Source organism: Chaetomium strumarium, assembly GCF_033439665.1.
Source record: "Chaetomium strumarium strain CBS 333.67 chromosome Unknown B0T15scaffold_1, whole genome shotgun sequence".
NCBI lineage: Eukaryota > Fungi > Ascomycota > Sordariomycetes > Sordariales > Chaetomiaceae > Chaetomium > Chaetomium strumarium.
The window spans coordinates 6,371,552-6,611,071 of record NW_026944429.1 but is presented as its reverse complement, the minus strand read 5'-3'; the positions used below and the strand labels follow the sequence as shown (position 1 = coordinate 6,611,071).

The following is a 239,520-nucleotide window of genomic DNA, read 5'->3' as shown; positions in this document are numbered from 1 at the left end:
CGTTGGAACGGGAAAACGGGGACTTCCGGCTGACTAAGAAACTAGGGGGAACATCCAGCTTCTTCATCTTCTGCTGTCGCCGAAACTGTGAAAACCATTCGGGCCCCAACGAGCCCCAGAAATGGGTCCGTGAGGACATCGAAGTCATAATTCTGAAAGGAGAAACGGTTCCTTGTGTCGGGACAAGGGGGTGAACGATAGCGGGACGAACCCCCACAGAAATTGCCCAGATCCACCAATCACTGAGCGTCCAGATGTCGTGATCAGCCTCGTCGAAAACACCACCACTCTAGCGGAAGTCCTCATGAAAAACGCACCCTTTGCCGCAGGCCTCGGCCGTGGTTCCCGAGTTTCTATGGCCATGGTGCCCAGGGGCCAATGTCAGGCCGTCCTTGCTCCCGGAAGTCCACAGTATGACCAAGATCGACTGGAAATAGACATTAGTAATGTTACCCAGTAATCAGAGGATGAGAGGATGACGAGGATGTACTTGCGTGCTCTCTTGCGTGCTCGGCCTTCGTCCCCGACTATTTAACGCTGAGGTGCCTCCGCTCCACGCAGGTGGATTATTCTTCGAGACGCTTTTGAGCGGCAGACCAAACCAGACCTCCTTCCGTGCTTGCCTTCATTAACACCGTCCGTCCCCCCTTTCCTCCTCTCATTCACGTCCTTGACAAAACTTCCCCCACTATTGGTTGCTTGCGACATCGGCGCTGCTCCTCCCTCTTCGCTGTACAGAGGACTCGGGTGTTATCCGTTTGCCCATAATCTGCATCTCAAGTCGTTGATTTCTTCTCGACCTCTTGTGTGCTGCCGCCTGCATTCAACATGGCCGACGACTCGCGCGCCGAGACTTCTTCCCAGTTGTCGTCCAACACGGACCACGGGTCGGTCGACTCGGGCTTCGTCTCGGGAAACACATCCACCGTCAGCCTGCCCCGGATATCCATCACTCGGCCACACCTGGACCATCTCAACAAGCAACTGGAGTCGCTGCACCCAATGGACATCCTCCGGTTCAGCAAGATCTTCTTTCCCAACCTCTACCAGTCGACGGCGTTCGGCCTGACGGGCCTCGTCACGATAGACATGCTCTCCAAGATCAACGCCGACTCGCCCAGCCCTCAGCCGGTCGACCTCATTTTCCTCGACACCCTCTACCACTTCGAGGAGACGTATGACCTCGTCGAGCGGGTCAAGGCCCGGTATAACGTCCATGTCCATGTTTTCAAGCCGGCGGATGTCGAGACCGTCAGCCAGTTCGAGGAGTTGTACGGCGAGAAGCTGTACGAGACGTCATCTGAACTGTACGACTGGATCGCCAAGGTGGAGCCATTGCAGCGCGCCTATTCCGAACTGAAGGTTGCCGCTGTGCTCACGGGCCGGCGTCGGTCGCAGGGAGGCCAGCGGGGCGACATCAAGGTCATCGAGCTAGACGAGGAGCGCGGCGTTGTCAAGATCAATCCATTTGCGAACTGGACCTTCACCCAAGTCAAGGCCTACATCGATGAGCACAACGTGCCCTACAATGCACTCCTCGACCGGGGATACAAGTCGGTCGGCGACTGGCATTCGACTGTTCCTGTCGGCGAGGGTGAGGATGAGCGTGCCGGCCGGTGGAAGGGACAGGACAAGACCGAGTGCGGCATCCACAACAAGCAGAGTCGCTATGCGCAGTGGCTTGCGCAAAACGCACGCCAGAAGGCTCAAGAAGTCCAGGCCGCCTGAGCAATGGCCGGACAGCGGGTGCTAGAGGGGTTAATGACGGGCTGACGATGAGATGACGATGACTGCGAAGGGGTACATACACATTTCACAGGCATCATGATGGCATTAGTACGGCGTTAGAAGGGTGCGCGGCGTTCAGGGGTATCGGTCCTCATGACCATCGGTGGATTTCTGCTTTTAAATCGCATTTGGCGCGGTAGGCTTGCATCATCGGTAGCGTTGTCTGCAGCTAAAGTAGCCCTGGAGCTAGAGAATCAAATATTCAGAGAACCACACTCGTGATGTCGTCGTCGACGTTGTGTGGAATATGGATGGAGGTGGAATGCGGGGACTGGGATGGTCACGAGATCCCGACGATCTTCCTAGATAAATGGCTTGACGCCCATGATCCTGATTGGTTTAGTAGCAGTCGTGTACACCACCATCTGGTCATGCATTGGTGCGTTGCTATCTCTAAATTGAAGAGGACGGGATGGTTGCCCACTCGTCGTATGTCTGCCTCTTCAAGATGTTCACCCCAAAGTTGAAGCCGGCGGCGAGCTTATCGATACTAGTCACTCGCGATGTTTTGGCTCAGCCAATCGCCCGCCCCATCGCTTGAGCCCCACAATTTCTCTTCTGCTTCACAACTTCCGCTTGGGACCCTTGAGCAGTGCAACTTGCGTGAGCCCTTCCTGTTGCGTTGCGTTGCTCAAATAGTCACGGCGTCTGAAGTGTCGGCACAGTACTCTACACTGCAGGGACTCGGACCCAAAGCCAATGCGTTGGACTTGTCCTGATACCTGCTGGGTTCCATATGATCTTCCGGTCTCTGACGCTCTCTGCCTCATACCGATCTATGCCCAGGCTCAGGACGCCTACGCAAGGATTCCCTTTTCTTTCCATTTTACGGCAAGCTCAAGCTCCTTGTTCCGGTTTCTTATTTTACTATGCTGTGTAACTCGACCTTCAGATCCGATTCCCCTGAACGGGACACTCCAAATCACTTTGGAAGAGAAATTCAGACTGAAGTTCCTCTTTGCCGCGTTCCCGGTCTCGGGTGTTTGACATGATATTGCTGCCGCTTTTGCTCCGCCGGGTCGGCCACTTGCGAGATACTCCAGGTAACTAGAAGAAACACTACCTTACATAGACCGCGTGGGCCGGGGGTTCGGATGCCCAAGTCCTGCCGGAGTCTACAAGATAGCAATGTCTCCTTTTTAATTGAAGCTACCGTGGCTGCTTCACTCGTCCTCTGTGCTTTTACGAAAACTGAGTCTGTTCCTACATACAAAAGCACAATGCGACTTAGATATCTGCTGCACCTGGGTTTAGCTGCTCACGCGTCTGCAGAAGCTCTTACCACCATCCTAGCCAACAACAATGCCACACTAAGCACCTTATCCAGTATGTCTTTCCGTGTGCGCATAGCGGCCAGGAAAAGCTCACAGCAAGGCCAGATCTGCTCCCCCTCGTGCCAGATGTCGTCCAGACTCTGTCCACGGCCCGGAATGTGACGATACTGGCCCCGTCGAACACTGCCTTTGCCAATCTCATGATGAGGAACCCGAGATCCGCCGAGCTGATGAGGAACCCAGAGGCACTAGCCGGGGTACTCCAATATCATGTGTTGATGGGCAAGTTGATGTCCAAAGACTTCTCGCCAACGCCGAAGTTCGCCGCGACTTTACTTGTGATGCCGTTTGCCAATGTTACCGGTGGCCAAAAGGTTGAATTGGCTATGGTAAACGAGACGGCAAGGGTGTTCTCGGGATATAAGCAGATGGCCAGCGTTGTTACTGCAGTAGGTAGGTGATGATCCGATCGCATGAGACAAAGCAGCTCATCAGATGTCACTTCGCAGGACGTTGAGTTTGACGGCGGCAACGTTGTGCATATCATTGACACAGTGCTCACTGTCCCAGTGAACCCCGAGCAGACAGCGATCAACACAGGGCTTACATCACTCGCTGGGGCATTGACGGCCGCAGGGCTAGTCGACGGGGTGAACTCACTCTCCGACGTTACCATCTTCGCCCCAACGAACGACGCGTTCAAGGCCATCGGATCTGCGCTCGGGTCACAGAGTATTGAGGACATTGTCGGCATTCTAGGCTACCACGTTCTGACGCAGCAAGTCCGGTTCAGCACCGACTTGCTAAGTGCGGATCAAATGACACTCTCGACGTTTCAAGGAGACAACATCACCATCCGCAGGGACGGCAGTCAGTTGTTTGTCAACTCGGCGAAGGTGGCCATCGCAGATGTCCTGACAAGCAACGGGGTGATACATGTATTAGACAAGTGAGTTCTGTCCGTAAAGGCACACCATGCCATCAGATGCTGACCTTGGGTCTCGTTTAGCGTTCTTAATCCTTCCAACACTACAGCGACCCCCGATCCGTCAGCTCCAACACAGGCACCGGCATTTTCTGGGGCGTCCGCCGTGGCCGAAGCCCCTTTGACCTCCGGCATTGAGCCCACTACGACCTTTATTCCCGCCACGCTGCCACTGAACGAAGGGGGCGTCTTCGCTGCCGTCCCAACGGCGGCAGCGCTGATATTGGCCGGAGGTGCCGCCGCTCTGGTTGCGAACTTCTGAAGTCTCGTTCCAAATCCTGTTCATTTTTTGCTTAAAGAATCTGGCACCAATGGACACCACTGCCCAGAAACCCCCTACTTTCACTTGCGTACTCTGTAAGACAGTCTTCATAGTTAATGAACCATCTGTGTGTCTCCGCAGCCGTGTGGTGGCTTCATTGCATTTGAGTACATGTTGATTCTGCCTTTTGGCGAAGAGATCGAGGAGTTACTAGTTGAGATTCATGATGGGTCGCAAGACACGGGTTCTCATTAGCTACATAACCCAGAGCTAGACCTCTTCATGCTGAGCTCTTCTTTGTCCCCTTTACTGCCTTGAGCCCGTAGAAGCGATACCTGCAGCATCAAGAGCTGCCACTGGAGCAGCGACACAACACAGAGTCCCTATTACTTTCATCTTCAGGATTTAATATCACATACCAGGGTCTCCGATAACTGTCAAATGGAGTTTCCAGTGGTCTCCTCTCGCTTGTTGCGTAGTCAGGGGCAATAAGGGGTGATGCCAAGCACGTGATCACCAAATCAAGAAGACTAAATAGCAAATGAATGAGAGGTTACCTTGCTGTTTACAAAGAAGTCCAAAAAATATCAAAATAGCAACACTCTTTTCTTTCAGGCCTCAGCTGATAAAATGAGAACTCTACTACCCACCCCGGGCAAGACTTTCACCGCCAAGAAGCAGAAGATCCTCTCCCAACTCTCCGTGCCCGACGCACAATACAGCGATGCCTCGCCCAAGGGCACCGTCGACGCAGGCATCCGCCAACTCATCGACCAGGTCAATGCGCACGCCGGCCTCGTGACGACGAGTAGCTGCGCCGGACGCGTGAGCGTGTATCTCGAGGGGAAGAAGACGGCGGTCACGGTCGGTAAGGGCGATGCGGGCGAGGGGCTGGAGGCCGTTCCCAACAGAAACGCGGCGAGCTCGGCCGGCGGGAAGGGTGGTGGAGAATGGTTGTTTGTGTCCCACGAGCCGGTGGCGGCGGAGCACGATGATGGTGGTGGTGGTGGCGGATACGAGGTGTTGTTGCTGGGCCTTCAGCCGAGCGTGGTGGAAGGAGAAGAAAGGACGCAGCATCTTGGTGAACTGACTGGGCCGTCGAGGCTGATTCATTTCAAATTTGAGCCAATGGTGCGTTCAAAGATCGGGTTTTCATTTCAGGGTCTCGGAGCGAAGCTGACGCCGATTTCCAGATTCTACATGTCCTAACCGCCTCGCTGGAGCATGCACAGCTGGTCATCCAGGCCGGCATGGAGGCAGGCTTCCGTGAGGCTGGGGCGGTCAGCTTGCTTGGGCGGCCACCGGATGAGGAAGCAATGCCAGTGGTTGCTATTCGGTCGATGGGCTTATCTTTTGAGTCGCTGGTCGGCGCTGAAACGGACGGCGTTCGCCGGTCGCTTGTGTCGCGACAGTATCTGAAGACACTTGTGCAGATAGCCAATGAGCGGTTTGTTGAGAACGAGAGAAGGATAGCCAGGTTTAGCGCCGCTCTGGATGCTATTTTCGCCCCTCCCAAGGGCGACGACGACTGGGAAGATGCGCAGGCAAGACGCGAGCGCAAAAGACAGGAGGGCTTGAGACGGCGGGAGCAGCTCAAGAAAGATAAGACCAAGCCTGCAGATGAGCCGAGCATAGACTTATTAGAACAAGCGGACGTCTTATGAATTTCTGCTGGACTTGCCTGTCAAGATCGCCCCAATGCCGTCTAACTTGCCTTGTCTATGATACTCGAGCGGCACCTGCTCCATGCTCCTGAGGTCACAATCCCCGTTCGTACATAGTAACCGTGGTATACAACAGTGGCCTGCCAAAAAAAGGCTAAGCCATATCCCGTCATCTCCGCCATTGTTGGCCCCCGGTAAATCTAGCTGACGACCTTGTCAACCCACCCTTTCTCCAGTTTCCTCACCTCCTCCTTGAAAGCCTCCACCTCGCGCCAGCAGTCAAGCGGCCGTCGGTCGTTCTCGCGCAGGCACCGCACCACATCGTTCCGCGCCCCCTCTACGCTGTCTGGGACCTGCCGCACCTTCCTCTTCTCCTCGAGCTTGGCGCGCAAATCCTCGATGGCCTTGGAGACCTCCTGTCGGCTCGGCCCGCTGAGCTGCTGGTCTTGGTCGTCGGAAAGCTTCTGTTGCGCTTCGCGGAGAGCTTCCGCCTCTTGAGCGCGAAGGCGCTTCAACTCGGCGGCGACGCGCTCTTGGATCTGGAGCTCTTGGGCTTGCAGGCGGGAGACGTCGGTCTGTGTGTTTCAGGGACTTTGGTTAGGGCGCAAGCTGCGACGGCTGCCAAAGATAAAAACAGGGCTGGACGCTCTACCTCATTGCTGGTCTCGAGGGATTCGACAAGGTTTTGTGAAACTCCTGGTTGTGATGGCCTGTGGGAACAGGACGGTCAGATATCAAGCGCTCCGAGGGATTCACGGCGGGCTTGAGCATACCCTTTCCACACATGCGTAGGCGGGTTCAAGGGCTTGGATGAACTCGAACCCATGGTGGATAGTCGTGGTCAAGGGCCTCGCTTCAATTGGCGTACTCAAGCAGAGGATCGCGTAGTTCCCTTGAGCTCTGTGTGCTTGCTTGCGCACTCGCGGGGCCGTTCTCTTCACGGTTCCTTGGCAGACCGGACGGCTCATGGAAATTTCCGGCGGATGACGGAGGACACAGTGAGATTGGCACGGTATTAGGTACTGTCGGATTCCCAAGGCGCTCGGACCCTATAACTTTTGATATGATCTCCAGGTATGCAATCCTACTATGATTCCTGTTGTCGACACAGTTTGCGAGACACGCTGGAGCTCAGCTTCGGAAGATGGTTCCCAGAAATCTCTTTCTTGGAGTGCTAATTTCTATACTGCACTTGTAATTGACGGCAATGCCTTGATGAATGCTGACAGCCTGCGCCTTCAAGTCTCCGGCAGAGGGCACCATACTGACAGGCGGAGGTGTGGGGCCTTCTACACGTGCGGGATTACATACGTGTAGAGATCTTCTGATGAGAGCAGCTACTCTGTATGCACATCCGTTGAGTTGCACTCGGCTGTCGATGCTACTCGGATTGTGGTTTCCCACCTCACCAAAGAGCAACCAACAGTGATGGCCCAGTGACTTCAGTCAGTAAATCTGCTAAATCATGGGAAGAACATGGGCAAGGTTACGAAAGAGGAAAGGTGCTGATCTCAAGATCACGGATGCAGGCCCCTCTCATCTCCGTTCAGCGGGCCGGCTCGCTTCAGGTAAGGTATCCATGAGTCCATGGCGCATGTCAAATGCCCTACTGTGTAGGATCACGGTACACAGACAGTGCATAGTACACTCCTAAGAATTCTTTCGAGCTTACAGTAGAGAAGCATGCGAGGTTCGAGAATTCGCCCAGGGGTTCAGAGCACCGCGTAGCATCGATATCGTGAATCCCCCCAGTTTGATTGGCGTCTCTGTGTACGTAGAGTAGCTGAAGTGGAAAGGTTAATAGTGTACTCCGTAAACCAATGATTGTTCCAGAACCTGGAAGGTTGCTATCAGATCTTTGAAAGGCACGGCTAACAAGGGGCGGGATAGCGATGGTCCCGACACTACCTAGATAACCGATCCATCTCACCACCTTTTAGTACACACATACCTGGTGCATAATGCTCTTACTAGTACGTGTAATAATATGCTGTAGCTGACTTATATCCGTACGTATTACTGGGAGTTGCCGGTCGACGTGCACCGTGTACCGTACCATGATCAACGCATGGAAAGCCCCCACGGTCAGAACAACACTCTACGGGTGGAGTGGGGTATAGGTCACGTGATCCACAAAATTAGGAAATATCTCTGTAATTCTGGGTCGGTTACCCAGAACCTTTTCCTTTCCTTTCCTCAGGCTTAGTTTAATAGAATTTAAGTGTCACGAACAGCCGGCTTGACCACTGTTGAATGCACCATACCGTCACACCAGAGCGATATATTTGGTTGGTTGGACTGTCCGAGGTTTCCCACGACCTTTGAGGCTGATCGAACCACGCCGAACGTGCCGAGCCGGCCCTTGACCCAAAAATGGTCATCCCCAGATGGGCCAAGCCGAGCAGCGTCCGCATCCACTATGTCGTCGATATTAGATACTACTACTACCGAGGTCAACAATTGAACAAACCGTCAGAAGCAGCGCTCAATTTGAACATGCCAAGTCAGGCATCCCATCCCGCGCATCAAGTTTAAGCCTGTCGTCCCGTCTGACCAACAGCAACGGGTTCCATGGCGGCGGCGGAAGTTAACGAACTGTAGCTATGCCATGATATGAGGGATGTCGTGCTACAACACAATACGGATATATCGTAACAGGTGAAAAGGCGTGTCATGGCGACACAACGTGGCACAAGGGAAAGAAGGTGACAGCCCCACAGAACGGAGCAAACAGCCAAGCACCGAGCGGAAACACCGGCCGGCTGGGCTGCGGAAACCCTGCGCCGTTCCGGGTCCTCACCGTCAACGTTACACTGCGCAGGGGCAGCACCGAGCACCGAGCCAGGCCAAGAACGCACCGAAACAACTGACCAATCAGAGCTACCCGCCCCGTCAGCTGCATGCGCTTTCGAATCCACCGGCGAAAGTCTCCAGACGCTGGGAACCTATGATTTCGCTTGCTCCAAGGCATCCTTGATGCTTCGTGTCTGGACTTGGCTGTGCAGACCACGCGATAGAGGATTCTCGGCCTTGCTTGATAGGCGGATCCAAGGGTCAAAGACTGACACTGGCGTGCGCGCAACGCTCCCTGGCTGGCTGGAAAATCATCCCGCGGACCCGGTTGGACGACGAGGGCTGCGCGAAGTCAAAGTCCCGCCGCAAGGGATGTTTTCGTCATACGGTTTTTCAGTTTAGGGGGCAGATGCGAGATGGCGGATTCGGAGGGAGCCGCGCTTCGAGCCTTCGACAACGATTCCCCTCTCGCGCCTTCATTTTCTTAAAGGATAGGTAGCCTGGTCAAGGGCGCGCGCCTATGCGTCCCCGATCTCTGTTTCCATTCCTCCAAGCGCCCCTTGCCCCAATCACCAACTTCCCCTTCACAAGCCAGGGCCCCTCGGTCTGGTCCGGTCTTTTGTTTATTCATTTCTCCCCTTTTACAAGATCGACACACCCTCTTCTGCTGTGTCACTGCACCAACAGAGGTAGAGGCGGCCAGGGATGCCATTCCTTGCATCACAGCGCACCTCACAGACCTCCCTTTACTTCGCTTGAGCTCGTTGTACATACGTTCACCGCTGGCGCTGCAAATTCACTTCCACACTCGAAAGAATAGTCCGATTCTAAGCTGAATCAGGCCTACCATTGTCCTTCTCACCGGCTGGGAAGTTTTGCGCACCCTCGTTTGTCCGCCTGTCATTCATTCGACACCGAATCGCACTTCGGTCAAGGGAAACACAATATTAGCGATTGATCGTTGGTTACTGTGCACCACTTTTGCAACATACATTCGCCGGTCTATACACGGGAACTGCTCAGCTCATTATCTTCTCCGGCAAAGCACTGTTCACATCACCCCCGAGCCATCAACAACTCAATTCCGGGACACACGACGGTTGCAACCGGCGCCTCGACTCCCACAATTTCTGAGAACCACCGGGCTTGCTGCTTTGTTCCACTACTTGTCGGCAGAGGAGGTTGCTTGTTCATCGATTGTGTCGCGGTTGTGGGTTGGATTCACAAGGGCACAATCTGTGAATCTCATTGTTGACTTCTCATTGTTCAGCTTCCTACAATAGGAATGTTGCCTTTCTGCAACCCTCCTCAATAACACCAGCTCCCCACAGGGCAGATCTAGGCCACGCAGAAGACTCATTAAAAAGGACTTTTTGCTACTCAACGTCGAGGCCGCAAGCGAGAAGTCATCTGAGCAGCACGCACGAACAGCGAACAGCTGGCCTGGGTTCAGTTACTGCCACTTCGCTCGATCTTCTAGTCTGCCATGGACGACCTTCACCGCTACGGGGTCCCTGACCCTAAGCTCACCACTCCGACCGCGCTATTACAACTACGGCATGCGGCATCGACGACAACAGACGGGGAGACGGCGGCCAGCCCGAGCTCCACCATCTCCCCTTACCACAGTGGCCTCAACGGCGTCAACCAGCCGAATAACATGCTGTTCACCGACATCTTATGGTGGAGCTTGGGTATTGTCGGGCTCGCGATGTTGGTCATCAGGATAGGCGAACTGGCATGGTCGAAGCTCCGATTAGTCTCTGCCATGTCCTTGCCTGGGGACAAGCAAACGTATTGGAAGGTGACGCAGTGGGACAAGATGCCCAGCTTGAAGAGGCGACTCATTTATGCGCCCCTGGGAAGGAAGCGACATAACCGCGAGATTCGTCTTTCCAGCGCCGCCAATATGGGAACACTACCCTCAAGACTCCACGCCGTTCTCCTTTTCGGCTATTTGGCGAGTAACCTGGCTTACATGTTCATCCTCGACTGGAAGAATCAGAACAAATATGCACTATGTGCCGAACTCCGCGGCCGTTCAGGGACACTCTCAGTTGTGAGCATGGTGCCGCTCATCATCTTTGCCGGCCGCAACAACCCCTTGATCCGCCTGCTGAATGTCAGTTTCGACACATACAACCTGCTCCACCGCTGGATGGGCCGGATCTCCGTCATTGAGGTCATCATCCACTTCATCGCGTGGATGATCGTTCAAGTTGCCGACGACGGATGGTCGGGAGTGCAGCGTAGGATTCTCAACGAACGATTCATCGGCTCCGGCACTGTTGGCGTGGTGGCGATGTTCATTCTCATGGTGCTGGCCTTCTCCCCCATCCGCCATGCATTCTATGAGACCTTTCTCACCACCCACATCATCCTGGCCTTGATCGCGTTTATCTGCACCTGGATCCACTGCATCGCGGCGGAACTCCCGGGAGGTCTTCCACAAACACCATGGATCCTGGCCATCATGTCCCTGTGGCTGGCCGAAAGAACAGCACGCATGCTACGCCTCGCCTACGCTAACTGGTCAACCCGCGGCTTCACCGAGGCTATCGTAGAGCCGATGCCGGGCGAGGCCTGCCGCGTGACGATGCACCTCCCGCGCTACGTGAAGGTTAAGCCTGGTCAGCACGCTTATATCCGAATCGGCGGCGTCAACCCGTGGGAGAACCACCCCTTTTCCATCGCATGGTACGAGCACTCTCACGGCCGCGATGATATCCTCCCGGTCACGGAAAAGGATAGCGTCAGGGAACACAAAGAGCCAGTGGGCACGTCCGTCTCGTTCATCATCGGCGCTCACACCGGCTTCACCCGCAAGCTGTACAACAAGGCACGCCAGTCCGGCGGCCGCGCCGTCTCGATGCGCGCCGCCTTCGAGGGTCCCTATGCCGGCCACCACAGCATGGACAGCTACGGCCACGTCGTCCTCTTCGCCGGCGCCACGGGCATCACGCACCAGATCAGCTACCTACGCCACCTGATCGACGGTTACAACGCCGGCACCGTTGCCACGCGCCGCGCCACGCTCGTCTGGATCATCCGCGACTACGAGGTGCTCGAGTGGGTGCGCCCGTGGATGGACAAGATCCTCCAGATGCCCAACCGCAAGCAGGTGCTGCAGATCAGGCTGTTTGTCACCCGGCCCAAGGCGGCTAGCCAGGTGGTGTCGAACTCCACGACGGTGCAGATGTTCCCCGGGAGGCCGAACATTCCCATGCTGCTGGCCAAGGAGGTCTTTGAGCAGGTGGGCGCCATGTGCGTCTCAGTTTGCGGGCCGGGAGGGCTGTCGGACGATGTGCGAGACGCGGTGCGAAAGGTGCAGGCTCAGGGGACGGTAGTTGATTTTGTGGAGGAGAGTTTCACCTGGTGATGGATCGGAGCAGTAAGGTGAAACGGACCGAGCTGCGGACGGATAAGGCGAGTGTGAGGTTTCATTTCGAGTCGGACCGGTCACATCGACGGGACGGCAAAGCTGATTATACCATACAGCTTTTGTTTTTCAACATGACGGTTTGTTTACATCTTAGATCTTGGTCCTTGGTCCAGCAAGCGGGTCATAAAAAAGTTGAGAGGGAGGAGAAGCAGTGTGAGGGATGTGTACATAATAGCTGGGGTAAAGATTAAACCCTCTCCCATTCTTTGTACTTATTGGTATCGTATTGTATATAGCAGATTCTATGGCCCTTTGCATTGTCTCCAGATTATGCGGTACCTCCCAAGCGCGATCTTTGGAGGGCAGCCTGAGTGTTGCCTCCCCAGTCAGCGTTGTGTTTGCAGAGTTCAAACCTTAACTGGTCTCAGGGTTATGAGGGAACTTGAAGTGTTTCCCGTCCCATAGACTCTTCTCATCTGTATCATAACCAACAATCATCCCGCGAGAATGTCTCTTCTATATGCTTGCCTTCTGATTCGACTACTTCCAACCTTACAACAACCGCACATGCGCGGGATAATTCAAGGGGAACAAATAAACCCTACCAAATAATAGACGGGCACATCTCGCTGCAGCTGGCGTTTCCGCATCATTCCTGATGTGGCATGCCATTCTGAAAACCTGAAGTCGATTACCCTGTCCATATCACCGGGCATCATGTCATATGGAACCCACGTTCGCCGTCATCTTGGAGCTGTTGCATCCGGTGATCGATGAGTTGCAACAGGGAACAAACATCGAAATGTGTGATGACGAAGTCCGATTGGTTCAGCCGCTTCAGCCCAATCCGACCGCTGACCCACTATTTGGGTGGGGTTCGGATTGTGGGGCGCTGCCCTGGTCGACTTCAATTCTTCTCCCTCGGCTTGGCACAAGACCATGTCATTCAGCGATGTCGGTCATTCACAAGTGCTAAAGTACATTCCAAGATACCTAACAGAGGTGTAAACGGGGCCAAGAACTGTTGGACTTACTACATATGAGTTCCGAAGAGCAGATACGAGCATTCAGACACACCATTCGTAGCAATGGTGTTGCAATATATGATCCCGCAAGGGCACAAACCTGGAAAGGAGGGGTTCATTTCAACCCCGCCGAACGGATTCAACCCATTCTTGCCGCTTCAATGTCACCGGCAGAAGCCTCGCGAGCTGTGTAATGGTTTTGGTGGCAGAAAAGATTGAATTTTGATAGTGGGGTAATAACCTGGAAAGCGCAGAGCATCGAGCGCAGATCTTGAATTGCACATTGCGCCCTTTGTACCGCGGGCCGGGGCAGGATGGAGACGCGCCTTGAAACTCCTCACCTATGACTCAAGCTGAACCTCCCCTAGCCTTTTGTACCCGTGCTTCCCACTGCCACATCCTGTATTCCGTGAACCTCGTTGTGTTGTCTGTAAAGTGCAGGCAAGGTACATACCCTCGGGCGAGGAACAGTCGACAGCCTTTGTGGACGTCGTTATTGCCACTTGACATCGAGAAGCCCTCATAGCCGCCGAAAACGGCACTTGCCTTGCCATAGGTTTCCGTCCGCGCACACAGCTCAAAATGCCGATGTAAGAAGGACCCTTCCACTAGCTTTTTGCAGTGTATCGGTGTCACGAGATACACAGGCGACTAAGACCACTTGCCATAGGCTTAAGGATCCTTCGAAAAAGTACAAGAGGTTCCCGCCTCTGAACCTCCCAGACCGGCAATGGCCAGACAGGACTATCGACAAAGCCCCGCGATGGTTGGCGACAGACCTTCGGGATGGCAATCAGAGCTTGGTTGATCCCATGGTGAGTCACGTTCCGAGTCCAATTGGTCTCGTCCTCCTCCCGAGCAATTGATTAACACCGAGCCTCTGCAGAACGGAGACCAGAAGTGGCGATACTTCCGCATGCTGTGCGAGCTCGGCTACAAGGAGATCGAGGTTTCCTTCCCCTCGGCTTCGCAAACTGACTTCGACTTCACGAGACGCCTGATAGAGACACCAGGAGCTGTGCCTGACGACGTGTGGCTGCAGGTGCTGTCCCCTTGCAGAGAAGACCTGATCAGGCGCACCGTCGAGTCTCTTAAAGGCGCCAAGAAGGCCATTGTCCACATCTACCTCGCCACCAGTGAATGCTTCCGCAGGATAGTTTTTGGTTTCACCGAGGATGAGAGTGTCGAGCTGGCCAGCCGGTGTGCGGCGCTGGTCCGGTCTCTGACCAAGGACGACCCCTCCCAGTCAGGGACGGAATGGGCGTTCGAGTTCAGCCCGGAGACCTTCTCAGACACCAGCCCGGAGTTTGTCGTGAGGATCTGCGAGGCAGTCAAGAAGGCCTGGGAACCGTCGGTCGAGAACCCGATCATCTTCAACCTTCCGGCCACGGTCGAGATGTCGACCCCGAACATCTATGCCGATCAGATCGAGTACTTTTGCCGGAATATCAGCGAGCGTGAGAAGATCTGTGTCTCGCTTCACCCGCACAACGACCGGGGCTGCGCTGTCGCCGCGGCTGAGCTCGCCCAGATGGCTGGCGCTGACCGGGTTGAGGGATGCCTCTTTGGCAACGGAGAGAGGACCGGAAACGTTGACCTCGTGACCCTTGCGCTGAACCTCTACACCCAGGGCATTTCACCTAATATCGACTTCTCGGACCTCAACAAGGTCATCAGAGTAGTGGAGGAATGCAACAAGATTGAGGTGCACCCGCGTGCGCCGTACGGCGGTTCCCTCGTCGTATGCGCTTTCAGCGGTTCACACCAGGACGCCATCAAGAAGGGATTCCAGCTCCGCGAGAAGGAAGGCAAGTCATACGAAGATTACTGGCAGATTCCCTACCTTCCCCTCGATCCCAAGGATATTGGTAGGGATTATCAAGCCGTCATCCGCGTCAACTCGCAAAGTGGCAAGGGCGGTGCCGCCTGGATTATCCAGCAGCATCTGCACCTTGACCTGCCGCGTGGGCTGCAAGTCGCCTTTGCAAAGGTGGTCCAGGACATGGCAGAGAAGAAGGGCCGAGAGCTCCTTCCGACCGAAATCACAGATCTGTTCCGCCAAACCTACTCCCTCACACAGAACCCACGGTTCAGCATCGTCGACTACACCATCTCGCCGGACCGATCTGCCTCGCCGACACCACCTGAACCGGGCAGAACCCAGGACACGACGAACCTCAAGAGGGTGTTCGAGGGGGTTATTGCGATCGACGGGACCGAATACAAGCTCCGTGGCCGTGGAAATGGTCCGATCTCCAGCCTCGCCAACGCCCTTCGGACGGTTGGCATAGATCTCGACGTCCAGGATTACAAGGAACATGCCGTCGGCCGGGGTCGTGAAACCAAGGCCGCGACGTACATAGAGTGTACAGCGGCTGGAGCGAACGAGAAGGTCTGGGGCGTGGGCGTCCACGAGGATGTGGTCCAGAGCTCTCTGATCGCTCTCCTCAGCGCTGCTAGCAACGTAAGTTCGCAACTCCTTGTTCTACCCGGATTTTGTGATTGACTCGTATATCTTCCCCCCCCAGTTCACGGGTAGTCGGAGAGGGAGCCCGGTAGTCCCCAAAGCTGTCGTTGACGGCGCCAATGGGTCCGCAAAAGTACCTGATATCATCAACGTCCTCGAGGCGAAGGCAGATGAATTGTGATTCGAAAGGACTGTCCATGGATTCGGCATGGCAGAATATCTAGCGGGACGAGGAAGAACACGTTCCTCGGCTCAATGGTTCCGGGAATCGAAAAGGCATCTAGGTTCGGAAAAGTCTGGTCGTAGCACCCTGTCAGCACAGGAGCGCTGTTTGAGATTACTTGACAATTCATTTACATAGTGTTTGGTAATTCACTTCATTGAGCATGAGACTGCCTTTGTGCTTGACGCCCCTCAAGACAAGAAGTCTGTTGTGTTGGACGAAACAGCGAGGCTCCTCTTCCACCTGCCCACCTGGCTGCTTGGATGTACAATACATACTACTATGCATATATAGTAGGTGAATAGTCGACGGAGGCAGAAAGACCAATCCGCGGGGTGGGGTTTCGATCCCTCCGTTACCCATCAGCAGCCTGTGACTCTTTGGACAGTCGATGCCTCGTGGTGCCAAGACTTACACCGAAAGTTTGAACGACCCGAGAACCTATTGTCGTCGATACAATGACTTTGCTAGCCCAGACGGCGGTGAAGCAGTGACTCCTGTGCGTCTGTTCGTGAGTCAGGCAATAGAACCCAGGACAAGGGCTGATGCCCTTCGGTTCTTGCTTCGACAAGATGAAGCAAGGGGAGAAGGTTGGAGATGGCGGAGAGCTGACGTGAAAGAAGGTTGTTATATTCAAGTGCTCTTGCATATACAGTATTAGAGATGGACCTGACTGGTACGGATAAGGAATGATGTTGGGGTTGCACGCTTGTCACGGTCAGGCTTAGGCACGTTAGTACTGTACTAGTAGTAGTCTAGGCTCCTGCTGCAACCTGCGAGTGGAGAGGTTTGCATCAGTCTGCATGTGTAGCCCTCACAAGAAGATTGAGTGTTATCATCAGCTCGCACCGTGCTCAGTCGCTGGGGTGAATGTGGGGAGACAGTGCGGTTCCCTGACATCGGACGCTGTCAACGAACTGCACGTGGGGTGCCAGCCAACGGCGGATCTTAGACTGCCCGGTGTTTTCCTTTGCCTCAAAGAGACCGCTGTTCTATTTCCCTCGGTCTGCCCTCGGTAACTCCATAAGTCATATCCTCAGTTCCAGGCCTTTGTCGTCTGTCATATCATTCGACACACTCATTTGCGGCGCGCTTTCCTTTTATTGCAGAAAGCATACTTTTAGGGGGTCGGCATTGGGGGCATCCACACCCACCACCAAACGGGACTTGACTGTTGACTACTACTACAAAAATTCTACACAACAGACCCGCACACCTCAACCCAGTTGTTCCAGAACCTCCGAATATCCCATCGTCTAGGCCCGCGCCCGCCTGTCACATTCTCCTCTGTTCAACAGAGCTTCGTAGGCGGTTTTCGCTGGCTTGCATCTCTGAACCCTGATTGTCCCGACTGCAGTTTGGTACACGGTGGATCCATCCCGACGACCCCCGCCTGCGTTCCTCGCAAACTTTAGCTGCGAAACGCAACATCCTTCGCCCTAGCAACGCTTCCTTTTCTCATTTTCGAAGCCCCCCGCTTTCCTTCATCCTGAACTCTGGACAGAGTATCGCAACCATGGAAGGCGCACCGGACATCAACGTTGTCCTCACGAACTCGCTGAGTGCTGGTCAGTATACTGTTTTTCCGATTTCGTCGCCGAGCGCGCCATCGCGCCGAAGCCCCTGCAGCCTTGAGGATCCCCTCGCTGACCGACCTCCCAGACGCGACTTTGCGAAACGCGGCCGAACAGCAACTTACCCATGCCGCTGAGACGAACTTTGTAAGTCCGCCTTCGTGTGTACTTTGCTTGCCCAGCCCGTCTTTACTGACGTGACATGACTTCCAGTCTCAATACCTTTTAACACTCGTCCAAGCGTTGGCAGATGAGAACGGCGCGGGTCCGATTAGAGCGGCCGCCGGTATCGCTCTAAAGAACGCCTTTAGCGCACGCGAATTTGCCAGGCAAGCCGCATTACAAGCGAAATGGCTCAACCAGACCGACCCAGACATCAAGACGCGCGTCAAGCAGCTGGCGCTGCAAACACTTTCCTCTCCGAATGCCCAGGCGGGTCAGACAACGGCCCAGGTCGTGGCTGCCATCGCTGCTATCGAACTACCGCGGAATCAGTGGCCGGATCTCATGCACGTGCTCGTGCGGAACGTCAGCGAGGGCAGCGAACACCAAAAGCAGGCGTCCCTGACCACGATCGGTTTCATCTGCGAGAGTCAGGATACAGAATTGAGGGCTGCTCTTGTCGGCCATTCCAATGCCATCTTGACAGCTGTAGTGCAAGGCGCGCGCAAAGATGAGCCCAACAACGAGGTTCGTCTCGCCGCCATCACCGCCCTCGGCGACTCTCTAGAGTTTGTTGGCAACAACTTCAAGCATGAAGGCGAGCGGAACTACATCATGCAGGTCGTCTGCGAGGCCACCCAGGCCGAGGACTCTCGGATACAGCAGGGCGCGTTTGGCTGCCTGAACCGCATCATGGCTCTCTACTACGAGAACATGAGGTTCTACATGGAGAAGGCTCTTTTTGGTCTTACCATCTTGGGCATGAAGAGCCAGGATGAGGACGTTGCCAAGCTTGCTGTGGAGTTCTGGAGCACTGTGTGTGAGGAGGAAATCGCCATCGAAGACGACAATGCCCAAGTGGAGAGTTCCGAGCAGATGCGGCCGTTCTACAACTTTGCCCGCGTCGCGACAAGCGAGGTTGTCCCGGTCCTGCTCGGCCTCCTCACCAAGCAGGACGAGGATGCGGCAGACGATGAATACAACATTTCGCGTGCTGCGTATCAGTGTCTGCAGCTGTACGCTCAGGCAGTCGGATCGTCCATTATCCAGCCCGTCATTTCATTCGTCGAAGCAAACCTGCGGCACGAGGACTGGCACAACCGGGACGCGGCAGTCTCTGCTTTTGGCGCCATTATGGACGGTCCCGATGAGAAGACGCTGGAACCTATCGTGAAATCCGGCCTGCAGCCCTTGATTGCTATGATGGAGGATCCTTCCGTTCAGGTCCGGGATTCTGCCGCCTACGCTCTGGGCCGGATCACCGAAACCTGCTCCGAAGTCATTGACCCTTCTGAGCACCTGGAGCCTCTAATTCGTTCACTCTTTAACGGTTTGATGAACAACCCCAAGATGGCGGCCTCGTGCTGCTGGGCGCTGATGAACCTTGCCGAGCGGTTTGCCGGTGACATGGGTGCTGCTCAAAACCCTCTCACACCGCATTTCAACCAGAGTGTCACCAATCTGCTGCAAGTGACGGGCACGATGGACTGCGAGGCTGTTGTCCGGACTGCGGCGTATGAAGTCCTGAACATATTCGTGCAAAGCGCTGCCAATGACAGCCTCGGTGCCATCGCCTCCCTCTCGACCGTCATCCTCGAGCGTCTCGAGGGAACGATTCCCCTTCAGCAGCAGGTTGTCAGCGTCGAGGACAAGATAATCCTGGAGGACATGCAAACAAGTCTCTGCACCGTCCTGCAGGCCACCATCTCGCGGCTGGATAAAGAGATTACTCCCCAAGGTGACAGGATCATGCAGGTCCTTCTGCAGATTCTAAGCACCGTTGGCGGCAAGTCGAGCGTCCCGGAGGGGGTCTTCGCAGCTATCAGCGCCCTTGCCAACGCGATGGAAGAGGACTTCCTCAAGTACATGGACGCCTTCTGTCCGTTCCTCTACAACGCTCTTGCTAAGCAGGACGAGCCGAGTCTCTGCTCGATGGCTATCGGCCTCGTCAGCGACATCACCCGATCCTTGGGCGAGCGTAGTCAGCCCTATTGCGATAATTTCATGAACTATTTGTTGAGCAATCTTAGGGTTCGTCGCCACATCCCTCTCTGTACTTTCCACAAAGATTACATGGCTAACAAAACTTCTGATTCAGAGTACGGCCCTTGCCAACCAATTCAAGCCAGCCATCCTCCAATGCTTCGGTGACATTGCCGGCGCCATTGGCGGTCACTTCGAGACCTACCTTGCCGTCGTGGCGCAGGTGTTGCAGCAAGCGGCCACTATCACTGCTGGAGCCGAGGGCTCGTACGAGATGTTTGATTATGTTGTTGCTTTGCGCGAGGGTATCATGGATGCCTGGGGCGGCATCATCGGTGCCATGAAGCTAAGTGACAAGAGTATGTATCATCTGACGCCTCTTCCTTTTCAGTGTACTTTGCTAACATGCTTATGTTAAAGCCGGCATCCTCCAGCCCTACGTGCCATCCATCTTTGAGTTGCTCAACAGCATTGCCAATGATACCAACCGCAGCGAGGGACTGATGCGATCGTCGATGGGCGTTATCGGGTAATGTTCCCCGGCCTGATCTTCGGATGCCGCCATCGCTAACTTCGCAGCAGTGATCTCGCAGACGCATATCCCAACGGCGAGCTGGTTGATGCCTTCCGTCAAGACTGGGTCACCGCCATGATCAAGGAGACGAGGTCGAACCGCGACTTCCAAGCTCGTACCATTGAGACTGCTCGCTGGGCTCGCGAGCAGGTCAAGAGGCAAATCGGCGGCACACAGACTGTCATGCAGCAGACATGAAAAGCATGACGCCGGCTAGGATGAGACTGCGGTTTCGGCATCCGACGCCAACCTAGTCCCCCCGACAGCGATGGACGCCGCCCCCATCGCGTCGATCTCCCACAGCAGGTGCTTCGGAAGAAGCATACTGCTTGTCCCATCAGTCCCCAGACACCCTTCCCCACACAGCGGCACACGCCATCGACGGCAAGGCACGGCATGGCACGGCACGGCACGGCACGACACGACACAAGATCTAGCGCCTGAGATGCACAGACAAAGTGTATATAGAGCCCATGACCCTGTACCTGGACATCATACCCCTAGAAAGAGTCACTTCACACTCCGATCGCCCTACTGCGGCTGTCGGCCCACCTTTCTCCCCTTCATATTTTACGCAGGTTTTATTGGAATGACCATAGAGCAACGCCATGTACTGTTCCATGCTTCTGGTATGTTGAGGCATTGAGCAAGCGCACCATCATGTAGATTTTCTTTTTGTTTTGAGGCGGATCATTACCCCCATAGCAGGCGCTAAGTGGATGGCTGAATCGATGTGCGTAATCATGATCAAGTAAACGGGCAATCTGTGTGGGCGGGCAGGGGGGTATCATGGACGGATCTTCTCGGATGAGCAAGAGACCCTTCTCTGGTTTGGATGGTGGAGTTACCTGACTGACTTTGCCGTGCCTAACCCGAGCATACAAGATACACATCGCTTCCGGGATTTGCGCCCTTTACTTTACAACGTCTAGTCCTCTCTCATTTCTGCTTCACCTCTCCCATCCCCGTTGCTGTCCTTCTGGTTATTCGTCCATTTCCCATCATAAGTCCTCACGCGAGATTCACTTTTCCCTCGAGTGACCGTCCGTTTCACCCACTGTCCGGCAAATCGGATGAGAGAGCACGAGGAAAGCATCTCTCCGCTGGGCCACTCCTAGGGGGAAGGTGACACCAGCTTCAGTCACCCGTTCCTCCCTCGACGTGACCGCTAATCGGCTAGCCATCTTGATGTTCCATGGCGATGAGTGACGAGGTGCTGTTTGGTTGCTTCCAGTGGACAGCTATGCAGTGAACCGAGACACACCTAATGTGATTTCTGCGAGTTGGATGCGGGGCAGATATCTGGATGGGTGGTCTGCTCGCTGCGGAGGCTTTGTTGGTTATTGGGACCACTTGAACCTAGTGTCACGAGACTCCTCTAAAGGATGTGTTACGGTTTCCCTTTTCCGTAACTTCAGGATATGCTTCCATTCTTGCAACTGGAGGTGCTTTTGAAGGGTAGCGCGGCTACAGTGAACATTGGAGGGGTGTTGGTGGTGAAAGTGCAACGCACATGCACGGAGGTGGCAGATCAAACCCCGCCGTGGCAGGGGTCTGAGTATCCACCCGTCCGGTGTTTGGAAACCCCGGACTTGGTTCCGGCGCTAGCATCAGATGAACGTAACTTACAGAGCATAGGGTTCTGGCTGGTGCGGGCTCGGTGCTGTTATCATGTACAAGTACAGTGATGCGATGCGTGTCGGGTTAACTTTGAAGATACAGAACTGTGATGGCCCGGTCTAAGACGGCTACAGACATTTTTTTTTTTATTCCCCGCCTCTTCTGAGGTTCGGTAAGGTGACACCAATTACCAAGGGTGGCTGTTCCCAGGGAGTCCTGCAGCGCCTTCAGTCGCTACTGTGTGAGGATGTCTCTGCTTTTTCCCGTACCCTTCATCAGAGGACACGGCTTTCCACATTCACCGAACTGGGGCTCAGCTTTCAACAGACACCCGCGACGCTGAGTTGCCCTGCCTTGTATGACCCGTGGGCTTTGGGCGCTCCTTCCCAAAAGGTTTGGTGTGGTCCTCAACCACTTGGAAGCCGCTGCGAATTGTAGTTCTTCTGGCAATTGACGGACTCAGGTTGGCTCCGCATTGCCCTGCCGGCAACAAACTGTCCAAACTCCAAAGCCAAGCCCCAACCAACCACGAGTCCACAACAGTCGCCCCGAGAAAAAAGGTTAAGCTAGAGCCAGACGACAGGACCACTTCCGGGGTCCCGGCTCCGCTCGCTGCATCTCGACGGCATCCGGGACAGGCTGATCCCGCGGTCGAACATGGAGGTCGACGGAGCGCCGCCGGCGGGACCCCCGGTGCCGGCAGCGTCCACAGGAATGGATTCCAAGCAGCTTCAACCCCAAGGAGCGCCGGCTGCTACTGTCAGGCGGAGGGCTCCAATCGCCTGCCGAAGGTGCGTCTTGGTTCAATTGCGTTGTCTTTTGCCGGCCCTTTCTCACGAGTCACAACTGCTGCCGGCTTGTGCCGCTCCCTCGTTTGTATTCTGTCACAGTATCCGTAGAAGATAGTAATCTAATGCACAATGTTAGATGTCGCCGTATGAGGAGCAAATGTCTGCACGAGAGAGCACAACCGCCCTGTCGAGCATGTCTCGATGCAGGCCTGGATCCTAGCGAATGGTGAGAACGCTGCCGCCTGCCCGCTGGCATCGGCTCGCCCTAACCAACGTTGTCGTCTCTCCTATTTTCTGGGATGAAGAATTGTCATGCTGATGGTGCTGTGCTTTCCAAGTGTCTTCCCCATACGTGGCCAACCTGATCAGGACCGTGAATACCGACACCCTCGAGTGAGGGCTGGGAAAAGCAGGAAGCGAGATGTTGCTAAAGTCCATCGTGATACCCTGGACACACTAACTTCGCCGCTGCCGAGTCTGCCGGCTACCCCTGGCCAAGCGAAGGGCGCCGATGTTTGGGACCTCCTGCCACCGCTACCGGAGGTAATCGAAGCCGTGAACAGGTTCACACGCCACTATTTCCAGCTCGGCTTTATACCCAAGGACCAGTTTCTAGAGCGGCTCCGGACTCAGCATCGGTCCGTCAGCGTCTTCTTCCTGCTCGGCATCCTCAGCATCTCCGCCCGGCTGACGCCGGCACTCGTCAGGCGGTATGGAAGTGCCGTGGGCGCATCAGAGACCTTCATGGCACGCTCCTCGGCCCTGGCTCAGAATGAAGTGTACCAGGAGCCAAGCCTCGAGAGGTGCCAGGCCTTCTATCTTCTCAGTGTCGCCCAGCAGGGAAGTGGGATGAAGCATAGGAGTTCTGTAAGTTGTATGCTTCCGTGGCGACATGCGATGCCGCAGTCATCTGACAAGAAACCAGATCAACATGGCAATTGCAATGCGGATGGCGACTTTGATGCAGCTGCACAGGGAGGAAACATATATGCTACCAAATCCCACAAGTGACCTCATCATCAGGGCTGAGTCTGCTAGGAGGACTCTGGTACGTTTGGCTTGAAAAGCAAGTACCACGTCCAGATTTCGAATCTGACCGGACATTGCAGTGGATGTTGCACAGCCAGGACAACTTGCACTCGGGTCCACGGGCGCCCGTACTGTTATCAGCGAGCGACATCACAGCGCTGCTTCCTTGCAATGAGAGTGAATACCTCAACGCACGAGAACCTAAGTCAAGAGCGGCGCTCCAAGACACTCCCCCAGCCCTCGAGAGACCCGCTCTGGTGGCCGACGAAGAGAGATCGCTATTTGCGGCCCTCATTCAAGCGCACCATTACTGGGGGGTGATATCTCGGCGAGCTATCAACAAGAACAAGAGCTCACGGCCATGGGAACCGGACAGCGAGTACGCCCAGATGGAGAAACGGCTTGCCAGATGGGAGGCGGGCCTTCCGAATGATTACCGATGGAGCAGTCTCCTTTTCAAGGCTTACCAGCAAGAGGGCCAGGATTTGGTATGTTTTGCCGCTCTTTGGCTTCCTCGTGGCGACGAATTTCTGACGATCGGCAGGCGTATTTAGGGGTGGCCATGACTGTACGCCTCTGCAACATCGTAATCCGCAAGGCATATCTGCATGAGTGGGACTCACCTGCCATTCTCCTTTGATGATACGCGGCTGACAGATGTCGTTTAGAATGATATCCGATGATAAGTCGAATGCGGACCGGACCGCTTTCTGGTTAGATATGGCACGTCAACTCTTCTGGAATGTCAACCTCCTTTACGAGCAGATCGAGGCTCACTATACCGATAAGCCCCCGGATGACGGCCCTGGAACGCAGATGACGGTGAGAAGAACCAAATCAACCCGGTGGCGAAGGTATCTAGGTGCTGACCACGCCACAATAGGTCTTTTGCGTCTACAGCTGTGGCTTTCTGGCCTGCTATCTATGCAAATTTCCACACAGTAGGTCTCGTTTCATGCTCAAATTATCCAGGCACCTCGCTCAGAAAGATTGTAACCGCTCTTGCAGTGTGCCCCAACCCTGCGATTACGCGCAATGCTCCCATAATGGTACAGCGGATTCTCAACATCCTTGCCGAGAGCAGGAGTATCTGGCCTCTTGCCTCTCGGTGGTACGATCATCTGCAGAGGTTCTTCATGTCACAGAACGTCATAGCGGCTGGGGCGGAGGGCAGCATGGCTGATAGCGTGAGTATCTTGGGTCCCACTGCCGCGCTATCGCTGCCTTCTAACATCTCGCAGAGAGAGCCTATTCCCCATGTCCTCGACTCCACGCCTGGCCAGCCGCCCGTCAAGCCGATGCAGCCACGGTTTGGTTCGACTGGGAACGAACAGAATACCATGATGGCTCAAGAGCCCAACATGTCCATACCGAACCTGCCACAGCCGCTGACCGGTCCTTCGGGGTACTCGGATACCAACAACAACCTCACTCTACCTATTTCCCAATCTCCAGCCCCACCCGGCCTTGACGGACAAGCGTCCTCGCAAACGACCGGTCCAAGGCAGGCAACTGATGGGCTTGGCCTTCTTATTGAGGCGTTCGATACACACAGATCGGCCGACCCCCCAGCAGCGCCGGAGACGACAGGTGCGCCTCCCCCGGGCTCGGCATACACTATCTTCACTGCACCGCAGCAACACTATTCGCATCCGGTGCTGGCCATGAATGACGGGTATGAACATGAGCTGGGATACTACATGTCGGACGGGGAACCTCCGGTGCTGCAGCAGGGTTGGGTTGGAAGCGGGGATATGGGTGGCTACTGACGAACGGTCGACAAGTTCGTTCAATTCAATGTTTGGGGTGATTTTGCTACTATTCTGCTGGAATGTATTAGCAGTGGGAGTTGATCGGTCGGATAACCGGCCTGGTAAGGTATGGTCTGCGATTGGGACGCAACGTGGTAAAGTGGATGGAGCCTCAGAGAGGAGGGTCCGGTCAATGTGTTTGCTCGGGTAATGGGTTATACCGCAGCGAGGGATCTGTTTCAGCTGCCTCTCTCCTCGGGAGATGTAATCTAGGTGTTCTTACATACCTAGGTAGCTAACCTCTAAGAAACCCCCTACTTCTTTCAGGAGTGCTCCTTTTTGACACCTAGCAATGATGGAGGGACACTATATGTAACTATCCGGGGAAACATGCAAGTATCCATTCTCGCGATAAGGCGACTGGACTATCCCCGATTCCCGATTATCCCGACCCCTGCCAAAGCCTTTCGTCATAGCGATCGGGACTCCGATACCTCCGTATCAGCTCTCCCCTCCTGCAATTGATTTGCTTGTTATTTCTGAAGCCTCGCAACTTTCCACGTTCTTTCCAGGTCATATCCAACCATGTCTGCGGTGCAGGCAGTAACCAGACCGGAATCGGCGCAGAAGGTGCTGTCGCTGGTATGTGTTTCTTGTCGCAGCAAAGCCCATCCTACAACTGGGGTAGCGGGCCTTTTTTTTCTTCAGCAACGCTGGCCCGCCAGATGCGGCGACGTCTTTTCGATGCGCACGCTAGTAGGGGATACATTTGGTGTTGTGTTCGAAGGTGCTGACCCAAGAACAACGGTTACGCAGTACCGGCAGCTCCTCCGCCAGGGGAACCAGTTTTCGGCTTACAACTTCAGAGAATACGCCAAGCGCCGTACAAGAGACGCCTTCCGGGAGAACAAGAATGTGGAGGACCCGCGGCGGATACAGGAGCTGATGCAGAAGGGGTTGCAGGATCTGCAGATGTTAAAGGTGCGCCTTCCTTCACTTCCATTCCATGGCCCATCCTCGCCGGTGGGTGGGTGGGTAGGTGAGAGAGAGGCGATGGTGGTCCTTTGCGCGCGTTGCGGGGGAATGGGTTGACTGACTGCGGGACTGCTGCCAATACAGCGCCAGACGGTGATCAGCCAATTCTACCAGATTAACAAGCTCGTGGTGGAAGGGGGGATATCGGTATGTGGGAGTCTTTTCGTTAACGAAGAGCGGTTAGGTAGGAAGTGCTGACTCTTGGATAGGGCAAGGACACTCCTGGCCACGAGACTGTCAGGCAAAAGGATACCGGGTGAGTAACCTCCGCGATATTTCAAGCACGAGCCGCTCGGTGGCTGGGCATATTGCTAACTGGTACATACTGTACTTAGCTGGGATTGAGTTTGATCGGGTCAAGGAGCCCTTATTTCGCGCAGCGGAACACCTCGGCCTCCGGGTTTGAATCCGCCAAGCTGCGTGTACTATACTACAGAACCCCTACTTATGGGACATACCAGGCTCCTCAGGCAGGGGGCGGGTAATTCGGAGTTTTGGCGCTGGGGGCGGGCAGACCTCCGTGCCCATCAAGAAGGGTTCATTCAGGGGAGCTTGTATTGCGCAGAACCGTCTACGACGATTTATATACATCTGATTCCGACATAACCGGACAAGGTTCGTTTCTTCGCTACTCATCTTCTGCTATCTCAAGAATGTCTTGTGGTGAAATGCCCGCCAATTTATCCCATTTCCTTTGCCTAAGTAGTTGCATGTTCAGCGGATATCGCTGTAAGCGGACTATTCCCTTGTCGGGACTCGGGAGAGCACCCACGAATACTATTGCCAGCCAAGGTGGAACTCTACACATCGCATTCTGACGGCTTTGTCGTCAACATTGCAACTGCTGTCGCATACGTCGCGCAATATTGATCCGCTCCCCCCCTTGTGCTGCCGGATATCGACCCCTCCAAGCCCGGTTTCCACGCGTCCTGCTGTCGTCCTACGCCAACGTCGCTGCACCTGCGTGCCTCTCACCCCGTCCGTACCTGTACCATAAGCCATCCAGTAGCGGCGAGCCTCGCTCGCCCCGTTCTGTCGCCGTTGCATGGTGCTTTTTTGGATATATGTTACCATTGCATAGATAAGCCAGTTCCGTGCTCGTTGCAGCCGATTGTGCTGCCGTTTGGGGTTTTTCCGCCCGATCGGGACGCGTTAGGTTGACTCCCACGCGTCACAATGCAGCGGACAGTGAGTCTAGAGTTAGACAAGCTGCAAGTATGACGAGATTTTCTGACAGCGCATTGGCGCCGGCAGCAATTGAGGTCGGCGACGCAGACTCGTCGGGGCGCCCGCGCTGGCTTTCCAGAACCCGATGATTTCGAAGGTGTGTTTGTTTTCGCGGTTGCGAATAGCAACGGATTCGAGTGACGGCCATGGCTGACCCTCCCTCTCCAACCTCTGCAGGGCTTCCCGTAAGACAATGGCGCCAGGAATGGGTCAATGTCGCGCCGACACTGCAGCAGGAGATGGCCCAACAGGGCGACCGCTGGGCGGTTGAGCTCCCCTTCGGCATGCCGAGGGAAGCCCATCTTCTGCCACCACACACCCAAGAGCTCCTCCGCGCCGCCCGATCAGGTCGGTTGTATAAGCGAGCATCCCCAGCAGAGGAGGAGGATGCCGAGATGGAAGTCGACCCCGTCAAGGGCGAGAAGAAGGACTGGGAACCGCCGAACGAGGGGTACATGGTCAAGGCGTGGAAGCAGGTGCCGCGCAATGAAGAGAGTCCGACGACATCCTACCTAGCGAAGCGGCACAAGAACACCGTCACGCTATCTTCCAAGGCAGAGCCTGCACCGGTGGCAGGACCCACGGTCATCCGGGCTACCGTTCGTCGGATCGACGCAGCTGGGAACCCCTACGAGCAAACGGTTACGCTCAGCGAAGGGCAGCGCGTTGACGGCGAAATCATCTCTACAACGGTGGTACCTGCGCCGCAAGCTGCGCCAGAGCTGCCTGTGCAACAGCCAACGCCTACCAAGAGAAGGCCTCCACCGCCCAAGCGCAAGCCAAAGGGATTCGGGCGAGGACGGAAGAAGGGTATGGGGAGACTGCCCTTGCCACTGCCCGCGACGAGGTCGCACGATTCTACGACGGACGGGACGACCGCTGTCAAATCCGAAGGGGCTGGCTCTGATGTGGGTTTCCATGCCTCAATCGCCGCTGGTTCACCAGGCAGGACGCTAACCGCTGACGATGAGCAGGGTATCAAGATTGAGGACAATGAAGACAGCAGGGTGCAAGACAGCGAGATGGTCGATATGTCAGGGGTGCCGTCCGAAGACGAAGGAGAGGGTGGCGGCGGCGAGGAGGGCGAGGAGGGCGATGAGGAAGGCGGTGTCGACCAGGCAGAGCAAACCACAAACATCGGAAGCGCCGATGGCGACGGCCAGAGTGAGAAGACGGAGGGATCGGAGATGATGGAGATTGTCCCACCAACTTCGGTTGGGGAACCCGATGACGCCCGTCCGGCTCCGTCGGAGGAGGATGCCACCGTAACCAAAGCGCGCGTCCAGCCGCCGAGTCTCACCCATCTTGGACCACCACACCATGCTTCTTCGCGAATTGAAGGGAGCCCCTTGAAGAACGTCATGCTCCAGTCGCCGACCGAAGCGAACTCAACGAGCGGATCCTTCTCCTCGTCCAGCTACCTGGACGTGCACTCTCGTACCACGTCTATTTCGGGAGTGCTACCTTCGCTAAGGGGTAATCCGCCGCCCGAGCGAGTTGTGGTCCAGTACGTGGCAGCTACGGTTCAGCAATTCGAAGCACCACCGCCAGCATCCTCCGAGGTAAAAAAGGAGCCTACAGCGGAGGCACCCGACCAGGCACAAGCGGCTCCAAAAGCCACGGTTCTACAGACGACCGAGACCTCCACAACACCCGCCCCAGCAGCTGCACAGTCCGGACCACAACCAGCCCCCGACGACTCTCTCCAACCCCCAGCCTCCCCACCCCTCAACCCAACGGTAACCGAGGATGAAGACGAGGGGCTCAACCTGCTAGGCAGCCTGGAACGAGAACTGGACCGCCAAGAGCGCATTAGCAACGCCAGCAACGGCTCGGGAGAAAAGAGGACACCTGACGGTGCAGCCACAACCGCGACAGCAACAGCAACAACGGCGGCTATGGAAGTAGACAACGCAGAGGCAGCCTCTTCTTCCACTGCTGCTGCGGATGCTGATGCACAGGCACGGGTGAAGGAAGAAGAAGGTACTGAAGCAGCCGCTCCGCCGACACAGCCGTTTTAGAAAGACGGACCCCAAGCCTGGAATCGGCGGCGGTAACATGAATTGTGCTCGGAGTTTTCTCGTACGCGGCCTGGCTCTAGATGCCGGAGTCACTCCTAGAGCGATATGGTGAAGATGGTTCCCAAGCGGTGCTCGTTTCCCAAAGATCAGTGTGAAACATGGAAAAATCGCAGGAACTGGGGTTGGTTCACTTGTTGTAGGGGCTCGGCAGTGAAGCAAGTGGGATACATCGGCACGCTTTCTTATTGTATACTAGGCAAGAGTTGGGAGCTTGGTCAGTTACGTGCGGACTCTGGAAGGTGGATGGTTGGTTTGCCTCTGGTATGTCGTTGTTCTGGTAGCGCCATGTTGCACATCAAGAGAGCAAGATTGAGAGGATGTAAGGCTCCTGAGGTTCCAGGAACTTGGGTATACACACCGCAGTTCACGCCCAAATACAGCATACTACATGTACATCACCAGTCCTGTGAACGGGGTTTTCAGGGCAGAGTTCAGAGTCGGAAAGTAGGTATATCAGTTCGTACAAAAATACAACTAGCTCCGCTCCTCAGCCCGAGCCACTCCGCCCAAGGGTATATGATATAAATGTGAGGGTCCAACCATTACGTATGTATAGAATAAGGCGTCGTGCCTGCACTAGTTCTAGCTCGTTTTGTCCCGAGTCATTATTCACGTCTAAAAAAAGAAAACGCCGTCGCTAACCACTACGACTGGCTTCAAATAGGGAAGGAAACAGATAGATAAATGAAGGTAAAGCGATTGGATCAGGCGAGGTGTGCGAGCCAAAAGGGCAAGTCCGTTGTCACACGCCGGGTCCGGCCCCTGTCAGGGAATGTATAGAATTCCGCAATGATACCGGGCCCATGAACCGGCGCTGGCCCTGCCCCTGCCGTGGCTGTGGGCTGACGTCCTGCATCTCGACGTCCCCCTTCGGGTCCACCATGCCTTGTCTTGCAGCATGGTGAGCCCTTCGATGCGCTCCTAGCCGCTGGTCACCCTCGGTGTACGGCTTCTTGAATTGATAATACGTCGGCGGCCGGGGCCGGCACAGCACGACGAACCAGTTTTTTAACCAACTGCTTTGTGTGAAGGCGCGGTATCGATCCTTCTTCAGGAACTTGTGCGAGTTGAGGTATTCGCGCGTCGTCTCGCCCCTCGCCATCAGGAACACATGGTACCCCATCAATGCAGCAGGATAAAGGAACGCGAGGAAGCCGTAGATCACCATGGCGAAGGGGACGCGGAAATGGCTGATCGCATGACTAGCAGAAATGCCCTGCCGTTTCGCATAGACCAGAATCTGTGCTAGCGAAGCTCCAGAGAGGTAGAGTGCAAGCAGCGTCGCAGCGCTGATGAAGGTGAAGAAATAGCGGTAATTGCGGCGCCCAACGCAGTTGTTGAGCCAGACACAGTGGTGGTCTTGCGTCTCCACGCAGTTGTCGCAAAGACGGCAGTGGTGAGCGCGGGGTGGCCGCCAGATGCTGCAGGTTTTGCAGTACTTGGTAGGGACCTCCATCGCCGCAGTTTTCGGATCAGTGGACTTGACAAGCGCCCATTCCGTGGTTGGGGGCCCCACCCTTAGCGGGTCCTCGTTCTCATCTGGGGGAGGAAAACGGTGGAGGTTCCGAGGTAGAATCTAGGGCAGGGTCAGCACTCAACGTTTCGCAACATTCGGTGGACGGAGGAACATACCCCTGGATCAGAGGCTGATGCATGGAAGAATGACGACATGCAGATGAAGAAGACATAAGCGAAGGTGATCGGTATTGCCGGCGATATGTTGTGCCATAACCAGGGGGCTGAGAAGATGAAAAAGAGAACGGCCGGGATGACGACAAGACCTCCGGTCGCTATGTTCACCGGTCGGTACTTGGTGTTTTGCAGCCTTCCGCCGAGGCAGAAGACTGTGCTACCCTCGAAGTACTGGTAGTTGCGACCCGTTGCCGGCTTGTTGTTGTCTCCAGGTACCCGATTCCTATCCCCGGCGCTGGGCGGAAGCTGGGGCGACGAGGCGACGGATTCAAGCTTCTCGCCTCCCTGGATTTCTCGGTTGCCACTGCCGGACTCCAGTCTCGGCATGAGAAAGCTAGAACGCAAGGAAAGAGGTGTGCGGACAGGGGTTGGACCATTCGATCCCGCCTTGTGCGCCTTGTTCATATCTAACGTGAGGTTCCTCGCAGCTTCCGGCTTTCTCTGCAGCGGGTGGACGCTATCCGCAACGCTCGAGGTGGGATTGTGCCCATGGGTCGGACTTGTTGTAGCCGTTCCGCGATCGAAAGCTTCTTGCTCCGTGAATTCTGTGCCTCTAGACGGTGGCAGCCGAGTTTCTCCTTCATCACCGGACGGCGCGCCTATTGGGCCTACTGGGTTTGAGACAATACTATCCCGGTTGGTGTCGCCGGCCTCGTCCCGCGTCCCGATCTGGCGATTCATTGTCGTCGGCCTCGTGATTCCTCGTTGAGCTTGTAGCCTCTGCGAACTCATGGGCCGGAAGAAGGCGTGCGACGTGAGAGTCGGAACATGGCTTCTGCTCATCGCGCTTGTTGGCCGAGTCCCTTGCGACGCACTGCCAACGCTGCCGGCGATACTACCCCGCTTGCCCGCCAACCCATGGCGCAGAGACGAACCCTGGCCCCAAGGGGCCCTTTGGGACATGCCTGTCCTTGCAGTTCCCGGTCGTGATGTGGCATCGGAATAGAGCCCACTCCTCCTCTGGCTCCCGGCGCCCGGTTGCGCTTCTGACTCCCCCCCGTCTTCCGTCATGATATCAGTCATTCGTGAGGATATGATGCTCGGAGGGCCGCCGCGCTCGGACCGCGGAAACTGAGGAAAGCCATCATTATTGGTCGTGGTCGTGGTGGGAGAGAGTGGAAGCGACGCTCCCTCTCCAGACACCATCGTGCTCGATTCTAGGTTTATTGGAATCGGTCCTCGCAGGCGTCGCTGTGAGCAGGCTTAACGCGTTAATCGGTCCTTCGCCACAACATAGCTAGTGTTGGCATAGAACTCGGAGGCGTGTCGCCGGAACGCAAGGTAGCTGCAGCATGCGATAGCGAGCGTGGTGATACTTCTCGCCGCTTCGCCGTCGGAGGTCCCGGCGCGTCAGACGGTCAGAGAGTCAAGACTGTGCTCCACAGCAAGCGCAGGGAGGTGTTCGAGTTGGGAATTCTGTAGGTAGGGAGGATAAGGAGTGGCAAATCGATAGGAGAAAAAGAGGTCACAAAAAAGTAAGAAGGAGCGTCAGAAAACGAAATGTTGCGCGAATCTCGATCGTCGGCTTTGCCGTCGTAGTGGAGGGTTGAAGAAGAGTCCAAGCGAAGGGGTTCCTCCTCGATCGCCCTGGGCATTGAAAGAAGCTCACTGGCTGGCCATGCCGTCACGGGTCTTGGCAGTTGCTTTTTCGCCCTGCGCATTGCACAGACCACCATACCCCCTGAATGTGTTCAAAGCAAGCAACGCTCACTGCGGTGACGCTGCCTTGGCGTCATGTGACGGACGGATGTGCCATCCGGAGTACTACGGTCTATAAACCGACAAAGTGAAGTCTTGGGAGGGAGAGCTTGAGATGGTTGGGGACTCTTACTTCTGATCAAACTCATAACACTGGTCTCAGACTACCTAGGTAGTTAGCAAGGTCTTTCTTAAGAGAAACCATATGGTCTGAATTTCAGTCGATCCATGCGTAACGTCATGCATGAAGAAGGTCCGAGCTGTAGGCAATTTAGAGCACGGGCAGTGAGCAGCGAAACGGGTGGCTTATGTAATGCCCCGTGCCAAGCAATTGGAGCTTGGCCTTTGACGAAATCGTATGAGAGCACATCCAAGCTTGCATCACGGCCAACCGCCGAGTTCTCCCCGAAGCAATTCCACCTTGGGACCGCCCTTTCTCGACATAAACCTAGTAGCGATGGCTTCTATCATTGCGCGCCGAGCTTTCAGCACCACCGCCCGCCGCTTGGCGACCGGCGAGGAGGCGCTGAAGACCGAGTCGAAGAAGAACCCCGAGATTATGGTGCGTCAAATTCCCACGGCAACACCCGATCCTGCAACTACTGTTGGGACCTTTACTTCAGCGGCACCACCCGACGAGCTTCCCGACCCTGGAGCTCTTTTGGAGGAAGGAATAGACCTGGGAATGGAATAGTTGCTGACGGAAGCCCCAAACGCATAGATTCTTGGTGGCGTCGTGGTCTGCGCCCTTACCGGCGCCGGCTTCTACTTTGGTCAGTCATTCGGATAGTTCAGTAGCCTAGCCACCGTCCGCCAGTCATTCTAACCTGTGCATCTCCACGTAGGCAAGAGCCCGACTAAGTCCACGTCCGAAACGACCGTCCCTATGACCGACAAAAGCATGCCCTGGGAAAGCGGCTCGACCCAGGGCAAGTACCAGTACCACCCCGGTGGTGACGCCAGCGCCCCCCCGAAGGATGCTCCTAGCGCGATCAACTCGGTCATCATTCCCGATGTTGAGCTTCCCAAGGTGCGGCCTTACCCTATGCGGGCTCCAACGTCTAGGAACACTAACATCTTGTCTGCAGAGACTCCACGACAAGTACAACAAGTGGGGCAAGGAGGGCTACTAGACATTTATTCTCCCTTAGAGCGAGGGCACGCATTGTGAGAGCGCTGTGTCACACAGCGCTCGGCCGTGGTAAAGCATCAGTTGTGAATAGACCAAGTGGCAAGGTGATTTGCGAGGTCCAGTTCCGTCTGAATAATGATGCTTGGATTTCACGGCCTTCATGAAGGCCCAGCTAATATAGCGTGTGACGGTGTGAACCATGCTTCCTCGACGGTGCGACCCATCAGCAGCAGCACAGCATTCATCCTATGAGTGCCTTCCTCGTACGCTTGTGTCTCGGGCTCACGGCCGTGGAGGTTCGGTTTGCGTGGCTTGCTGACTCCATTTAGAAGCGAGCCTAGTCTCTGCTACCACTCCATCGAGATGAGGTGCCCTCCGGCGAGGGTGTAGGTTGTCGAAGTGGATCTGTGTTCAGGCCGGCGCTGCATTTGCCACAGGATTTATGTTGTGTCTGTGTTGCGGCGATATTGGTGCCTCTCCATGGAGACCTATCCTCCCGGTGTAACGCCCGGCATGGAGCTCAAGAATTCCCATCTATAACGCCAAATCTCCAGACCCATCTAGCCGTCACACTCCAACGCCAACCAATGCAGTGCCAATGTGTACCAGCAAGAACTCCACCAATAATTGTTTGCCAACGTTGCCACCCACGACTGTTTGCTGTACGCTGGTCGTCCTCAATCTCGTCGTAGGGGGCGCCGCCGGTGATTACGTCGGCGAGAGCCGCGAGTATGGTCATCAGCCCGTGTTGGTATAACTTGGCGTAGCGGCTCGATTAATTATGTCTCGCCGCGGCCGCAGCGAACTGTTCTCGCTGCAGGCGCTCCAGTTCCTCCAAGCTCAGCCCACTCTGCTCAAGTTTATTTGCCTTCTTTTCGCGCCCCTGATCCCTCGAGTCAGTATGCATAGAGCCAGGTGAAGCGTGGTGTCTGCTCGCCTTCTGGACTTCCTTATGTTCGGCAGCAGCTTCTAAGACAGCGGGCACATAATCGGGAAAACCGAGTTGGTCCAACGCCTTGATGATATGATCGCATGCAATCGTCTTTTTGGCCTCCTTCTCCGAAATCTCATTCGCCTCGGAACTAACGAGAGTGATAAACTCCACGCAGCATTCGATGAGAACGTCACGAGCCTCCTTAGAGAACGCGATGCCGGACGATCCGGAGAGGATCTCGCCGACTATCTTCTGGACCGTGGCTTGTCGCGATGTCAGTAACTGATCGGGTGCCGGTAGCACACGAACTTAGAGCGCGGCCCCGCCGCTGGACAACGGCCGCCGAAAGATCTTGGGATCACCATTGACCTGTTATCCGACGCCCGGGATTGAAGGTCGGTAGATACTGGGTATTTCCGCTTGATCGTGGGACTTCCCATTCTCTGCGACGCCCACGGCAGCTTCGACAAATTCAACCGAGGACTCGAAACCAGCGGCGAGGGCCTGTAGCCGTGACCGCAACAGCTCGCACGGCGGGGCATGGAAGGCAGCTTAGGCACATACCCTTGGGTAAGGAGAGGTCGTCATTGCCTGGCAACAGTCAGCATTTTGATCAAAATCAGACCAAGGATGAAGGAGAGGAACCGGGGATAAGAAATTACTTGGATCTCCCGCTTTGTAGCGAATCCAATAACGCTCAGAGGCGGCAAGTTGGCAAAGCACTTTAGCCAAGTCCAAGAATTAAAGAGTTTTGATTCAGTATGTCCCCCGCGGCTGCTGGGGAGGGGGGGGGAGGATCAGAGACTTAAGAAGCCATAGCAAGGGACGGTCTCAACATCACCAGGACATCGCTTAGTGCCCGGTAAAGCTCAAATGTGATGCATGTGCATGCGCGCAACTCACTTGAATGCGCGGCTGCCGGGGCAAGAACCCATCAACAAAAGGTAATAAGGCAGCTAAGATTGCTGGAACATGGTCGAGGTGAAGAATGAAAACGCCAACAAACCTCCAAATTCATGGTCCGACATTTTGATACTTGGGAAAGAGGTGCCAGCACCCCCGTGACGGCAAAGCAGGCTAAGCAGCACTGAGACTGTACGATGGTTGAGGATGGAGGCTGAAAACGGTACTTGCGCTTAAAAAAGGTAAAAGTTATGAGATGATCCTCCTAGGGATCAGTAGTTCCCTTGGATACCTTATCTTATGGCTTTCGTGGATGGACAATCATTGTTATGAGCCAAGGGGAGTTGGGCTCACCCTTAACCTGGAGTTGATGACCTGCAGCCTTTATACCTCCCCTCCGGCTACCTGTTGTTGCTTTGACGTACCTGCCAGATTTCAGCCCCACATGTGGCTTAGTGCCCCACCTTGCATAATGACCCGCAATCAAGCCACAAGTCCATTGGCCGAGTTCTCCATTGACCCAGCTCTTCAAATTCGATCCAAAAAAAAATTCTACAGCCCACCCGACTTTCATCCAATACTGAATAAACTTATCAGAGGCCTTCCTGCACTTGACAGGAAACGCATCGGAAGGGCGCAGACGGGATATGTCTACTGCTTGACTTTCCTTCGGCAGACATGGGCCCATATGTGTACGCCTTACCTTCTCTTAGGTCGTCGAGCTCCTAGTTGCTCAAGTAAGGTAAGCTCAATGGATTTCCCTTGTCAGCCTCGACGCCTCAAATGATGAACATCTCGTGTCGCCCCAATCATACCAAACCATGGTGATTGACACCGTCAAGCCAAACGACATTCCTGATTCCCTTCGCAGCTTAGCATCCTGAAAGTCCTATTTCTGTGAGTTCTGGGCCAAGCTGACAAGACCGTAGTCTACAACACACGACTAGCTTTTTCAGCATCGAACCCGGGATATGATGCCCAAATATGTACTATCCAATTCCGAAAATTCATGACGGAGATTATCACCTGATCCACCGCGACACTCTGGAGGCAGAAAGATGGTGCGGCTTTGCTAGAGAACACCAAGGCTGACTTGCGAACCCAGCTTCCACAAGAACTAAACGGGAGAGTCGTGGGCGGAAACTCGAGAATGGTAGGCAGTTTTCCATACTGTAGTGGACTTCGCAGCCTGTGATGAACAACTTTATTCCATGCTAATACTGAAACATTCATATGTGGAGGACAATAAAGCCTTCTTTTACCTCTGATCGTCTTCTCCAAGATCTCTGAATCGCGTCTTTCTGGCCTGTTCATTGCTGACCAGTAAGCAGATAGATGTACAGACATGCCGCAGTTACTGGCAATAGTCAACCAGCTCAGATGCATCCCACCTGGTTCATACGCGTCAGCCGGCTTGCTCCAGCTCGGTGGTTCCATGACTTACTTGAAGTACTTTCCGGAGAGCTGCGATTTGGCGTTCACTGACAGCTTTGCGATCACTGCACCGGATTGCTCGGGCTTGACCAGGCGTCCTTCCTCGAAGGCCGACTTGAACGAGTCATAATCCTTCTTGGACATCTCGGTGCCTTTCTCCCGGAGCTCTTTTTGCATGTCGGTATCAACGCGGCCTGGACTGATCGCTACAACTGTAAGGTCCGGCTCCTCGACGGCAACGTGCTGCGCCAGTGAGTTCAAGGCCGCCTTGGAGGATCCGTACGCTCCCCATGCAGCGTAAGCGGTCGTCGCCGCGCCGGAGGACACGAATATGATGCGCCCCTTCGAAGCTCGAAGGTGAGGGATGGTTTCCTTGACCTTGTAGGGAGTCAACGCAGTGTTTCCATGCTCCGCTATTTGGCAGCGCCGGAGAAGTCAACTCACAAGTGCAAGTGCGCTGAAGAAATTCGCATCGTAAAGCTTCTTCCACTCCTCCACAGTCGCGTTTTCGATGCGGGTCATGGGAGAGAGCACTCCATGGTTGATCACAACGCCGTCTATCCTGCCAAATGTCAAGATGGCAAGTTCGGTCGCTTTCCATGCCGTCTTGTTCGAGTTAGTGGCCGTTGTTAGCGCTGTGAACCTGGGAGAGCACAACTAGGGCCGAAACTCGGAGCGGAAATTCTCGGTATAGCTCACATCGGCAACCGTCATGTCAGCCGCAAGGTATGCGACTTGCGCAGGATAGTGTTCCCTTAGCTCTTGAAGCTGCTGCGCAGACCTGGCAATGAGCACAACCTTGTGAGCTGCAGCCAAGAGGCACTTGGTGACAGCAAGGCCGATGCCGCGGCTTGCGCCGGTGACAATGATGACCTTCGATTCCATCGTTTGACCGGGACTGCTCAGACTTCCAAAGGTGAAGTTGGCCGCCTTGGCAGGAACTAGCTGTTGCAATTGGAAGATGTTCGAGGTTTCTTCCACCTTGAGAATTCTTGGAGCCCCTCTACGCTATGTGGGGAGCGGGGAACTGAGTCTTGTTAACCCGAGGTCTGTTGACTCTTGCTTTCCCCGTCGCACCTAATGCCCCCCGATATCGCGTCTCCATTGAGCCCGTTCGAGCGGATGTTTGGGGTTTGGAGGTGGAACTTGTTGATATGAGAGGGACTTGGTCCTCGTCAGGATCTCGTCTCGAACAGTTTGTCTAGCTGGGTTTCCCGAACATCAATATCGTTCGTCTCTAAGCGCTCTGCTTCTTTCTCATACATCTGTGAACATGTCTTCTCAGACCGTCATTCTCGGCGCGGGCATCATCGGTGTGTCTACAGCCTACTATCTCTCCCAACATCAAGACCCCTCGAGTATACACCTCGTCGAGCCGTCGCCGGAGCTCTTCTCCTCCGCCTCTGGCTACGCAGGCGGTTTCCTTGCCAAAGACTGGTTCGCGCCCTCCGTGTCCGCCCTCGGCGCGCTCAGCTTCGAGGAGCACCGCCGGCTCGCCGAGGAGCACGGTGGGAGAGAGAAATGGGGCTATTCGCCGGCCACATGCGTCAGCTACGCGGCGTCAGCAGCAGCGCGTGACTCCCAGAAGCGAGGCGACGACTGGCTGCGTGACGGCACGAGCCGCGCTGACGCCGCTCCCGTGGTTCTGGATTCCAGCTCCGGGAAGACCCCGACTTGGCTGCGGAGGGTAGACGGCGACCACATCGAGTTGATCAGCGACGAAGATACAACCGCACAGGTCGATCCCCTTCTGCTGTGTCAGTTCCTTCTCCAGGAATGTGTGAAGCGCGGCGTAAAGCTGCATCATCCCGCCAAACCGGTCTCGGTAGGCACCGGTGGGAAAGGAGCGCTGGCTGCTGTCCGCATCGTAGACACCAAGACCTCGGCGGAGACTACGCTAGAATGCACGCGGCTCATCATCACGGCAGGGGCTTGGACAGGGCAGGTGTTTCAAACGCTGTTTCCCAGGTCGAAACTTCAGCTCCCGATCAAGAGCCTAGCGGGACACTCGTTGATGCTGAAGTCACCGCGTTGGCATGCCGGGTTGGAACACAACGGATGCCATGCCATCTTCACCACGCATCAAACAGCCTTCTGCCCGGAGATGTTCTCCCGGCTTGGAGGCCATATCTACTTTGCGGGGCTCAACTCGTCGACCCTCCCACTTCCGGACGCAGCCGCGGGGAAGGCGACACCGTACAGTGACAGCCTTGTGCAGCTGCGGGAGGCGGCGAAGGAGATTCTCGGGTCGGGCCCCGGCGCCGAAGACGACCTGGAGATTGTCCGAGAGGGGCTGTGCTTCCGGCCCGTGACACCGTGGGGAAGCCCGATCGTTTCCAGGATCCGAGATCAGGATCTCGGTCTCGGCACGGCGACCAGGCCGGGGGCCGAAGGCGGCGTGTATATTGCTGCCGGTCACGGACCGTGGGGCATTGCCATGAGTCTCGGCACAGGTATCGTGCTAGCTGAGATGGTGCAGGGACGGAAGCTCAGTGCGGACGTCAGCGGATTGGGCATTCGTGGTGAGGGGGCAAAGCTATAACTACTAAGCAGGTATGGCAAGCCAGCCGCCGTGAGGCTGTTTACACTAATGTCACGGATGGGAGCTTCCGAGCTGAAGCGTTGTCTTACGGGCTTCAAACAATAGACTCAACATTACTCCGTACACTACATCACACTGTGAGAGGCTAATGTGCCGGTAATGTTATGTTCCGCCAGCGTCTTCCAGGCTCCTTTCCCTCTGGATATAAGTAGAGCTAGGTACACATTTGCTAGCTAGCAGGGAGGCGATTGGAATGGGTTTGCAAAACGATGCAGAATTGGCGCTTCTCAGCATGGACCTAGTCCATTGCTTCCGGGCACACTTCCACGGCGGTTACACTTATGACAGACGGCCGACCCAAAGTGCCGGAGCCAGCTAAAACATCGGCCCATTGGCCCCATTCCCTCACCATCCAGTGGGAGGATCGCATGTTGCACGACGTTTGCAGTGTTACTACTGTGTAGGTAGTAGCATCTAGCCATTAATACCTAATCAGCAGGTTGCAATTCTTCGGCAGCTGTGCGCAACTCTTCACGGTCCGAAAAGGCCTTTTGGAATTGGAGATTTAGTTCCCCGCTCCTGTCAGGGACCGAATCGACGTGCTTCTTCACCTGCACAGCGAGCTTGTGGGGCAAGGGAATGGACAGGTGTAAGGGACCCGATGACCAATAGGAATTGTTGTCTTGCCGCCGAGAGATCGCCTTGGTTGAACTTTTCCCCACACCGGCCTGCGCTCGTTCCCGGAACTTCCAACAGGCCTATCACTCGCTCGCCATTCGCTGGCCTGCAATTCTATCGTCACCCAAACGACCCCAATGGCCCAATGCGATTCGACACCTGTCGGTAGCCTGAAGAATCACAATGTTGGCTCCCATGTTTTCTTCAAGGCCGCTCGGAGCGGTCTTGCGTGCGGGGTTCCATGCAGTGTCCGGCGTTTTCTGCGAGCAAGAGAAGCATGGTCACGTCACATTGGCGGTCGACCCCTTTCGGCCATGCTGTCAATGCCAGTCAGTGGTTGAATGCCATGGAACATCGATTTGATCACAGCCAGGGGACCCTCTACACAGTATCCTATGATACGATACTGTACATACACAGGTACCTGGCGAGACTCGACGTCCGCAAGACCGGGGTGATAGTGAACTGGATTCATCCCCCAGTCAGCACCAGCCCGCTCGGAACAGAAGAGAAGGATGTCCCACGTCTGCTAAGCGTTACTTATTAGCCACTTCTTCCTGATTCACTGGATGGTTGAGAGTTGCCTTTTCCATGCGCGCACGTTGCCAGCTGCGCCTGCGTTCCGCCTGCCTCTGCAACAGGGCCCGGCTGAGATAACAGCTGCCGAGAGAGGAGAGAAAGATCGAAGATCACTACGGAGCCAGGCCCAACTTCTTGCCGGGGTCTAGCGCCCGCGTGTGCAGCTCTCCCGAGTGAGTTCGGCTCGATGCTACCGACCATCCCGCGGCGGAGTATCTACACGCATCCCCGTGTGATGACTGCTGTGGTGACACGCAGAACGGGTGTCCAATATTAAAGCCCACACCCTACCACGGACCCCTGGCGTCTCTTGCTTGCACATCTCCATCAGGGCTCACCTCAGTACAGATAATCTTCATCCTGGGCTGACTTTCGATCGGACAAGCTCAACAAGATCGCGCGGCCCCATATCTGTCTGGCATCAGAGCCCTGACCGCGCGACTAGCACAGCAGGTCTCTGAACAAAATCCTTCGACGTGGAGAGTTAGGCGTGGCTCAATATCAAACCCGGGGTCGCACCACACCGTTTGCCATCGCGCACGTCGCCGGTCCCTTACTCGTCTCGCACGCTTATAGATTGCGGGTTGTTTTCCAGCACTATCTCATGTTACAAGCTCTCGATGTCTCCCCAACTCAACCGAATCGGGTAGTCCGGCATTCTTCGGCTCGTGCTTTTCAGCCACAGCATTGCCGGTAGCTTCTCGACCCTCACGCAATTTCGATATCTCGGGGGTTAGGTGTGACAAGCAGGGCCTGGGCCCGGTTCGAACATCTATCGGCACTCGGGCGCAGGAAGACGCAGCGTAAATGGCTTCGCACGCTCAACCGGCACTTCGGAACGCTGTCGATGCTTCCTCTCAGGCAATGGCTGAGCTCGCCAAACGGATCAGTATCCCGCTTCCACCAAACGCTCCTGCCGGCTTGGTACAGGCTCTCACGGTAGATCCATGGTCGCAATCCGGGAAGTACGGGTTAGGATGGACCTACTTCGCGCTGGCGGTCGGTGGTCTGGCAGTGTTCGTGAGGATATGGCACTACTGGCAAGACAAGATCCGACAGGCCATATACAAACAGGAGATGGAGCAGCACTTTCAGACACTGTATTCCTTGGATCCGGGGTGGGACAGGTCAGCAGCTTTGGCGACGGGCGCGACAACATCGGAATCGAGGCGGCATTTCTTCCCGGATGAGCCGGCCGTCGAGGGCAAGAGCTTTAAGCCGAAGGCACACTTTGCGTCAGTCGGCTTCGTCAACGACACCTTGGCCCTTTTCAGATGGGTCTTCTACCGCCCCATCCCGGACATCGTGTGGAGAAAACACCGGTTTACCTTCGCCTCCCTCGCGGTGTTGAGCTGCGTCTTCGTCGCCTTGGCTTTTGTCACCATCTACTGCTTCCTACAGCAGCCGCTTTACTGGCAGAGCATCCGGTTCGGATCGCCACCGCTTGCCATCCGCTCAGGCATGATTGCTGTCGCCATGACGCCCTGGATTGTTGCGACGGCAACCAAAGCGAACATCCTCACATTGCTCACAGGCATCGGCCCCGAGCGTCTCAACGTCTTCCATCGCTGGCTATCCTACCTGTGTCTCTTTCTTTCGCTAGTCCACATGGTCCCGTTTTACATCCAGCCGGTCTGGGAGGATGGCGGCATGCTGGTCTTTGACGCGCTGTTTCCGCCCGGGAGTGGGATTATCTATGGCTCCGGCATTGCCTGCCTTGTTCCTCTATGCTGGCTCTGTGTGGGCTCCCTACCCATTATCCGCAGGAAAGCATACGAGATCTTCTCCCTCCTTCACGCGCCGGTCGGATACATCTACCTCGGTGTAGTCTTTTGGCACACCAAGAACTTCCTCATGTCGTGGGGCTACCTGTGGGCCTCAGTCGGCATCATCGTCTTCTGCAACATCCTCCGTCTCTTCAAGCTTAACTGGGCCAGGCCATGGCGCATGTCGTGGCTTGTGGGGGACGAGGCGGCTATCAACATCATGACGGAGAACGCCATCAAGATCACAATTCCGACCCAGATGCGGTGGAAACCCGGCCAGTATGTCTATCTTCGCATGCCAGGCATCTCGTTCTTCGAGAATCACCCCTTTACCATCTCGTCCCTCTGTAGTGAGGACTTCCCGTCCGAGTACGGCGAAGAGTATCGGGACTGCGTGCTCGTCTTCCGTCCGTATGGCGGTTTCACGCGCAAGGTGCTCGAGACGGCCATCGACAAGGGACCCTTCCACACATACCGCGCATTCCTTGACGGCCCTTATGGCGGCATGCGCCGCGAACTGGCTGCATTCGACACATGCATCCTGATTGCGGGCGGAAGCGGGATCACCTCGCTGATGTCGCAGCTCTTGAACCTGATCAAGCGCATGCGAGACGGGAAGGCCATCACGAAGAAGATCGTGGTGGTGTGGGCGCTCAAGCGGCTCGAAGCGATGGACTGGTTCCGCGAAGAGCTGCGTATCTGCCGTGAGGCGGCACCACCAGACAGCGTCACCTGTAAGTTCTTTGTCACGGCGGCGGTGAGGCAGAGGGGCAACCCCCATCACGGACGCGCGCCTAGGCCACTGAGCAACATGTTCCATGATAAGCTGGACGGCTTTGTGGCCGGCATCGCAAGCAAGCGGAATAGTGCCCTGATCATGGCCGAGGCGCAGGGTGATCCAGACAAGGAGCGTGAGCTGCGGCGCGAGGATGAAGACCGCATCACGGCGCTGCCGCAGCAGAAGTATCTTCAGCCTCACAATATCCCTCCGCCACCACCGGGCCCGCCGCCCAATATGAGTGGTTTATCACCAGCGGAGGAGACACTGCGTAAGCTTGAAGGCCATGACGGTGACTTCAAGACAACGGAACCGGTGGCGGACTTCAACGGCGGACATGGCATCGCCAGTGACAAGAAAGACCATGACGGGTTCCATTTCCCGCCTCTGGGCCCGCGAGGCGATGCCGTTCCTCACTTCAACTACGCCCCGCCAGCAGGGAAGCAACGCTACAGCCAGATCCTCGCCGAAGCAGATCCTCGCCTAAGCCAGGCTGGCGGCGAAGCAATAGACACCAAGCACCAAGTCGTGGATGGCAGGGAGGGCGCCTCGTCCCCCGTCCGCCCGCCGGAGCTCGCTCACCTGCGCACCGATGTAGGCGGTTTCACGCGGCCGCGGCCCACGAGCACTTTTGGTCCGCCTTCAGGGTTCGAGTTTGGGTTTCCCGAGACGCCGACCGAGTTCCAACGGTCGCTCATGCGCTTCGCCTTCCCTATCCCGCACGAGATCGACGGGGGGTGGAGCGTCGAGTATGGTCGGCCCGACCTGGGGTACATGCTCAAGGAGTGGGCGACCGGTGGCTCAGATGGGAGGGGCATCCTGGGGAGGAGGACGGCCGTGTTTGTGTGCGGGCCTCCCTCGATGAGAGTGGGAGTCGCCAACACGGTGGCGAAGTTGCAGGCCGAAATATGGGGGGATGATATGCTGGAGGAGATCTTCTTGCACACAGAGAACTACGCACTGTGAGATATGTATGGGAACTTGTGTCGGGTGGGACAGTGGAAGAATAAGGCAACCAAATTCCCCGGTTGTTTTGTTGGATACTTAGGTCGGCGTTCGGCGAATACCGGTACCGATACCATTGCTCGATCGAGCAAGTCAGCGACTTCAGTGCGCACGTTTTTCCTTTCACCTTGTCTCAGCCACTTCTTAACGGCTTTCCCAGGATAGCTACCAAAGGCCCCAGCTGCAGGCTACCAGATGGCCCAGATTCTCTTTGTTAATGGTTCAGACACTGAGGCAGCCACACTCTATCTGCCTTGCCTAATTTAAGATGTCCTATCTGGTGTTCATCAGTTGTATCCCGGACCTTGATATTCGGACTTTGAGTTGGTCTGAATATGAGACATGTAGATCATAACGGCCCACCCAAAGAAAGCACGCTCTTCCATGTTCCATGTTCCTCGCTGTTGGACATGCCCGGGCCATAGTACCTTAGTACCTAGATGCCGGAACGGGCCCTGTCATCCTCCAGTCCCTCCCCAGAACGGTTGCCGGCGGCAAGTCCGGTCCAGTCCGGTCCCGAGCCCGTGCCAAGCTAAACGGATCGAGTACTAGATGAGCACGTTTCCCTAACAATTAAGCTTTTGCTTCTCGTTTAGACTCTTGCACCCTATTGACCTGTGCAACCTCATTCCGGGATGTCCCTGCATTGCTGCAGGGTCGGGTCCGAGATCTCCCCCGCCCCTTGGTCAGCCTTAGAGGATCTGGACATCTCAGGTATGTACCTTATCAATCAAACTCGTTGAAGGTAGTTATTGCTTGGTGTAGCACACACACATGCTTCCTATGTTGGGTCTGTGATGTGGTGGCCGGCTTCGCAGATGAGACTGTGAACTGAACGCAACAACAGGCAGACAGACGGACAGACGGACGGGCAAAGCTAACCGTGTATGTATCACGGGCTATGCAGGTGGAGGTCTTCCCAAGTCTCACAACACCTGCTGCACGGCGCTCTCCCGTGAGCGGTCAGCTGTCGTCACTCTGCCATTGGCAAACATGAGCCACCAGAGAGGTGTAGGATAAGGATGTTCATGCGCAACATATCATCTTGTCTCGGTCTCTCTGCGGATCAACCGGGTGCATTTCGTCATGTTTCAACATGTTTTCCCTCGTCGAGCGGCCCCGATTCCTGGAACCAACTGCTTCCCAACTGCTTCTTTGGGCCCAGAACAGTCTCAGACATGAGTCATGCCAACTGCCCACAGTGATGAGTATCATTCATGGATGCCCCCCCCCGGGACTGAAGTCCAGTCGTTGAGTTTCGAGGAAAGCGCGAGATGTCAAGCCGTTGGGTGACTTGGTAGCCCTTGCTGTACGTCGTACAGATCGGACCATTTCATCTGCAGTGTCACCGGTGGCTTCGCAGTGCCGTGGGTGTTTCTGGAGAGAGTGCTTGCTCTGAAAAGCCCAGGCACGTTAGCTCAAAGGTTGTCGTTGTCCCGTCATGAACCATACATAGATCTGGGCCGGGCAAACAAGCAGCCCGAGGAGAGTTGATACGCAATACCTACCTAGCCTCTAGGTATTGGGCGGGATATCATTCGGATGAGACGGATCAGACTGCGTGAGAAACGGGCCTCCAAAAGCAACGCGTGAGGAGATGGACGGGATGGCGATCATGGGAGGGTGCATTACCCGCCGGCGGCTTCCCTATTGAAGTTGAAGAACACTGGGTCCATGGATCACAACATCGTCCGAGTTTGCCCATTCAATACGACTTCCACCAGGAAGGTACCGCGTGCCGCTTTCACGCAATCACAGGCATGTGCGTGAGTTTGCGCAGCTTGTTTCTGGAGGCTTCGTTCACTTCCGCGGCCGAATTCCAGAGTCGAGTGAGTCCAGACTCGATATGCAGCCCCGTTCAGGGGGCCATCGCTTCACCTTGATGGCGTATCGGCCCTTCATCGAGTCCCTCAAAGAACCAACAGCATTCGTATTTGAGCGTGATCCAATGGGTGGAAGCTGGAAGCTGCTGCCTTGACCTGAGGGTTTGTTTCCTGAGAGGGGCCTTCCACTTTCATCTGTCGTAGCTGTAGCTGCAATCACACTTGGGGGGCAGCAGAGGATGGAGTATTTCAGGAAGGGGCGCGCCGGTCATTCCTGCCGTGCTCCTGTCAGTTCCTCGTTCCTGCAGGGTGGCGGCCAAAGATGAAGTGGTGGCGTTTCTTTCCCAGGCTCCTGAGGCATTACACAGCAGCAGACAACCTGCACTCCATCCTGACTCCCTGCTACCGACTCTGGGTTTTATTTCAGGTAACACCTCCCCGCACCCACACCGATCCCTTTTCGTCGGAAGCACAAAACACAAGAGAAAAAAAAAAAAAAAAACTTACAAGGTACGGCCGGGGCCATAGACGAGACAACAGGCACGGCTCAGACAAGATGAAGGAAGCTCCAGCTCCAATGGCGCCGCTCCAACCCCTTTGTCGGTCAACCACCAAGGCGACCGATCCCGCTAAGTATCCGTCCCAACATGTCGACCATGAATCTGGTAATAGAATGCCGGATGACATGGCGTTGCCTGGAGGGGGCACCGATTCAGACCAAGAAGCCCAGCGAACCGTGGTTTGTTTGAACTCCAGCCATCATCCATGGCCTCAAGATCGACAAGACAGGACTGACAGCCGTGCACAGGGAAGGAGCTTTTTTGGCCGATGGATGGCCTTGACAGCATTGGCCTTCATGTGGACCAGTGCCCAGGCTCCGCTGTATCTGTTTGGTAGGTGCCCCCTTCCATTCCGACCTTCTCTCTCTCCAATGGGTTGTCTGCCCCCGGCCACTGACTGAAACGTCCATCACCACAGCTGGCGCGCCCGTCTACATCTACCGAGACATCGGCGGCGCGAGCTACTGGGTGTGGTTCGTCACTGCCAACCTGCTCGCCACGGCCTCCATTTCCCCCTTTGTCGGTGCCCTCTCGGACCTCATGGGCCGCCGCTATGTCGCTATCATCGGAAGTGCCGCCATCCTTGTGGGCCAGATAATCTGCGGCACAGCCAAGGGCATGGAGGTGTTCATAGGTAAGTTCCCATACGCCAATTACCTATCCTTAACCTCTCAGCTCTCGCTGACGAAAAGGGTACATCTCAGCCGGCATGGTCATCACCGGAGTAGGCACGGGCATCAACGAACTCATCGCCCTGGCCGGCACCGCCGAGCTGGTGCCGCTCTCTCACCGAGGGTACTACATTGCCGGCATGGTGCTGACCGTCCTCCCCCTCATGCCCTCTGCCATGTACGCCCAGCTGATCGCACACCACTCCACCTGGCGGTACATCTCCATTGTCACTGCGGGATGGGCCTTCTCTGGTCTGGTGTTGACGGTGCTCTACTACTTCCCTCCGCCGCTTGTGAAACTGCAGGGGTGGAAGGCGAAGATGCAGCTGCTGAAGCGAACGGACTTCGTCGGCGGGATGCTGTCTATTGTCGGACTCGCCGGCTTCGAGGCGGGGGTCCTCGGCGGTGGGTATGAGGTAAGTTGAATGGTTGAATACCTTTCGTGGCGTTCCCTGCTAACGAGTTCAGTTCCCGTGGGCGAGCGCGAATACGTTGGTACCGTTGGTGCTTGGGCTCTGCTTCATCGCTGCCTTCGTGGTGTGGGAGCGATTCGGTACCAAGCATCCGATGATCCCTCGTAAACTTAGCAAAAGGCCTCGGGCCCTGGGTCTCACCATGCTCATCTCCTTCATCTCGGGCGCCAACTTCTTCTCCGTGCTGCTGCTCTGGCCTCCGGAGACGTACAACGTGTACGGACATGAGTGAGTACCCCCTTCTACTTGGTTGGACCGGGATAGGGGCAACCCCCTTGGGTCTTGGCTTGATCTCCATATCCTAACTCTCCTACTGACTCTCCAAAGTCCTGTTGGAGTCGGCATAAGGGGCATGCCTTTCGCGTTCGGTGTCTTCGCCGGATGCATCATATCGCTCGTCCTGCTGTCCTGGTTCCGCGGCCAGATCAAGTGGCTTATCCTCGGCGCCTCGGTGGTCATGACCGTCGGCTGTGGCTGCCTCTCTCTCGCCAGGGTGGACAACATCAACGCAGTCTACGCCATCGTGTTCATCGCGGGTGTCGGCGTTGGCGGCATCACGATCCCGGTCTCCACGATCGCCACCATGATCTGCCCGGGCGATGTGATTGCCACTGTCACCGCGCTGACCATCGCCATTCGCATCGTGGGTGGCGCCATCGGGTATGCCGTCTACTTCAACGTCTTCGTCTCCAAGCTCATCCCAGAGCTGAAGAGGCTCATTCCCGCGGCCTGCGCCCGCGTTGGGATCCAAGATCCGGAGATCATCCTTGACGTTGTCCGATTGACCAGTGCGTCTCTGGTCAACGAGATACGGCACGTCCCGGGCATCACGGAGGCGTCCTGGGCCGAGCTCGTCGCGGCAGGCCAGGTGGCATACGCGAATGCCTATCAGTGGGTGTATTACTGCAGCGTGGCCTTTGGCGCGGTCTCCGTGCTGGCAAGCCTGTTCCTGGGTGATATATCCGAGATGGTGGATGACGTGGTGGTGGCGGAGATGCGCGAGCCCACCGTCCTGTGAACGGCTTCTGGTCATTCATTGGGATCGGGGTCGGAATCGGAGTCGGGGTAGGGTTGGGCAGTTGGAGGTGGAGGCAAGCAGATCTGAGAGACGGGATATGGGGATATCTCAAAAAATCAACAAGGACATGGTTGGGGAGTAGTTGGCGGCCAAAAAGAAAAAAAAAAGGAAAGAAATAAAGAAAGGGAAAAAGAAAGGAGGAAAAAAAGACGGAGTAGATGGACGAGGGAAATGTTGCAACGTAGAGTTTGCTCATGGACCTTGCTGGCAGAGAGGTAAGTAGGGCTTCGAGGCACCTGCTCTCAAGACAAAAACGAGCTTCCAGGTTGGCTCGAAGAAGTGAGTTCTATGTATAACAACAGGAACCATCTCAGCTCCTCATGAGATCGAGTAACATCGATCACCTAATTAGGTAGAATTCCCACCACCACTCCTCTCTCTGTACTTCTTGAAAATTGGAATGCTTGCCCACAAGTGATTTACCAACAACCGCACCCAGATGACCCCTACAGCTTCCTTCGGCTACGTCGGAACCTGACCGAACCGGTACTGCGCCCAGGCGAAGCTCCCCTCATGCAGCGTCCACAACTGACTCCCTTGATCCTCCCCCGCTGCACCGGCCGCCACATACACCGGCATGAGATGATCCATCCACGGATGCGCCTGCCTCGCGTCGGGCCTCTTCGTCACGGCCGCCATCCGCTCCTGCCTCACGCCGGGATCCGCCTCGACGGCCTCCTTCAGCGCGTTGTCGAACGACACGGCGTAGGGCAGCGGCGTGGGGTCGCCCCAGGCGAAGCGCATGTCGCGCAGGTTGTGCACCGTCATGCCCGTGCCGATGATGACGATGTTCTCGTCGCGCAGCGCGGCGACCGCCCGCCCGAGCCGGTAGTGCGCGTCCGGGTCCTCGCTGTTGAACAGCGAGACCTGCACGAGCGGGCAGCCCAGCGGGTTCTCCGCCGGGCCGAACGCCACGTTGAAGCCCGAGAAGACGCCGTGGTCGAGTCCGCGCTTGAGGCCCTTGGCTTGGATCCCGGCTTGCGAGAGCAGGGTGAGGATCTGTGAGGCCAAGGCGGGGCTGCCTTTGCTTGGGAAGGTGGCTTTGTAGAACTCGGCTGGGAAGCCGTAGAAGCTGAGGAGGCGTTTTTTTGGTTAGCCGAGTCATCGAGCTGGGCTTTGAAGGATAATATGGGGGTACTATAAAATAAACACACTCGTAGATGAGATCGGTGTCCTCCGCATTGTTGAGGTGGATCTCGTTGGGCTCGGCTTGCCAATGGGCTGAGAACACTACAACAGCTTTGGGTTTCACCTTTTGGGTGATCTCCTTGCCGATTGACTGCAGCACCGGGTAGACAGGGTGTGTCTTGTTGTATTGGACATCGGGCTGGAATCATGAATGTGTTAGTGCAAGTAGTACACGATTGCCTCTGAGATAAGGAGTTGGTGTGATGTGATTTGTCCTCACCCCTCCATGACTGAAGAAATACACCGGTGCCCTCGGCATGTTTATCGAGTGCGGTGCTGGCTTGAACAACGAGTAGTAGGTCTTGTTGATCTTGGTCAAGGTTGGCAGGCTAATAAGTGCCAGCGGAGACGATGAGTTGAGAAGAAAAGCCAGGATGAATACCGCCGTGGGAAGGAGCAAGTAGGTTGGGTGTCTCAACACCCACGATCCGAACATTGTGTATTGTACTTGTACCTTCTGGACGCTCATGCAGGTATTCCGTAAATATGGTATGTATGGTACGCTTTCAAATCCTTAGTCCAATCCTCTTGATCCTTTCGACGAACAGTATCCCATAAACCACCGGCTACTTAGAAATCCACTCTCGCTCTCGCGCTTTCAGCGTCTAATTCGTCGTGACCCTTTCTGGTAAGCATTTAGTAATTCTTGTCTAAGATCTCGCCATGCGGATGGGGAAAGCAGCACTGACCCTAACCCTGAGGCAGGATCCCGACTTGCCCGAAGCTCGAAGCCCCGCTTTCACACAAACACCCGAGTCCCGACCACTCAACCGTGGGCAGCTGTGTACAGAGTACTTCGTACATACATTCGGAATCGCTCACAGTCTTGTTAGTTGCTTAGCTGCGGCTCCCTGGGGCGAAGATGTCGTCGTCAATCATACGGGCTGCTCCCATCGTCGTCCCGGCGACCGCAAAGCACACGGCGACCGTGATTTTTGCCCATGGCTTGGGAGACACGGGAAACGGCTGGACTGTCACCGTTCAGTCTTGGCGCAAGCAAGGGCGCCTCGACGGGGTCAAGTTCATCCTGCCCCACGCCCCTACCATTCCCATCACCTGCAACTGGGGTACGAGAATGCCGGGGTGGTTTGATATCGTGAGTGAGATCCTCGCTGGCACGACAATCTGTACTGCCACAGCCGCTTACACCGCTATCCATCCCAGCACACAATCGACGGCAACGTTGAGTCTCTCCGTCGCAACGAGGACGAGAAAGGAATCCTCGAGAGCCAGGCCTACTTCCAGGAGCTGATCCAGACAGAAGTCGACTCTGGCGTTCAAGTGGTCCTCGGGGGTTTCAGCCAGGGCGGTGCCATGAGCATCCTGAGCGGGCTAACTGCCAAGGTGAAGCTGGCGGGCATCGTGGCACTTTCGTCGTGGCTGCCGCTGAGCGTCAAGTTTGCCGAGCTGGTGCCCAAGCCCGAAATCAACAAGGAGACTCCAATTTTCATGGGCCACGGTGACGCTGATAGGGTGGTACCCACCGCGCTGGGGACGTTGTCGTACGACCTGCTGAAGGGCTTGGGGTATAATGCCACTCTCAAGATCTACCCGTAAGCTGGTATTCCCATCTCGCCTGTTGGGTGCTGGCTAACCGATTACTGGAGTGGCATGCCGCATATGACATTCACGGAGGAGCTAGAGGACGTGGAGGCGTTCTTGGTAGAGAGCTTGCGAGCGGCAGAGGACAATGAGGGCAAGTCCGAGCTCTGAACTTCTGAAGTACCTACCTAGGTAGGTTTTACACTTGGGGCCTGGTAATACGGGTTGGTCATGGGTGAGTTGAACTTGCGGAGCGATCAGGGCAGTTTTGATAGATCGAAGACTCCATAACTTAATAACGAGATGCCTTATTATTACGGAATACTTCACATTCAGATGGTTATCGACGATTCGACGGGTACCGTTGCCATTGGAAGTGGACATCCTCAGTCCCCACAATTCCTGGAGCTGGAACCCCACCAGCGAGACTGTGTCTGTGCTACTTTATCTTATCAAGATGTTACAACTTACAGGTGCAGGACCCGCTGTTGGCCCGACAAACTGTCACATGGGTTCGGGTTCGAAAGCAAGTTCGCCAAATGCCATACCTACTTGCAGATGTAGAAACTAGAGGCATTGCTTGGAAAAGCATCGTTGTGCTGATCCCAGTTTGTGTTTTGAGTTTGCTGTGTCAACTATCCCCACCGGTTCGATGGACGTTGTGGAGATCAGTTGCTCGCCCTGTCACTCACTTGGTACTAATATTAACCTTCTTCATCGCAAGTAAACAAAGTTTCGAGTCCGCGGTCAGCCACACCGGACTGCACCGCTACCTCCGCACCTTGCATCAACCATGGCAGCAGCGAACCGGCCACCTTCACCAACCCCCTCACAGCTACCCCCTATCCCCGCAAGCCCAACTTACTCTTACGCTTCCACCGCGAACCCGCTATCGCAGTACAACCTGCCCCTCCCTCCACCGCCCCGCCCGGCGCACGCCGTGCTCACCAAAACCGACCTGGAACACTCGCACGCCGCCTACGACGACCTCCTCTCCAGCGCCAAGGCCTACCGTCTCGCACTCGCCTCCCTCTCCACCGCCGCCTCCGCCTTCGGTTCCGCCCTCGAATCATGCGCCCGCCTCAAAGAAGCCCGCGCCGACGCCCTCGGCCCCGCGCAGGGCGCATCCCTCAGCAACAGCTTCAGCACAAAGCAAGCCTCCTGCACGGCCGACACCCTGCTCACCGTCGCGGGGCTGCAGCACCTGGTGGCGAACCACCAGCACATCCTGTCCGAGACGGTGTACCGCGCCTTCGAGGTGCCGCTGCTGCACGAGCTGGACAAGTGGCGGGCCGCGGTGGAGGACGAGGAGGAGGGCTACGCGCGCGCCGTGGCGGCGCAGAGCAGGGAGATCCGCCGGCTCGAGAAGGAGGGGATGAAGCTGCACCGGCAGCGGAGGCGGGACGTGGCCAAGTTCAGGAGCCATCTGGTCGAGCTGACGGGCAAGCTGGACGGGCTGACGGTGCTGCACGGGGAGCACGCGCGGACGCTGCTCCGGGAGAGCCAGGAGACGAGCGTCAGGATTGTGGAGGCGAGCTGCAGCCTTGCCAGGGCCGAGGTGGATATCTTTGAGAGCTTGGCGAGGAAAGGGTGGACCGGCGGCGGGTTGGAGGACGTGCTGGAGAAGGGCGTGGACTTGTTCGCCGCCGAGATGGATCCGCTGGTTGAGTCCGGGAAGGCGGCCGGGCTGGATGGGACTGCTGGGACTGGGAATGGCGAAGGGGCGAAACTGTTCAGCATCTTGCCGCCCAGGAGCATTCTGGCCGACAGTTCGGGGTCGGATACGTTGAAGGGAGGGAAGGATGCTCGCTCGGATAGTCTGCTGGTGGACACCGATCGGTATCAGAGCCTCGTTGGCGCGGTATCGTCGGACCTGCCCAGGGGACGAGATCGCGACACGGACAGCGTCTTTTCCGAGTTCAACCGGTCACGGGGCGTGCGGCCGTTTTCGCCTCAGCCGCAACCCTTAAGGCTAAACCAGGAGGATTTGCTGGGCGGCCTAGGGAGTGGCAGTGGTGAGTCCTCGTCCGGCTCGGGAGGCGGAGGGCAGAGGCACGGCGATGACAATCATGCGAGCGGACGCGACGACGACTGTGCCATAGAAGAGCAGGACGAGCAAGACGATGAAGAGGCACATCCATGGCGCAATGAAGGGCTACGGCAGGAGACGTTATCAATGGAAGAGCAAGGCAAGGCCGGCGTGAATATAAAAGCTCCGGAGCAACCCGGGGACAGCTGGAGTGTGACGGATGGGAATGCATGAAGGATCTGGCATAGATGTCAAGGAGTAGATGTTCAGATTTAGATCTGCAGATACGTACCTATTCCCGAACGTTCACCTTTTCGTACAGGCGCTGTTTGGAAAGGCATCTGGAATAGAACTGTACTAAGCTACATGGGGTACATGAGACATGAGTTTCATTGTCCCGCCACTTCTAAAACAACGTACGCCTGGAAATGCTAACGCTTGCCACCGCCCTTCCAGCAAAATACATATGGTTCTAGGCCGCATTTCTCGGGAGGAGCAACGCCACACGATGCACAGAACAGACATCGGGATCAGCCCCCTTTTTCAGTCATCCTTATCAACGTCCCGAATCTCTCCTCCAAACAGCCCCAGCAAGAAGTCCAGCCACCACATGAGCTTCCAGTACAGGCTTGCCTTGTTCCAGTCGAACTCGCCCGTTTCGGTTCGAGGCACCTCGCTCCCGATCATCGCACCGCTAAACCACCTCAAGAACGGGATATGGTTCATGATGCGCTGCGAAAATGAGGGAGCAGGCAGCAGGGCCTGTTCCATGGGAAGGAGCTTAGCCTTTCGTACGGTGGGTATGACCCTGCAGAATTCGTCGTCGCGGTGCTCCTGTGTCGTCGGCGCAGCGCCGTTACCGTCCCCGGCCGTCACTGTGCCTGAGGAGGCGGTGGGGCTATCCATAGCCATGGTATCGGCCGTCAGTGTGGATGAGAGTTGCGAGTGCGGAGGCGATAAGTCAGCGCTGCCGGGGTGTTGCATGCCTGCCGCGGACTGCGTCCTGGAGTGTCGCCTCAGCGATGATGTTCTGCGCAGCCCGGTTGCCATGGTGGCTGGGTCGGGCACGGCTTCGTCCCGGGAAGGAGGGATGCCGTGATACGGCTCGGCGTAGACGAGATGGCCGAGGATCTTTTGCGGCGAGGCGAAGATGGCGGCGTCCGCAGCCTCGGCAGACTCGAATGTTACCTTCACCCAGTGTTCGCCACTGTCTGCTCTGTTGACCTTTGCGCGCTCCTCGGGCGTTAGAGGCCGCCGGCGAGTGAAGGCTGGGTCGCGTAGATCGGACTTGTAGCGCCGGTTCTCTACGGGGGGCTCGCGCGGATAGTCTTCGCATATCCTGCCGGCGAGCTGCTCGTAGTGGTTGAGGGCGGCATATTGTTGCTGCGAAGAGCGGTAGCCGCGAAGAATCACTTCCGTAGGCGCTTGCTGCTTGTTGAACCGTGTTTGCGAGGCGGCCGCGATTTCCTCATGCGCCTGGGAGAGATTCTGGGTCGAGGTGGAGGGAATAAGGTTTGGTCTTCGTTGCGTCGCCGGCGTGATAGTCTGAGCTGTATTCTGGGTCTGGTTTTGGCTCGCAATCCAACTGCTAAACACTTTATCCGCGGCTGCTATCGTTGGGTCCTCTCTCTTCGCTGGCGTGGCGGTTTTCGACCTCGTGCGCCGCGTCGACTTGCCGAACGAGCCTGTCTCGTGGGTCATCTTCCTTGATCGGAGGGATCCGTCTTGCCTGGACGCGCAGAGAGTCAGATAAGGTAAGTCAGGAGCTAAGGGGGGGGGGGGGAGAAGACGTTATTGCATACTGTGGGAAGACCACGGCGTACGGTCTTTGAATGCCGTCGTCGCCAACATAAAGCTCCTCATCTGGGACGTTGTGTAGAATGTACGGCGCCATCGTTGGGTAAGTACCTAGGCAGCTTAGATGCGCCCTGACGGGCTTGGAGACCAATAGAAGCGGCGATGCTGTTGGAACGCGTTTTGGTTTTCTGTAAATGGTACTGGTGAGGCTCTGAACGGCATCAACACAGTGAGACGCGGTTTTTCGGTTGATTGAATCTGCCCCAGCAACAAAGGGAACAAGGCTAAAAGCATGGGCCACTTGTCAGGTCCCAAGTGCCGTACGTGGTGAAACGGTGAAAAGACGCGGCACGGATGTACTGTAACATAGTTCCGTACCTACACATGCATTCACGCTACCTCTGTATAATGCGTAAGTTACGCGGTCTGTATGTACCTATATTTGTACGTACAGCTCATATCTGTATCTTACATACCGGTAACTACCTATAAGCTTGAGGCTAGTACTGTACGGATATGTACAATATAATACAGTACAGTACATACATCCAGGTGTATTGGTAGGTCCCGTAGTTGCCAGCCGATTGCCTGTTTTTCTGCAGAATCCTGAGATCTTTGTATCATCCACATCAGTACCTAAGCAGTTAACTCGCTTTCGGAGGTAGCGATCGGTAGCATCTGACATCGTCGGCTTACTCCATCAGTCACGAGGCGGCTCAGACAGTGTGTACAGGGCGAAGACTGCGGTGGACCATCATTATAATTAGCATCTTGAATCTGCAGTGAATTTCTTGCTCTGTAGTGATACTAGTAATTCACCTAGCTCTCATAACCCTCCAAGACCGCTAGCGCTAAGCTCCAAATGCATCAATGCTAAAACCAAACACAACAACCTATGGGGTACGTCACGATGATTGATGACATGCTGCTGCGGGTTTCAAACACACCTCCCAGACCGAATGCCTCGTTCGGCCCTGGACCCCTCCTAGAGGACCCAAACCGAGCCCCATTCTTACAACGAGCTTGCTGAGCCGCCGGGTAACCCAAACTCCTCACCCTTAAGCTCTTTGATAATGAGCTGAGCTCTCGCAGGTTACCAGCGCACGTAGAAAAGAGAGCAGGGGATCGTCGGAACCTGCCGTTGTCCTCCTGTTGATGGCGAGGCGCAGTGGCTTCTGGTCCCACACCGCTTGCACAATCTGCTGTCTGAGCTTCTCGGACAGCTCGCCGAGGATGTTGGTTGTATCGGCAGACTTGATGATGCCGAAGATCTCGTCGAAGCATGTCTGATATGGGAACCGACGGCTGTCCCTAGATTGGGTTTCTGATGTCAGCGGCAGTGTTGAAAGGAAATCAGATATTACATACCCGGACTTATGGCTCGTGCAGAACAGGAGGCTGCCTATTCCAAAGTGTCTCTTCAAGGCCAGCGGGACTGGGGTGTACCAGGAGGCCTTCTTGATGGTGGCAGGGGAAACACCGGCTTTCTCGCAGAGTGGCTTCTTTGCACAGCTAGCATAGTGCCAACGATCCTGACCACGTGTACGCGCATCAAGCTTTAGGTAGTCGATGTACTGGCGGCCAAACTCATCGCCTGACGCTAGGCTGGTCCGAATCTTCTCCTAGGAGTCATGCAGCCTAACGTAGCAAATGTTCTGGGTAAGGGATCTCAGTGCTCCAGGGGTCTCTGGGGTGGCAATTGCTGACACGCTCTCCAAGAACTCCCGGATAGCCTGCGGTGCAGACGTGTCGGCACGGGTGATGTCGGCGCGACATCCGGTGTTGTATGTCTTGATGGTTCGTACGATGTCCTCGATACGCTCGTGGGTAGTGCAGACCATTTTTGAGAAGAACACCTGAACGATTTCGTATGCCGCGCCAGGCGTGAGCATGACAGACCCAAAACTTTTGTAGTGCGGGCTCCGAGTTATTCTGCGGCCGTTGAGGAGGTCGAATGAGCGACGGTAGAGGTCTGGGATACCCAGCCGGGTATACATCTCGCCGACTTCTAGCGTGCTGGAGAGGTCCACTAGCTGCTGGGACGGAGTCGTTGGTACTGTCGAGGCAGGACTAGGAGCGTGCAGCTGGCCTGGCGAAGACGTCCCGCGCGACCTGGGACCGCCAAGAACTGACTTATCCTTGGCCCGCCTCGGAGGGTTCACCCGAGCCACCCGCTGCGGGACATCCGTTCTTCGCGTGTCCGACATCGCGTACGTCGGTTGGGGCTTGCCGTGGGTAGGACGGATATCATGCGCTGTCCTGTCGTTGCTGACATCGAAACGACCCGGCTTGACGTCGATCTCCATCTCCACATCCTGCGGGTCATCCCGAGCATCGACCATTGCCTCGTTGGCCTCTGTCTCGGTTTGCATAAGATCGAGGGCGGTGGTCCCGGCCGGCGCATTGTTATTTACACGTTCCGTTCGCCGCATCATCGATAGATCTTCACAAATCGTAGAAAGAATCTCGAGCACCTCAGTCACGACGTTTGTAGGCGCATCCGTGCACAGGTGGCTGATGTACCCCTCGAGCTGCATGGGTTGGGATATTCAGCGGGCGTCTTATACGAGTCAGGCACCCTTACATACCTGTCGGATGTATGGGCTTGCGCTGACGCTATGCGGCGGTACAGCAAAGAGTGCAGGGAGTTGCGTGGCTCTGGCTGCCATCATGGCAGCTGCCCGCGCATCAGCATGGGACGATGTCTCATCGCCTCGGATGACGGGAGAGAGGGAGGAGGGCGCGTCATGAGCGGCAGCGGCCTGCTGCTTGAGGGTAGCGAGCGCAGCAGCCGCAAGCAGATGGAGGCCAGCCTCAGAATAGGTGGCGGTGGTCTTAGCCGGCTTGGCTGGGTTCTCCTCGTGTTGAACAGGCTACAGTGCACGTTAGTAGGGTTAATGATGGCGTAAATAGGACTAACCGACAGCCATAGCGCGATGCGAACGCAGGTACATCATACAAGGGCCTAGTAGACATGTGGCCCTTCCGAGGCTCGTGAGACCCGCCGCTTATGTTATCGAGCCGCACGCGGTAATATAGCCCAGGACGAGGAGAGTGGACGGTTCCAATATCAGCTGCAGGCGATGGACCTGATGGTGAGTGGTGACTATGGCGTTGTCGGAACCCCTGTAGTAGTGAGCGAAGCCGTGTAGTGGATAGTCTAAGTCGTAGCGGTAATCACATTCTAACGACTATAAGACTGCACTGGTTCAATGCAAAACAAATACGGATATGGGAGAGCACTCTAAAGTCCATTCGTTTGCGCTTGAGAATGGGGTTGGACGCGTCGTGCACCTAAAGTACATGTAGTTCACACGTCGCCATGTGATGTCTGTGTGCCGAGCTTTCCTAAGTTAACAGTGGAGAATGGCAAGCTTAACAGCGAACTGTGGCGCACTCTGTGGCTTGCACTCCCATCTTTCCATGGTCACAAAAGTTAACTACTAGTACCAGGTAGGTATTTTCTGAGGCGGTTCGCGGTGAAGAAAGTAAATAATGTTTCTGACCGTTGAAGTCCGACCGGCAGTAACAAACAAGGGTTCCACTAACTATGGAGCCCGCATATGTCCGCTCGGTACCAGTAATCGCATAAACTGCCACGTGGGTGCGGATATTTAGGTACGTAAATAAAATAAGCGGGATCTTATGTAATCATACCGTTGCAACCAACCCAAGAGGTGCTTCCCGGACACTCCCCTTTCATTTACACGAACAGGCATCAACAAGCCTGCCCATGGATTGAAATCTACCATGGAGTCCAGACAGAGGAAAGAAGAGCTTACGACAGACAAAAGGAAGAGATATGAGAACCCCGTTGAAGAACGACCGGAGCCAAGATACCATGTCTACATTCGGCTGCCCTTCAAGCGCGGTGACTTCGTCGACCCTGGGCCAGTGAGTTCTCGCACTGTGCGTCTCGTGATGCGCCCGCAACGCTAATATCTACCGAAGGTGAACTGGAGCGACAAGAAGTCCGAGGCCTTGTGGAGCATTTTATCTGATGTTTCCCTTGACGATGTCGATTGTTTGAGTCTTTTCCCAATCCCACTATAGCTGGGTAATTGCTGACTCGTTGCGCAGGGAACAAGCTGTGAGCCTTGCGATAAGCCCCGGCCGACAGGCGCGATACTGACACTGTACCAGAGCCGGCCAGTTTGATGTCAACGTCGATTTCGTCCTCCAGATGGCTAACTATCTGACCGAGCGCCATGCCTCTCAACTCAGGGCGCAGATGCTAAAGGCAGCAGCAATCCGAGGCTCCAACGCCCCGTCGCCGGTTCCTGGTGCGGATCCTCCGGGGGGTTATCCGGCATTCGCCGAGCCCTTGAGACGCACCGGGTCAGGAGCCGGCCGCGCTGGGTCGGCGCTGTCGATGCGCAGGGAGAATGCCACTTCTCTCCAGAAGAAGCCGGATGAACCCGGCGGTGCCGCCAAGACCGCTCTTCCCGTCCGCCCACAAACGTCCCGTACGCCGTCGTCCAACAGCACGCCAGTCCCGGCCCCAGTCCCGGCCCAGTCCCAGCCAGGCAGTCGGCCAGGAACAGGCAGTCGGTCGAACGATGCCCCAAGACGGCAGTTCCCGCACCTCCAGATCCCCTCCACCCAACAACAACAAGACCAGGACCCCGAACAACAGCAAACCGACGACGCCGAGGCGCCCCCTCCCAGCTCAGCAGCATCCACCTCTTCTTTCTCCACATCTTCCTCCTCGGACGCTGTGGAAAGTCGCATCATCCGCCGCCCTCCACGCTTCCAGCCCACCAAAGAACGGCGAAGCGGCGGCGACAGGCCTTTCGATGGCGACGTGGACGAGGAGGACGACCAGGACGAGGAGGAGCCCGTGTTCCTGCCTTTCAAACAACCGCAGCAACATCAACAAGAACAACCACAAACCCAAGGCGGTTCTTCCACCCAAGACGTCGCCCCAGGAGCCAGCAGCGGCAGTGGTCAAGACCTGGGCGCCACACTGCGCGGCGACATGCGCGATCTTGTCGGACGGGGCCAGCTGCAGACAGCGATGCGCGGCGATGCCGTGAGCCGGTCGCAGACGTCGGATTCGTCAGTCGGATCGGCGGCCATCGTCCCGAGGAGGCCGACTACGGCCGGCAGCACGGGAGCGGGGGCTCAGAAGAGGCGGGTCACGGTGCCGCCGCCTGCTACTGGTCAGCCCGGTACTCTTCTTCAGGGTGGGACTGGCCCGCTGTCGCCCAGACGGACGGCTGAGTTGGCGGGGAAAGGCCCCGGGCCCCGGGGAAAGGGGGCTTCGAGGGAGGGGAGTGAGGGGACGCCTAGTATGGGGAGCAGTTTCAGTGATCTGGATGGTGAGTCGTCTCGTCCCGTCTCTTCTTGAGGTGGGGGGTTTGCATTGACAAATGGGATTCTGGGGGATAGATGCTTCGGTCACACAATCGGCACTTGAGGAAGCCCTCGCCAGCCGCATGCAGGATGGAACGATTGGCAGCCGCATGAGCGTCATTGGTGGCACGATTGGGCAAGCCTTCAGGAGCCGAGTGTTGCCCAGGTCGAACCGGCAGTGAACGACTGAGGCAGGCTCAATGGGGGTTGAGGTACGATATGCGACGATAATACGGTACGTTTGAAGATGATGGAGGTACGAGACACCGAGGTTCATGACAGGGTCCGGGGCGTTGTGGGACGTTGTTCTGGTTTCAGGTCCTGTATTTGGCACTTTGCACGGCGTATCAACATGGAGATGGCGAGGCTTGTACGCTATGTATGGGTCTACGTGAAAGCAACACTGAATGGGAAAGGAAGTCTCGGGGTCAGTCGGGCGTTTAGGATGGAAATGAGAGACAAAGCCGGATGGAGTAAACAGGCCATTGCTGGAGCGATCTTAATCGCCTCGATCCTTTCAGCATGCGCCGGAAAAGAAACCAAAAGTAGAAAAAGACGGATTTCAGTGAGGTTCGAGATGTTTTCCCCCCTCTTTAACGATGAAGTTGACCGCCGCCAAGAAATCAATCGTCCTTCACCGGTCAATATGTCGTGCAGGAATTGCACTTCCTCTCGACCAACCACGAGGGGATCTCGCTCACCGGTCAATATATCTCAAACGACCGGTAAGCCGTCGTCGTTTGCTGGTTGGCCGAATCCATATGCAAGACATAGTGACCGGTGAGCCGTCTTCTTTGCTGGTTGGTCCAGCAATATGCAGAGATATTGACCGGTGAACGGTCTTCTGCAGAAGATATGGACCGGTGAGCCATTTCCTTTTGCTGGTTGGTCAAACAGTATGCAGTAGATATTGACCGGTGAGCAGTCCTCGTTTGCTGGTTGGCCAAGTGAGATGCAGAAGATATTGACCGGTGAGCGGTTTTCTCTTGCTGCTTGGCTGAGGCATGTTGGCAGGTGTGCCATCCTTTTTTTATGCAAGGCAGTTGGCAAATGCCGAGATGGGTACTACACCCGACTGGTACGTCAGAACTTAATCTAAGCTGATGTAAATCATGATACAATCGGGAGCTAAGTGATCTTGACCTTCATGTTTATTCCAGTGCCCCGAACTCCGAGCTCATCACCGACCGCTGTTCAAGCACGCCTCACGCTGACCAAGCAACCACGGGGAAATGAGATTGTCAAATTGGTCTGCGCCAGCAAAGGACCAGCGTCTCGTGCCTCCACGGACCGGAACATCCTGAAGAACTTGAACAAGGCATATGCGATCTGGGTCAGGGCGAACTGTTGGCCGGGGCAAATGCGAGGCCCGCCGCCGAACGGGATGTACTCCCAGCTGAGCGAAGACGCCCGCCGTCAGCAATCACGAGGAAACTGGCGCCTTGATAGTTGATACTGGTGCAGCAGAAAACCGACACTCACCTCACGCGGAGGCCAGCGTCCCACCGCTCCGGACGGAACTCGTCAGCGTCTGGCCCGAACACATCCTTGCTGCGGTGCAGGGAATGGACCGACCACCGCAGCGGCGTGCCCTTGGGGACGAGGATCGGCTGCTTGCCGTCCTTGCCACCGCCGCGCGGGAGGACGGTGTCTTTGTTGCAGGTCCTCGAGTTCGTTGCCACGGGGGAAAAGAGGCGCAGTGCTACAATTGACACAAAGCAAAAGGGGTTAGTTAGGACGGGGTGTGCCAAATCCCAAAAAGAAAAAGAAAAGCCTAAGGTGGGAGTCGGTGGGAGAAATCTACCTTCTCTGATGACATTGTTGAGATACTTCATCCGCTTCAGCTGCTCCCATGTCGGTGTGTCGTCGCCCACGCTGTCGATCTCCTCCCTCAGCTTCTCGACCACGTCAGGCTTTCCGGCCAGGAAGTAGAAGGCAGCCGTCATGGCCGTTGCAGTCGTGTCTCGTCCGGCAATGAGGATGGAGAGGATCTGGTCGATGGTGTAGTCCTCGGGCGGGTTGGCCTTGAGAAGCTCGTCGAGGAAGACGTAGTTGCGATCTCTGGCACCGCCCTTCTCGCTCTCGGCGATGGCTCGCTTCAGGTAAAATCTGACGTATTGTCGCAGCGCCCGGATGGCTTGGTCCAGCTTACGGTGAGGCAGATGATGCAGAAGGGTTCCGAAACGGGACTTCAAAGCGCTCTCTCGGCTCGCATACTCGAAGTTCCTGACGAACTCCTGCGCCTCGGGCGAAGCCTTGGTCAGCAGGTTTGTGGAATACCCCAGCAAGAAGTCTGTCGACGAGTCCATCGTCATGTCAAGCAGGATTTCCTGGATGTCGAACGTGGCGCCGTCCTCTGGGATGGCGGCGAGCATGTTCCCGATGTGACGGTCGAAGCACCCGAGATCGGCGACCTGGTCCCGTACAAAAGATGGTTTCAACATGGCACGCGCCCTGTGCCACGCGTCTCCATTGCTGGTGAATATGCTGTTAGGGCCCAGGACGGGCAGCGGGGCAAGACGTCGCGGGCCGTCGATGGGCCAGTCCTCCATCTTCGGGCCCATGATTGTCTTGATGTTTTCGACTTCGTCGGTCATGAGCATCCACCTGCCCAGGGCAATGGTGTAGTAGGTGCGCCCGCATTTTGCGAAACGGTTGGCGTAGAGGTCGAGCAGCCGGTGATTGTTGAAGGCACGTATCGCCTCAACGAAGGTATCCAGGCCCAGGATCGGGTCCTTGTGCGGGTAGACAGCCACATCGCCGCAGCCTAGACGGCGAGCGCGTGATTGGAACCGGTAGTTGTTGACGAGCGAGAGGTTGATCTTGATGGCGACGGCTGCAAGGCCCGCAACGAGCAGGTAGCACGAGACGGTGGCGTGACTGTTGTCGGCAATGAACCTGACGTAGGCTCGCTGCAGGCCCCAGACTAAGAGGACAACGCTGAGAGCGGCCGCTACGAGAGGCTTCATCTTGTGTGTGGCGCATGCAGCTGTCCAAGGCTCAAGCTGATCGTCCTTGGATGAAGAAGTGAAGGTGTGTTGGGCACCTCCAAGCTCCAAGCTGTTAAAGCATATTAGTAGTAGGTAGTAAGTGTAACCTCGCCGATCTTAAAATGTTACATGCCTCGGCACCCCACCGGAAGGGATTGCAGATACTGTACATACGGGCAGTGCACCGCGTCGAGCGCTGCATGATCATCACGGTCCGCTCTGGTTACCTACATGTGACCGGAACCGTACATACACGTACAGCATTTCACGGCGGGGGCAATCGCAGCGTTACACGTGCAGCCCCGCCTCCGCTCAGCCCTATATGTGGTGGTGATGAGGTAGCTCCAAGAAAAGAAGCGTTTGCCGTACTGGGATGTCTCCATCCAATACCTCTGACCCTTCAAGGTTTCAGGGCACTGCCACTGGAGAATACCCTGATAAGGGCTGAGGAATTGATGTGTTGCCAACTTTTCACCCATCAACTACGTCTCTGGGATGTTGGGTACGAGAGCGGATGCTGCTCGTGAGTCGTAGGTCCATACGTACCTTTCCGTATCTGGCATCCTGCTTCCTTTCTGTTTGTATGTTTGCCTGGGCTGACTGCTTCTCTAGCTCACATCATCAGACCTGGGCCAGTTGCTAGCTCACGCTTCACACCTGCGTCCGCTCCTCGAAAAAAGCCATCCCAATGCCATAGGAAGACGCAACCGTTCTCAGCCGTTGTACACGCTAGCGCTGCCTTAAAAACGGCAAATCAAGCCAAGAGCCGCAGTTCCGAAGATCCGGGGTAAGCAGCTCCACCCGCCGATCATTGTTCCCCGCTTACAATGTGACCCAACAGAAAAGGATTATGTAATGCAAGCCTCCGGGCTGCCGTGAAACGAAAGACCCCTACCTATCTTCAGCTGTCTGCGTACCTAGACTTGCCCTGACCTTTCCCGTCTTTCCAACAACAGCTTCCACACTCAAATCCTCATGATACATCTCTAGCGACATTCTTCGTGATGGCTACACCTGGAATCATAGACCCGACAAAGGCGGGCCAATATCCTGTAATTCTCAGCGACGCCTTACTGGGCAAGGCCTCCAACGAGACGTACACTGGTATAAGATGTGGGTACTCTTCTCCCTTGAGACCGTGGACAGGCAACTGACGTCTTTGGCCCACCACAGACAACCACCGACCGACGCTCTCGTCAGATAGCGCGCCGAGCACAGCACGCCTAAAGAGATCCGCCAAGGATGAATCGTACAATCTCGGCTTTGACGACCAAGGCGACAAGTACCAATACAACGGCGTCCGTACTCACGACGATGGCAACTACGTGCTTATATTCGATCCCACCCGCAAGGCGTTTGTCCTCCATCGGGTTGACTCCACGTTCCACATGAACATCACGCGCACGCCGACGGAGAGCAATGCCGCGAATCTACGCAAACAATTCCCGCATCTCGAAATCACGAGCAGCATCCCAGCCAAGAAGCCGAGGGTGAAGGCCACGGAGAAGGCCAACACCACGAATACCACGAATTCCACGAATTCCACGCCCTCAAAAGCCAAGGACGGTGCCAGCAGCAAGCCCGACAAAAAGGCCGTGGCATTGACGCTCCCCACGCTCAGCGGAACCCCGGCCAGCTCCGGCTCGCCCTCATCACAACAACTGGAAAAGAAGTCGGAACCGCCCGCGGCACAGTCGGACCAGGAAAAGAAGCCGAAGCGCCGCGCGCTGTCGCCTGTCGAATCGGAAGAAGAAGACGAGGACGACGGCGACGACGTCCTAACCTTGGAAATCCCACAGGGTAACCCGGATGCCTTCCGTGGGTCCAACTTCTCTGGCACCATGCCGGTGTCCCTGACGAGACGCTTCTCCGAGTTTGCCCGAGACATGGAACGAGAAACAGACGAGGACGACGACACCAGGATGGAAGAGGAGCTGGAAGCAGGGTATGAGGAGGAGGATGAAGACGAAGGGGAGGATGAAGAACCACCCCGTCAGCCGCCCGTTCAGGGTAGCCACACCAAGACGGAGAACTTGGTCGCGGTCGAACCCGAAGTCTACACGTTTGACGACGGAGATGACGACTCGAATGCGGATGCGGGCGGGAATGATGCCTTGGATCAGGATTTTGGAGACCTTGAGGCAGAGCTGGAAAGAGAGTTGGAGATGGTGCAGAATGAGGGCCATGAGAGTGATAGCTCCGTGAGCGAAGAGGACTGACGTGGTTTTTGTGCGAAAACCGATTCATTGCTCTGGGAACCTTGCTTTGAGATGGTCTATCGGGTGTTTCACAGTTTTTCAGGATACAAGCGGGAATCCGGCGTCAGGACGACACAGGCCAGTGTCATGGGTTGCAGTTCATTCACTTGTGGTTCTGATTTGGAGCATGGGTAGGCGTCTAAGGGCCGGCAGATAGCGAGGAATCTCTGCCACAGTCTTGTTTTTTGTCTTCATGTGGGTGTACCTGTATATGGGTTGCAGAGCTGGACACAAGACCGGATGATTTGACTATCACAGCTGTTGGAAAGGAGAATCGACCCTTCTTTTGTATCTGACACTGCCTAGTTCAGTAATGTAAAGACCGGGCCCCAGTTGGTTATATTGAAAGGGGTTAGGAGGAAACCAGCGAGCCAAGACGGGATACTTGTGACACATACTAATAAACCCTGTGCCATGGAAGAAAGGCAAGCTGGAACGGCGAAGAATACCAAGGGTTCGAATATCCTTCTTGCGAACTTGGGCGGATTTGTTAAAGGAGTCACTCTTGTCGAACTTGCCAGTCTCACCACCATAAGGATCTCAGATAACCATATGTTCACACCGAGGGAGCTGTGGAAAGTGCCATACAATCACAGAGCACGAGGTCCGATCATACACGCCACTCTTGCCCTTTTTTTTTAGGGCGGGTGTAGTTAAGGTATCTTTCTCCTGCTGTCTGATCACCCAAGCCTTCCAGTAACTGCTCAGTCATATCTCCCAGACGCGCGTATCTTATCCAACAATCGCTCAAATGGCCCCATGATCCGCGTAAATGAATAGTGCTAGGAACCTGAACAACTCCCCCATGATGTATCCCAGATGTCTAAGTGAACAGTGTGTGTGAAGCTTGAGCGACAACTAACACGAATCTTCCCCGTCACGTCTCTAACAGCAGAAGAAACACCCGTCTACCCAGTCCTTTCCTTGAAGTGGCACATTATCCACCTCCAGCATGACTGAATCCTTAAAATACGAGCTGCTTCCGGCCCCCACGGTTACAGTTAGTGAAGTCGCGAGCCCCTATGGAACCCAAAGGGGTCTTAGTCCGAGAGCACCCATGGTGAATTAGTTGTGCCCGTTCCCCAGATGATGACTTCGTCACCGATGTCCATAACACCCCCAGTGTCCTCGTCGCCGCGGACCGTCTCGGTGTCCGAGAGAGTGTCTAGCCTATCCAGATCCATCAGGTCATCCACACCTCGGGCGGGAGTAGGTTGACGGCCTTCGGCCTCTTCAACATCTTGAACTTCTTCAACCTCCCAAACTGGCTCAACCTGAGCGGGTTGCGGGACCACCTCGCTTCGTCCGCTGATGCTACGTGACCCAACAAAGCGGATCTCCTGCTCAGCCCTCTCAGCCACCACCATAACCGGCTCAACCTCACTTTGGCGGCGCTGGCCCTGCTCATCGTCGTCGGTATCAAGCGAGATGGAGACCACCTCCGGGGAAAGAGACTGATGACGAGCGGAGGGGTCGAATCCATCCTGAGCGAGCAGCCACTTGACGAGGTGTTCGTAGAGCGCCCTGACCACCGTGGGTGCGAAGGCGTTTCCTATCTGCCGCTTGATGCATCTTCCTTCGAACCGGTGCCACGTCGGGAAACCCTGCAGCATGGCGTACTCGAGTAGCGTGAAGTCTCGCTTGCCATCCCAGTGGTAGTTCTGACCGCCGCTCGTGGTGATGGTCTTGGCCAGCTGCGTCGGGTCCCACGGTGCCTTGGGCGGGTCGAAGCGCCTGCTGAGATGGGGCATGTGCAGCTTGTGGTGATTGAACCGCCGACTCCGAGACAGCGGAGAAAGCACAGACTCTGGGGAGGCCCATGGCTTCAGGCCACCGGCGCCGCCCTTGCTGTGCGTTGCGGGCGGAAATGGAGGGAGCTTCTCGCCCGGAGCAGAGCCGATCATGATGAGCCGCTTTCGGAGCTGTGGCACGCCGTAGTTGGCCAGGGGCACGACCTTCCAGCGCACCGAGTAGCCGCATTCGGTGAAGCTTAGTAGCAGCGCGTTGAAGTAGGCGCTGAACCGGGAGTGCAGGAGTCCGAAAGTCTGCTCCAGTGTGAAGAGCCGCGGCCGGAACTTCTGCAAGAGGGGCCCGCAGGAGAACAGAATGGCAACGTTCGCCTTGTCGTTCTTTCCAGCCACGGTATGGGCTGGGGACCAGAACTGGCAGGGCGGGGAGAGGTGCAGAATGTCCACCCTGTGTTGGATGTCTTTGCACTGGAGCAGGTCGGAAACATTCATGTTGTACACCGTGCACTTAGGAAAGTTGCTCCTTAGCGAGTCGGCCGCGTGATACCAGTCGTCAACTGCAAACACCAGCTCTAGACCGGCGCGCTCGATGCCCCTCGAAGCACCGCCAGCGCCAGCGAAGACGTCTCCCGCTGTGTAGCGCTGTCCAGGTGAGAGCTTTGGCGAGAGAGTGCAGCTGGTGGGTGGGTTGGATTCCAAGTCGACCACTTGGCGACTGGATGCGCTGGGATTGTGTGAACCGCCAGGCACCTTTCCACCGCGCCATCGGTTGAGTTTGTGTGCGTCCAGTATCCTGTATTCAGGATCCGCTGTCGCCTCGTCAATCTTGACAAGGGCCCATTCACAGGGCTTCTCATTGGAGCCGTGGAAGTGAATACGATATTGGTGTCGGCAAACCAAAGCCGCGTTGGCCTTGATCCATTGCCGTCCCTTGCTCCTCCAGTACAACTGGTCAAAGCGATGCTCAGGAAAAGGCGCATTTGTAATCCTCAGCTCCCTTGCGCTCTTGACTGCAGTCACAGCCACGTCCATCAAAGCCTGCTCTTCGACTTGGCTGCGGCCCTGGGTTCGAATCTCTGCCACCATTACAAGCTCGTTGAGCTTGGGAGGCAACATGCCGCTGAAATGCGCCGTCCTAGCGAAACCCCAGCCACGGAGGACAATATCTGCACCCCGATGAAGCTGAATAATGGACTTGATCCTCAAGAACTCAACTCCAAACGCAGAAACGGCACTGTCCACTTCGACGGTCATTCCGGGAAGAAGCAGGAGCCCATTGTTGGTACAGTACTGGTTAAGTTCTCTCCCCTCTGCTCTCGAAAGACGCGGGGGGTCGGAGGCGGGGGGATCGTCATCGCCAGTGAGATCGATGACCTCGAAGATCTCATCCGCGAGATTATCCTCGAACTCTTGATCTGCGCCGTCGACTTGGTCCGAGTTCTGTTCTCTACCCTTCACTGCCCGTCGGTAATGGGAAGCAGCCCACCGCGTTTCTTCCTCGATTTGCCGTCGCCAACCAGCGACTTCCTGCACCTCATCCTCGTCGTCGATGATGAATGGACCGGACATAGAAGGCAACCTGGGGATTTCAGCAATTGATGAGATTGTCGTGGCTCTTTGCTGCAGAGTTATGCCGAGCGGCAGCGAGTATGTAGACGTTGGCGTCGGGTCAGCGAGGAATTGTGTTAGGCGAAAGGGGAGATTGAGTTGGCGAAATAAAAAGATCGGAGGGAGGCAGGCTGGGATTTTTCATACGCTTTGTGAAAGAAGTGACCTTTGGAGAGTGAGAACAATGGCGGAGATGGAAAGAGCTGCAAGGGTATCTATCCTCTCAGCGAGGTGCGAGGGATGATGCTGGGGGCGACGCCTCTGGAGGCCGGAGAATGGAAACTCATCTATTGTATATAGTACGTTTTCCTCTAATCGAAGACACGTTGCTTACCTGAAATCCCTTTAGCCCGTTTGATGACCATCTGATAGACCCTTTGTGGACACTCTGAGTGAATTAGAATCCTGAGGGTAGAAAAGACCAAGTCGAGTGAGCGACTGGTGGTGAAGCAGCGGTTTTCAACCACAGACCTGGATTACGAACACCTAGAAAATATCATCTGATGAAGCAGGCTCAGCTTCGGACTCCACAGCTTGCTAACGACAAAGGGAATACAGAAGAGTCTCCCAGGACTTACCGCTCGGCTGTTTCGTTTGGGGAGTCCATATATCAACTCATAGAACCGAACAACGAATAGATCGGACATCGCCCTAGGGACCACCCAACATGGGCCGGTCAACCAACTCCAGCCGTAATGTACGTTGCGCGGCAGAAACTGAGGTCTGAGGTTGAAATAGCAGGAAGTCTCTGAAAGGACACTATCTCGATGGATGTCGCTGCAGACATCAAAATGCCCAAAAGCATGCAACACATAGGGATGATGGCAACAGTGGTAAATTCTGCTCTGCGGGCCATATTCCGAACCACGTTTTGGGGACAGTACATTGGTATGGTTCATCCCCTTACACGGCCAGGGTTGTGTGACGACGTCAATTCAGGGGTAAAATTGCCAGTGCTTTGTCAACTTTGGATCGGATGCCATTGAAATGCCCTGGCAACCAGGGTTAGGGCCTCTATGTACGGGTGCTACAGGTTCCGAGTTCCGAACATTTGATGGCGGGGCGGCCTGTCTTCGACTCGTGGCCCAGTGCCAAAAATTTTCCCTTCGTCTTCCGATCTCTACTTTTGATCATTTGGCAAGAGTTTCCATACCCATGTAAAAGATTGGAATCTTCAGATTTCAGGCCTTCATCCTCTCTCTTTGATGACTTGATGTTGTGCTATGCAGACGAGAATACAAACTGTGGCCACTTGACAACGTCGCTGGTGTACTACCGCCTGCCACCAGGTGCAAGCTCTCATCTGATAGGTACGTTCTCTTTACTGTCCTGTGTCCTGTTACATCATTTGCTTCCTGATGACCTTTCAATTCGACAAAACCTTGACTGCTGAGTTTGTCTATGAGGAGAAAGAATATTCTGATGTTCCCTTGAACATTTCTACATGCTTTCATGATTCACGGGGCCTAGTCTTTGAGCTGACTGTCTGTTTCCAGTGCACTTTCCATCTTATCTCGCTTCTCAACTTCAGGTGTGCAAGAGAAAGATCCAATCATGCCTAGGATCTCCCGTCGTTACCCTGTTGCTGCTCTTTGATACCTTATGTATGATTAGGCATACCACTTCAAATTATCTACAATCTTTCAGTAACTTATGCCTGCAACTGGGAATGCCTGCGCCTCTTGACCATCTAAACAATAGATAACTATGAGATAGGGACCCGATGATGAGCTTGCGTTTACCTCGGGCTGTTAGGTTCATCTGACCTTTCCTGGGCTAGCAAGTGCATGGTATGACTCGATGTTAACTGCCATGCCCGAAGCAAATCCATCCTACCTCTTGAAATGTTGAACTCGGCAAGCTCACATCACGAGCAGAGTGTTTGCCTCAACTTACCTTGCGTGAAGCGAGCGGTGCGACAACGATGTGGTCGTGATCCGAACTCAAGGCCGCCTCGGTTGCTCCTTCCTCGAACTCGACTGCAATACACAGTATAGGAATCATCTGTATTACTCTGACTTTGTAGAACCTGACTTTTTCCGACTTCAATCTCCAACCCCTCAGGTGGTGCTGTGCCTGATTCACCTGCCCCTTCTTCCGTTTCTCCTCCGGCTGGCCAGTGGGAGGATATCACGGGCATCAAGTCGACCAAATCCTGGAAACCTACCCGGTGTCAACCCGTTACGCAACAGGATAGTCCGCCGAACCTCGTGGCCTTTCGCGCCCTTCTCCTCAAACTGAATGCACTCCCGCTGTGACTGCTCAGCCATACAGATCTTCTCAAGATCTTCTCTCCTACCTGCCAATCTCAGATATCCTTTCGACCCTCTTTTGTTGCACCAGCGAACACACCGGTACCACCCAGGCAATCCTCGAGAGTTGTGCATCTCTTCCGACAACATCAGATCTGGATCTAGAGACTTCGCACCTGGCCGGCGAGGGTACAGTCATTCCATATACGAAGGTCGGTCGACCAGAGCGAATGACGGGTTAATATCCTTTTTGTGCTCCACGCTTCCTTTACACACTACCACCACATCGGCCGACAGCTACTGTCCTCGCTCATACCGACCTCTAAGACACTTCATACATCAGAACTGCCTTTCTTGCGCGACTATTGTTGCTGTCTTCCATTGCGATCCAAATCCATACCTGATAGCACAGCTTCCAAGCCGCTAACCATCTTGTAGCACCGGAGGCTTTTCATTCAACAGCGACCAAATATTTGGTTCAAGATGCAGACACGTTCGCAAAAGAGGAAGCTTGTTGACGCTATGGTGTCGACCAGCGTAGTGGCTGGTGCACCCATTGCACCGGCTACGGTGGTACAAGCTTCGACAGTCACCAACACCTCTGGCTCAGCGGGCAGTTCAAAATCCGTGAGCAAGACAAAGGGCGGTGGCACGAAGGGTAAACGCATCGGAAAACAGAGACAACCTCTCAAAGGTGGTTGGGTCCTGCCCCATGGTATGGGGGCGGGAGTTGCGCGACTAGATGCCGGCAGTTCTCAGAGCGCTGAGTCAACGGTTTTGAGTCCTCAACTTGCGGACTCGATCGTTGCGCCGAATCTGATCGGGGTCGACCCTCCTGCTAGTCCGCATCCTGGCATTAAGGCCGCACAGGGACAGATGAGACAAACCCGTCTGTCTCTTCGCCTCAGCAAGGTTGGCGTTACAGGCCAAGACAGGACCGACAAAAGAGAAGAGCCTGCCGTGAAGTCAGAGAATGTTGACAACCCATCGATCAAGCACGAACAAGAGGAAATGCGCCCGAGTAAGCGCTTGCGCATTACCCTTGTGGCAACTGGAAAGACGTCAGCTGCGGTCCCCAATAAAGGAGCACGAGAAGTTATGCGCGTGAAAGTTGAAGAAAAGGATGAGCCAAACCAACAGATCCCAAAGCTTTTGGTGGTCAAAGGCATTGCCTTCAAGGATGGCGTGGTCACCAAGACATTGGAGAGAATCATTGTTGACGCCTCGAAAATCCTTGACCCCAACTTCAAGTTGACTTTGAGAAGGGGCAAAGAGAACCCATACGGACTGACGCCGGGATTCTCACCATACCCATACAGGCGCGTTCCGACGCCCGAAGCCTGTGAGGAGGTGCACGGGATCCTAACTGAGTTACACGGAGAAGTCAAGCAACCTGAGAAGATGCCTGCTGCTTCTCTGGAGATAGCTGGATGTGGCGAAGTCCCCTGCGTTCTAGATGCGCTCTTGAGGACGTTGATCTCTGGCAATACCCTGATGGCAATGGCAGATGCTGCCATCAAAAACCTGGCCGAGCATTACGGTCTTCGACAGGAAGGCACTGGAGCCGGGAGTATCAACTGGGAGAAGGTTCGGCTGTCATCACACGGAGAGCTCGTTCAGGTTATCAGAGTTGCCGGCAATGGGCCTAAGAAAGCGTCCCATATCAAACAAATCCTCGACATTGTTTACAAAGAAAACTTGGAGCGCGCCAAGCAGCAGGCGACTGTGGCAGCAGACACAGCCCAGGGCGATAACAAGGCTGGCATGGTCACCCCGGATCTTCTTTCCCTCGACTACATGCACAACATGAGCAAGGATGAGGCGCTGGCCAAGTTCGTGAGCTATCCTGGAATCGGCATCAAGACAGCCGCCTGTGTCACACTCTTCTGCCTGAGATTGCCTTGCTTCGCCGTGGATACACACGTCCACAAGTTCTGCCGTTGGTTGGGTTGGGTTCCGGAGAAGGCTGATCCAGACAACTGCTTTCGGCATGGAGACTTCATGGTTCCTGACCATCTGAAGTATGGCCTGCACCAGCTGTTCATTCGGCATGGTCAGCAGTGCTTCAAATGCAGGAAAGCTACGAGACCAGGGACAAAGGACTGGGGAGAAGCGCCTGACTGCCCTCTGGAGCACTTGATTGACCGAAGCAAGGACGAGGTTGCGCCGAAGGCAAAGGTCAACAGAAGGGTGAAGGAGGAGACGAGCCCAGATACGGACGAATCGGAGGAAGAGACTCTGGGCACGGACAGCTCGCCCAGTGATGTGGATGAGGATCTGGAGGGGGAAGACTAAACGCAAATGACGATAATCGCCTCAAAGAATATGGAGCAATGCAAGGACGAGGACGGTTGTGGCTGGAAATGTCAATGCTGGGGATTTAGATGGTAATTTGCAGATAAACAAAAAGAGCAACTCAGTCAGAGCTCCCTCAGCCATCCCTATTAGCACATCTCCTAGAAGACTCTGGTATAACAATACCCGGCAGCTCAATATAGACACCTTACGTATGAGGTTAATCAAGAGGAGCATCATTCATCGCAATAAGGGCTTTAGTTGTATCATGATTGTAACATCCTCGTGGAGGACGTAAATACATAACAGTTTGCACAATTACAATACGTATTACAATACTGCAAGGGTCATAATGGTGCCCCACCTTTGCCCTGCAAAGACGCGTCAGTCACTTTGAGATCTTTCGCGACTGCCACCCATGATGGCAGACCTTCCCTCTCCTCAAGAGCCTTCCTCCTGAGCCACACCCGCGTTGTAGGAAATCTAGAATGCGGGTGCCCCTGCTCTGGGATTTCCGGCATACTCAGCAAACTTGGATCATCCAATCTCTACTGCTGTAGCAACGCTCCGACCTCTGTGTCATCTCTCGAGATCCAATTAATTGCCTTCTTTCCTCTGCTAAAGCTGAGGGAGAGTTCCTTCCCTACCTACTTAATCGTATTCTTCAAGCCCTGCCGAATGTTGCACCATTTTTGAGGACTGCTCACCCTTTTCGCCGGGCCGCTAGTTTCTGCAATTTTCACCCGATTCTACCAGGAAGCAGGGTTCGTTGCTTGCCAGTAGCCGCCATGGAAACGAACGCCCTCTACCAGACCGCCATTACATGGCATCGGGCCTATGAAGAACGGCCACCAGACGCCCATCTTTGTTGTCCCAAAACTGACGACGAGGACACGGCAAACTACGATGAACCCGATGTTCCTGATGAAGGCGGCATATCAGCTGAGGAGAAGGGGCGGCGGATCAAAGAATACGAGGACAGATTTCAAACTGTCTACAACCTCAGCATCTTGATGGGTCTCGGTAGGGAGGTCGCGGGAGAGTGGCTTGACAACTGGGCGCAGGCCGTCGAATCCTGTCTCACGAGGTGCGATTCATGCGTGAGAAACTGGCAGCGGAACCGCGAGCCGTACCTGAATGGCCTGTAAGTCCACAGCTCGCTCTTCGTACAGAGACCGGACATGTCCCTGACCCGCAATCCTTACAGACATCTCGCGCCCGAACAGATTGACTACATGCGGAAAAGGCTCGACGAGTTCGACAGGCAACGCATAGACGAGGGTCTGCGGAGGGCGAGGAAAATACTCGAGGAGCATGGCCCAATGACGACGGCGAAGCTAGTCGATCACGACATGACGGCCGTTTTGGCTCTATTCGAAGCCCTTTGCAGCATTCAATACCTCTCCCAGACGGAAAATAGAGAAGACTTCAACTATGTCTTCGAGCATACCCAACCCAAGAAACCTTTGAGATTGCAAGGAGGCATCATACCTGCCATGACCTTCTTCCTCTTCGACGAACCCGCGGTCCCTTACAGACGAAAGTTCGCGGAGACGGCTTGGGAGAAACGGTCTCCCGGATCTCTCACGGATCAGGAATGGGACTGGGCCGTCTGCCCCCTACTGACCAATGCCATCTTGAGGGTATCGCTCGCGAGAGGTATGCCATCGGAAGACAGGATCTCCGGGTTCTGGCGCGGCTTCTGGTTCGTCCTCCGCTCCCTGAGCGAGCAACAGATCATCAACTCCCTCCGGGCAATGGAGGTGTCTCCAAGCGTCTACTTCCTCGCCCTCGAGCACCTAGCTACTGACTCCGACGAGGCCTTGCTGGCGGTCCTGACTGGACTTCGAAAGCTCATGGAAAAGTCGCCGAGTGCCTTTTGGGCCGCGTTTGACCAAGTCACTCCTAGCCAACTTGTGGAGGAGATTTTCAAGAGTCCGGCGTTCCGCCGCTTTCTGAGCAGGTCCCTATTGTCGGAGATGATGATCACCGAAGGTGACGTTCAGGTACCAGCGTTGGCTGCTTGGACGAGGGCGTTCATCCGCTCCTTGCCTTCCATACAGCGGTCAGACGTGTGTGAATCGTTGTTGCGGCACCTGTTCGACAACTTCCGTCTAGACCCGACTGCCGACAGAGCCACGCAAGCAACCTGCACCCTGACCGGTTTGGTTACTCTCAGCGAGTCGCTCGATGGGTTTCTTCACCAGGAGGCGCCGTTCAACACGGGAACCGCGCTCATCATGGTTAACCAACTTTTGAACCGCGTCGTCCAGTACAGTGACGTGATTGTCACCGCGGCTGGCCTCAAGCCTGGAGACACGTTCAATGTCGGCATTTCCCAAACTGCCATGGCTATCATACATTCCGCGCTCGCATTGGATGCAAGGGCGACAGAGATCGAATGGAAAGCCTTGATGGGGGGGATTCCGGTACAGAATGCGGTGAACCGGAACTCTGGGACACTCTGGGAGTCATTCCTGGACATGCTTTGGTACAGACAGCTCGGGCATGTCGAGTTGGCGAAAGCGATGCTGATGGCTACGCTGCATCTCCGAACCATTGAGCAGATCATCCCCAAGCGCAAAGAGCAACTCAGGCGGGAGCAGCAGAAATTCAACGAGCGGTATCAACAGCAGACCGCGGCGATCGGGCGGATTTTCGGTCGACTCTCGGATTTCGAGCGAAAGGACTTCGGCGAGTTTTGCTCAGGACCGACAATCCATCCTATTGTATCGTCATTGATCCACGGCGAAGATGCGATTCGCGATGCTGGGTTTGAGTTACTCAAGGCCATCGCGGACGAGAGCTCGCCGACCGAGGCTGTTGCTAAGATGCTCGAAGATTACCTCACCCCGTTCCTGGACGCGTTTTCCGAGGCTGTCAGTAAAGTCACCGCGAAACAAGACGCTAGCAGCCCTTGGAGTCACATGCTGCCTCTTCTGAAGTGTAGCGAGTTTGTTCTGAACGGTCTCTGCGATCCTTCTGTAGGTCAGCTGAGACGCAAGTCTCTCACGACCGAGGAGCACAATGCTGTCAAGCGCTGGTGGGAGACCGTGTGGCAAGCCATTGACCACTCGTTCAAGATGATGAGGACATGGCACGAGAGAGTCGAGAAGAAGATCATGGAGGACTTCTGTCGAGACGTCATGGAACTGGCTAACAAGTTGTTTGCCCAAGACGGCGTCATGGCTTCTGCTCTCAGCCAGCATAGCAGCCCAGATACTGTCCAGGCTAACGGTGTTGCTACGACGAACGCCATGAGGATCGTCCTAGAGCCACCTAAGAGGTACTCGAATTCCCTGGCCGACATGCTGCAACTCAAGGACAGATACCTCATCATGGGCATCATCGAAGTGATCAAGAAGCTCGTGGCGAGGTTGAAACAGAACGACATGGAGTTGCCGCCAAGAACTCTTGCGCACCTCGGCAACATGCTCAAGCGGAGGAAACTCGCCGATGGAAGGTTCGATTATGTCCAGAGGACCAACCTGACGAATGAGCAGCGGATCGAGCTGCTCAAGGCCCTCGGGGAGGATGCTGTGATCGAGGAGCAGTTCATGGGTGTCAAACCCGGGGAGAAGGAAGCGAGGGAGAGGGAGCGGTCCATGAAACAGAGCAAGCTCGATTTTTCCAAGGGCGGCCTGAACCTCTCGACCGCGACGAAGGATCACCTCGCCGAACTTACCCCTGCCTTTGAGAAGCGTAAGTCCGCTTTGCTGGAGAGCTTGAAGGAGGAGGGCCCGAAGGTCAAGCCGCAACCTAAGCTGGACCAGAAGGCGATCCTCGCCACTCAATCATCCATTAAAGAGGCCCGAGCCCGGGAGAAGGCGGAGAAGGCCAAGAGAGATGCCGAGGCCATTGCCAAAGCAAGAGCCCTGCGGGCCCCGCAAAAGACCGTTGCTGGGGAGGGATCCGGCTTACAGGGTATCGCTGGTGTCCGAGGCAAGGACCACGCTCCGGTCGTCAAAGATGAGATCATGGTTGGGTCCTCTTCTGAAGAGGAAGATGAATCCGAGGACGATGAGCGGATCACGTTGAAGGCGAAGGCCAAGTACCAGACCCTCAATGAGGCTGAGCGTCGTCGGCTCCTCATGTTGACTGAGAAGCGGGGTCCTGTCAAGAAGGTCAAACTGCAGAGATCGGCGAAGGACATGCGAGCGCGCCTGATCCCGCCGATGGATGTGCTGCACCAAGCGATCTTGGAGTGGGATATCTTTCACGAGGGCAGCGACCCCCCCAATGGTTTCCGCTGCGAGGTTGTCTCCAACACGTATACAGATCCCCACAGCTACAAGCAGACCTTCTTTCCTCTGCTCATCAACGAGGCCTGGCGTTCCTTTGTCACGGCGAAGGATGAAACCACCTCCAGGCCTTTCGGTATCAAGGTGCTCAACCGCATGACGGTCGACAAGTTCCTGGAAGTTACTGCCTCGGTGCCGGCAAATGTCAGTAGGGACCGTGGTCTGTCAGAAGGGGATATTGTAATCGTTTCAAAGGCAGAGGACCCGCTCAACCAACCGACGGAGCTGCACTGTCTCTCCCGTATCTGGAAGATCACCTACAAGAAAGATACAGCCGAGGTTGTCTACCGCCTCAACGCCAAGGGAAATCAGATCTTGCCGGCACTTCTTCCGGGTGCCGAGTTCCATGTCGTCAAGATCACCAACATGACGACAATCGAGCGTGAATATGCAGCGCTAGAGAGTCTGCAGTACTACGACCTCATGGACGAAGTCCTGAAGGCGCAGCCGTCTCCGATGCTTACCTTTGGGGACGAGGCAGTAAAGGGGGTTATGGAGAACTACCAACTCAATCCGGGCCAAGCGCGTGCTATCCTGAACGCAAAGGAGAACGATGGCTTCACCCTTGTTCAGGGTCCTCCTGGAACTGGCAAGACGAAGACTATTGTTGCCATGGTCGGCTGCCTCTTGACCGGAGTCCTCAAGTCGTCGAGCCATGCGGTTCCAATTGGTAGACCTGGGGGTGCGGCTTCTAATGGAGTGGGCACATCCAAGAAGTTGCTCATCTGCGCCCCCAGCAACGCCGCCGTCGACGAGTTGGTGCTACGGTTGAAGGGCGGGGTGAAAACGATGCATGGCACATCCCACAAAATCGAGGTGCTGCGTCTGGGCCGCAGTGATGCCATCAACGCCGCCGTCAAGGATGTCGCGCTTGACGAGTTGGTCAAGGCGCGGATGGACGTGGAAATCAACAATATCAGCGGCCCTAGCGATCGTGAGAAGCTGCACCAGGAAGCCGGCGAGCTAAAGAATAAAGTCACGGAACTGCGGCCACAGCTCGAGGCGGCTCGAGCAAGCGACAACCGCGCGCTCGCCATGAAGCTGCAGCGGGAATTCGACGAGCTGAAGCGCCGGCAAGCCCACATTGGTGCCAAGATCGATGCGCAAAAGAGCAAGGGGAATACCTTTGCACGCGAGGTTGAAATCAAGCGTCGGCAGATCCAGCAAGAGATCCTCGACAAGGCTCAGGTTCTGTGCGCCACCCTGAGCGGCAGCGGCCACGAGATGTTCAAGAATCTCAACGTCGAGTTCGAGACGGTCATCATTGATGAGGCTGCGCAATGCGTGGAGCTGAGCGCCCTCATCCCTCTGAAGTATGGCTGCTCTAAGTGCATCCTTGTCGGAGATCCGAAGCAGCTGCCTCCCACGGTCCTCTCGCAATCCGCTGCGAGATACGGCTACGATCAGAGTTTGTTCGTTCGAATGCAGAAGAACCATGGCAAGGACGTGCATCTGCTCGACATGCAGTATCGTATGCATCCCGAGATCAGTAGGTTCCCTAGTAGGGAATTCTACGAGGGTCTGCTGCAAGACGGTGCCGATATGGCCAGGCTGCGCCTGCAGCCGTGGCATCAGAGCCTCCTCCTCGGGCCCTACCGGTTCTTCGATGTCAAGGGCTCGCAGGAGCGTGGCCCTCAGAATCAATCGCTTGTCAACGACGAAGAGATCAGGGTCGCCATGCAGCTATACCGCCGCTTCCGGACGGACTACGGCAACGTCGACTTGAAGGCCAAGATTGGCATCATTACCCCATACAAGGCCCAGCTGTTCCGGCTCCGGCAGCGGTTCACAGAAACGTACGGCGAGGGGATCACGGATGAGATCGAGTTCAACACTACGGATGCCTTCCAGGGACGAGAATGCGAAATCATCATCTTCTCGTGTGTCCGAGCCAGCTCGACCGGCGGTATCGGTTTCATGACGGACATTCGCCGTATGAACGTCGGTCTGACGCGCGCCAAGTCATCGCTATGGATTCTGGGTGATTCTCGTGCGCTGGTACAAGGCGAGTTCTGGGCCAAGCTCATCGAGGATGCAAAGCAGCGAGATCGCTACACGACCGGAAACGTCATGGGATTGCTCAGCCAACCAGGGCCAAAGGTGTCGCTCGCATCACTTGCTGCGGCGTCGTCCTACCCTACTCAACCTCAGCGGGAGAGTGACGATGTGGTCATGACAGATTCACCCGAGGTTCCGCAGCAGGGAGCCTCTACGCCCAAGCCTCCGACGCCAGTACATCAAGGATCGGCTTCGACGACAAGGTCGGTTCCTGGTGAACAACCGGCCGCAACTCCGACGCTTCCATATCGCGGTACGGGCATCGGTGGTCTGAACGAGAAAGGGGAGGTCACGTCAATGATGCCAAGGGGCTCTGGCCCGCCCATGATCCAGTCCACGGCTGGGTCCGCAGGCAAGAAGCGGCAGCGCGATAACACCGATGACGGCCGCTCCAGCGCCAAAAAGGCAAGTTACGATGGTAATGCTCATGTAGACTTGAACCCAGCTAACGACGGCGTGTCTAGACTCAGCAGAGTTCCGACCGGTCCACCGCCAAACCATCGGTGACTGCCAATGTCAAACAGCCGATAGCGCCAACCGATCCATCGGCCATGGAAGTTCTAGGGTTAGCTCCCCCGACACGGGCCCCCCCACAGCCGTCCCGGCCTCCTCAACCGCCCGCTAGGCCACCCCAGGGCTCCAGACCCAGCATGGGTCCCAATGTACCTAAGGTAAGACGATTCTGATCGCCATACCACCATTCCAAAGACTGTTGTTGCTAAAGCGATTACAATGTAGGGCACAGTGACGTTACACAAACGGCCGGCGGCAGACCCATTCATTAAGAGGAAGCCGCCGAAGCGCTGACCAAGCATGTGATGTGCTTGATATGCTATACTTTTTCTTTATGCCCCCCCTTCCATTTTTCTCGCATTTCGGGCCAATTATTCTGGCGGCGTTTGGGGTCATACATACATAGCGATTATAGGGGGCATACCTTAGATAGAGATGGTCGGCGGAGTTTGCATCACGGCTACGGGAAAGCTGGTCTCATTCTCGGGCTGGGCGGCGATAGACGGCTATTCACGGCTGGGAGGCTTTCCTTGGGTGAGCGTTGGAAGTTTGCGCGCCGGGAGTTGTTGCTGGGCTCCTTGTTATCCCATTCTTGCCTGTGTTCTGTTGACCTTTCCGCTACCCACGAAGCAGGCGGTCATCTGTGTTACCTTACGGACTAGGGCAGGCAGATGTGCCGACGCGTTGGCCGGAGTCGGGGCATCCATGTCCTCACCACTTCCACCAATTCCCCCAAGGATGCGGGCGCGGGGACTTGTAAAAGGTTGCATCCGCATACTGACCGACACTGCGGCACATGCAACCGGCCGTTCGGGGGTTTACATGCCCCTTGCCGTGGCTGACAGCCCGACAGCAGCGTATTTTGCTGCCTCTCACCCGGTTACCGCGGCCACAAGGTGCTCTATGTCGCGCCGTTCGACGCTGATCGTTCCGAATCCTCCACTCTTCTGCATGGAAGACTACAGTTACATATGTGGTGAAACAGTTCTCAGGACTGTCTACTCTCTCCGGGTACCGTACGCCGGCCGTTACATCGGAAATGGGGCTCCATCTTCCCCAGATCCGCGGCGGGCTTTGGTCGCTGATCTGCCGCTCCCGCTTCAGCCTAAGTTTAATCTGGTGGCACGAATTATTTGATTGGTCGAAAATATCCGAATTGCGGGCATTCAATTGATGAGAACTCGACTTCCACTTGTGAAGGACTCGTCACGATGCAGTGCTCCCTACAGCTTCTTTTTTTCAGCCGTTGGAGTTGACAGAGGACACCTTTCTCCATGCTGCCGCGGTGTCATCTTTCGCTGGACATAGAAGGCGGGCTGCCAGGGAGCCCGGTACCGGGTTCATCCTGGACGAAGCCTTCCAGGACCTGCAATCACATGCTCTACAGTCTGCACAATATCCTTATCGATGCGATCGGCCGACGCGCGTCTCGTCCTCCCGATCTCATGCCTGCTTATTTGAGTGAAGTATGCGGACATAGTTTATGATTTGGGCCCTGTGGGGAATATGATTCTCACTCCTTGCCCACCGCAATGCCCTCGTCCATCATTTTCGGCCCAGTTTCGGCCTTTCGGACGCGGCCAATTCCCGGCATCTTCCTCGTCACTCTCAACGCCGGCAACCCGATCTACGGGCCACGGCAGCCCCGAATGAAGGCGGGGTTGATTGAGGGTCCCCTCAATTGTCGTACGAATTCTGACTCGAGGCTACTCCACATGGAAACACAACTAAACGGTCGAGCCCTCGAGCCCGCCTATGGGGAGTCAGAGGTCCTGTCGCGTTTTGTCAGCTAGATACACGGTGATGACATCACCATCAATGGGATGATGAGATAGCCCTACGTTAGGCGGCGATATCAGCCCTGAGGCCATGGCATGCTCTCAGGGTCGTGGACGCCGTCATTCGTGGCGTCTTTGGGCTATGATGGAGTTCCTGCCAATCCATTCCTGATCCTTTTCAACTGGCTTGGCTTGATCTCTCCTATATCCTCGGGGATCTCGCGTTCTCGGAGAGGGTTTCTTGAGCGAACGGACATTCGGTCATTCTGGGGTAATAAGCCCTGGTGCAGACAGAGTAGCCTAGGTGAGTCCTGTAATGAACAACATTGCTTCATGCAAGTCATGACTGACATTACTTATAGTACCACCTATTCTAACTTCGACAAGTTCGGGTCCGTGTTTATTAGGATACTAATGAACTAGCCTCCAACATGTCACACCCAGGAGATAGTAGCAAGAGGGGTATCCACGTTTGCCGGGACACTAAGGTCACATTTGAAGATGACAATGGGCCGAAGGATTATCGGCAAATGCTACCAAGCACAGCCATCAGCAGCTCACAGCCACCCCCGGGCAGCCGTTCCAAGTCCGCCCTAAGGCACAGGTCAAGGAAACCGGATGAGAGGGGTACGACAAAAGAATTGGCCGACTTCATCCGCAATACCACGCCGCCGCCTTCGAATTTCATGTCCACACCGAGCCCTTCCGAGGAGGAGCATGGAAAGAAGAGCAGAAGGCTTCCTTTGTGGCCGTTCCGGAAGAAGACCGAGAAGGAAGAGAAGAAACGATTCATCAAGCTGCCAGACTCAGCAGTTGCCGGGATGACTATTGGAGGTCATCGCCACATCGCGATATCGATTCCGGTCGAGTATGCACATCTGCAGCCTGTAACCTGCAAACGCCCGGTCTCTTCAGCAGAGCGACCGGACGACTCCGCCCGGCCCAAGGAACAAACGGGGGCGCCTCCCTTTACGCCGGGCGGCGATGATTCGCTTTCTCTGCCCGGCCCTTCCAACAATAGCCCTACAGAGGGGAGGCGGCGGGGAGAAGCCGGGAAAGCGCCGGAATGTCGAACAGTAGACACGGCTCTCACTCTTCGTCCCGCCGCGACACCGTTTCAAAAAGGCCCTGCCGATACCACTGTGGCCACGACAGATACTTCGTCTAATAGAGAACAACGCCACCGTCGTGAATCCATTGTCCGGTCCCGCTCTCCCAACACTGAAAGCCTACCTGGGACGTCGACTAGGCGGCCGATGTACCGAGATACACTCCAAAAACGACCATCCACCCCCGAGAGTGATTGCACCGACAGCAGCGAGCTCATATATTCTGATGCCGCAACGGTCCGCATCCCTACTCCTCAAGTGATGGCGGACTTGCGGAACAGTTCACAATCACGGGGCTCCGACACAGGCACGGCGAGCTTCCACACCCCTGAACTTGGCTATCTGCCCCTGACAATCTCTAGTCGGGAGACAATGAACGCATGGGACTGGAACAGGGAAGATTCACCAGTGTTCGACAGAAGCAGACCGCAAAGGCACAGCACGGATGAGCTCGCATCACCGCACAGTGCCTTCCACGCCCAAGATTTCCGGCGTCATACACTTTCAGCCTTGGCCTCACTGGAGTCCCCTTTCGGAGAACCAGGGAGCCCACAAAGCCTTTATGTCACCCCCCTTTCAGTCATGGCAGACTCCCAACCGTCATCATTGGGCCAATCGGCTTTCCCACACAATAGTACCATTACCTCGGAGGTCTTAGCCGCCCACAATAGACGCTCATACCGTCCACCAACCCGCGGCAAATGGCCCGCTCAACGCATCAGTGGCATCCCGAACATGAGGGACAAAAACCTCTCTTCAGCACCCTGTTTCTCAGCCTCCGAATCCTCCTTGGCGCGCCCAGCGCTCACCCACCGCGCCTCCGCGGAGAGCATCATCACAAACCCTTATTCCACCCCTGCCCCCCGTCCGGCGGCACGTCCTACTGCCTGTGTTCATCAAGAGCTCGTCAACCGCTACGAAGACCCTCGCCAACCCCCCGACCGCGAACTCAGCGCCCTCGCCGAGCGGCTCGAGCGCCTGGAACACGCCAACGAGCGCCTGCTGAGCACACTCGTGCCCTTGTTCGAGCGTATTGCCGACCACATGGTCTTCAGCGGCCGACCGTCGAGCTCGCGTGCGAAGAGGAGGTACAGTCACTACAGCTACCCAAGCCGGAGCGATGTTTCGACTCATGATAGGATGAGGAGGAGGAGAAGAAGCAGGAAACTTCCCGAAAGGCTGGAGAGTGTGGATAGCTTCGACTTTGATGGCTTAGACTTGGACCGGCCGAGGGTGCCGCATCTGCGACCTCAGGACGGCTCTCGTAGAAACGGGCGTGCGAGGCGGGGCGGCGCTCAGGGGGCGGGAGAGATCGGCTATGGTACAGAGGACGGGGATGGCATTCACAACCTGAGCTGGTTGCGGAGCGACTCGGGCCTTGATTCAAGGGAAACGCTGTCGTCTTACGGTGGCAGAAGGGAATTCGGGCAATTCGGGGAATTCGGGGTTCCTGATAGTCTGTTTCCGGAGAGTGTGGCGGACGATGGTAGTTGGAGGAGGCCTTCGACGCGGAAGCCGCGGCCGCAGGATGCTTTAGGGGAGAATCCCGCCGGGCTGGGCTCTCTTGAGTCGGTGATGAGGGAAGTGATTAGGGGTGCCTACACCTAATAATGCAAGGTGACACGACGGAATAAAAGGCAACGAGGAGAAAGTGGAAAGATGTCCGTAGGTAGGTAGGTAGGTAATTACCATGTCCGGCATGGTACAATACATACATACCGTGCTGATGGTAAGTATACGAAGCATGGAATTCTAGACGTGTCGTTACATACGCGGAGTTGAAGTTACAGATAGTCAAGGGGGTAAGCTTGGCACAAAGCTAGGGCTCCGAAATTTCAAGCCAATCTTGTTTTACAGATTTTCACAAATCTAGTCTCTAAGGTACAGACTTCACTCGTGCGCGTCGCTAGCCGCAAGCAGCTAATGAGGTAGGGCGGTTGCACTGCTATAAGCGGCGGTATAGATCACCGCTATATAGCTATAGAGACCGTGCATATATACTACTAGACTCACCCTAAATACATACTAAGTAAAGCCTATAGATATTATGAATATTTTTATATAACTAGTTACTTAATTTTTATAAAATTAAGAAGTTGCTTTCTTTAACTATAGGTTTCTATACTAATTATGTGATGAAACTACAAGCAGTCCTGCCTCTGAAAGGGTTTGCCGGTCGAAGGTACTGCTGGTTGGACTGTAGGTCTCAGTGAAGCCAAAAGGTTCACAATAATGCAAGTTGCAATGTTTGCACAGTAGGTAAAGGCTACTATTTATAATTGCTCACTGAGGAAGCTAGCTATCTAAATGAGTAGCAGAATAGTAGAACTATATACAGCTTCCTCCTCTAGGTATCCTGTACCTAGATCTCTGGAATATTTGGAACAATTATTATTCTCATTGTTCTATCTAGAACAATATTCCTTGGCATTGTTCCTCAGGAACAATCGTTTTTGGCATTGTTCCTAGTCTTCCCAATCTTCATTGGTCCTTTTTGGCTTGTAATGATTGGACACGGGCGCTGCCCGTCAATTATGCAGGTCGGCCTCTGTCACGGTGACTGTCGTCGCAGGCTAGGCTCAAAGCTCTAGTGGGCAACTGACTGCATTGCAAGAATATTGAACTTGCAGGAGGAAAGGAATCCTCGAAGACTGCAAGGTGCGAAGAAGTCTAAATACAGGATGTGGGGCATGTGCCCAGATGTGGAAAGTGGGGCACTAACCAGATTGACCAATCATGCATGCATGCACCAGAAGCCGGGCACATGACTAAGCAATAGCCTGTGCCATGGTATGGTGGGTTCCACCGTCACAGCCCCCACCGGCTTCTGCAGGTTAGTTCATGATAAATTAATATATTACTGATTTATAAATTACTTTTAGGAAATTATAGTTAGTATTTATATTTATTTCTTTTTTAGATTTATTTTATTATATATTTTCATTAAAATCTAACTTTAAGAGGATAATATTTAATAAGTTATTAAGCTTTTCTTTATTCGATTATCTTATATTAACTTTACTATTAATATTAATAATAGATTAAAGCCTTTATATCATAAATTAACCTACAAAGGCCGGTGGGGCTAACCTGCATAGCCTATAGGCAATGCCTGCGTCCAATCATTCTGGTCCAAATACGGACCAATCAGAAGAGGATCACGCTTGGTATAGGGAAGGCTTAGTGATCCAGCTATAAAGCTCACAAAGGATTACTAATGATCTAAGGTGATCTAGTATAAGGGATTATCAGAGGTAAGCAGTGATCCATGGAAAAACTGTAGTATATAGAGTAGCTAGCCATTCCTTCTAGAGGACGCAGAGAGTTCTCCAGTGAGCAATACAAACAGTAGAGTAGCCCTATCTTACTGTGCAGACATTGCGGCTAGCATTGTTATGAACCCTTTAGCTTCACCGAGACCTACAGTCCAATCAACAGATACCTTCGACTAGTGAACCCTTTCAGAGGTAGGACTGCCTGTGGTTTCATCACACTTTAGGAAAGTATTAGAATAATAGGCTTAGACTTTAGAGATATTTTATATCAAATTAATATACTTTATTATTATTAAGATTTAGAAAATAATATAGTTAATAAAACTTCTATATAAGTTTATATTTATAACATTATAGCATTATATAAAAAATTAAATTTATTTATATAATAATTAACTGTCATAAACTAACTATATATAGCGATTGGATAGGGCATAACCCTTGGACTCTAAGCTAATAGCCGTGAGGGACAGCCTGATCACCAAGATTAATCAGGAGCTAGTGATCCTAATACCCCCATCGACATCCGCTTCAGGAGCCAAGCTCGGTATCTATACATTGTACACCATCTATTAGTCCTTGCCCACGCCATACAGGTTGGTGATTATGGTGTCCTCCGAGCTATGATCCCGACACTGCCGATTATATTCTTTGGCGGGAAGGCCAAATCCTATGGTCTAGAGATGCTCTACTTCTCCTGGCTACTTCACTCTGACATCACCGACGAGCTACTCTCCGACTGCATCTTCCGGACAGGTCTTGTCAGGTGTACTACCGCGGGTAGCGGGTGGAAGGCCATCGACCTCGCACTGCAACACATCAACGCACCCTTCGCGCTAGATATCAAGAAAAATCGAAACTCGACTCACGATACGAGCGCGACGTTTGAGCGACTCGCGGCAGTCAGCCCGTATACCGCCATCAGGAAGGGTGTGGAAAGCAGGTTCGGCATCTACCACAAGGGCACACGGGTACAGCCATCTACCAAGAACGACATTCTCGACTACGCCTGCGTATTATACCGCAACGGGTCTACCAAAGCCAATGCCGCGGTGAACTATGCGCCAGAGGAGTTTGACGCGCCGGATATAGAACGGTTGGGATGGAATGCGCTCAGCGACAGTAAGATCGCGGCGTTCAATGCCAAGGAGGTTCGACCCCGCCACGCCGCAGATCAGGCAGGGGTCCCAACCCTTGTCGACGAACTGGACTTGGTAGTAGAGTAACGAGGGTGCCCGGGCGTATAACGAGGAGGACGAGGATGAAGCGGGCTGGGAATCAGAGGGGTCTGACGGCGATGAAGTATAGCTTGTTTCTACGTTTGACCTTCCTGGTTGCTAATGGTATTGTTTTGACTTACAGTGCACGGGGGGGTGTAGGGCTGATTCAATGTCACCGTGCCATGGAGCGGGGTTAGCGGGGGGTAGCAAAGTGTATTAGGGCCTAATCTGGCATTACAACAATTGGTGTGAAATCACCGCCTAGCTTCGCCATCTTCACCTTCTAGTATACATTCCTAGTTATCGACGGGACCGTCACCCTCGCCGTTCGACTCGAGATCAGCACTCGCGACGGAGCTTAGCTCTGACTCTGACTGGTCGCCGGGAGGCGACTCGGCACCCATCTCCTCACCAGGGGTCGACACTGGCTCCACTCCAGTGACGGGGCTCGACTCAGCACCCATCTCCTCTCCAGGGCTCGACTCTGGCTCCATTCCAACACTGCTGGGCAACTCGGCGCCCGCTCCACTGTCCGGGGGCGATTCTGGCTCCACTTCGTCGGCGGGGGACGACGGCGTCGCCACTGCGTTTCCCTTACCGGTACGCCGGGCCACCCGTTTAGTCGGCGATTCCAAGGCATCTTCCGCCTTGCGCTTCCCGGCACCCGCCGGCCTGCCCGACGACCCGCCCGATGCCTGGGCCCTCTTCCGAGGCGTCTTAACGGGCGTCATGTTCAGGGCCCGCATCACCGCTTTTCCGCGGGTGCGGAATGCCGATTGGTCCCTTTCCGGCTCACCGATTGGAGGCATGCAAAACCGCTCGTGTCTTTCCTCCCACTCCCGCAGGAGCTGCGGGACAGTATCGTAGATGTTGGACCAGGTCATATCCTCGGGTGTTACGTCGCGGTAGGAGTCGCCGGTCCGGAGGTATTTATCAACGAACACTGACCCGATGAGGGGTACCGAATCTCGGATCGTATCGAATACGGGCCCCTCCGGGGGGGGGTCCGTCATCATCTTTTGGACGAGTGCGGAGAAGAAGTCGCCCATCACCATGTTTCGGCGGGTGGAGTAGTCCGCAATGGATTGCGGAGGTTCCGAAACCCACGCATACCGGTTGAACGGCGTGACTATGAGGAGCCTGGCAGCCTCGTAGGCGAACAGTTGCTGAAAGGCATCCGAATCCGCGCCTGAAGTCTCCCTGATCCTCGGGGAGATCTCATGTACCCACTATAGGTGATTAGCATGATCGAGCGGGTCTGGGATTACACCAATTGGAGTAAAAAAAGCCAGGGCTCGAATTACACCAATTGGTATAATACCGGGTCCAACATACCTTGCGCAGCATACGCTCCTGTTGCCAGTCGTTGATCGTGCCTACAACATGTGGGAGATACCACTCCACTGGCCACTTCTGCCCGATGCGGAATAGCCGTCCGATGAATTGGAGTATGGTGGATACGTTCCACACGAATCCGAAGCCGATTCCGACTGAGCACTGCAGATGGCAGTTCAGCCCGGCACTCGATACCGCCGAGTTGAGCACGAGGACGTCAACCTTTGCTGATTCAGAGTTCCATTCTTGCATGGCGGCTTCTCTCATTTGGGTACTCATACCCGAGTGGATATTAAGCGTGTTGAAACTCGCTTTTCGCAGGGCGGCCACTGTCATCCTAATATAGTTAGTACGGGTGGGTCGATAATACACCAATTGGTGTAGAATGGGGTCCAATACTTACTGCTGGATCCACGGCGAATTCACGACGACCAGCACACGCTTCCCTTTCTCTTTGTATTCGAGACATGTTTTCAGCACGAATGCCAGTGATGGTGAGTCTGCCATGGCGAAGTGTGTCATCGCCGGCCGCTCCGATGGCGGCATATGGTCGGGATCGCGGTTGAGGGTCGCGTAGACCCAGGAGAGGCCGCCGTCGGAACAGTCATGAACGATGCGTTGAACCAGCTCCGTACCGAGGCGGGCAGGCTTGCCCTTCGACGTCAGGTGGGCCTTGGTGGCCTTCCGGACGTTTTCTGCGCGGGAGAGGCTTCGCGATGCCTTCCGCTGCTCTTCGGCCATCTCGATCAGGCGCGACGTCTCCATTTTCGTAACGTCGTCTTCCTCGTACAGCATGCGCCATGCGTGGAAATCATGCGCGAGGTACTGAAGGGCTCTCACTAGAGCCAGGCTTAGAGCTTGGTTCTCCCCGGCTCCCGTCGGGCGTGAGTCCTCGTGGATATGATCGGTCCCCTCAGGCACGTCGACCTTGCCGAGGGAGATATTGGCGAGGATCGAGTCAGTCTCCTCCACCACCTGATTAGCGCGGTGGCCATAGCCAAGTTCCACCGAAATGATCCTCATCGGGGGGATGTTGTCTTGAGGGTAAACAGCTTGTCCATTTGGCAGTGTGACTTTAGTATTCATCCCTCTATTTAGGACGATGAGCTGATTTTGCTTGAGGATTCTGTTAGTACGGTCGCTTAACGACCGTCCGTCGGTAATCATCGATTGGACTGTCTCCGACAGGAACCACCAGCGGTGGCCGAGGACTTCGTCCATGTGCTTCAGCTGGGCGACAACCGAGTTCTCGTCTGGCGAGAAACGGGTGATGGCCTCCAGACCTTCGTAACTCGGCCGGAAATCGTCTGCGATTAGATCTGTCGCAGACAGCCCTGGCGGCATAGTAAAGTACCGGTCCATACCGCCTGTTTCCTAGGCAAGCCGCATGAACGCGATCCAATCTACTACCCGGTTCTGGGCGGGTGTCGCTGAAACAAACCCTAGTGCTTCCTTCGGGATTAGGCGAATCATCCTCCAGGCGAGGCGCTCCCTGTGTCGCATCGTGGCGGCTTCGTCCGCAATGACGCAGCGCCATTTGAAGTCCTTGCATGACGTCATTCGGAGGGTGTAGATCTTGCACTTGGCAATCTTGGGCTTGGAGCTAGGGCTATGCAACGTCAGCTTCCGGATTAAACACCACATTATACCAATTGGTGTAAAAAATGCCAGGGCTCGAATTACACCAATTGGTATAATCGGTATAAGATGCAGCTTTACACCCATTGGTGTAATCCCAGTTCCAGGCAGCACTCACCTTCCGAGAGCATCATCGTCTGACGAGTCGTACACCGGCTCGTACACCGGCTCAGCCAGCACATCCGAGTCCATATCCTCGTCGTAAACATCGTCATCGCCATCTTCTGACCCGGATCCGTCTTCGTCGACAGGGTCGGGCCTCATGGGCGTCTTCCCCCTTTCGCGCTTCCGGAGCTCGACTTGGTCGAGCTTCCACGGCCCGACCATCTCCGATGGCTTGTACCTGGCGTTGACCGAACTGACCCAGCGCTTGGCCATGGTGGTATAGGAAGTGAGGACGACGTTACGGGCCGTGTTCGGAGACCCCTTTTGTTGCGACCAGTGATGCATCATCTCGTCGAACTGACTCGTCGATAGCGTGGCACCTTTCCGGGGATCGTCACGGCCGATATTAGTCGAGTGTCCGTACCAGGCGTGGAACTTAAGCCCCGGGAAATTGCGGACCGCCTCGGTAAAGGTCTGCGCCAACAGACTGGCCGGGACGGCGACGAGTGTGGGCCAGGCGGATATGGCCTCGCCACTTGCATGTTTGCGCTCCAGCTCTGCGACCGCGAGGGAGACAGAGTGTATGTAAGTGAAGGTTTTACCTGTGCCAACCTCATTCATACATAACCACGTTTTGAAAGGCATGCTTTCGAGCTTGTGGATGATAAGCGCGTCTATAAAGTGTTAGCTATATAGAGAAACCAGGGCCGGCATTACATCAATTGGTATAAACCGAGCGCTTAAACCAATTGGTGTAATCAGAGCTACATACCGATGAGCTGGTGAGCCAGCAAGTGCTTCCCCGCCTCCCCACCCAGGTCCCACTGTGCCCAGGGGTACTTGGCCTTGAGTGAAGCGTAATCGAATCGGAGCGGGGAGCGCGGATCCTTGGCGCTATCTGACTGGCCCGCGGGGGCCGGAGTCGACGGGCCGGGAGCCTCTCCACCCTCAGTGGCCGGGGTGGGCGGTTCGGGTTCCTTGAGCCAGCCACTGAGCTCCACCGCATCCGTGAGCCATTTGGCGTCGCTGTAGTTGGGGTCGCGGACGAACGGGTGTCCGCGCTCCAGGATCTCCTTGATGGCAAAGCTGAGCTTGAGCTCTTGCTCGACCCTGTCCCGGGTCTGCTCCCAGCTTTCACCAGGTCGTCGGTCGGCCTCCGCGAGATGGTCCACGAGCTGCTCTTGCGTGGACAGGAACTCCTGAAATGATTCGTCGCCCTTGAAGAACTGAGGGTAGCTCTTGGTGATATCTCCCTCAATGCGCGTCTGGCGCGGCTCCTTGAATCGACCATCCTTGTAGAAGTGGTCAATGAGCTCGTGGAGAATCAGGCCACTCATCGGCGGGATGTCGTTCTCCTTCGCGGGCGCGGGCCGCTTTTCACCGTTTTTTCTCCGGAGGTTATCCCGTTGGAGATTGGCGAAATCTTGCATTAGGAGCGTCATGGTCCGCTTATACATCCGGGAATAAATCTCCCCGGTAGTGTATAGCTCCCTCCGTTGCTCGGCCGACAATGTCTTCCTCTCCGAGCGGACCGCAGTTGACAAGTGGAAGTTCTGTAGGGACTGGACGTTCTGTGCGATCTCTGCGTGCAGCTCTGCAGATAATAATTCGCCCGAGTCTTCAACCCGGAAGAGGTAGACTTTCCCTACGACGCCCTTGGGGCCGTTCTTCCCGTCGAGGCGTTGCTTGCCCGAGCGGCGGTCCAGAAAGTACAACATATGGAGAACGGCACGGACCCAGTCGTCCGCGTGGTATCCACCGTAGGTGCCGGGAGTGCCAAGAGCATGCTGTACGTACCGTGGGGCACCCTGTCCGTTGGCACCAACCGTCGTGTTTTTGAGATAGGCCAGAAGCCCCGCAATGATGGTTGGAGTGGTGGCGATTTGATATCGCTCGAATGCCGTGGATGCCACTGGGTCCTGAATGTCCCCTCGCCGCACATATACGACTGGGATCGGTGAGGGGGCCGATGCCAGCGCCTTGAATAGTGGGGCCGTTCCCGAGGAGGTAAACATGTCGGGAATGCTGGAAAACAGACCCGACCAGGATTCGATTTGTGTCCCGGGGTACTTGAGCGGGTCGCCGTGACAGTTACCCTGCTTGAACCAAGCAAGCTTGCCTAAGATGTCGGCGACTAAGGGATTATTAGCATAGGATCTAGGACTACACCAATTGGTGTAAAAAATAGAGTGCCAGGGCTGAGATTTCACCAATTGGTGTAGGTTTTAATCTATACCAATTGGTGAAGTCCGAGGTCACATACCTTCCAGGTCCGTATGTAAGGCCATTGTCTGTACGGAAGGATAGCTTAGGATAGCGGCGTAGTCGGAGTTGGTGAGATTACTGTTCACCTCCAGGACGTAGGCCAGCGTCTGGCCTTTCAGGCGCTTCGCGGAATGATCATTGACGGTAGCGGCCCGCTGAGCCGACTGGGGCTCTGACTCTGCTGGGATAACCGGGTACCGGAGCCCCTCATCAGGATTTTCCTTAATAGTCCGCTGCCACCAGCCCGGGGGTTCTAGACCCATGTCCAGAAAGGCGTGCATGTTGTGGTATCCGCCGTGCGTCGGGAGACGGTGGCTGGTCATGAAACCGGAGTCGAATTTCTTGTGTTGTGCCACAAATTCGGGGTTAGTGGCTGACATCAGCCACAGCCGCGGCGCCGGAATGCTGATCTCATGCAGCTGACTGATGTCGCGATGCGCAGGGAAGAACGGATACTTCGCAAAACAGGCGAAGTCTTCATCGGTCCAGCCTTTCTCGCGGTCGGCTGGGAACGGGGGGAGCTCCGGATGGTTGGTAACCTGTGTATTGGTGTTCTTGGTCGCATTCTCTCGACGGGAGGAGACCCCACCACGGGAGGGCCCACCGCGGGAAGCCCCACCGCGGGAAGCCCCACGGGCACGACCGCGCGGCATCTCGAAAGGCGAGGTAGGCGGGCCTGCAACTTCACCAATTGGAGTAAAAATCTTAAAATACACCGTCAAAATAGTTGATGTACAACTGCAGAGAGGAGCGAACCAGAAGTTAGATGTAAGGTTGAACTATCTTTCTGGGTGAGCGGGTTTGAGAAGAACCTATCTATGGGCAGAATAAGTGGGGCCGCGGGCCTGACCAAGCAGAAACTTCACACCAATTGTTGTAATTGCGGATCAATTGCACTAGCCTACCTTGATAATAATATGGATATGGAGCGTGCCATGGCATGAGGCATATACATTTGCAATGTTGAGTAAATACGTATGGGCTGCTCGGGTTATGGTATGGTAATTAGAGATGCCAACCCCAGTCACGCGATCGGGTGTGGAGGGTACACTAACACGAATAGGGCTAGTACTCCAATTTCAACAATTGGTATTTATAGATATCTACACCAATTGATGTAATTCCAATGCACGGTGTTATCTACATGGTGTTAGCGACGCTTGTTCTGCGCCCCCGTTCCAACAGAGTTTATCCGCCGCTGCCTCTTTGTAGGCTGTCTCCTCGTTGTAGATGGCGGGATTGGGGCGTCACCCCGCGCCGGAGTGGGGGTGACCGGGTAGGCTGGTCCGGGAGATCGACCGCCTGCCCCACTTAGCTCCCCGACGAGGGTGGCATCGGAAGAAAACGACGTGTTGGGCGTGAAAGGGCTCGCTTGCGGTGTTGTAGGCGTCACTCCCGTTGCCGCACGCCTGGTATGCGCACGTTGCGTCGCAGCACGTTGCTTGTGGTCCGTCCACTTTGACACTGCGATAGGCTGCAGACGGATACACTCCGCCACCAACCGATCGCCCCATTCCTCCAAATGTTCCCATGTTGCTAGGTCGGGTACTCGTGTCTGCAGATCCTCGACGCCCGAGGGCACGTAGCCGGTTGTCGCTAGCTCTTTGGCCAGGGCGGACTGTAGTCGAGACTCCAAGAAGACCGTCGATGGAAGATGGCAGAATCTCTCCTTCTCGGGCCACAGTTCAGTGGCGGCGATCCGATCAGCGTAAGAATGCAACTCCTGCCAAATGAACCACGCCTTGCTATTCATATATGGCTTCCGGAGCGTTTGATGTTTGGGGGGCATGCCGTCCAGAGCCCCGAGCGACGGGCTGCAGGCGTTGCAACACATGTAGCCTGCTACCCGAGACGATGACATTGCCGCCTCCTGAAGCATGGATAGTGCAGCTGTTCGGAAGCAGCTGGCGTTGGCAAATTCATACATCAACTGGTTATTGACAGCCAGATTCTCGCGCCACTTCTTCTCTTGCGCAGTCCACCGCTGGCGCACGATGTGGTCACCGAAGAGACCGAGCGTGGGGTGGACTTGGTATGCGGTGCTGGTCGGAGGCTGGTCGGCTGCGACGCCAGGGGTAAGGTCGTATAGGTCCTGGGGCATAAAGGCTAGCTGAGAGTACGTGCTGGACGCAACGGAACAGTTATCACTGTCGGACTCGTCGTCGCCATTTGTAATTGCCTGGCGTAGGCGACTGGGGACTGGCGGCTGGTGTGATAAAGGTGCTGCTCTCTGGGCGCCGGTAGCAGGTGGGGCTGTGACAGGGTTTGACTTGACAGGGTCCTCCTCTCCTAGTCGGTCGAAGAACCAATAGGGTGCGAAGAAATAGGCCTTGCCATGGAGCGACCCACCCGCACGAACTGCCCGCCCAAATCGCTGCCACAAATCGGCGATGTCCCCAGACCGAACAGGTCCATACTGTACAACCTGCATCACATCTGGAATGTCCATACCCATGCCAAGTGATACGGTAGCTAATATGATCCTGCATGTCGAATCGGCCGGCGAAACTCGCTGTAAATCCTCTCCTGGTCGGCGGGGCGAATGTCTGCATCGTACCGGCGGATGGTCGCATCGGCTGCCGGTCCAGATAAACCCTGAGAGCGTAGGACTTTCAAGAGGTGGTGGCGGGCTGAGATGATCTTTGCTTTGCTGTCAATGTAGACGATGGTCTTCGTGATTTGATCGTTCGGACCCTTGTTGAGTAGGAACTCCAGTCGTCGGAAGTCGCGAAGACTGCCCTTTGGCAGACATTGTACTATGATGCTAATGTCGCGACGGTCGATGGTAGTACGGATTATCTCGAGGGACCCGACTTGATGTCCCTCTTCCCGAAAGGCCCCTACCTGATGGATAAATAGCTCTGCATCGGGAGTAAGAGTAGCCGTGCAGCCAAACCAAGGGATCATGACCGGGAGTGCAGCTCGAACTTGATGGAGGTTGGCAAAGGATGACCTAAAGTCCCTCCACTGGTGAATGGTATGGAGCTCGTCGATTCCGACGAATGCGATGCGTTGGTTGAACTCGGCCGTACGGAAGAGACGGAGGAAGCGGTAGTGGATGGCTTGCTCCGGTCCTAATAGGATATGAGTATAACGCCCTTGTCTAAGCGCTTCCTAGAATGATTCGTCCTATTCGGTATCTAGATTAGCACGTCTATTATATAGGACTATAAGATATCGTCTTACTTTGCTCGTGCTCTGGTCAACCCAAATCGGGCGTGTACCTGAGTATGTGGCAATGGTCCTGTATTGCTCCTCTCCTAGCTTGCTGAATGGGACGATCTGGGTTGTAATCTTATGAGGTAGGATAATCGAGACAGCCTGGAACACGATGCTCTTGCCATATCCTGTGCGCGCCTGAAGGATCGTGTCTCCGAGGTGATAAATGATCCGCCTTACCGACTCGACCTGTCCACTCCGGGGCGTGCGTCGCGTAGATTCACTCGAGATGCCCGAATTAAGACTTATCTCGGTTACCACACGAACGAACATGGTTTGTAGGTTATGCTGTACGATCTCTCGCGTGGCGTTGTAGATCTCGCGGATGTAAACCTGTATAGGAGTCCCATCGACTACACAATTTTCTAGATCTCGATAACAACGCAGCGAATTGATCCGGTATAAAATGTCCCCCGAGTCTAAGCCTACCGCTCAAAAGCTTTGCTAAGAGCTTCGTTCCATTGCCGACATTAATTAATGATAAAGTCGACATGGGGTAGTCGACCAGAAAGAACCCCAATGACACTTCTCTTTCATCCCCTTGGAGTTGGGTTTCGACGAAAACACACGATAAAAGGAATCTGAAAAAAGAAACGGATATAGCCACTAATTTCTATGCTCCGTATAGAAGTCGCGAATTGACAATATACCAATTGGTGTAGAAATCCCGGGTCCAAAAAGGCAACCTTTCGGTTTTATATGGGGCCCAAATGACATTTCTCGCGGAAAATGTTCGCAACGTCCACAGACTGTACTCAGTGCGCGTTTGGGGTGGGTTCGGTGGTACATGTGCACGGTCCCTATAGCTGTACAGCGGCGGTGCAAGCGCCCCGCCCCGCTAGCCGCTTGCGGCTAGCGACGCGCACGAGAGTGAAGTCTATGCTTTAGAAACTATTTATGATTATTTTCTATTTTAAAATATAATTAGCTAAGCTTTAAAATCTTACTATTTTACTTTAAATTCTTACTAACTAATATAGGTATATAGCAAAAGTTATATATAACGTATATTATCAGCGAGTCGTACATATCAGCGAGTCGTACATATCAGCGAGTCGTACATATCAGCGAGTCGTACACTCTCCCCTACCCCTACAACAACTATTCCCATTTGCAACATATCAACACTAGCAACCAACTATAATTACATCAGAAATAGATGAATCAGATGATTCTGCAACCTCCTGGCAAGTACGTACGTTATAGCCAGGCTTGCCGCACACACCACAGCACCGAACCTTCGTACGAGCCCCCCTTGTACCACTACCATCCGGCTGCGTTTCTTGTACCACCTCCCCAGCCACGGCCTTCTGGTCCAGTAGATCCTTTGCATCTTGCACTGCAAGTGATCCTCCAAGCTGTACGCGTGTTTTTTGGCTCTCCGGCGCTTGCTTAGTGCCTCGTTGGCCTTGCAGAGCGAAGCATTCTCTGCCTGTATGTGACGAAACCACGGGCAGTCCTGCCTCTGAAAGGGTTCGCCGGTCGAAGGTATCTGTTGGTCGGACTGTAGGTCTCGGTGAAGCCAAAGGGTTCACAACAATGCTAGCCGCAATGTCTGCACAGTAAGGTAGGGCTACTCTACTGTTTGTATTGCTCACTGGAGAACTCCCCGAGTCCTCCAGAAGGAATGGCTAGCTACCCTATATACTACGGTTTTTCCATGGATCACTGCTTGCCTCTGGTGATCCCTTATACTGGATCACCTTGGATCACTAGTAATCCTTTGTGAGCCTTATAGCTGGATCACCAAGCCTTCCCTATACCAAGCGTGATCCTCTTCTGATTGGTCCGTATTTGGACCGGAATGATTGGACGTGGGCGCCGCCCGCGGGCTATGCAGGTCGGCCCCACCGGCCTCTGCAGGTTAATTCATGACATGAAAGCCACAGAGGAACTCGAGCTTGCTGATGTGGTTGATATGTGCGCGTATTAAGTCCTCAATCTGGCGACCGTATAACTGCTTCAATGGTCCAAAACAGCCAACATCGAGTGGCTGGAGCTTGTGGGAGGAATGCGAAGGCATACAGAGTGTGATAATGTTATTCTCCTGGCAGTAGAGCTCGAATTTGGTAGAGTAGTAGCTCTCGTGGCCGTCGAGGATCAACAACCGCTTTTTGCCCTTTGTACGAGGTGCTATATAGAAGTCGAAGTGCTTGATCCAATCCAGCCCTGCCGTATTGGTAGTCTAGCCGTTGTCGGTATTTGCGATGCGCCAGTTTGCTGGGAGGTTGCACTCGGTATACCAGTTGGCGAGGTGGTACTGCGCGGCTAAAATAATGAAGGGCGGGATAGCCCAGCCAAGGGCATTAACTCCTTGGATCACTGTTGCCCATTCGCGGTTGCTAGGCTGGGCTAGTTTTGCCCTGCCGAAGCCATCCGAGGTTGTAACTACCATGCCCGGGCAGATCATGCCCATCATAAACCCGGTCTCGTCAAAGTTGTAGATATCGTCATCTAAATGCCGTACTTGGCCTTAGTGTTTCGTAGGAGCGTAAACCACTCCCCGATGGAATAACAAGAACGACAATTGTTCTAAATGTTCTAGAGATCTAGGTACGGGAATACCTAGGGGAGGAAGCTATATATAGTTCTACCATTCTGTCACTTATTCGGATAGCTAGCTTCCTCAGTGAGCAATTCAAACAGTAGCCTTCACCTACTGTGTAGATATTACGACTTGCATTGTTGTGAACCTTTTAGCTTCACTGAGACCTATAGTCCGACCAGCAGATACCTTCGACCGGTGAACCCTTTCAGAGGCAGGACTGCTTGTGGTTTCGTCACACTAGAGCTTGCCGACAGGGGGCGCGTCGCGTACGCATAGCAGTTGGTTGGCTATATCTTCCACACTACGTAGTCTCGGCGGAAAGGCTCGCTTAGATAGCTCAATTATATACTGAACAAGAGCCTTCTCTTCGGAATCGGTGAGCCGGCGCGAGTTGGGCGTAGTGTCGCGTCGTGCAGGCTTGCCGTCGCGTCGGTTTCGGATGGTATTGACTGTGACGTTATAGATCTTTGCTGCGGCGCGAAGACTAAGTTTTGGGTTCTTTTGAATAGCTTCAAGGGCTAAGATTACCCTAGATTCTCTTGAAGCCGAAGACATCGTTGGGTGTAGAGGATTTTGGTTGTGGTATAGAGAGAAGACGCGTCGCGGTCAAAGTGTTCAATTCGCTTAACGTGCATGATAAGCGAGCGGATCAATTTTCTCTGCAACGCATGTCTCTACCTACAACATCAATTTCCTCCACCATACTATTATGTCTTCAATTCCGGCCAAGGCTAAAGTGGTTCTCGCACTTGAAGCTTTTGGAAATGATCCTAAGCTAAGCCTCCGGGCTGCAGCAAAGATCTATTCTGTGCCTTATACTACCCTCTATCGCCGGCATACTGGCTGGCCTGCACGACGTGATACTCTAGCCAACTCGCGTAAGCTTATAGATCTGGAAGAGGAGGTAATAGTTCAGTATATAACTGAGCTATCTACATGCGCATTCCCACCTAGATTGTATGGTGTGGAAGATATGGCCAACCAACTATTACGCGAATGTAACGCGCCCCCTGTTGGTAAACGCTGGGCTTACAACTTCGTCAATTGCCAACTAGAGCTCCGTACGCGTTATGCCAGTTGATACAACTACTAGAGGGCTAAGTGCGAGGATCTAAGGATTATCGGGGAGTGGTTTACGCTCGTACGAAATACTAAGGCCAAGTATAGCATCGTGGATAATGATATCTACAACTTTGACGAGACCAGGTTTATGATAGGAATGATCTGCCCGGGCATAGTAGTTACGACCTCAGATGGCCGTAGTAGGGCAAAACTAGCCCAGCCTAGTAACCGCAAATGGGCAACAGTAATCCAGGGAGTTAATGCCCTCGGCTAGGCTATCCTACCCTTCATTATTTTAGCTGCGCAATACTATCTCGCCAACTAGTATACCAAGTGCAACTTCCCGGCCGATTAGCATATTGCAACTACCGAGAACGGATGGACTACCAATATAGTAGGCCTTGATTGGATCAAGCACTTCGACTTCTATATGGCACCTCGTATAAAGGGCAAGAACTGGTTATTGATCCTCGACGGCCACGAGAGCTACTACTCTACCGAATTCGAGCTCTACTGCCAGGAGAATAATATTATCACGCTCTATATGCCTCCCCATTCCTTGTACCTCCTCTAGCCACTTGATATCGGCTGCTTTGGGCTGTTAAAGCAGGCGTACGGTCGCCAGGTCGAGGACCTAATGCGGATATATATCAACTACATTAGCAAGCTCGAGTTCCTCTATGCCTTCCGTAAGGCCTTCTTTACTTCTATAATAGAGAAGAATATCTAGGGTGGCTTTATAGGTACTAGCCTTGTGCCATATAATCTAGAGAGGGTAATATCTAAGCTGGATGTAAAGCTTTGTATACCAACGCCCTTGAACTCGCGGGCCGGCTATAATGAAACCATAGGCAGTCCTACCTCTGAAAGGGTTCACCGGTCGAAGGTATCTGCTAGTCGGACTATAGATCTCGGTGAAGCCAAAGGGTTCACAACAATACAAGTCACAATGTCTGCACAGTAATATAGGGCTACCTTACTGTTTGTATTGCTCACTAGAGAACTCCCAGAGTCCTCCAGAACGAGTGACTATATACTGGCTATCTTGGGTGCTCTTATATGCTCTATAGAGCTCCCTAGAGCTTGGTGCTCTGTTGACTCCATCAAGAGCTTCCGTTCCTTCGTGCTGATTGGCTTAGCTCCCTGAGCTCTCATGGTCCTGAATGATTGGTTCAGGTGCGCCCTACGCCACCCGGCGGGTTGTCCCACCTGCAGCTGTCCTGTTGGCTTAATTCGTGACACCGGCATACTATAACCTTGGGTCTTCTAGACACTATACAACCCTTGTCACGGTCGGTATGGGTGTCGCCCCAGGCGGGGGTCGAACCCACGACCTCCCTGATTGACGGCTGTTGTGGAGCACCGGTCACATGACCCACAAATCAGGAATATCTTCGTGTAATGTTCTGAGCCACCGACTCAGAACTTCTCTTTCCTTTCCTCAACCTTAGATTCACGAAATAGAATGACAACAACAGCCGGCTTGACCCTGTTCAATTGCATCTAGTCGTCACAATCTAAGGTTCATTTTCCATAGCCTGGGAAGGCATCATACAATATCCCACATTACGAAGAAGAACGAATCGGACTCGCACGACGGCGACTCCACTGATCTGCATAGCCAAGACCGGCACTGCAACGAAGCGAACCAACCAACTCGCGCACCAAGATGGCCCGCTCTGTGCAAGGCGATAAGCCTGGCAGTGGCTCCTCTAGCCACCCGAAGAAGAATGACAAGGGCGAAGCCCCTGTCGAGGGACCGAAGGTCCATTTCGATACCGAAGAATTGAGCGATTCCGCCTCGAGACTGCGCCGCGATTCGGCCCGGCGTTCTAGCATTCGAACTAATGAGCCCATCGTAGGCGACGACATTGAGTACACCTTCGAGAGGTTCAACGAGGTTGTACGACCGAGACTGCACTCCTATAACTGGGAGGACGATGACCTCTCTGAGGATGCGAAGCACCGAATCATCGAATTCGATAAGAAGCTTGTTGACGATGACAATCAGAGGGTCATCAAATACTTCAGCTGGCAAGCAACGTCGGCAATCCCGACCGACAAGCCCATTGGCTACGAGGAATTTGAGAAGGCTGTTGCAAGGAACCCTCGGGAGGTATTCGAAGACCTCCGTAATACGATGATATATTTTATGGCTGTAAAGACCCAGCTGGACGATGTTCATCAACTCGCAAAGGCAATCGACGGCGACCTCGGCGATGTTACGCACTGGATTGCTGAGCTAGAGAGCATACAGGCCGATTCCGGCGACCCTGCTCTATATGCATATGCCCAGCACGAAAAGGATCAGGAAATCGACAAGCTCAACGCCGAGATTCAACGCCTGAAGGCCCGCATTTGCGACCTCACAGACGCCCTACAGGCCGGCAACAGTCACGGCGCCAGTGTCGTATCCAACGTTACAGCAGCCACCGCTGCAACCGTGGCTACTGCAGCCACTGCCGCCGCAAGCGACAAGCGAAGTGCCAAGGTGCCCGGCCCCCCGGTCTTCTACAACGACGAGAGCCGCGATACTGTACCTTTCGAGCAGTGGTACCGCCAGGTGGAGTACAAATTGGAACAGAATGGGGACCACTACCGCAGCGACCGAGCCAAGCTAGGCTACATCGAGTCCCGAGTCGGTGGTGAGGTCTCCCAGAACCTAGGTCCTTACCTACGCGGCACCCACCCCGACCCCATCACCACGTCTGCTGGGCTGTTGACCTGGCTCTGGGACCAATACTTTGACCCTAGCACGAAGCAGAAAGCGATTGACGATTTCAACAAGCTCGAGATGAAGCCCGGCGATGATTATCACACGTTCAAGCATAGTTTTGTCCGCCTGGCCGGCGAAATTGGCCGCAACAAGAGCGAATGGAAGAGCGAGTTCCACCGTCGCCTTCCTTATACCCTGGCCAACCCGTTGACCAGAGAACTCGTTGACGAGAACGTCACTTTCGAGGCATACGCCCGCATGGCCGCAGAGATCGCCCTGGGCCACAAGCGTAACCGCGAGCGCAGCGATGCCCGAAAAGACCCTGCCGCAAAGGGCAACCGTGGCAATGGCGGAGGCAACGGTCGCAAGCACGCAGACGGCAAAGTCGTCAAGCCCGGCCGCATCAACGAGAGTGGTAGCGGCATAGCCGGAGGCCTAACCAAGGACGAGGTCCGTAAGTTATTTGACGAGGGTCGTTGTTTCACATGTAAAGAGAAAGGCCATGTCTCGACCGAATGCCCACAGCGCGGCAAGGCCGCACACAACAACAACCGAGCCGAACGCGAGGCCCGCATCGCAGCCCTCCAGGCCCGTTATGCCGTCAACGCCGACAGTACCGGGGCCAGTACCAAGACCAAGCTGGCCTCGAACAAGGAGAAGCTGGAGGCTACGAGTGGTAGCGAATCGAACAGCGCTTCGGAAAACTAAGCACCCTAGGGAACATTACCTCCCTCCTAGGGGAAGTGTCAACACTGAACAGCAACGAATCTCACAAAACAGACCTTGTAGATAGGCTACTGGGTGGGGAAGCCTTCACCATTGCCTGTACCCTTAGCAAAAATGGGATGTCATTGACCACAAACAACTGCCTTGTTGACACGGGAGCAAACGGCTACTTATTTGTAAGTGTGCCCATGGCCAAGCGTATGGTCAGACTACTGCAATTCGAGAAATGCAGCGATTTCCGCCCTCGCCATATCGGAGGATTTGACGGCAAGCCTAGCCAAGTAGTCGATGTGGCTATCCGGGGCAACATCACGGTCCAGAATCGGACTCTCCGCAACGAATGGTTCCTGGTCATCGACACAGGGCACCATGACCTCCTGATCGGGCGGAAGTGGCTCGATCAGCACGATGTCCTGGCAGACGCCAACCGGCGAAGACTACTATTCCCAGAGGCACTACCTCCAGACCCAGGCTGGTGGAAGACAGCCAACATTCCTCTGGACCACGTGCCACAGAACGAGCAAGCCGACCCACCTGTCATGAAGGATGTTCGACGGCGCGAAAAACTGATGGAGAAGGAAGACAAACGACGCCGCGATGGCCGCGCAATGGTGAGGCGCATCCAAGAATTGGAAGCCACGGTGAAGGCCGTCGACACGCCCAAGCCTACCCTGAAGATCACAAGCATTCTTCAGCGCCCTGGCAGGGCCAAGACCACGGCTGGCGTGGACCGAGAGCTTGGAAAAATGCACAGGGTTATGTCCGACCTGCCCGAACCACAAGAGGGTCCCCGGAAACCAAAGAAGACAATGTCAAAGGACGTTGACGATTCGAAGCGTGGCCATAATGGCCGCGGGCCGTATATCCTGAAAAGGGACTCTATCGGCTGGCATGAAGAGAGGCCTATCGACATTGCGGTCCTCGACGACCGAGTTTTCGAGAAGGTTACCAGCAGATCAGACTTCTTGACAGGCCATACCACCCTCTGCGAGATCGAGAACGTTATAAATGACAAGCAGAACGATCAGGCAAGGAAGGTCATGCCTAAGGATGAGGAGGAACTACGCCGGCAAGCGTTGCGAACTGTACCGCCCTGCTACTACGACTTCCTCGATGTGTTTAGCAAGGCTAGCTCCGATACCATGCCCCCGTTCAGAGGCCCAGCCGTGGACCACGACATCCAGCTGTTGCCGGGAGCAAAGCCATCGGACCTAGGCTACAGCCCCCTATATAAACTCTCTGTGGAAGAATTGGAAACAGCCCGCAAATACATCACGGAGAACCTACGGAAGGGGTTCATCGAGCCCAGCGATGCACCCTGGGCAGCTCCAATCCTGTTTGCATTGAAGGGAGATGGGAGCCTACGGTTCTGCGTGGACTACCGGAGGCTAAACGCCATCACAAAGAAGGATCAGTACCCTCTACCACTGATCGACGAGACCCTAGCCCGCATTTCCAAGGCCAAGATCTTCACAAAGGTCGACATTCGCCAGGCATTCCATCGAATTCGAATCGAACCGCAAGCCGAAGACCTGACGACCTTCCGAACGCGGTATGGAGCCTACAAGTACAAGGTACTCCCTTTCGGCCTAACAAACGGCCCCGCAACATTCCAGCGGTTCATCAACAACACGTTGATGGGTTACCTCGATGATTTTTGCAGCGCCTACGTGGACGACATCCTGATCTTCTCCGAAGACCCCGAAGAGCACGAGGAACATGTTAGAAAGGTCCTGGCAAGGCTGCGGGAGGCCGGCTTGCAGGCTGACATCAAGAAGTGCGAGTTCCACGTACAACGCACCAAGTTCTTAGGCTTCGTCGTCAGCACTGAGGGTTTGGAAGTCGACCCTGCAAAGGTGGACGTTGTACGGCAGTGGCCGGTACCAACCACCATCAAGAAGGTCCAGTCCTTCCTGGGCTTCTGCAACTTCTATCGACGATTCGTCCGAGAGTATGGCCGCATTGCCAGACCTCTCACAGCGCTAACCCGCAAAGATGCCCCGTTCAACTGGACCGCGGAGTGCCAGCGAGCCTTCGAAGACCTCAAGAACCGACTGTCGAGCGCGCCCCTGCTAGCACACTTCTCGCATGGCCTACCCACGCGCCTCGAGACCGACGCCTCGGCCGGAGTCCTGGCCGGCGTATTATCACAACAACAAAAGGATGGGGAATGGCACCCTGTCGCCTTCTACTCGGAGTCCATGCACGGCGCGGAGCTGAATTACCACATCCATGACAAGGAGCTTCTGGCCGTGATTCGGGCATTACAGCACTGGAGGGCAGAACTGATCGGCCTGCAGACCGAGGAACCGTTCCTTATTATCACCGACCATGAGGCCCTGAAGTACTTCAGCACAAAACGACTACTGAACATTCGCCAGGCTGGGTGGGCGGAGCTGATAGCTCAGTACCACTTCCACATTACCTACCGCCCTGGCAAGGCCAACGCTGCAGCGGACGCCCTCTCACGGAAGGTTGAGGACGCTGCCACCCAGAAAGCCAAAAAGGAGGCCTACCGCACAATGCAGTTGTTTGCTCCGGTAACCGCTATGCAGCACGACGAAGGTTTCGGCGAGGAATTGGCCCTCCTGGACGAAGACGTCCCGCCTCCCCCCGGCTCAGGTATACAACTGGTTGACGACCTGTTGAAATGGAACCGCACCGCCCCGGAACTGGAAGAATGGCGCATCAGGGCCAGGGAGCACGGAGGAGAACACGGGGACTTCGCCGTACTAGACAGCGGCCTTCTCCTCCACAGGGGAAGGTTGGTCGTACCCGCAGCGGAGCAGTTGCGCACCCGTGTCGTTGAGGAAGCCCACGGCCGTATCACGACGGCACACCCAGGAAGAAACAAGACTCGGAAGCTCATCGTCGCGAGGTACTGGTGGCCACGAATGGGCAGTGATATCGACCAGTATGTTGAGAACTGCATGCCATGCAGGTCATCGAAACATCCACGAGACAGGACCCCTGGGCTCCTACAACCACTGCCCGTTCCGGCTGCGCCATGGCGATGTATCGAGATGGACTTCAACGAGCAGCCGAAGGATCGCTACGGTTATGACAACGCACTGGTCATGATCGACCGCCTGAGCAAGGCTTCATGGACCATTCCGTGCGCGAAGACCGCCACGGCGCGCGACGCAGCAAAGCTCTACTACGAGGGACCATACCGGGTCTATGGCCTACCGGAGGAGGTCCTCACGGACCAAGGGCCACAGTTTCGAGCCGACTTCACCGATGAATTGTCCCGCATTCTAGGCATCAGGTGGGAACTGGCCACTTCCGGTCATTCCCAGACCGTGGGCCAAGTCGAAAACCTGAATCAGTGGATTAATCAGCGGCTAAGACCTTTTATCAACAATTACCAGGACAACTGGTCCCGGGCCATTCCAGCGCTCGACGCGGTACAGATGAGCCTACCGCAAGACAGCATAGGCCTGCAGCCACACGAGGTCCTGTTCGGCCGCCCGATGCGCATGCCTTTCGATTGGCAGGCCAGAACACAAGACTTCTCCGACATGACACCCCGCGAAAAGATGAACCGTGAAGAAGCCCAAGCCGTTGCGCAGCGAATCCAGGGCTATGTCGATACCGCAAGAGAGACAATGACGAAGGCACAAGCCCGGCAAACAGAGCAGGCGAACCGTCACAGAAGGGAACCTGATTTCGACGTCGGCGACCACGTCGTCATTCTCAAAAAGTCATCCGAGACCACGAGCCGCCCGAGCGACAAGCTCTCGTTCCCTGTTACACAGCAACACTACGAGATCCTCGAGAAGGTTCACAATGGCAAGGCATACCGCCTTAAGGTTCCAGATTCGTGGAAAAGCTCGACCGTGTTCACGCCTGACCGTTTGAGGAGATATCCCAATAACCCGTTGCCAGGCCAAGCGGCCGAGAACCCACCGGGCGAACAAGTCAATAACGAAGAAGAGTGGGAAGTCGAAAGGGTCCTAGCTAGCCGAACATACCACGGCAAGCTCCAGTATCAAGTGCAGTGGAAAGGCTGGGACCCTGACCCGGAGTGGTATCTGGCCGAGAACTTCCGAAACGCTCCCATGGTGTTGAAGCGCTTCCACGACGAGTACCCTGACAAGGCTGGGCCTCCGGTCCGCCTCGCCCGCTGGGTGGAAGCCGCCGCAGAGGACCGCTTCGCAGAGGAACATGACGATGACAACGTCCCGTTGAACAGAAGAGCGCCGCTGCGGCGATCAACGAGGAAGAAGTAGCGTCTGATACAGAAACATGTGCTGGTTCGCAATTACACCAATTGGTGTAAAGAACATGGCTGGTCTGGAATTACACCAATTGGTGTAATACCCACGGCCATGGCCACGGCGGAGGCCTGGGAATGGTATGGAACGGTGGAATGCGCGTTGAAGGCGCATACGGCATTGAAATTCAAGACTCGCGGACGAGTCTTCTTTGGAGGGGGGGGTTGTCACGGTCGGTATGGGTGTCGCCCCAGGCGGGGGTCGAACCCACGACCTCCCTGATTGACGGCTGTTGTGGAGCACCGGTCACATGACCCACAAATCAGGAATATCTTCGTGTAATGTTCTGAGCCACCGACTCAGAACTTCTCTTTCCTTTCCTCAACCTTAGATTCACGAAATAGAATGACAACAACAGCCGGCTTGACCCTGTTCAATTGCATCTAGTCGTCACAACCCTCGAGAAGCGATCTCGCAGTTAATGCTTATCAAGACTCACATTGCCAACCATTAAAACAGCTCTCCAACTTCGATGTTGACTGCGGTGGACCAGCTTGCCAAGGGTACGATAGCTATAATGCACGAGGTGGCTCTTCTTCAGTCAGAGGTCTCTTCGCTCCACAAGGCCAACGAGGCACTTAGTAAGCGCCGGAGAGCCAAAAGAACGCACGTGCAGCTTGGAGGATCACTTGCAGTGCAAGATGCAAAGGATCTACTGGACCAGAAGGCCGTGGTTGGGGAGGTAGTACAAGAAACGCAGCCGGATGGTGGTGGTACAGGGGGGGCTCGTACGAAGGTTCGGGGCTATAGTGTATGCGGCAAGCCTGGCCATAACGTACGTACGTGCTAGGAGGTTGCAGAAGGGTCTAATTCATCTATTTCTGATGTAATTATAGTAGGTTCCTAGTGTTGATGTGTTGCAATTGAGGATAATTGTGGTAGGATAGTAGAAATTGATCCGCTCGCTTATCTGATCCGCTCGCTTATCATGCACGTTAATGTTATATGTTCAACTCGCTTATAGGATACATTATAGTTTCTTATCCTTAGTTATAGCTACTAGTTCTAGACGTTTCTAAGCAGACACGATACTTCTAAATCCAAAAAATAATATTACCCGGATTATCATTGATGAAATTCCTATGGAACGTCGCGTATGATAGCATTGAGATGGACAATATAGAGCTTGTTATATTATACTCGCCTCTCTCGGACTATATCTAACTACATTTGGCAAAGTATTTGTGCTACTACCCAAATGACAGTGTATCTTACCCCGAGCTCCCTTACTTATCATAAGAGCCATTTCCGCCTGCGCATTCAATTGACAATATAGAGTACTATTTTCTCTAAAACCATGCAATGCAGCATAGTGAATTGCAGGTGTATACGTTCAATCCTATATAAGGAAACTACTATATAAGTGCATCGTAATTGAGTGCATAGCAGATTGATGTTAGAGTTCCCAAAACATAAACCGGCTCCTATTATAAGAACCTTAGAAAACTAAGCATTATATAAAGTAAGCTATGATAGTACTGTGCATTCCACAGAGTTAAGCCAGGTATTCGTGACACTCAATTCTATTAAACTAAGCCTAAGGAAGGAAAGGAAAAGATTCTAGGTAGCCGACATAGAATTATTTAAAGATATTTCCCGATTTATAGGTCATTGTGATGGATTGAGCTACCTGAACCACTCGGCTAACTCGTACCTTCCAAGAGGATGCCGACATCGCAAGTCCCCCGACCTTGCGACTCTGTGGTTCATATACGCGTTCACGCAGGCGCGCCGCAGCGCGTGCTCCACTCGGCCACACCGAGGAGCAACCTGCCGTGACAGTCATGTAACTTATGCCCTACTTTGTCCGTTCTACTAAGAAGGTCGTGGGTTCGACTCCTAACTGGGGCGATACCTGTACCGACCGTGATATAGGCCCTTGCAATAATTGAATGTTATGTCGCTATGTATAATATATAGCTGCGATGTAGGTTTGGGTGGTGGCATAAATACTATGCCAAATGTGGTTAGATATAGTCGGGGCGGGGGTTGAGGCGAGTATAATAGTCCGAAAAGTATGTCTCAATAGATTTCTTTACTTATAACGCCATGTCCCTTAGCATGCGTATGTGACTTGCTACGGGTGCTAAGTAGAGGAGTGCTAGACCTTACAGTGAGTACCTTCCAACTGTGTAGGACATATATAGAACAACGGGCTAGAGCCCTTTTCCATACAAATAATTACATCGAGGCAAGTCGTTCTAGACTCGGGCATCGTTTGTGGACCAAGACCCGTCCCTTATTTCAGGGGGCTATGGCGTCCGAGCGGTTCACTCCGGCTTTCTGGCTCCCATCATCAAGAGCAACCCATCACGGCGCAACCGCCAACCCTGCCTGGACGGATCTCCCCATTCCGTTACGAGACACGGCCGGCTATTGGACCAGCGACTATGCGCTTCGATTTCGTCTCGGCGACTCAGCGGCTCTCGGTTCCTGACCCTTCTTTCCACCGCCGACGTTACAATCAACGGCGCCCTCTATGGTATTATGCTTCGTCCGCTGGACCGTCTAGTACCCACCTACAGGAATAGTACCTACTAGGTACCGCCAGAAGCATGGATCCCATTCTTGTTCGTGTTCGGCTTCTGTTTAGCGGCCGATTTCATAAGATCAGGGCAAAGACGGGGTAATTTAGAGAGCGAACTTCGATTCGTTGAGAGCAACAGAACTAGCATAGTGACCGATAGTAGTAGAGAGCTGAGGTAACACCGCATGGAAATCAACGACCCGCAGCCAAGACAAAAGCAGCCAAGAGATCGGCCTACTGCCAGGAGACACGTAAGAAAGAATTGACGCAGCGAATTGACTAGATGCCCGGCACTCCCAACCCCCCTTCTCGTCTATGGCAATGTGTGTTGCATCCGGGTCCTGATTCCAAAGTCCAAACAGCCAAGCACGGCGGGTGACACCGCAGTACCGCAGGATAGACTGGGAGAAAGGGTTAGCGGCAGCTCATATAGGATATCACTAGACTTGTCTCACAAGCAGGGGGGTTTCGTTGGATCTTGCGTCGCTCAGCTTGTGCAAGTGAGGCAAGTGCGGCAAGAGCCTCTGATCACGACCGCACGGACATGGGTGATGGGAGCCGGCGTCTTGCAGAACTTAGGACGGGTAAATAGAATCTGGTTTTCCTTCCGGGCCTCTTCGCAATGGTATGGGAGGCGACGGGACAAATGCCCACAGCTTGCATAGTAAAAGAGGTACCAGCCGCACTCACAGCCTGTCGAGAAGACCATCTTCCACACCGCGGTGTGGCTGTGGATCTCGTCGGGCTGAATTGGTTTCGGCATGGCGGTGGATGCTTTGTTCACTCGCTTCGCTATTGGTGGCTGGGGGTGAATGACAGGATGCGAGCGGGTCTGTGTCCGATGGTCGGGCGTTGGATCCAGCTGGAGATGAACTGCGTTGATGAGAGGAGGGCAAGGCAAAGGCTGGGACAATAGAGCAGATATAGCTGTTTGCCGTAATGTTAACTTGAGAGCTTTGACCATTTTGGATAACACAAGCCGTTTTTCGAGCTGGAGCCTTTGGTGTCCGACCCGCTGACTGTGCTGTGATCCTGTGACATTCAAGCTGATCAGACTTCATTCAAGTTGTTGTCTTCATTGCAGGTTGTACAAACTCCATTTTACCGTTTGTGATGCAGCTTCACCCTCCATGTGAAGCAATGTCTCAGAGATCCAGTCCTCAGTTTTAGTCCTTTATGCTTCGGTTTCAAGTTGGGCAGCTGAGTTCCCTCTACACCAGGAGCGCGGCTCATCCGCATGGGCCGACTGTCTCAGTGCGATCCGTCCGAGTGGTTGTCGCGTCCAGCTGCAAACGATGAAGATATGACGGGACTCAATGATACGCCAGTCACTGCCGCCGCCACTTTCTGTGGTTAATGCTCCCATCTCGGTTAGCACTTTCTAGACACCATGGACATGCTCTGGCATCAAGCGATAAGCGGGTGGGGACAACAGAGGTCAACCGATCAAAGAGGCGTGTTCTAGCCCACGAACTGAGACCTTTGGAGTTGCGGACGGGCGGAGAGACTGGACCGGTTCTTTGTTTCTTTGTGCCGGGTCCGCATTCGGCGTGTCCGGAACTCCTAGGGATTCCTCACCGCTTTGAGCGGCAAACAAGCAAACAAACAAACAAGCGTACTGTAAGTCTGTGACCATCGAGTATCCTATGTCCGTTGAAGTGGCGAGCTTTACGCCACCCTAACCCTTTATAAGCACTCTGTTCAAGTCTGCTGGGAATCCTAGTGTCTGACATTCTCGTGCCCATCAGCTCTGGGAAGGCTGTCGCGTTACTACAGCCCCGTCCGCTTCTCGTTCCGATCTGTTGCCTAAGTGCTAAACATCGATGCCCTCCTCCACGCCTGCCCGCTCACGACATGCAGGCCGTAAAGCCACGAGTCCCGGACCTGAAAGGGTTATTCGCGTTGGGCGACGTTTGCACCGAGCTCACAACCTACGTGGTGCCTCTGTTCGACTGCGATGCTAGACGTTATATCAAGGTCACCTTACCGAACCCGCACGGCTTCGACGATGAGCCGGATGAGGAACGAGATCGCTTCGTTCCGGGGGAAAAGGCGGCGGCTGCTTTGGAGAAGAAGCTGGACACTCTCCCAGACGGTAATCTCGCCGTCGAGATTGACGAGGCCGGCAAACTGTTGTCGGTGTCTACCGACATAAAGCATTACGAGTTTGGACGTCAGCTTTACCACCGGCTTGCACAATACCAGCTCCCGCCGGCGGTTGCGGCCAGAACAGTCTTGCGCTCCGAGCTCACCGAGATCCGCCGTTCTGCCGTCGACATCGTCGCATACCCCCCGTCACTATCTCCTCCATCGGGCGAGGACAGCAAGAACCGCTACGCATTCAAATACAGTACGCGAGGATTACCCTGGAAGGAGTTGCAGGTGGCGGCCAGACTGGCCCCACACCCTAACATGGCTCTGTTGGACCGCCTCGTCTTGGATGAGAGAGGAGGGTCCCGAGTTGTCGGCTTCACGATGCGCTACATCCCCAGCGACAGCCTGGGCAAGGCAAGAGGCCGCTTCAAGCTGAAGTGGCTGCGGCAACTGATGCAGGCGGTTGACGATTTGAATCTCAAACATGGCATCATGCACCAGGACATTGCCGACCGCAACCTCCTTGTCGACCCCGAGACGGACGCGATCGTCCTCATCGACTTCGGCGAGGCGTACAGAATTGGTATGAAGGGGAAGTGGGGGGAACGAGACGACGTCAAGGGTGTTCTGGTATTCTTGTACGCCTATATCACACGCGACCCGGCCCTCCAGTTCTACATCCTGCACGAGGTCGACGAGAAGGAGTGTTTCAACCCGGCGAAGTGGTGTAAGCACCCCGATGTAGAACTCGACGACGATGTTGCCGAGTTCTACTTTGAGCTTATGACCTGGGTCCGCGGCCGCCGCGCCGGCAAGCAGATCACGCGCTACACCCAAGCACCCGAATATTTCGATTGGCCCCCGCCCCCCCCCGAGCCTCACCCCGATGACTGGGATAACGAGGAGTATCGTCTTGAGTGGCTGCGTCCCCGCTCGAGCAAGCTGGATCCGACACGCCGCCTTCTTGCCACGGGCCGATACGCCGACGACGAGGCCGCCGCCGAGAAGGCCGCAGCGGCTGCCAGCAGGAGCGAGACGGCCGACATGGCCAAGGCCAACGGAGGCCGGCGCACTCCGAGTCCGCCGGCCGGTCCTCCTTTGACCGCCGCCGACGAAGCCGAAACAAAGCCCGAGCGCAGCAGCAGCGGCCGAACGCTGCGGCCACGGCAGGCGAACCCCTCCAAGCGGAAGCACGCCAATGATGGTGCCGACACCGAGGTCGGCACGCCCGCGAGGAAGAGAAGATCGTCGCGGCGCTCGAGCCCTGCGTTGGCCGGAAACGGCTGCGCGTAGGACATTGGAACTTGTGTGGGCGTGCACACGTCGCCGCCGCCCCCTTTGCTGTTTTGTGGCTTTAGTCTGAGATTCCGGGTCCTCTTTGTTGCCAGTTACTCAACATGTTTTGCTTTCCGTGGCGCTGTTGCAGTTTTATATAGAATTTTTTGTTGTGTTCTCGAAGCGGCTCCTCCTCCGCCCCTCGGTTCCGAGACCCTGTTCTTTATCGGACGTGACACGAGAGCGGAGTTACTAGCAGGCGAAGACCGCATGATAGCTTTGCTGCCACAGCTCCGTAGGCAACAGGGCTAGCCGACTTAGCTTGGTCCCACAAAGAGGCTTTGGTTTATGCCGGAACGCCGTGGCTGAGGGATTCGATAGGTGCACCTTGGCTAACCTCGGACCCGTCCCGATCATCATTGTCAGTTTGTCACTTCCCGCAGGCTTTCTGGGTGGGTCGAGTGTCTTTGTTTCTAGCGAAGATCAGCGGTCGACCCGGTCATGTAATGTCCTTTCGAAGATAGGTACGTATTTGCTTCCTGATGCTGTCGCCTTCCTGCAAGCCAGTCAAGGTGGCACAGCGGCTGCGTTCCCATTTGGAGTCGTGATGGTTGGCCGAAACAGGGCGTCATCACCGACAACGGGGACATATCTCGATGCTGCTGAAAGTGCGAGGCCCTTCGGACAGTGCATATTTGGCTTTGCTTGTGTCTTTGCTTTGCCCCTTGCCGTAGCTGATTCATTACTTTTACCATTAGTCTGCTAGCACAGAAGGTCTCCTGTTCCGAATGGGCAGAGCAAGACCCTGTATATATGTCGCCAACATGTCAGAGAAATGCCAACTCTTCCATCATATTCTCCCTATCTCGTACTGGTGCTCACTCACATCGCGGTCCATGCGGACAACCAGGTACTCTACCCTTCCGTCCGGGTCACAGCACCGCTGGATATCCCATCAGCTACTGGTCAAAACCGATTATAGCGACAGCGGTTATGTACGCGGTGGTATCAACCAGGGATATCCTCAGCGATAATATGAACCATATTCCCTCAAGGACGGCGATGGCATACAAACCCTCGCCTGGAAAAGAGAGGAGGAGGACACTCCTGGTGCCTCTGCACTGATGCAGGGCAAGGAGGCTTTGAAAGTTGCGCTACGGGTGGGCCAGGCCGTCAAAAAGGACTATGCGGAGATCTGCAGCGAGGACTTCATTGCGTAAGCGTGAACAAAGATCGGCTCATCCTCCATGCAAAATACCAAGCTTCCGTCCATATCAATCACGAAGTACTCATATCACATGTCCACCGCCTCATCGTCTTCAACCTAAGAACCGAGCTCCGCGACGTCAAATTGGTGCCAGACTGTCAGGATCGATTTCGTCGCAAGGCCGAAGAGAGCGCTACTGCTCCAGCCCAAAACGAAGTCAAGAGGCAACAGTTGGTGGCGTGAGGAAAGGGAAAAGAGTAGAGGGCTTGGACGAGTTGATGACTGAACGTCAACGAATCGGATGTAGTTAGCATGTGCCAAGGCCCTTTAGGCTTGGTGCCTCCGGGCGAAATAAATTCCATTCCATTCCATCCCCTTCGCGTTCCCGGACCGGGGCCGCCTCTGTAACGACTCCAACGGCGCTGGCGACGGAGACCGGAAGGCGTCGCCCATTCTACTTCGCTCACACCCATCGGGTCCTCCAGCAAGTGCCCCGCGCATTTGCGATGGAGATGCATTTTCGGCGCCAGGATCCCGTCCCCCTGCTTGGGGATGCGAACCAACTACGTCCGACCCTCGAGGCTCAGTGCTGGCCTGGCTCACTCATGCCACCGTGGCCTCTCTACTCCCGCTCTTAAACCCTAGAATATCCTTCCTTTTTACTTCCTTATTATTCTTCTTACTTCTAACGTACTCCTTGGCTTACTATAATGGTATAATAACGGTTGGGCTTCTCCGAGGTAGACTAGGAAAGCATTAATACGCTCTTCTAAGATTACTTAGATAGTTCTATAAAGGAGGAGGGTAATAAGTAGGTATTTGTTGCTCCGGGTATATAAGCAGAGTATAATAGAATATAGACGGCCTGAACCAAGTATATCTTCTCCCCCTTCCTAGGCTTTCCTAAGCCAAATTAAATCTCGATAATACCCGGGGACAATATCTGATATATTACTAATCTTATTATTTTTAAAAGTTTCTATAGACTTACTAGAAAAAGCAAGGGTATAGTTAATAGCTATAGTACTCCCTAGATATATATAGCCTACTATGGAGCTCGAAATAGGTGTTAACCTAAGTAAAGCTATCGTGATATCGACCCCTGCCGCTTCTGGGTGGACTTTGCTAGGGACCCATCAGCCCTAAGGGTTCAGGTACCAGTCCAAGCCTTTCTATACAAATACGTGGAAAACTCCGTCAAGGAACGTATCGTGTTAGGGCCGGAGGAGCGCGCCATAGTCCGCACGCTCATCAGCATCGCCGATTCGGGAGCGACCTTCTCTTATAAACCCTGGATGAACCAGCGCTCGATCTCGGATTCGCCGATCAGGTGATCGGTGGGCCAATACCGTTCACCATCAGCGTTCTTGCTGATGAACTGCTAGATAGCACACAGAAACAACAGAATCTTCATCACATGTGAGAAAGGGGCGCAAACGAGTGTACGGCAAGCAAATCGAGCGAATGATGCGGATGCAAATCACCCACATTACGAAGGAAGAATTCTCGACGCATTTGTCGAGGCGTTCCACGCCTCTATTACAGCTAACAATATACGAGCCGGCTTTAGAGCAACTGGCCTTGTTCCTTTCGACCCCGAATCGGTAGTTTCTCGCCTTGACCCTACGCCGATTACCCCATCTCCTCCCTGCTCGCGTCCTGGAACAGCTACGTCAAGCGGAAGATCGAAAACCATCAAGATGGCTCTCCCACTAATACTTTCGACATCGCTGACTTGCAGGCAAAGAGCATCTCAGACATGGCGTATGAGATGGTGTTGCTACGAGCTGAGACCAAGGAGCTTCGTGCAGCAGATGAGCGGCTAAGCAAACAACGCCGGACAAAAGAAACTCATTTGCAAGAGTGAGGATCACTTAGTTTGCAAGAAACTCTGGTTCTGGTAGCCGACTAGGGACTTGGTGGCCAAGATTGTGAAGAAAAGTCCGAGAGTGGTGGTTGTGTAACCGTGGGTAAGCCACGCGTTCGGCTCTGCAGCACCTGCAAGAAGCCCGGCCACAATGCACGAACTTGTCAAGTAGTTTGCGATACCTCTGAAGAAAACGATTCTGAGTTGTTTTAAATTGATTTGAGGCGTTGTGGTGGGATGGACTTATATAAAGTAAATGAGGTCTAAGAAGGTGCGCCACTCGTTATGCAAGTGCGTTATGCAAAATCTTGCCTTTCGCACAACTGCAATTGATGACTTAGCAAGCGCCAGCTTAACACTCGCCCGAAGTTCTGCCGGCCGAGAACCCGTTCGTGTTCCCGGAGTGGGGCTCCGGCGCCTCCGTGCATCAACACGATCGATACCTACGGCATTGCCGCAGATAGTCAGAGCGGGGACGGGGTTTCGCAATTGCGCCTAGAATCCGCTCGGCAGATAGGGCGTTAGCTTACACAGTATGTGAAAGCCTACGATATAAGGTGTTGCTACGTATAGAGCGAGAGCACGGCGAGATCGTGAGAGCTCCAATGTTGACGAGCCTCAAAGACGAGCGGTCATTAGAAGAAGCTATAGCCGACAAAGAGGCGAATCTAGAAGGTCTTAGACAGCTAGGCGACAAGGATGCAGGGCTCGGTGGGTGAGCTGCCGGGCAAGAGCGTGTGCGGTTGGAAATGCCAAGAGAGGAGAAACGTATGCAGCGTGGCGAGACGAGTGGCAGCGTAGTGGACGTGGAAGAGGAAAAGGAGGGAAGGGAGCGTGAGGCCGAGAGGGACATAGCTTGGCGTACTATTATTACCAAGAACAGGCGACGTCCACGGTCCCGCATTGAGGCCTGATTGGATCTCGTGGTGGTCCTCGTAGGTCCGGACGCAGGAATCAAAAACAGCGTACGTGCACAGCTCATATGGTTTCCAGGGTGACCGGATTTGTTTACTATCCCCGAGATCTTATGGACGCCAGATCTAAGAATCTAGGCAGTACATCCAACGGCAACAGCACGGACAGGTAAGGTACTTATAATGAAGCTCGCGATATAGCTCCGCTACGTCGCCGAGCTCTTTTGTCCTCAGATGCGCCGTCTACGTCACATCGATACCTATTCTTACAAAAGAGTGGAAAGGGTACGCTAGATGCCTTCGCCGGTAGTAGCTATTTATAAGAGCCTTGGACTAGCCGCTAGGCCGAACGCGTGGGGTTAGCTAGCTCTGCCCGGATAGAGCTACTACAAGTCATTGCATAGCACGAGGTTGAGTAACAGAAGCACAAACCTATCACCTAGTGCCTGAACAGTCTCCCATTATGAGTGAGACCATGCCTTATTTGCCTCCATTGATCTATCAATCTAGATAGTACACCCAACGGCAACATTAGGGATTATACAACAGAAATAACGTTATATAATAAAACTCCAAACCAGCAGAATCTTTAGTACACCCGATCGCACCCCTCCCTAAAACTATCTAAAATATTTAAAGAGGTACTTTGAACGGCCCAAAGTTCAGGAACCTAGGCTCGAAACATCTCTGAGCTATATAGCTGACGCCAAACCGTCGGCTCCACTCGTTAAAGTGCAGCCACTTGCCGTTTCCCCTCCTTGCAATACAAAACCCAAGCCAGAGTACCCGCTTCCGCCGCTCCTCCGTCATAGAGGGCACCTTAAAGTACTTGTCGTCATCGTCAATCCGCTCCCCGGTGATAAACCACCCGTCGGGGTAATACCGCCCGGCCCAGGGCATACCGCGCAGGGCAAAATCCTCCGGCAGCGGCCGGTGTTTGGATGCGCCGGGGCCAGGCGGCGCCTTGCCCTTGTCCTCCTGTCCATTCTTCCATCCCAGGAACCACTCCTCATTCAGGAGGCGACCCACAGCCTACCAAGCGTTGGGTGATTGCAAAGAGGAGTAACGTTCAATCAGCGTATTGAGCATGTCAGCGGTCAGCATATAGGAAAAGTGAGGCGCTACGTGGACCATGGCGTCCGAGACGGAGGGTAGGGTGATAGATGAAGGCGAGGGTAACGTGCAGAAAGGGGAGGGTATTAGGGTTGCTAGAGCGGCAGCAGACAATATTGTAGGTGTCGATGAAGAGCTAAGGGATGTTGGTGAACCTGCTTGTTGGTAGGCGTGGCGGACGCGGACGCGTCTTAGGCGAGCTCGTAGGGGTATCGTAGATCACAATCCCCCAGTGTTTGGAGAGTTTTGCATCTCCATGACTAGACAGCTCTATTAATTACCACTAGTGGTACAGACTATAGTTCCTACGAGACTGAAACTCACCCCCCGTTACTAGTACTTGCTTATAAAGAATAGCGAGTTATAGCCTATAATTGTTGATTGACCTCAGTGAAATAGTATGGCCTAGCGTTGGCCCAAGTCTCGGCATTGATAAGAAGCCTTGTGAGGGTGCCGTCGACATCAGTGTACGTGATGTCGGCCGTCTCTCGCCTAGATCATGCTACCGGACCCGAATATTCCGGATGAGCCACCACGCAGCTGAAAATTGCACTCTGCCAATTCGCCCTCGAGAAGCCTGGTAGTCCTGGTCGAAGTCTGGATGGCATTTTAAAGACTTAACGTCTGGATTTAGCGGTGATACTATCATCAATCCGGAATTCGGAACACTTACAAACAGCTCGCCAGCCGCTCAATTTGCTTATCACGCTCGATCTGGCTGGTCCACCTTAGCCGATAAGCTTTCAGTTGCGGCGTCGTTGTCCCCTGAACCTCTCGGTAGCGCCGCGTTGACGGCGGACATGTCAAAGGCACCTCGTGACGGAAAGGTAGTGCGTCTAGGAGCGTCGACGACGCTCCGAAGTAGAGACAGGTGAGGGTCTCCCTCCACCTCTCCGTTCGCGTCCATCCGGCGTAACTGAGGCCTTGAAGATTCGTGGCTGCTCCGGGCAGCCACGTCTACAGATGGGATGACCCCGGGTGATGCGACCGAGGAGGACAGGGTCGTTGCCAACCCCGGGCTGTCGTTGCTGCTGAACTCTGTTGAAGCGTGGTAACGAGAGGTGGGAGTTTCTGGCCATGGGGAGTTGTTGTTGGAAGCCTCCGTGGGGGCTGCGGTAAGGAACCAGACTTGAGCGATGGTGGTGACCTCCTCTCGGTAGACCTCTTTTTCGTCGGCGAGAATCTCAATATCGCTGTCAGCGATATTGACTTCCACAATCCCATGCTCGTTCAGAATGTCGTTGATTGCAAATGGCTGGGCGCTCAGCACGCTCTGGACAACAGCCACAGCGTCAGGCGAGACTGGCGCCACAATCTGTGTCGCCGGATCCGTCATGATCCATTCGCACAGACGGCGGGGAAGCTTGCTGTTGAAGCAGACCTCTTGACCCCTCTTATCCCCTGGCACGTAAACTTTCAACCCGTCAATATCCTCGCGAATGTGAAGCAACGCTGGCTCTTTCTCCACACGCAGTTCCGTGTCGTCTTGGGTCAGGAGAAGCTCCGCTGTGATCTTGTCCGTCTCAAGCGTTTCCGAGTTCTGGAGGAATACGTAGAACTCGTTGAGGTTCGAGTCCCGGCTCGTTCTTGGGCTGTTGTAAGTCACCGCAACCCTAGAGATTTTTGGTTGTTAGCTTATGTCGAATGCAAGCAACCCAGTCATGTTCCAGAGCCAACATACCGAAGCAAAGCGTGTGCATTTCTCCTAATATCGCGATGAGGTGTTGAGAAGGCCCGTGTTGATTCCGTATCCGCACTGGTAATCTCCCCGACGGCCCTGGACAAGTACCTGTCTTCCAGCCCAGCCCACTGAAACAATGGTTGTAATATGCGGACCTCTTCCATGCCAAAATCGAGGAACTTGGCCAAAGCCGCAAAGTCCTCGCCGAGGAGTTTGCGATCCATCAGTGCGAACTTTTCGGTGCCTGTACGAAGGCTGACCTTGCCGTTCGGGAAGCGAACCGGGAACACCGGATTTGCAATAACGGCTGCCGGATCAAATCCACCACTGCCGGCTGCGAGGAATGAGTTGAACGTAAGCAAAGTCTCCTTGGCCTCCTCAACTGACAACTCAGGGCCGTCCTTTGCCGCGAGCTTATCGTAGACCAGCTCGGCCGTCAGTTCAGACACGCCCAAGGCACCGACGAAGAAGTCCCGCAAGTCGTTGCCGTAAAGGTTGTTGAGGATGAGTTTGCCCCTGATTGGAGTGGTACTCGACCATAGACAGTCTGAAGCTGTGTACCATGCATCGTCGAAGCCACATATGAGAGCCTCGCGTTCAAAGGTCCCCCTAGATATTGGTGACGGGGTCAGCAAGCATGCCCAGCATGGCTCCCATGTGGTCACACCTGTCACTCAGGTAATACTTACTTGAGATTACTAGCCGAAGTGCCCAGCAGCCGCATCTCTGAAAGACAGTTGTATAGTTCCCTCGCTCTAGTTAGATCGAGATCGATGAGTACCCCGATCGCGTAATCCCTGATTTCGTCCACGACATGCTCCCACGTGCAGTTTGGAATCCCAAGGGTGCGCACGAAGAACGTCTCATGACAGGCAAGGCTGTCATCGCTGCTTGAGAATGTAAGAGTATACGCTCTAGCTAGCGTGTATTTGGTAAACATTGCGATGGGTGCTTTCCAGAGACAATCTCGGGGCTCGGCCCAAGCTGGACCATGTGTCTCGCTTTCAGGAACAAAAATAGATGGTCGGGACGCAAATGCGCCCCTAGATTGGTTGTAAGTAGTGTTTGGATTAGAGGGGGGTGTTGTGATTGGGGGCTTACCGTATTTTCTCTCGGCACGCTCCACGATGTCTGGACTCATGTACCCTGTCCTGGAGGTACCCATAGAGCTTGAGCAAACGCTCTGGCTGCCCCAGATCCTCTACAAGAGGATTTGCCTCCACGATGGACTTCAAGACCTCCAGGGCAAGGTCCAAGAGCTCGCGGTCATATCCCAAGCCGAACACAGATGCCAGGTGTCTCCATTCGGTGGTAGCCGCGTTGTTGCTCAGTGGAGTCTCTAACTCCAACCAAGGGAAGAACTCGCCGTCAAGCATGAACCGATTACAGACCGTCACCAGCTCCCCAAGAGGGAGAAAGGTTGAGTTGAGAGGTCGAAGGTTGATACCGGGCCCCTTGCACAGGACCGGGATCCAGCCGAGATCTTCGATGATGGCGCTATCCTTCCGCTCAAGATGTAGCCCATAGCGTTTCCAATTTACGCGAAGAAGACCGAGGAACTTCTCGGGTCGATGCTGAGCAACATAGGTACAAGCTGTAGTCATCTCACGTTCTTGCGTGTCAGCCCCAGCTTGGCGGATCCATGTGACACAAGGTTGAAGCCCGCAGGTACGAGTGAGCCAGCACTCCCATGTATCATTAACACGTCGTTCGGGAGGATCTTGGAAGTAGGCCGCATGTGCAAAGAGAATATCTAGTCCGGGTGCACCAGCGCCCGCATCAGGTCCAGGCGCCGTCGCTCGTAAGAGCTGTGCTGTCCCGTAAGGGTCGTCGTCGTCTCTGACGAAGACATCCGTTTGTGTTGCGTTCTCGAGCTGTCCGTGATGAGAATAAATTCGGAACTTCTGATTGCCGTCGTACCGATGGTTGGCAAGACGCTCGGTAAGGTACAAGAAACGAAGATAGGACACACTCTCCGGAAGCGTGGGGTGGGTGGTGCGGTACCTGTACAAGACAGCTGCCCGGACAACAGCTGCAGGCGCATCCCTGACACCCAGAGCGTCAAAGAGTTGTTTCCGATTGGCGTTGGCGGCAGCCGTTGGATCCACAACTTTTAGGTCCAGAGCTAGACCCGGGGGGATGTCTAGATTGGTGCCCTGAACCCTGGAGTAGTAGATGGAACCAGATGCCGCTGACGTCCAAGTACCGTCTATCAGTGGAAGCAGGTTCAGCTCACGGCACATGCAGCGAAGCATGCAGCGAAGCTCCCTCTGCGTTGTGATGTTGACTGCCGTGTTCTCCACAAACGGGTAATGCAATAGCCTCGCGAGGCGTGATTGCCAGTCTTCGTCCTGAGTCGTTTGTATCCTCGATATTGGTGCTGCGAGATCAGACTTGGCCCTCAAGAAGATCCCGTGCATATCTAGATCTTTGAGCCCAAGATCGCGCAATCGGTCCAGATCAGCGCTCTCGTACTGAGGAGACAGATAGGGCCATGGGTCAATGTCGGGAAGTAGGGGTTCACCGGACGCATCAAGGTGTGTAGGTCGGTGTCTCCGTACGCTCTCTATCAGCCGGAGCGGGCCTGGAACGGCCGCGCGGAGAACCGGCGTCCACCAGATTCGCATCCTGATATCCGCGACTACCCCCTTCCAGAAGTCGTCCCAAGGATATGCACTTTCCTCTGGAAGGTACCGCATCCACTGGTATTGAAGTGTCTCATGATCACAAAGCCGAAGGACCGCCCTGATGAAGCCCTTCGCGATCTTCGTGGCAAGGTCCCGATTTCGGGCAGAGACGGTAACAATGTCCTGCCTGTCGGCCTGGGTGACAAAGTCTGCGTGGACCAGGAACTTAAAACCCATCTGGCGAACGGGCAGAAACGAGAACACCCATTGGTTCTCCAGGATGGGTACCGAGTCCGCCGTCAGGGGAAAGGCTAGAACCACCTCTCCTCTGGAATAGGCCCCCGATGCCTCTTCTGATTGCGAGTAGATGCGGCCCTCGGCTTTGCTCAGACCCGTCCCGATACCCTTCATGACGTAGTAATATCGATGTTGCGTCTGTTCGTGGCCCATTTGGGATGTGTGTTTTGTGCAGACAGTTCTCGGGCCCCGACGATCTATCGAGTGGGTGATGGTGCTCACTGGCTCGCCGGCTCCGCCTCGTTCCTGGTCATAGAAAGCGACCTCGATCTTCTCAATCTTCTTCATGAATAGAAGGATTGCGTCGTGGAGTTCCTCGAACTGCTGCCGGATCGTCTGGTTGCGTCCCGCTTGCTCTTCTGGCGTCCCACCCTGCAGCAGGTCCAGCGTGATTCGAGTGCATCGATCACCGAGATATAATCCATCCTCCCAGATTGGTGTGATTATTCCGAGCCCGGAATCACCCTGGCGGTGTAAAAAGTGGAATGAGAAGTGACCAGACTGGACGTGGACCCGATATGCTGCCATGAACACCGACTTGAACCCGATGCCTTTCTCTCCAATGTACCCCCGAGCTCCAATCTTGGAGCTTTGGCCGACGCAGCAAATAGCTCTTAGGTTCTCTTCCGTAAAACCGTCCTCGTTACACTCCAGCACCACCTGATTGGGATACACGCGGAACGACACGTAGGGCTCCTCGTCGTGTGCTTGAGCCTTTGTGTAGTCGTTGTCTTCAGCATTCTGGAGCAGCTCAAAAACGAACCGAGCATTGCTTGTATAAAGGTTCTGGGCTAGGCTATAATGTTCATGGTCAGATAATGGACGCTATTTGATGCACGACCGGCCATGAGTAGGCACTTTTCCAGCGCGAAGCACAAAACTGCCCGCAGGGGCCATGACTTACGTCAAAACAGAAGAACCTCTTGTCTGATCCATCATAAGAATGGCATGTTCAACCTGTCGACGATCGGCATCTGACATACGGCCCAGCACCTCTTCAGGGATGTGACGATGGTCATCGGCAATGCTCTGCACTAGTCGTTGTGCTTCCGCCCGACTAGATGGGCGAGTGCTGTCCGCCATCTGTTGTTGTCTGTGTGTTCACGAAGCGCATCAAAGAGGTTGGTCAATTGCGAGCGTGGCCCGATACGATGCAAGAAGAATGTGCGGTTGTGTAATAAATGATGCTGGCAGCTTCGTGTCTCCGTCGGCTCCCATGGTTGAGGGGATGACACTCACTCTCAGGCGACTTCCACACTTGTGCCACAGCATTGCTTGATGCAGGGGTTGCTGCTCCAAACACAAACCGTTACCGCAGCCGCCCTGACCCAACCTGTCGGGTCAGTTTGGGGGGGGTTAATTTCTTCCCCAACCTTCCCTGAGTCGGGTCAGGGGCTCCTAGCATAGAGCACACCCCGCATTATTTTACCACCTCACACATGTGCACACCAACAAGGGCTGAAATCAGCAAGATTGTGAAGGGGGACCGGATTTCCGAGCCAACATGAGCTTCCGAATCCCTTCAGCTATAAAAGAACGGTATATAAAGTGCAGCGTTAAGCACTCCATGTCGGTTTACATCAACATGAAACACCAGACATCCAAGACATATATTGTCTCTCCTACCTAGTCTGACAATACAGTATCGCACCAGACCCCCAGAAAGGTGTTCAAACCAACCGTGTCGACCAAGTCGCTAGAGCTCCCTAGCGCTCCCTACCGCTTCTTCATGTCCCACGGTCTACCAAAGCCGTCGATCCGCCCCCGGGCATTTCCCTCGTCAGCTAGACCGCCATCCTAACCGGCGGCAACATTCGGCTTCACCTGCGCCGAATGGCTCGTCGAGCTCAAGCTCGGGCGGCTGATCCTCGCTGTGCGATCCCCGGCAAAGGGCGAGGCCGCGGCCAAGCAGCTGCGGCAGAAGGTGCGCGACACCCAGATCGACGTCTGGGAGGTGGACATGCTGTCGTATGCGAGCGTGCAGGCCTTTGCCGAGTGGTGCAAGACGCTCAGCCGCATCAACTTTTGTCATCCTCAACGCGGTGGGCGCCGACGGAGCAGTACCCTGCCAGCAAGGCGCTGGCACGCTTCTGGATATATTGCTATGTTCTCCGCGAGACAGGAGAAATCAATAACACTCAAAGTCTTGGGTGCCCCGGTTTGTATTGGCGGAAGCCGTACGCATGGTCTTGAGCGGGCGGGAACCGGGACAGAAGTCCAGCGCCTTGATGTTGAAGATTCAGCGCGGTCGAGCTCAGGACACGGAGGGTTGGTGCTGAGAAATGACTGGCTGCCCTTCGGATTAAGTGCGGGATTTATGGATTGGTGCCATGGCGGCTGCTTTTCTTCAGTCAGTTGGTAGCAGTGACAACATACGTGAGTGATATCACAGACCTGGAACGGGCCCATGTAACTTATGAGACAGGAGTCATGAAAGACGATTACCAGGTAGGTAGGTGGGACCAAGTCCGTATTCGCGTTGTCGCCCTCCCTGGGAGAGCGACAGCTTCTGGCCTTCGTCGTTGCTCAAAGGGTGCGTTGTTTTGTCTTCATGGCGACCAGTTTTAGACTCTTTTGAGCAGACAGGGAACATTTATGCGCAAAAAAGGAACAGTACTCGACCACGATTCCAACACATCACTCTCCTGTATTGGTAGACCTCAAGTTGCAAGTGGTATTGGAATAGGTGTTCTCGAGCTTGCCTCTGTTGGTACCGCTGCCGGAACCACCGAGATTCGGAACGGCTTATGTTGACCACCGGCGTGTCTCGGAACCCACCCTTCCTCAAAACTTAGGCGACAAACCTCCTTACGAACTTCGAACTTGCACCGGCGGCATCGAGCCCAAGATGGCACACCATCCCGGGCCTTATCACAAGCAACGAACGGCGGACACCTTGGCAACAAGCAAAGGTATATGTCATGTTGGTGTCCGTTCGCGACGGACTTAACTTCTCTCCTCAGCCTGTTTCAAGTCAGCATATGCAAGAACAATCCACAACAGCAAACCTACGACCGTGACGAGGCCCCAAGATAACCAATACATGCGTGACCGCCGAAACCTGCGAGAGTGCGAACAATCAAAGTTGAGCCTTGGCCCTGCCACGATTGTTCCGAGCTTAAGCACGAGCGAGCGAACGATACGTGGTGATTTTAAGGATTCCGTACCAGCAGCGCCACAACCGCAGATTCCACGCCCTTCTGGATTTTTCGTATTCTTAGGCACGGCAAAAACGAGCGAAATATAATATCTGCATACGTGGAAGGGAACGGCCCCCGACCGCAACGCCAGCAAGGTGCGTGTTGGTCTTTCACTGCCACCTCTCTTCTACCGTATCACAGCGGCTTCTGAGCGGACGCGCTCGATCATCGCATCGTAGTCAAGTGCGTCGACCGGCCCCTCTAGCGCTAATCACGCAACTGATGAGACAGGAAGGAGATGCGGGAAAATGCGGCTTTCGCAGGACGCGTCGTCGCTACGAATGGCGACCCGGGCATGATGCCGCGTGACCCACAGCGTCCCCGGAGATTGCCTAGCAATACAATACGGCTGCTTCAATATGTCGTCCCGTTCCTGACCCTACCAACAAGGCGGCACCTCACCGAGGTGCCTGATACTGGCCGTCGCCCCACCTATCCAGCTCCTTCCTAGGACCGTGTCTGCCAAGGAACGCTGTTGGCTGCAATCTGTCCGAATGCTAACATAGCTGCGGCAAGGCATTCAGGCTACTGACAATGACTGTTAGCGATGACCAGGACCGAATGGAGGAAGAAAGATAAGGGGAAATTTGTTACCTAGCTCAGTCCTATGGGGGGTTGACACTACGAGAGACCTGCAAGGAACAGCCAGCCGATCTCAGATAAAGGTTGCCCTGGCCTCGTCGGTCTTCTCATACTTCAAGCCTCACACTTCGCAACTTGCATACCGATACCGATCAGCATCAGGTCGCCACATCTCTTTCATCAACGACCTTGCACCTCCATAATGTCTTGCAATTATATGATCCGGGCTCGCCTTACGATCTTGTTCTTCACTCTCCTTTCGCTGGCTGTCGCCACTCTCGGCTCGGCCAATGCGCGCTTCGCAGTCATTTTGCGAGATCGAGCGAGATCCGACTATATCGACACTTCTGACGGCATTATGGACAACTCTTTTTCAGTCGCTCCAAAGCAACGTTCTCGTCGTCGGGGTGATTACGGCCATCTTCAACACAGCGTTCGCCATTTTCGGAACTGTGGTTGTCGTCCACCCGAGGTGGCTGCGAGGAGATCACGGAGCAATCTTGGGACCATACGCCACAGGTCATGAGCCCTCGATCGCTACTGCTACGTACTTGACGAACGCTGTAGGCGAGCTACAAGCGCCTGTACAGGCTGCATCATATTGACTAGCTTCTGCAGGCGGCATCATTACGCGCCTCGGGGAAAGCAAAGTATCGATACCTTCTGCAGGCTGCATCATCGCGCGCCTCAGAAGGAGCAACGACACGATGGGTACAGCATCTCGAATCCGCAGTCGGATGCGGCCACCTTCCTAGCCAACATCCTGGGCCAGTTCCTGCAGAGTAACAGGCTATGATGAATACGAAGTAGTTCTAACTCCGAAGTATAGACGTCCTAGGGAAGCTTCGAGGACGGCGATAAAGAAGAAGCTTGCTCGCAGCTAGAGCATGGCGATGCCAGGACCGGGTTTGCCCAAAACGATGGAGAGCCGCCAGGGTCCATAATCGCCGCCGAGCCTCGGGCAGCGCGAGACTAGATAGGACTGCCAGGAAACTCGCAATAGCACCGTTTCTTTACTATTCAAGCCTGCTTTTAAATATAAAGAGAAGAAATTAATATAGACTATACTAATAATTTTCTAAAGAAAAAGCTACCTTCTACTAGAACTTACCTTTGCTATAGCTATATAATAGACCTATACTATAGAGCTGCTAGTATAATACTTCTCTATTATAGACCTTAACTACTGTACCTTATTATTAGACTCGACTCTATAGTTTCTATTACCTTGTCCTAACTATAGTAAAGCTAGCCTTCTCCTACTATACTAGACTTACTCCCTTTCAGGTACGGAATAACCTTAGGAGATCAAAGGCAGTTCCAACGTTAGTTGCTAACGCTTCCGACAACATTCTTCCCTTATCCCTCGTCATTCTTAGCTTTGGCCACCATTCTACTCTTAGCAGCAAGCAGCAGCGAAAATGTTCGACCGTGGTGCCACGAGGATGCCTAGTAATGCGGTTTCTGATAAAACCGCAAGTGGCATTCTGCTAATCATCCATTCTTCTAGTGCTAACGTTAATGCTATTATCTAGAAGCCTTCCACACTCTCGGATATGCAACCAGAGCTCCCAAACCGGCCCACCTACCAAGCTTAACAACGACCAGTGGCAGGTTCTCATTGCCCTTCATCGCACCTTGCTCCACGAGCACCGCGACTTTTTCTACGCTTCGCAACATCCGTCGGCAAGCCCGGCGTTGAGAAAATTGGCCGTCAGTACGCAATGCCCGCGCGGATGTGGCGCCACGGCATCCATAGTTTTCTTGAACTGCTGAGGCACCGCCTACCGGCCAGCCTGGACTACATGCTTACGTTCATCTATATGGCCTACTCCATGATGGCCTTATTGTACGAGACAGTGCCCGCGTTCGAGGACACATAGATCGAGTGCCTGGGAGACCTCAGCCGCTACCGTATGGCGATCGAGGACGACGACATTCGGAACCGTAGAGTGTAGGCTGCCGTGAGTCGTGACTGGTATTCACGCGCCTCCGATAAAGCGCCGACGACGGGACGCCTAGGCGCGGTCATGCTGGGCAAGACTAACCTCCACGAGATGGCGCTGGAAGGGCTGACCGTTTCTTCCCTCGGCGGCCAGACTGTCAACCCCTATGACCTGACTCGGACGCCGGGGGGAAGCAGCGGGGGGACAGGTGCAGCACTGGCCGCGAACTCTGCCATATTAGTCACTGGCACTGACACGGTCAACTCCCTTCGGAGCCCCGCGAGTGCCAATTCGCTCTTCGGCTTCCGTCCCACCAGGGCCCTCATCTCCCGCGCGGGGGTTATCCCCGTCAGTTTCACGCAGGATACTGTCGGGGCAATGGCGCGGAATCCGAGGGACCTCGCTGTCGCCCTGGCGGTCATGGCTGGTGTTGGGTTCGATGCGCGCGATAACGCCACGGCCTTAGTCCCTCGAGAGGTCCGTCACAGGGATTACTTGAATACTACTTCCACGCATGCGGTGAGCCTCAAGGGGTTACGCTTTGGTTTACTGAGTGGCTTCTTCAACTACTTTGCATCTGCCGAGACGACACTGGTGAACGACATCATGGCCAGCATGGTGTCCAAGCTGACGTCTGTGGGAGCCGAAATTGTGAACATCACCGACCCCATCTACGATACCCTTGCCATTGCGAAGCTCGATGTGCAGGTGTTTGAATTCAGGGAGATGCTCGATGCTTATCTGTCAGGAGGCTCTCGGCCGGCAAGTTTCGCTGAGCTCTACAGTGGCGGGGACTTCCTCGTCATCCCGGCGCAGCACAACTTCATCGGAAGGGCGTCGCATTCCTCGACCGGCGACGCGGCCTACCGCGAGAGCCTAAGCCGCATCGAGGACCTGAGGCGCGCACTGGAAGCCACCTTTGCGAGCAACAGGCTCGACGCAGTCATCTACCCGGAGCAAAAGAACCTTGTCGTCAAAATTGGCTCACCGTCACAGAGCGGGAGGAATGGGATCTTGGCCGCTTTGACTGGGCACCCCGTCGTTTGTGTCCCCGCAGGCTTCTCGCCTCCTTCAGCGGATGCCCCGCTAGGAGTTCCAGTCGGCATGGAAATATTTGGCCGACCATGGACCGAGCATCTTCTCCTGGATATCGCACGCCATATAAGCGAGCTGGAGCCTATCAGGAGGATGCCGCCGTTTGTCAATACCAGTGTCGAACCAAAGGTCTATGAGAGCGTGCCTATTATTGTGCCAAACTCGGCCAACGTACCGGCAGCGTACCCGTTGGGGGTTCCCGAGACAATATCATCCTGAGGGATTCACTGCACATTTTGCTCCGTGATAGTTATTGGTCCACGAGTTAAATTTCCGGCTTTCTCTGTGGAATCAGCCCAACACACCGCCACAAGCGAAGAAAAGCAAGGCGTAACACATGGAGCACTATTCTGGGGCCATCCGGGGCCCTCTTTTCCTCCTTCCCCCTTTCCACTCCGTGCTGATATCACCACGCCTTGGCCCCAATCCGGAAGACACTTTCGGTATGAAAGAGAACGCGCCCGGAATACCTAACAAGCACAATCGCAGCCGCCACAGTCGAGACAGATACGACCACAGCCCCTGGCTCAGGTTTGAACGTGGGCTCTTCCACGATGAGATCGGTCCTTACCCCGCCTCTCAGTTGAGCCCGCCTCATGGCGTACATTTTTTCGGCTTTCGGCCGGGTCTGCCCCGTTGCCATTCACGGTTGTTGTTGTTGTTGTTGTTGTTGTTGTTGTTGTTGTTGTTGTTGTTGTTGTTGTTGTTGTTGTTGTTGTTGTTGTTGTTGTTGTTCGCGGCTTGTTTCGACAGCGGCTCCACGTGCACGCTGCCGCCGAGAGCGTCTCGTCCTCTCCACGAACTTGCGGCATCCTTCCCAGCACTTTTCAGCGCAACGAATGAGGAGGGTGAACTTGACAGCCTTCCAGAAGACCGACCAGAAGAAGTGGTAGTACCTCCTCTCGCCGATCCCATACCCAAAACTACGGGTTTCCAGCGCTGCCTCAAAACTCAAGTTAGCGTTAGCAATGCGGGCAAATCAGGGACAACGGCTTGGATCTGTGAACGTTATAGTATAGTATAGTATATTGCTCTTACGTCCAGGCCAGTAATAACTAAGCCCCATGACGAAAGCGCATAGGAGATACGCGCTGACGAAGATGGCTGCGAGCTGGCCCGACGACATGCTACCCTCGATCTTGGCACTGCCGCCCATCGTGATTGTATACCTTAGCGTGTTCTTGGTGCGAGTTGAGCAGGTCTTAGAGAACAAGGGGGATCGAGCTGGAAGGTATGGTGGGAATGGCGTCGCCTTCCCATTTCACTGCCTCCAGAGCGCAAACATTATATACTCCTTGCGTGTCCTTTTGCTCGCCTCCTTTCAATCCCGTAGGTGCGGCGCCCGCCCCCCTGATGCTGCCGGGTGACGACGCTGTTTAGGAAACAACCGTGTCAGGCCGACAACGCTTTGTACGGCTAGGCATGATAAGAGCAGTTCAGATTGCGTAGTGATGCGTATGCTCGAATCACTAAATTTGAGACCCGGGGAAGGGGCCTCCTCATGTTGAGTATCGGAAGGGGAGGAAAGATAAGTAGCTGTCCACGTGTACTGGAGACTTTCTAGAACTGATCTCGGGGGGCGATTCGGTCCTATTCACATTGGATCCTTCTATGTGTCTTGGTGTTTGACGCATGGTATGTCATTTGGGGTCTACTTAGGTCATGTGTGAACCCTTAAATCCGTTGTTACAACCTGGCTTGTTCCATTTCCCCAGGACTACAGCTCAACAATTCAACACGGTAAGAAGATAGAGCCATCCCAGACTTACATTCTCCTGCCCGCCAACCAAAGAAACAAACAACACCTATTTCGCATCATTCAGGGAGTGAGTCGTTCCCATACAGGCGTGTCTCCGATGCTCTCCCTCGGTTGTCCTGTCCTAGCCTTGCGAAACTCACAACTTGGACGCCGGCTTGGGCGCTCCCGCCGAAGTGATCTCGTTGTACAGCAGCCTGATGGGTTCAATTCGTCAGCTCTACCCACTCCGACGACTAGCAGGACAGGTTGGGGATACTCACGAGGTCAGGAAGTCAGCATAATCTTCCCCGGTGACCTGTCCCGAGAAGTACTGCGCCGCCAAGTGGAACTTGTTGCCTTTGGGTGCCTTGGCCGACAACTCCTGCGCCTGCTCCTTGAGCAGTTTGAGCGCGTACCCCTTGTCGACGCGCTTGCCCTCGGCCGTGGTCACGCCGTGGCGCACCCACTGCCACAGCTGGCTGCGCGACACCTCAGCGGTGGCTGCGTCCTCCCTGAAGTAGAAGAAACCATGTTAGTCACCCGTGACTCAAGGTGGGAGAAATACAGATTCGAGGAAAATAGAGGGGACAAACATGAGGTAGTTGATCGGCACGCAGCCGACGCCCCGGATCCAGGCCTCCATGTACCCGAGGCCGATGTTCAGGTTCTTGCGGATGCCCTCCTCGGTGATCTTGCCCGGGACGTTCATGTTCAGGAGGTCATTCGCGGTGATCGTCACGTCCTCACGGCGCACAAAGAGCTGGTTGGGGGTGGGCATGTGCTTGTTGAAGATGTCGGTGGCGATAGAAGCAAGGGCAGGGTGGGCGACCCAGGTGCCGTCATGGCCAGCGCGCACCTCACGGAGCTTGTCGGCGCGCACGCCCTCCATGGCCTTCTCATTCGCCGCCGGATCGTCCTTGATAGGGATCTGGGCCGCCATGCCGCCCATGGCGTGGACGCCGCGCTTGTGGCAGGTCTGGATGAGCAACTTGACCTATTCGCGGCGAAAGCCGTGTTAGTCCGTCTGTGCTCTCGAAACATGCGGCGAGCCATGAGGTGAGCAACCCACATAAGCATCCATGAAGGGCACCGTCATGGTGACACAGCTGCGGTCAGGCAGCACAAAGTTGGAGTTCTGGCGGAACTTCTTGATGACGCTGAAGATGTAGTCCCACCGGCCGCAGTTGAGACCAGAGCTGTGGTCGCGCAGCTCGTAGATGATCTCGTCCATCTCGAAGGCTGCCAGGATGGTCTCGATCAGCACAGTGCCGCGGATGGTTCCCCGGGACATGCCGATGTAGTCCTGGGCCAGGTTGAAGACGTCGTTCCAGAGGCGCGCCTCGAGGTGCGACTCCATCTTGGGCAGGTAGAAGTAGGGGCCGAACCCCTGCTTGACGGTCTCGAAGGCGTTGTGGAAGAAATACAAGCCGAAGTCGAACAGCGATCCGCTCATGGGCTCGCCGTCGACTGTGACGTGCTTCTCCTCCAAGTGCCAGCCACGGGGCCGCACGATGAGGGTGGGAAGTCTCCTGTCCGTCCGCAGCTTGTACTCCTTTGCCCCTTGCTTGAAGTCGACCTGACGCCGGACGGCATCGTACAGGTTTACCTGGCCATTCACCATGTTGTCCCATGTCGGAGCACTCGAGTCTGGAGAACGCATTTAACATTAACTGAGGCTCGTTCCTACAAATAATCCACCATCAACAGGGACATCTTCGAGGTAGTCAATACAAACCTTCAAAATCAGCCATGTAAGTGTAGACATCGGCATTCAGCGCATTGACCACCATCTTGCGGTCCGTCGGGCCCGTGATCTCGACGCGGCGGTCAACCAGGCCCGGGGCCGGTGGCGCACCCTTCCATGTCGGGTCGTCACGGATGTGCTTTGTCTCGGGCAGGAAGTCGGGGAGCGCGCCCTTGTCGAGCTCGGCCTGGCGGATCTTGCGGCGCTCGAGCAGAGCCTTGCGAGTTGGGTTGAAGGAGCGCTGCAGCAGGGCAAGGAAAGCAAGCGCCTGGGGCGTCAGGATCTTGCGCTGGGACTCCTCGATCGGGCCGAGGACGTTCACGCCCTGCAGGATGGTCTCGTGGCTCGCCATTGCTTGCGTATTTGTGACGAGTCTTCGTGGTGTTTGTATCCAATGGTAGCGTTGACGTGTAACGAGACAGTCGACGCTGTCTGATGTGGCGGTTGCGTTGGTACTGCAGCTCCGTGTAAGCTATTCGGTCTTAGCCACCGGTATATGTTGTCATTGAAGGGATGAGGAGACGAACAACGTCACAGGACGGCGAGAACAAGTACCCGAAACGGGCCGCAGATCACTAGGACTGAGGTGACCACCAAGACGGGGCAAGGGAGGATTTAGGAGAGGGAGAACCAGATGCACGCAACCCGTGTGAAGACGAGGCCAGGCTAGGTAATTAACTGGGTCTGGACAGGAAACACTTCACGTACCGATATGACAGGTCTCAATCCCAATCCTGTCTTCTTTAACCGTTTCTCGATGACTGTGCTTGAATGGGGTGATGAGCCAGGGTTTAAGCTGTCCGGATGCGGCGTCGAAGAGGAAGCTACGACGGGGGGACTACGAGGAGGTGACGAAAAATATCAGGGCCTTCAACTGGCAACCTTCGGCAACTAACATTCGCTAGAGCTGATTCTATCACAGTAGAGCCAACATGAAGCTGGCGGATGGCCGGTGTAACCCCTGCCCCATGCCGATGCCATCTCCATTTGGCTTCGTTCGGGCCTGGGGAAGTTCGAGGCACGCATGTGATAAGCTACGGGTAACGATACCGTACGTAATCCCATCGAGTGAGGTCATCGAAGCGGGGCCCCGCTATTGCATTGGAACCCCAAACCGTAAATTCCAATTGCCGTTGCCGTCACTGGCCGCGGTTATCCCCATCTTATTACAATACGGATACACCCATCTTCCAACAAACTGGTTGGAATGGAGAAGCCAAGCAATTTCATAGCGACTCTATGTACAAGTATGTACAGTGCAAGTGAGAATTGCAAACGCCTGGAACTTGCGGCACGATCCGGACAAGCGGGCGGCTACCTATATCAACAAATCACGGCCAGCCTGAAAGCCATGCCCGGCTGCCCCACCTGCAACATCCCTTATTAACGTTATCCGTATCAATGACCCCATCGCCCGTTGCCGCGCCAAGGACTGGAGCGTGGGCCCACCAGCCGAGCTCCGATCGGCCGTCTCGAAGCCGAGGTCGTTGAAGCTACGTACCGCAGTGTGCCGACAGTTCCCGACGGATTGTTCATCACAAAGCGATATCGCAGAGAACGAGGGGTGCAGCCGTGCAGCTTTTGGTATTTCTTCAGTTTCCAGGCTAGTTAGGTGGTGGTTGGATGACTCCCTCCTCCTCTTACATGTCTCGCACATTGACTACGTCCGGTAACCCCGGCCATCCCATGCTGCGTGGGACAGAGACCAACCGCTCATGATGCTACATGTACATGCTGTTACCATCTCTGCTGCGTGAAGTGACTCAGGGATGGCGGTATCACTTCACTTGGCTCAGCGATGCTTATGACAATCGCCGCGTTGCGTCCCCTGTTCGGGCGCATAGTCGAGCACAAGAACTCTCCAGGCTATCCTACCGTGCTGATCGGACAGAGCTAGCGCTATGAATCTAGCCTTTGTAGGGCTTGGGGCCGACCATGAGCTCGGGTCTCACGAGCGCGTCGAACTCCTCCTCAGTCAGCGCCTTCAGCTCCATGGCGCTCTCCTTGAGCGTCAGGCCCTTCTTGTGCGCGTTCTTGGCCACCTTGCTAGCCATGTCGTAGCCGATCTTGGGGTTGAGACAGGTCACAAGCATGAGCCTAGCGAGCAAAAGAGTTCGTGTTAACACGGGTACGCAAAGCGCGAGATCCAGGGAACCAAAAGAAACTCACGATTCCTTCATGATGCTGGAAATCTTCTCCTCGTTGGCTTGCAGGCCGACAACCAGATTCTTCTCAAAGCTGCGCATGCCGTCCGCCAGTAGCCGGATGCTGTGGAGCAGGTTGCGAATGACCAGCGGCTTGTAGACGTTGAGCTCGAACTGCCCGTTCATGCCGCCGATGGTACAAGCAACGTGGTTGCCCATGACCTGAGCGCACACCATCGTGAGTGCCTCACACTGCGTCGGGTTGACCTTGCCCGGCATGATGGAGCTGCCGGGCTCGTTCTCGGGCAGGATCAGCTCGCCAAGACCGCACCGAGGACCGCTCCCGAGATAGCGGATGTCTTGCGCGATTTTGTTGAGCGACGCGGCGAGCGTATTGAGAGATCCGTGCGCCTGCACGATGGCATCGTGGGCGGCCAGCGCCTCAAACTTGTTGGGAGCCGTCTTGAACTCGGTACCCGTCATCTTGCTGACCTCCTCCGCAATGGCCTCGGCGAAGCCTTCAAAGGTATTGATGCCCGTGCCGACCGCAGTACCGCCCTGGGCCAGGAGGCGCAGGTCCGGCAGAGCGCTCTCGACGCGCTTGATGCCGAAGTCGAGCTGTGCGACATATCCGCTGAACTCCTGAGCGAGAGTGAGGGGAGTGGCATCCTGCAGGTGGGTGCGGCCAATCTTGATGATCTTCTTCGCCTCGAATTCCTCCACCTTGGCCTGGAGCGCGGCGCGGAGGCTGCGAAGAGCCGGAAGCAGCTCGCCCTCGATCTCCAACACGGCGGCAATGTGCATAACGGTCGGGAAGGTGTCGTTGGATGAAGCCGAGCGATTGACGTGGTCGTTAGGGTGCACCGGCTTCTTGGTGCCCATCGTGCCGCCGAGGATCTCAATTGCCCGGTTGCTGATCACCTCGTTGGCGTTCATGTTGGATTGAGTGCCGGAGCCGGTCTGCCAGACGACGAGGGGGAAGTGGTCGATCAGCTTGAGGTCCGCGACCTCCTTGGCCGCCTGCTGAATGGCCTTGCCGATGGTGGGGTCTACAGGGCCGGACAAGTCGCTGGATTAGCTCCCGCCGGCAACTGCGATACTGGAGTATCGTTGAGAGGAGGGGCGGCCTTACCAAGGCCATAGCGCATGTTGACCGTCGCAGCAGCTCCCTTCAGGATACCGAAAGCCCTGATTATGGGCGGTGGCATCCGGTCCTGGGGCTGATTGATGCGGAAGTTCTCGAGGGAGCGCTCCGTCTGCGCTCCCCAGTACCTGTCGGCCGGGACCTGAATCTCACCGAAGGCATCGCTCTCCGTCCTCGTCTTTGCTGCCATCCTTGTTGCGCTGCCGTGGAAGTATCTTTGGTGCTGGATCGCGGGGGTTGTGAGGCGGTTTGTCCGTGACGGAGCTGTAACGTGGTATGACGCAGTGATTGACGCTTTTTGACATGTGCTCAGCGGCCTAATAAGGGCTGTCCTCGGCACACCAAGGTTGCCGCGGGCTGCGGGCCCGGCAATGCGAAACGATCGAAGCATGCTGGAAGTCGACTGACCAAAAGCCGAGCTGCACCAAGTGCGGAGCGTGGACCAAAAAGTTGAAGTGAGGCGATTGCGCCTGCGGAAATCTGTTTGTTTCTAGCGAATGGTATCAGAAGACCCCCTACGGCAGTGAGGATGAACGAAGACGAGTTCACGATGATGCGCGAAAATTGAATCTCGAAACTTCCACTCAATTACTGCTTTCGCCCGGCGGCCAAATAATTTCAGCTAAAGTCGGCTCGGGAGCCCCGTCCAGCGGCACTCCGGGAGATCCCGATCGGGGTATCGGATGAACCCCTGCACCTGTGGGCGATCTCCCATAGCAACCAGCCCCTGAAAAGGGGGGTTCCAAGCAAACAATACCTGACTAGTTCCATGTACCTGAACGGTCGCCCAGCGAGAATGTGAAAATCTGTCTAACTCCAATGCATCTCCATTTTGGCCACTACGACTCATAGAAGTACTCCCGCCGTGTGCTACTAACATGATCTGCCACACCAACAAAGTTGATAAATATTTACATACCAGAAATCACCTCCCCTGCTTCCTTGCAGATACCTATTAAGACAGGATAGTCCAACACCATTATGAGATCTCTCAGCAATGCTTCTGTAACGATCTGGTACCTCGTGCCCGCTCCCTTCCCTCGACTTATCCGACAGAACGAAAACGGAGTTGGTTCATCTCCAAACAAGCCAGAGGTCGGGAGTGGGCAGCCGAGTTCACCACAGGGAAAGAAAGCCCCGGCCAAGACCTTTCTGTATCTCATGAGTGACTCGAAACAATAAGCAAAGAAAATATCGGTAGGTCTGCTCCCTCGCAATCTTCGAAGCCGTTTAGGTCCCGGGGTAGAGGGTTAGTGCACCCGGACGAGGCGAAACTGCTGTGAAACATTACCGCAGTTCAAGAATTAAGCGTCTTGATCATCATATTGACCTTCCGCTTATCAGTAACCAACAGAGCACGGGTGCTGAATGCAGCGTAGATCGCGTCCACGACCTTGTGGAAGCTGCTGGCGGCACCCTTCTCCTGCGTGAAGCGGGCAATGCTGAGCTGGTTGCGCTTGCCATGTTCAATGACAGTCATCAGCTCGACAGCAAACGACACCTCCTTCAAGTTGAGGTCTGTCGGGAAAGACTGTCAGTTACATGGAACCCAGGGAGCACAGATCCAGACAGCTTACAGTTTCTCGCGCCGACCCGGGCGAATATCACGTTGCGTGCTTTGTCCACCTCAATATCCTTCATGCCATACTTGCGCCACTCCCGGAGCAGGATTGCCACTTCCTGACGAGCACGCCGCTTGAGGATGGCGAAGCAGATATAGCGCATGGCAGGCTTGACGCGGAAGAGACGGGCCAGCCAGTTCTGTTGGACCTCAATCTTGCGGATTCCGCCATCGCTCTCCGACCAAACGCTGTGTCTTGCGTGGCCGAGCGTCTTGGACTCCTTGCTAAACCTCTTTTTCGTCGTCTTTCCATTGCGAGTCTGCGCATCATCGGGATCTGAGTCTAACATTGAATGCCGAGTCAACAAGTAGATATGCAGCAACGAACGGTTGTCCCGCTTACCTGCAAGCGACATTTTCAGCTCATCCTTAGCATTCTTCCAGAACGAAAAGCCGAACGACTTCTTCTTCTGCACACGCTGCATCAATGAACCCTCGGTCGACTGCGAAACTGGTCCGCTGGAACGTCTGGTTTCAAGATCTGCACTCTCCCCGGATTGGAGAGTCGTGTCCGTCACAGTCACAAAGCTCGAACCGCTCGCGCCTTCTTTGGAATTGCGTTTGAACCAAGAGGATACCCTCTTTTTCGCCGGCACGGCTTCAGTGCTCTGCCCATCTGCTGAGAGCCCCTTCTGTTGTGATCCGTGGGATGTGTGCCTCTGCTGGTCTTGAAATGAGGCCCCTGATGTTGCCTTGCCGGGGCGGGGATCTTGTGACACTTTGCGAACGTTGAGAGGCTCGGGAACCTGCACGTGATCTCGGGCGCCTATTGCTGTGGGTGAATTGACCACGCGGATGGTATTTTCGGCTCTGGCTAGATAATCCAACCCCTTATTCTTAGTACGGGTTGGCGTCTCCAGGCAAGCAGTGCGCAAGTCATGGCTGCCCACATTGCGGCTCACACGATCATCTGACGTGTTCTCAAAGATGGAGGGCAGTGGCTTCGGATCTTTCATCGTCCGCTCGTACAGTGGCTCGGAAACAGTTCGGCGCTCGGGAATCTGGATTTTAGAGCTGGAATGGAGCTTGTATGGCTTTACCACCTGCGAAATGGATTCGCCTTTCGAGCCGTGATTCCGGGTTGAGAGAGGCGAAACGGTACTCTGAGATGGGACAGGAGGCAGTGGCCGGTTGTCCCAGGGACGGGTCCTCTGCTGGCTTCCGTCTGTGGACGCTGGCCCTTCCGGAACTCGCAATGCAGACAGCTCTCCCAAGGATAGCGTGAATGGGCTTGCTTCACGAGAGTCAACTCCTGCTTCGCTTGATTCTGCCAGGAGAAGGGAGCTCTGGAACGCCTCGTCACAGTCACGAGCTATGCAGTGGCTAAGTTGCTCAAGCTCTTCGCTCCAAATGAACGTGTCATCTGTCGTGTCGCCAATATCGACCATCGACCGGGTAGCTCTCACTTGATGGCGACCCGACGCCTTCACGGGGCTAGAGGGTGAGACCATGTTGCGGTCATACGCCGGATCATCCCCCGCGCTGCTGGCTGGAGCTGCCAAGGTCGCGTGGCGGTTTCGGCGGTGTTGCTGGGCCTTGTTACGGACACTTGAAAAGCTGACAGAGCGCTTGGACCGACTATTCACGCGGACGCGATGATTGCTGTGGTGGCTCCGGATGGAGCTCATGGACATTTGAGGCGAGTTCAGGTGGCCGCCTGCGTTTGCACGCCGCGAGCTCATCCTTCCTCGCTGCCGGAAAGAGCCGTTGACCGATCGATACGAGTGGTACGAGTGCGAGAGAGCAGTAGAAGACGGCTTGACGCCCGGCTCCGGACTGCTGCGGTGGACGATGATCTTGGCATGGCTTACCTGGGAGGTGCATGGCTGAAGGACGCGGGACGCATTGTAAGGATCGTAACTTCGGATGGTGCCAACTTCGTCTACGTCCGGAACATTAGAGATTACTGTGAACCGGGACACGGTCCGGCCATGGCCGTTCCGTCCTGGGTTCGTGAACTGGCAAGTCGAAATACGCTTGCTCCAGTTGGGTGGCTTCAGGTGATGGAAATCGCTCTTCGAGATCGGGACGTTGTTGTTGTAGTTCTCGAGCTGAGCCTCCCGGTGATTGTAGAGCAACCAGTAAAACATTTTCTGGTCATTTGGCCTGTCATCTTGGTCAGTATTGTAGCCGATCGATTCTTCGAAGGATGGCTGCTTACTTCTCCTGCCTGAGCTTCTCCTGGAGAGCAGCTTCCGAGTAAGTGTGCCAGAGAGCCTTCAACTGGCGCAAGATCTGTACGTCAATCTCCTCGGGGATCGGCGCAGTGTCCAAGTGGCGCGGCGCCGTCTGTGACTGTCCATCCCATTGCTGGTACTCATCCAGATAATCGTACTTCTTAATGAGGGCATGTCGCCACATCTGCTTCATGGTGATCCGGTGGGCGGGCTGATCTACCAGAATTCTCCGGATCAGGTCTTTGGCCTCCCTCGTCAGATGATGCGGCATCTTATACTCCGCACGCTTCGCTTTCGCCAGCATGATGCCCATGTCATCATCGTCGAATGGAAGACGCCCGGCAAGCATCGCAAAGAGAATGACTCCCATGCTCCAGATGTCGATGGCCGAGCCCTTGTAGAATTGATGGCGGAGCAGTTCCGGTGCAGCATAGTGTGGGCTTCCACACGTAGTGCGAAGCTGGTGGTTTGGGTTCTGCTGCAGGGCTGCCATGCCAAAGTCCGCAATCTTGATCTGCCCGTTCGCCTTCAGCAGGATATTCTCGGGCTTCAAGTCGCGATGACAGATGTTGAACGAGTGGCAGTACTCCAGGGCGGTCATCATCTGGCGAAAGTAGAAGATTGCCTCTTCTTCACGGAGCGGCCCGTTCCAGTTGATGAACTCGAAGAGGTCTCCCTTCTCGACGTATTCAGTGACCAAGTAGCTAAAGAAACTGGGGTCAGCACACGCGACAGCTCACTGATGCTGGGAGTGAAGTGCAAGGCTTACATCTCGGACCGATTCTCCCATATGTCCAGCAGCTCGATTATGTTTGGGTGTCGAATGAGCTTGAGAATGGCCACCTCACGCTCAATAGCCAGCGGCATCCGGCGTAGGCCCCCGTCAGCACCCGTGGTTGGCTTCCTGTAGTCGATGGAGTCCAAGTTCGCCAGACTGCCTGCTTGGGTCATGTGGGCGGTGCTCTTGGCGACTATCTTGATTGCGACCAGCTGATGGGAAACCCGATGGCGGGCAAGACGGACGCGTGCCGAGGCACCCTTTCCCAGTGTCTTGCCCAGCTGCCATGGCCCAATATGGGTCTTAAGCTGGCGCGTGCTGGACGCGTTAGATGAGACATTAGAGAACTGGGAGACGCGCCGGGAGTCGGCTGCCTCACGAGTGTCCTGAGTGACAGCTGGGGGGCGGGGGTTAGCGGGGCCGGGTTCGGCCGTAGCTGCCAGAGTCGGTGTCTGCTGTGTACGTTGTGCGGCCGGGGGGTTGTTTGGCGTAACAACTGGATATGAACGGCCTCGACCAGATGTCTTGGATTTGAACAAGATGAGGTTCTCGTCATCGCCAATCTGGTACCGGTGGTTGACATTGGCGACAGTGGCGTGGTTGAGCCGCTGTGTAGCATCACCCAAGGGCTGACGAGTGCCCGAATTTCTGGAGGTGCTGTGATGATCCATGACGGCCGAGCAAGTGAGCTGGTGCTCAGTACATCATCGACCGCTGGAGAGAACAAGAATAAGCGATCGAGCAGCAATATGAAAGAAATCGGTCAATAAGGCTCAAATTATTAGAAGTTGAAGTTGTGCCCGAGTCCTGATCGAGACCCCCCCGAGGAAACAAAGGAGCGACACTCACCAGCGCGGTGAGAAATGCCTGGTGAGCGGTCTGGTCAGGATGCGAAGCAAGTAAACAACTTGAAGAGAGGGGTGGGTGACGGAAGGAGCTGTAAGAGCAAAGATGTGCGGGATGTTTTTGCCGGCCGGGTTTTCTCGGTGCAAGGTCAGGAATTTGAACCCAAATAAGAGTTGGCGGGAAGGAGAGGTCAACAAAGCCCCAGCCAGGAACGCAGATGTCTCTCGGTGGCTCGCAGGAAGATTGCAGGCCCTACCTAGAAAAGTTGGAACCTCAAAAAGTTGTTTCCACAACATTATCGATCGCAAATTCCATCCCCCGGCAAGAATGACACCTAACCAGGAGCAGAGCAACTGCCCTCCGCACTACTTTCACTTGGTCGGGCAGCAAGGAAACGCCCGCGGGTAAGAGCGTATGGAGGACAAACAACACAGCGGCAACCTGACCTGTTCACCTATGTGGGGTGCTACTTACTCACGGTGGCTCATCCACATCATACCATGATGCTATCATGAAGTACATAGAGATTTGGGAGTGACCATGTCTCTTGCTCGTGTGTGCCCTGTGCTGTGGCATGCCAGGTCTGCACAAACTGGTGCAGATCAACACAGCCGGTATGGAACCTAATAACATCAGCTTGCTTAGCTCGAGGGTTTCATTCCAGTGAAGCGTCGGCCTTCACTGAGTATCCGCACAGAAGAAGGTCGACTTGTAAGGCCAAGGTTAGGCGCCCGTAAACACCATCTGGACAACAGCGGCATAGCACGTGGCAGCATACTGAACATATACCTTAGGTGTTACTACTTAGTGTGTACTGTGTCCCTAGGGGATGGAATTGGCGAATGGAAGAGTCCGTCCGGATTTGCAAGACGGCATCATGTTGGACAGTTGATCTGGCTATCTGCGCCTGGAAAGCAACGGGCCTCGGTGTTGGCACGTAAGCAGGACAGCAGCTGAGGAAGTGAGGTTATCACGATCCAGGAGAGAGAGTACTAGTAGTGGGTCGCTGTTTCGGCCCATTAAATCTGCGAGGTACCCGACTGAGTGGTACAGTTACTTTGACAGTGCCATCTCGGTCTGTGCGCTGGGCACTGTGCGCGCTTCAGTTTGACGGGTTTTTTGATTTGACGGGGGGACCGAACTGCTGCTGCTCTGGGGCCCCAAACATCTGTACCGATGGTAAAGAGCTATTGTCAGGTTGAAATTATACCTTACCTTCTTGTAGGTAGGGTAGGAACAGATTTTGAACCTAACTCTCGGCCATGGTCTTTGTGCGCTAATGACAGCAATTCTCCAAGAGTCCAAACCGGCTGGTACCACACAGTATGAGGCTTTTTATAGTACAGACCCGCCATTTACGTGGTTGAGTGCAGCGGACGCGTCGCGTCATCAGCAAAGGACTTACCATTCCTCAGGCGGCCACGAACATTCCACGACAAGCCACGCCGATGATGGGCATTGCCGGAAATCGGCCAAAGATCCTTACGGAAACTCAGGATTCAACGTTCTCCGAGCGTCAAGATGTCTAATCCAAGCTCTGTCAACCAGCCACTCCCCTCTCAGGGCGAAGCTCTCACGACTCCCACGCACGGGCGGCTTACGGTCGACCCTTTCAGTTTTCTCCGCCTGAGGGGTGGGGAAGGACCCCGCGAATTTGACCAGGATGAGGACGGCGTCTCAGTCTCATCGGATGAAGAAGAAGTACAGCATGCGGCGCGCAGACGCGCAGTCGTGGCCCGGCCTGGAAATGGGCCAACGCCAAACTCAGGGTTCCATCCCGGTGCCATTGTCCGTGTGAAAGTCCGAAACTTCGTAACGTATCAAGAAGCCGAGTTCTTCCTCGGGCCGAACTTGAACATGGTCATTGGTCCCAACGGCACCGGCAAAAGCTCGCTGGTCTGCGCCATCTGCCTGGGCTTGGGATACTCTTCAAGCGTTCTCGGTCGAGCAAGCGCCTTTGGCGAGTTTGTCAAGCATGGTAATGAAGAGGCTGAGATTGAGGTGGAGCTGCAGAGGAAGCCGGAACATGCCGAGAACTACGTCGTGGGCCTCTGCATTCGGCGAGAAGACAACAGCAGGAAATTCACCATCAACGGGCAGAGAGTGTCGCACAAGGAGGTCCAGAAGCTCATGCGCTCTCTCAGAATCCAGATCGATAACCTGTGCCAATTCCTGCCCCAAGACAAGGTTGCGGAGTTCGCTGCGCTCACACCGATCGAGCTACTCGAGAAAACACTGCATGCGGCTGCGCCGGAGGAGATGATCAACTGGCGCAATCAGCTGAAGGAGTACTTCAAGCTACAGAAGGAGACTGAGCACAGCGGGGAGAAGATCCGCGAGGAACTCCGCAAGATGGAGGCCCGCCAGCAAGTCCTTCAGGCGGATGTAGAAAAGCTACGGGAAAGGAAAGCCATTCAAGAAGAGATTGACTATCTCAACAAGTTGCGTCTCGTCGTGAAGTACTACGATGCCCGAAGGAAGTTCAAGGAAGCAAAGGCACGGAAAACTGAAGCCGAGCATTCTCTTAAACGACTTCATAAGAGCGTCGCCCCCGCACTTCAAGCCGTCAACAAGAAGCAAGAGTACCAGTCTAAGATCAAACTAGTTGTTACCGACAGGCAGCACCGGTTGCAGGCTGCCGAGGCTGCTGCCGATGCTGCTATTAATCAAGTCGAAGCTGCCCAAGCCAAGTGTCAAGACATGCTAGTCAAGAAACAGGCTGAGACGGATAGTTTTACCACCAAAAGGTCTAACGTCGCGGACCTCCGGAGAAAGCTTACCGATTTGGAGGCTAAATATCGTGGAGCGCCTCCGAAGTTTGATGCGGCAGAGTGGAACATAAAGATAGTAAGTGCGAATTCCGACCTTGTGCTTTTTGTGTTGCCCGTGCTGACCATCCGATCGTAGCGTGAGCAAGGCCATCTGCAGCGCGCAAAAGAAGCGGAATTCGCCGTGGTCGAGGAAGAGATGAGGCGACTGCACCTACAACGCGCCGAAAACAGACAGGAAATAGCGAGACTACAATCCAGTGTGACGGAGCTGGAGTCACAGCAAGGTCAACTACTGGCGCAGCTGACAAGGATCAACAGCGACGTGGCCAAGGGTTGGGCTTGGTTGAAGGACAACCAGGGTGCCTTCGAAAAGGAAGTCTTCGGGCCTCCTATGCTCACGTGTTCTGTGAAGGACAAGCGCTACACCGATCTCGTTCAGTCGATGCTGCAGGCAGATGATTTCTTATGTTTCACGGCGCAAACCAAGGAGGACCACCGGAAACTCAGCGATCAGTTTTACGGCAAGATGGGGCTATCCGTCACGATACGTTCTTGTCTCACACCCTACAATGCTTTCAGGCCACCCATACCGAAAGAACAACTGTCTAGCTTAGGATTCGACGGCTACGTCAGCGACTATCTGGACGGACCCGAACCGGTACTCGCCATGCTCTGCTCCGAAAAGAGGGTGCACGCATCTGCAGTCGCGCTGAGAGATATACCCGACGAACAATTCGAAAGGGTCCGGCAGACCGAGAGTCTCACGCAGTTTGCTGCTGGGAGGAAACTATACCGCATCACGCGGAGAAGGGAGTACGGGCCGGAGGCCGCTTCAGCACGTGTTACCCGGTTCGGGAACGGCCGTTTCTGGGCGGATCAGCCGGTGGACGTGGCCGAAAAGACGGAGCTTTTACAGAGGATCGAGGAGCTGGAGACTCGGCAACAGGCTCTGGGCGAGGAATACACGACCGCGGGGGAAAAGCACAGAGGGCTCGGCGCCGAAATCGCCGCAATCGAACGGAAGAGGGTATGTTTCCGCCATCCCCGCCACGACTGGCCAGTGCCTGCTAACAGAGGACCAGCACGAACTGGGTGAAGCCAAGAAAGAGCTCCAGCGCGAGTATACAGCATGGCAAGGTTTGCCGGACAAGATAGGTAAGCATGCGGCGTTCGAAGAGACAAGCTCCTACGACCACTGATAGCAAGGGTTTAGAGGCCGCCAAGAGGACGCTAGGTCAGGCTGAAGAAGAGCTTATGGCATGTAAGGATCGCGTATTTGAACTGGAGAAGCGCCTCGATCAGGCGGCTCTGGACAAGGCCAAGGCGATCCTTCACCACCACAAGCAACTAGACGGCATTCGAAAGGCACGTTATGCTCTGCTTGAAGCCCAGGTCCTCCTGATGGAAGCAGAATCGGATGTGGGCGTTCTCAAAGCTAAGAACTCCGAAATCACTCGGCAGCTGGAGGAGGAGAGGCGACGGCTCGACGATGCGAAGGCCGAGCAAGAAGAGCAGAAAGCAATTGCGGAGCACTGCAAAGTGGATGCCCTCAGTGTCATAACAGAGGAGAATCAGAATGAGCTATCGACCAAGGCCAAGGAGAGGACGGTCGAGGACGTCGATCAATCGATTCAAGTGGAGAAGGCGAAACTCGAGGTCATTCACGCGAGCAACCCCACCGCGCTGGAAGAGTACGAGCGGTACGCGGCCAAGATCGAGAGGGAGCGGGCCAACCAAGCGAACCAGGAAAGCAGGATGGCGGAACTGAATGCGAGGATACATGACGTGAAGAGTCGATGGGAGCCCAAGCTGGACGAGCTGGTCAGTCAAATCAATGACGCCTTCAGCTATAACTTCGAACAGATTAGCTGCGCCGGCGAAGTGGGCGTGCACAAGGACGAAGACTTTGAGAAGTGGGCCATTGAAATCAAAGTCAAGTTCCGGTAAGTCTCCTCTCTTGCCCCTTATATAGTGTTGGCACACGGAAAGGCTAAAACGTTCCGGTGCAGCGAAAATGAGACGCTCCAGCGATTGGACCAGCACCGTCAATCCGGTGGTGAGCGGGCGGTGTCGACCATATTCTACCTGATGGCGCTGCAGTCGATGGCCCAAGCTCCATTCCGTGTCGTTGACGAGATCAATCAGGGTATGGACCCGCGCAACGAGCGCATGGTCCATGAGCGCATGGTCGAGGTAGCTTGCCGCGAGCACACGAGCCAGTACTTCCTCATCACGCCGAAGCTTCTGTCAGGCCTGCGGTACGACGAACGGATGCGGGTGCACACTATTGTCAGCGGCGAGCACGTCGACGAGCGTGGGACCGAAAAGATGAACTTTGCCAATTTTGTTAATATCCAGCGGCGCTTGATGGGGCGTTGACCAACATGGGGGAAAGATGGGAGAATATGATGGCACTCGCTGCATGACCATGCATGTGTGATGATATCCGACTACCTATCTAAGGTAATCTCATCTGCGCTTTGGGGCTTGAACAATGGAGGAGTAAGATGCCTGAGCATGGCTGCCCTCCTCGAGACAAACATTGCTCTAGGCAAAATGGCGTTTCTGAGCGTCTGCGACGTCTAGCATGCGATTTCATGTGCCGATGCAGGTCCCGCTTCAACACATGCTCTTCCTCAAGGTGCAATGATGATAGCCACACACTCGTTCCCGGTTGTGAAATCTTCATGAGGACCCTGGAAACTCGAACCCCTGACGTCGCTTGTGGAAGCGCCAAGAAGCGATTAAGATCGGTGGGCCGGCACGTGGTTGCGCGAACTCATCCCACTAGCCAAGGTCATCGGTATGACGTAATGCCCATTGTTCAGCGACCCCTTGGGAAACCATTGCCAGCTGTGAGCCAACAAGAATGAATGGACGGCGAGGTTGCATCGGATGACTTCATTGCAGCTTGCTCGCTTTGCACAATGTTCTGGACCTTACATGACGGATACGGGAAATGTACCGAGCCACGCTTTTGTCCTTGCAACTGTACAATGTCATCATCAGGCATCAAGAATCTGAGTGGTCACGACAAGACCTGCAACGCTTGTTGGCTCCTTGCGTGACAGGAAGCAGATAAACGAAGCCACGGGCTTGACCTCCCGCCAGGTGACGTCACCGGCAACTTACACGGCCCTGGAGAATAAGAGAGCGGAATGTAAAGGATAACTTGGTGGACGGCAATAAGAACTCGTACATATATATTGCTTTGTTGCACCCTCGAGTCTTCTGTCCAACACACCTCTCAACATCCACCAGAACCACAAACATCACAAACTTGAGCACACCTTACCAAACGTTGATCACCACGGTCTCGATCTTCAACGAACCAAACCAAACCAACCAGAACCACCAAAAAATATCAACTAAAACAACATCAAAATGGGCGCCGTCGTCTCCTGCGTAAGTAGACTTGACATCCCCAGTCTGCTACCAATTCACCGACACGATACTAACCTGACTTCAAATATACAGATCCAGTCGTGCCTCCGCACAATCGGCCGCACCATCATGGCCATCATCAACGGCATCGGCAGCATCATCATGGCCATTGTCAACGGCATCGTCAACTTCCTTGACATCATCGTCGGCTGCCTGACCTGCAACACCTGTGGCGGACGGCGTCGTCACCACACCGCCGGCACGACTACCGGAAGAAGGCGCGGCTTCGGCAGGAGAAGGCACGTTGGAACTACGAGCACGATCTAAGCTACTAGTAGCCCGAAGTCCAGCAACCTAGGGTTGGATGTACGATGGGGAGAGGAGAGTTCGATTGATGGGTTCCGGGTTGTAATATTAGCGGACAGCGACGTTCCTTTTTGAGCCTTTTCCTTTTTGTTTGCGACGGAAATGAGATACCCAATACCCCGGCTTCGGCTTCTACCTGACGTGGGAAGGGAGGAATTGAAGGGGGGAGGACACGTGTGACTGGCTGGCTATCTCGTTGCATTTGCATTCTCAAAGCGTCTAGCAGAATCAACATAGATCTAAATCACTGCGAACGTGGCCAACAGCTCTAATGTGTGCTTGTGCGGATCGTGACCTCGCTGGTATCAGTTATCGAGTCTCCCAAGACGACCAGTGCTCAATCACTCTTCATCCTCCAACAAATCCTTCGCAAAGAAGCCGCATATTGTCGCAGCCGCCGCCTTTCCGACCATCGGTTCCAGTTCCGCCGCCGTCATATTGGCCACCTCCTTGATATTCTCCGTCTCGAGCACGATGTTCATGATGTTCTTGGGCGTGACCCCAGGCACCGCAGCCAGCATCTCCTGCGGCTGCGCATTGAACACCTGTTCGTCCGCCTTCGTATCCTGGTCCAGTCCAGCCTTGACCGCCGTAATCGGATCTGGCTCGGCTTCATGCGCCTTGAGTCTCTCAAAGATCTCGGCTGTCTCGTACGGCGACGACGACCAGATGATGCGTAGCTTCGGAAACGCTAGCGTGAGCAGGACGATCTTGCTCTGCAGGTCGTTAGCGCCGGCATTGGCGGCGCTCACGCTGGAAAGGCTCCCCGACAAGTCGGCGAAGGGCTCGAGGGTAAAGCTCTTGTTCTGGTCGAACTCGATGAGTAGCATCGGACTTTTGTAGTGCTGGAACATGGTCTCGCACTGGCTGTAGAGGCGGCCGTCTTTGAAAGAGCTGATCAGGTCGCTGATGCTCTTCCGCTCGATGCAGATGTTCGGGCTGAGGATGTAGTCGCCGACCGTCAGCATGCAGGGCACGATAATCATGGATTTGCCGTGCAATAGGGACGGGAGCGACGAGCGGAACTCGCGCACATCGACCACGACGCGCGGTGGCTCCGCGGTGGCGGCTAGTCTCCCGCCACCGGCAATCCGCGTGTTAATGGTCCGTAGGAAGGCTTCCTGCGGATCTTCGGCGTCCTTGGGATCGACCGTCATCACAACCGACATGCTGGCTCGCTCCTTGATGAGCCTGGTGAAGGCATCCTTCTCACGGCGGACCGTGGATAGGTAGCGCTGTTCTTCGACCGATCTGCCGTAGTACAGGAAGTACACTCTAACGTTCCTATCGTTGTGGGACGAGCGGTAGACTTCAACTCGGCGAATAAAGGAGGCATCCGGCTCGTACATGACGATGTACTTCGGCTTGATCTCTTCGAGAATGTATTCGTCCTGGTCTCCCTCATACGGATGGATGACAACCAGATCCTGCATCTCATACAACTGGTAATAGTCGTCCATGTTCTCCAACGGATCCGCAACGACGTCTTCCTTTTGTTTCGTCTCTTCCTCCGTGATCTGGACCTCAGCCATAAGCTCCGCCACCTCACTTGGCTGCTCAAAGTACTGCGCTATGCTCCCGTTGTCAAGACGGCCAGGGCCTGTGCCAACCACTCCGCCGCCGCGGACACGGCGCCTCTTGTTTGCAGGCGCCTTGCCTTTCGACCGGCCGAGGCGTGGGTCAACTGCACCAGCGACGGCCTTCTGGGTCTCCGAGAAGAGAGTCGCGCTGACTTGGGCAAATTCCCGCTTCCACTTGAGGTAGTTACGCAACTTCCTCCTCATCATGAAGGCAGCGGACGGCTTATCCTGCTCCGGGTCGTAGATCTCCTCAACCTTCTTCTCTACTCTCGGTTTGACATGCATTGTCTGGAGATAATCGCGGAGCTGTCGACATGTAGTGGCGTCTGAGCACATGATCAATATCGTTCCATTGGAGTCATCGCGGAGAGCAGGCTCGAAGTAGAGGTCCCGGTCGATTTCTTGTAGCACCTCGGCCAAGACGGCCCACTTAGGTTGTTCTTCCAGCACAGGTCGCAGTGCGTCAATGTTAGTGGTGTCTGGACCTGCCCTCTGACTACTCGAATAGACCCGCCTTCTTGCGGTCTCGAAAATGGTTTGTGCAGCGTCCAGGAAGAGCCAAGGAGGCTGAGTCTGCCTTGTCGACCCGGGAGGCGGCGAATGCGCGGCATGGATGGTGTCGAGCTGCTGGAGGAAGGAGACCGCATCGAGCGCCAGGATAGATTGGAGCATCCCCCTGAGGATGGTCAGGTCGTTCACAATCTGCTTTGTCTTCCAGCTGACGCGATGCCAGTTCGGTTCCAGCTGCCGACGGACCATGACATCAAAGTTCTTGAGCAAGGCGCTGTCAAGGTTCCAGTCGTCCATTTCTAACCCTGTGTTGCCCTTCTTGAGCTCGTGGATACTCACTTCAACGCATTCCATGACGGCATTTTGTATCTCGCGCATGGCGTCTGTCATAGGAACCTCCAGCTCAATCACCTCGGCTTTCTTCTTCCCTTCTAGCGCTTCGGCCACATGCACATGGAAGCGTGGCCAGAGCGAGACTTTCCGAAGGAAAAGGTTCCTCATCATACTGGCCAGCGGTGAGAAGCCCACGGTGAATGGATCTGGGTTGTCTGAGAACGCCTTGAGGAAGCCGACTTTGTTCTTCTGGCGGTATATCCTAAGGATGAAGGCTTCTATGGACGTGGCAATGACCCGGTCGGCATGAAGAACCACCATGCCTGTAATGGTCTCCGGGTTTAGAAGCGCGGTCAACATATCGACCACCAGGATGCGGGATGTGATGCTGAAAATGCCGCCTGCAGCGTACATCTTCTCACGAGCGGCCACGCTGGTGAAGTCGGTATTGACCACAGTCAGGCCGCGGGCCCGAGGCGACATGCTGATGGCGGCATGTTCAGCCAAAGCCTCGCCAATCCATGCGTTCTCCCTGTCTTCTGCGCCGACGATGACGATCAGGTTATTTCCTGCGGCATCGTATGAATGGAGAAGATTGGTGATGAGCCGGATGAGGCCGAGTCCTCGCGCCAATATGACGAGCTCATCTTCGCTACGCAATTCCTCAAAGAGCTTCTGCTGGTAAATCTGGGACAAAGTATGAGTTTAAGGTCCCGTCAAACCAAGAGCGGCCACCTAAGTTCCAACATACTAAAGGCAGAGAGAGCTTTACGGGCTGCGGTGTGCCGGCCGCCGCCATATGGGGCGCGTTACTCGATGACCGATCTCAATTGAACATCCTCCTCCTGAAAGAGTTGTGTGGCTGCCTGCAGGCCAGTGGAAGTCATGCCTTGATGTGGTGGGTGACTGGTGAGAAGGCCGAACTGACAGCTGCCACCACGCGACAGTGAGATGTCGGACAGACTTCTGCCAAGCCTCAGTTGCCCTCGGCCATTTGCAGAACAGCCCTGGAGGTCGGACAGACAGGGAACGCCGACGTCATCGTCACCAGTCAGCCTGTCAGCTTGGGACTCCATTACGAGTCCTCCTCCTCCGACTTAAAAGAGGTACGGTGAATCCGAGGCCCATTACGATCTTGCTGTTTATCTTCTCCTTCCCATCTCCCTACTGCAGAGCAGGACGAACAGTTGCAGCTGCAAGACACAACAAAAAGCACCAACTTCCACCTGATCCACTTTCCAGCCTTATCCAACCCCAGTCACACTCTACCATCATGGACCCTTCAAAGGCCCCAGAGAAGAAGGATACCAACCAGCAGGCAAGCACCCGCATGCTGTTAAAGAAGCCAATGCTGCAGCCTAGATTACTGACAAGACAATACAGACTGAGGGGAATTCGCTGAACAAGGTCGCTGATAATGTGAAGGCGGCGTTCCAAGCGCACTCTGCCAACCCTGGTCCGGCCATTCCGAAGGAGTTCAATGTTCAGGAAGAAGGGACCAAGGAGGAACGTCGCGCCAAGGCACAGGAATTGAATAAGTGAAGGAATAGAACAAGCGAAGGGGATCCCGCTTTATGTATGCTAAGAGCGTTGCGTTTCATGGCCAAATCAACCTTTCATTTCTCAGTTCAGCCACATAGCAAGGGAAGCGGGTGAAGTCATGAGTGGCTGGCCAACTGACTTTCCGTTCGGCTGTATCTGCCTTCGAGCCCGTGCCAGAACCTAGCACCGCATTGCGTATTGGAGCAGAAAAGAGCCTTAGCAGCGTGAGAATGACCTGTGACTCGCAGAGGCTAGGGACCCAAAAATGGTGTAGGCGTCTAGATGTCTGCATGTCTGCATCTATGTAGTAGGTTCGATATTCAGAAGCTGCTCCGTATTCCATCAGAAGTCACTTAGTGTACTAGTACTTGGCTCACTTGGTTATGAACACCCCCCACATTTGGGCAGCGGTGGCTGTGCCACAGCAAACCCCACACTGCTCAACAGCCCCTGACTTCCATTGTGCAGTCAATACTAGGTGATGCAAGCTTACACCAGACCACGTTGCTACGAATTGCATACGGACCTTCCTCGAAGCCACCCGTTCCCCCCTGGGCCACTGTCTTGGTTTGTCTACTATTCGCGCTTGCAGCTGCGCGCCGACCGAGTCTCCCGCATAACTTATTCAAACATCAACAGCAACCCCTCCTTTCCGGACCTGGTCGCAATTGGCGCTTTCCATATCCCGCTCGGCGACGCGCTCCAAGTGACTGGCGGCCAACGTTACGAATTGAACGGCCAAGACTGTGATTACTTGGGTGTTCTAGGCTTGTGATCGTGCCTGTTGCCCCGGATTTCTCGATAGCGCAACGGCGGATCCGGTGCCGGGCAGCTTCCCTATTTCGCGATGCCGTCGATACTAAGTGACGACGACCGCGAGACCGTCAAACGCTTCGTGCCGAAGCAGACCAACAAAATCCATGCTGTCGCGGTAGCTCGGCTCTACATAGCCTACCCAAACCGATCAAAATGGACTTATACGGGCTTGCAAGGTGCTATCGTGTTGGCCAACGACCTCGTCGGCAACACGTACTGGATCAAGATGGTGGACATTTCGGTATGTATTTGGGTTTATTTGTTTGTTTGTATGTTGGGAGCATTCTGTTAACACGGCGGCAGCCAGGAAACCGGGGAGTGATCTGGGACCAGGAGATCTTTGAGAACTGGAGCTACAATCAAGACCGTGTTTTCTTCCATACCTTCGAGCTGGAAGAATGCTTGGCTGGATTGTCCTTCGTCGACGAGAAGGAGGCAAAACAGTTCCTGAAGAAGATGAACGACAGGGAAAAGAATGCGAGCAAGGCGACCCAAAAGACTAAATTTGGAGGAGCCGCGCCGGCGAGCCACCACAAGCATCATCACGGATTCTTGGGAGGCCTCTTTGGAAGCCATCGACACTCTTCAGCTCCTACGCCGCCCGAATCACCACGCGTGCCCGCCCCAACACGGAACCACCGGTCTGGGAGTTTGAACGGACCCCACGAGCTAGCGGACTCGTCGGGCTTCGAGAAACTGGATGCCTTCGATCCGCAATGGAGGGAGCACTTTGGAGAGGATCTGAAATCCAAGGGCTTGACGGACGACTTTATCCGTGAAAATCAAGACTTCATTGTCGATTTCCTCAAACAGGAACAAGCGGCACAGGCCAATCAGTCAGAGTCGAACCCTCCTCCGCCCCCGCCGCCTCCAGTTAACGGGTCCGGAACCGGACTGAGAGCACCACCGCCTCCTCCGCCCGCGGCACCGCATCGTCCGGTCTCCGAGACAATCTCAGCACCGTCCCCCCCGAAACGGGGGCCAGCTCCTCCACCGCCCCCGGCGCCGAGAAGGTCGGCCAACCATATCTCAGCACAGCCCGAACCATCACCTTCCCGAGATTCGCCTCCGCCTCCAGCTCGGCCGAGGTTTGCGGTTCCTCCGCCTCTACCGGAAGCTGGCAAGTTTGCGCGTTCGGATCCGCCTCGCGCTGTGCCATCACCTCCGGCCCCTGGTCCCCCACCTCCGCCTCGGCCGCCTAAGACGCCTATGGAGAACGCGGAGCCGGCACAGCGGTTCAACGTTCCTCCGCCATTTCCCGGGCAACGGAATGTGCCACCCCCGCCGCCCAGTCGTGGTGCCGTTCCCCCTCCCCCGCCATCCCGGGACGCTGTCCAAGCACACTCCCCGGCTGCTCCCCCTCCGCTACCTCCCAAGGCTCCTGCTGCAAGCGCCCCGCCACTTCCGCCGTCAAGCTCACGGCCCCCTCCTTCACTACCGGCTAGAAGCCCAGTTCCGCCACCACCAGCGCACCCGCCGTTGCCCTCATCGCATGCGCCCCCTGCCCCCCCTCTGCCTGCCTCGGGAGCACCACCCGCTCCGCCCCCGCCTCCACCGTTGCCTTCGTCGAATGCTCCTCCTCCGCCGGCGCCCCCTTTAACCCCAATGTCTGGTGGCGCACCACCACCGCCGCGTCCGCCCCCCGGACCCGGCGTCAGCGGCATTCCACCACCACCTCCTCCACCTCCACCGCCTGGAGCTGGTGTTCCTCCACCACCACCTCCTCCCCCTCCTCCGAACCGCGATTCTGGCTACTCGTCAAGTGCTCCCACTGCCGCTTTGCCAGCACCCGACTCGAGCCGCGCGGCGGTGCTTGACAGCATCCGGGGGGCGGGCGGTATTGCCGCGCTCAAGAAAGTGGACCGCAGCCAGATCCGCGACCGAAGTGCAGCCATGGTTCCTGGCGGAGGCAACGATACCGGACCGCACGGGAGCGGACTGCCGCCTGCGGGTGTCGCTCCCGGAGGCGGCGGCGGAGGTATGGCTGATGCGCTGGCTGCGGCCCTACAGAAGCGGAAGGAGAAGGTCAGCCGCAGTGGTACGTTAACCCCTTACCTCCTTTTTTCTTCTGTTAGTATCCCAATGCTAATAACTTGCAGATGACGAGGACGATGATGATGACTGGTGATGTTGCGGCTCAACACTGATGCTGGCCGTCTTCTAGGGCCCTGCTGTGTTGAGGATGACTAGCTGACCAGCCTCCAAAATGCAAAATGGGGTCACTTTGCGGGAAAGACAGGGCCGAATGGGAAAGACAAATCAACCCAGAGCATGGGAGAATGAGAACCCCGATAGGTGTGTAGAGGAGTTTATAGGGCTGGCAAATGGTCTTGGTATCTTTGGTTCCCCCCTAGTACTGGTGTCCTGCTTGCCAAAGGGTGCTTGTCCTGGGCAAGAAGGCCGGTACTCTACTATTCTTCATAGACAGTTATAACCCGTTATAACCCGAGATGCAGAGGTTTCAAAAGGTCGATGATGCCTGAATCGCGAATCCCATAGCTCTAGGCCTTTCCTGTGTAAGTGTGACAAGAAATTTGGCAGGTGATGATGCTTGATGCTTGGACGCATCACATGGGAGGATTCATTTTACTATGGGCAGAGTAAAGTCAGGCTTCAGGGACAAACAAGAGGTCAGGCCAGCCCAACAACTCACAAGTCACGCCACGCCGTTCACGCTTGCACAACTGGCCTATAAGTCGCATAAGCGTACCAACCGTGCAAACTAAGGAACAAACTTCATTACCCGAAAGGAAAGTAAACTAAATCCCCAAACCAAGAGATAGACTCGGTGATGACGTCTCTCCCACCATGACCAGTCTCTCTCTATGTTGCCCCAAACCCCGCTCCACAACCAGGACGAGACGCCCACCAACTGTCGGGGAACCGTGAATTATACATTATGCATAACCAAGGTTTTGAGAGAGAAGACAGTTTTTTGCTTTCCGTGCCCAACACCATGACCCCTGGAGGCCGCAATACGATGGAGTCGGAAAGGGTGGTCCTCGCCCCGAGAGTGGGCATAAAATGATGACGGCTGGTTTAGATGTCGTCGATCGAAATCTCCTTCTTCCCGTCGGCAGCTCCGTCCTCCTCAGCTTCGCTGTCGCGGTCTTCGTCGAACTCAAAACCGCAATCGCCATCCTCGTTGGGCCCGAAGGTGTCTGTTTCGTTGATCTTGGCGTGGTCGGGGAGTTCACCGTAGGCCTTTCTGGGTGGGGTGTTAGCAAGAAGATGGCTTCGAATACATAGGTGGGGTTGTGCGTACAGTGAACGGGCTTCATCGGCCGAGTACTTGAGGATAACGTCGCCCTTGTTGTCTTGGTACTCACGCAGCGAGACCAGGATGATGTCGCCGTTGTTGATCCAGATCTTTTTCCGGAGCTTGCCACGGATAAGTCCGAGTCGCTTGACGCCATCGAAGCACTGCAGAGATCGTCAGTTACTGTTCGGCTTTGCCTGACCCTCTTTGCTTTGGGAAGAGAACACACCATGGCCTCAAGTCTGCCGTTCCCGAGCATTTTTACGACCTGCGCATATTCTTGGCCCTCCTCCTTAAATGTGAGTTCGCGCTTTTCATTGCTATATCCAGTGTTAGCGATCGTGATGCGGACAAAGCATTGACTACGCGGCGGCGGTGGCAGTGGCAACGTACTCGTTCTCGTTCTTTCCTCTGCGTCGGTTCTTGCCACCCTTTCCCTTATTCTTCGGCATTTTGATAGAGGGCTAAGCGAGATCTTTCGAGAAATGGTTCTTTCCAAAAATTGTCGATGGAAAACTTGCTCGAGACTTTGGTGTTGTGTAAACAGCCAAGCGATGCCGATGTCTGTGAGAAGGAAGACGGCTACTAAGGAGGGGCAAAGTGCAGGGGATTTAAACACCGATGACTCTTTCTGGGGCGCTGTGGCGCTGTGCGTTGTTGGGTTTCGGCAAGGCCCCACTAGTGGGGTACGGCAGGGATGGGTAGGGTGGACCCGACGCTCCATGAACAAAAAACATGGGTCTCTGTGACGCAAGCGCACATTGAGAAAGGGATCATAACGAGACGTCGACAGAAAAGCGCCAGAGTAAATAAACAAACCTATTGAGGAACTGGGAGCTGACGTGAGTCCCCAACATAACCTCACAGAACCATGCAGAGGATGTTTCAACGAAGTCTACGATGCCTGAAAGCACCGAAATTGAGCGAAGAATTTCTTCCGAGTCTCGATGCTCTTCAAATACCACAAGGCAACTCGGGGAAGACTAGCTCAACTACACCGGCTGTGATTGCTCCGAAAATCACGAATGGTGTTGCTCCACCAAGCCAGAAAGTCATGGATTTTGCCAATAAATCAAAGATCAAATTCCCGAACGCGCTGCAACTGGTTCCGCGCCAGAGACTCAACGATTTCCCTATACGCTTTTCGCTCTCCTCGAGTCATGTCTTCTCCATTTACCACCTGAAGTACCTTTCGGCGTTCGAGCACCCTCTTACCGAGAAGACACTGCATTACTACACGAAGAAGAAGGAGACCCGGCGGCTATGGTCGTATGTACATGCCTCCTCAGCGTCGGACGGAAGCAACGCCGTGGTATGGTCTGCAAGCGAGAGAGTGGCGAGGGCCGCGCTCTGCCGCGCCCTGAACGCTGCTGGCTATGATGCCTCTGGTAACAGTCTGCACGGCGAGAAGAGCCTTCGCGGGACCATTCGAATTTCCATACCCGAGCCCAAGAAGATCTTCAAGGTTGAGTTTGGCGATCTGGTGGACTACTTGTCGAAGCTTCTGTCAGACGCTATCCCAAGGCTTAGTGGCCACAAGAGGCCTTCTCGGTGAACCTAAGCGCTCCAAGCTCCTTGGACGGCGATTGCTTCAACCTGACCATCCGACATTCAACGGCAAACCCTCATCATCAAAGCGATAATGCACACCAACCTCCCGTTCCGCTATCACGCCAGACTGAGACGCGCAGAAAGTCGAAGGTGACCACTCCGGGGGAGGGGATACCAATCCATCTGCTGTCCGTCCCAGCAAGAACCCACCTTCGGCACCTAAGGGCACCACGAGGGAGGCTTTGGCGGCGACATAGCGATTCTCAGTTGAGATGGCGACATCGCTAAGCTGCAAATATCAACTCAAGTCTAGGGACTACTGCGCATCCCTGACGACAGGTCTCGCAATGTGCCTGGCAATTCATTGAAGAGACAGCGGTTTGGGTTCCTCAAAGTCTTCAAGTGCCAGTTCCGACTTTCCGTAAGCTGCCCAAAGGGGTCGAGTATGGTTGCCAGTAGCGGAACATATGATGGAAATCTGGATTCGGCGACGTTTCGAAGGGCGGCACTGTCACAGAACCCTTATAATAGATCGAGCTTGAAGATAGAGGAACAACAAGAACAGAAGGGCTGAGCAGGAATTGCACATACACCCATCATCCATATGACAGTATCCTGGTCTGAAACGGGCGAACAATGGATCATCGCAACTAGCCGGAGACCAATCGAAGGGAGCCGGTCCATTTCAGTCACTTGTGTGGTATCACACAACAACCACGAGAGGACAGCAGAGACAACGGAAGATGCCAAGAGTATCCATCGACGCTCGCCATCGATTGCTCAGGGCGATCATCTTCGCTTATGGTTATATCCATGTCTCCGCTGGAAACCAAAGCGAAAAGTCAGGCGCTTTCCATCCTTCATCCCCGTTCCTTCTCCTCGAGTGTGTGGATATACTTCGAATGGAGGTCCTGCACAGCCGGAATGATGAGGCTTTCAATTTCGAGTTCCGGTTCACCGTCAGGCAAGCTGTTGGGATCAAGGGGCTCGTCTTTGTCTGTCTCTGTCGTTGGAGCACCGCTTCCATCTCCTTTCCGGCGAACTGGCACGCGGATCCATCGATCCGGGTTTCCCGGCGAAACGAACACCTGCTCCCGATTAGTCCCGTACAGGCCGCCCGTCTAAATCTAGACTTTCAAGAGTGGAGAAGTAAAACACTTACAACTTCCCACTTCCGTGTAGATCTTGGGCTTTTGTTAGCTCCAGTCTCGTTCTCGTTTCCTGGGATCTTGACTTACAGTAGGTTGCCGATCACGAGATGGTGTTGGTAACGATCAAGTGAATATCTGGCTTTGTGTACCAGGATGGTGGGATCAGTCTCGAGCTTGAACGAGACAATCATGCCCTGCGGCGACCAGCCTTCTACCAGGTTCTTCAGGAACTTGGGTACCGGATCCAGATCAATGACCAGGCGCTTGCTCCTGGGCACTGACGGGGAAGAGTCAAAGTTGTCGAACGTCTCCTCCTCCTCGGTTACCGGACGGGCGTTGGCGCCGCCGTTCCTCTTGAAGACATCAGCAGCATTTGTACTTTGGATTTTATGTTCTGACATGCGTTCCGGCTGAGGTTGACTTAGCAACGCATCTAGTGAAGGAGAGGGCAAGCTAGAGATCCGAGATGCTTACAGGGACGAAGAAGTCGCTGACGGCAGCAGCCAGGTACAGTAACCCGCGAGGGCCAAGTGGTCGCATCAGTTGGGCAACGCTGCGCAGCTCATGCAAGTAGTCCGAAATACTGACAAACGGCAGGAGTAGCAACATGTTGCGGTCGCGGGCGTCACGGTACTTTCGCAGGACATCCAGCATCTTAGCCGAATCCTCGTCCCGGGCCACAACGCTGCCATTGGGACCTTCCCGGAGGAAGTCTAGGAAGCAATCGGTTGCATGACTGTAGTGCCGGGAGAACGGCAGAAGGGAAAATTGGCGGTGCCTGACGAGGGGATGTTAGCTTTCCCTGGCATCGGCTGTGTACATATTGCAACAGCGAGAACGGGATCGGGGCAGCGAAGTAAGATGGAACGGGGGGGTCTTTGTCTGGACGAGTTGCCTACAGGAACAACACCGCATATCCAGCCTTCAGGAAGTACTCGGCACTTGTCTTATGGACAATTTTTGTCAGTATCCTAAGAATCTGAGCGCATGGGCTAACTTGATTTGACGTCCCCGAAACAGAGGTTTCGTTTTCTTATGACTCAAGCTCTACCAACTAATGGTAAATACTACTCACCGCTCCGCGCGTTCCGGCAGAGAAGTTGTCGATGAAGCGTACTGTTTGCTTTTCTGCCGATCCTCTGTCAACCCCTGATATCACAACTTAGATCATCTCAGGCTCAAGAATGAACGAACCAAGCGGCACCGTTGTACCCCCTGAGGTGATCAACACTAGGCGTCTGCCAGCAGCTGAGTGATGGTTGATAAAGTCCCGGGCGAGCACAACGTGCTTTTCAAGGTCCTTCGGCGGAGGATTGGCAGCGAAGTAGTGGTCCTCGGCCAGCGCGGCGAGATTGTCTGGCGGGGTTTCGGAGGGGATTTGGGACATCATCGTGAATGTATTAAAGGATTCGTAGGTCTATAGAGCCGGCGACTATGAAGATATGAGACCGGATGAAATCGATCTCAGATGGCCGAGGCTTCGATGAACCATGGTGGGGTTTATTGTAAGTTACCCCGCGGGTACCTGCCCGAGAGGATAGATGCTGCGTCACTGCACCGTTAGCGGAAAGGGTGGATCCCAGCTTGCACCTTAGTAGAATGCCAAGGCCATGCTTGGCGGAGACAAGGGGTCTTCGACTGAACCAAAACGCCAAACTTGCGACAGGTCGCCAACGTCTAGCGGCAACCTCGCCTCTTCATACCAAGCCGCGGCATCAACCAGAGCTACTAGCCGAATGAGAACCGGGCATACCACTGCCTATCCTGAAAGCATGTTGGTCTCGCTCACCGTCGGCAAGGTCGACGCGGGCGTCACCGTCCTGCTCACTCCCGACAAACGCCTGGCATGTCCATCACCCCGGCAGCCCGGGAAGAATACCCATACTGACTGCCATGTCTCTTAGATTGAGTTTCCCTCCATTCTTCTTCCTCCTGACATTACATCGGGATCTATTGTCGACATCAATGTTGCTCGGAACAAGAACTCCGAGTCGGAAGCTGAGCGCGCGTTCAGGGAGCTCCAGGACCAGATCCTCTCCTCCTTTGGCTCCGTCGAACCATCACCTCCCGTGCTCCGATGCCGCAACGCGACGCAGACGAGCGTGGTGCTCGAATGGGACCCAATTCAGCTCGCCACGGCCGATCTGATCAGCCTCGCGCTCTACCGCAATGGGCAGAAGGCGGGCAACATTCCGAAGCCGCTTTCGATGCACACCACCAAGATCAGCGGCCTGGCTGTGGACACCGAATACACGTTCCACCTGGTGCTACGTACGACGGCGGGAACCTTCTCGAGCCAGCGCGTTACGGTGCGCACGCACAAGATGACGGACCTGAGCGGTATCACTATCACGACGGGCATATTGCCGGCTGCCGTGCGCGAGAGCCTGACAGCCGCGGTAGAGCGCATCGGCGCCAAGATCGTGGACGGCGTGCGCATTGACACAACGCACTTCGTCACGACGGAAGGCCGCGGCGTGCAGTGGGAGAAGGCGAACGAACTCAACATTCCGATCGTGCGGCCGGAGTGGGTGGAGGCATGCGAGCGGAACGGGCGTATTCTCGGTGTCACAAAGTTTTATCTCGATGCGGTCAGGCCACCGTTTGAGGAGAGGCCCGGCACAGCTGGTACAACTAGCACGACTACTGCCGCTCCGGCTTCTGCGCCCGCACCGCCGCCTCCAGAGAAAGACGCCCCGCGAAACCATGCCAGGACGACTAGCACGGCTAGCCAGATAGCGGAACCGACTCCTGAAGAGGTGGCGGGACAGGAGAAGGAAGGGGATGCCGAGTTGGAATCCAGCGGCACCGAGGAAGAAGAGTCGCAGAAAGCGATCTCAGGCGGGCAGGATGAGCAGAAGGTCCTGGCGGATGAACGAGATCAGAATCGTCTGGCGGCGCGGCCAAAACCAACCGTTGAAGACGAAGACGAGACGCAAGAGAACAAGGCGGCCAGCGAAGACGAGAAAGGCGGGAAGTCCCCTGGTGATGGGTCATCCTTCCAGGATGTTGCTCTTTAATTCTAGCCAGTGTGGTGGATGATTGAGGATACCCTGTTTCGAACGGTGTGCCATCATTTGATTTTTGCTTTCGTCTCGGACTGTCTGGCGCGGACATGGTTTCGAGATCATTTGCGATAGAACGGAGAGGCACATCCAACAATGTTAATGGCAACGTTAGGCTCCATGGCAGTGTTACAGAAGGCGACGCTGTCGCATACGTCTATATCTAGGCCAGCCTCTTAATGCAAAGTTGTGGTTAACTATTGTACAGTACTATTCGAGATCCATCCGTCACATACGGAGTTGATGCGACTTTCAGCTCATAATTCCTTCTTGTCCCCCAGCGCCTTGGATGGAGTTCCCTGTTTCACAGACCCCCGTGGTGTCTTCAACCCGAGCAAGGCTAACGCACTCACGCCCGCAATACCGAGAGCGCCCATGTTATACGCTGCTTCCCGCCCCGCCCACCAGTAGATGGTCGTGAAGAGGACAGGGCCAAGGCCACGACCGAGCTGGCCCCAGCTTCTCAGCATGCCCAATTTACCTCCCCTCTCATCTTCGGCAGCCTCGAAGCTGCTGAGAGCATTCAACCCGGTTACAACGGTTGCAGACGTGGTTGCGAGGCATGTGGCGGCCAGGTAGAGGCCCGATACGGTAGAGATACGGGCAAGCAGGATAAAAGCGGCGAGGCATGCCAGCACGCCGATCCGGACGGAGAGCAGGGGTGGCAGCCGGCGGGTTACGCCGCCTTGCAAAATAGAGGCAACCAGGCCCACGAATCCGAGCAGTCTCCCGTTCTTGGTCGAGCTGTATCCAAACAGGTCATATGTCATGAACGGCAGCGAGAACTCCATGCCAGAAAAGAAGAGCAGGAAAGCCATGTGGACCAGGTTGAGGAGGAAATGCGAATTCGTCCTTTGCACCGGGACCGCCGCTGGCTTTGCTTCCTTCTTTCCCGCAGAGGCTGCGCTGTCCGTCCTGGTTAACGAGGGAAGCGTCTCGGGGAGGCTGACATAGAGATACACGGTCTCAACGACGATCAAGAATAGGGATACCCCGGCAGCAGTCGCAAACGGATTGGCAGCCACCGTGGCGATGGAACTGAGCCAGGCGCCCAATGCGGGGCCGAAGGTGAAGGCGATGGAGAAGCACGCGCCGATCAGGGCCATGGTCGACCCTCGACTGTTCGCATCGGAAATGTCGGTAGCTATCGCGGTGGCAAGCTGTACGTTGCCCTCGGAGAGACCGCCGACAATGCGCGAAGCCAAGAACGTCCGGAAATCGACTGCCATCACCCACAACAGCACCGAGAGGATGTTTCCCGCCATGCTAGCGAGCAAGGCGGTACGCCGGCCGTACTTGTCGGAAAGGTGGCCGATAATTGGGGAAGCGACGGCTTGGAGAAGACTGCAGAAGTCACATTAGCACCTGTAATACTGACATACCTTCCCAATTAGCGCGTTGTCTGAACTCACGAGAAGAGACTCCCCAACGCCCCGCCCAGTAGAACGATGTCATATCGGGAGTCGATGGGGCGCGCAAAGGCCGCCTTGTAGGCATTGAGATAGCTGAGCACGTTCGACAGCAGTGTCTTGGATGGTTCTGCGCCAGGCTCAAGGGGAGCTTCGGCGTTGCGATAGAACTCGAGGAGCTTCGGAAAAAGGGGGAGGATGAAGGTGAAAGATATCTGTGCACGGATCGTTAGACAGAGGGGATCACTAACGCGCAGTAGCAGTGGCATACTAAGTCTAGCAGAAGAGAAAAGAAGATGACTCGCAACACCCTTTTACGGGTGCTGGGGTCAACTGGTGGCGCCATGTTTCAGTCTGTCTGCAGTTGATCTCTCAGGGTTGTGAGCTCAGGTCGCAAGTTGAAGTTGCAGCAGTGTTCAAGAACTGTGGAAATGAAGAGAAAGGGTTTTCAAAAGTCGATCACGGCGAGCACAATACGAGAGATATATGGAGATGCCAGAGAAAAATACGTAAACGGAAAAATAACAACATCCAACTCATATACAATCGCTCTACCAGCGTTGCAGCGTCAAGCTGTCCTCAACGTGGATGGCGTCAGCTTTATGAGGCGGAGTGCTAGGTCTCTGGCCCATCGGAGCTTCCGCAAGCTCCGGTTCCGACAGCTCCAGCCACACTTATCCAAATGCTAGGTTGTTAGCTAGGTCATTCATTAGCCACTGAGCATGGCTGAGCCACATCTTCCCAGAGCCGTCCGATGGATCCACCTAGCACACTCTACCCTAACCCTGGATCTGCGACAACTCGGTCAGCTCAGCTCGTACGGAATACGGATAGGTCGCAAGGGATGGGGACATGGATGAGTCCATGTCTCCCATTCTATTCGTGCCAGCCTCCAGAGGAGAAAAACAAAGAGATTATTTCTGTCTCAGGCATAGATACCCTTTGATTTGAGTCATTTGACGCAGCAGGACGCAGTAACCTTCCCAACTCGGGCGATTGTGGCCAGTTACGGACGATCGGTGTGCGGCCATGACACTTCCAAGGGACATCGATCCGTCAGTTCGATGTGACGGCAGAACAACATTACGACATCCCAGCCGTACCGGGCTTTTGAAGGGAGACCAGGCTGACCCAGCCCTGTTTCTCCGCATTGAGGACATTATGATCGACCCGCACAGACAGAGTCAAGCTGGGACCTGGGTGCGGTTGAGGCAGCTAATGTGGCCTCCCGCAACAAGAAACAACAACCAGAACGTCGTGAGACGCGCCATGCTAGGGACGGGATGCGCCGATGCAAGGGTAGACAGTCCGATCACCCGCTTACCGCTATCCCTTGGAAGCGGCCAGACCAGCCCTTGCAGGACCCGATCGTCTCCCTCATCGTAAGGCCCGCGATGCCGGAGGTAAGTGACAATGACATCGGCCCCAGGCCCCCAATGCGCCGGGTCTGTTGCCACGCTCTTGCAGGATGGAAGCAAGGGACGGCCGACTATGTGCATACAACGTTTGATTCAAACTCGACTGCAATCTTGCGGGGGAAGCACTTTGCGGCTGTGTGCTGTGCGCTGTGTGTTCTGTGCCCTGCATGTCTTGCCGTCATACATGTCCCCTTGCACTCCCGACAGGCAAGGGGGTTGGTTCAGAGGCGGGAGGATGGTGTCCAATATTGACGTCGATCACGAGCAATCAACAGGTGCATACACTCTCGCCGCTCGAGGTGCCCTCTTCCTCGGAGCTTGTCGGCTGGACGCCACGGGGGTCCGAACGTTGTGTTGCGTTCAGCTGAGGCCTTTCGAAGAGGTTCAGGGGAACATGCAACAAATCCTATATAAAGCACTTCACCAACCCTTCGTCCCGAGCCGAGCTTCTACCTTGTGTCGTGTCTCTCAGTGCCCAAGGTGCCATCCACTCGTTTCTCTCACTCGCTTTCTAACTTGCCAAGCAACATCTCAACATGAAGACCGCAGCCGTTGCTCTCGGGGTCTTCGCCGCTCGAGCGGCCGCAATCATTGGCGACCTCAATGCGGAGCTCAGCATCTGTATCGGCCTTCCGGCCTGCGACCGACCGTCGTCTGCCACTGCCAGCGTGTCTCCGAGCTCTCCCACGATTCCCACCACTGCCAGTGTCCCCTCAGGCTATCCCACCTGGGATCCGGAGCCCCCGAAGTGGACAACGAGCACCATCTGGTCCACGAGCGTCTCCACCATCATCAGCTGCCGTCCGACCGTGACCAAATGCCCGGCTCACAGCACCGTCTTCACCACGGTCACCATCGCGGTCAGCACAACAGTATGCCCCGTAACCGAGACCCCGTCCTCCACCCAAGCTCCTCTTCCTCCTCCTCCTCCTCCTCCTCCTCCTCCTCCTCCTCCCCCTCCTCCCTCTTCTGCAACTCCCACCTCCACTGCAGTGGCCCCGTCTTCGACTCTCCCGACTACGTCCGCCGCGTCTACCACGTCGGCAAGCTCTGCTTCCCCTCCTGAAAACTCCACCTCGACCTGGGTGGCGCCGGTTGTCAGCTCTTCCTCTTCCGCCGCCGTTGTTGCTCCGCCGCGGCCTCCGCCGCCCCTCGTCACCAGCTACCCGACGCTCACCACCAAGTCCGTGGGCACCATCATTCCGCCGTCCAAGACGACGTCTTCCGGGCAGACCATTGTGACGGCGGGCACTGGCCACAATGTCCAGCGTGCTGGTGGCGCGCTTGCCGCTATTGCCGTTGCCGCCGCCTTTATGTGAAGTATAGTAGAGAGAGGGAGGTTGGTCGTTGGGTCCCTCTTGCTCTCGTATTTGTTTCGTTTCGCCTCATTCTGCTTCACTGTGTGTGATTTACCAGGGGAAGTGCGAGACGTTTGGGCCGTCGAAGTTAGATCACGGTTTCTGGTGCGGGAACAGAGGGGGTCATTAAAAGAGGCGGAGAGTTGGTGGATCTATTTGCGGGTTGGGGATATGCTGGGAAGGGGGATGATGTTTTCTCGCCGTGGTTATTTACTGTATAGATACATTCAACTTTCCAATAGATCCTTCACTACTTTAGTCCGTGGCTCCGGATGTAGCCTCTGGCTGCGCCCGAAGTCTAGGACGCTAGTTGTAATCACTTTGGTCTAATAGTTCTAACAACATCAACCTTCGACCGGTGTTCATGTGATATGGAATCTTCCTAATGTAGATGAATTTATATAGGTTTTCTCTTCGGCAAGGGCCTCTCCCCGAGCGGCGCCGAAAATGATCGCTACCTAACCAAGACCTTGATGCTCTCATCCGTGCCTGTATGGGGTCCTCTGAGTCATTCCTAAATAGCATGCATATCCTGATAATCACCGGCCGAACATCGACGACTTCCCGTATGCCGAGTGTACAATACATACCCCACAAAGCCGAAGGCACCAACCCCGACGTATTGCCATGCCAAGTTGCAGCCTTGACCAGCACTCCTCTCGTAATGTGCCACCAAACTAATGGCATGACAGCAGCAGAGCAACCTTGGTACCTAGATTTGGGGACCCCAAAGAAGGTCTCGGTGGAAGCCATCCGCGGCGTGTCGACGTGGGACGGCAAGGCGGATTGGGACATAGCATCGAACGGGTCGAACATGCCGTGGCCGGAGCTGACGGAGACGGTCGAAACACCGCGCATAGTATTCAGAGCGTCATCAGACGGGTTGGTATAGACGTTGTAGGGGTTTGGGGGTAACGGCCGAAGTGACTCCTGGAATGGACGCCAGGTTGTAAGACGGCGCGGTAAGGTGAGGCGCCGCTGGCGCAGGTAATTCGGCGTGCCGCTTGGATGGCGAAGAACCTGCCTCCCGGGTTCTCGAACCCCTTCGCGGGGATGCAGCTCCGGGGTTTCGTACGCATAGATACTAGTAGTAGCACTCGCACAAAGGGCGTTGGTATGCCTGTGCTATGCCCTCTGGGTGTCATTCCTTGGGCTTTGGAAGCAATCATCCGGCCTTGCACCGCGTACTGGCTGGAGTGGTTCCCCGAGGTGGGCGTCTTGCCCGCAGACCGGGCCGCCGCCCCCCTCCCTTGGTCAGCCTCGGGGTCCGGTGCTTGCGCATGGTTGGCGTATCGGCGCTGTCACAGTGGTTAGGTCTGAGAAAGCAGAGCAGCCCGATCATTAAGTGCATAGCATGGCTAGTGACTGGCAGCACTCAGACAAAAGCTGCCAGCCGCTTCACCACGTCCTCGACCCTTACCGCCCCGCCTAGCAGGTCCCTGCCGGCCTCTCGGTCCCGTCCGTTCTCGCCCACCACGACCAGCTTGAGGATCTCCCCGTCATCGCCCATAACTAGCCGACCGGTGCGCCCATCGGCCCACTCAATAGTAAGCTGCTTAGCCTCGGCATCAGCCGGGCTGATATCCACCAGCGCGGCCGGCTGCCGCTGCCGCTCCGAGCTCTCTCCGAGCCCGCTACTTGTCCTCCCCAGCCCGGCCGCTTTCTTCAGATCCGCAATGATGCCAAGCCTATGGTGATAGCGGACCACCTCTCGGCGCAGCGCCCGCGCAAACCTAGCCAGATCCTGCTTCTGTGGGGCCCGGGTTGCTCCTGCATCGCCATCCTGCCTGCCGCTACTGCCCGACTTTTCTGCTCCCACCGTGGGCGCCGGTAGATACCTCCCCGCCAATCCCGCAAGGGGTATGCACGGCGGTAGGGTATGCCGATGCACGCGTAGATGGCGGCTGCCCCCGGGCCCGGGGTACGGCCTGTTCAGCAGGACGTAGTACGGCCGCAGAAACTTGGCGCGGCTGACGACTTCAATGCGCAGGCCCAGGATGGCGCCGCCGTCGACGGCGTGCGGGTCCGGGTCCCGCACGCGAAAAGTGGTGATGCTAGCACAAGCGCGATACAGGCATTGTTGGTTGTGCGCTTGTTGGAGGGCCGATTGGAAAACGAGTTTTTGTTTGATGGATGAGTCAGAGATGCCGCTGCCGCTTTTGTCGTTGTCGGCGCGTGGCAGGGTGAGGCTCGGGGTGGCAGGCTCTTCTTCTGTGAGGAGTAGCCGTGTGGAGGGGGCTGTGATGAGGGTTGATGTGTGGATGCGGATCTGCTTTCTGAGCGAGGAGACTGTGATGTTTGTTAGTGGATAATAATGGATTAGAACGAAGATTGAAGAGTTGCGGTATGGCTGCACCTTTTGTCTGGAGGTCCTCGATTTCCTCATCAAGAGTTGATGCCATTTTCGGCCCCCAGCCGTTTAATGCGTCAATCAACGTAGGAATGAAGGGAAACAAATTCGAGACGCGAGGTAACCGACGCTACTGACTCAATCTACAAGATGAACGGATACCAGAGGCCGGCGAGAATATGGAACTGTATTGTCACGAGGTCTCTGCCTTGGCTGGTATGTTCACTGCCAGAGAATCATCTCTCACAGCGCCGCTCTTTGTTTACTTGAGGTTGCAGCCCCTTGTCGGTCCGCCAACATGCATGTGCTGCGGAACCTAGCTTGGCGTAAATCTCAGGCTTGGCAGAAATCTCAGGCTTGGCAGATCTGGAGCTTCGCCTGCCTGAGACAGACGAACTTCGCATGTCTGTGACTCTGAAAAGTTGCAAGGGGATTAAGTGCGAGCCTTCCTGTATTCGTAGAGTAGACAGATAGGTACCTACCCAAGGGTATGTTTTCTGATTGTGCTGCTGTTGTCATGGATCACGTGAATTACCATCAGTCATCCTGCAACTTTGAAATCTCGGCAGTGCGCGGGTGCATTTCAACGCCACTGTGCAAAGGCCACCGTAGCAGCTTGCGCTCCCCCACAATTCCACCACCCAATCAACAGCTCCTCAGCTTGCAGCGGCTGCCCAGTGCTCCACATGGCCCAGGGTTGCCCTCCGAGCTGCCGGGTCAAAGCGATGTGGCCCGGACACTTTCAATTCGTTCTGGAACTTGGCTCTGGAATCCTGGATTTCCCCCCGGCGTTGATCTGACGTCCGGCAGCCTTCCATAAAAGGCCACCTTCGTTAAGCTCAGGACAACAGCCTGCAGGCGCCCAACAAAAGTTTCTCGTCTCTCTTTAATAATTTCGTTCAAGCCCTGCGACACTCTGTGGTTTCCAGGCCTGCGCACATCTCCGCATATTTGCCCCAAGCCATTCATTCACTCGACCTAGTCTTTGATAGGTACCCTCCTCGAGTCCTCATCGATCGACATCCCCGCCATCTGTGCACCCGCAAGAGACGAGGTGAAACCGTCCCACAACGAAGAACGCTCCTGATTCTCATACACGTCATACCTATGGGTACCAAGTCTCGTCGCGCCAAATCGCCGCCCCTTTCTCGAAACGGTTCTGTAGGGCGCGCATCCGGGAGGAAGAGCAACGGCCGCCCCGCCAGCATGAATACCAATGTCGAGCTCCTGCGGCGCAACATATCGCACGAGACCTCAACGTCGGAGGGCGCTGTAGCGAACCTGATGGCTCACAACTCCTTCTCGCTCGACGACCCCGTGCCCAAGACGCCGACAACCAACAACCATGGCTTCTTCGAACTGCCCAAGAAAGACCAGAGGAACTTTGGCCTGCTTGTCCTGCTGTACTTCCTCCAGGGCATCCCGCTGGGTCTGGCGACAGGATCCGTCCCATTTCTATTAAAGAACCACATGTCGTACGGCGAGATTGGCATCTTCAGCTTAGCGTCGTACCCTTATTCTCTGAAGCTGTTCTGGAGCCCTATCGTAGATGCGGTATGGAGTCCCAAGATTGGCCGGAGGAAGAGCTGGATCATCCCCATCCAGCTGCTATCCGGAATAGGCATGCTATGGCTAGGCGCAAGGGTCGAGAAGTGGATGGAATTGACCGGCAAGCCTGGCGGACCCACGGTCTGGGCCTTCACCTGGTGGTGGTTCTTCCTGGTGCTCATGTGCGCCACGCAGGACATCGCCGTTGACGGCTGGGCGCTGACCCTGCTCACGCCGGGCAACGTCTCGTATGCCTCGACGGCGCAGACCGTCGGGCTTACCGCCGGCCAGTTCCTCTCCTACACGGTCTTCCTGGCCTTCCACTCCAAGGACTTCGCCAACAAGTGGTTCCGCACCGAGCCGCTCGACCACGGGTTATTGAGCCTTGGCGGCTACCTCACCTTCGCTGGATGGGCCTACATCGCTGTGACCATAGGGTTGGCCCTGCTCAAGCACGAGGAAAGGACCAGGAATGAAGACGGGATCTGGGACGTGTACAAGATCATGTGGGGCGTCCTCAAGCTGAAGAACATCCAGGCGATTATCCTGGTTCACCTCATCGCCAAGATCGGCTTCCAAGCCAACGACGGCGTCACCGGCCTGAAACTTCTTGACAAGGGCTTCGGCACCGACAACATGGCGCTCACCGTCCTGATCGACTTCCCCTTCGAGATCGGCCTAGGCTACTACGCGGGCAAATGGTCACAGGAATACACGCCGATGCGCCTCTGGTGCTGGGGCTTCATGGGCCGCCTGGCGGCCGCCATCCTCGCGCAGTTCACTGTCTACATCTTCCCGGCGGGCGGAGTGACGAGCTGGTACCTCCTGACCGTGATCGCGCAGCACGTCTTCTCGACCTTCACCAACACCATCATGTTCGTCGCCGTGGCCGCCTTCCACGCGCGCATCGCCGACCCGGTCATCGGCGGCACCTACATGACCCTGCTCGCGACGGTGTGCAATCTGGGCGGCACCTTTCCGCGCTTCTTCGTCCTGCGCATGGTCGACTACTTCACCAGCGCTACGTGCATCCCGCCGACCCATCCCAATCCGGACGCTACTAAGCCCGCGGTGCCCGCGGTGACGGCGCCCTTCAGCTGCGCCGTCCAGGCGGACAAGGAACGCTGCTTAGCGGGCGGCGGTGTCTGCGAGATGCAGCGCGACGGCTACTACATCGTCAACGTCCTCTGCGTGCTGATCGGTGTCGTGACCTTTGCGCTGTTCATTCGACCCAGGGTGCTGCAACTTCAAGCGTTGCCGCTCCGGGCTTGGCGGTTATCTTCCTCCCCTTCGTCGTCCAAATATTGACGGGCTTTTTATTTCTTGCTAGGGTGTTATGGGGATGGTCGAAGGGGCTCGGAATGTTACGTAGCACATATTCGCATGATAGTACATAGCCAGAGGAACAAGATTCACTCGCATACCATGTGCACTCGGGGTGTAGACATCGAGTATGGTAAAACTGTGAGATATGACTAAGATAAGGTAGGTAGGTGTGCGATAGAGGAGGGTGTCACTTCCATGGATATGCAAGGGACGGGCTGTGGCCTTGTGCTCTGCCAGGTGGCGGCTTTGAATTTGAGCCAGCTTACAAGACAAATCACATCACGAGCCTTTGTTGGGAGCATCAGTTGGGTTGCCCGGGTGATCTTCGTATTAGCTTCTCCTTGCGCAAAGAACTACCATCCTGGAGGCTTCGCCGATTCACCAGAGCCTCATCCAGAAAGACTCCAAATATCTCCTCCTGAAAGAGGTCCATGACAAACCCAGGCGGAAACCACCAGTCGCCAGTTCATAACCATCCGCACACCGCATACCCACCCGAGGCCTGTGATCAGCAAGGTGGGCTATCTACCAGCCAGCGCTAGCGTCAGCACCCCAAGCGCCTCCACTAGTATTGCCATTTCTATTGCCATTGCCAGCGCTGTCGTCGGCACCCCAGCCGCCGCCGATATTGCCATTGCCGTTTCCAGCATCACCAGCATCACCATCGTCGCCTGCACCCCAGCCACCGCCGCCACCGGCATCTCCACCGTCGGCGCCAGCGGTCTCGTCCTCGAAGTCCGAGTCGGCCTCGAACTTGAGGTTGCCCGGCGCCGCGCCCTCTGGAACGTAAGACTGCAAGAATTCCGGAACCTCCTGGTTGGTTTCAATCAGGGTACGGGTAAGTACCGAGGCAATCGGTTCATCTCTATCGGTATAGAAAGAGGTCGCCAGGCCACGGTGGCCGATGCGACCAGTACGACCTGCGGCTGTTAGAACCAATGTCAACATGATGTCGGTGGGCACGAAAGCTTACCGATACGGTGGGTGTATTCCTCAATTCCTCCATGGTCCATGGACGGCAGATCGTAGTTGATGACATGCATCACGTTGCGGACGTCAATACCGCGAGCCGAGACACCAGTGGTAACCAGAATGGGCCACTGGCCGCTGCGGAATCCACGCATGGCCGCCTCACGCTCTTTCTGGGTACGATCGGAGTGCATTGACGTGCACGGCATACCCGAGTTGTAGAGGAAATCGTCGACCTCCTCGGCAGTGCGCTTCGAATTAACGAAGATGATGGTGCGAGTAGGAGGCAATGACTGAAGCAGATCAATGAGGCACTTCTTCTTCATCGACGGGTGGACCTCAACGATGTTCTGCTTGATGTTCTCGTGAGAGCTTCCAGCTCGACCAACACGGAGTCGCACATGGGTCTCGGCCAGGTGTGTCTTGGCCAGCTCCCGAGCAGCCTTGGGGAAAGTGGCGGAAAACAACATGTAGTTGATGTTTCCCTCTTCCTGGTCTGTTCACCAGTTAGGCCAGTGATATCTCGCTACCGCTTCTCGAATTTGAACTTACCACCACCGGTCATGATCTTGTCAAGTTCGTCCTTCCAGTCTTGGTCGAGCATCTCATCTGCCTCGTCGATCACCATGTAGCGCACGCGGCGAAACGTCAGTGTGCGAGGTTCCTCCATGAAGCGAACCAAGCGGCCGGGAGTAGCGATCAGGACATCGCAGCCCTTCTGAAGCTGGGCCTCCTGGTCCTTGTAGGAACCCGTGCCGCCGTAGACAACGCAGGGGCGGAGCATAGTACGATAGCAAAATTTGCGCGCTTCATTGAAAATCTGAACCGCCAGCTCACGAGTCGGGGCAATGATGACCACCAGAGGCTCAGCGCGGCAGGGAGCGTCAACACCGGGCTTGTAGGTCGCCGGGTTGGGCCGCCAGGCGGCGAGTTTCTTGGCCTTGCCCATCAGCTTGTTGAGAATGGGAATCAGATAGGCAGCGGTTTTGCCCGAACCTGAACGCTGGTAAGAGGAGAGTCCGCATCCCCGAGCTGACCATGTGCTCACCTGTCTGCGCGATGCCAATGACATCGTAGCCAAGATGAATCGCCGGGAGGCAGTAGCGCTGAATCGGCGTCGGCAGCTCATATCCGGCCAGTTCAACGTTCCTCAACATGACCGGGTGAAGACCGGCGTCCTTGAAAGTCGCGATGGGCTCGACACGCGCGGGGCCTTCCTGAAACAGTTCAATGGAAGCAATCCTATTGTTTTACGTCAACCAAATAAACTCGAGGACAAAGAAGCTATCGGAGATCGATGCAAACAACTCACTTGCTGAAGTCAATGCCGTGCTTCGAGCGATTGCCCGGCTCACCGAAGAGCTCAACCTCAAGGGCCGGGATCTCCGGACCGACGTCGCCAAGCTCACCATTCCACTCGTAAGTCTTTGCATTGCCCTCCCAATCATGGGTGGCATCGACACCATAGGCATTGTAGTCGTAGGGAGTTGCCTTCACCCAGCCGGGGGAAGCGTTGTGCTCATCACCGGCCTGATTGTTTCCATTGGCGGGCAGGGCTGCGTTCAGCTCGGCGGTGCCGAAGGTGTTAGCGTCACCAGCCGAGGAAGTCGTACCCCAGCCTTGGTCCGCCATTTTGGATTCTTTTATTGTTAGCTGCTTGTTCTCGAACAGGAAAATCAACGAGGAAAGAGTAAATGGAGGGAGGCCTCGATGAAGCAGGCTCAAAAGAAAACAAACCCAACCAGGGAAGCAGGAAGGTCTGTGGAAATTTGGGAGGGAATCAGGGCTCGCAGGCAGACAGGTCGGTTAGGTAAGCCTGAGTTCGAGGGTTCAGGAGGAAAGACCGACCCATTAAGCGAGGCAAAGCCACAGCAGGAAGGGAGGCTAGGAAGGGGGGTCGGGAAGGCGCGAGTTGCTGAAAAGCGGAGGCTCCTTGCGGAATATGCAGTCGGGTCGATCTCGAAATGTGATCGATTTTAGAGCACTAGGGCAAAGAGAAGGGAATAGAGAAAAGAGACATGACGCTTACCTCGAGTCACAAGCAATTGAGGGAGTTGAGATGCAGCTTGCGAGTTAGCGGCGAGAGTCGATGTTGTAACCGTCCAGAGGAAGATGGGCGGCAAGTTGGTGAAGGAGAGGAGAAAGAGGAACCAAGGTAGCCGCAGAGGAGGAAAGTTTATAGGCAAGCAAGAAGGGCAAGAACTGCAAATCAGCCCAGCTCAACAGAATCGAAATTAAATTTCCGTTGGCTTCCTCCCACAAGCAGCCGTGAATAGGGCAAGAGACGCGGCCTATCACGCGCTCCGTTCCGATCAGAGAAGCTTCCGGACCAGGGTTTCTCACAGCGGAGAAGACAGCGGAAAACAAGGGGCGCACACTGTACGGCCCGGGAATGTGCAGAGTAGAGGCATGGTCCGGCGATGCCAAACCAGATGTTAGGCTTCGGCTAGTTGCCAGTACTAGTCCTGATTTCTTCCCGTTACGCGTATTGTAGCGAGAGTACTGAAGAGTAAGTCGTGGTGTACTACGCTGTTGCTCCGAGTATTAGCTGGTTGTTTACTTTGAAAGGGGTTTTAAAGGGGGGGTTGGCTAGGGTTACCAGGATAGTGTCAATAACACGTGTTTAGGTAGTTTGTAGGAAAACACCTTCTGTTTGCTTTGAATCAGAGTGGCTGAGAAAAGAAAAGGCTCTTGAACAATTTCATGCCGCGGGGTTGTGAGTTTGCCATTCATATCTGAATGAGGATGCCTCGCTCTGTGAAATCAAACAGCAAGGAGGCCAAGAAGGCTGGCATCAATAAGACACTGCCACTGTCGAACCGAGGTCAGCCGATAATCGTGTTCATATTTTGCACTGAGTGTACATGGGAAGCGAGGCTGAAACTCAGTCCTTATGGGAAGGTAAACATACATTGAAAGGTGAAGAAACGCCATGACCCTGCCGCCCCTTAACGCCCAGAATGCAACGAAGCCGATCTAGTGTGCCTTATCAAAGCCTGCCATTCATTGCCTTGTCCAAGGTGGCAGCAGCTCTGCCAACTGTACCGCCCTCCTTCTTGGCACCGTCCATGCCGGCAGCGATGGCAGCTCTCCATTTCGCGTCAAAGACGCGCTGTCTCGAGATGCGGTCAGGATACATCTCGCTGTCTTCGTCTCTGGGCGTTCCGAAGAGATTGAGGTATGCAAAGGGATTTGGCATCCCAGGCAGGCAGTAGATGTTGTCCCAGTACGCCACGGCGTTGTACGGCACTGGCGCCTCAGGCCGAAAGCCAGTTTGGATGAACTTCGCCAGGACTTGGATCTGCCTGGCTTGTGCCTCGGGCCCTTTCTTGGTCCCCAGTGTCGGCCGGGAGCTGGATGTCCAGCCTTTGGCGCTCATGGCAGACCCAACACTCGGGTTCCAGCCCAACATTGAGCTGAAGCTATTCAGCGTCTTTAGCCAACCTCCGGGACAGGAAACAGTCTCATCACCAGCAACGTCCAGGACCCACTCCAGAACGTTCAAGGTGTCGCTCCGGATGTCATTTGACAGATGCGTCATGCCACTCCGGACATACATGAGGATCTTCTCAACGTGTGGTCCGACCTCAGCTGGCGGTAGAGACCGGAACAGTTTGAGGAGCTGAGTGCGCACCGATGCCGCCCCGTCTGACATAAGTGGGAGTAGCTTTGTTAACACCCCTGAAGTCCCGACCGGGTTGTTGGGCGTATCGGCGGAGAGCTGGTTGGTAATGTACGCCAGTGCATCGCGTCTTTGATTGTCGGACTTTGCATTGATGGCAAGTGACAGGTTCTGCTTGAACTGCTCTGCTGGATCTGAGCTCTCTGCTACAAGGGTCTGCTGATTGACAACAATGGCTGGGCTTTGTCAGCGAGTCCCTACTAGATTGAGCAACCGCCGATATCAAGGTTCACACATTTGGACTTAAAGCTCGTGTCAGTGAAGTTGGATGCCTTCGGCTTCGCTTTTCCGACTTTCAGCTTGAGTTTCTAGGATTATCTTTAGTGAGCGGTTCTGAGGCATAGCATCAGGGGGTTCGCACCTGGAAGTCCTTCTTTTTCTCCTTCTTCTTCTTGGTGCTAGAACCCATTCTTGGCTCATAGGCGATGCTGCAGTGAGACCAGCAGTATCCAAGAATGGATTTGGTTGTCTCAATGGGAAGGCAAGAGTTAGCGGCGGAAAGGATATTGTTGGAAAAATAGGCGGTGTAACCTGGCAGATCTGCGGGACACAGCCCGATCAAGTTAGCGTGCTCGGTCAACCCTCCGAGTGCTGCATTCCTGCTCACATTCAGCAGAGTAGAATAGGTGGGAAGCGAGCCGCCGTTTGGGGGCCGCAACTCGCTCTACTCACTCCCATCAATCTACCACTCTGTGTTTCACGAGTTTCTTACCCTGGAAATAAATAGATTCACGCAGTTCAGATTCTACTACCATGGCGGATACAATTTCGGTAAGTTGTTCTGTGGGTGCCTACAACGCTCTGGTCTGACTCCCTTCTGCATCAGACCCCCGGCCCTGATGCGTTTGAGGAGAGTTTGGGCCGCCTCTCCAAGAAGGCAGGTGTCAGGGCTACGATTGTCCTAGACCGAGCCTCGGGTGCAATTCTGAAGACCAGCGGTCAGGTTTCTTCAATTCGTAGCTCGAAGACACCAGGATTGTCCATGTCGGCGGCTGTTGGGTCTTTTTCAAGTGAAGCGAGCGGCAACAGCGCCAACGAAGACCAGGGCGCTGAGGAACTGGCATCGATGGTGTGGAGGTTCGTTGGCACTGCGGGCAGCCTCGTGCAGGAGCTTGACACTGAGGTAGGGTGTGACCGTTAGGCAGATGCCAACCAACATTCAGGGCTAACGTCTTGCAGGACGAAGTGAAATTGCTGCGTTTACGGACGAAGAAGCAGGAGTTTGTCATCGTCCCCGACACCAAATATTTGTTGGTAGTGGTCCACGACACCTCTTCCGCATGAACAAGTGAGGCACCAAGGTTCATGGAACAGCAGCGGATGTGGGCTGAAGAGTCTGCCATATGTTGGGCATGGCTTTCTCCCGGCAGTGCTGCTCTGCAGGGCTACTAACTTCTCCTGGGGCCGGCAGCCCAGATAGCCTCGGATCAACATCTCAGCTTCGACTTGAGCAACCCTAGTCTCCAGAGAGTCCTCGAGCCGACGCTGTCATGAACTGTCGCTGCTCACTTTCGGACATGTTCGCTGCGCGGACCTCAACAAAGAGCAAATGTGCAATCAGCCTGCGCAATTTGGAATGTGGTGGGGCCGCTCTCATCAGAATACGCACCAGGGCTGTCAAGGCACAGTAAGAATGGCCACGGTTTTGCCTGCAGTGAGACGGCACCCCAAACCATCACCAACAGCCGAAATGCGTTGCCATTCGAAGCCGCGCCGGACCCCCAACAAGACACAGCTGGCTGTCACATGAGGTCGCGGCAATGGAAAGAAGACTTGGGAGCTGGCTGTTGTGAACCTAATGAAAGAAATATGTGATTGCAGGAAGAGCTCTGGACGCTCCAATGAAATTACCAACCCGTTACAGGCCGATTCACATCATGTATTGTATGTATGACGATGCCGGTGCAAGTCGCTGGTGGGCCGTGGCATTGGGCGTGCTACCTCTGGATCTGAAACAGCCCTGCCAGCGCACCGGAGACTCCCAGTCTCTGTAATTGGCAGTGGGGTACAGTTGAATGCCGTTTGCTGGTTAGCGTGGAACTTGCGACAGCGACCAGGCCCTACTAAATTCAGAATGATACAGTTCAACAGTCTTGAGAATCGACTCAATGCGAGAGAATAGAGCACTCAGGAATAATCAGAGAGACCATCTCAATGCGTGCCATTTTCCTACATGAAAGCTACCTAGGTTTCAATGTTGAGATGGAGTTTTGGACTGGCCCTGGCCTTCAAGTCATAAAGTACGGATACGTACCTAGTAGTACTGTACTATTGTATACCACATTAAACAAGGGGCGTGTAAGTGTCCGGTGGGGAACAGCTCCCCACCAACGACCTGCATTTCTTTCGCTTCCGTCATGCAGGATCGTGAGGATGCATTGTCTAGGGCCTCTAGGCACCATAGCTGCTGACCTACACCTCCATTCATAAGCACTTAAGTTCCCTAATTATTATGGCTTTGGTGGTCATTTGGCTCCTCACTGCATGTTACTACACGATCGACAATGCAATTGACGGGACCGGGCACCTAACGGACATGGTTGCTGAGTCGTGCGAGCCAGAATCCCCCCAATCCTGCTGCGCGGGCCATCTGGCGGCTCGAGTCTTCCGTCCTCTATCTTTTCCCGCCGGGCCGTTGAGGGAATGATCTCCGTCTCTTGTGTTTTCATATCTTATACCTCCAAGATCCTAATAAGGGTGTGTTACATGCCAGTAGACTCTACTGCGCATTTCTTCTCTTTAAGTCGAAAGCCAACCCTCCGGAACCTGCAGGTTGCCGCTTGACCGGTGCACTACGTCTTGCAGTTAAGCTCTGCTGGACTGGCTGCATCCTCGATAACACTTCATCGGCCGCGTCTCCCAACGGCGCGCATCTATCATGGGTCCTTTCTCGATCTTGAAGAGATCGCCTCGCGGTCGCAAAGACAACGAGCCGCCGAGCAACGGGGATGACGTCAAGATGGCGGATGACCCGCCGCAGGAAGACAGGCAAGGCGAGGAGAACCGTGCTGCCGGCATATCGGACGAGGCCAACGACGGCGAGACCAGTGAGACCGGTGGGATTAAGGGTCGACGCGGCTTCAACCGAGAGCTGTTGCACAACCTCCGAAGTCGACTTACAGGGAAGCAGTCATCGGCCCCTCAGCGGGGAACGTCATCGCAAACCCAACGTCAGCAAGACGCCGCAACGGTAAGAATGGCCAAAAAACTACTCTCCCCCGTGGATGTCCTCCAGCCCCATGTATTTCAATCTGTTGCCGATCTGGAATGCAAATGCAAGTTCGACACGGTAACAGTGTTGATCGCTGCCTGTCTCACTCAGACTCTCGTGGGCGTGCTTGGAGAAGAAAGTGCAAGCCAAGCCCGGTCGCTGCTTCCCCGGAGCGAATGCCGTCACCCCTGGCGCAGCCCGCGTGACCATGGCAGCATGCCCCCATCGGTTGCGGCCTGCACCAATCGTACGAGCAGCGCCAGGGGCCTCGCAGTTACTCTCTTCCCGGATATTCTACATACCACATATCAATCCCAATTGAACGTTGAAAGAGCATTAGCTCGTCCATTGCCTCACCACACAGGCCAATGACACACAATGAACACGGAGAATGTGGCTGACTGACCATCCTCGACACTGATCAGGTCTCCGAGACATCTACGCAACTCTCGCCGCGGAGTCCTCCTGTCAACCCGAATAAGCCTCTACCGTCCCCGCCGCCGCCGGGCAGCGAGCAGACACGAGGTCCGCCGGCCCGACCCGCCCTTCGGTTGAACCGCATCATGGTCAGCCTGACCGAGTCCGACGTTGAGAAGCTGTTCTCGGGGGCCCCGCAGTATTTTGCCCGGTCCGAAGGACACTACACGGGAGCCCCGCATCCATCGGTAGCATTTCCGTGGGACGAGGCGCTGGAGATCCGGGACCTCACTGACCACACGCAAATCGATGACAAGGCCTGGGGCTCTGTCACGGCTTGGCCTCACATCACCCGGGATGTCAAGAGTGACCGGTCCGCTGCCCAGAGGGCTTCCGAGGAGAAGCGCCGTGCGCACTTCTATCCTCGATGCCGCGAGCGGCCCAATATGCTGAGCATGGCCGGGCTCGAGAAGGGGAGCGTGGGGTACCAGGCAGCCCTCGAGCTGGCCGTGGCCGATGCTCTTCAGGAGGAGCAGTTCGGCTTTGAGGGTCTCGCTGCCAGGCTGCCTGTAGTTGTCGAACAACGTCAAAAGATGCTTACCTCAAAAGATGGTCTGCGGCACGTTGATGAGACGGTGATCATGGAGCAGCTCATCAAGAACGGGCAGAGGTACACCGAGAGGCATCTGCGCGAGCGGCGGGTCTCGAGCGAACTCTACAACGAGCTGTTCCTTCAGATCCTCCATCCACCCACGAAGGTGCTCGACCACCGAGACCCGTATAGCCTGTCCGTTCAAATCCTCGCTCTAGTCAAGGTCCTCGCTGCGCCAAACATGTGGATCGACTTTTCACATGTCGAGTGGCGCATTCGGCTGGGCCAGCTACTGTGGGAAAATCCCGTGGAGGAAAACAGCGAGGACGGATCGTCTAATAACGTGGGCGAGTTGGCGGCTGACCTCCACGAAGAACGGTACTGGTTGCTCCTGCAGATCCTGTTAGCTTGCGAACTGCTTGTTAGATTGGACGCGATCACGGAAGGGGAGGAATTGGGGATGGAGAGCATTCAGCCTGCCGAGATCCACAGGTTCGACAAAGAGGCGAACAAGTCCGTCAAGTGGTCGCTCATCCTAGCCCGAGCGTGGCTCGAGAATATCGAAGTCATCAAGACCGAAGCGACCGAGCAAACAAGCGACGATAAGCCCTCGGGTTGGTTAGCGAGTATGACCAAACGTATGTCGTGGAGTCGCGACACCGCATCGCATGGCCATCACAGCCGTGGCCCTGTCTATGCAATCAAGGGGAGGCACGTGCAACGCCAGGTTGATGGTCTGGCTCACTTTGCCAGGCGGCTTCGTTGGCCCGGCGCAATCTCCCACGTCTCCAACATAACGGACAGCTGCCGGTCCGTGGCCGAGGGGACTACGCTCAACACACCGCTGGCCAGCCCGACCACTCGAGCCGGGAGCCGTCGTTCGTCTTACTTTGGCGGCGCGAAGGTGGACACCCAACCCCATGGCACTCCATCTCGGCGGAAGAAAATCTCAGCGGCTCTACAGCCGTCTGGGTGGCTCTCTAAGAGCTACGTCTCGGGGCTAATACTGCCTGGAGACGGGCTATGTCATTTTCTGATGGCAACTTTGCTAGAAAATGATCCGGAAGCTCTGTCGAAGCTGGGCCCCATGGCTGTTCTTTCCGGTGGTTTCGTCTATTCCGGCAAGAGTTTCTGGAGCACAGCCTGTATTGTTGGCCGTGTGCTAGCTGCCGGCAAAGGGGCTGTAGAATGTATGGGCTGGATTTCCAGTGATATCACCCCGCAAGGTCTCGGTGATTGCTGGGTAAACATTGAAGCAAAAGAAACGCCAGGTAAGAACACGGCAATGTCGTACACTCAACGGCTCGCAGCTGATGTGGATGAACAGAAGACTCGCTTCAAGTCAACAAAAAGGCCCGATTATGGGGCAAAAAGGCAGTTGAAAAAGAGTCGGATGTACTTGGGAATGCAGATCCTCTGTCGGTCCTCCCAGCCGATTTCATCGTACCCTCTGATAACATCTACCGGGATAAACCGCCCCCGTTCATCGAGATCGAGCTGAAAGCTCTTCGCCTCCGGGCACCAGTCGGCTCTGCTCATACCACACGATCCGAGAACCATGGAACCACTTCCATATCATATGATAGCCGGACTCCGCAGATCAATGCATACGCAGCCGAACTCTCCTTTACCGTGACCAATACCGATTCTGGGGAGGCAAAGGAGCACACCTATTCCCTAGCCAAAGATATCAACTTCGTCACGGCCCACCCTTGTGTCCCTTCGCAACATGTAAAGATAATGAAGTCACCTTCCAGCCCTACCATCAAACATGTCGACCTCTGGGGCAACAGCGCTGCCGGTAAAACTGCTAGCGTTGTCGGTAAGAGCACCCAAATCTGCTGGTCTGTTGTCCTGGTCATATTGAGGAAGCTAATGGGATGCAGGCCATCCCTTACACAAGTACTTTACCTACACAGCTCTTCACCTGTCCGAGCTGATAACAAAGCAAGACTTCTCGTTGGAATCCCTGTTGGGCACTTATTCGTCAGCTCCCTACCGCCCGAGCCTCAACCCCGCCGCGACCAGCAACGCCGCCAAGGTGCTCGTCATTGATTGCATCACGAACTTCCAGCCCCAGCCGCAGGAGCACGAAGTCCCGCTGTCCCCCGTCCTCAGCCGAACAGACAGCAACACATCCGCCACTAGTCCCTCGCCTGCCCCGTCTGGTCCCGTCTTGGGCGGGACTCAAGGTGGTGAGAGCGGAAGCCTCCCGGGCGCCCTCGAGAGTGCCTCGAAAAAGATGCACTCGGAGACGCGACGGCGGCGGTTCGGTTCGGACATGGAAATCTTTGCTCGGGCCTTCTGTGCGGACAAGGGCTGGAACGCCCTCATCAGCAGACGGAGGAGGGGATGTTTAGCGTGTGCGATACGTGAGGCTGGGGCGCTGGGGTGGAAGGTGGTTATCCGTGTAGATTAGGTCACGCGTGTGTTTCATACTGTCGATGTCACCGGAGCACGTAGCGAGCCCACAGCATCCCGTGAGGCTCATGGTTTTGGGAATCATGACTCTGCTCCACTCCGACCCTGAATGTAAGTATGGTTGGGATTTGTTGATAGTTAGCAGTTCACAAAAGCTGGTCCACGATATGCTGCATACCTAGGTAAGGTAGAGATACGCAAGAGTCAGTTGCTGGAACGCTACCGTGTTGAAGCAATTTGGATCAAGTGCAAAATCCCTGACAGAATTGATATGTAACATGATACGTGGTTGCTATATCAGGGAAGTGAACGACTTCGAATACAACAAATTCGGAGCGTGGCGCTCATCATCTCTGTCGCCGCTAAGGTAGACAGACATACCATTACAAGCCCCAGTCTCTTAAAGCCCCCTTCTATAGATCTCCAGGAACAACAGACCACTCCTTCCAGCCCTTCTTCTCCCCGGGCAGGCGAACATTCTGCCATTCCTCCCGCGTGACGTTTTGCCTGAGTGGTCATTGTCAGTTTATCTTTAGTCGACTATTGTCCGCGAGCGGTTCCAGAGCGGGATGCGAAAAAAGCTGTAGGGGAAGAAAGGGCAAACAACGGGCAATGGGGATACATACCACTCCTCAACTGGGATCCACCCAATGAATGCCCGATCGCCGAAACCACCAACCCAGTAGATCTGCTCCACGACGAGCCGCACAAAGTGTGATTCGTGGATCCGGTTGCCGGGAAGCCAATATTTGGCGTCGGGATGCGACTTGACGAAGCACTTCGCCAGCTGGGAGCCTTCATGCCCGTCTCGATCATCGCCGCCCTCGATGGGCTCAAGGTGGCCTATCAGAGAGAAGCGCGGGAGGTTGGCGGCTGAGTAGGGGAGGGCGAAGTCGTGATGGTGCTTGTGCTTGTGATACGCTTCTTCTTCGTCGTCGTTGCTGGACCATCCCAGGTAAGATAACCACTTTTGCTTGACGGTGCTCTCTATCCGCTTCGCTGGCGGATGAGGCGGCGTCCATTGGACGGCTAAGCTGACGTTGCTCCCCGCGGCGGCGTTCTTGAAGGTGGTCCCGATGGAAATGGCCAGAATGGTCGGGTTGCCGAAGTCGTTGTCCTCGCAGTCCGCGACGTACTCCATCAGGCCGTACGGCATACCGCCCAGTCCGGAGGGGCGGTTCTCTCGATGAGTGACATCATCGGCGTGTTTGTCTTCCGGGAAGACGGTCGAGATGGTGCCGAGCGGTGTCAAAGCCAGGATCCGCCGTCCAAGGACGGCCGACTCATAGGACGTTGGGATGCTGAGTTCGTGGCTAGAAGCGGAGATAGTAGCTGCTCCTGCCGCTGCAGTGCAGCAGGAAACGAGGGTGCATGTGATTGCGCCCGGTTTCATGATGGACGGTTTCTGTACGATGACAGCTCAGAGAATGCAGCTGAAGGACAGGAAGTTATGGAGGAGAGACCCTCTCGGCTACCTGTGTGGGATCTGTGTTGAATTTGAAGTCCTCATACTGAGATGGCGACTGCTGGTCACCGCATCCCCCTGCCACAACCATTTAGTTCCGGGCCGCAGTCGGATGATGCTGGGGTTGTGGGGTCACACGCATCCACATCTTCGCTGCCAAGACATCTTATCAGATCATCTTTCGCTGCAACAGGTACGCATATGTAAGTACCGTAGCCTGCATCGCCTGCATTAGGTAGTTCTCCTCAATGTATGGCGACATAAACACAGGGAACCGTCGCTAATATACCCCATTGCAGATCATTAAGGAGAGTGTTCTTCATGATGGCTTACTTTCGGCAGGATAGGCAATCAACATAGATGGGTTACTGGGGGTTCGTCTTTGGGAGCAGTTGGTAATACGGAACATGTTGATCTACCTCCAGAAAAGGATCGGAGAAGGAGGCAGTTCAATTAGTACCTTACACAGGGAACTGTCTCTTTTGAGCTCCTTCATGCACAATATCCTTCGAAGAGCCTGCATGTCCATTGTCAAGTTGTTGCGTTGGGTTTCACTTGGCTTGTATATCGGTGCACGTGCATGCTCACATGACCCGCCACATCTCTTGGTTTCGAAGCCCCAACAGCCCCGCAGGGCTCCCACAATTCTTTAGTAAGCCGAAGGATAATCCGCAGAAATCGCCATCCCCGGAACGCGATCAGTTGCAGACTTTCTCCCCGTCCTCCGCCTTCATCGACGCAGTCCTTCAGAGAGAGTTCATCGCCATCAAGTCACAACATCCAATATGGGCAAGGTTCACGGAAGGTAAGGATTATCCATCTCACTCTGACGGTTTTCTGCGTTCAAAGCTGTTGCTAATCCTGTCGCGCACAGTTTGGCCCGTGCCGGTATGTTTCCTCCCCAACGATTGCCGCAGCGACTGTCGATGCAAAATTCGTCTCTCTGGACATTGTCGAACGGATTCTGATCGGGTACACACAGGCAAGGTCAAGTCTCAGACTCCCAAGGTCGAGAAGCAAGAGAAGAAGAAGACTCCGTACGTGCACCTGAACAAAGGCTCCGAGTTACCCGGATACCCCGTTGCAGCGACAATAATCCAATCGAACGACTGGGAAATAGCGGGCTTCTGACAGGTTGATAGTAAGGGCCGTGCGAAGAAGAGACTCACTTACACTCGCCGGTTCGTCAACATCACGTTGACTGGCGGCAAGCGCAAGGTTAGTGGACCGTTTAGCCACGATAGACGAGGAGCCGAGGCTGATGTGTGCTGCGAAACAGATGAACCCCAACCCGGGCTCCTAAACAACTTATTGCGATAAATGAATTCCGGCAGCCGTGGTGACATTATGAGACAATGTTGACCATGCGGCCGAGACTCTCCGTATCCGGGGATGTCGGGGGGGCAAGACCTGGTGATGCTGATGTCTTTGATTGGCAAAGGCGTGAAACTTGACAATGGAAACACATCAGGCAGGGGTCATCATGACAATGGCTTTATGGCGTGGCACATCATTTCGCACTCTGGGAACGGGTAACGGTTTCTTGGCATGTTGCGATGCGTCGTCTGTACATTCAAACGGACGCTCGATAGGGATATATTCTATCTCGATCTTTTCTGCATCCATGGGGCCCTCCTCATGGAGGATAGTATGGACCCCGGTGTGCAAAACCTGAACCCTCGGACAGGTCAGATATTCGCCCCATATGTGTACGTTCCATCGTTTTGCCTACCAGGTGTCATATGTCATCCACACGTTTGGAGGGAGATACTTCATGTCCACAGAGCTACTTGATGGATAGCTGAGGCACTAGATGGCGAACTATGGTATGCTAGTAATGTGGATTTGGTCTAATCCATCCATGGCGGTTGCGTCGAAGGATTTCAAGACGGACTGGCCAGCACTCCACATGAGCTTCTTGTCCCCGTCGGTTTCCCTTTGCTCCAACTCTTGTGCGATCTCCAACTTCTCTTCGAGATGGCCGGGTGGCCAGTGGCAGAAGGCGCGCAAGTCGTACAAGAGTTGCAAGTAGACGACGCCGAGGTGCGGATTGGCCATTGCCATGACAGTGTCGAACCCCTTCTCCGTCAACTGTAGAGAAGGCTGGTCAGCAGCGGTAACGAAATTATGGCGTCCTAAATCGCAAGGTCACTCACCTCCCAGTCGCCGGAATGCTCGGGCTGCAGGCGAGCTCCCCCACGGACAAGCCAGAACAACAATCTCATCGAGTCCCAACCGCAGGGGTCGGTCAGGAGACGACGCGGAATCCTGATCCGGGGATGGACATCGAAACGCTTGTCAACCATCCGGAGCATCGCCCGCCAGACGTCAGGTTCCCTAGCGACTTCAGGAGGCTTGAGGCAGTCCAGGCAACCGATTTGGAAGCGCTTCCACTCCTCCTCGTAGCGTGCCTTTACACCTTCCATAAGGCTGAGAGCGCGCTCTCGATCTCCAGGTAACTTGGAGAACCACTGCAGACCGTTCGTCCTTCTGGCCCATTTTTGCTGAGCGTCGAGGACAAGGTCGGCGTTGACCCATTGGCAGTTAAGAACATCAGTCTGTTGAGGGTTTCGGTATCCAGTCAGTCCTGGCAACTCTTAGTTCGGGTGTGATGTAGAAGGCATGACGGACCTGGAACTCGGGGTCTCCCGGCACGTTCACAGTCATGTTCCGCACCATGCCGTTGGTATCTGGGTGTGCAAACAACTCGTCCCAGGTCGGAGCAAAGGCTGCTTCCACCAGCTCGGTCAGGAACTGTGGATGCGAGAACCGCTTTCCGATCCGGAGGCTGCTGAACAGGAATTTGAGGTTCCGAGACAAGAGGATGATGCGCTCGAGAAGCTCGACGGGCAGGTTCTCGATGGGAGCCGGGGGCTTCTTAGACTTGCAGCGCTTTCGAGGCAATCCGTCGACGTCATGCATGGGTATGGCACCATCTTGGGTTCGCTTCCGCTTTCGCTTCTCCATGATGCGTCTTGGTTCTGGTGGTCTCCAAGCCTTCTTTTGACGTCCTCTGCCCCGGACCTTGATGGGCGTGAGTTCCATGGTTGCGGCCAGAGGAGAGAGACACTTTCTATGGAGTGATGAAAGACGAATCCACCGGGCGAGGACGCATTGCACATGCGCGATGTCGATGTGAAAGACCCTCAAAGCAACATCAACCTAGGACCTATAATGATGACAGCCATGATCGCAGAGAAAAAGGTACCTCGAGATTCAAGATCGGTAAAAGGCCATTAGTGACGTCGAGGATCGGAGTATGAGCAGATGCGAGCTTATCTGGCCAGTTTGATCACTTGATGCTATTCTTAAGCAAAGTGATGATGTATAACGTACATGATAAGCGAGCGACGCAGATAAGCGAGCGACGCACTTTCAGTGCGACGCGCCTCCTCTAAACTTTTCCACCAAATACCACCGCAACAAGCCATGCGTAGCCCCTCAAAAGAAGCCAGGCTTCTTTTAGCCCTCGAAGCTATCAAACAGAGCGAGAATCTCAGTATCCGGGCGGTAGCCAAGCTATACAACGTTCCAGAAGCAACGATTCGCCACCGGCGCAAGGGACGTGCTGCAAGACGCAATATTCTAGCCAACTCGCGTAAGCTCACGGATCTAGAAGAGAAGTCAATAGTTCAGTATATAACTGAGCTATCTACACGCGCATTCCCACCTAGATTAAGTGGTGTGGAAGATATGGCCAACCACCTACTATGCGAACGCGACGCGCCCCCTATCGGCAAACGCTGGGCTCACAACTTTGTCAAACGCCAGCCAGAGCTCCGTACGCGGTATACACGCAAGTACAACTACCAGAGGGCTAAATGCGAGGATCCACAGGTCATCAGCGAGTGGTTTGCACTTATATGGAATACTAGGGCTAAATATAGGATTGTCGATGACGATGTCTACAACTTTGATGAGACTAGGTTTATGATAGGTGTTATCTTCGCGGGTATAGTGGTTACAACCTCGGATGGGCGTGGCAAGGCAAAACTAGCTCAGCCTAGTAATCGGGAGTGGGCGACTGTGATCCAGGGAGTCAACGCCCTTGGCTGGGTTATCCCTCCGTTCATCATCCTAGCCGCACAGTACCACTAGAGTAACTGGTACTGGGAGTGCAACCTACCACTTACCTGGCGCATTGCAACCACCGATAATGGCTGGACTACCAATGCAGTAGGTCTGGATTGGATCAAGCACTTCGATTACCATACGGCACCTCGAACAAAAGGCATATACCGGTTGTTGATCCTCGACGGCCACGAGAGCCACCACTCAACCGAATTCAAGCTCTACTGCAAGGAGAACAACATCGTCACACTCTGCATACCTCCACACTCTTCCTATAGGCTCCAGCCTCTCGATGTTGGCTGCTTTGGGCCACTTAAGCAGGCATACGGTCGCCAGATCGAGGGCTTAATGCGCATGCATATCAACCACATCAGCAAGCTTGAGTTCCTCTGTGCCTTCCGAGAAGCCTTCTTTGCTTCTATAACAGAGAAGAACGTACAGGGTAGCTTTGCAGGGACTGGCCTTATGCCATACGACCCAGAGCGGGTGCTTTCTAAGCTAGATATAAAGCTTCGTACGCCAACACCCCCAACCTCACGGCCCAGCACTGCATAACCCTGGGTCTTCCAGACACCACATAACCCACGAGAAGCCGACGCACAGTCAACGCTCATCAAGACTCGCATTGCGAACCATCAAAATAGCTCCCCAACTTCAATGTTGGATGCTATAGACTAGCTTGCCAAGGGTACGATGGCTGTAATGCACCAGGTGGCCCTCCTTCGGTCAGAGGTCTCTTCGCTTCGCAAGGCCAATAAGGCACTAAGCAAGCGCCGGCGTGCCAAGAAAACACATATGCAGCTTGGAGGTTCACTTACTGTGCAAGATGCAAAGGATCTACTAGATCAGAACGCCGTAGGTGGGGAGGCAGTGCAGGAAACGCAGCCGGATGGTAGCGGTTCAGGGGGGGCTCGTACGAAGGTTCGATGCTGTAGGGTATGCGGCAGGCCTGGCCATAATGCTCGCACTTGCCAGGAGGCTGTAGAATCATCTGATTCATCTATTTCTGATGTAATTGTAGTTGGTTGCTAGCGTTGTTGTATTATAATTGAGGATAGTTGCTGTAGGGTGGTAGAAAGTGCGTCGCTCGCTTATCTGCGTCGCTCGCTTATCATGTACGTTATACTGTACTAAAATATAAGGTGCCCTGGTTACCGACTGTACGGTACTCGTACAGGGAGAACGAATCCTGGTGCAGTGATGTGCAGGGGGGTGGGTATCCACATCCGACGCCCAGCTAAAGTTTTCAAACCGGGACTTCTCGCTTGGTGATCACCATTGCGACGACCGCAATCCAGCACGGAGTGACCAGCGCTTTGCACCAGCTATGCCTCCGGCATTGAAACCTGCGGTACCGTCGCGGAGGCTTCTCAAATTCCTGCGCGCCCAGTCCGAAGGCTTCGTATTCGCAGAGTGCGCGCCGCGCCTGCCGATTCGGCGCCATGGCTGCAGTTGCACTAAGGCGAAGCTATCAGCAGAGCTCCTGAGGGCCCCGATTACACGTCGCGAACCCACGGTGCAGGCTGCATTCCTCGGTCTCGATGCGATCTTCCCCCAGACGCTGAGGAAGCAGCGCGCTGCAGTGGCGAGCAGCAAGCGCCAGGAGGTTACTGCCACGGGCGGCGCCTTGCGGTATTCTTCTTCGGACCAGACACCGCGGGAGGATGGCACTAAATCCGCATGGCAGGAATTGCTTTTTGGGTCTGATCCCAAGAAGAATGGGGAGCCGCTGAAGGAAGGCGACATCAGGGTGCGGCTGGAGGAGGAATCTGGGTCCATCTTCCAACGCAGGTCTCTGACCGCGAAGGCTGCCCTCGACCCGCGGCTTCGGTGCACGGAGGTGGACGAAAATGGAAAGGTGATCATGGTAGATGGCGAGCTCAAGAAGAGCGAGCTGATTGCTAGGGTACGCAACATCATTCCACGGCCATCGGCCGCATCTCGTTGCTCACACGATCGTATACCCATAGTACGGCCTTCTTCCGCGCGATCTCCGTAAGATCGACTCGTCCAACCTCCCTCACATCCTCGTCCGCCCCTCGGCCATTCTCCTCAACCTACTGCATCTGAAAGTCCTCATCAAGCACGACCGCGTCCTGCTGTTCGACGTCTACGGCTCCACCTCGTCGTACCCCCAATCGGCCTTCATGTATGACCTGCAAGGGAAGTTGCAGCAGAAGCAAAACGCCGGAGCGAATAGCTTGCCCTATGAGTTCCGAGCTCTCGAGGCAGTTCTCATGTCCGTCACAGCCGAACTGGAGGCCGACTTTGAGTCTGTACGGGACCCCGTCATCCGTATCCTGAGCGAGCTGGAAGACGATATCGATCGCGAGAAGCTCCGGATCCTGCTGGTCCTGTCGAAGCGGGTCAGCACATTCGAGCAGAAGGCAAAGCTAGTCCGCGACGCGATCGAAGAACTGCTAGAGGCCGATGACGACCTTGCCGCAATGTACCTGACCGAGAAGACACACGACCTGTTCAGAGGCGAGGACGACCACACAGAAGTCGAGCTCCTCCTGGAGTCATACAATAAGATCTGCGACGAAGTGGTGCAGGAAGCGAGCAACCTTGTGTCGAGCATCAGGAACACGGAGGAGATGTAGGTGATCATGTCTTAACTGTGTATCACTGGGATGCTTGGTATTGACACGATTTTGTTACAAGTATCCGGGCAATTCTCGACGCCAACCGGAACTCGCTTATGCTACTCGATCTCAAGTTCAGCATTGGCACGCTCGGGCTGGCCATGGGCACTTTCCTGGCCGGTCTGTACGGCATGAACCTCGAGAACTTCATCGAGGAGACCAACTGGGGCTTTGGCGCTGTCACGGCGCTCTCCTCCATCTTTTCCCTGATTGTCTGCTGGTACGGGCTGGTGAAGCTGCGCAAGGTCCAGCGCGTCAAGATGAACGGCGGTGGCCTGCGCAGTCACAGCCACTGGTTCAGCGAAGATGGCACCGACGTCCTGCTGGATCCTAGCAACCGCGAGCGGCTGAGGAGGATCAACATGATGAAGAATGCCAAGCAGGCGCGGCCCAAGAAGTGGTCTTTCCGGCTGTAGCTTGGCCACCATTCTGATGCCAGTAGTGGCGTTCGGCGCAGGAATATCAGCATCTTACTATCCAGGGCTACATGTGGCGCAAGGAGCACGAATCGTATAGACCGGCGTTTCACGGCGTGATGGGGGGGTCAATCGGAGTTGAGGGGTGGAAGTTTGGCAGCGACACCTCCCTGCTTGTCGTTGATGGAAACGGTACGTCTTGTTCTTGTACAATACTAGGGAGTACTACACATAGATATCCAGTTCTTCTCTTCTTTATGTCCTTGCCCGCCAACCAAGAGGGGAGCCAGTACGATCTTCTGATCTTCCGTATGTAATCGCCACATCGGGAGGCATGCTCGCGTGTGTCTGGCTTAAGTTCTTCCAGTGCATCGAGTGGCCCAAATCGCCTTGTCAGCAAATCGAGTCGCATCTTTTCACCAGGGCGTCGGCCGGCAGTTGTACCGAGTCGCCTTTCTGGAAAATCCTTTGTGAACCGTATGGTGCAAGGAGTACAGTATTGCCGACATACTCCCTTCTGTGGAGGGAAGGGGTCAGGCCTCTGACCATGGCCGGTTTGTAACGGCATCCCCCAGTGTCCTTCTGTACTGATGGGGTTCGAGCCTAATAAGCCTTTTGTTTCACCAGCCTCAACTTGGTGGATACAAGCTAGTAGTAACTCATATTGTACGACTGGGCGTCGACTTGAAGACATTCATCCATCCTACATCCCTCCCTAGGCGCGTGGTAAGAGCTCGGCATCCTCGAGTTTGGGCCACGCAAACAACGGGTCGCGAGCGCACTAGGTAGTACGAATAGTAACTCTTGGTCTCCTACACCAGTTGAGGCCAAAGGAAGGGTGCTTTATCTCAGTAATATCCATCCAGCGTGATAAGTCCGAGAAAGGTTCCCAGATGAGGAAGGCAAACCCACTGGCATCAGCAACACACTTGTGAAACTCAATGCTTCAACGGTCAAGCTGTTTCGATGTGCCACAACAACGATGGGCCTGACCATCGGGTACTACTAGTAGTAGTACATACTATGCCGCACAACGTACCAAAACGGTGCGTACCTAACAGATTCCCAATTGGCACGTCTGTCCGGAAGGCGAGAAGCGCCAGCGAGTGCGGCGAGCATGACCTGAGGATCGGAAGTTGCAGTGGACTGCGAGTGAAACACTGACCTGAGTCAGGTATACCGTATCTTAGGTTAAGAGTATGTGACGGTACGGTATCATACGCGCCGTCTGTGAATCTGATGCTCGTTCTCCTATACTTCATGTCACGTACTTACTGTACAGTACTACTAGTATCAAGGACATAGATACCTGACAGTACTGGCTCTTCCCCTCAGGTGTTCACTGACTCGAATACGTAAGGTATACTATACTGCTCAGAAAGAGGGAGGTGCAGACAGGCGGCAGGGGAGGCACAGGAGGTCGGTGAACGACAAAGGACCCATCACGGCTTTGTGTGAATAATGTCGATGACTCGGATGTGACAGTCATACTCGGATACGAATAGAGTCACGCAAAGTGCATCGGTTCCAGCCTACGACCCCATCCATCCTGTCAAAGGTGAGTCGCTGCCCCCGTCTTTACCCGATCAATCAAGGGAGTTGAGGTGACACGTGAGAGGCCATAGTGTGTGTTGTCGCACACCACTTGTTAGGGCCTTGCCACCCACCACGTCGAAGAGTCAGGTAAGGTCGGGTATGCTTGTGTCCTCCGACGATGGCAGAGGATCCCATTCACCCAACTTCAGCCTGATCAACAACAGACTAATTTAGCGTGCCGGCCAGCCCAGCCAACAAGAAGTTCCAGTGCGGTGGTGGTGGAGGGTAACGAACTGAGAAGGGGCAAGGATTCCGGTGACTCACACGGAGGGGCGAGATCGGAATGGACACATTTTTTGGAAGACGGCGGCACGGCGGCGCTTCGTCGCTCGGCAATGCTTAAGTTAGTGTAGTTGAATTCATGGGCAAATTGCCTGCTTTGCCTGCTTGGTCCAAGTCATCCGTTAGAATACCCGATTTTAGGGGTGGGAGAAGACAGAACCGTCGAGACGAGAAGGCTGAAATGTTAACACTCCGCCCGTCAGTACTTATCAAACCATAGCTTTAGGTCTCGCAAGGTTATTCCCGTACTACCGTATGTACAGTGGATTCGACCAGACCTTCGCCTGTGATCGGGGTTCAAGTCTCGTGGCTTCGCGTCTTGTAGGGGGCTCCGCCTCGATGCTCGCTTATACGGAAATCTCGCAGCGTGGTGATGGCGTCATCGCACGACGAAAGGGAACCAAAATGCGTGCTTCTGCTTCAACTGCGTTCAATAGCTCCTAGCGTTGCTCTGGCTAACAGTAGCATGATATCTGTGCGTGCGCGTTTGTGCGCGTGCGCGTTTGTGCGCGTGTGCTAGCCGCCAGTGCGGGAGGGATAGCTTGCTGGAACCCAATTTCGTCTGTCTGTCTGTCTGGGTTTCTTCGAGGGCCCGAAGGTCTCGCTTTCCTGGGAAGAAACCCATGTTAAACTCCAAGATCGCAACGGTTCAGGTGTGGCGGGAAGAGAAACCAGTCTTTGCAGATCCCTCTTCCCTCGTCGGGGCCGTCCCTAGTTCTCTCCGCTGCCCATCCCCATCCATTATGCTCCAAATATGCCCATTTCCGTTCTCGCAGTCCGGATAACCGGGACGCTGAGAGTTACCAGTGAAGAAAGAATGAAAAAGATTAAGAACCATCCCATCCCATTGATCGTACACAAGATACAACCTTCTGCGCCTAGCAAATTTAAGCCAGAGTTCCGCCCCCTCCACCCCCCCCCCTCCCCCCCGGGCTCCCCAACCCACGCCGTTTCCCCGAAACAAGACAATGCATGCAAAAAAAAAAAAAAAAAAAAAAAAAAACATTTTGTGGAAGTCGTAGTCGATCAGTGGGTCGCCGCAGTATGAAAAGGTGTTTGGCTCGTCATCTTCGGCGTAGAAACCGGTAACCAGCTAGTAGCGGCATGTCCTGTTGGACTTGAACTTCTCCGCCAGAATAGCCGATACGAGTCCTCTCGGTCCGGAAGCCAGGGTGGCCGCGGTGGGTTTGGCGGCCAGTCCCGGGGCCCAGATGGAATGCCGCCCTTCGAAATGCTCGAGGTTTGGACGTGGTGATCAACGACAGAGGTGCGTTGATCGGTCGGTCGAGTACCAGATCGTGTTGCCGTTGTCAACATCGAGCTCATGGAGTAGGTTGAGTTGCGGGATACCACGATGCTGAGTGTCGCGACGGGATGTAAGCCTAACCGAGATAGAACGTAGGACATCTGTTGCTCGCCCTTGGCCTTGGCCGCCATTCAAGCCGTTCCTAGCTAGAACGCTCCAAGGCCAAGGATAGGGATCCGGAAGATCCTATCGAGACCGTCTTCAACGACTAAGGAATGTCACAAAAGGAAAGGAGAAAGACGATTGGCAATATCCGAAGGGTGGCCCCCCGCTCTTTCCAGGATGTCGGATATGTGGGGAATGGCAAAACCGAGCAATATGAACATAGTGAAGCAAGCCCCGTCTGTGCGTGGCATGGATTATTAACGCCACGTCCCAGGTGCGATCCATATTTGTTTAGGATGAATGGCGTTTGGAGTTTGGCGTTTGGGGTTTGGCATTTGGCGTTTGGTGATGCAAGGTGCGTAGGATGTTAACTAGTTCAGGATCCTATCCCACATCCTTGGACCGCCGTACCCTCCAACGGTTGAACGAAGCGAGGGAATCCTGAGATGAGGTAGCGACGGCTCAGTAGAGAAGCAGACACGTTTGCGCCTGTTGCCATTGCTGTTGCCGTTGCTGCTGCGGCTGCTGTTGTTGTTGTTGTTGTTGTTGCCGTCCCAAGCGAAAGCCCGTGAAGACTGCTGGGGTTGAACCATCGTCTCGAGCCAAGAACCGTTGCGGGAGTATTGGTCAGCGAGCATCTCGCGAACATCGTCCTGCAGCACGTTCTCCCTTGAAAGAGCCCTACTCCGCTTGATTCCAGTTTTGACTTGCACTGCCGACCGGCTAGCGCCATACCGCTGTAGATCATGCAGAGCCTGTGCGGCATCGTTCATTTCACGCTCCCGTGATGCCAACGGCGTATCCATGATGTCGCAGAATTCTTTACCAGCTGCGACGCCGTAGGACTCTGGTGAGCTGGTCAAACAGACCGCCTCATGATCTTCGGGAACCGAAGCAATGGTTGGTTTCAGGCACAACCTCTCACTGCACTTCCCATTATACCGGTACCGCGCACGGACATCCGCTTTGTATGACGGCGCGGTTACCGAGGGTGCAGAAGAGATCGAGGATGAGCGGGAAACCGCGGAAGAATCCGAAACCATTGACTCGGGCGATGACGCGCTCGAGATCGAGTTGGCGAGGGACGAACGACGAGCCACATAGCCCATGGGAGACGATGTCGCGGATGGCGGCCAACGATCGACGGTTTGAGCCGCCATTGATGCCGATGCTTGCGCCACGGCGAGGCCCATCGACGAGCTCCTTCTAAGGACTGAGGACGCAGTACTCGCTGCAGGAGTGCTGTACCCCACAGTCTGAGGAGTCAGGCGCGGCGTAGGAAGGAGACCGAGTGCGGGTGCGAAGCGTTTTGGAGCACATGCCACCGACGGAGCTGGCTCCATCACGGCTGGTAGGCCATGATGCTTGGGAGCCAGGCCAAACTCGCCATCGGATATAAACCCACAAGAACGCTCCACCGGAGGCGTGTAGAGCGGCCTGGAAAAGAGATCCGAGACGTGGTTAGTGGACATCGATCGGGGAGCCAGCTCCTCCAGATTATCCAAGTCTGGGGACAAGTTCAAGATGATGCGCCGGAAGTCGTAGCATTGGCGTTCATATAGCTGCTGCGCAGCTCCGCCCGGAGAAGGAGGCTGTGTGGGCGTCAGACTTGAGACGCAATCCGCCCAGCGCTTGTAAACCTCCTCCGTGACGTGAAGGTTCCAGTTAACCGCCAGGAGGAAAACCGTCTCGTTCCTGTTGATCTCTAGAACGTTAAGGCCGGAGATCTTGCTCCAGGCACGGGCTGAGTAGTTGCGATCTTGAAGATACTTGGAAGCCAAGATCAACGCCGCAAGGAACATGCGGCGGCCGCACTGAATCGCCTGGATGGAGTGGCAATCATTCGGCTGCTCAGTAGTGAAGTCGTATGCCGGTACGTGAGGTTTGATCAGGATCAGGTAGTAGAGGGCCACCTGCAAAGTGGAATAACTGGTCCTGGAACGCCGGAGGGTCTCCTCGATGAACTTCCGCAGCGGCAACACGGCGCTGCTTCCGCCATCATTCCCATACATCACCGATGAGGTAGGCCAAATGGCTTCGACGATGTGGGTTGCCGTTTCTGGAACATGCGGCATCATTAAGTACGTGTCCATAACAACGGGCGCGAGCATGTTCTCTTACCAACGAGGTTGTCGACGAAGCTGACCTTTCGGTCAGTTTGCCGCACGAGCGAGGGCGGGCGCCCGGTGCGAGATATCGCGGAGTTGCATGTGCGCCGCGGATTCTGGCGCAATTCAGCAGGAAGCTCGACATGCGCCTGTGACTGGACAGGCTGCTTGGCCCAGGGGTCATGCAGCTTGATCGCGGGCCCACATGAGCTACCAAGGGAGCTGGCTGATGTTTGCGATGAGGAGTACGGGGGGTTGGGAATGCAGTAGGCATCGAATGCGTCGGATCCAGACGTCGGCGCGGTCGAGGCGGTACCGTCAGAGTGTTGTGAAGACACAGAGGACCAGAGCGAGAAGGAGGAAGATGGATCGGAGGACGCATAGGAGGACGAGGATGAGACCAGCGTAGCTAACGTCAGGTTGTTGTAAGGCGCAGGGCGCGCAGGGTGGAGTGAAGATGACAACTCATGGATGCCGCGCATCATCTTCAGTTAAGGTCAGTCTGGCTTGAGTGGTGTGCGTGGTCGTGTGCGTCGAATGACCTCCAGTCGCCGTCAAGCGAAGACTACCGGTTGACCGAGGGAGCGTTGAACAGATCGTGAACCAATCGAGATACTTGCTTTGCAACAAGCCACATGGATTGTTGTAAAGCTGTGAATGCTGACCGAGGGAGGAGTATCCTAGGCCAGGTCGGGACAAGACGGGGTTCCACGAACGATCAGACCGGTAGACGGGGTAGAGACGGCGACTGGAGTGAAGACAATGCTCTCATCAGGCATCGTGTGTATGCTGCGCTGGGGACGAGCGGAAGAGTTGGTGAGGTTATATGGTAGCTAAGACTGTACCATATGGCCGGAAGTCGAAGAGAGGATAGGTAGAGCGAGCTCGGTTCGAGGCCTGTGTAAGTTTATGCGAGGCGCATGTACGCAAGGCTAGAAGATAGCGGCGTCACTGCACGATGACCTTGACCTGGCGCTTTTAACATGAGGATGTGAAAGGTCTGTCGGCCTCAGGTAGGGGCGCTGTGACTCGTCGCTAAGTGGCGAGTGTTTGTGTCGAGATGACTTCAGATAGTGTCGCCGGCTTCGGGTGGCTCACTTGGCTTGATGACTCTTTCAGTGGTGGCGAGGACGGAACCGACACTTGCCGAAAGACGGGAACCAGGTGGCGCCAAACTGTCAGCGTGGAGCCAGTTTCGTGGTGTGACCTGGCGGAAGCCTGGAACGCGGATCCTTGAACTGCTGCGGCGACTCGAGCTACCTAAAGGTAGTCATCGGTGTGTGTACAAATACAAGGGGCAAATGAGTGATCGAGTTGTCGCAGCGCCTGCTTCTTGCTCGTCTTTCTGTGACGAGAGGCGGGATTCCTTGTTCCGTCAAAAGGTGGCGAATACCAGGCCCGCCGGGCGAGTGCCGTTTGAACAGCAGCGCGGAGCTCTCGTCGTTCTGTCTTGGACCCTGCCTGAAGAAAAATGCGTCTGTTGGGCCTACTTTCTTTTGCCGCAGCAAGCAAGTCAATGCCTCGCGAGAAAGGGAAGCGTCCTAAACAAACAGACTGGCAATCATGGAGATTTTACCGGACCACGGGGGAATTAAGGCAGAAGAAGGAAAACGGACTTGTGAAATCGAATTCAAAAAGGAGGGAGTGGAGAGTTGAGATTAATACAAAGATCTCACAAGCTGACTACTACAGAGCCGCTTCTTCCTAGATCTTAAAGTTGAGCATTGTTGCTGCTCGATGGAGGAGAAGAAGAAGAGGCTCTCGGCACGGCACTGGGCGCAGGGTAGCCAGGTTTTGAATGGGCATGCCAGGATACTGGACATGCCCCATGGGATTCCGTCTGCCACACTGGACTGGCAGAAGCTGCAAGTGCTGTGCTGCAACTTCCTGCAAGCCCACAGGAGTGACAGGATAGTCCGGAGCTTCCCAACCTCCACTCCTGCAGGTCCTTGGCCCCAGCCGTTCATTATTACCGTACCTCATTACCTCTTTATTACCTACGGGCCAGAGACTCAACAAGCGTGCGACATGAACGCCGCTCGACAAAACGTTTGGGACGGAACACAGCTACACAGCGGAAACAGATACCGTATCACGAATGTAAAACTCGATGCTTCTGATGAATCCTCTCTTCCTCAACCGCAGCTCACCGCACCTATCCTCTACCCAGAGAGATCCATGATAGATAGGTACTGTTCTCGGGAACGCCCTGTTATTCTGTCATGAATCTGCCGGATCAAGCATCACCTCGACCGGACAGCAGTTTCAACTCGTCAGTAAGATGGGGGAAGGTGGTAAAATTGGAGAGGTCGTGATTGGCGCAGTTGCTGCAAAGCAGCGGGGGCGGAATGTGGGCATGTTGTCTGTGTGGCCAGTTCGGTCACCAGCCCGCGCGCGGCGCGCAGAGCCAAATCAGCCCCTGTCTAGCGTTGCTTTGTCATCCAAAGTGGTTTAGCCCGAAAATTGAAGGCGCCGTCCGCCCCGTTTCATTCACAGTGTGAGTAATAGCACCGTTGATCTTGGCCAGCGAGCCTGCCAACCGGTTGTTGGTTTCCCAGTCTCCTTCACGAGGCATACCTTAGTTATCCCCACATTCCGGCCCAACGTTTTCGATGTGTACGAAACGGGCCGTTTCGTGTCCAAGTCCGGCGGTTCGGGTTCGACAAGAACACACAATGGAGTCCACTGTGTATGACAGCTGAGGGCTACTAGTGTTAGGTACGATAGTTGAGTCACCTTTTCGTCATCGCTGATGGGCTTGGAACCCCGAGCCACCCTGGCGTTAACGGTTAGCAGGCTGGTGGTCTCGGAGATGGCGAGCATTGGCTCGCCACAGCCCGATTGGGAGTCTAGTAGTGTAATTTGCGCCACCTCACTCCCAGGGAGGCTGGCCGGAAAACTTTTCCATGCCTTCTATCACGAACTCATCTCATGTGTGCCCGCCTGGTCACATCGTCCTTCATCACTCAGTCTTGCTCGTATACCGCGACTTCCATCTTATGGGCTATAAGTCACCGCATAAGAGTCGTGATGTCAAAGCCGTAACTCGAAAGAAGGGTTTGAACTTTGCCTACGACCAACCACGCCGAAGCCGCAGGGTTGGCCACTGGCTTATCATTATGAATGCAGCTCCTCCGATGTACACTGGACTTGAGCGTTGAGCATCTGATATCGGGCTCAACATCCCGTCACTGGCAGAACTCTTTAGGTATCCCTTGCTTTGACCGCCACGATATTCGGTTCTCGACGTCATGCGCTGGCAGGTGCCGAGATGCAAGGGGCAGAAGATGGCCTCCCTTCTCCCTATTTTCGAGCTCTAGTACTCCGTAATGGCCGCACACTAACCCGTACTCGGTACTTTGCGCCTGGCCATGTGAGCCATGGTGATGCCCATTTCATGAGTTGATGTAGATCGTGTTGTGTGTCCAGAGCTGCGCGGCTTCCCCGCAATGCTTCGGGCGGCGGGCTGTGCAGCCTGTGCTTCCCTCGCACAGCCGAGCGCTTCAGCGCTCCTCTGTCTCGCATCAGGGCTGTACGGGAGTGAAACCATCTCGGCTCCCGGCTCCCGTTTAATGATTGTGACACTTCAACTGAGTATTATCTCCAGTTAGGATCACAACCCCCGGAAGTTAATAGCGTTGTCAGAACGGGAACGTATGTACTTCAGCTTCCATTCTTGGGTTCTCATACCCCATATGTTAGTTCTAAAGCGCCCAGGCAATATTGCATGCATGTCTGTGAAGCCATTCATGGTTTTGCATGACACCTGAGACACCCCCAATGTTCTATACACCTTTTACGCGCAGAGGAAGAGTGCCTTGACGTTTATTGCCACAGAGCAGTTAACCGTTAGCACGGAGAACTTTTCGTAACAGGGACCGATCGAAAACGGATAATTGTCCCAATCAAGGTGCCCACCGTCCTCCCTACCTGTACCGTAGGTCCGTAACGGAACTGGCGTTGGACCCAGTTCCGTGACGCCTTGCACAACCTGGAAATGCAGAGCAACCCAACATCAAGGTGCCGGTGAACTACTGTGTACCCAAGGCACACGCAGGCCCTCCGGCGAATCTTTACAATCCTCGAGCCCTCAGTCCACAGGACGTCAATGGCATCCCCATGAACTTTCGTGAAGCCCAACCAACTATCCACCGAGCCAGCGTGCAGCCAGCTCAATTTCTGTCCTGTCCAACACGGTGAGTCAACCCGAAATTGACCGCTTTACGACCATCATGTATAGGTACGACCCGGCGATATCGGACCACATATTTCGACAGCCTACGCCAACCAGGGAGGACGTGGTGTGGGTACGGACAATGCTGGAAGAAGTCAGCTGACTGGGCCTCTTTGCGAGGAGATTCACGTTTCGATGTTGTTAACTCATCAATATCAGCTGGGCATGGGAGCTGAAACTCCCTGTCCAGACCCAAATCTGCACATTAACTACTCACCCCGCAGCTCGCTGGTGGCATAGAGTACGTATGACGCTCGACGGGGCTGAAGAGCGGCTCCCAGCCGGCGAGACAACTCACACAGAGAGGGTACCTAGCTAACAGCGGAGCGCCCGATCGGTAGTACCGTTCACCTCCATACCTGCTTTACTACCAATGCAGCCTGTGGCAGAGTACCACGTAACATCAGGGCAAGAGCACTTCCCTCTTGGTGGAGGATCGCGCTGAGGAGCCCATCGGACGGAACAGCCGAGTAGGTAGAATCTTCCGTATTGAAGATGCATCCGTTGCCACTTCTCCAGCGCCGGCAGCTTCGGGAATCGGGACACAGGTTATTCAGCCTCGGCGGTTGATGCTAACTGTGGCGAGTGTTGCACCGCCGACGCGCTCTGCTCCGTGAAGAATCAGGGCCAAAAATAACGTTAATATTGTAAAGCGCGGCGGGAATTGCTTTTACATATGCGCTAGACGCTCTGCAGGGCGATGAAGCCATCAACAGCCTCCTTCTTGCAGCGCATCCGGTCCGAGCGGTCTTCCAGAACGGTCAATGGAAGGATCCTAGCGCATCGCAGGCAGCAACAAAACCCACACCATCCCACCCCACCGGCCTCGGGTGGAAAGACGTCAACAATCGAGTCAGTGCGAGGCGCCTCTAGGTGAATCAAGTTGTCATTGAACTCCACTAACACAGGACGGAGCGATGGTGGCTAGCAGACAAGTTGATGACTGGTAGCTATTCCGAGAGTGTCCTTCACACTACACTAAGATTACACGTTGGAGAATCAAGCTCACCGTGATTTTTCCCCTTCTGACCTCCACTGCGGCGACTACGCTCACCGTGATCACTAAGATACAGTCCCACATCGTACTCCAGACGATGGTTTCCGTAAGCAACACGACGCCTTCGAGCTCGGGTATGAGTGGAAAGGGAGGAAATGACTGCTTATTCTTATGTCAGCAAGACAAGGGAAGACAATGAGCCAGACGTCCCCGCTGGCCCCGTTTTACTTCGGTGTGAGTGAGTGGTCGATGAGCTAGCGAGTTGGCCAAGATCGTTTCGGTTCAATACTCGCATTCCCCCCCTTGCCGGAGCAATCTGTGCCACTTTGCCACCCACGGTGAGCGCAGCCCGAAACGAGGTCTGCGGGGAGGCAGAGAGCCAAGCCGTCAGGAGATAAGAGAGGTAGTAGGGCAATGTAGTTAAGGGTAGGCAGTCAGAATACCCGACAAGGAGTGCAGAACGCTACGCTGCAGACCAGCCCCAACAGTCCTGTCATCGGACACGGCTTCTCACTTCTGATCACACGCTACCGAGTCTTTGGCCACCGGGTGTGAGGAATACGACTCTATTATAACGTTAGGGTCGACGTAACAATAATCGCACTTGATATTGGCAGCCAGGTTACAAAGATTCGGGTCTTGTGTGGTGAACTTGGACATATGAAACCTTCATGTCACGGACAGGCAACCGAAGTGTGTCAGAAAGAGCCATGGGCCGGAAACTGTGGAGGGAGGGAGATGTGCAACTACTCGAAGACCGCCATCCCCTTATACCATCGTTCTGATGAGAATGCACACACATGTTGGGCACGAGATGCACATAGGCTGCAAAAGAGACATCTTATCTTTCCTCAGTATGAAAGCATGTAGTGATACATAACCCGAGTTCGCATCCCGCAGCAGGAATGACATTTTTTGTTTGCGCTCTCAGATCTGCCCCATCGGTTGGGGCCAGAATACGTCAACATCGAAAACCCGACCGCAGAACGAAGAAGCCAAAAACCACGCCCAGAAGCCAACCCTGAAAAGCCACAAGCCTCTCGATCTAAGCAGCCATGTATGTGGAGGCATCAATGCCCTCCTTGGGAAACTCACTGTGTAAAAAGTTAGCAGAGACAAAGCGACCACCAACTCTAGAAAGGGTTACGTACGGAAGAGCCACCTCGAAGCGCTTCTCAATCTGTTGCAGGACCTCCTTGTCCTGGTCGGTAGTGACAAACGAGATAGCAAGACCCTTAGTACCGAAACGGCCGGCACGGCCGACACGATGCAGGTACGAGTCCGCATCCGCTGGCATATCGTAGTTGATAGCCAGGTTGATCCGCTCGATATCGATACCACGGCCGAAGACATCTGTAGCAACGCAGATGCGCTTGTTGAACTCCTTGAACTCCTTGTACCGGCGAATCCTGCACAACGAGTCAGTATTAACCTACCATTCGCAACGGAGTTTGAAGATGGAACCTACCGCTCCTCCTGGCTGACGCCAGAGTGGACAGCGATGGACGGGAAGTTGCACTCGCGCAGGAGCTTGTCAAGCTCGGTGGCCCGAAGAGTGCTCCTAACGAAGATAATCACCTGGTTGAACTGGAGTTCGTCGAGCAACTCGTTGAGCTTTCGGTTCTTCTCCCTCTCCTCAAGGGCGAGATAATACTGCTGCAGGCCGTGCAGCGTCAACTTGGTGTCTTCGTCGACGTAATGCTCTGTGGGGTTTTGCATAAACTTCCGGCAGATCGGCTTGATCTCGTCAGAGAGAGTGGCCGAGAACATCATGACCTGCTTTTGCTGAGGTGTCGCGCGGAAGATTTCCTGGACATCGCGACGCATATCTGGACGAGAATTAGCGACGCTAGATAAGGTCAGCAGGCCGCAAAAAGACTTACCGATCTGATCAAGCATCTTGTCGCACTCATCGAGCACGAACATGCGAACGCTTCCAAGTCGTAGGTGCTTGTCACGGACAAGCGCGTTGAGACGACCCGGGGTGCCGACAATAATGTGAGGGTGTGTTTCCTTGTTCTTGAGAATCTCGGCATCCTTCTGGATGGGAGTGCCACCGTAGAACACACCGGTCTTGATATCGGGCATGTACTTGCTGAAGCGGTTGTACTCGTTGCGAATCTGGAAAGCGAGCTCACGAGTGTGGCACATAACCAGCACGGAGCATTCTCCGGCAACGGGCTCAACTTGCTGCAGGGTAGTAAGAACGAAGACGGCCGTCTTGCCGAGACCGGACTTCGCTTGGCAGATGATATCGCCACCAAGCATAGCCTGAGGGATGCATGTCTGCTGAACTGTAGTCGGGGACCGTATTAGAATCGGGTATGCAAACGTGACGGGTATGGCGGACGTGGCGTGAAGAAAACCAGGTCCGTCCATCGTCGCAGCAAAAAGGCTTCAGCTAACTCTCCCCGTCGCTCGCCTCCCTTCCCCAATGCGTGATTGTTCCAGCACCAGCAGAGCAACATGTAGGCGAAGCGGATGATGTGCGACCACAGCAGCATCACCAGCCTTCGCCGACTGTCTCAGACAGTCGATGGCAGATTGAGACGAGGGACCATGTCCCATGACAGAATCCTGCAATGAGTTCGATGCATGGGAGCTTACGAGGCAGCCCATCCGATCTCATCACTTCCCAAAATGCCAGTCAATCCAGGCACGATGACGAGCGTCATCTGCAAGATCTTGCATGTGCTTGCGGCCAGAAGCTCAGTGGTGTCCCGAAAGCATATCCGCCTCGGGGAAGATAGCTCAGGCAATGTGCTGGCAGGTGGAAATGACCAGTTTCCATGATTCGCTTGTGCACGCCTGCACCGACAACGAACTCCGCTTCCGACAGTTCTTGTTTTGCGTAGCTTTGCTCTTCTTGTTTTGCTTGCGAGATGGACGGACCCGTGGGAGGGGTAGAGGGAATAACGATAAGCTGGGGATGAAACTTGTCAAGACTAACCCTCCGACGGATGCTCGAAACCGCAATCGGCGATGGCGCGTAGAAGCTCCGGTTTCAGGAGGAAGTCGCGAAAACCAGTCGAGTGGATGCCGACATATGAGCCTTTCTTGTCGACATTTTGTCCAGCGACAGCAGCGTCGCCCTTCTTTCCGTTGGCTGCGGGAGCGGCGGTCTCGTTGTTGAGCTCGTCATCAGAGTAATCGATGAGATCCTCTTCGGCCGACATGTTGCAGCTGGGTGAGATTTGGCGCGAGTGCGACGACAATGAGAACCGGTAGAAAGCGAGCGATTAATGTCGTATTTCCCAGCTGAGATTATCGCTGGATAAAAGGTCAACGAAGATCGAGTGTCGCAATTACGCGCTGTAGATGAAATGCCGATTGATGGATGGCGAATCGTGATGGGTTGTGTTGAAGGCGAAGGGCCCAAGCGATGGAGGGAGGACGCGAAAATAAAAGGGTCGACCTCCCATGTCAGAAAGAAAGCACAGCCTCAAAACTTGACTGGACAAACAATGCTGTGGCTCAGCCAGGTGGCAGATGTGGCGAGGCGGTAACGCACGGGCCACCTAGCTTCCAACTTGCAGGCGACTGAGTCTGACAGGGCACTGAGAATAGAAGCACTAGCCAAACGCCCGCCGAAGCGCGCAAATAAGCGCGCAAAGTGCGCATATTACTTAGTACACACCATAACAGCTGTCTAAGCTGAATCATTGGGGCTTCTGCCTTCTAGTCATATCCCTCCATGGCGAAAGGAAAATCTGGGGGGGGTGTGCAAAACAGGGCCATCTACTCGCGCATTTCTTTTCTTCAGCAGGCCGCCGTTACTCTCTCATCAATTGCGCGCCCGCCTACTATCTCTAGCAGTGCCAATGCTACGGACACTACTATCTCTGTTCCTGACCGATCTACGGGCTCCGGGGATACGGGGCCTCTGTCGGCTCCGCTGGAGGCAATGAGCCGGCGGCTGGCAACAGACTTGCGCGCTGTGTCCCTGAAGACAAGGATCCGTCTCAAGCCGGCCGTGAAGCAGACCATTTGCAAGTTCTGCGACTCAGTTCTCAATGAAGGCACATCTTGTACATCAACCATCGAGAATAGGAGCAAAGGGGCCAGAAAACCATGGGCTGATGTTCTTGTTCGCAAGTGCCACACCTGTGGACGGGAGAAGCGGTATCCGGTCACTGCGGCGAGGCCAAAGCGGAAGACGGCGAGAGAATCGGAGGACGTTGGAGGTCGCCCGAGGGAACAGAACCAAAAGGCTTGAGGCCGTCTCGAAACATCAAGTCTTCAGTTCTCACGTACTCGAGCTCAGATCCGAAAAGCCAACAAGGTTCCAATTCGCAATACACTGAGCCGCGGTCGAAACCGACATTTCTATACCCGGCTTGGACTTTTATCGACAAGCAGTGTCCTGAACCACTAGATTCTGATTCCGAGCCATCGAGGGATGGGCCAGCAAGCGACCAAGCGGCCCTGGTCCTCCTGGCTGATGCCGGGCCACCGGTGAAGCCAGTGCTAGAGTCACCGTGGGTTTGGTGACGAGCCGGCAACCATGGGATCATCTTCTTCTTGTTAACAGGCTCTAGACGGAATCGTGTGCCAGAACGATCCTACCGCCGAGCTATCGCTACTCTAGTGGACGGGTATTGCCATCCTTAGCGCACCAAGACCCGGCTCATCCCGGTGCAACGGTGGTAGATCTTCACCCATAGCTTCCAATTACGCCAGAAGGGTCAGGTCTGGCTGCCTTGCTGTTGCTGGACAGATTCTTCCCCAAGGACTTTGCTGGAAGCCATGAAGCTAGTACTAGTGAGCAAAGGCCGGCAGGACGGTAACGGCATACTCACAGCCCGGCGTGCCAACTCCCCAGTCCTCGCATGGACTCGGCCTGCACGCTTGTCATGCGCAACAAGTTCTCAGTGTCGGCTAGATTGGCGGAGAGCTGGGCCAGTTGTGATTGAAGCTGCGCCTGGTGATCAAGCCTGAACGTTAGCGTTCTACGAGCTCTCGGCTGCCTTCTTCGTCTCGGGTCGGGCATGGGAGAGGAGCGAAAGATGCGGGTTGCTGGGGTAACAAGCCGACAGACATGGATTTTTTTTATGTAGTACAAGAGGACAGTATCAGCGAGCATAAGAATTAAAACGCACCAGTTGTCTGGCCTTCACGACGGCCCCCGAGGAAGCCATCGACTGTCGTGGTGCAGTACCTGTGCCGAAGTTGCGTGTTGCCATGGTCTCTCCGACACAGGAACAAGATGGCGGGATGCGCTACTTGGGGGTGTTCTTTGACGGACCAAGTCACCGTCGGTTCGATCAATATAAAGTAAAGTCCCCTAGATCACGCTGAATTGATGCATACGCCGACCTGAGTTGTCATCGCGACGCCGTTGAAGTTCGAGGGCGGGGCAGGCCTCTCCTTGATCCCGCCCGTTGATTGGCGGATTCATTCGTTGTGTTCCCACCCGACTGTGTCACTGCATAGGACGGCGGCGCGAAGAGTTGGATCCGTATGTAAACAAACCACAGACTGAGCAAGGAGCAACAAACATAACATGAGGTCAGTAAGCAATGACGATCAAATCATAGCCTGCCTAGTACAACTGTTCTACACCCAATAAGACCATTTGTAAGTGCTGGCAGTCAACATGACCCCGCCAACCAAAAAGAACCGTGTGCTCATCGTACTCATCTATTCCTTTCCGTCCGTGCAACTGAGCCATCCCAAACAATAAGACCGAAAACAGCCGACCAATGGTCGGCATAAGAGCTGGGTAGACGGGAAGGAGAATAAGAACTGAATCGCAGACAGCTCATGATCACCATGACCCGACCAAAACCTGGTATCGCCGTTCCCGCTATGCCATTAGAAGTCCCACCATCATACCAAGCTAAAACACCTGACACATCCTTCGGTATACGACTTCCCAGTCCACCACGTACCACTAGATCGCGGGTAGATGTTCCTGGGCGGCCGCTGCTGGCCCTACAGCATAGTACCGAAGGCGTCGCCCTCGAATGGAATCGGCTTGCGCGGGGTGCCTTCATCGGTAGCCGGTTTCCGGTGACGGAAGGTAAACCCAACAAACAGGCTCTTGCTCATCTCGTCCTCACGCTCGGCCATGCTCTCGAGCGCCTGCTGCTTCTCGTGCACTTCCTTATACTTGGCCATGTCCGCCTCGTTGCTGAAGTCGTCGAAGTAGCCCGCGTCCGTCTCCGAGTCCAGCTCGGGGACAAACGGGGGCTTGGTCTCCCGCAGCACTGCCCAATCCACCTCGGCAAAATACTGATGGTTGTAGATATCCTTGATGTTCGAGAATCTCCTAGACCTCGAGTTGATACAACTACGGTCATCAACACTCTGCGTCAAACGTCAATGTCAATGGGAGGAAGGCGTGGCAACTTACGTTGTGATGAAGTTCCAAGTTCGGTTGCTGAGGAAGTAGCTCGGGTCTTCCCACACGGGCCGCTTCAGAACGTCCCGCCAATGGTTCAGGTTCCTCCATGTCTCATCCGGGGTTGCTCCTGCAAACGGAGGGAAACCCGTCAGGGCCTCGAAGAGCATGCAGCCGAGACTCCAGTAATCAACCGTGTAATCGTACTCCTCGCCCCTCAGCACCTCCGGGGCCATGTAGTCCGGCGAACCCACAATCGACTTAGCGTAGTTTACGTCCTTCTCCCGCATGGTGCGGTATCCCTCTCGGCGTTCCGCAACCGTCCGCTGATCCATCGGCTTGCCGAATGGCACCGTTGTCTCGGACGCTTTCTCCAGGCGGATCCTCATCGACTCAATCTTAGCGGGAGCCAGGAATCCAGCCGCCAGGCCAAAGTCGGTGAGCTTGACGTGGCCGGTTGAGTCAACCAGGAAATTTTCGGGCTTGAGGTCACGATGAATGTAGCCAAGCTGATGGAGAGCGTCGACGGCGCAGAACATCTCGGCGATGTAGAAGCGCGCGTGCCGATTGGACAGCACGCCGGTGTTGTTGAGCAGAGTGCGGAAGTCACCTCCCGGTACATACTCCATGGCAAGATAGATATTCTTGTCGTCCTGGAATGAGTACAGCAGGCGGACCAGCCACTCGCTCTTGGCCGTCGTCAGGATGTCTCGTTCCGTCAAGACGTGCCGAACTTCGTCAAGCTTGAACAGCAGCTTCTTGCTCATGACCTTCAACGCGCACACCTCCTTGGTATCCTTTTTCTGGGCTAGGAAGACCTGGCCGTAGCCGCCTTGGCCGACCTGCGTGAGGATCTGGAAATCGGCGTGCCGCAGCCTCACCCGCCTCTTGCGGAGATTGGCGCGCTCTCGGCCGGTGTACTTTGACCACATCTGATTATATGTCTCCTCGTCCGTCTCGGGAGGCGGTGGATACTCCGCCTTGAAGGCACTGAGACGATTTTGCCTTGCCCCAACATAGGTAAGGAGATCAAAGTAGTAATCCAGGAAATCTATCAAAGAATGAGCGTTGCACTAGGAGGCATACCACACTCTCTGGTCGACGACTTACAGAGTTGGGTAACATTGACCAGCCGCTTGACGTTGGGCTTCTGCAGTAGCTCACGTTCTTCCGCGCTGAGGCCTCGCGTCGTGTTGAATCGCTTGACCGTTGGCGACGGCCGCTCCCTAGGTTGATACAACTCTTGGCGCGAAATGGCGGCATGGCTGGGTTGGTAAGTCGGCTCGGTGAATGGGTCCCTCGGAAGCGTTGGTGGAGTGTTTTCCTGGCCCTGATTCCTCACTGGGCTGCCGGTACGCGCAGCCCCCTTGCGAAGAATGCTGTCGTCCACCGTCGCGGGGCCCTCCTCGAAATTCTTGAGGTTGCTCTTGCCGGGCGATAACGGCGCGACCACGCTCTGTGGCCTGCTAAGCTTTACCGGAGTGTCGAACGCACTGGGCGGTTTCAGGTTCATGCCCTGGAAAGCGACAGGGAGCTCATTGGCGCCGGGAGGGACTGTCTTCTTGCTGGGGCTGCCTTGTGGAGTGGTGGCAGGGGTGATGAAGTTGTGTCGAGCTGGAGTGGAGGGGCGCACGTCGGTCTTATCCTGCTTCCCGCCAGGGAATAGATTGGCCATGAAGCTCGCCATGGTGCCCGAGCGATCTGCGAGGAAAAAGAAAATGGGATGCGCTTGTTCCTGCTCGTGCCAATCCTCCGCCTGTTGCAGGCCGATGGGAAGGTTAGTTGCGAAAAGAGGGATCACCAACGGGATACCTTAGAATGTTGATGATGATGCAAGTTCAGTCTCTGACCATCTGCAGGCGAAGAGACGCGCCGGCGATAGAGGGGTGCTTAAAATGAGTATGGTGCCGCGCCGCGGGTGTCTTGCTGCTTGCAGTGATTGGCGGGGTAAAGACGTCAACATGCAAGGTTGCCGGGGAAGCAGCCCAGCTGAGTTGTGGGGCTCGGCCTGTGCTGCGACGAAACACGGGAGCCAGCGGGCTTGCATGGAACGAGACCGCTTGAGGCTTGGCTTGGTGACCAGGGCCACCAGGCAGCTTGAGTGGCATCTGAAGGCAAGCGCGATTCTAATTTCTGGCAGGTGCCGAGGGGACACAAGACAAGATTTCCAGCAAGCTTCCGACCTCATCACATACGTGTACTAGAGCTCAACTTTAGTCGAATTCGAATTCGCGCCAACAACCACCCTTTCACCGCTTCATCCAAGGCTTTTCATATTGCCGCGTGTAGTCGGCCACGATGCCTAAAGAACGGAACTACAACCCGGTGCAAGCCCAGCGCAAGGCTGAAAAAGCAAAGGCCATCAAAAGGGTACGTCCCGCCGAGATGCGGCCCATTAATGTCGTGCCTAGATCTAAACTCGTGCTGACTGTGTACGCATGTAGGCAAGGCGGAGCAGCAAGCCCGAAGGAACGAGAAGCTCGCCAGACGCAATCCCGCCAAAATACAGCAGCAAATTGACGACCTTAAGGCGATAAAACAGGGCGGGGGGAAGCTCACTTCTCACGAGGAACAAGCGCTGGAGGCTCTCGAGAAGGACCTGAAGGCGGTATTGAAAGCAAGAGAGGCGCTAGGCGATAAGGCACCGCAGTTCGGACGCGGCCCACCGAGACAAGGCCAGAGGGGCGAAGGCGTGTTGGGCAAGAGGCGGCGCGATGCCGAAGATGCATCGAGCAGCGATAGCGACGTTCCCGAGGACGTGAAGAGCATACCCATGCCACGAGACACACCTCCGCCGATTCCAAAGGAGATCCTCGACCAGTGGTATGCAAAGCGGAGAGCGAAGAGAAATGCGGACAGAGCGCCGGGAAGCGTAGAAGGAGAACCAGAAAAGCCTGCTGCCCCCGTCGTCGAATCCAAGACGGTTTACGAGGCCAAGCCCATTGTCAGAGACCTGCGGAAGGAAGCCGTGAGTGCGTTTGTGCCAACGGCGGTCCGGATGAAGATCGAAAAGAGCAAGGGGCGGGCCGGTCTTCTAGAGCCAGAGGAAGCCGACAAGTTAGAGAAGGACGGTTATCTGCGGGCACCGGAGGCGACCACTTTGCAAGCACAGCCAAACCATATGCCTTCTCAGGAGGGCGGCCCGCGCCAAGTGACCATGGAAGAGGTTGAAGACGAAGGTTGAGCCGATCCCGTCTAAGCGGGCTGCCAGAATCAGAGAAAATGTGTCATGCCTATATAGTTCCCCACTGCATAGTTCCCACGATGCAGATGCTGCATCTCACCCGTTGCTGCTTATGGGATTCTTGGATGTGTTCTCAATATTTTGAGCACTTCAAATTGACAGAAGGCGGTGGTAAAGCCGATGGCTCAGCGTGTTGAGCCTTCCCCTGCTGAGGCGCAGTAGTAAGGCACCATCCGAGCTTACTGCCTCTTCAGGGAAGCCGCCGGTCGCTACCACTTACCTAGCCTCACGGCAGGATCGACGGATTACCTACCTTAGGTAGTCAAGCTCCATCAGGCCGACGAAGTCAAATCCGTTTCTCCATTTCAGATTTCGGAGTCAAGGATGGGGCGTGGTTTGGTGTAGGGGCACTGCACGAGGTGTGCCATTCCTGTACGGGATCGCATGATTGGTGCCCGGCCTTCCTGCTGGTTGCTTCCTCACGGCAACTACTAATTAGGTTAAGGCAAGGTAGTCTGAAAAAGTAGGTTGCCTTGCTGCGTAGGTTAGAAGTGATGGCATTGAAAGTTATGAATTCTGACATTCAAGGTACAATACCTAGGTAGTGGCTCCCTTACCTACTATATGTGCGAAGATGCCTTTGCTTACTTAGTGCTGCTTGTAAGGTACTAGCAGTCTAAATAACTACATTCTCAATGCCAGCGTCGCATAAAAACACCTGCCAAGCTTCACGATGCCCGTGTTCTAGACCTTCCCGATTCAGCAAAAAAGCTCGTACCTGTTGGCAGTATGGACCATGTGCATACTACTGACCCCTGCTGGCCGGGAAGGATGGCAAAAACGCGGCGTGAGACGTTCGTAAAAAAACCTACGGGGGCGCTTGCCTGTCCGACACACCCCGTCTCCTTGATTAATTGCCATGTGCTCCAGCGCTTACACTGCTGAGAGCAATCGGCGGCTGCCACCGCGCCGTTCTTACTCTAGTCGCTCTCTTGCATTGTGCGCCGTCTGTCGTTCTTGATCAACCTTTCGGAACCTCGCCTCGTTCAATTTGTCATCGCTCGGTCGGGCCGCATGGGAGATTTGCGCCATCGCGCAAGGCTGTCCGTTTTTCGCATGTTTGTGGGTGGGGGGCCCGCCAGTAAGCAAGTCGGGAGGCCTTGAGATGCTCAAGCTCAAGCGCAGCACCGTGTCCGTAGGGACAAAACGGCGAGATAGCAACAGCGACTACAAGATGATGAATCTTACCGTCACGCCCGTATCGGGCGTGTTCGGGGAAACCGATGCCGATGCCGGGTCGGATGACAAGTCGGACACCTCCTCAGCCGCCTCAACACCGAGCGCCAGCGGCGGCGTCCCGCTGCTGGCAGGCAGATCTGGACCGGCACCCGTCTCCGACGGCGAATACTATCCCGAGGGCGGTTTCCGCGGCTGGCTCGTCGTGCTCGGGTGCTGGCTCGGGCTGTTCGCCTCGCTCGGCTTCATGCAGATTCTGGCTACGTTCCAGGCCTACCTCACCACCACCACTCCGCCCATCCGCATCGGGCCCCGTGCCCTTGGCGCCGCCATCTTCGCCTACGCCTCGCTCAGTCTTCTGCTGGGCATCTACGTCGGCCCGCTCTTCGACATCTACGGTCCCCGCCGGCTCGTCCTGGGCGGCACCGCGTGTCTCGTCGTGAGCCTGCTGGTCGCGAGCGTCAGCACGACGCACTGGCATCTCTTCGCCGCCCTCGGCATCCTCAGCAGCCTGGGCAGCTCGCTCCTGTTCACCCCCGCAATCGCCGCCATCGGCCACTTCTTCAAGACCCGCCGCGGCCTCGCCACCGGCGTCGCCACAACCGCGGGCCCCGCGAGCGGCGTCATTTTCCCCTTGCTCGTCCAGGCGCTGTTCGTCCGGGTCGGCTGGGCGTGGGCCATGCGCGCGCTCGCCCTGGTCTGCCTCGCCATTACGGCCGCCGCCAGCTTCCTGATCCGCGCGCGCCTCCCCGGCGCCAAGGACGCCGTCCCGCACCCGCATGCCCGCATCTTCCGCACCGCCGGCTTCGCCCCGACCGTCGTCGCCGTCGTGCTGGCGCAGTTCGCTGCCTTCCTCCCACTGACGTACCTGTCCAGCTATGCGCTCGAGAAGGGCTTCACCCAGGCCTTCTCCTTCGACGTCGTCGCCATCCTGAACGCCAGCTCGGTCGTCGGCCGCCTCCTGGGCGGCTGGTGGGCCGACAGGATCGGGCCGTTCAACGCCAACGTGGTGACCTCGGCCGTCGCCGCCTTCGTGTGTCTCGTCCTCTGGCTCCCCGCGGGGGGCACCAAGCCGGGCATCGCCATCTTCGCCGTTGTGTTCGGCTGTGCGAGCGGGAGCAGTGTCAGCCTTGTGCCGGTGTCAGTTGGCCGGCTGTGCAGGACGCAGGAGTATGGGCGGTACTATGGCGCTTGCTACACCATTGCTTCGCTGCTGTCGTTGTTTGCCATCCCCATCGCTGGCAGGGTGGTCAGGGGGAACGGAGGTTCTTATTGGGGCCTGATTGTTACCACGGCCCTGCTCTACGTTGCTGCCGCCATCGCCCTCGGCGTTGCGAGGGCTTCGGTGGTTGGGCGTAGGATTTGGGTCGCGTTTTGAAGGGTTTTTTTGGGGGGGGGGGGGGGGGGGGGGGTGGTAGAACATTGAATCGTTGCCCAAGCTATCAAAGCACATTGTGTCGTGTGTATGGGCATGGGGGAAGACAGATTTTGCGGTTGTGGCCCCCTCTGGCTTCCCCAGTAATAAGCAGTAGTACCTCGGCTGGGCCATGCGGAAAACTGCGGGCTTGGGAAACAGCAGTGTTCCCTGGCCGATGAGGCCATGTTTCTCCGATATAGACGCCCGGCCCGGCCGGGCTGAGCGCAGCGCCGAAGCGCGCAAAAGCACGGCGCCTTGAATCGGGGAGCGCACAAAGACGAAGTAGACGCATTGATGACGGAGGACACCTCGTGTTCGCTGGCCGTACGGGGTATGCTTAATGTTTATAGATTGCTATTAGAAGTTCCGCGCCATGAAGCCTGGAACGAAGCCGATGGGACAAGATCGCGTCTCGTTTCCAAAGCCGACGGATCCCTTAAGCGGTTGAACTTTGGCAGCAATGACAGTGGGTGACATGTTTGTCTCGAACTTTATAAATTCTGTAGCGGGAAGATCCCTAACGGAAGTTTTTGAGAGTTTGGCTATAGGGCGCGTAGCTGTTCCTGGGTTTGGCTTCGTGCTCTGAGTGAGGCGTACACCGCGCGTGAAATCGCATAGGGGGAAGCAACGGGCCCACAAGGGTAGACCATTTTAGCAAAGAACGGCACTGCGAGATGTGAATAGGACAGGATGGCCAATGCTAATGTCTTTCTCTATATTAAGCCACCGACGCTGCCCTACGATAATTGTTCCAAGTTTGACGATGCCTTCCGAGTCCAGCGACGCAGAGCGGTTTCGTTCGATGAGTGTCCGTGCAGCACAGAATAAACGTGCTGATGAATAATGTTATTACCTATCGAACGCCCTGCTAGACCTCCTTTGGATACCGCCAGAGCTGCTTCCGCCTACGGATAGTCGTCCCTGGGTTCCGAACGAGCGCCGCTGGTGAGGCTGCCAGCGTCACTGGCAGATCGGCCCTCCGCTTCTGAATCGCTTCCCCCTATCCGCCCGACGCTGCCTGTCCCTGAAACCCTGCTGAGAGACGGGTAGATACCACCTGAGGGGATTTCAAGTCTTGCCATGAACTCGTTCCTAGCAGATACGTCATCGGCCTCGTGCCCCTGGCTCATTCGAGCTCTGACCATGTCCATTGCTTCTCGTAGCGTATCGCCAGTTTCATCGAGCGCCGCAAGGAACCGCGCGAGCTCTTTGCACAAGTCCCAGTCTTCCTCGTGTATCGCGCGGCTCAAAAGCCGCACGCTCTGCTCGCTCGCTGTTGCCAGTTCATCGAAGGTGTGGAGGATCAAGAGATAACCGCCTGCCGTCTTGAGGCTGCCGCGTTGGAGACTTTCCTCAAAGAGCTCCTGTGGCGGCGGTAGATAAGCAAACAGCGTTCGCCAGGACCTGACTTCCGTTTTGCGGGTGCACTGCACCACAATGTCGAGGTATTGTCGGAACGATGACAGAAGCGACAGCACACGCGGGAGGATGGCGTGCTCGGGGGCTGGGTTGGGGCTCGCATCAACCTCTTCGTCAAGGACGTGGTGCAGGAGAATCTCCAGAGCATGGGCAAAGTATTCCAAGTGCTCGTAATGTTGCGCCAACCGCAAGGCTTCGGCAGCTCTATTCGCCGTCAGGTAGAAGCGCAAGATGTCGGGTAGGAAGAGGTGAGTCTAGAGATGGTCTTTCTTTTAGTTCTCTTGACACCGCATACTGGTGTGTTCAGCCGGGACTCTTACCCTGATGGAGAAGCGGAAGAAGGAGAAGCCGATGTCGCGCCGCTGTATGAGATCGGGCTCTACGCCGAGCACTATAGCTTTGGGAAGAAGGACCGAAAGCGGATAGAAGTCGACAGGCGACGGAACCATGGGGGGCAAATTCCGCGAGATCCCACCCGATATGGCTTTCATCACGGGCTCCATGTCCGGCCAGACTTTCAGCTCGCTGCCATCAAAGAGCCAGAGCGACTCCTCCAGGCTCCCGCTTCCCACGCCATCCGCTGCTTGCATCAGACGTTGTGGCGCGGATTCTGCCGTACGTGGCTGGTCTCTCATGCTGAGATAGTACTCGACATTATGGGCGATGACACGCATATCGTACTTCAAGCCGCCCTCAGCCAGTGACGGTCGTAGGAGGACCAGCTTCCCGTCCACCAAAAAGAGCACAGACGCATGGGCTACGTCCTGGGATGGATCTCCTTCCAGTAGCTGGTGATCCGGTAGAATCCAGCTGAGACCTCTCACTCTTGCAGGCGACCGTACGATGCCGTGGAAGGCTATGTGACCCATTTCGATGAGCTTGATGGAGCCCGACATAGGAGCAAAAACGTAGTGGTAGAGGAGGTTATCGTAGGTGTAAACTAACAACGAGTCTTCGCCCGTCACCGTTATTAGGACAATCGGCGCCGCCATCTGTTGCGTATAAGCCACCGTGCCGCTGTCGAGAGCTGCCTCGCGCGAGTATAAGCGCAGCTCGAAGGACCTGTTCGCTTCCACGGCCGCTACCAGGACGTTCTGGTACCAACACATGCCGCCCCTGACCTGGAACTCGTTCTCCATGGCTTCGTTACCAAATGTCTTCCACCGGCCGCTGTTGACGCTGTAATGAGCCAAGCCCCTCTTGCCTGCGACGGCCACGTATCTGCCATCTGACGAAATGGCTGTACACCTGATGGGCCACTGGTTCAGGAGATAGACTGCGGGGATCCGGGATGTGTGCCAAAGCGACGGTTCGGCCGAGATGGACGTGAGGTCGGGCAAGTCGTAGCCTCTATATACCATCACGCTTGAGGTGCTCTGCAGGACTGTGCGGAACAGGTTGGCGGGATTGTAACAGCCGGTTACTGCGCTCCGGGCCATCTCCAGAAGCCATACTGCCTCGTGCGATCTGCTGGTGAGCAGGAGCTCACAGGAGCCGCCAACCCAGGCGGCATCAAGCACGCCCGAAAGCCACGCTTCTCCATTCGCAGACGAGACCGCATGATCAGCATGGAAAGTGTTACTCAGCGGCTTTCCGTAGACGCTCCAGGTTGCCCAACCGTTCTCGAAACCAGCGAACAGGCAGTAGCCGTCAGGGGAGTAGCTCAGAGTCGTGAGCTTACCGCACGTGGCAGCAGATGCCGGCAAGGTGTGGATATGAGAGGGAGGTATATTGCCAGAGTAGTCTCTTGCAGAGTACACATGGACGCTGCCGTCGGCACACCCGACCGCTATCAGTGAGAAGCGTGCGTTGACCACGGAGCGCACAGCGTAATCCTGGTTACTCTGGGGAGTGTGAAAGCAATAACCTCGGAATAACTTCTTGGGGTCAGCTGGCTCAGTAGAGCCGCTGTCGGTGTGACTAGGAGTCATTCGTTGCACGGCGTATGCCCTGCCATCGCTGGTAATCCATGTCGACAGGTTCATAGGTCTGTCGTGCGTCATCTCCTTGACTGTCACTTTTTTTCCTAGCCAGCCCATCCGGCTCAGCAGCTCTGTGCTTGTCTGGCTCCCCGAGCTGTCAGGCGCCCAGCGGATGCACTGCACAGCCGCGGGCCTGCGGGTGGCCACGACCAATTCGTCGTCGAGCGCCAATGCGCTTTCGATCCCGGCGTCCACCTTGATCACCATCCGGAAGCGGACGCTGACATCCTTCACCCCAGGCCCTTCACCTGGACCCCAAAGTATCTGGTCAGGGGCGGTATGGCCGGGATCCCCGGCATGGTTTTGGCGCCTCCGTTGGACATTGGTGTGGTTGACAAAGTGTGGCTGGTAGACCCGAGCTTCGGGGTCTGTGGCAACCGAGTATGTTATGAGATATCCCAAGCTCGTATGGACGACTAAGATTGCTGCATCTGGCCGGAGCAGCAAGTTGGTATTGGTGCCGTAGGTTTGGAGTGAAGTCGCAGAGCGGACGACAACAGCTAGGACGACAGTTGGCTGATAGCGGATTAGACAAAGACAACACGGCGAGGCTGTGATGATGGGACAGCCGCACCTTTGTTTGCCAGAGTGTCATAGATGTCTCCGTGATGACAGCAAAGATGTGGCCTCCCCGGGCGACGCGTAGAGCGAGGATGGGCTCGTGCAGTGGAATGTCTGGGGGTTCGGGTCGCGCGAAATACTCCGAGGTGCCTTCCTCCTCGGGATAGTCGTGTTCGACGGGTTTGATGCCGGGAGTCAGCGGGGTGATTGGTGTCACCGGTGTGAGGGGTGCTGTCGCGGGGCCGGGTGCTGGCGGAGGAAGCGGACCGTCTGGTGCGGCAGCGGAGCTCGGCGACAGCAGCGAATTCCTATCGGATTGGCCCTCGAAGCGTCCAGCAGAGATGGGGCCCGGAAGGCCATCATGGGAGACAACGCGCAATGAGCTCGGCTGAGGGGAGTTGCTTGTTGCATAGATTCGGGGAGTCCCGAGCGGCCAGTACATGGCTCTCGTGAAGCCGGTGCCTGCACTGCGGCCTCATGCGCCCATCGGCAACCTCGAGTGTCCCTAGTCCTCGGTCAATTCATGTCCGGGTTTCGTTCTCCGTAGATTGTTGGCAAGGCATGCGCATTGAACACCAATGAGGCAGCAGCAATGTCGGGTGGATGTATGAGTCGGGAGGGTATCGACAAGGTTAGGGTGCTTCTTGGTGTACTGCGGTAGGTGTGCTGTATCCGTAGGTAGGGAGCGGCAGATCCCGCCTCTCCTTGGCGGGGATCGGGCTACCGACCAAGTACGGATTAGGTACATCCATGCTTGGCCCACTCAAGCTTCAAATTGATGGATGCAGCCATTCAGTTCAGTGGACTGCTTCACTCATTCATCAACAATGCGGCCGTAACAATGGAACTTCGGATGCCCTGAATCGCCGTAATACCCAAATCTCCATTCTACTCAGTAAGCCGACTCATTGTCTGGTGGATGACGACCACTCCAACTTCATAAGCTACGGTTTTGTATTCTATTAGCATCTCTACGCATAGCTTCTTCAACCATCATCGCTCACGCCTTCGAACGCCACACGCGTTGCTTATCATCTCTTAACGTTATGCGGCTCCCAGACCGCTAACGCTTGAAGAGCGCATTCCATCTCCAACACCCGTTTCTCACCATGGCGCCGCCGGTCCGGTCCCGGTACAGCCGCATACCCAAAGAGAAGTTTTCGGTCTATTTTGGTCCTTTGAAAAGCTCGTCGTATAGCGAGTCACCTTCTGGTCGCGGGTTAGCATCTCATCAGAGGTACGATTAGGCAGACTCGCACCGGGGAGGAGGTCCTGGCTCACAGTCCGTGTTAGTCTGCGCTCTATCGCCTGGAATCCTCTAGGCAGCCTTGTTGCAACAGGATCTTCCGACAAAACCCTCCGTGTTTGTAGGTTTCCGGGTCTCTTCTTCCCGCCCACGCGTTCAGTACCTCTCGGGTGCGGTACCGCAGTGTTCCGAGCATCCAGTTGCTCGTTTCCGCTCACCGGCTGACCGCTGTATTGTGCAGGGAACCCCGAGAAGCCAAGCGTGAAATTCTCGACGGAACTCAAGGGCCACTTAGCCGGAATCGAGAAGGTAGCTTTCAACCCCGTCAAGGATGCAGAGCTCTGCAGCGTCAGCAGTGACGGAGTAGTCAAGCTCTGGGACGTAAGAACAAAGGCGTGCGTCAACGAAGTCAAAGGGCTCGGCAGTGCCCACACGCTCGCCTGGGCACCTGATGGCTCCTCGCTGCTCGTGGGAAACAGGGTGCGTTGACAGAGCCGCGGCAATCCGAGTGTGGACGACATACTGACTTGACCCGGGTTGCAGCGCGGTGAGCTTTTCCAACTATCGCCAACCAAGTCTGCCCCGATCTCCTCTCACCAGCTATTGGGCGACAGTAATCAGATGGCTTTCTGCTGGAGTGGAGATAAAGTCTTCATTCCAACCAGCGAGGGCAAGATCCGAATCCTGACGTATCCCGAGCTTGAGCCTGTCCTGCACGTCAACCACGCCGTCAAGCCGGGAGAGTCGACAGAGTTCATGCTTAAGGGGCACACAGCCTCGTGCCTCACCGTGGAACTCGCGCCCACGGGGAGATATCTCGCAACCGGAGGTGCCGATTCCATCATAGCCCTGTTTGATACCAAGGATTGGATATGCCAGCGAACCGTCTCCCGCATGGTCGGGCCTGTGAAGAGCATCAGTGAGGCACCTCCCTCCCGGACTGGAGCAATAAGCTTAAGTTAACGCTGATCTAATTATAGGTTTTACCTTTGACGGCAGCTACGTGGTTGGCGGGTGCGAGGAAGGTGAGCCGATAGGCCTATCGTCTGAAACTAGTGCGGACTACTTACATACCCCTTTATTTAGGCCCTGGCTTGGAAGTTACCCATACCGAAACCGGCGAGCATGTTCACACGTTCAAGACGGCTGGGCCCTGCGAGGCAGTCGCCTGGGCTCCCACGAGATATTGTCTCGCGTACAGCGACCTTGGCGTGCTCCGCATCATTGATGCGGACAGAAAGTGAGCTGCAGGCTCACGGAATTATCAACATTAAGTCGCCTTCTATCAGGCCAGAGTTCTCGATGCGTAGCGCCAAACCAGAACCTGGAAGGTCGTTTTGAATACCATGCAAGGCCACCAAAAAAGCTTCATGCTGCGAATCACATGGTCGACGGCATCCGAGGACCTCGGTGCAGCTGGCGAGTTAACTAGGTCCCGCGCCCTTGTTGATCTCGAGCCGCTTCATCAGAGTAGCCATGATTGGCGACTCTCTCAATATGCGACTGGAGACCGTGAGATTTTTGGGCAGGGCGTTTCCATACCAGCCGTTATCAGCACGGGGTAACTTCACTCCGACTTGACCCTCTATGGCACCCATTTTACGCGGAACCCGCCAAAGATTGTCGATAGATGTGGCTATGCGGCTCTTCCCGCGAGCAAGAAGACGGAAATACGTCCCGCTGGCGGCAAGATCCACGTGGGATCAGTTAATTCTGGAAATGACTTCGAAGCAGGAAGAGGATGGGCCACTACATACGGACTTACAATACCTGTAATTCTGTATGCATGTGGGACTTGGAGATGGTTGGGGGTTGGGTATTTGTATTGTACATACTACAAAACAGTGATTAGGACCTTGAACATGGGACACTCAAGCTGTTCGTAGCATCATACTTTCTTTCCTCGGTACCACTTCCACAGGTTGATGAGTCCTGAACGCAATTATGAACATGCAGCTTCCAGGTTCGAGTTTGTGCAACACTGGAGCCAGCCGAGTCCAAGAATGCGGAAGGGCGTGGGTCCATCTTGAGCTTTGCTATTAATAATCCCCGCTAGCAAGGGCATTATCTGCACCTTCGTTACAACCTTGAACGTGAGAGTGTTGCGTACCCTTCGCCGCCTGAAGACATCTTTAGGTAAAATGGACGCGGAACTCTGAAATCCATCCACAGTGCGACGCACAAGGTTATCATCAGATGGTAGAACAGACGTCGGTCAGCGCCAGATTCCTATAAGCCTAGTGGTCGAAATACGTCTAAGCATGAAAGAGGTTGGCTGCCCAAGCTCCACGGCAGAGTTAAACGATCTGAAGCCTCAGAAGGAAGTCGATGCGGTCTACGGCATGGAAACAAAAAACGCGGCAGTCTGCTGAGTCTCCAGATATCCCTGCAAGAGAGTGGCGCGTTGCGGGGGATTGAGGTTAGCGTAGGGGCATTTGCTTCGATGGTGTATGTACTGTGTGCCCGGCCATTGGTTTATCTGATTTCGCTTCCTCTTCGCTATGAAGCCTGAGAACCAAGCGGATGGGATATTGCTCAGCTGCTTGGTCTTCACATGCATCAGATGCAGCGATAAGGGGGAAGGAGCACCTACTTTGTGTTCATTTCGAGCGACCTCATCGGCGGGACAAACGACCAGTCAAATCAAACCCCCCACAAATGTGCCACAAAGCCTTGTAGGGCAGGCGCCAGGCATTTGTATACAGCGTGGCCCCGGCGATCAAGCTGCACGCAGCGACTTGCATCAGACACCGTTGTAAGTATGTATTGTACACGTACAGCCCGCTGCAGCAGCCGCTAGGCGATTCACCTTGGTCAGATTCACCCAACGTTGGTGCGACCAGGTATTGCCCGGGTTTGGCGCGGAGTATGTACGCGGTCTAGTGTCACTAATAATTGGTACAGCGATCCTTCGGGGCCGAGAAGCTTAGATTCTGAAGGGTTCGATTCTCGTGCTCCTCTCGCTGACCGCACCGCTCGCCTATCTCTCGCCTACCTCTCCCCTACCCAATCTCATACAGCAAATTGCCCAGAAGTCTCCTTCTCCAAGGCCTCGGAGAACGGACACTGCTGCTGATCCTGATTCGAGAGTCGCAAGCTGAGAAGGCGAAGGTGACAGACAGCCGCACGCGATCCCCGCGCAGGCAGAACCGCATGCCTGCGTAACGGCTTGTTACCCCCGGATCTCCGAGTCGCTGCCCACCGACACAGAGGCTGCATAGGGAGTCGCAACTGCAATGTCGACATCCTCCGAGACAGCGCCCGACACCATCATGGTGTCGGACCCGAGCTTCGACAAGAACCACGATGGTGACCGCATCACCATCGTGACCCCCCCTGGAGGCAATTCCAGCGTTCCAAAGCCAAAACGGCTGGCCTGCATGATCTGCAGGAAACGGAAGTTGAAATGCGACGGTCTCAAGCCGAGCTGCAGCACATGTTCGCGTCTCGGCCACACGTGCGCATACGACGAGGTCAGGAGAAAGAGCGGGCCGAAGAGGGGCTATGTGAAGGCGCTGGAAGAACGACTAAGTGCGCCGCCCCCGTACCCCGGCGCGGTCAACCGCCGTTATAGGTGGTCGCAGCAGGAACCCGCTAACTTGAACACGCGTCGCTAGAGCAAGTTGAGACCTTGCTGAAAACGCAAGAGACATTATCCGTGACTCCGGATGGAGGCAAGGGGACGCCCTTGTCCATCGATGCGGGCGCGAAGCAACCCCTCAATCAGCGCACCGCTGCCACAACGAACTTTCACATCACCGATCCGTCCATTGGCATTGCGAGCAGCCGTGAGATGGATCGCTGGCACTTCGTCGCCGACTCTCCCCATGCACCGCCGCCGCTCGAAGACTTCAATCTCAACAGCGGTATGGGCATGGGCATGGGTGGAGTGGACAACAACTTCACGTGGGAGATGATAGGGCTGGGTCTGGAGGAGCCGTTGCCGCCTCAGGAGACCATTGATGAGCTGTAAGTCGACCTACTGTGAAAAAGCAATCCGGTGTGATGAGCACGGGCTGATCTTGGTGCAGGCATCAGATCTACTTTGAAAAGATTCACCCTTCGGTGCCGATGATCCACAAATACCGTTACCTGGCGGCTATGAATCTGTATGCCTCGTAAATCCCGGCTGAATCCATTGCGATGCTGACAGTCCATTAGTGCTCCAGCGCAACGACCGCCCGTTTGCCTTCGGTATGCCATGTGGACGCTGGCCTGTTCCGTGTCTGATAAGTACCAAACTCTCAAGGATTTATTTTACGCCCGGTCAAGGAAATATCTTGAGTCGGATTATATCAAGGGGTATGGCGAGCATATGATTTCGGTCGCGCACGCGCAGACTCACCTGTTGCTGGCCTCGTACGAGTTCAAGTGGATGTACTTCCCCAGAGCTTGGATGAGCACTGGTTCAGGTGTGCGGCTGTCCCAGATGTAAGTTCCGCTTCAGGTACGCAGCCGGAGGGAGCGTTGCTTACGTTCCACAGGATCGGTCTTCATCGCCTCGACGGAGCAGGACTGGATGTCAAGCAATGCCTCCCGCCGCCGCGAGATTGGACAGAGAGAGAAGAGCGGAGGCGGACGTTCTGGATGGCATTCTGTCTCGACCGCTTTGCAAGCATCGGCACGGGATGGCCCATGACCATCGACGAGAAGGATATCCTGACAAACTTGCCCGCGGCTGATGAGGCGTTCGAGCTGAGCCGCCCCGACCAGAGCCCGACACTCCAGGACGCCATGACTGCCGCGGGCGTAGGGAAGCTATCACCCTTTGGCGGCATCGTCCTCATGGCATGCCTTTTCGGGCGCAATCTTGTCCATCTGCACCGCCCAGATTCCGACGACCGGGACCATGACCTGAATGGAGAGTTCTGGAAGAGACATCGGCAGATGGACAACATCCTGCTCAACACGTCGCTCTCCTTGCCATCCTACATGAAGCTGCCAAGTGGCCTCGGCAACCCCAACGTCGTGTTCACCAACATGTGTATACACACATCCACCATCTGCCTGCACCAGGCGGCCATCTTCAAGGCGGACAAGAACAGGTTACCGGCCTCGGTGAGCTCCGAGAGCAAAGTGCGCTGCATTACGGCGGCAAACGAGATTGCGAGCATCATGAGGATGGTCTCGCATCTTGATCTCTCTACGGTAATATATGGCAACACATGCGCTGGGCATAATAATCATACTAACCGATCCTCTCAGATGAACCCATTCATTTCTTTCTGTCTCTACGTGTCCGCTCGGGTGTTTGTCCAATACCTCAAGAGCCGGCCGGACGACAGCCAAACCGCCGATTCGCTGCGGTTCCTCCTGTCGGCCATGAATGCGCTGAAGCGACGGAACCCTCTCACTGAATCCTTCCTGGTCCAGCTAGACGTGGATCTCGAGGCGCTAGGCGTACGCATCCCAAAGCTGCGCAGCGCCTTTCCTCGCAGCAGCGATAGCGTATGTGCTAGTCCCATCCTCTCCCCAGCCGTCTGTTCCATCTCATGTACAGGATGCTCACTGGAACTAGCCGGGTTCCCCTAGACATGTTCCGCCTGGTCTCGTGTCAATCGCTAGCGGCAACCCCGTCGACCATCAGAAGCGGCATGGCATCCTGAGGTACACCAACCAGTGTCACTACATGAAAGTCCCTGGGGACGACGGCAATTCCGCCAATGCCCCCGAGATCATCGACGTGGACGCCAGCACCGGCCCTCGAGGCTTCTCGCCCACCGCTGGACACCCAACCAGCCTCCCGAGTCGCGAGCGCATCATCACCAGCCCGTACCTGCCCGACAATGGCGTCCTGCCGCATTCCTTCTCGGCCTACGGTGCTCCCGCCGACCTGGACTCGGGCAGCACCAACGACCTGTCTGGCGCCGGCACCTCCCCAGACGGCCCGTCAAACCGACCGACGCCGAACTCGAGCACAACCGGCATGTCAGACCCCCAACAACGCACGAATCTAACACCCGGCGGCGGTGCATGTCATCTGAACAGCGGCTCGGGCAGCAACTCCTTCGAGACTAGTCCTGTGTGCTCACACCAGAACGTAAGCGGCATGTCAGGCCCGGCACCTAATGACGTTGAACGCAATGTCAATGCTGCTTTCTTTGGCGACCCGTCGTTCGGAATCCCGGCTGCCGCTTCGACGGGCATGACTCCCGATCAGCGGTTCAGCATGCCCACTGCCGGTGGCGACACGCCTGGTGCGACAACCTGGGCGGACATGGCCGGGCAGCAGGGGATGACGCCTGTTGCCGAGGGGGTCTTCAGGTCCATCATGGCGATGGGGTCGATGGATGGTATGGAAATGCCGTGGGAACCGGCGCCTTAGACGGGTGGCATTTTTGGTTTTATTTATTTTTTCTTGGTGATATGATTTGAATGGGCACTTGCCGGTCTTTTTTACTTTGGATTTTCGAAGCCAAGAGAGACCGCGTTATGAGTCTTTGGCTATTACGAATTCTTGGTCACGGGCATGGCGTTTGGATACAGCTCTTCTTCGCTACCATTATTTTTGGTTATGTGGGTTGGAAGGGCGGAACGTGGGTATTGGCGACAGCATCGACTGTTGGGTCTACATGTACAACTCAAGGGTGCGCAATCAAGGTTATATAGGTGGGCAAAGGACAGGTAGACAGCACAAATACCACTCCAGTCATTGTTTTAAAAAGGCACTGTCGCTTGTGACTGGTCTGATAAGGTACCTGTGTCGGACGACCTCTTACTAGCCAGCAGTGTTGCAAATCCATTTATTTGTGTTAACCGTTCTCCGGCATGTTTCTATCGGGCGGGAAAATATTAACAAAAATGTTTCAAAGCGAGGAACACCTACCTGTGCTTTTGTAGCAACCAGAAGCGTCTGAAGTAGGCCAATCGACTCGATCACGGTCAGGTTTCCTTAGAGCCCAACAGACGAAAGACAAGAAGAAAGGGGGGCAGAAGAAAGTGTGTCCATAATGGCCCATTCATATTCGACCTCCTACTGCAAATATTGATAGATATACCAACTCTAACGCAATAACAAGATAGTAGCCAACCGAAGATACGAACCTCCCACCATCCAAGCCCTTATCCCGCGTAGATACCCAAGAACAAAAACAATATACAGTCCTCATGCAAGACTGGTCCCATCCACCTCGGCAGTCCCAGCCGGAGGAGGGGGAGGCGCTGGCTCACCTCCTCTCGACCTCAGCCTCTTCCTATTCCTTAGCCTACCCTTCAGGTCCTCCCATTTCCTCCGCATGCCGATGACCTGCCCTTCCTGGCAAGCCCTTATGTACCCTTCGCCCAGTTCCTCCAGGGTCTTGGTCTCGAGCCTCTTCCGCCCGCCCTCACCATCGTAGACAACCCTCTGAATGTCCGGAAGGTAGGCCCACGAGTAGATTGCGCCCAGCGCCATGAAGGTCGCAAAGAGCAGGAAGATCAGGCCCTGGCGGGTGGAGCTGGAGTAGCCCGAGTTGATGCCGTAGACGACCAGGACGGCGACGATGCTGCCGAGCTTGCCGGCCGCGGCCGAGATGCCGTGGCAGGTCGAGCGGTAGCAGGTGGGGAAGATCTCGGCGGGGATTATGAAGGTGAGGGTGTTGGCTCCTGTGGTGGTGCAGCATCCGATATTATTAGTGAAACCTTGAGAAGAAAAAATGGGAGAGTGCAGGGTTTCGGAGGCTTACCAAAATTGAACATGAAGTGGCAGATGGCAACGCATACGACGGTAGCCGGCGCGCCAGGCCTGTGGGATACTCCGTAGTAGACACCGCCCGTGACGAGGAAGAGTACAGTAAGGATAATGAAGGACCAGGTCAGCCATTCCCGGCGCCGAATGCGGTTTGCGAAGAAGATGAAGCAGACGCTTCCTGCGATGGAGGCGATGGACACGGTGACGAGGTACTGCTTGGTCTGCTCGATGAGCGTCTGGTAGATGGTGTTGCATGGCTCTGTGACGTCGCTCTGCCACGTTGGGATCCCCAGCGTCTGCCAGGTTCGAGCTAGCGGTGTCCCGCCGGGAAGAGTGGAATTCCAGCACGGGAGGTCAGGACTGACATGGACTCTTTCATGCGTGGCCCAGAGGTCGGCAAGAGTGCCTCGGTTGTCGAGGCTGAAGCCATAGAACGATACGTCGAGGAAGAACCATGTCATGGCGGTGCCGAGAAGATAGTACCAGTTCTTGTCCTTGATGAAGTAGCTGTGTAGGTCCTCGAACGCGAACTGCCGCGGCGCGGGATCAGACTCGAACGGGTTCCTGCCGCCGCCGGGGGACAGAGCTATGCCGTTGGGCGTCGGCGGTGCGCCGTAGACTCTCTGCGTGTCCCTGAAGGCGTTCCCTGGCTTGTTTTTGACCTCGAGCGTGTAGAGGCCGCAGTCGTACAGAAAGAAACGGAAGATGATAGCGAGCAGCGCAGGCACCGCCCCGGAGCCGATGACGAGGCGCCATATGCCGTCGATAATCTTCTTGCATTCCTCCTCGTGTAGCGCGTCAATACCACACTGCTTGTCGTGGAGGTTATGGGCACGGTCCTCGCCCAGCAGGACCCAGAGACCGACGAGCTGGGCAAGAGCCTGCCCGACGGGCTGCATCAGGAACACGGACGACAGCATGGTCGCCCTCGACGATGTGCTCGCCCATTCTGAGGTGATCACGGCTGATAATGGATATTCAGCGCCAATGCCTGGGAAGCGTCAGAAGAGCTCGGTCCCTGGATAGTGGACCGATGAATAGGCAAGGAGAATCGACCGTGCCGGCTGCACTCACCTACTCCCATTACAAAACGCCACTGGACAACCATGGTCAGTCAAAGTCACGCTAAAACCGCAAAGCCGGGCATCGCTGATCGCTACCAGTACATACCCAGGTAAAGAGCGCCAAGAAAGACATGTCCTCGTAACCATCGCTGGTCGTGGCAACTCCGATGGTGGAGACGATGACCAGCACGAGTTCGATGCCGTAGAGGCGCGTTCTCCCATACCTATCCGCGAGGTAGCCGAAAAGCAGCTGGCCTATGACTGATCTGCCAAGCGTTTGCCATGTCAGCCGGGCTTCTCGTCGAGCGCGGATAGCAGCGCACACGAGCCACCAGCCTTACTTACCCAAGCAGCGTGGCCAGGTTGATGACCAGACCACACCATTTTGCGTGAGGGAAATAGACGAATGAGATGGTCGAGAGAATGACATTGGTGGCAAACAGGTTATATCTGGGAATATGCCAAGTCAACACATCTTTGATCGCTGCCGGAGTGAGACAGGTAGAAGGCACTCACGAGTCTGTAAGAAAGCCCGAGGCCGCCACTCCCCAAATCCTTAGATTCCATGAGTTGAGATCGAGTTCATATCGCAATTGCTGGCGGTCCTAGCATTGCCGGTGCCTGGTCAGCACGTCAAGGCTCCTCACAAGCAGAGGGAAACAGATAGCGACAACCTACCTGGCGGTCGTGTGGTGTCAGTGCCGAGCTGTCGTATCCCAGATAGCCGCGGTTTCTCTTCTTCTCGGGATCTGGATACATCTCGGCCGCCATACAGAGCGCGTAGGTAACCGAGTATCTGCTGGACACCCGTCTACATGTCGGACCCGGCGAGTGAACCGTGAGCAGCTCCTGAAGATGCGTCCCCGGAATCCAGATACACGGTCAGTTATTGTGAGGACGGCAGCCAGTCAAGAGAGTCGAGCCAAGTGCTTGGGCAGGCCTGATACACCACTGCTCATATTGCTTGCTGCAGGGCCAAGCGACACTAAAGCGACATCAGGCCCCCACTGTCTATGGCCCAGTCCCCGAAGTCAAATCCATTCAATGCTAAGTTTCCGGGGATTGGGCGTGTGTGGGGGGGAGCGATGGGGAGCGGGCCCTGCGGCAGGGGGTTGAGCATCCATCTCTCCCCGGGCCGGATCGTCAAATGAGGTCCATCTTCAACAATAGTTCCATGCGTTCTACGGTTGCAGAGATCTTCACAGCTTGAGCCGCAGACTGGCTGCATTTTGCTATGCCATGATTGTGTATAGCCTCGCGATATCTGGAGGGCCCTCTGGGGCCAAGGAAAGCGCGGTTCAGCTCACTTGGAAAGTGCGCTGGTTATGCTTGAGAGAGACAGACCGAGTTTGCCAAGTGCTTGGAAGCTCAAGTTGTGTTGCACAAAGTTCGGGCAGGCTTCTGGCCAAGACCTAGGCAGATCGAAGAGAGCGGGGCAGCTTCGAGGCGCTTCAAGGTGCTTCAAGGCCACCTTTCAACTCGATCATCGTCCCAGCTTCTTTTAAAACGCGCAAGCCTTGTACTGCTGTGCTGTAGAATCGTCAGGCTTGAGTGTTTTATTAGGTCTGCAGCACGATCGCACTGCAGAGGTTGCAGCTTCACAGGCCCGACAACCTGGATTCGTCATGGTCCTTAGTTCAGTTGTGTCCCGTGCACAGCAGTTGGCGATGTTAAAAGGTCAACCAATCACATTGGCGGACAGCAGCCTGCTCCCGAGTTCGCGCCTCTCATTGGTCCGATGACAGCATCCAGTCAAAGGCAGACAGCACGAGTCCCGGACCGGCAGTCCCGTCCTTCGGAAGCGGGCGGGACCCGCGTGTACAGTTCTTGATCTGAATCATCCGACAAACTTTCCATGTACCGCTAGGTTATCATGGTACGCTTATCCGACCTCGCTTCGTGATTGTTGGCCCGGGTGTCAAAACACCCAGCTTAGGTAGACATCTAAACGTTACGCTGTATGGCTTACTGGACGGCCGAATAGCAATACTACCAACGACAACGACTTATGAAGCAGTGAATGTATGAGATTTACCGGGTTGTCACTACGGCCATCCTCCACGCCCGGAACCAACCTACCGGCCAAGACCATAAAACCCCGAAAGTGCTATCAACTACAGGGATCGCGGTGTAGCCAACTACTACCGACATCCAAGGATAACACGCTCAACCGGCTCTCTGCCCGGGGCGCTTACTCCGTACATGCATCATAATAACTCACTGACGGCGTTCCACCAAGCTAGCTGGCGCTGCTAATCTAATGTCTAATACTGCTGCCCGGCGGCTGCGTGATGCGTCGCCGGGGGCGCCTGTCGCGGTAACTCTTACTGTTGTTGCGGCTCTAGTACCTGTTCCAGCGGAGCCAGCTGCCGTTGATCGCGCTCGTGATACGGCTCAGGGGCAGGTGTTTGACCATTGTTGCTGTCACCGCTTGCACTTTGCTGAAGCTCAAGGGCAATGGATCGCCCTTCCGCCACACGTTGTTGCCTTGACCTTATCCGCGCGCAGCGCCCGCTCCGCAAAAATGTCCCCCCGTATGCCTTTCTCAGTTGTCGGCTGATCGTCGCGATGCTGACTTCGAGGCCGCACTGCGTCCGCAGAAACAACTGCATGTCGTCGAGGAGAGCATCGGGGTGGTCCCTGTGCCAAACCACGAGCTTCTGAGTATCCGGGACACATCTCGTCAGTAAGCTGGGCAGACAGGGACATAGATATGACACAATACCTCGACGTGATGTGGTTTAAGCTTCTCGGCGTTCTTGCTGACATCTTTGTGTTTCTTGATTTCACCTGTGGCCTCGAACTCGTACCTCCGCCGGCGGACTGTTCGCTCGTCTACGCCGAGCACCCACGCGATTTCGTTGTTATTGAGCTTTGTGATCTGAAGCAACCTCGACAAAATAAGCCGACGGTCATCGGATAGTTGTTTCCCTGTCATGGTCGAACATTTGCCATGCCGGCATGCGGAACTCTACGTCGTGCCAGACAAGTTTGGAGGTTGACTTCGAGTGGGGGCAGCGGAAAGGGACCCGAGCGCGGGACCGGAACCACCCGTTTTGCCCTGGGGTCGAAGCCCCATTAGGGTTAGGGTAATCCCAGCTTTAACCCCACGCCATCGCAGCAAGCTGGATACCACTACCAGTACGACCTACTATTTTACCTTATACTTTTAAGGCTGTCTTCTTTCACGATAGTTGCCGATCCTCCCCGAAAGGCAGCCAAGCACCCAGCGCCATGACAATGATGACATCGAGCAATAGGAGGATTTTTAGCCTCCCCACCAGTGGCGCTTTATGGTGACACACACAGGCGAGCAACAAGCGGATTTAAGCTAATGCGCAGCTGGACCCCTGTCCATGAGCCACCACATGGTTCATCGCGCAAATCGCAGTGCGCGTTGCCAGCCCGTGGGCCTGTCGCTTGCGGCGACTGCTCCCAGCGCAACCCCATCGGCTACCCCTGCCCCCACACGGCCATTGAACCGCACCAGACGCTGTTGTCTGGGACCAACACGCGTTGGTCCACGGCACGCCTTGGGATTCTCGGTGGGCGGATACCACCGGCGGCGCTGGCCCCCGCGCGCGGCTGTCTTCCACTGCGGAGGAAACCTGCTAGCTTACCCGCTGGAAGCTGGCGATTTTCTACATCGGAACGCTGCAGATTCTACCTACAGTGTCGGTACTACCAACCCGGCCGACCACGTCGAGCTGAGCGGTTGATGTTGGGGAAAAAGAGCCAGCCTTTTACGCCATTCTCGCCGCCCATCACCGCCGGTTCATATCAACATCGCCGTCGCCTGTCCGGATAATCATGTCGTGGACTGCCGCCGGTCACACAAGCCCGCACATTTCTGAGCCTTTATCGTCAACCTCTGCAGGTCGGCCATCTCTCGGTTCCCAGGACTACTTAGACGACAGGGTTGGGCCGGTCAACTCTCTCTAGTTTACTGAGATGGTCAAGCGTTGCATCGTCGATCCCCTGACAGCCTCTCCGTGGCTCTCCGGGTTCTGGCTACGCAGTTACTCCCACCGAACCTCGGTGTGCACGGCACTCTGAGCAGGGTGACGTCGTGCGGACCGAACATGGCAACGTCCTGGCGATCTGGCTCCTCTTCCTCCTTCATGTCGTCGGCTCTGAGCACCCAGCCATCCCGTGGGCAGCAACCCAGCCCGGTCGATTCGACCTTCACGCCAACCTCGGCCGCCATCTCTGCCCTAACGGCCGAGTCCTCAGCCCCACAAACACCCCCGGCGCCTCTCGACCTTGGGCCCCCTGGTTATCAAGCGACAATGTAATAGCCGCCACGGCCTATCCTTCCTTGCCCCGACTGCGCAGCGCTCTGTCTTCTGACAACCCCGGCTGTCTAGAAAGCTATTCGAGCGGACACCGAACGAAACGACAGTGTACCTCGGCCCCTGGGAAATTGTTGGTGCCAACCCACGGCGCCTGCTCTGGCAATGCAGCTATGCGGGCGAGGTACTGGAACATTTCCGTATGTCTGATATGTGTTCCTGCTTCATCGACCGAAAAGTTCGCATCACTAAGAAGCAGCGCAGTCCCCTCTGACGACCCCAGCGAACTCTTCCCATACACGCTCCATGCGCAGCATCGCCGATTCGGCGACCCCCGAGAACTGGAGCTCTACCTGACCTTCTCCCAGCCGCACCGCATACGCTATACCACAACAGACGGCATAGTGCACGATGAGTACATCGAAGTCAAGTACGAATTCACGACCATCGAGGGGTCGATCCAGTTGCAGAGCGACATCAGGAGAAGAGACCTAATCGATTGGTTCGATGTTGACGTCGTGTGGTCCGACAGAGACCGCAGGACCGACTCGTACGGCAATGTCAGGGGATTGGGCACGATTCAGAGGATAAAGCTGTGGCGTGACAGATATTCGACGTTTCACTACTTGACCTTCTATGCTAACCATCGGCGGTGTTGGAAAGAGTACCTGCTCGATGACTTCGACACGGAATTGCGCCAGCGGGACGACAGGCACCGCCGGCTTCAGTTGGGTGCGCGCGGCGCTAGGAGAGGGAGCGCCTCGGAAAGCAGTCAAAGTCAAAGAGGGAACCGCGAACGGCGCTTCTCGGCGACGTCCATATTCCGATCCGGACAACGGAATCCACCGGTCAACGGGAACGCTTCGTCCTCGTCATCGGTCGCTCAGAGTGCCCTCGACATACGTTATCTCGGCATTCAATTCTCAAGGAACGCCAACATTCAAGCCGGGAGTGACGGTAAGTGCGCCGCCACCCGCTTGCTTTCTACCCCCGAAACTGCTCAACTCGCGCGGCAGGCTTACCAGCGTCAAGATTACAGGAGGTTCATTGACCAGTGGAATGCTGCACATATGGCAGACGCCCAATTCACAGCAACTTTTCCGACAAACCATGTCGAGTTGCCGTCGCCATATCTTAATGGATATCATGAACGCGGCTCCGCTCACATCAACGGGGTATCCGAGCTACCGTCACCCGAATTGCGCTCGAATCTCCCGCCGGTGGCCGAGCCAGCGTACGAACCAGACTCTGACGCGACTCAATGAAGTGGACGTACCATCGAAATCGCTGTCTATGATGTTAGACAGGGGAGGGATCGAGGTGCCCTTTTGCAAGGTTTCTGCAATAGATACCCCTTTGTGCCGGCATGATGGTCATAACGTGTTGCATCAGTGACCTTGAAAAGCTTGGGAGATCAGAACCACCGGAATTGGGGTAACCGCAAGTGAGTGCGTCGGTGGTAAACCGACAGAAGAAGGATATCCGTGGAGAGGATGTCGTCCATCATGGCTTGCTCGCTCTGCAGACCGAAGCTTCAGTGGGGGTTTACCTGTGCTGTATCAGCAGGTGCCCCGCCCGGCGAGAACCTGTCGGATGGCCCCGCTGCGAGCCACGTGCAAGCCCCTTCTCAGAGCCAAGCCTGCACGACGTCATACCATCAGCTTCCCCCGGGCCATCCCCCGCAGTCAATCTAGGGTCTTGTCAGCCCACGATGGGATGCCGCCTAGTCGTATCACGGCGCAACCTCTCTCACCTGATGTCAAATTCCCGCCGTAGGAAGCGTCCTCGGTCTACACTACGTTCATCCGCCAGGGGCATAAAAAGAACCGTCCCAGTGTTGACTGGCAGCTAGGAGCTTGAGAGTTGAGAAAGACAACTGACCCCACCCTACCGTCTTCTCGCCTTTCTTGGCTTCAGTAACACGGGGTCCTGCAGTCGACAGATACATCCGGATTCTTTATTAAACAGCTGGCAACAATGAAGAAGATCATTTTGAGCGTCAATGCGGGCTCCTCGTCCGTGAAGGTTTCAGTGTACAGCGCTGAGCGAGGTCAGAGCCCAACGCAGATCGCCGAATCCCAAGTGAGCGGCCTGACGGCCCCTCCCGCGCTGCTCAAATACACACGAGGCGACAAACCGATCATCGAGAATCGTGAGGTCGACGAGAAGGTCAACGGGCAGCGGGACGCCTTCAGCCTCATCCTGGACACGTTGATTGGGGATCACGACCTGCCCGACATCAAAAGCAAGGATGACATCGGATTCATCTGCCATCGCATCGTCCACGGCGGCGACTACAGCAAGCCGCAGCTGATATCCGACGGTACCTATCACCACCTGGAGAACCTCAACGACCTGGCACCACTGCACAATGCGAATAGTCTCGGAATTGTGCGGCTGTGCATCGAGAAGCTCCCCAGCACTCGCAACGTCGCCTGTTTTGACAGTCAGTTCCACGCCACCATCCCGGAGCATATCCGCACCTATCCCATCAACCAGGAAATCGCGCGCAGCAACCGCCTGCGCAAGTACGGTTTCCACGGCATCAGCTACTCCTTCATCACCCGCGCCGCGGCCGAGTTCCTGGGCAAGAAGCGGGACGACATCAATCTCATCGTACTGCACCTGGGTTCTGGGGCGAGCGCGTGCGCCATCAAGGGGGGCAAGAGCTGGGATACCAGCATGGGTCTGACACCGCTGGCTGGTTTGCCGGGTGCAACCAGGAGCGGGAGTGTTGATCCTAGGTTAGTACCACCCCGGTCCCTCCCATTGGCGCCCCTTCTTCGTCCCGCCCCGTCGGTTCTCTTCATCATAACTGACATCCCTTTTCAAGCCTGGTCTTCCACTACGCAAGCGATGTGGGCAAACTATCCCCGGCTTCCACGAAAGAACTCCACATCTCCCGCGCCGAGGAGATCCTAAACAAGGAAGCTGGCTGGAAAGCCTTGACGGGAACCACCAACTTCGGCATCATTGCCGGCAAGCCCGACGACGAGAAGATGCGTCTGGCGTTCGATCTCGTCGTCGACCGCATCTGCGGATTCATCGGCTCGTACTTCGTTACGCTGCGAGGCCAAGTCGATGCGCTGGTGTTTGCCGGAGGCATAGGCGAGAAGAGCGACAGGTTGAGGGCGGCCGTTGTCGACCAAGTCGGCTGCTTGGGCTTCGCGATCGATGAGAAGGCGAACGCGGCCAAAGTCCAAGCTGTTGTGCAGGAGGTTGGGAAGAAGGGGGTATCGCCGAGGGTGCTGGTTTGTCAGACAGACGAGCAGTACGAAATGGCGAGGGCTTGTGCAGAGGATGAGGAATTCTGGGGAGAAGGGTGATGTTTCGTGGAGATCAGTGAGTGGAACGTTGACAGCCACGCCTTTGCGATCCGTTTTGTCATTGCGACAGCAATGAATAATTAATGAGTAATCAGAGGAGGCCTGGAGAAAGAGGACATGTCTCGATCCAACATCGCCGTCTAGAACCATGGAGCATGCATAGCCACGAGCACATGAGCAGAGCCATCTAATTGTGGAGAGGCTTTTAGTCGCGACTTTTTTCCCTGCCTGTGTACATACGATATATGTGCCTTTGCAGGTCACTCCTCTCCATTGCATCCATCTGTCCATTTGTTCTCGTCGAGATGATCGTCGAAGCCACCGAAAATACCCATAGCTCTTGCTATTGCGATAGATAGCGCTCAGGCCCAACCCACCCGATGCTCATTGCTCACGGCGCCGGGGTGAAGACAAATCCCAAGGCTTGCCCTTCAGGCCATCTCCGTTGGGACCAGTTCCTGCTGGAGCTTTGCCCACCCCTTTCGTATCCAAACTCACCCCGTCCATCTTTTACCGTGGGCGGGTGCGACAAATATGAAGATTAACGTTAAACATGTCGTATCTGTGAGGGAAAAGGGGTAGTAAAAAAAAGAAAAAAAGAAAAAACCCGGCAACGTCATTCCAGACAAAAGCCGCCGCCCCCGACATCCTTGTGTGCGAACTCTGAACACCATCAATAACGCCGTCCTTCCCAAGATATATGCTCCTCCCTCCCCCTCGTTGCAAAAAACCCTTTCATATGGCAAGACAACGTCGCCAACTTTGTGTATGCGCAATCCTTTTGGCAACTGCCCTGAGTTGCTGCAAGGAATGGACCAGAATACCGCCCGAGTGGAGAAGAAAAGCCCTAAGTGTTTGGACTCCCTGAAAAACCAACTGAAAGAAAAGCCCCAGGCTAAGTCCGTGTATCAACACAGCGGTGTTAAGAAAGTATGATGTTTAAATGCGCCCTATGCGTCATCCTGACATGCTATCGCGAGGGCGAGGACGTCAAGCCCGCTGGCCGGCAAATGCACGGCACTAGGGCGGCGGCCGGGCTGCGGCTGCTCCCAGACGCCGTTGACGGGGCAAGGTAAGGGCGCAGTCGTAGCTGAGGCCGCTGACACCGCCTTGCTTCGACCCGCCGATGACTTCGTGGAGGCAGAAGATGACCTGCGTTCTGAAAGAGAAGGCCGGGAAGACCTGATTCTGTCCTTGTAGTGGGTCTCAAGGTGCTGCTTCATGTTGTCGGTGCGCGTGAACTTCTTGAGGCAGCCCTGGAAAGAGCAGGGAATGGATTTCTCGGACGTGTGGATCTTGGAATGCCGTGAGGCGTGACCTGACGTAGTGAAGGTCTTGTCGCAGCCGTGGGTGTCCCGGAAGCGGCAGGGGTATCTCCTTCCCCCTTTCTCGGCTCGCTCACTGGTAGGAGTTGTCGCGGAGGAGTCGTCTTCATAGGAGAGAGAGCGGTGGCTGTCACTGAGAGTGCTCGGCCTCCGTTTCATACCGGCAAAGATGAGACCATCTGGAAACTGCTCGTCGAATGGGGAACGGGCGGTGCCTATTGACGGCGCATATCGCATCGCTGGCTCGTACATTGGCGTCATTGGAGATATTGGCTCAAGACTTGTCCCAGAGTCATAAGAGTCTGAACGGAGTAGCTGGGGGGTGTTTGGTGTTGTTGAGGTCCGGAGTGCTTTTTGCGAGTAGTAAGATGGTGCAGGTTGAGAAGGGTGAGATCGGCTGGTGTTCCACAATAAATCATCATCGTCATTCAAGAGCGAGATCTGGCGCCCAGAAGCATCGAGACCGTGCATGGTGACGTTTGGGACAGGGCACGCTGCTTAGTTGATGGTCAGATGGGACGGCGTTCGTGTGAGACGCCGGACAAGGACCTTGGGAAAATTGTTTGACAGGTGAGAGGACTACTAAAAAGCTAGAAATGCAAACATCCTGCGGTTGCCAGGAGGGGAGCGCCTCGAGTTAATAAAGGAAACCGGCATGCCACCAGGTACATTCAAGGGAGTGCATGAAACCCCATGCTGGAGAACGGGCTCGAGCTTTTGCTACCACAATCGCTTCTGCATGGCACTCTGGGGGCCCGCAGCTGCCCTGCTGCTCAAGGGCGGACAGGGAAACCCTTGGAGGGAGCGGGGAAGGGGTGTGTGCAGAAGGCTGGCTGGCTTGTGATCCCATGCGCGGGTGAGCGCCGTTTGAAAGACAGGGCTCGGCGAGTCATTCAGGGTTCCAGCTTCTGGAGGCGGTGGATTCGATGACGAAATTCGCCC

General features: G+C 55.2%; 73 protein-coding genes across 73 annotated transcripts; 43 read left to right on the top strand and 30 right to left on the bottom strand.

Annotated features, from left to right (window-relative positions):
* The first annotated feature begins 521 nt into the window (after nucleotides 1-521).
* B0T15DRAFT_73795 (Phosphoadenosine phosphosulfate reductase family-domain-containing protein) lies at nucleotides 522-2,107 on the top strand. The gene has a single exon (XM_062871268.1). It carries the CDS (start codon nucleotides 829-831, stop codon nucleotides 1,726-1,728), a length of 900 nt encoding a protein of 299 aa, XP_062727182.1. The 5' UTR covers nucleotides 522-828; the 3' UTR covers nucleotides 1,729-2,107.
* A 901-nt stretch (nucleotides 2,108-3,008) lies between these two features.
* Nucleotides 3,009-5,973, top strand: B0T15DRAFT_389553 (methyltransferase TYW3-domain-containing protein; the record flags this gene model as incomplete). The annotated part of the gene is made up of 6 exons (XM_062864501.1): nucleotides 3,009-3,114; nucleotides 3,168-3,511; nucleotides 3,572-4,011; nucleotides 4,072-4,234; nucleotides 4,970-5,444; nucleotides 5,486-5,973. 6 exons carry the CDS (start codon nucleotides 3,009-3,011, stop codon nucleotides 5,971-5,973), a joined length of 2,016 nt encoding a protein of 671 aa, XP_062727181.1.
* B0T15DRAFT_73758 (uncharacterized protein) lies at nucleotides 5,813-6,930 on the bottom strand. The gene is made up of 4 exons (XM_062871267.1): nucleotides 6,747-6,930; nucleotides 6,626-6,683; nucleotides 5,991-6,548; nucleotides 5,813-5,923 (listed from the first exon to the last, which is right to left on the bottom strand). Exons 1-3 carry the CDS (start codon nucleotides 6,797-6,799, stop codon nucleotides 6,174-6,176), a joined length of 486 nt encoding a protein of 161 aa, XP_062727180.1. The 5' UTR covers nucleotides 6,800-6,930; the 3' UTR covers nucleotides 5,813-5,923; nucleotides 5,991-6,173.
* A 2,959-nt stretch (nucleotides 6,931-9,889) lies between these two features.
* B0T15DRAFT_73683 (ferric reductase like transmembrane component-domain-containing protein) lies at nucleotides 9,890-12,186 on the top strand. The gene is made up of 2 exons (XM_062871266.1): nucleotides 9,890-9,976; nucleotides 10,037-12,186. Exon 2 carries the CDS (start codon nucleotides 10,253-10,255, stop codon nucleotides 12,143-12,145), a length of 1,893 nt encoding a protein of 630 aa, XP_062727179.1. The 5' UTR covers nucleotides 9,890-9,976; nucleotides 10,037-10,252; the 3' UTR covers nucleotides 12,146-12,186.
* Nucleotides 12,187-13,473: 1,287 nt separating this feature from the next.
* B0T15DRAFT_73624 (uncharacterized protein) lies at nucleotides 13,474-16,020 on the top strand. Its single transcript, XM_062871264.1, has 4 exons — nucleotides 13,474-13,763; nucleotides 13,844-13,988; nucleotides 14,060-15,637; nucleotides 15,702-16,020. The coding sequence occupies exons 1-4, from the start codon at nucleotides 13,756-13,758 to the stop codon at nucleotides 15,819-15,821; spliced, it is 1,851 nt and encodes a 616-aa protein (XP_062727178.1). The 5' UTR covers nucleotides 13,474-13,755; the 3' UTR covers nucleotides 15,822-16,020.
* Nucleotides 16,021-17,251: 1,231 nt separating this feature from the next.
* On the top strand, nucleotides 17,252-20,546 carry B0T15DRAFT_73526 (armadillo-type protein). The gene is made up of 6 exons (XM_062871263.1): nucleotides 17,252-17,431; nucleotides 17,526-17,584; nucleotides 17,651-19,630; nucleotides 19,698-19,941; nucleotides 20,003-20,111; nucleotides 20,165-20,546. Exons 1-6 carry the CDS (start codon nucleotides 17,380-17,382, stop codon nucleotides 20,352-20,354), a joined length of 2,634 nt encoding a protein of 877 aa, XP_062727177.1. The 5' UTR covers nucleotides 17,252-17,379; the 3' UTR covers nucleotides 20,355-20,546.
* A 1,593-nt stretch (nucleotides 20,547-22,139) lies between these two features.
* Nucleotides 22,140-25,365, top strand: B0T15DRAFT_548868 (uncharacterized protein; the record flags this gene model as incomplete). Its single annotated transcript, XM_062870205.1, has 10 exons — nucleotides 22,140-22,567; nucleotides 22,704-22,793; nucleotides 22,906-23,434; nucleotides 23,493-23,615; nucleotides 23,677-24,084; nucleotides 24,141-24,208; nucleotides 24,265-24,418; nucleotides 24,480-24,537; nucleotides 24,605-24,783; nucleotides 24,838-25,365. Exons 1-10 carry the CDS (start codon nucleotides 22,434-22,436, stop codon nucleotides 25,363-25,365), a joined length of 2,271 nt encoding a protein of 756 aa, XP_062727176.1. The 5' UTR covers nucleotides 22,140-22,433.
* Nucleotides 25,366-25,807: 442 nt separating this feature from the next.
* Nucleotides 25,808-27,011, top strand: B0T15DRAFT_521334 (uncharacterized protein). Its single transcript, XM_062868555.1, has 5 exons — nucleotides 25,808-25,989; nucleotides 26,164-26,328; nucleotides 26,467-26,529; nucleotides 26,592-26,638; nucleotides 26,718-27,011. The coding sequence occupies exons 1-5, from the start codon at nucleotides 25,933-25,935 to the stop codon at nucleotides 26,725-26,727; spliced, it is 342 nt and encodes a 113-aa protein (XP_062727175.1). The 5' UTR covers nucleotides 25,808-25,932; the 3' UTR covers nucleotides 26,728-27,011.
* Nucleotides 27,012-27,469: 458 nt separating this feature from the next.
* On the top strand, nucleotides 27,470-29,768 carry B0T15DRAFT_73319 (uncharacterized protein). The gene is made up of 3 exons (XM_062871261.1): nucleotides 27,470-27,570; nucleotides 27,637-27,706; nucleotides 27,787-29,768. The coding sequence occupies exons 1-3, from the start codon at nucleotides 27,559-27,561 to the stop codon at nucleotides 29,628-29,630; spliced, it is 1,926 nt and encodes a 641-aa protein (XP_062727174.1). The 5' UTR covers nucleotides 27,470-27,558; the 3' UTR covers nucleotides 29,631-29,768.
* Nucleotides 29,769-30,432: 664 nt separating this feature from the next.
* Nucleotides 30,433-32,393, bottom strand: B0T15DRAFT_388101 (DHHC palmitoyltransferase-domain-containing protein; the record flags this gene model as incomplete). The annotated part of the gene is made up of 2 exons (XM_062864424.1): nucleotides 30,433-31,266; nucleotides 31,323-32,393. The coding sequence occupies 2 exons, from the start codon at nucleotides 32,391-32,393 to the stop codon at nucleotides 30,433-30,435; spliced, it is 1,905 nt and encodes a 634-aa protein (XP_062727173.1).
* Nucleotides 32,394-33,462: 1,069 nt separating this feature from the next.
* Nucleotides 33,463-34,332, top strand: B0T15DRAFT_499374 (uncharacterized protein). Its single transcript, XM_062867337.1, has 4 exons — nucleotides 33,463-33,642; nucleotides 33,802-33,853; nucleotides 33,926-34,110; nucleotides 34,169-34,332. Exons 1-4 carry the CDS (start codon nucleotides 33,538-33,540, stop codon nucleotides 34,211-34,213), a joined length of 387 nt encoding a protein of 128 aa, XP_062727172.1. The 5' UTR covers nucleotides 33,463-33,537; the 3' UTR covers nucleotides 34,214-34,332.
* Nucleotides 34,333-34,987: 655 nt separating this feature from the next.
* On the bottom strand, nucleotides 34,988-36,174 carry B0T15DRAFT_507957 (histone-fold-containing protein; the record flags this gene model as incomplete). The annotated part of the gene is made up of 3 exons (XM_062867684.1): nucleotides 34,988-35,409; nucleotides 35,711-35,737; nucleotides 36,153-36,174. 3 exons carry the CDS (start codon nucleotides 36,172-36,174, stop codon nucleotides 34,988-34,990), a joined length of 471 nt encoding a protein of 156 aa, XP_062727171.1.
* A 1,886-nt stretch (nucleotides 36,175-38,060) lies between these two features.
* On the top strand, nucleotides 38,061-40,025 carry B0T15DRAFT_482417 (FAD dependent oxidoreductase; the record flags this gene model as incomplete). Its single annotated transcript, XM_062866100.1, has 2 exons — nucleotides 38,061-38,072; nucleotides 38,769-40,025. 2 exons carry the CDS (start codon nucleotides 38,061-38,063, stop codon nucleotides 40,023-40,025), a joined length of 1,269 nt encoding a protein of 422 aa, XP_062727170.1.
* Nucleotides 40,026-41,786: 1,761 nt separating this feature from the next.
* Nucleotides 41,787-45,034, top strand: B0T15DRAFT_73070 (uncharacterized protein). The gene is made up of 2 exons (XM_062871260.1): nucleotides 41,787-44,936; nucleotides 44,997-45,034. Exon 1 carries the CDS (start codon nucleotides 42,090-42,092, stop codon nucleotides 44,790-44,792), a length of 2,703 nt encoding a protein of 900 aa, XP_062727169.1. The 5' UTR covers nucleotides 41,787-42,089; the 3' UTR covers nucleotides 44,793-44,936; nucleotides 44,997-45,034.
* A 2,476-nt stretch (nucleotides 45,035-47,510) lies between these two features.
* B0T15DRAFT_389937 (fungal trichothecene efflux pump) lies at nucleotides 47,511-49,376 on the top strand (the record flags this gene model as incomplete). Its single annotated transcript, XM_062864517.1, has 5 exons — nucleotides 47,511-47,547; nucleotides 47,633-47,848; nucleotides 47,919-48,301; nucleotides 48,354-48,586; nucleotides 48,686-49,376. The coding sequence occupies 5 exons, from the start codon at nucleotides 47,511-47,513 to the stop codon at nucleotides 49,374-49,376; spliced, it is 1,560 nt and encodes a 519-aa protein (XP_062727168.1).
* Nucleotides 49,377-49,898: 522 nt separating this feature from the next.
* On the bottom strand, nucleotides 49,899-51,060 carry B0T15DRAFT_389533 (Extradiol ring-cleavage dioxygenase, class III enzyme, subunit B; the record flags this gene model as incomplete). Its single annotated transcript, XM_062864499.1, has 3 exons — nucleotides 49,899-50,508; nucleotides 50,591-50,763; nucleotides 50,845-51,060. The coding sequence occupies 3 exons, from the start codon at nucleotides 51,058-51,060 to the stop codon at nucleotides 49,899-49,901; spliced, it is 999 nt and encodes a 332-aa protein (XP_062727167.1).
* A 122-nt stretch (nucleotides 51,061-51,182) lies between these two features.
* On the top strand, nucleotides 51,183-52,488 carry B0T15DRAFT_521301 (acyl-protein thioesterase-1-like protein). Its single transcript, XM_062868554.1, has 4 exons — nucleotides 51,183-51,249; nucleotides 51,314-51,720; nucleotides 51,789-52,177; nucleotides 52,232-52,488. Exons 2-4 carry the CDS (start codon nucleotides 51,487-51,489, stop codon nucleotides 52,335-52,337), a joined length of 729 nt encoding a protein of 242 aa, XP_062727166.1. The 5' UTR covers nucleotides 51,183-51,249; nucleotides 51,314-51,486; the 3' UTR covers nucleotides 52,338-52,488.
* Nucleotides 52,489-52,685: 197 nt separating this feature from the next.
* B0T15DRAFT_521296 (uncharacterized protein) lies at nucleotides 52,686-54,570 on the top strand. Its single transcript, XM_062868553.1, has one exon. It carries the CDS (start codon nucleotides 52,960-52,962, stop codon nucleotides 54,427-54,429), a length of 1,470 nt encoding a protein of 489 aa, XP_062727165.1. The 5' UTR covers nucleotides 52,686-52,959; the 3' UTR covers nucleotides 54,430-54,570.
* B0T15DRAFT_409152 (uncharacterized protein) lies at nucleotides 54,571-56,354 on the bottom strand. The gene is made up of 2 exons (XM_062865348.1): nucleotides 55,998-56,354; nucleotides 54,571-55,924 (listed from the first exon to the last, which is right to left on the bottom strand). Exons 1-2 carry the CDS (start codon nucleotides 56,087-56,089, stop codon nucleotides 54,739-54,741), a joined length of 1,278 nt encoding a protein of 425 aa, XP_062727164.1. The 5' UTR covers nucleotides 56,090-56,354; the 3' UTR covers nucleotides 54,571-54,738.
* Nucleotides 56,355-57,445: 1,091 nt separating this feature from the next.
* On the bottom strand, nucleotides 57,446-59,158 carry B0T15DRAFT_72876 (uncharacterized protein). Its single transcript, XM_062871259.1, has 3 exons — nucleotides 58,917-59,158; nucleotides 58,581-58,865; nucleotides 57,446-58,523 (listed from the first exon to the last, which is right to left on the bottom strand). The coding sequence occupies exons 1-3, from the start codon at nucleotides 58,947-58,949 to the stop codon at nucleotides 57,615-57,617; spliced, it is 1,227 nt and encodes a 408-aa protein (XP_062727163.1). The 5' UTR covers nucleotides 58,950-59,158; the 3' UTR covers nucleotides 57,446-57,614.
* A 421-nt stretch (nucleotides 59,159-59,579) lies between these two features.
* B0T15DRAFT_72788 (uncharacterized protein) lies at nucleotides 59,580-61,738 on the top strand. The gene is made up of 5 exons (XM_062871257.1): nucleotides 59,580-59,886; nucleotides 59,944-60,016; nucleotides 60,073-60,082; nucleotides 60,136-61,313; nucleotides 61,384-61,738. The coding sequence occupies exons 1-5, from the start codon at nucleotides 59,743-59,745 to the stop codon at nucleotides 61,527-61,529; spliced, it is 1,551 nt and encodes a 516-aa protein (XP_062727162.1). The 5' UTR covers nucleotides 59,580-59,742; the 3' UTR covers nucleotides 61,530-61,738.
* B0T15DRAFT_72801 (uncharacterized protein) lies at nucleotides 61,469-62,336 on the top strand. The gene has a single exon (XM_062871258.1). The coding sequence runs from the start codon at nucleotides 61,595-61,597 to the stop codon at nucleotides 62,129-62,131; it is 537 nt and encodes a 178-aa protein (XP_062727161.1). The 5' UTR covers nucleotides 61,469-61,594; the 3' UTR covers nucleotides 62,132-62,336.
* A 170-nt stretch (nucleotides 62,337-62,506) lies between these two features.
* B0T15DRAFT_521277 (cytochrome P450) lies at nucleotides 62,507-64,808 on the bottom strand. The gene is made up of 3 exons (XM_062868552.1): nucleotides 63,152-64,808; nucleotides 62,830-63,049; nucleotides 62,507-62,743 (listed from the first exon to the last, which is right to left on the bottom strand). Exons 1-3 carry the CDS (start codon nucleotides 64,314-64,316, stop codon nucleotides 62,542-62,544), a joined length of 1,587 nt encoding a protein of 528 aa, XP_062727160.1. The 5' UTR covers nucleotides 64,317-64,808; the 3' UTR covers nucleotides 62,507-62,541.
* Nucleotides 64,809-65,102: 294 nt separating this feature from the next.
* B0T15DRAFT_72778 (RNA polymerase II transcription elongation factor-domain-containing protein) lies at nucleotides 65,103-66,702 on the top strand. Its single transcript, XM_062871256.1, has 3 exons — nucleotides 65,103-65,124; nucleotides 65,179-65,450; nucleotides 65,511-66,702. The coding sequence occupies exons 2-3, from the start codon at nucleotides 65,342-65,344 to the stop codon at nucleotides 66,554-66,556; spliced, it is 1,155 nt and encodes a 384-aa protein (XP_062727159.1). The 5' UTR covers nucleotides 65,103-65,124; nucleotides 65,179-65,341; the 3' UTR covers nucleotides 66,557-66,702.
* A 500-nt stretch (nucleotides 66,703-67,202) lies between these two features.
* B0T15DRAFT_409144 (S-adenosyl-L-methionine-dependent methyltransferase) lies at nucleotides 67,203-69,953 on the bottom strand. The gene has a single exon (XM_062865347.1). The coding sequence runs from the start codon at nucleotides 69,910-69,912 to the stop codon at nucleotides 67,636-67,638; it is 2,277 nt and encodes a 758-aa protein (XP_062727158.1). The 5' UTR covers nucleotides 69,913-69,953; the 3' UTR covers nucleotides 67,203-67,635.
* Nucleotides 69,954-72,335: 2,382 nt separating this feature from the next.
* Nucleotides 72,336-74,777, top strand: B0T15DRAFT_72759 (DNA glycosylase). The gene is made up of 2 exons (XM_062871255.1): nucleotides 72,336-72,415; nucleotides 72,642-74,777. The coding sequence occupies exon 2, from the start codon at nucleotides 72,687-72,689 to the stop codon at nucleotides 74,496-74,498; it is 1,812 nt and encodes a 603-aa protein (XP_062727157.1). The 5' UTR covers nucleotides 72,336-72,415; nucleotides 72,642-72,686; the 3' UTR covers nucleotides 74,499-74,777.
* Nucleotides 74,778-74,920: 143 nt separating this feature from the next.
* On the top strand, nucleotides 74,921-81,664 carry B0T15DRAFT_548822 (SEN1 N terminal-domain-containing protein; the record flags this gene model as incomplete). The annotated part of the gene is made up of 4 exons (XM_062870204.1): nucleotides 74,921-75,642; nucleotides 75,706-81,286; nucleotides 81,328-81,528; nucleotides 81,596-81,664. The coding sequence occupies exons 1-4, from the start codon at nucleotides 75,287-75,289 to the stop codon at nucleotides 81,662-81,664; spliced, it is 6,207 nt and encodes a 2,068-aa protein (XP_062727156.1). The 5' UTR covers nucleotides 74,921-75,286.
* B0T15DRAFT_72744 (uncharacterized protein) lies at nucleotides 81,594-82,704 on the top strand. Its single transcript, XM_062871254.1, has one exon. It carries the CDS (start codon nucleotides 81,806-81,808, stop codon nucleotides 82,505-82,507), a length of 702 nt encoding a protein of 233 aa, XP_062727155.1. The 5' UTR covers nucleotides 81,594-81,805; the 3' UTR covers nucleotides 82,508-82,704.
* Nucleotides 82,705-83,579: 875 nt separating this feature from the next.
* On the top strand, nucleotides 83,580-85,865 carry B0T15DRAFT_507942 (uncharacterized protein; the record flags this gene model as incomplete). Its single annotated transcript, XM_062867683.1, has 1 exon — nucleotides 83,580-85,865. One exon carries the CDS (start codon nucleotides 83,580-83,582, stop codon nucleotides 85,863-85,865), a length of 2,286 nt encoding a protein of 761 aa, XP_062727154.1.
* A 2,090-nt stretch (nucleotides 85,866-87,955) lies between these two features.
* On the top strand, nucleotides 87,956-88,931 carry B0T15DRAFT_72705 (uncharacterized protein). The gene has a single exon (XM_062871253.1). It carries the CDS (start codon nucleotides 88,156-88,158, stop codon nucleotides 88,756-88,758), a length of 603 nt encoding a protein of 200 aa, XP_062727153.1. The 5' UTR covers nucleotides 87,956-88,155; the 3' UTR covers nucleotides 88,759-88,931.
* A 117-nt stretch (nucleotides 88,932-89,048) lies between these two features.
* Nucleotides 89,049-94,748, bottom strand: B0T15DRAFT_507940 (uncharacterized protein; the record flags this gene model as incomplete). Its single annotated transcript, XM_062867682.1, has 7 exons — nucleotides 89,049-89,969; nucleotides 90,133-90,424; nucleotides 90,491-91,461; nucleotides 91,498-91,690; nucleotides 91,844-92,504; nucleotides 92,603-93,949; nucleotides 94,094-94,748. 7 exons carry the CDS (start codon nucleotides 94,746-94,748, stop codon nucleotides 89,049-89,051), a joined length of 5,040 nt encoding a protein of 1,679 aa, XP_062727152.1.
* Nucleotides 94,749-95,157: 409 nt separating this feature from the next.
* Nucleotides 95,158-98,046, bottom strand: B0T15DRAFT_564983 (P-loop containing nucleoside triphosphate hydrolase protein). The gene is made up of 5 exons (XM_062870655.1): nucleotides 97,282-98,046; nucleotides 96,706-97,209; nucleotides 96,356-96,607; nucleotides 95,407-96,325; nucleotides 95,158-95,376 (listed from the first exon to the last, which is right to left on the bottom strand). The coding sequence occupies exons 1-5, from the start codon at nucleotides 97,585-97,587 to the stop codon at nucleotides 95,246-95,248; spliced, it is 2,112 nt and encodes a 703-aa protein (XP_062727151.1). The 5' UTR covers nucleotides 97,588-98,046; the 3' UTR covers nucleotides 95,158-95,245.
* Nucleotides 98,047-112,777: 14,731 nt separating this feature from the next.
* On the top strand, nucleotides 112,778-114,785 carry B0T15DRAFT_72646 (uncharacterized protein). Its single transcript, XM_062871252.1, has 2 exons — nucleotides 112,778-112,790; nucleotides 112,864-114,785. The coding sequence occupies exon 2, from the start codon at nucleotides 113,025-113,027 to the stop codon at nucleotides 114,555-114,557; it is 1,533 nt and encodes a 510-aa protein (XP_062727150.1). The 5' UTR covers nucleotides 112,778-112,790; nucleotides 112,864-113,024; the 3' UTR covers nucleotides 114,558-114,785.
* Nucleotides 114,786-119,160: 4,375 nt separating this feature from the next.
* Nucleotides 119,161-119,661, bottom strand: B0T15DRAFT_489979 (uncharacterized protein; the record flags this gene model as incomplete). Its single annotated transcript, XM_062866644.1, has 2 exons — nucleotides 119,161-119,559; nucleotides 119,653-119,661. The coding sequence occupies 2 exons, from the start codon at nucleotides 119,659-119,661 to the stop codon at nucleotides 119,161-119,163; spliced, it is 408 nt and encodes a 135-aa protein (XP_062727149.1).
* A 682-nt stretch (nucleotides 119,662-120,343) lies between these two features.
* On the bottom strand, nucleotides 120,344-125,328 carry B0T15DRAFT_388187 (uncharacterized protein; the record flags this gene model as incomplete). The annotated part of the gene is made up of 5 exons (XM_062864432.1): nucleotides 120,344-121,253; nucleotides 121,322-121,930; nucleotides 122,011-122,364; nucleotides 122,423-125,041; nucleotides 125,150-125,328. The coding sequence occupies 5 exons, from the start codon at nucleotides 125,326-125,328 to the stop codon at nucleotides 120,344-120,346; spliced, it is 4,671 nt and encodes a 1,556-aa protein (XP_062727148.1).
* A 484-nt stretch (nucleotides 125,329-125,812) lies between these two features.
* On the top strand, nucleotides 125,813-126,968 carry B0T15DRAFT_571747 (uncharacterized protein; the record flags this gene model as incomplete). The annotated part of the gene is made up of 5 exons (XM_062870870.1): nucleotides 125,813-125,860; nucleotides 126,098-126,403; nucleotides 126,597-126,621; nucleotides 126,702-126,778; nucleotides 126,860-126,968. The coding sequence occupies 5 exons, from the start codon at nucleotides 125,813-125,815 to the stop codon at nucleotides 126,929-126,931; spliced, it is 528 nt and encodes a 175-aa protein (XP_062727147.1). The 3' UTR covers nucleotides 126,932-126,968.
* A 3,089-nt stretch (nucleotides 126,969-130,057) lies between these two features.
* On the top strand, nucleotides 130,058-131,287 carry B0T15DRAFT_489977 (amidase signature domain-containing protein; the record flags this gene model as incomplete). Its single annotated transcript, XM_062866643.1, has 1 exon — nucleotides 130,058-131,287. One exon carries the CDS (start codon nucleotides 130,058-130,060, stop codon nucleotides 131,285-131,287), a length of 1,230 nt encoding a protein of 409 aa, XP_062727146.1.
* A 491-nt stretch (nucleotides 131,288-131,778) lies between these two features.
* On the top strand, nucleotides 131,779-132,554 carry B0T15DRAFT_521199 (uncharacterized protein). Its single transcript, XM_062868551.1, has one exon. The coding sequence runs from the start codon at nucleotides 132,133-132,135 to the stop codon at nucleotides 132,433-132,435; it is 303 nt and encodes a 100-aa protein (XP_062727145.1). The 5' UTR covers nucleotides 131,779-132,132; the 3' UTR covers nucleotides 132,436-132,554.
* A 47-nt stretch (nucleotides 132,555-132,601) lies between these two features.
* On the bottom strand, nucleotides 132,602-135,281 carry B0T15DRAFT_521197 (malate synthase). The gene is made up of 5 exons (XM_062868550.1): nucleotides 134,542-135,281; nucleotides 133,876-134,453; nucleotides 133,400-133,800; nucleotides 133,088-133,318; nucleotides 132,602-133,021 (listed from the first exon to the last, which is right to left on the bottom strand). Exons 1-5 carry the CDS (start codon nucleotides 134,900-134,902, stop codon nucleotides 132,964-132,966), a joined length of 1,629 nt encoding a protein of 542 aa, XP_062727144.1. The 5' UTR covers nucleotides 134,903-135,281; the 3' UTR covers nucleotides 132,602-132,963.
* Nucleotides 135,282-136,332: 1,051 nt separating this feature from the next.
* Nucleotides 136,333-138,344, bottom strand: B0T15DRAFT_72449 (L-Aspartase-like protein). Its single transcript, XM_062871250.1, has 3 exons — nucleotides 137,827-138,344; nucleotides 136,720-137,743; nucleotides 136,333-136,647 (listed from the first exon to the last, which is right to left on the bottom strand). The coding sequence occupies exons 1-3, from the start codon at nucleotides 138,227-138,229 to the stop codon at nucleotides 136,458-136,460; spliced, it is 1,617 nt and encodes a 538-aa protein (XP_062727143.1). The 5' UTR covers nucleotides 138,230-138,344; the 3' UTR covers nucleotides 136,333-136,457.
* A 582-nt stretch (nucleotides 138,345-138,926) lies between these two features.
* On the bottom strand, nucleotides 138,927-143,225 carry B0T15DRAFT_72500 (uncharacterized protein). Its single transcript, XM_062871251.1, has 5 exons — nucleotides 142,406-143,225; nucleotides 141,621-142,340; nucleotides 139,803-141,565; nucleotides 139,416-139,742; nucleotides 138,927-139,356 (listed from the first exon to the last, which is right to left on the bottom strand). Exons 1-5 carry the CDS (start codon nucleotides 143,083-143,085, stop codon nucleotides 139,136-139,138), a joined length of 3,711 nt encoding a protein of 1,236 aa, XP_062727142.1. The 5' UTR covers nucleotides 143,086-143,225; the 3' UTR covers nucleotides 138,927-139,135.
* A 1,196-nt stretch (nucleotides 143,226-144,421) lies between these two features.
* B0T15DRAFT_521183 (SMC5-like protein) lies at nucleotides 144,422-148,780 on the top strand. Its single transcript, XM_062868549.1, has 5 exons — nucleotides 144,422-146,107; nucleotides 146,168-147,058; nucleotides 147,114-147,186; nucleotides 147,245-147,974; nucleotides 148,041-148,780. The coding sequence occupies exons 1-5, from the start codon at nucleotides 144,782-144,784 to the stop codon at nucleotides 148,408-148,410; spliced, it is 3,390 nt and encodes a 1,129-aa protein (XP_062727141.1). The 5' UTR covers nucleotides 144,422-144,781; the 3' UTR covers nucleotides 148,411-148,780.
* Nucleotides 148,781-150,026: 1,246 nt separating this feature from the next.
* Nucleotides 150,027-153,139, bottom strand: B0T15DRAFT_521181 (uncharacterized protein). Its single transcript, XM_062868548.1, has 2 exons — nucleotides 152,956-153,139; nucleotides 150,027-152,891 (listed from the first exon to the last, which is right to left on the bottom strand). The coding sequence occupies exons 1-2, from the start codon at nucleotides 153,001-153,003 to the stop codon at nucleotides 150,123-150,125; spliced, it is 2,817 nt and encodes a 938-aa protein (XP_062727140.1). The 5' UTR covers nucleotides 153,004-153,139; the 3' UTR covers nucleotides 150,027-150,122.
* Nucleotides 153,140-154,430: 1,291 nt separating this feature from the next.
* B0T15DRAFT_72354 (uncharacterized protein) lies at nucleotides 154,431-157,148 on the top strand. Its single transcript, XM_062871248.1, has 3 exons — nucleotides 154,431-154,803; nucleotides 154,866-156,600; nucleotides 156,662-157,148. The coding sequence occupies exons 1-3, from the start codon at nucleotides 154,594-154,596 to the stop codon at nucleotides 156,688-156,690; spliced, it is 1,974 nt and encodes a 657-aa protein (XP_062727139.1). The 5' UTR covers nucleotides 154,431-154,593; the 3' UTR covers nucleotides 156,691-157,148.
* Nucleotides 157,149-157,601: 453 nt separating this feature from the next.
* On the bottom strand, nucleotides 157,602-158,273 carry B0T15DRAFT_387796 (uncharacterized protein; the record flags this gene model as incomplete). The annotated part of the gene is made up of 4 exons (XM_062864407.1): nucleotides 157,602-157,770; nucleotides 157,828-157,985; nucleotides 158,051-158,141; nucleotides 158,215-158,273. 4 exons carry the CDS (start codon nucleotides 158,271-158,273, stop codon nucleotides 157,602-157,604), a joined length of 477 nt encoding a protein of 158 aa, XP_062727138.1.
* Nucleotides 158,274-158,502: 229 nt separating this feature from the next.
* Nucleotides 158,503-159,774, top strand: B0T15DRAFT_72302 (uncharacterized protein). Its single transcript, XM_062871247.1, has one exon. It carries the CDS (start codon nucleotides 158,693-158,695, stop codon nucleotides 159,374-159,376), a length of 684 nt encoding a protein of 227 aa, XP_062727137.1. The 5' UTR covers nucleotides 158,503-158,692; the 3' UTR covers nucleotides 159,377-159,774.
* A 458-nt stretch (nucleotides 159,775-160,232) lies between these two features.
* Nucleotides 160,233-161,913, bottom strand: B0T15DRAFT_482394 (DNA/pantothenate metabolism flavoprotein; the record flags this gene model as incomplete). Its single annotated transcript, XM_062866099.1, has 7 exons — nucleotides 160,233-160,460; nucleotides 160,535-160,556; nucleotides 160,611-160,933; nucleotides 160,998-161,301; nucleotides 161,423-161,469; nucleotides 161,599-161,651; nucleotides 161,718-161,913. The coding sequence occupies 7 exons, from the start codon at nucleotides 161,911-161,913 to the stop codon at nucleotides 160,233-160,235; spliced, it is 1,173 nt and encodes a 390-aa protein (XP_062727136.1).
* Nucleotides 161,914-162,013: 100 nt separating this feature from the next.
* Nucleotides 162,014-163,732, top strand: B0T15DRAFT_571736 (uncharacterized protein; the record flags this gene model as incomplete). The annotated part of the gene is made up of 3 exons (XM_062870869.1): nucleotides 162,014-162,028; nucleotides 162,122-162,340; nucleotides 162,428-163,732. 3 exons carry the CDS (start codon nucleotides 162,014-162,016, stop codon nucleotides 163,541-163,543), a joined length of 1,350 nt encoding a protein of 449 aa, XP_062727135.1. The 3' UTR covers nucleotides 163,544-163,732.
* Nucleotides 163,695-165,601, bottom strand: B0T15DRAFT_72214 (major facilitator superfamily domain-containing protein). Its single transcript, XM_062871246.1, has 3 exons — nucleotides 165,269-165,601; nucleotides 165,001-165,212; nucleotides 163,695-164,932 (listed from the first exon to the last, which is right to left on the bottom strand). The coding sequence occupies exons 1-3, from the start codon at nucleotides 165,341-165,343 to the stop codon at nucleotides 163,846-163,848; spliced, it is 1,374 nt and encodes a 457-aa protein (XP_062727134.1). The 5' UTR covers nucleotides 165,344-165,601; the 3' UTR covers nucleotides 163,695-163,845.
* A 1,350-nt stretch (nucleotides 165,602-166,951) lies between these two features.
* B0T15DRAFT_507921 (uncharacterized protein) lies at nucleotides 166,952-167,734 on the top strand (the record flags this gene model as incomplete). Its single annotated transcript, XM_062867681.1, has 1 exon — nucleotides 166,952-167,734. One exon carries the CDS (start codon nucleotides 166,952-166,954, stop codon nucleotides 167,732-167,734), a length of 783 nt encoding a protein of 260 aa, XP_062727133.1.
* Nucleotides 167,735-168,889: 1,155 nt separating this feature from the next.
* B0T15DRAFT_72200 (Cenp-O kinetochore centromere component-domain-containing protein) lies at nucleotides 168,890-170,267 on the bottom strand. The gene is made up of 2 exons (XM_062871245.1): nucleotides 170,130-170,267; nucleotides 168,890-170,062 (listed from the first exon to the last, which is right to left on the bottom strand). Exons 1-2 carry the CDS (start codon nucleotides 170,173-170,175, stop codon nucleotides 169,149-169,151), a joined length of 960 nt encoding a protein of 319 aa, XP_062727132.1. The 5' UTR covers nucleotides 170,176-170,267; the 3' UTR covers nucleotides 168,890-169,148.
* A 573-nt stretch (nucleotides 170,268-170,840) lies between these two features.
* Nucleotides 170,841-173,283, top strand: B0T15DRAFT_521157 (acetyl-coenzyme A transporter 1-domain-containing protein). Its single transcript, XM_062868547.1, has one exon. The coding sequence runs from the start codon at nucleotides 171,231-171,233 to the stop codon at nucleotides 172,977-172,979; it is 1,749 nt and encodes a 582-aa protein (XP_062727131.1). The 5' UTR covers nucleotides 170,841-171,230; the 3' UTR covers nucleotides 172,980-173,283.
* Nucleotides 173,284-173,522: 239 nt separating this feature from the next.
* Nucleotides 173,523-175,598, bottom strand: B0T15DRAFT_389705 (P-loop containing nucleoside triphosphate hydrolase protein; the record flags this gene model as incomplete). The annotated part of the gene is made up of 5 exons (XM_062864506.1): nucleotides 173,523-173,917; nucleotides 173,971-174,462; nucleotides 174,519-174,962; nucleotides 175,015-175,208; nucleotides 175,279-175,598. The coding sequence occupies 5 exons, from the start codon at nucleotides 175,596-175,598 to the stop codon at nucleotides 173,523-173,525; spliced, it is 1,845 nt and encodes a 614-aa protein (XP_062727130.1).
* An 857-nt stretch (nucleotides 175,599-176,455) lies between these two features.
* B0T15DRAFT_72186 (Rix1 complex component) lies at nucleotides 176,456-178,335 on the bottom strand. The gene is made up of 6 exons (XM_062871244.1): nucleotides 178,256-178,335; nucleotides 178,010-178,179; nucleotides 177,884-177,956; nucleotides 176,878-177,824; nucleotides 176,566-176,777; nucleotides 176,456-176,495 (listed from the first exon to the last, which is right to left on the bottom strand). Exons 2-4 carry the CDS (start codon nucleotides 178,055-178,057, stop codon nucleotides 176,956-176,958), a joined length of 990 nt encoding a protein of 329 aa, XP_062727129.1. The 5' UTR covers nucleotides 178,058-178,179; nucleotides 178,256-178,335; the 3' UTR covers nucleotides 176,456-176,495; nucleotides 176,566-176,777; nucleotides 176,878-176,955.
* Nucleotides 178,236-179,065, top strand: B0T15DRAFT_72125 (uncharacterized protein). Its single transcript, XM_062871243.1, has 3 exons — nucleotides 178,236-178,419; nucleotides 178,475-178,771; nucleotides 178,828-179,065. Exons 1-3 carry the CDS (start codon nucleotides 178,402-178,404, stop codon nucleotides 178,930-178,932), a joined length of 420 nt encoding a protein of 139 aa, XP_062727128.1. The 5' UTR covers nucleotides 178,236-178,401; the 3' UTR covers nucleotides 178,933-179,065.
* Nucleotides 179,066-181,327: 2,262 nt separating this feature from the next.
* Nucleotides 181,328-184,531, top strand: B0T15DRAFT_72064 (uncharacterized protein). The gene is made up of 3 exons (XM_062871242.1): nucleotides 181,328-183,139; nucleotides 183,196-183,690; nucleotides 183,755-184,531. The coding sequence occupies exons 1-3, from the start codon at nucleotides 181,423-181,425 to the stop codon at nucleotides 184,285-184,287; spliced, it is 2,745 nt and encodes a 914-aa protein (XP_062727127.1). The 5' UTR covers nucleotides 181,328-181,422; the 3' UTR covers nucleotides 184,288-184,531.
* On the bottom strand, nucleotides 184,528-185,917 carry B0T15DRAFT_427461 (pyridoxamine 5'-phosphate oxidase-domain-containing protein). Its single transcript, XM_062865668.1, has 2 exons — nucleotides 184,916-185,917; nucleotides 184,528-184,796 (listed from the first exon to the last, which is right to left on the bottom strand). The coding sequence occupies exons 1-2, from the start codon at nucleotides 185,680-185,682 to the stop codon at nucleotides 184,703-184,705; spliced, it is 861 nt and encodes a 286-aa protein (XP_062727126.1). The 5' UTR covers nucleotides 185,683-185,917; the 3' UTR covers nucleotides 184,528-184,702.
* Nucleotides 185,918-186,539: 622 nt separating this feature from the next.
* Nucleotides 186,540-187,057, top strand: B0T15DRAFT_489955 (ribosomal protein S30; the record flags this gene model as incomplete). The annotated part of the gene is made up of 5 exons (XM_062866642.1): nucleotides 186,540-186,559; nucleotides 186,629-186,642; nucleotides 186,737-186,791; nucleotides 186,897-186,972; nucleotides 187,034-187,057. 5 exons carry the CDS (start codon nucleotides 186,540-186,542, stop codon nucleotides 187,055-187,057), a joined length of 189 nt encoding a protein of 62 aa, XP_062727125.1.
* A 518-nt stretch (nucleotides 187,058-187,575) lies between these two features.
* B0T15DRAFT_489954 (uncharacterized protein) lies at nucleotides 187,576-188,799 on the bottom strand (the record flags this gene model as incomplete). Its single annotated transcript, XM_062866641.1, has 3 exons — nucleotides 187,576-187,845; nucleotides 187,911-188,312; nucleotides 188,386-188,799. The coding sequence occupies 3 exons, from the start codon at nucleotides 188,797-188,799 to the stop codon at nucleotides 187,576-187,578; spliced, it is 1,086 nt and encodes a 361-aa protein (XP_062727124.1).
* A 2,277-nt stretch (nucleotides 188,800-191,076) lies between these two features.
* B0T15DRAFT_427455 (uncharacterized protein) lies at nucleotides 191,077-193,203 on the top strand. Its single transcript, XM_062865667.1, has 3 exons — nucleotides 191,077-191,731; nucleotides 191,796-192,424; nucleotides 192,490-193,203. The coding sequence occupies exons 1-3, from the start codon at nucleotides 191,153-191,155 to the stop codon at nucleotides 192,884-192,886; spliced, it is 1,605 nt and encodes a 534-aa protein (XP_062727123.1). The 5' UTR covers nucleotides 191,077-191,152; the 3' UTR covers nucleotides 192,887-193,203.
* Nucleotides 193,204-196,373: 3,170 nt separating this feature from the next.
* B0T15DRAFT_71799 (uncharacterized protein) lies at nucleotides 196,374-199,078 on the bottom strand. Its single transcript, XM_062871241.1, has 2 exons — nucleotides 198,297-199,078; nucleotides 196,374-198,234 (listed from the first exon to the last, which is right to left on the bottom strand). The coding sequence occupies exons 1-2, from the start codon at nucleotides 198,766-198,768 to the stop codon at nucleotides 196,547-196,549; spliced, it is 2,160 nt and encodes a 719-aa protein (XP_062727122.1). The 5' UTR covers nucleotides 198,769-199,078; the 3' UTR covers nucleotides 196,374-196,546.
* A 2,654-nt stretch (nucleotides 199,079-201,732) lies between these two features.
* On the top strand, nucleotides 201,733-203,368 carry B0T15DRAFT_571726 (uncharacterized protein; the record flags this gene model as incomplete). The annotated part of the gene is made up of 8 exons (XM_062870868.1): nucleotides 201,733-201,861; nucleotides 201,891-201,937; nucleotides 202,159-202,220; nucleotides 202,287-202,479; nucleotides 202,524-202,590; nucleotides 202,742-202,758; nucleotides 202,859-202,987; nucleotides 203,171-203,368. Coding segments are annotated over 8 exons (840 nt in total), but the record flags the coding sequence as incomplete, so codon positions are not given.
* Nucleotides 203,369-204,559: 1,191 nt separating this feature from the next.
* Nucleotides 204,560-206,690, bottom strand: B0T15DRAFT_507910 (P-loop containing nucleoside triphosphate hydrolase protein; the record flags this gene model as incomplete). The annotated part of the gene is made up of 5 exons (XM_062867679.1): nucleotides 204,560-204,608; nucleotides 204,666-204,923; nucleotides 204,983-205,343; nucleotides 205,398-205,808; nucleotides 206,465-206,690. The coding sequence occupies 5 exons, from the start codon at nucleotides 206,688-206,690 to the stop codon at nucleotides 204,560-204,562; spliced, it is 1,305 nt and encodes a 434-aa protein (XP_062727120.1).
* A 402-nt stretch (nucleotides 206,691-207,092) lies between these two features.
* On the top strand, nucleotides 207,093-208,158 carry B0T15DRAFT_71693 (RNAse P Rpr2/Rpp21/SNM1 subunit domain-containing protein). The gene has a single exon (XM_062871240.1). The coding sequence runs from the start codon at nucleotides 207,209-207,211 to the stop codon at nucleotides 207,728-207,730; it is 522 nt and encodes a 173-aa protein (XP_062727119.1). The 5' UTR covers nucleotides 207,093-207,208; the 3' UTR covers nucleotides 207,731-208,158.
* A 1,179-nt stretch (nucleotides 208,159-209,337) lies between these two features.
* Nucleotides 209,338-211,802, bottom strand: B0T15DRAFT_71665 (kinase-like domain-containing protein). The gene is made up of 3 exons (XM_062871239.1): nucleotides 210,968-211,802; nucleotides 209,870-210,908; nucleotides 209,338-209,806 (listed from the first exon to the last, which is right to left on the bottom strand). The coding sequence occupies exons 1-3, from the start codon at nucleotides 211,542-211,544 to the stop codon at nucleotides 209,449-209,451; spliced, it is 1,974 nt and encodes a 657-aa protein (XP_062727118.1). The 5' UTR covers nucleotides 211,545-211,802; the 3' UTR covers nucleotides 209,338-209,448.
* A 353-nt stretch (nucleotides 211,803-212,155) lies between these two features.
* Nucleotides 212,156-213,041, top strand: B0T15DRAFT_507908 (WW domain binding protein 11-domain-containing protein; the record flags this gene model as incomplete). Its single annotated transcript, XM_062867678.1, has 2 exons — nucleotides 212,156-212,227; nucleotides 212,307-213,041. 2 exons carry the CDS (start codon nucleotides 212,156-212,158, stop codon nucleotides 213,039-213,041), a joined length of 807 nt encoding a protein of 268 aa, XP_062727117.1.
* Nucleotides 213,042-213,844: 803 nt separating this feature from the next.
* On the top strand, nucleotides 213,845-215,666 carry B0T15DRAFT_521103 (major facilitator superfamily domain-containing protein). Its single transcript, XM_062868546.1, has one exon. It carries the CDS (start codon nucleotides 214,207-214,209, stop codon nucleotides 215,653-215,655), a length of 1,449 nt encoding a protein of 482 aa, XP_062727116.1. The 5' UTR covers nucleotides 213,845-214,206; the 3' UTR covers nucleotides 215,656-215,666.
* A 716-nt stretch (nucleotides 215,667-216,382) lies between these two features.
* On the bottom strand, nucleotides 216,383-220,352 carry B0T15DRAFT_521101 (RIC1-domain-containing protein). The gene is made up of 3 exons (XM_062868545.1): nucleotides 219,670-220,352; nucleotides 217,434-219,611; nucleotides 216,383-217,367 (listed from the first exon to the last, which is right to left on the bottom strand). The coding sequence occupies exons 1-3, from the start codon at nucleotides 220,096-220,098 to the stop codon at nucleotides 216,600-216,602; spliced, it is 3,375 nt and encodes a 1,124-aa protein (XP_062727115.1). The 5' UTR covers nucleotides 220,099-220,352; the 3' UTR covers nucleotides 216,383-216,599.
* Nucleotides 220,353-220,414: 62 nt separating this feature from the next.
* B0T15DRAFT_548761 (WD40-repeat-containing domain protein) lies at nucleotides 220,415-222,609 on the top strand. Its single transcript, XM_062870202.1, has 6 exons — nucleotides 220,415-220,893; nucleotides 220,950-221,023; nucleotides 221,144-221,382; nucleotides 221,446-221,821; nucleotides 221,883-221,927; nucleotides 221,989-222,609. Exons 1-6 carry the CDS (start codon nucleotides 220,766-220,768, stop codon nucleotides 222,144-222,146), a joined length of 1,020 nt encoding a protein of 339 aa, XP_062727114.1. The 5' UTR covers nucleotides 220,415-220,765; the 3' UTR covers nucleotides 222,147-222,609.
* A 1,051-nt stretch (nucleotides 222,610-223,660) lies between these two features.
* Nucleotides 223,661-227,566, top strand: B0T15DRAFT_521096 (fungal-specific transcription factor domain-containing protein). Its single transcript, XM_062868544.1, has 7 exons — nucleotides 223,661-224,433; nucleotides 224,520-224,871; nucleotides 224,934-225,011; nucleotides 225,064-225,333; nucleotides 225,387-226,050; nucleotides 226,108-226,350; nucleotides 226,421-227,566. Exons 1-7 carry the CDS (start codon nucleotides 224,139-224,141, stop codon nucleotides 227,225-227,227), a joined length of 2,709 nt encoding a protein of 902 aa, XP_062727113.1. The 5' UTR covers nucleotides 223,661-224,138; the 3' UTR covers nucleotides 227,228-227,566.
* Nucleotides 227,567-227,842: 276 nt separating this feature from the next.
* On the bottom strand, nucleotides 227,843-232,632 carry B0T15DRAFT_427430 (major facilitator superfamily domain-containing protein). The gene is made up of 9 exons (XM_062865666.1): nucleotides 232,361-232,632; nucleotides 231,964-232,295; nucleotides 230,839-230,911; nucleotides 230,152-230,240; nucleotides 229,981-230,085; nucleotides 229,742-229,901; nucleotides 229,646-229,667; nucleotides 228,567-229,562; nucleotides 227,843-228,486 (listed from the first exon to the last, which is right to left on the bottom strand). The coding sequence occupies exons 1-9, from the start codon at nucleotides 232,571-232,573 to the stop codon at nucleotides 228,008-228,010; spliced, it is 2,469 nt and encodes an 822-aa protein (XP_062727112.1). The 5' UTR covers nucleotides 232,574-232,632; the 3' UTR covers nucleotides 227,843-228,007.
* Nucleotides 232,633-235,763: 3,131 nt separating this feature from the next.
* Nucleotides 235,764-237,500, top strand: B0T15DRAFT_71288 (acetate and butyrate kinase-like protein). The gene is made up of 2 exons (XM_062871236.1): nucleotides 235,764-236,671; nucleotides 236,761-237,500. The coding sequence occupies exons 1-2, from the start codon at nucleotides 235,905-235,907 to the stop codon at nucleotides 237,251-237,253; spliced, it is 1,260 nt and encodes a 419-aa protein (XP_062727111.1). The 5' UTR covers nucleotides 235,764-235,904; the 3' UTR covers nucleotides 237,254-237,500.
* A 552-nt stretch (nucleotides 237,501-238,052) lies between these two features.
* On the bottom strand, nucleotides 238,053-239,206 carry B0T15DRAFT_71336 (uncharacterized protein). Its single transcript, XM_062871237.1, has one exon. The coding sequence runs from the start codon at nucleotides 239,047-239,049 to the stop codon at nucleotides 238,204-238,206; it is 846 nt and encodes a 281-aa protein (XP_062727110.1). The 5' UTR covers nucleotides 239,050-239,206; the 3' UTR covers nucleotides 238,053-238,203.
* Nucleotides 239,207-239,520: the final 314 nt, after the last annotated feature.

What these genes read in the sequence shown, in the direction of transcription:
- B0T15DRAFT_71799 (XM_062871241.1), bottom strand. Translation starts at nt 198,768, where the DNA reads ATGATGCGCGGCATCCATGAGTTGTCATCTTCACTCCACCCTGCGCGC. An exon ending in CTTCGTCGACAACCTCGTTG is followed by an intron (nt 198,235 to 198,296) that starts GTAAGAGAACAT and finishes CGCATGTTCCAG; the next exon opens with AAACGGCAACCCACATCGTC.
- B0T15DRAFT_72186 (XM_062871244.1), bottom strand. Translation starts at nt 178,057, where the DNA reads ATGGGTTCTAGCACCAAGAAGAAGAAGGAGAAAAAGAAGGACTTCCAG. An exon ending in AGAAAAAGAAGGACTTCCAG is followed by an intron (nt 177,957 to 178,009) that starts GTGCGAACCCCC and finishes AGATAATCCTAG; the next exon opens with AAACTCAAGCTGAAAGTCGG. An exon ending in CACGAGCTTTAAGTCCAAAT is followed by an intron (nt 177,825 to 177,883) that starts GTGTGAACCTTG and finishes GACAAAGCCCAG; the next exon opens with CCATTGTTGTCAATCAGCAG.
- B0T15DRAFT_73070 (XM_062871260.1), top strand. Translation starts at nt 42,090, where the DNA reads ATGGCTTCGCACGCTCAACCGGCACTTCGGAACGCTGTCGATGCTTCC.
- B0T15DRAFT_409152 (XM_062865348.1), bottom strand. Translation starts at nt 56,089, where the DNA reads ATGGCGCCGTACATTCTACACAACGTCCCAGATGAGGAGCTTTATGTT. An exon ending in TACGCCGTGGTCTTCCCACA is followed by an intron (nt 55,925 to 55,997) that starts GTATGCAATAAC and finishes CTGCGCGTCCAG; the next exon opens with GCAAGACGGATCCCTCCGAT.
- B0T15DRAFT_73624 (XM_062871264.1), top strand. An exon ending in AGAGCTTGGTTGATCCCATG is followed by an intron (nt 13,989 to 14,059) that starts GTGAGTCACGTT and finishes GAGCCTCTGCAG; the next exon opens with AACGGAGACCAGAAGTGGCG. An exon ending in TCCTCAGCGCTGCTAGCAAC is followed by an intron (nt 15,638 to 15,701) that starts GTAAGTTCGCAA and finishes TTCCCCCCCCAG; the next exon opens with TTCACGGGTAGTCGGAGAGG.
- B0T15DRAFT_73683 (XM_062871266.1), top strand. Translation starts at nt 10,253, where the DNA reads ATGGACGACCTTCACCGCTACGGGGTCCCTGACCCTAAGCTCACCACT.
- B0T15DRAFT_71693 (XM_062871240.1), top strand. Translation starts at nt 207,209, where the DNA reads ATGGCGAAAGGAAAATCTGGGGGGGGTGTGCAAAACAGGGCCATCTAC.
- B0T15DRAFT_72354 (XM_062871248.1), top strand. Translation starts at nt 154,594, where the DNA reads ATGCCGTCGATACTAAGTGACGACGACCGCGAGACCGTCAAACGCTTC. An exon ending in TCAAGATGGTGGACATTTCG is followed by an intron (nt 154,804 to 154,865) that starts GTATGTATTTGG and finishes ACACGGCGGCAG; the next exon opens with CCAGGAAACCGGGGAGTGAT. An exon ending in GGAGAAGGTCAGCCGCAGTG is followed by an intron (nt 156,601 to 156,661) that starts GTACGTTAACCC and finishes AATAACTTGCAG; the next exon opens with ATGACGAGGACGATGATGAT.
- B0T15DRAFT_72200 (XM_062871245.1), bottom strand. Translation starts at nt 170,175, where the DNA reads ATGGCATCAACTCTTGATGAGGAAATCGAGGACCTCCAGACAAAAG. An exon ending in CGAGGACCTCCAGACAAAAG is followed by an intron (nt 170,063 to 170,129) that starts GTGCAGCCATAC and finishes CAAACATCACAG; the next exon opens with TCTCCTCGCTCAGAAAGCAG.
- B0T15DRAFT_72646 (XM_062871252.1), top strand. Translation starts at nt 113,025, where the DNA reads ATGCAGGCCGTAAAGCCACGAGTCCCGGACCTGAAAGGGTTATTCGCG.
- B0T15DRAFT_521181 (XM_062868548.1), bottom strand. Translation starts at nt 153,003, where the DNA reads ATGGCGGCGGCCGGCACACCGCAGCCCGTAAAGCTCTCTCTGCCTTTA. An exon ending in TAAAGCTCTCTCTGCCTTTA is followed by an intron (nt 152,892 to 152,955) that starts GTATGTTGGAAC and finishes ACTTTGTCCCAG; the next exon opens with ATTTACCAGCAGAAGCTCTT.
- B0T15DRAFT_71665 (XM_062871239.1), bottom strand. Translation starts at nt 211,544, where the DNA reads ATGGCGAGCTTCATGGCCAATCTATTCCCTGGCGGGAAGCAGGATAAG. An exon ending in GGTCAATGTTACCCAACTCT is followed by an intron (nt 210,909 to 210,967) that starts GTAAGTCGTCGA and finishes ATTCTTTGATAG; the next exon opens with ATTTCCTGGATTACTACTTT. An exon ending in ACTTGGAACTTCATCACAAC is followed by an intron (nt 209,807 to 209,869) that starts GTAAGTTGCCAC and finishes TGATGACCGTAG; the next exon opens with TTGTATCAACTCGAGGTCTA.
- B0T15DRAFT_72759 (XM_062871255.1), top strand. Translation starts at nt 72,687, where the DNA reads ATGCAGACACGTTCGCAAAAGAGGAAGCTTGTTGACGCTATGGTGTCG.
- B0T15DRAFT_71336 (XM_062871237.1), bottom strand. Translation starts at nt 239,049, where the DNA reads ATGCACGGTCTCGATGCTTCTGGGCGCCAGATCTCGCTCTTGAATGAC.
- B0T15DRAFT_521157 (XM_062868547.1), top strand. Translation starts at nt 171,231, where the DNA reads ATGGGTACCAAGTCTCGTCGCGCCAAATCGCCGCCCCTTTCTCGAAAC.
- B0T15DRAFT_72125 (XM_062871243.1), top strand. An exon ending in TGCAGGAGCTTGACACTGAG is followed by an intron (nt 178,772 to 178,827) that starts GTAGGGTGTGAC and finishes AACGTCTTGCAG; the next exon opens with GACGAAGTGAAATTGCTGCG.
- B0T15DRAFT_72449 (XM_062871250.1), bottom strand. Translation starts at nt 138,229, where the DNA reads ATGCTTCGATCGTTTCGCATTGCCGGGCCCGCAGCCCGCGGCAACCTT. An exon ending in CAACATGCGCTATGGCCTTG is followed by an intron (nt 137,744 to 137,826) that starts GTAAGGCCGCCC and finishes CCGGCCCTGTAG; the next exon opens with ACCCCACCATCGGCAAGGCC. An exon ending in TCCAGCATCATGAAGGAATC is followed by an intron (nt 136,648 to 136,719) that starts GTGAGTTTCTTT and finishes TTTGCTCGCTAG; the next exon opens with GCTCATGCTTGTGACCTGTC.
- B0T15DRAFT_521096 (XM_062868544.1), top strand. Translation starts at nt 224,139, where the DNA reads ATGTCGACATCCTCCGAGACAGCGCCCGACACCATCATGGTGTCGGAC. An exon ending in GGCGCTGGAAGAACGACTAA is followed by an intron (nt 224,434 to 224,519) that starts GTGCGCCGCCCC and finishes ACGCGTCGCTAG; the next exon opens with AGCAAGTTGAGACCTTGCTG. An exon ending in GGTGTGCGGCTGTCCCAGAT is followed by an intron (nt 225,334 to 225,386) that starts GTAAGTTCCGCT and finishes TACGTTCCACAG; the next exon opens with GATCGGTCTTCATCGCCTCG.
- B0T15DRAFT_521277 (XM_062868552.1), bottom strand. Translation starts at nt 64,316, where the DNA reads ATGAAGCCTCTCGTAGCGGCCGCTCTCAGCGTTGTCCTCTTAGTCTGG. An exon ending in CAACAATGTCATCAGAGAAG is followed by an intron (nt 63,050 to 63,151) that starts GTAGATTTCTCC and finishes TGTCAATTGTAG; the next exon opens with CACTGCGCCTCTTTTCCCCC. An exon ending in GACGCTGGCCTCCGCGTGAG is followed by an intron (nt 62,744 to 62,829) that starts GTGAGTGTCGGT and finishes GTCTTCGCTCAG; the next exon opens with CTGGGAGTACATCCCGTTCG.
- B0T15DRAFT_521103 (XM_062868546.1), top strand. Translation starts at nt 214,207, where the DNA reads ATGCTCAAGCTCAAGCGCAGCACCGTGTCCGTAGGGACAAAACGGCGA.
- B0T15DRAFT_73795 (XM_062871268.1), top strand. Translation starts at nt 829, where the DNA reads ATGGCCGACGACTCGCGCGCCGAGACTTCTTCCCAGTTGTCGTCCAAC.
- B0T15DRAFT_521334 (XM_062868555.1), top strand. Translation starts at nt 25,933, where the DNA reads ATGTCTGCGGTGCAGGCAGTAACCAGACCGGAATCGGCGCAGAAGGTG. An exon ending in CGCAGAAGGTGCTGTCGCTG is followed by an intron (nt 25,990 to 26,163) that starts GTATGTGTTTCT and finishes ACGGTTACGCAG; the next exon opens with TACCGGCAGCTCCTCCGCCA. An exon ending in AGGATCTGCAGATGTTAAAG is followed by an intron (nt 26,329 to 26,466) that starts GTGCGCCTTCCT and finishes CTGCCAATACAG; the next exon opens with CGCCAGACGGTGATCAGCCA.
- B0T15DRAFT_73758 (XM_062871267.1), bottom strand. Translation starts at nt 6,799, where the DNA reads ATGGGTTCGAGTTCATCCAAGCCCTTGAACCCGCCTACGCATGTGTGG. An exon ending in CCTACGCATGTGTGGAAAGG is followed by an intron (nt 6,684 to 6,746) that starts GTATGCTCAAGC and finishes CTGTTCCCACAG; the next exon opens with GCCATCACAACCAGGAGTTT. An exon ending in CCCTCGAGACCAGCAATGAG is followed by an intron (nt 6,549 to 6,625) that starts GTAGAGCGTCCA and finishes TGAAACACACAG; the next exon opens with ACCGACGTCTCCCGCCTGCA.
- B0T15DRAFT_72064 (XM_062871242.1), top strand. Translation starts at nt 181,423, where the DNA reads ATGGTCAGCCTGACCGAGTCCGACGTTGAGAAGCTGTTCTCGGGGGCC. An exon ending in TGAAGCAAAAGAAACGCCAG is followed by an intron (nt 183,140 to 183,195) that starts GTAAGAACACGG and finishes GTGGATGAACAG; the next exon opens with AAGACTCGCTTCAAGTCAAC. An exon ending in TAAAACTGCTAGCGTTGTCG is followed by an intron (nt 183,691 to 183,754) that starts GTAAGAGCACCC and finishes AATGGGATGCAG; the next exon opens with GCCATCCCTTACACAAGTAC.
- B0T15DRAFT_72500 (XM_062871251.1), bottom strand. Translation starts at nt 143,085, where the DNA reads ATGGATCATCACAGCACCTCCAGAAATTCGGGCACTCGTCAGCCCTTG. An exon ending in TGGGAGAATCGGTCCGAGAT is followed by an intron (nt 142,341 to 142,405) that starts GTAAGCCTTGCA and finishes CAGTTTCTTTAG; the next exon opens with CTACTTGGTCACTGAATACG. An exon ending in GCTGAAAATGTCGCTTGCAG is followed by an intron (nt 139,743 to 139,802) that starts GTAAGCGGGACA and finishes ATTCAATGTTAG; the next exon opens with ACTCAGATCCCGATGATGCG.
- B0T15DRAFT_72705 (XM_062871253.1), top strand. Translation starts at nt 88,156, where the DNA reads ATGATCCCGACACTGCCGATTATATTCTTTGGCGGGAAGGCCAAATCC.
- B0T15DRAFT_72302 (XM_062871247.1), top strand. Translation starts at nt 158,693, where the DNA reads ATGCAGAGGATGTTTCAACGAAGTCTACGATGCCTGAAAGCACCGAAA.
- B0T15DRAFT_71288 (XM_062871236.1), top strand. Translation starts at nt 235,905, where the DNA reads ATGAAGAAGATCATTTTGAGCGTCAATGCGGGCTCCTCGTCCGTGAAG. An exon ending in AGCGGGAGTGTTGATCCTAG is followed by an intron (nt 236,672 to 236,760) that starts GTTAGTACCACC and finishes TCCCTTTTCAAG; the next exon opens with CCTGGTCTTCCACTACGCAA.
- B0T15DRAFT_427455 (XM_062865667.1), top strand. Translation starts at nt 191,153, where the DNA reads ATGCCTCCGGCATTGAAACCTGCGGTACCGTCGCGGAGGCTTCTCAAA. An exon ending in AGAGCGAGCTGATTGCTAGG is followed by an intron (nt 191,732 to 191,795) that starts GTACGCAACATC and finishes GTATACCCATAG; the next exon opens with TACGGCCTTCTTCCGCGCGA. An exon ending in ATCAGGAACACGGAGGAGAT is followed by an intron (nt 192,425 to 192,489) that starts GTAGGTGATCAT and finishes TTTTGTTACAAG; the next exon opens with TATCCGGGCAATTCTCGACG.
- B0T15DRAFT_427461 (XM_062865668.1), bottom strand. Translation starts at nt 185,682, where the DNA reads ATGAAACCGGGCGCAATCACATGCACCCTCGTTTCCTGCTGCACTGCA. An exon ending in TGGATCCCAGTTGAGGAGTG is followed by an intron (nt 184,797 to 184,915) that starts GTATGTATCCCC and finishes ATGACCACTCAG; the next exon opens with GCAAAACGTCACGCGGGAGG.
- B0T15DRAFT_72744 (XM_062871254.1), top strand. Translation starts at nt 81,806, where the DNA reads ATGGTCGGCGGAGTTTGCATCACGGCTACGGGAAAGCTGGTCTCATTC.
- B0T15DRAFT_427430 (XM_062865666.1), bottom strand. Translation starts at nt 232,573, where the DNA reads ATGACAGGGAAACAACTATCCGATGACCGTCGGCTTATTTTGTCGAGG. An exon ending in GTACTAGAGCCGCAACAACA is followed by an intron (nt 230,912 to 231,963) that starts GTAAGAGTTACC and finishes CCTTGGCCCCAG; the next exon opens with AGGGCCCTCCAGATATCGCG. An exon ending in TCGGGCTTTCTTACAGACTC is followed by an intron (nt 230,086 to 230,151) that starts GTGAGTGCCTTC and finishes GCATATTCCCAG; the next exon opens with ATATAACCTGTTTGCCACCA.
- B0T15DRAFT_72214 (XM_062871246.1), bottom strand. Translation starts at nt 165,343, where the DNA reads ATGGCGCCACCAGTTGACCCCAGCACCCGTAAAAGGGTGTTGCGAGTC. An exon ending in TTTCTCTTCTGCTAGACTTA is followed by an intron (nt 165,213 to 165,268) that starts GTATGCCACTGC and finishes ATCCGTGCACAG; the next exon opens with ATATCTTTCACCTTCATCCT. An exon ending in GCGTTGGGGAGTCTCTTCTC is followed by an intron (nt 164,933 to 165,000) that starts GTGAGTTCAGAC and finishes TGACTTCTGCAG; the next exon opens with TCTTCTCCAAGCCGTCGCTT.
- B0T15DRAFT_409144 (XM_062865347.1), bottom strand. Translation starts at nt 69,912, where the DNA reads ATGTCCGGTCCATTCATCATCGACGACGAGGATGAGGTGCAGGAAGTC.
- B0T15DRAFT_499374 (XM_062867337.1), top strand. Translation starts at nt 33,538, where the DNA reads ATGGCTTCTATCATTGCGCGCCGAGCTTTCAGCACCACCGCCCGCCGC. An exon ending in AGAAGAACCCCGAGATTATG is followed by an intron (nt 33,643 to 33,801) that starts GTGCGTCAAATT and finishes CCAAACGCATAG; the next exon opens with ATTCTTGGTGGCGTCGTGGT. An exon ending in CGGCGCCGGCTTCTACTTTG is followed by an intron (nt 33,854 to 33,925) that starts GTCAGTCATTCG and finishes ATCTCCACGTAG; the next exon opens with GCAAGAGCCCGACTAAGTCC.
- B0T15DRAFT_73319 (XM_062871261.1), top strand. An exon ending in AGAACCCGATGATTTCGAAG is followed by an intron (nt 27,707 to 27,786) that starts GTGTGTTTGTTT and finishes CAACCTCTGCAG; the next exon opens with GGCTTCCCGTAAGACAATGG.
- B0T15DRAFT_72778 (XM_062871256.1), top strand. Translation starts at nt 65,342, where the DNA reads ATGGCTACACCTGGAATCATAGACCCGACAAAGGCGGGCCAATATCCT. An exon ending in GACGTACACTGGTATAAGAT is followed by an intron (nt 65,451 to 65,510) that starts GTGGGTACTCTT and finishes GGCCCACCACAG; the next exon opens with ACAACCACCGACCGACGCTC.
- B0T15DRAFT_521183 (XM_062868549.1), top strand. Translation starts at nt 144,782, where the DNA reads ATGTCTAATCCAAGCTCTGTCAACCAGCCACTCCCCTCTCAGGGCGAA. An exon ending in CCGCAATCGAACGGAAGAGG is followed by an intron (nt 147,059 to 147,113) that starts GTATGTTTCCGC and finishes ACAGAGGACCAG; the next exon opens with CACGAACTGGGTGAAGCCAA. An exon ending in GAAATCAAAGTCAAGTTCCG is followed by an intron (nt 147,975 to 148,040) that starts GTAAGTCTCCTC and finishes GTTCCGGTGCAG; the next exon opens with CGAAAATGAGACGCTCCAGC.
- B0T15DRAFT_72876 (XM_062871259.1), bottom strand. Translation starts at nt 58,949, where the DNA reads ATGATGTACCTGCGTTCGCATCGCGCTATGGCT. An exon ending in GTTCGCATCGCGCTATGGCT is followed by an intron (nt 58,866 to 58,916) that starts GTCGGTTAGTCC and finishes CGTGCACTGTAG; the next exon opens with CCTGTTCAACACGAGGAGAA. An exon ending in CAAGCCCATACATCCGACAG is followed by an intron (nt 58,524 to 58,580) that starts GTATGTAAGGGT and finishes CAACCCATGCAG; the next exon opens with CTCGAGGGGTACATCAGCCA.
- B0T15DRAFT_564983 (XM_062870655.1), bottom strand. Translation starts at nt 97,587, where the DNA reads ATGTTCGTTCGTGTGGTAACCGAGATAAGTCTTAATTCGGGCATCTCG. An exon ending in TTGACCAGAGCACGAGCAAA is followed by an intron (nt 97,210 to 97,281) that starts GTAAGACGATAT and finishes GAATCATTCTAG; the next exon opens with GAAGCGCTTAGACAAGGGCG. An exon ending in CCCGCCACCACCTCTTGAAA is followed by an intron (nt 96,608 to 96,705) that starts GTCCTACGCTCT and finishes GAGGATTTACAG; the next exon opens with CGAGTTTCGCCGGCCGATTC.
- B0T15DRAFT_521296 (XM_062868553.1), top strand. Translation starts at nt 52,960, where the DNA reads ATGGCAGCAGCGAACCGGCCACCTTCACCAACCCCCTCACAGCTACCC.
- B0T15DRAFT_521301 (XM_062868554.1), top strand. Translation starts at nt 51,487, where the DNA reads ATGTCGTCGTCAATCATACGGGCTGCTCCCATCGTCGTCCCGGCGACC. An exon ending in TGCCGGGGTGGTTTGATATC is followed by an intron (nt 51,721 to 51,788) that starts GTGAGTGAGATC and finishes TATCCATCCCAG; the next exon opens with CACACAATCGACGGCAACGT. An exon ending in GCCACTCTCAAGATCTACCC is followed by an intron (nt 52,178 to 52,231) that starts GTAAGCTGGTAT and finishes CGATTACTGGAG; the next exon opens with TGGCATGCCGCATATGACAT.
- B0T15DRAFT_521199 (XM_062868551.1), top strand. Translation starts at nt 132,133, where the DNA reads ATGACGAAAGCGCATAGGAGATACGCGCTGACGAAGATGGCTGCGAGC.
- B0T15DRAFT_521197 (XM_062868550.1), bottom strand. Translation starts at nt 134,902, where the DNA reads ATGGCGAGCCACGAGACCATCCTGCAGGGCGTGAACGTCCTCGGCCCG. An exon ending in TTACATGGCTGATTTTGAAG is followed by an intron (nt 134,454 to 134,541) that starts GTTTGTATTGAC and finishes TGCGTTCTCCAG; the next exon opens with ACTCGAGTGCTCCGACATGG. An exon ending in GTGCCGATCAACTACCTCAT is followed by an intron (nt 133,319 to 133,399) that starts GTTTGTCCCCTC and finishes CTTCTACTTCAG; the next exon opens with GGAGGACGCAGCCACCGCTG.
- B0T15DRAFT_521101 (XM_062868545.1), bottom strand. Translation starts at nt 220,098, where the DNA reads ATGTACTGGCCGCTCGGGACTCCCCGAATCTATGCAACAAGCAACTCC. An exon ending in TGACACTCTGGCAAACAAAG is followed by an intron (nt 219,612 to 219,669) that starts GTGCGGCTGTCC and finishes ATCCGCTATCAG; the next exon opens with CCAACTGTCGTCCTAGCTGT. An exon ending in TCTTCCGCTTCTCCATCAGG is followed by an intron (nt 217,368 to 217,433) that starts GTAAGAGTCCCG and finishes GACCATCTCTAG; the next exon opens with ACTCACCTCTTCCTACCCGA.
- B0T15DRAFT_548761 (XM_062870202.1), top strand. Translation starts at nt 220,766, where the DNA reads ATGGCGCCGCCGGTCCGGTCCCGGTACAGCCGCATACCCAAAGAGAAG. An exon ending in CGCTGCTCGTGGGAAACAGG is followed by an intron (nt 221,383 to 221,445) that starts GTGCGTTGACAG and finishes CCCGGGTTGCAG; the next exon opens with CGCGGTGAGCTTTTCCAACT. An exon ending in CGGGCCTGTGAAGAGCATCA is followed by an intron (nt 221,822 to 221,882) that starts GTGAGGCACCTC and finishes ATCTAATTATAG; the next exon opens with GTTTTACCTTTGACGGCAGC.
- B0T15DRAFT_72788 (XM_062871257.1), top strand. Translation starts at nt 59,743, where the DNA reads ATGGAGTCCAGACAGAGGAAAGAAGAGCTTACGACAGACAAAAGGAAG. An exon ending in ACTTCGTCGACCCTGGGCCA is followed by an intron (nt 59,887 to 59,943) that starts GTGAGTTCTCGC and finishes TATCTACCGAAG; the next exon opens with GTGAACTGGAGCGACAAGAA. An exon ending in CAGTTTCAGTGATCTGGATG is followed by an intron (nt 61,314 to 61,383) that starts GTGAGTCGTCTC and finishes TCTGGGGGATAG; the next exon opens with ATGCTTCGGTCACACAATCG.
- B0T15DRAFT_72801 (XM_062871258.1), top strand. Translation starts at nt 61,595, where the DNA reads ATGATGGAGGTACGAGACACCGAGGTTCATGACAGGGTCCGGGGCGTT.
- B0T15DRAFT_73526 (XM_062871263.1), top strand. Translation starts at nt 17,380, where the DNA reads ATGGAAGGCGCACCGGACATCAACGTTGTCCTCACGAACTCGCTGAGT. An exon ending in CACGAACTCGCTGAGTGCTG is followed by an intron (nt 17,432 to 17,525) that starts GTCAGTATACTG and finishes CCGACCTCCCAG; the next exon opens with ACGCGACTTTGCGAAACGCG. An exon ending in CATGAAGCTAAGTGACAAGA is followed by an intron (nt 19,942 to 20,002) that starts GTATGTATCATC and finishes CTTATGTTAAAG; the next exon opens with CCGGCATCCTCCAGCCCTAC.